The 288,358-nt window shown below is 39.3% G+C and overlaps 2 protein-coding genes, 1 long non-coding RNA gene and 1 other non-coding gene across 15 annotated transcripts; 2 read left to right on the top strand and 2 right to left on the bottom strand.

Moving 5' to 3' along the window:
- Positions 1-38,404: 38,404 nt before the first annotated feature.
- Positions 38,405-127,450, bottom strand: HSD17B4 (hydroxysteroid 17-beta dehydrogenase 4). Of its 7 annotated transcripts, XR_012414032.1 has the most exons (26): positions 127,313-127,450; positions 123,615-123,668; positions 121,178-121,298; positions 102,991-103,098; positions 102,517-102,576; positions 101,260-101,281; positions 101,119-101,165; positions 99,502-99,586; positions 97,923-98,110; positions 88,778-88,869; positions 86,100-86,124; positions 84,365-84,493; positions 81,665-81,765; positions 78,763-78,999; positions 76,020-76,071; positions 71,272-71,343; positions 69,257-69,360; positions 69,013-69,077; positions 63,514-63,579; positions 55,367-55,436; positions 54,638-54,744; positions 53,472-53,558; positions 50,684-50,770; positions 49,276-49,414; positions 44,184-44,311; positions 38,405-38,833 (listed from the first exon to the last, which is right to left on the bottom strand). XR_012414032.1 is itself a non-coding variant. In XM_065546671.1 (25 exons), exons 3-25 carry the CDS (start codon positions 121,296-121,298, stop codon positions 38,744-38,746), a joined length of 2,217 nt encoding a protein of 738 aa, XP_065402743.1. In that variant the 5' UTR covers positions 123,615-123,668; positions 127,313-127,450; the 3' UTR covers positions 38,405-38,743. The 7 variants fall into 7 exon arrangements, 5 of the variants coding, with proteins under 5 accessions (XP_065402743.1, XP_005557642.2, XP_073850194.1 ...); XR_012414033.1 differs by lacking the exon at positions 121,178-121,298; XM_065546671.1 differs by lacking the exon at positions 69,013-69,077.
- LOC123574309 (small nucleolar RNA U13) lies at positions 108,017-108,118 on the top strand. Its single transcript, XR_006699189.1, has one exon. It is a non-coding gene; the product is annotated as a small nucleolar RNA U13 (small nucleolar RNA).
- A 37,326-nt stretch (positions 127,451-164,776) lies between the features above and the next one.
- Positions 164,777-287,841, bottom strand: TNFAIP8 (TNF alpha induced protein 8). Of its 6 annotated transcripts, XM_065546669.1 has the most exons (4): positions 287,684-287,841; positions 278,033-278,108; positions 276,097-276,161; positions 164,777-166,430 (listed from the first exon to the last, which is right to left on the bottom strand). In XM_065546669.1, exons 3-4 carry the CDS (start codon positions 276,107-276,109, stop codon positions 165,865-165,867), a joined length of 579 nt encoding a protein of 192 aa, XP_065402741.1. In that variant the 5' UTR covers positions 276,110-276,161; positions 278,033-278,108; positions 287,684-287,841; the 3' UTR covers positions 164,777-165,864. The 6 variants fall into 6 exon arrangements, with proteins under 6 accessions (XP_065402741.1, XP_065402739.1, XP_005557638.1 ...); XM_065546667.1 differs by lacking the exons at positions 276,097-276,161; positions 278,033-278,108; positions 287,684-287,841 and adding exons at positions 199,374-199,480; positions 203,146-203,314; XM_005557581.4 differs by lacking the exons at positions 276,097-276,161; positions 278,033-278,108.
- LOC141407053 (uncharacterized) lies at positions 203,446-206,311 on the top strand. Its single transcript, XR_012414031.1, has 2 exons — positions 203,446-203,568; positions 204,865-206,311. It is a non-coding gene; the product is annotated as an uncharacterized lncRNA (long non-coding RNA).
- Positions 287,842-288,358: the final 517 nt, after the last annotated feature.

Below are 288,358 nucleotides of genomic sequence, written 5' to 3'. Positions count from 1 at the left end.
ACTAAGTGAGAAGCCAGCTAACACAGGAATTTGATAAACAACAGCCTTCATGGCTCAGCCCCTTTGTGAAAAAACACAGCAGGGAGAAAACAAGAAAAGTATCTGAGGACAAGCAAGACCTAGACAACCACAGTCTAGATCAGAGGCATTGACATTTTTGTAAGTAGCAGGTCATATGAAAATATAAACACAAGTAGGAGGGCTGCTCGAACTGATGATAATCATAATTAGAGAAGATCGATGATTGGCATATAAATATGGAATTTTACTCAAATATAAGGCAAATGCATACCAAAGCTTATTCATATTCACAATCTATTCATCAAATGGGTCTAGAATAATTTTAGCTGAATTAAATAGTTCAAAATTATGTAATTAACAAAACTCATTTCCATCCCATCTGTAACATGAATCCTGGCAGCAGCCAGCTATACAACAGGAGCTAGTTTACATGCACGCTCTTGTTTGGTCATTTTTTAATTGAACCAAAATTTTCAGGTGCCAGGACCCAAAGATCAGGTGGCTGTGCTGGTGTGACAGCCTCTTACTGGCCAAGACACCAAGATTCCTTCTAGTTGCAATGGTCTCCATTCCTCCAGGCTAAGTAATGGTGCCTGGAGCATACACTAAGGGAAGGCTTCCAGGAAATTCAAGGAAGGTGGTCAGACCTGGTCATGTCAACATTGTCAACCTCCACCAGGCCACAGAGCACTGATTCTTGGTTGGGAAATTCTTTAAGCCTGGTTCCTACAATCATGCAAACGACTCAAAAGGGTCACGGAAGAGTTAGAAGAACTTCCTGGAGCAGTAAGCACTTACCTATCCCTTTTGGGGGCCAGACTTCTAAAGTGAAATCTTTGGGTGTCAAGAAGAGCTAAGCCAAAACTAAAATTCCTCACCGATTCTGTTCATCGTTGTGGTTTTTTTCTCGAGAAGCCTGCTTGACACTACACATCAGTCAACATTCTGAAAGCATGCAGTTGAGGCATGGTACTTCTTTTGTTTTATATATGCATCATTTTTTATGTTCCCAAAAAAGCATATGAATTAAAAATTATCTGCATAAACATGAACTTTTGATTTTTTCTATGTGTCCAAGGAAAGCATATAATTTTATGAATAAATGAATGCCCTGTCCCCATCCTTCAGGTTCTACCCCAAAAAGGCTCCTCCTCTTCATCCAGAATTCCAGCCTTGGGATGACACAGCAACTGTGGCTCCAGGGGGGTAATAAATAAACACCCATTTGTGAGATCATAGGCAAATAAATTGTCTTTGTGCCTTAAAAAATATACCCTCATGCATCCCATTGCACTGAAACAAGAATTTAGAAACAGTATTTAGGAGTAAATACTGTTTGGCCAATTGGCAGGTTAAGGAGAGAAATCCATGAAACTATCTGGGAAAATTAATTTGAGAAAGAGTTGTTTTTGTTCTTGTTTTTTTTTAAGGAAGGCATTTATTTAAGGCAACATAAGAGTCTGTTTACATTTAACATTTTAATAGTTGGAAGGTTAAGATTCTGGATCAAGAATTATTGCTATTCAACCAGAAGGAACGGATTCTGTTTTAGTGAACTTTACCCTCTCACAGGTATTTAAGGAGCCTGTTATAATGTCAAGCACTGAACATTTTCCTGAAAGGAAGCAAAAGACATAAGAATTAACTTTAAAAAATGGCACCGTGTCACAGGAGAGCAGCCTGCCCATCTACCCTCGGGGAAGTTAAAAAGGCAGAAAGAGCAGATAGTGAGTCTGAAAGGACAAAGAGGCACCTGAGGACTCAAATTTCATGAAAAGTTCACTCTTCAGAAAAACAAGAAGCCAGCGCTGATGAGAGGACTTCAGGCTGGAGTTCTGCAGCTGATTTCTCTCTGTTCTTGCTCCCCTTTTCCTCGCAACCTCATTCTCTTCCCTGCAGGATGCAGATAATTAACAAGCGCCTATAGACAGAAGCTCTTGTAATCATCCCTTAATGGCTTTTCCAATTGTCAAAGTTAACAGGAATCTGGGGTTTTCTAAACCAGTTCAACATATGGACCAAAAAATAAAATAAAATAAAATAAAATAAAATAAAACCTTATACTTAAGACTACTGTGGATGGCCTTTTCACAGTTAAATGTGTTGTCTTCAATCTTGTGCTGCTAATTTAAATAGCTTCTTCTACAGAAAATTGTCCCTTCGAAGAAAGTGCTGCGATTTCCAGTTTGAGGGGGTAAGAGAATACTTTAAGGCCATTGATCTCAAAGGGAGTACAATATTTCAGTACCCCAAAGTAAAAGCATACACCACCTTTCGCAAAGACAACTCCGGTGTGGACATAGGGGAAAATACAGGGAGGAAAGTTCAGCATAAAAAGGCACTAAGCACCTGTCTTTGTACCAGACAGGAAGTTAAAATACATAATCTCTTAGGCAAAAGGAAAAACTTCAGGTTGTCAGACCCAACTTTCCCAACCTGGGCGTCAATGGTTTTTTTTACAATAGATGTTCTCATCTATGGAGCCATATTGTATTCACCTGGGAGCTTTAAAAAAGAAATCTGATGTCTGGTTCCATGCCAGATCAATGAAATAAAAATATCTGAGGTTAAGGGGCAAGTCCTGGGAAGTTTTTTAAAAACTAGCAATATAGGGGAGGGAGGGATAAGATCCACTGGACTCCAATGCCTGACTTGATCCAGCAGCTACATCAGGGGCACTTCTGGTGACAAGGAATTGACTACCTTTGTAAAAATTAGTTCCTGTTAAAGACCATTCTAAAATCATTCTCATTATTAAGGCTTTCCTTACGTTGTGGCTAAACCTGCTTTTCTGTAACTTTCGCCAATTTTTTCCTAGCTCTGCCCAAGAAATCTACCTGATATATTGATCAAATCTGGAAATGATACAAACCTGGAGGAAATTTTTTGATAACACAATGAACAGTCTGAGGGCAAATCTGAGGTCAAATTTAATGAAAATCTAACAGATACCTACATCCTATCTTTTACTTAGGACTAAGAAACAACCGCACCAAGAGAGGATGGGAGACAGAGGACTTTAGCAGCATGAGTTACATGATAGAGTTCAAGGGTAGGGATGGAGGCTGGGTGGGTGGTGATGTGGCTGCTGAAACTGCCCATGTTTTCCCAGCCTGCATTCACAGATGTGCCATCTCCAGAAGAGGGATGCACCAGAAACAAACCTTCAGTAGGGTACTAAGGTGACCATACTTCAAAAGAGAAGGATAAAAAACAGGAGAATGAACACAGTGGTGAAGGGTTTTGAAAGATTTCAAATAAAGAACTATTAGATGAAAGGCAGATGAAAAAGAAAATATTAAAATGAGGAAGAGGAAGCCAGTATTGAGTATATACTCAGTGACAGGTGTCTTTTATACATTAATTTAGGTAATCATAAGAACAGCCTCTGGGGTTACCTAATTATCGAAAAGGAGATGTTTAAATGGCCTAAAGAGATAAAACTAGGAAGAGGTGGGTGGGCCTGAAGCTTAAAAGAGACATCTACAACTTCATCTCTTTTCTTCTTTTTGTGTCTCCATTGGAGAAGGGTAAGGCAATTATACTCCTCAGTTAATAGGACTCAGTTCTTTGGTTCACACAGAACCCCTTTCTTATTTATTCATTACTTCCTTTGTTTTTTCACATGCATATTTGTTAAATATCTATGCCCCACTAGCATATTCTTTCCTCTTTAAAGATAACAATGTATATTATTTGTATTAGTCTGTGTTGCTATAGAGGAATACATGAGACTGGATAACTTATTTTTTAAAAAGAGGTTTATTTGGCTCACAGTTCTGCAGGCTACACACGAAGCATGGTGCCAGCTTCTGCTTTTGGTGAGGGCTTCAGGCTGCTCCCACTAGTGGTGGAAAAGGAGAGCTGGTGCATGCAGAAATCACATGGTAAACAAGAAGAGATGCCATGCTCTTTTTAACAACCAGCTCTCAGGAGAACAGTAAGAACTCACTCACCCTGCCCCCTGGAGGGCATTAATCTATTTATGAAGGATCTGCCCTCATAACCCAGACACCTCCCACTAGGCCCCACTTCCAACACTGGATAACAGATTTCAACATGAGATTTAGAGGGGTCAAACAAACCAAACCCTAGCATTCTTTTATTTGCATATGTTCTTGTAGAAATTTTGTATGCAATATGTAAATTTTCTTTCCATATACTTTGCCATTTTCCACCAGGATTTGTACCTTTTTCTTGTTATTTTAGTTATCTGTGTGTTCTAGGTATTAGTCCCTCGCTGGCATTAGAAACTTTACTTACAGACTATTGACATTCTAATCTTTGTAATAACATTGCCCAGATATAATCAAAATCAACTTTTCTTTCTTACGGATTTTACATTTGAATTTTTATTTACTAAATCTTTCCCCATCTTAAAGTCACAAAGATATTATCCTACATTTTTCTTTAATTAACTGTACAGTTTTAAGTTTTACATTTAGATCTTTAATTCGTCTAGAATCTACTTTTATAATGTGGTGTTATGATAAGATCAATCTTTTTTACTCCATTTAATGGGCCCGTTTTTCTACTAACATTTACTACAAAATCCTTCCTCTCCCTGTTCACTTTGGTGCCACCTTCCTATTATATAAATTTCCAATCCATATGAATTCATTGTTGAGCTCTCTATTCAGTTTCAGTGATCTATTTGGCTGTCCTTGCACCAATGTCACACTTTTTATTGTGTACTATGGCTGCTTTGTAGTCTGTCTTAATATGTTCAAGGGAAAGTTACCCTATTTACTCTTCTTTTTTCAAAACTGGCTTACTATGAAATAACTCTAGAGATCTGCTGTACAACATTGTACTTAGGCTAGCAATATTCTACTGGACACTTACAATTTTGATAAGAAGGTAGATCTCGTGTTCACCACAATAGAAAAAAAGATTGGTTTACTAATTTTTTACTTTCATTATTCTGTAAAATTTTTATGATAAATGCCATCAAGATCATCAAAAAAAGTCCAACTGGAATTTTTATTGGGGTTGAATTAAAGATTATAGAAGAATAACCCTGATTGCATAAATCATCTTATCCAAGAGCATGAAATGTCTATTTATTCAGATTATCTACTATGTCCTTTATTTATATTTTAAACTTTTCTTCACAGAGAGCATGTATATTCTTGGATAAATTAATTCCTAGATTAAATCTGTCTTGGAGGACTTCCCATACATGGGCTGATATAGAAATGACATCAGTATAACAGACAAGCCTCTGGTTTGTGTGGATTTTTTCCCCAGCACATTAATATCATGTGCTACCCAGCAACAGCAGCTGTATCTGAAAAAAGCTAGCCCAGCTGCCCTTTGACCCCTCCAGTCAAGACCCCTTACTGTCTTGGTTGTCCTCCATCTGTTTCAAGTACCTGTTGTGTAGCAGCCAGCACCTTCTTGGCACTTGGTGGGTAACCTACGCCCTTAAATTCTGAAGTCCTTATTTCTTCCCAACCAGTTGATGTTCCCCTTCCCATAGTAGCTCAATCTGTTCATGTTCTCAGGGAACACCCCCAGGGAAGTAGATTTACTCAGTCCAAGGAAGGACTTTCTGACCCAGCTATCTTGGGAGGGAGTAGCTCCCAAGTAGTTGTGACCTCACCCCAGGGAAGAGGACATTCACTCAGTCTGGTCAGAGAGAAGTGACACCTGCAGTGGCCCAGAAACCGACATGGTGATCTCTGCAGTCACTTCCAACTCAGACATTTGGTAAATAACCAGGCTCTATGTGTCTCTTTTCATCTCCCAGCCTCACATGCAAAGGTGCACTCCTCTTCTATGTGCCTCAGTTTCTTCTAATCAGGAGGCTCCAGTGTGATATTCAGTCCCCATCCACCACACTCAACCACACTCAGATACATGTATGACATAGATGCTATCCCAGAAACTTAAATCTCCAATTCTGAACATATAGAGCTCTCATCTGCTGGGCAATGGCGAGTGACAGGGGAGAAGGAAAGGACCTGCCACCTTGTGACCCATCTCTGGGCACAGTGAGCATCAGCATCATGAAGGCTCCAAGGTCCAGCTGGCGCTGACGGAGCCACACATCTTGGCAGAGGGGCACACCCACACACATTGAGAATCATATTTATTACTCTAGATCCCTAAAATGAACTAGGTAGTTTTTATTATCTTTCATTTTTTGGCGTATCTGAGTTAGAAATGAACTGTTCCTTGAATATTTGGTAGAACTTACTGTAGAACAATCCGATGCTGGGGTTACAAGGAGGGGAACCCCACTGGGGTTCAATTTGTTTAAATAAATTGAAATACCATTTTAATGTATTAATATTTACGGTTTTATTAGTTCTCTATATTTGTTCTAGAAAATCAGTCGTGTAATTGTGAAATGTTTAGAACTAGCCTCACAGACCATAAAACTCACTATTTCAACTGTGCAATTCAGTGGGTTTTAGTATATTCACAAGATTGTGTAACTATTACCCCTGTCCAATTCCAGAATATTTTCATCACCCCAAAAAGAGATCCTATATGCATTGGTCATCAATTCCCATTCCCTTCTTTCCACCAGCCCCTGACAACCACTAATCTACTTTCTGGCTCTATGGATTTTCCTCTTCTGGATAGTTCACATAGATGGAGTCATACAAAAAGTGGCCTTTTATGTCTGGCTTCTTTTGCTCACATAATGCTTTCAAGGTTTATCCATATTGTAGCTATTTCAGTGCTTCTTCCTTTTTCTGGTATGAAATCTTTTATTGCAGATCACTTGGACTCGGGAAGGGGAATATCACACACTGGGGCCTATTATGGGGAGGGGGGAGGGGGGAGGGATTGCATTGGGAGTTATGCCTAATGTAAATGACGAGTTGATGGGTGCTGATGAGTTGATGGGTGCAGCACACCAACATGGCACAAGTATACATATGTAACAAACCTGCACGTTGTGCACATGTACCCCAGAACTTAAAGTATAATTTTAAAAAAAGAAAAAAAAAGAAAAAAGAAATAGGAATCTCACATGGAGCAAAAACTCTCTGAGAAGTCCCTATATTAATGATTGATTATCTCAAAACCTGAAACAGAAATGTTTAAAACTACTCTTGTCTCCTCAGTAGGTTATTTCTGATAATGAACTAGACTTTCTTAAACTCTGTATTTTTCTTTGAACATAGCTTTCAAATTGCATAATTACTTAAGGTTCTAGATCATCTGGCTGATTGTTAGTGTTTAAAAGTGTTTGTAGGCCGGGCGCGATGGCTCAAGCCTGTAATCCCAGCACTTTGGGAGGCCGAGATGGGCGGATCACGAGGTCAGGAGATCGAGACCATCCTGGCTAACACTGTGAAACCCTGTCTCTACTAAAAAATACAAAAAACTAGCCGGGCGAGGTGGCGGGCGCCTGTAGTCCCAGCTACTCGGGAGGCTGAGGCAGGAGAATGGCGTGAACCTGGGAGGCGGAGCTTGCAGTGAGCTGAGAGCGGGCCACTGAACTCCAGCCTGGGCAACAGAGCGAGACTCCGTCTCAAAAAAAAAAAAAAAAAAAAGTATTTGTAGACATATTGTTTATTTGGTAATTATTGTTGACATACTTGTCTGCCTTTTGGCCAGCATTTGCATAGTAACATTCTCTAGGAGACTACAAATAATACCTTTTCTATTATATAAGATCACCTTTAAATAAATAATTAACAACACGCCAAAAAAAAAAAAAAGAAAGAAAGAAATATTTCATTGCATGGATACACCATATTTTGTTTACCTATTTATTGTCAATGAACATTTGGGTTCTTTCCCCTTTGTGGCTATTATGAATAGTATTCTTTGATCATGCATGTTCAAGATTTTACGTGGAAATATGTTCTTAATTCTCTTAAATATATACCTAGGAGTCAAATGGCTGAATCATATGGTAAATCTATGTTTTTTAACTATGAATCTTTTCCACAGTGACTGCATCATTTTACATTTCCACCAGTAAAATGAATAAGGGTTCCAATTTTTCCACATTCTAGTGGATATGAAGTGGCATCTCATTATGACTTTGATTTGCATTTCTCTAATAACTAAGGATGTTGAGCAGCTTTGTACATGCTTATTGGCATTTGTATATCTTCTCTGGAGAAATGTCTATTCCAGCTTGTGTCCATTTGTGTTTTTATTGTTGAGTTATAAGAGTTATTCGTATATTCTGAACACCAGACTTCTATCAAATATGGGATTTGCAAATATTTTCTCCCATTTTCTCAGTTTTTTTTAATTTTTTTAATAGTTTCTTTTGAAGCACAATTTTTAAAATTTTAAAAATATTATGAAGTTCAATTTATCTATTTTTTTATTTTGCTGCCTGTGCTTTAGGTATCATATCTAAAAAATCATTGCCTTATCCCAGGATATAATGATTTATGCCTATGTTTTCTTTCTTTTTCTTTTCTTTTTTTTTTTTTTTTGGAGACAAAATCTGGAGTGCAGTGCCGGGATCTCGGCTCACTGCAACCTCTGCCTCTCAGGTTCAAGCGATTCTCCTTCTCCGCCTCCGAAGTAGCTGGACTACAGACACGTGCCAGCATGCCCGGCTAATTTTTTGTATTTTTAGTAGAGACGGGGTTTCACCATGTTAGCCAGGATGGTCTCGATCTCCTGACCTCATGATCCACCTGCTTCGGCCTCCCGAAGTGCTGGGATTACAGGGGTGAGCCACCGCACCCGGCACCTATGTTTTCTTTTAAGTGATTTATAGTTTCAGCTCTTACATTTAGGTCTTTAATCCATCTTGTTTTTAATTTTTGTGTATGGTGTGAAGTAGGGGTGCAACTTCATTCTTTCACACATGGATAAACAGTTGTCCCAGCATCATCTGTGAAAGAGTATATTCTTTCCCCAATGATTGTACTTAGTACCCTTGCCAAAAATCAACTGGTTTCCACAAAACCTAAAAATAAAAACTGTTTATGTAAAATCAGTTATAGATGTATGGGTTTATTTCTAGACTCTCAATTCTATTCCATTGATCTATATATATAATCCTTATGCTAGTGCCACACAGTTTTGAATTTTGTAGTTTTGTAGTAAATTGTGAAATCAGGAAGCATGAGTCCTACAACTTTATTCTTTTTTTGTTTTGGTTATTCTGGCTCTCTTGCATTTCCATATGAATTTAAGGAGCAGTTCTCCATTTCTGCAAAAGCAGTGGCTGAGATTTTGATAGGAGTTGCATTGAATCTGTAGACCAGTTTGAGAAATATTGCTGTCTTAATAATATTATCTTTCAGTCTATGAACATAGAATGTCTTTTCATTTACTTAGGTCCACTTTAATTTACTTGAATGATGTTTACTAGTTTGCACTGTACAAGGCTAGAAATTGTTTGGTTAAATTTACTCCTAAGTATTTTATTCTTTTGTTGGCAGGTTTTTAATGAATTTTTATTGATTTTTTAACTGATATATAATAGTGGGATGTATTTTGAGGACATATATATTTTGATATCCGTACATAATATGTAATGATTGTTTTCTTAATTTCATTTTTGGTTTGCTCATTCCTACTGTATAGATACAATTAACTTCTGTATACTGATCTTGTATCCTTATTAGCACAAATAGCTGAAATGAAATCAAAGAACCTGTTGCCAGAGAGGTGTGTTAAAATCTACAGCTACAAGTCCTGATTCATTATTTCTGCTTGAAATTCTGTCCATTTTTGCTTTTATAGCTATGTTATTGAGTGTATATGTTTGTGGTCATTACAGCGTCTTTTCTCATCGTTGGTTTGCCAGAATATAACAACCCCCTATGCCTTTAGTTCTTGTTTTGTCAAATATGAACATTGTGACTCTCTTTCATTGTACATCTTTTTCCATTCTTTTATTTTCAAACTTTGTATTTTTTTAAGTGACAGAGTTTTTTTTAATCAAATTTGAGTCTATTGTCTTTTAGATGGTTGGCTTCAACCATTTACATTTACTCTGATTATTTATACATTATGATGTTTCTTTCATCTAATCTAACAGTTACTCTTTATCATACCTTCCTTTATTTCTCTTTTCCTTCTGTCTTTTAAGCATTAAGCTTTTTCTGCTGACATAAAATTAAACATCTACCTTTAGTTTTTTGTTTTTTTTGAGCCGGAGTCTCATACTGTTGCCCAGGTTGGAGTGCAGTGGTGCCATATCAGCTCACTGCAACCTCTGCCTCTCAGGTTCAAGCAATTCTCCTGGCCTCAGCCTCCCGAGTAGCTGGAATTACAGGTGCCCACCACCATGCCGGCTAATTTTTGTACTTTTAGTAGAGATGGGGTTTTGCCACGTTGGCCAGGCTGTTCTCAAACTCTTGACCTCAGGCGATCCGCCCACCTCGGCCTCCCAAAGTGCTGGGATTACAGGCATGAGCCACCACTCCTGGCCCTACCTTTATTCTTATAGTGAATGCACTTAACCTAAGATTCATCATTTACACATTATTTAAACCTACCAATTTATTAAAGTTATCAAAAGCTACACCATTCCCTTCACAAGACAAGTACTCGTCTCCTTTTGTTTTCCAATGCCCACCATTTATTATGTTGTTATTGCCTAGAATTTTAATCTGGATTGTTACAAATATACTTTTTCTCTTTCTTTTCCTCCCATATCTTTTGTAAGACATATACATTTCACCAAGCTATTTTATTACTTTCCTCTTGATCTCTTGCACCATATGCTGAATGTGTTTTTCTTCTCACTTGAATATTTCCTCCCCAAATGTTTTCAATGTACACGTTCACAATGGCAAACCATCTGAGGACTTGTATGCCTGAAAATGCCTTTATCACACTTTTGTATTTGGATAACAATGAATTTAAAGAGAGGGAATTTGATGAGGTCCAGAGAAGAATCCCAGGCCCCATAGAAGCACAGCTGAGCAACTCCTCCAGACAAGATTGTTATGGGAAAACTCTTAGAGAAGCACAGCACATCAGGAGGAGGCAATCTCCTGAGATCGTATTCATCAGCCCTGCGAGTCTGGAGGGTCAGAAATCAGAGCGATACATGACCAAAGGCACAGGTCAGCGCTGAAATATTTTTATCAACTATTCACCCCGTTAGTGCTCTGGCATTCCCTGGATTTTGTTGTCCCGATGCCAAAGACTTGCCTTTGCTACAGATTTCTTCAATAAATCCCCATTTTTAGTCTATGATCTTGAGGATATTCTTGATCCCTCTATACTTCATCTATAAAATGAAGATATTATCCCTAAAGCATTGCCTTGAGGATCATATAATATATAGAAACACTTGGTTTATTGTTGAAATATTAGACCCTCTTCCCTTCATTTTAATTTTTATCCCACTTCCTGCCTTCCAGTGTCTAAATCTTTTATATTCTCATTGCTTAAATATAATGAAGGTTTTGATCCCATACTGTAAAGCGCAAATATTTTGGCCTGCTATGGGAAAAGGTAAAGGTAACTTTACCTAGTTGGATAACTATATATGTATGCGTGTGTGTGTGTATGTATATATAACTATATATGTATGTGTGTGTATATATATATGTAGAGAGAGGAATATGGATATGGATGGATATAGATATAACTGCACATGGTAAATATATATGTGTGTGTTTATGTTCTACAAGGTTAAAAAGCAGATCTCAGTTAAGATCTAGCCTTGTTTTCTGACTACATTTCTAATTACGGTTTGTTGCTTGTCATTTATTTCCTATTGGTGTTGCTGAATGGACTTTAACCCTGAAGCTTCATTTGTTAAAAAGAACATTAACATAAAAGAATCTTTACTAGAGCTCCAAGGAAGAAACATTACTCCATTTTTTTTCTAGACATCCAGTAGCAGAAAGCATGTATTTTATTTTAAAAGATTCAAAGACTATTGTGTATAAAAATGACATGAAAATCTGATTTATGTTTAATTTCTAAAGCACATGATGAGAAGAATAAGTCATAAAGTGGACATATGAAGAATTGAGGAATCCTTTCTTAGTCCGTGTCTGATATTATATCCAGCCTTCTAAAAAGCAATTTGTGTGTTCACTATTTCAGAGCAGTCATGATAGGGAATCAATTCAGCCTAAAAGGATGCTCCAGAAGGAATAATTAGTCCAGCATTTAATATACATAGAAGGAAAAAAGTCATTTTAGAAAATTAAGTGCCCCATATCCCAAAGGCAAAGCATCTACAAAGTGGTATTTTTAGTTTTAGATATGGTTTCTCCTTCATACAAAAAAAGCTCTCATTTTCAAAAGCTTAGAGTTTGTCTTGAGGTCAGGTTTTCTTGTTTGTTTGCCTTTACTTTTGCATCCTTTTTATTCCTATATAAACCTGTAGTCAAATAGCTTACTATTGTTCACATGAATTTTTCCTTGGAGAAAGGGAGAGAACATTCTTACCCATTACCCACATCACAGCCACTTAATAAATGCTGGTTTCACCAATTAAGGAAAACATTCGTAAAAGTCCATACTCCAGTTGGAATTCCTTACATTACCAAATGAATCAGCCTGAATGTGAAGAACAACATTACGTGTATAATGGTATGCAAGAGGGGTTTCATATTTAATCCTTGTGCCATCAGATTCCCAGCCATGGACCTGTAATATAACTGATTCAAGGGTAAATGACTAAAAATCCCATTACTCTTTTCTACCATTAATGTTGTCTATGAGCTGGTATGGAGATAAAAATGTGATTTCTACTAATGGAAACTACCTCTACTGAAATTCAACAATTTGATTGTTGAATTTCCATCCATATTTAATTTTATGTGCTTCATTTTGATACAAAATTGTATTTACTCTCATCGAATAAATTCCCTTTTCATATTGTCAACTTGATAACCATTAGTCAGGTCTGTGTCTTGGTGTTTCCCAGAATCTCTCTTTCCCCTTTCCTTCTTAAGCCAGTACTTTCTTTCTTAGGTTCAGGAATATTTCATACTGAAGAGGAAAAATATCTCCCAGATTTTTACAAAAAGAAATTTTGTTGTTGGATTTGTGGCCAACTTCAGCCACCAAAACTCAACCTTCTATTCACTCATTCACTACCTAGGGCTTAGAAACCAAGCTCTAATCTTCACCACTCACCAAGAGTTCTGGAAATCCCAGGGCTAGATTCCTTTTGCTGGGATCCACTGAAGGAATGTACACTAGCATCTCCTAAACGTGGGCAAGCATCAGAATCACCTGGACACATAAAACAGACTGCTAATTCAGTAGTTCTGATCTTGGCAAAGGAACTTGCATTTATAACTAGTGCCTAGATAATGATGCTGCTGGTTCTGTGTCCACAAAGTCCTTCTAAATAGCTAAAACCTTCAAGAACCCATTTGCAGTCTGTGCCAAATCTAGAGGTCATAGATTTCATGATCACTTGTTAAAGTCACTGCTGCTGATTCCCTGGCCTTCTGGATTCCAGATCCTGCTCCCTTGCCTGGATTTGCAGAATTTTCCAGATTCCCCCTGCTTCCCTACTGGACTATTGCTGCCCTTGTCTCAGTATCACAATATTATTGTTGCATGATTTCTGACTCAGATGAAAGCCTAGTGAAGAAAAATATCATCATGCTTTCTAAAGGCAGATAAAACTGCTCACTGGGTCATGATTCCTCTGTAGCACAAGCCTTTTAAGAGTTCAACACTAATTAGCAATTCAGTAAGTCCCTGCACATCTTAAAACATCTCCAAAATCATAGGGAGGGGAAGTGTCTGATATTACCTTTCACCACTGCAAATACTTTAATAGCTTGTGAACAATTCAGAGGGGTACAACATGTCCTCAATGAATTCATGTCTGAAATGGGGACTGCAGAAGGACAGGAGTAAGCATAATGTGGCTGAGACTCATGTCCCCTTTATAGCCAACTTAATTTATCCCTTCTCATTTCAAGCCATTTACAAGTACACTTAAAATATAGCTTAGGCTCTGTTACAGTCCTTGGCACAAAGGATATTTTGTACAAGGCACTATTATTTTGGTCATGAAGGAAAATTATGTGCTGATTACCTTGTGTCTAATACCGTATGTAAGATAACTCAGTTAGTAGTCATGGGTAATCTTAATTAAAAAAAAAAAATCCTTTCTGGAACTAAAAGTAGATCTACCATTCAACCCAGCAATCCCACTACTGGGGGTATCTACCCAAAGGAAAAGAAGTCATTACATAAAAAGACACATTCACACTCATGTTTATAGCAGCACAATTTGCAATTGCAAAGATATGAAAACAACTTAAGTGTCCAGCAGCCAACGTGTGGATAAAGAAAATGTGGTATATAACACCATGGAATACTATTCAGCCATGAAAAGGATTGAATTAATGTCTTTTGCAGCAACTTGGATGGAGTTGGAGGCCATTAGTCTAAGTGAAGTAACTCAGGAATGGAAAATCAAATACCTTATGTTCTCACTTCTAAGTGGGAGCTAAGCTGTGAGGAAGCAAAGACATACAGAGTAATATAATGGACTTTGGGGACTCAGCATGGGGATGTGGGGAGGGCGCTGAGGGATAAAAGACTACATATTGGATACAGCATACATTGCTTGGGTGATGGGTGCACTAAAATCTCAGAATTCACCACTATAGAATTCATCCATGTAACCAAAAACCACTTGTATCCCCAAAGCTATCGAAATTTTAAAATTTTAAAAATTCTTTCTGAATTATCTTCTCACAACAAGCACAGCTTAAGACAATATCAAAGCACATTAACAATTACAGTTAATTTATGGCAAAGAGCAAGGATTTAAAAACACAAGCACCCGTATTAGGAATCATGGCTCAGCTGTTTTATGTATGCAACCTCAGTCTCTATACAACACAACCAGAGAGAAAAACTCAATTGTTACAATATCAAAATGAGATGACAATCCTAGCACCTAAGTACAAAGAGAACATGTGCCGGCCTTCCTAATTTACACTTGCCTTCTCCAAAGCTCTGAGACCCACTCCCCAGTCGCATTTGGAGAAAGGAAAACATCACACTCCAAAGCAATAACATTTATTTCCATAGGCCAAATATAGCAAGGATCCTCTGCTTCAAAAACACACCTCGGGCTTCCCCTCAGGTCTTCCTTGCCTTAGGCAAAAAGGGCCAGAGAAGTGAGAACCATCTTTTTGAGTCCACAGAGGAGAGCGAGTCAGAGCAGCCTCTTCTGCTTTCTAGAAGAAAATCCACAAACCATCCCCACCACCTTCTTTCCCTATCTTTAGGAGAAGCTCTGATATCACCACTAAATACTTGAGGACTGATTAGCCTTCAGGGGAAAGGAATTCCGATGCTTCGTTTCAACTAGTGTTTGCTTTTATATAGTTCATCAATGATTGCAGATTAAAATGTGTTCTCTCCTTACAGGCATTTTACCCACCAGCAAGTAGATGAAGGGAAAATGTGCAGGGAGCACTTAATGATTTTCTGGAGATGGAGGGGGAAACGGTGGGTGGAAGGCATGAGCCAGGGGAAAATGGCATGCCATACACACAGCTTGAGGGACTGGAACCCTTCCTTCCCCAGCATGAGGATCCCAGCTTTCACAGAGGCTCAGTCTGAGTGCAGAGACTGCTCCTTCTTTCCCATCCTCTCGGCCCTACCCACCCCAGAACTAGCTACCCACATGCCTGGGGCCTGGGCCAATTTGGACATCTGGGGGTCATTCTGGTTGTCACAAAAACTGGGAAGTAGCACTGGCATTTCTCAGGCTTCCCTAGGTCACTCTGTCAATGGCCTTTGCTAGGTGACACAAATGCCAAGTGATTTCACTAAATGAGGGGCTCTGGTAAACAGAATTGGAAAACATAGCTTTGGTCTAAGGCCACAGTAGGGCCTTTTACCTAACTATGCTATGTCCTGGAAGTCACGGTGTTATGGAAGATAACTGAGTGTTAAATTGTAGATATCAAGAGCCTGGGTGATGGGAACCTAAGAATTATTCTGCATAAAAGAAAAAAAAAAACAAAAAAAGAACCTGAGCAGAACAGCCCTAAGAAGGGGCTATGGGAGAGCCAGCACTGCCTGCCATCTTGAATACAGGGGCCATGAATGGACCTTCATATATGCGTGGATTCGATCCATGCTCTGCATTACAGCATGCACATATATGAGGGGCTAACTTTTTATTATGAAAGTGTTCAAATATGCACAAAAGTAGAGAGAGTAGTATAAACAACTATCATATCACTTCGATGCTATATAATTCAGTGTGCATTTATATAAGGATTTTTTTACATAATTAGAACACCAAAATAAAATAGAATTGTATTACTATACTTAATAAAATTCCTTGATACCATCAATACCTAGTCCATATGCAATCCTGAATTGGACAGAAATGTTTTCATTTTGTATGAATAAAAGAAAAATTGATAATATTGAAAAAATCAATTATAGTAATGCTGATTATAGATACTGAACAAATATCAAAGAGAAACAAAACTCAAACATTTGATTTGCTTAGCTGTATAGAAATACCACCAATTTAAACAGTTTATTCAACTCCTTGCCATTTTTCCCCAATGACCGCAATTCACAATAACAATTATGCATGTCATTAAATGTGTGCCAGATTATAGTTGGAATTAAAGAAAGTGTACAAAAGTAGTACAGAAATCTGCTTACAACTTTAAAAGAAAATTGTTTACCTGCAAATAAATTGCATTGACTTAGATAATCTACATTCAGACACAGGGAAATGTAGTTGATATCAAGAATACAAAAATATTTGAACTTCATCAAGCTTATGACAACCTTCTCTCATTGCCTTTATAATGATATAATATGCTCTTAGGTAAGTGAGAGAAATGCTGAGATGAAACCAGCACAATTACAGAAAATACAATTGTTCTGGGATCTCTGAGGAGGAACTGTTGTCATATGAAAATGTTGGATCCTGAAAAAAGTTTTGAACACTCTAGCTCTTTAATAACTCCTCATCCTCCTCCTCCTACTCCCTAAGCCCACCTCAGTTTGCAGGACTGCACATAGATGGGGGTTCAGAAAACTGAGATTCTATTTTGTGTGACCTTGAGCAAGTTACTTTTTGTGACTCAATTTGTCATTTGGGAAACACTGATCAGAGGCTTTCTGCAATGTTATTGTACTAACTTCACAAGAAACTAGCACTAACTCCTTTCTCAATCTAAAAATAAAAAGGATGTACTTGGATCAAAGGAAAAGGGATTAAACAGAAGGTGAGGGGGAGCTCCGTGCATGTAAGTCCCCGTCCACTCTGGCAGTGGTGGTTGCCGTTAAGGTAGTGCCAGACATTTGTTCTCATCCCTGCCAGACTTGTGGCCCCTTGGTTTTTTGGACAGATAATCTACTGAACTCAAGGACCCCTGCCTGCCTCATACACCTGCCCTGCTGGTCAACCAGACTGGCTTAGAATACCTCTGGGAAAACTAACCTCTGAAGTGTTGACCTCAATTCATTAGTGAGGTTGTAAGCGTTTGCTAGATTCATATTAGCCTCAGCCTTCTGCAAAAGGGAAAGGAAGGAAGGAGGGAGAAAAGAAGGAAGGGAGGGAGGAAAGGGGGAAGAAAGAAAAGGAGGGAGGAGGAAGGGAGAGGAAGAAGAAGGGAAGGGAGGGAGGGAGGGAAATCAGAGCTTTGCTTGGCAATGGATTCTGAAACCAAAGCACTGGTGAACTCATTAAAGATTTGAAGTCTGACAGCTCAGCTTTCCCAAACCATGGCAGCTATAAAGTGAATATAATTACATTTAACAGAAGCCACCTGCATTTTGAAGTTGCCTAAATTTAAAGCTTCTGAGAGACTTAATTAAATTTAATGAAAACCATAGCAGCTAAACAAAGACGTATTGTAGCTCCCACTTTGTTATTCCTGAGGAAATTAAGTAAAACTCATGAAGCCCCACCTTAGCTTTCACATTTAAACCTCTGGATATTAACGCCCAAAGTCTATAAATAAGGTAATGTTCTCTTTTTTTTCATTGGCTAATAACACTGTCAGACTACTCATCTGTTCCTGTGAGAAGAAAGAAAAACACAACAAGAAGGAAAATGAAGAGGAGAAAAGAAGAAAGTACAGGAAAGTTATCCTACGTGTGAAATGGGCTATTATCCTAACTGACTTCCCGCCCTTTGTGCCCCGTCACCCCAAGTCCAACATCTTCAGTGGCATTTCTTTCATTTTTGAAAGAACTGTATGTTATTTGTCATTGCAATAAAAGTGCCCAGTTAATTCAGATCAGGATGGACATCTGTAAATTATAGCATCAAAATATGTGGGTCAACATGCCCCTGTGGTACTCTTAACCTAGGCTATTTACTTTTCTTTTTATGATTCTTTTGTGTTGTTGTTAACCTAGACTGTTTATATATAGATACAGTGGTGGTCCTTTCGATGAATTTTAACTACAGGCTGGTAGAAATGCAGTGCAAGCTGACACCAAGCAGAAACCCTTCTCTGTGACTAGGACAGGGAGAAGGAGGAGGTGATGTGGCCTAAATTGCCTGCACAGAGGGCAATCGGACAGTTGAAGACAGAGTTCTCAAACCTTAATCAGCATTGGAATCCCCTGAAGGGCTTGTTAAAATACAGACTTCTGGACTCCATCCTCAGAGTTTCTGATTCAGTAGATCTGGACTTGGGCCCCAAAACTTGCCTTTCTAACAAGTTCCCAGGGGATGATGATACTACTGATTCAGGGACTATATATTTTGAGGACCAGTGGTCTGAGACATAGAATCTCAGAAGTTTAAAAACCGGAAGCATTGTTTAGAAAATGGTTTGGTATTAGGTGAATCCCATCCAAAAGCAGAACATAGTATTAAGAAAACTAAGCCACCAATGGCAGGAGGTAGGCAGATGTTGATTGAGTCTCCGAAAGCTGCTCTATAGGTCAGGCCCTTCACCCTCATGTGGGGATTAAAGTCTCACTGCAGAAAAGGTGGACAAAACCAGGCAGAGTCCTATAGTCACAATCCACCTGCTGGAATCAGATCAGGATGACAACACTTAAGGGAATCAGGCTAAGGACAGAGAGCCTCGCCTGGGAGCATCACCCACGAGAAGGACTGACCCATCTGCAGGTAGATTGGAGCATGTGTTCCCTCTTCTGGTGTCAGACCTTTGACAACCGGAACCCACCCTCATCCCCACACAGACAAACCTATGCCCACAATGTCCATGTCTTGACAATTCTTGTGTAATTAAAATTTCTGAATTACTGAACTCTAGACTTATCTGCTTACATTTAGAGCATTGTCTGCACTAATTTTATACACCATAAAGAACAGCTATCAGCTGCTGTTACTAAGACACTTTCATATTTATTCTCACTTGACTCAAAGCAACCCCATGAGATGGGCAAAGAGAACAGCCAAGAGAACAGATCCTCAGGTATCGTACAACTGGCCCTGAGACCCAAGTCTAACATCATTTCTATTTGACCACATTCCCTCCCTTTTGAAAAGGATTTAGGAACCAGGTACGGTGTCTCAGCCTGTAATCCCAGCAACTCAGGAAGCTGAGGCAGAAGGATCACTTGGGCCCAGGAGTTAAAGACTGCAGTGAGCTGTGATTGTGTCACTGCACTCCAGCCTGGACAACAGAGCAAGACCACATTTCAAAAAAAGAAGGATTTAAACCAACACTACAGAGCGAGATAAATTTATTCTCCCCTGTTTCATTAAGCAAAATCCAAAATCAACAGAATATATCAGGAAACACATTTGACCACTGCACTGAATTTTCTAATACTCACGACAGCCTACTTTCCTAAGACAAAACAGAGTTCTCTGTCCACAGAGGGGACCAAGCAGAGGCTGCACACACACATGCCAGGTGCTTCAAAACAAGGGACTCAAGCATTCACTGGGATGGCCCCCATGCATTTGAGTCTATTGGTTCTAAATTCTTTTCGTTTCTCTGGTGGGCTACTCTTTAAGAACAGACTCAAATTGCCTGTCACCCTTTTCTGTAATTTTTATGTGTAAAATGTTTCTGTGCGCATTCTAATTTCAAAGGACAGTAAAAACTCTGTATTTTAGTTGCAACATTTAAAATGACAACAATGTATGTTTTCATACTTGCCAGTTAATTTTCATCAAGTTAAAGCACACAGTAACATGTTTCCTACCAGAATCCATGGGTTTAAAATCCTGAAATTAGAATACTAGTACCTCACAATCCCAACCATTTGTATTTCTTGCCCAGTGGTATCTTAACTATCTAAAGGTGTTTTCTTTCATCTTCTTCGAAGCATTCCTTCTCCTTTTCTTTCTATTGTTTACACTGTAAACTTAATGTTCTTAAGCATCAAATCTGTGACATTAATTATAAAACCTTGCAAAATTTTTAATAAAATTATTATAAATTCTGCTTGTTAAACTCAAGTAAAAGTATAGGTACATTAATATTTTCAGTGGAAAGCCTATCATGCCACATAGACTTTGGAGTTGAGTGAGCTGGGTTTGACTCCTGGTGCCATTACATCCTAACTTTGTGTGTGACTTTGGAAAAAATTTCCTTTTCAGAAAAAAATGATGAATATTGCACATAGCTTACAGGAATAAAATGCAATAATGCATGTGCCACACTGGCATAATAGACAAAGCAGCATTTTACAGTGATTAAGCAAAAAGATTGCCTATATTCAGATCTCAGGTCTGCCCCTTAATAGCAATATGATCTTGAGCAAGTTAACCTCTCCAAACCTGTGTCCTCATCTTTATAATGAGGGACAATTACATAACCTACTTCATAGGTAGATTATATTATTGAGATGGTTGATTGGGATAATATTTGTAAAACCCTCAACACAGGATGCTGCCAGTGGTGGGCAACTCAAGGACAATATTTCCCTTTCTTGGCCTCCTTCTTTCCAAGCCACCTCCATGTCTCCTGCTCACTCTTTCCTACCTTGCCCTCTCACTTTGCTTATAAGGAAAAAAACCATGTAACCAAGAGAGGCAGAATTCCTCATATGGAAACATCTTTGTTTAGTTACCGACATGTTAACACCATCATCAGCTGTGAAAAGAAACACTCTGATGGCCCGATTGAGAAACAGAGCTAAACAGTTATGTACAATAAAGTGAGAGACGCTGGGAGCTTCTGGAGGTATGGGAGATGAGGAGGGCAGATGTGAGAGGGGTCTCTGGTTTGTGACTTTTCAGTAGTGGGATTGGCCAAGCACTTCCAAAGAATTAAAGTGCAAGCAGCCTGCTAAGCTTAGCTGTATGTTGAGCCCAACACTTCAGTAATGGTCTAGTACATATAATTACCTTACATTTGTGGTTTGGTGGAAAATATCAATGAAAAAGAATGCTATTCCACATTTGGATTCAATGCAATGATGAAAGAAGGGAATAGCTGAATGAGGTGAGATGAGAGACTAATAACTCAATGAAATCAGAAGTAAGGGCTTTAATTTCTCATGTAAGCAGAATAAGGACTCAAGCAAGTTCTTTTGATTTAAATATTAAATTAGAGGTGACCAGGAGGGCTAGAAAACCTGGGTTTCCACCACCTTTGCCCCACCAATACTGTTAACATGTTAATCATACCATTTTCTTCTTTTCATCGCTTGCTTTTCAATAGGTATACATATACAGTGTAATTCTTACTTGATAAAGCAAAATACTTTATTTCAAAGCAAGGCTGAAACTCTAATGCTTATGGACTCCTGAAATCTTGAAACCAGAAGACATTCTAGCCATGGCTTAGTCCAAGCTCTTAAATTAACAGCTAGGAAGCAAGCCTGGAGAGTGACTTTCCCAGTTCTCATGGCAAGTTGCCGGCAGCAAATGGACTTCAGCTTTCAGCAAATAGACTTCTTATCCTTTCAAGCGAGAAAGGGAATATATATAAGCCTAAGCAGGTAAGGTGGCTCACAAAACTAGAGAGCTATTCCTAGCTGTCTGCATGTGTTCTTGAGTTGAGACATTCATTAGTCCATTTTAGCAATGGACAATCTCTTTATATTAACTCTACCAATTAATTATGTCAATACATTATTATATCAGATACCTTTATAATGAGAAATTAATGCTCTCCTTGGAGTGAAATATCATGATGAAACCCATTCTTTGACATATAAAAGTGAAATTAAGCATGAAAACAGGCCTCACTGATGATCAGAACTTTTCATGTCTTCATTTGCTTTCCTGCATTTTGAGCTGATTTTCTGTTGAGTTGAGTTGAAGTGAACTTAGAAAATTTATGCCTTTACAAAGAATATGAAACTCTGAATAATTCATTTCTGTTGTAGTTTAATTGTTGAATAAGTTATTAGACTAATTATCATTGAATTTATAAAATGAAAAGCAACTGAACATTTTAATTAATTTAATTTGGAGATTTGAAAACTGATTTTTTTTAAATGGCTGAATGATAAAGTCATATTCTACAGCAATTCAGTGCGTTTATAGTGGTAATTATTTCACTTTTAAGATCCACAAAGAAAATATAGATAATCTGTTGTATAGAAATCAGAGTAAATAGCCCATGTCTCAGACCTGTAACTATTATTCTTTAAAATAGTTATAAACTTAATTTAATTCAAGAGACAATTTATCTTTGCCAACTGTGATGGTTAATATTGACTGTCAACTTGATTGGATTGAAGGATGCAAAGTATTGTTCCTGGGTGTGTCTGTGAGGGTGTTGCCAAAGGAGAATAACATTCGAGTCAGTGACTGGGAGAGGCAGAACCACCCTCAGTTTGGGTGGGCACCATCTAATCAGATGCCAGCTCTGCTAGGATAAAAGCAGGCAGAAGAATGTGGAAGGACTTGACTTGCTGAGTCTTCTGGCCTTCATCTTTCTCCCGTGTTGGATGCTTCCTGCCCTTGAACATCAGAGTCCAAGTTCTTCAGTTTTTGGACTCTGGGATTTACACCAAAGATTTGCCAGGGGCTCTCAGGCCTTTGACCACAGACTGAAGGCTGCACTGTGGGCTTCCCTACTTAAGAGGTTTCAGGACTTAGACTGGCTTCCTTGGTCCTCAGCTGAGAGACAGCCTATTGTGGGACTTCACCTTGTGATCGTGTAAATCAAATACTCCTTAATAATACCCCTTTATATATACATCTCTCCTGTTAGTTCTGTCCCTCTAGAGAACCCTGACAAATACACCAACTACAAGATTTTATCAGTAAAAATACAAAGTATATTAGTTTGCATATGGAGTGTAAAGGGGGGGGTCTTTTACATCTCTTCTAGGTCTAGAAGAGATGAGTCCCTGAGGTGTTGTAAAAAGACACTTAAGGAATGGAACCTTAATACATAAAGAAAGGAGCTAACAAAGTATAAGCTAGGGGCACATTTTCAATTCTGCGAGGAAAGTCAAAAGTTTAAAATGTCAAAGATAAAGGGACTTCTTTGGTCCAAGAATACCACAAATACCAAGAAATACAATACCTAGCCCTCTCCTATTTCACCTTCAGTTAGATAATGTTCTGTAATTCCAAAACTATGGAGTGAAAGTACAGCTAGCTTTTAGAGACAGCACTCTTCACAGCACATTAACCTTAAGAAGAGATTTTGGCCGGGCGCGGTGGCTCAAGCCTGTAATCCCAGCACTTTGGGAGACCGAGACGGGCGGATCACGAGGCCAGGAGATCGAGAGACGATCCCGGCTAACACGGTGAAACCCCGTCTCTACTAAAAAATACAAAAAATCTAGCCGGGCGAGGTGGCGGGCGCCTGTAGTCCCAGCTACTCGGGAGGCTGAGGCAGGAGAACGGCGTAAACCCGGGAGGCGGAGCTTGCAGTGAGCTGAGATCCGGCCACTGCACTCCAGCCTGGGTGACAGAGCAAGACTCCGTCTCAAAAAAAAAAAAAAAAAAAAAAAGAAGAGATTTTAAGATAAAGCATATTATCTTTTAAAATGAGGCTGAAAAGATACGTTTAGAAGTATCGCTTAGAATGCTTAGCAGAATCAACACAAACTAGGAGGCAGGTGACCTTGTTTCTTGGTCTAACTCTGATACTCTAACTCTGATACTCCCACTGTGACCTGGAAAAGCTCATTTAACTTCTCAGAGTTTCACTGCCATTTGCCAGATGGGAATTTTTAAAATTACCAACAGTAAGAATAGAAACTGATAATTCACATGTGGAGAAATGCATATTTCTTAAACAACTCTTGGAAAAGAATTTATTCTCTAAACAATTTAAAAATTCAACTTAAACCCGAGAAACCACCAAATGTCTGCTAATTAGTAAAAATATCTTTAAATGATCATAATCTTTAAGATACAACAATACAGTTGAATTCACTCATTCAATGTAATCAGCTGCTTAAAAGCAGATATTCTCTCTTCCTTATTTATATCTAAATCGCCAGGGCCTGTACACCTTAGTTCAGTAAATACTCATTCAATCAGTACTAGCCATTGGTGGTGTTGAAAACTGCTATTTGAGAATCAGTATAGCCACATGGAGCACATATTTCTGGTATAGCCAACTAATTAAGCTTCAAGGTAAAGCATGAGAGAAAATGGTTTGTTTCAGTCTGTCCTGGCCTGCCCCCATATGCCAGTCAAACTGTGTATTCTTAACCAGTCATAGGGAAAAGAAGAGAAGACTATTTTATAGTGTGCAGTGGGCCAGAAAGTAGCAGTACCAATCACCTCTACTATGCCAATCTGGGCTCCAAGGTGAAATACTCTCACTGTTCTGGTGTCCTCCCTTGGGACATGAGGGTGACTTGCTTTGGGCTGAGGTTTGGTTGTCAGTGAGCCCCAACTTCAGTTGATTGTTCAAAAGGGCCAAAGATTCAAGTCATTTTAACACAGAGAACTACCCATCTCCTTATAATATATTCTGTGAGCAGGACAGAATATTCTGATAGTGTCCATTCCCAATCAGAAGCCGGAGTCTCCTCCTCCTCATCCATCATCTGCACACAGAATTAATGTGCTTACTTTTTGTCTCAGTTACTCCCACAGCCACCTCATTTGAATCAGAGGTCCAAGTCTTACTGCCTTTTCCTACTTGGACACAACATTTAATAAACCTGGGAAAGAAAGAATGCCTGATCAATAGGCTTTGATTTGTATAGGGTGTTACTTTTATTTTATGACAGAACTCACCATTCATAAACATAAAAACATTTGGTCTCCAACAATTCTATTCCTAAATGTTTTAATCTAAGAAAACAATTCCGAAGTGAAATGTCTACGGCAGTATTTGCTATAATAGAATGTAGTGGTTCATAAATGTTGATCGGGATGAAAAGGGAAGATCCAAGATGATATCTGAGCCACCAGTTGGAAAACCGAGTAGATGCTGGGGCTGGGGCCACTCACTGATCTAGGGAATGCATAAGGGTGGGCAGGTAGGAGCAGGGCCACGTCAGGTGCTGTGCCATTTTAACTGCACGACTGTGGGAGTGGGATAACCTTTTATAATTTTCACAAGGCCCTATTTCAGGGGGAGCATGTATTTGTAACACAAAAGAGTACCCTGTGGCCTACAGGCAGCTCTAGGTGAGAGGGAAAAGGTGTGCTTTCAGTTGTGGATGTGTTCTAGTTTTGAAACACCTGAGGTATCTAGGGGAATTGCAGGGTAGGGAATAGTGATCAGGACCGAGGTTACCTGGAGTTATATAAACATGGAGCCATCAGTATGCAGGAGAAGCAGTAACTACCCCATTGTACAGGGCTATCTTCTATCATGGCTCATTGCACCTAAGAATCATCAATTGTAAGATACAAACTAATTTCAGAGATGTTAGAATGTGAAAAAATGAGCATCTTAGAATTTATATATATGATTACAGGCAAGAACTGCTATTGTCCCTGGATGCTTTATGGTTTTTTCAAGAGTGCCAAAATTAAAATGAAAGCAGAGACAAATCTCTAAATTTAATATTTTATTTGGGAATCACAGAATTGCAATTCAGGGTATACACAGGCCAGGCAGTCTTCGGAATGTCCAAAGAACAAGAGAAGATTGGGAGTTTTATTAGAAAGATCAATGTTATGTACTGCTTTGAAAGAAATCTCATCAGCACTGGAGAAGCTTTTGAAAGCTGGCAAGCTCTGACTGGTGAGTGACGATGTAGGTACAACTAGTCTTAGAGTCACACCCAGTCATTTCAGCAGCTACAAGGTAAAACTGGTCTTTGGGTTACAGCAAGCTGTTTCAGCAGCTGGGCTGGTGAAAAATTCAGTTCCTGGAGCAGGTGCTCTGTGCCTCAAGTGCTTTTCCCACCTGCCCTCCTGACTCATATTTAGTTGGCTATGACAAGAATGACACAATTCATATTATCAACTTTCACAAGAGCCAAATAGAAAAGATACGGAAGATACTATTTGGAGGAATAGATGAATAGCTGGAACAGAAAGGAAGAAGAAGCCTTCAACTGTCCTTGGAGTATGTAGCTTCTTCCTAATTCAACCCACCTTTTCTGTGTTCTCCCTGCTGGCCATTTCTTTTTTTTTATTAATTGTTATTTTTATTTCAATAGTTTTTGGAATATAGGTGGTTTTTGGTTACATGGATAACCAGGTAACCCTATGGGTGAGTCTTTTATCCCTCACCCACCACTCAATCTTCCCCTCCAAGTCTCCAAAGTCCATTATATCATTCTTATGCCTTTGCATCCTCATAGTTTAGCTCCCACTTATAAGTGAGAACATATGATATTTGATTTTCTATTCCTGAGTTACTTCACTGGGAATAATGGCCTCCAGCTCCACCCAAGTTGCTGCAAAAGACATTATTTCATTCCCTTTTATGACTGAATAGTATTCAACCATGTATATACACTATATTTTCTTTATCTACCCATTGTTTGTTGAGGACTTAGGTTGGTTCCATATGTTTGCAATTGCAAACTGTGCTGCTATAAACATGCATGTGCATGTCTCTTTTTAATATAACGACTTCTTTTCCTCTGAGTAGATATTCACTGGTGGGATTGCTGGATCAAATGGTATTTCTACTTTTTGTCCTTCAAGGACTCTCCATACTGTTTTCCATAGTGGTTGTACTAATATACATTCCCCCCAGCAGAGTAAAAGTGTTCCCTTTTCACCACATCCACACCAACATTTATTGTTTTTAGACTTTTTAATTACGGCCATTCTTGCAGAAGTAAGGTGGTATCTCATTGTGGTTTTAATTTGCATTTCTCTAATAATTTGTGCTGTTGAGAATTTTTTTCATGTTTGTTGTCCATGTGTATATCTGATTTTAAGAATTCTCTATTCATGTCTTTAGCCCACTTTTTGATGGGATGATTTTTTTTTTCTTGCTGATTAGTTTGAGTTCCATGTAGATTCTGGATATTAGTCCACTGTTGGATACATAGTTTGTGAAGATTTGTTCCCACTCTATGGGTTGTCTGTTAACTCTGCTAATTATTTCTTTTACTGTGCAGAAGCTTTTTAGTTTAATTATGTCCCATTTATTTATTTTTATTTTTGTTACATTTGCTTTTGGGGTCTTAGTTGTGAATTAATTGCCTAAGCCAATAACTGCAAGAGTTTTCCCAATGTTATCTTATAGAATTTTTATGGTTTCAGGTCTTGGATTAAGTCTTTGATCCATCTTGAGTTGATTTTTGTAAAAGGTGAGAGATGAGGGTCCAGTTTCATTATTCTACATGTGGCTTGCCAGTTTTCCCAGCACCATTTATTGAATAGGGTGTCCTTTCCCTAACTTACATTTTTGTATACTTTGTCAAAGATCAGTTGGCTGTAAGTATTTGGCTTTATTTCTGTGTTCTCTATTCTGTTCCATTGGTGTATGTGCCTATTTTTATACCAGTATCATGCTGTTTTGGTAACTATAGCCTTGTAGTATAATTTGAAGTCAGGTAATGTGATGCCTCCAGATTTGTTCTTTTTGCTTAGTATTGTTTTGGCTATGTGGGCTCTTTTTTGGTTCCATATGAATTTTAGGATTGTTTTTTCTAGTTCTGTAAAGAATGATGATGGTATTTTGACGGGGATTGCATTGAATCTGTAGATTTCTTTGGGCAATATGGTCATTTTCACAGTATTGATTCTTCCCATTCATGAGCATAGAGTGTGTTTCTATTTGTTTTTGTCATGTATGATTTCTTGCAGCAGTGTTTTGTCATTTTCCTTGTAGAGATCTTTCACCTCCTTGGTTAAGTGTATTCCTAAGTTTTTTTTTTTTTTTGGTAGCTGTTGTAAAAGAGATTGAGTTCTTGATTTGATTCTCAGCTTTGTCATTGTTGATGTATAGCAGTGCTACTGATTTGTTTACATTGATTTTGTATCCTGAGACTTTATTGATTCATTTATCAGATCTAGGAGCTTTTCAGATGAGTCTTTAAGGGTTTCTAGGTATATGATCATATCATCAGCAAACAGTAACAATTTGACTTCCTCTTTTCCAATTTGGATGCCCTTTATTTCTTTCTCTTGTCTGATTGCTCAGGCCAGGACTTCTAGTACCATGTTGAATAGAAGTGGTGAGAGTGGGCATCCTTGTCTTGTTCCAGTTCTCAGGGATAATGCTTTCAACTTTTCCCCATTCAGTATGATGTTGGCTATCAGTTTGTCATAGATGGTTTTTATCACTTTGAGGTAAGTCCCTTCCATGCCTATTTCGTTGAGGGTTTTTATCATAAAGGGATGCTGGATTTTATCTAATGCTTTTTCCACATCTACTGAGATGATCATATTTTTTTTGGTTTTAGTTCTGTTTATGTGATGTATCATATTTATTGACTTGCCTATGTTAAACCATCCCTGTATCCCTGGTATGAAACCCACTTCATCATGATATATTATATTTTTGATATGCAGTTTAATTTGGTTAGCTAGTATTTTGTTGAGAATTTTTGCATCTATGTTCATTGGGGATATGGGTGTGTAGTTTTCTTTCTTTGTTATGTCTTCCTGGTTTTGATATTAGTGTGATATTGGCTTCATAGAATGATTTAGGGAGGATTCTGTAATTCTCATCTTTTGAAATAGTTTCAGTAGGATAGGTACCAATTCTTCTTTAAATGTTTGATAGAATTCAGCTGTCAATCCATCTGGTCCTGGAATTTTTTTGTTGGCAATTTTTAAAATTACTGTTTCAATTTCACTACTTGTTATTGGTCTGTTTAGAGTTTCTATTTCTTCCTGGTTTAGTCTAGGAGGGTTGTATATTTCCAGAAGTTTATCCATCTCCTCTAGGTTTTCTAGTTTGTGCACATAAAGGTGTTCACAATACCCTTGAATGATCTTTTGTATTTCTGTGGTATTGGTTGTAGTATCCCAAGTTTCATTCTAATTGAGCTTATTTGGATCTTCTCTCATTTTTTTCTTAGTTAATCTTGCTAATGGTACATCAGTTTTGTTTATCTTTTCAAAGAACCAGTTTATTGTTTCATTTGTCTTCTGCATTTTGTTTGTTTCAATTTCATTTAGTTCTGCTCTGATCTTTGTTGTTTCTTTTCTTCTGCTGGGTTTTGGGTTTAGTTAGTTCTTGATTCTCCAGTTTCTTGGGGTGTGACATTATGTTGTCAATTTGTGTTCTTTCATAGTTTTTGATGTAGGAATTTAATGCTATGAACTTTCCTCTTGGCATTGCTTCTGCTATGTCCCAGAGGACATAAGTTGATAAGTTGTGTCACTATTACAATTGATTTCAAAGAATTTTTAAATTTCCATCTTGATTTCATTTTAACCCAAAAATCAATCAAGAGCAGACTATTTAATTTCCATTTATTTGTACAGTTTTGAGGGTTCTTTTTGGAGTTGATTTCCAGTTTTATTCCACGGTGGTCTGAGAGGGTGCTTGGTATAATTTCAATTTTCTTAAATTCATTGAGACTTTTGTGGCCTGTCTTATAGTCTCTCTTGCAGAATGTTCCATGTGATGATGAGAAGAATGTATATTCTGCAGTTGTTGGGTAGAATGTTCTGTAGATATCTGTTAAGTCCACTTGTTCTAGGGTATAGTTTAAGTCCACTGTTTCCTTGTTGACTTTCTGTCTTGATGATCTGTCTAGTGCTGTCAGTGGAATATTGGTCCCCACCTTATTGTCTTGCTTTCTATCTCATTTCTTAGGTCTAGTAGTAATTGTTTTATAAATCTGGGAGCTCTTGTGTTAGGATATAAATTTAGGATTGTAATATCTTCCTGTTGGACTAATCCTTTTATCATTATATAATATTTTTCTTTGTCTTTTTTTACTGTTATTGCTTTAACGTCTGTTTTGTCTGATATAACAATAGCTACTCCTGCTCACTTTTGGTTTTCGTTTGCATGAGATAGCTTTTTCCACCCATTTACCTTATGTTTATGTGAGTTCTTATGTGTTAGATAAGTCTCTTAGAGACAGCAGATATTTGGTTCTTGATTTTTTATCCATTCTGCCATTTTGTATCTTTTAAGTGGAGGATTTAGGCCATTTACATTCAATGTTAATATTGAGATGTGAGGTGCTAGTCTATTCATCCTGTTACTTATTACCTAAATACTTTGTTTTTTTAATTGTGTTATTGTTTTACAGGCCCTATAACATTTATGCTTTCAGGAGGTTCTATTTTGGTGTATCTCAAGCTTTTGTTTCAAGATTTAGAACTTCTTTCAGCATTTCTTGTAATGCAGGTTTGATAGTGGCAAATTCTCTCATCATTTGTCTGAAAAAGACTTTACCTCTGTTCATTTATGAAGCTTAGTTTTGCTGGATACAAAATTCTTGACAAAAATTATTTTGTTTAATGAGGCTAAAGATAAGACCCCAATCCCTTCTGGCTTATAAGGTTTCTGCTGAGAAATCTGTTGTCATTCTGACAGGTTTTCCAGTATAGGTTATCTGACGCTTTTGTCTCACAATTGTTAAAATTCTTTGTCTTAACTTTCGATAACCTGATGACTATGTACTTTGGTGATGATTTTTTTCCAGTTAATTTCCCAGGTGTTCTTTGAGCTTTTTGTATTTGCATAACTAGATCTCCAGCAAGGCCAAGTATGTTTTCCTTAATTATTCCCTCAAATTAGTTTTCCAAACTTTTAGACTTCTCTTCTCCCTCAGAAATACCAATATTTTCTTAGGTTTGGCCATTTTACATAATCCCATATTTCTTGGAGACTTTGTTCATATTTTAAAATTCTTTTTTCTTTGTGTGATTGGGTTAATTCAAAAGCCTTGTCTTCAAGCTCTGACGTTCCTTCTTCTACTTGTTCTAGTCTATTTTTGAAACTTTCTACTGCATTTTGTATATTCCTAAGAGTGTCTTTCATTTCCAGAAGTTCTGATTGTTTTTCTTTATGGTATCTAGTTCTCTGGAAACTTTTTCATTCATATCCTGGATTTTTTTTTTTATTTCTTTATGCTTGTTTTCAACTTTTTCTGGTACCTCCTTGAGTAGCTTAATAATCAACCTTCCGAATTCTTTATCTGGCATTTCAGAGATTTGTTCTTGATTTGGATCCATTGCTGGGAAGCTAGTGTGATATTTTGGGGGGTGTTGTAGAACCCTGTTTTGTTTTGTCATATTACCAGATTTACTTTTCTGGTTCCTTCTCATTTGGGTAGACTATTTCTTCAAATTGTTCTTGAATTTATTTTTGACTGGACTGTGTTTTTTTAAGCATATGACTTTAATGCTTATAGTTTATTTTAGCCTAATTTGATTCTTTGTGCTTTTAAGAGTGAACACTCTGTATGAATTCCTTAGTTACAGAGAGTCTTGTGCACTGGCTTTCCCAGACACTAGTTGTAGCAGTTATATACTTAGTGCATGGGCAAGTTCACTGTCTCCTATAGGGTTGGAATGGCAGAGATCTCTTGAAGCTTATCTCATTATCTCAAAGTATACAGTTTATTTATTTATTTACTTTTTCCCCAGTATTTTATTTTCGGAATTGATGATTCAGGCTTTAGGCCAATTAGGGGAGGTGTCCTTGGGTAGGCACTGGTAGTAATAACTAAGGCAGGTGTGTAGATGTAATACCCAATGGTTGGCAAAGGTCCCAGGCTTGATGAAAGTGGCTGGGGGAGCTCTCAGTTAGATGTGCTGAGGTTTTATCAGGGTGAAGGGTGGGAGTTACCTCAGCTCCCCTGCCAGGCCCCTGTTGACCATTATTAAAGTGATAGATAATGAAGTAAAAATAATCAAATTATTATGATACAGAGGGTTTCTGTCTATATGATACAGAGGAACAAAGATTCCAAATGAAACAGGAATAAAGGAAATGTAAGAAATAAAATCAAAGCAAAGAACAATTAACGAATATGGTTTAGATGAAGAAAATGAAACCTTACAGATACACTGAAATCATCTTTGATAACTTCTACAAGCTCATTCACCAGAAGCAACTACTCTCATGAAGTAGGTGTGGATCCTCTCCAGTCCATGCTTTATCCCTTTACTGCAGGTAAATATAGCCATAGAAAGTATAATGTTTTTAAAATTCTACATGAATTGCATCATGCTACACATTTCTGGAGTGATTTTTTTTAAATTTTGGCCAACAACTGTGTTTTAGTTGGTCATATATTTGGGATCACAAACATGTCTACTAAGAAACTGAAATATTTGCCTCCTAATTAAACAAGAAATAACTATATAATAACTATCAGGATCAGAGTGTCCACACAGAACAGCAGCAGATGCAGGTGACTGCTGGACCTCTTCCCAGCCTCTAGCTCCCTAAGGTAGGCACCATATCCAGGGACAGAGTCCACACAGGAAAGATCCTGAAGCATCTGAGAACACAGCCACATTCTTGTCATGCCTTTGCCCTTTTATTCTTTCCTTATAACATCATGTAAGAGGGCACAGCATGTTTCCCATGCTGGACCCTGCTCTGCTCACTCCACACACCTTCCAACACCCACCATGGACACTGTTCAGCAGCTGGAAGAAAGATGGCACCTGATGGACAGCAAAGGTTTTGATGAATAATAAATACATGAAGGAACTAGGAGTGGGACTAGCCCTCTGTGAAAAAAGCCCTATGGCCAAAAAAGATTGTATTATCTTTTTTGATGGCAAAAACCTCACAAGAAAGATAAGAAAAGGGAAATCATGTAATAGAGTGTTAGAATATTAATAAATACATGAGTTAGAACACAACCTCATGTGTCAGTATGCTAGGGTCCCTGAACACCATCCCTGACTCAGGCTTTCCAGCATGCTTGTATCACTCAGTACAGTCCCTGACTCTGATTTTAGTACGTGTCTATTTATATATCTTTTTCCTGACAGTTCTTTCAGCCGGAACCACCATCTTCCAGTAATTCGCCAAAATGATGGACACAAAGGCAAAGAGGAGAGGCACCCGATATATGTTCTCTAGGCCTTTTAGAAAACAGAGAGTTTTTCCTTTGGCCACGTATATGCAAATCGGTAAGAAAGGTGACATTGTAGACATCAAGGGAATGGGTACTGTTCAAAACGGAATGCCCCACAAGTGTTATCATGGCAAAACTGGAAGAGTCTACAGTATTACCTGGCATGCTGTTGGCCTTATTGTAAACAATCAACTTAAGGGCAAGATTCTTGCCAAGAGAATTAATATGTGTATTGAACACATTAAGCACTCTAAGAGCCAAGATAGCTTCCTGAAACGCATGAAAGAAAATAATCAGAAAAAGAAAGAAGCCAAAGAGAAAGGTACCTGTGTTCAACTGAAGCGCCAGTCTGCTCCAATCAGCGAAGCACACTGTGTGAGAACCGATGGGAAGGAGCCTGAGTTGCTGGAACCTATTCCCTATGAATTCATGGCATAGTAGGTGTTAAAAAAATAAAAGACCTCTGGACTGTAAAAATGTTTCTATTCATTGAGTAGAAGTGTGGTGTCTTCTCCCCAAAAGAAATATTTAAAGAAAATTTTAATTGTGTCCTTATCCATTATGTAATGTCTTTACTATTTAAATTTAATGTATTTCTTGCTGAAAGATGTGAGGTGGCTTATTGTGGAACAAATTACTCAACTGGTGAGAAAATGGCCAGATATTATTTATGAAATATTTGTACTGGTTTGAAGATAATCCCTCTAAATCATCATGGAATAAAATAATTTACAAAAATTAAAAAACTAATAATTTTTTTAAAAAAATCAAGATGACAGCTGAAAATTTTGTTTTCTAAGCCAGTGGCTCTCAGGACCCATATCCAGGTCCCACCCTGCAGAACAAATCCAGTTTCTAGCCTGTTTTTTGTCCAGCTAGCAAACTGTACAAAAAAAAAAACTGAAAAATGACTTTTTCAATTTTAGGTTTTTTTTTTAAGAACTATGCTAGAGACCAAATGTGGCCCATAAAGCCTAAAATCTTTACTGTGTGGCCCTTTACAGAAAATATATGCTGACCCCTGATTTAACCCATCATTGTTCTTTACTGGCACTCCTATAACTTCAAGAGATTAAGGTGTATAGAGCTGTTCAACCTCACTTCAAATGATACTTCTTAGTCTGGTTTCTGGGTTAATTTTATGACTTCTTCCACGCTTCCTACAAAAACTCCCCCCAGCCAGTGCTCCCTGCAACAACACATGGTTCTTTCTACTTGACTATTTTTCCATTCTTGTGAGCTGTGGGCTTAAAAGTTATATAACCAAGCTTCTTAAAAGATGGATTTGAATGAAGCTACAAACACATCTTATATGGTTAAATTTTTAATTTTAGTGCCTCAATACTCGGCAATCTCAGGTATCTTTTTTTTTTTTAAGCTATGTTAACCCTGATGTCTAGAAATCACTTAATTGGGCAACTTCAGCTAATATACTATGTATACATGTAATACAAATCTAGACTCATTTTTAGCTAAGGCTTGCAATTTCTGTATTTTGCCTATTTATGCATTGTAAAAATAGGTTATTTTCTCTCCTCTCCCCTCATAAAAATAGCTTAGTCCACATTGACCTAAAATGTTCTTCTCTTCAGAAAATCACTTTCCATAACTGTCAGCTTTTGAAGTTTCTGAACTTCAGAATTTCTCAGTGGAACTGGATTATCATAGTTTTTCTGCTTTATTTGTTGACCTATCAGGCAAAGTTAAAATGCTGGGGTAATACTATTCAAATCTATTTATTCCCAATGAAAAAAAAAAATCAACTTTCTTATTGTTTGCTTTAAAATATATGCAAAGTTCTGTGAGAAGTCAGAGATTATTCTACTAGGATCGACTGAGCTCAGTCTCACACAGGTGACACTTGGAAGGCTTAGGGATATATAGTTTACCTGATGTTAAGTTAAAGAAGCAAATTAAGAGAGCTAAAGAACCTGTGGGGTGGATATTTGGGATTTGGCTTTCCAGACCTCCAAGTTTCCTGCTATCACACCTGATTTGCTCTTAGGCCATGTGGCTTGGTTGGGGCTGATCCTATCAGTGTAGAAAAAGAGCTAACAAAGCAGACCTTGAGCCTGCTGCCCTTAGAAAGATATGCTTCTGAGGTTGACCCCTGGCTGGTATCTGGGAACTTAAATTTTGGGAAGCTTCCCACCATTCCGTCACTGAGTGGCTCTCTGTGCCATGTTTGTACAAACAATGTGGTTTATGCTAAACACCTGCTTTCCTCCTGAGTCTGGAATTTGGGGATGTACTCAGGGAGGGGAGCCCATGTGAATAAGATCCCAGTAAAAACCTGGGGAACTGCCTCTCAAAATGAACTTCACTGGTAGTCAAAGGAAATCACAAAAGAGACAAGTAGAAGTCAGATTAGCAGGTTCATTAAGAAGTTAATATATTTCTCACTGAAAGGTAAGAAGAATTAAGGAGGATGGGGCATTTGACAATATTAAGTATTACAGAAGGGTTAAAGAGCATGACTAATAAGTTGCCAAATCTGGATATGAGTAGTTCTCTGACCATTAATATTGACAGAGATCTGTAAGAAAATTAAAACATAACTTCCTTAAGTTTTAGGTATCTAGGGTATATAATCAACACTTTCATTAATATACAGTGGCATTAATTTTAATATGTTGTTTCTATTGGACACTAAAGCTTTCCCAAGCTCAACAGAAACAACTATTTAGTATGATAGACCAACATTAAAAATACTGCCATTGTTCTTTTTAATTCAATTGGCATAACAACAGATCACTCTGAATTAAATTTAAAAATACTATACAGTTCATGAGACAAAGGCGTAAGTGCGAAAAATATAATTTCTTTCTATGCCTTCTACTTATCCTGTTCACTCATTAAAATCAGCAACAGTCTTCTACTGTTCCATCACTGTTCTAAGTATTGCAATTCGAAATTTCTGAAACCTCCCCGATCCCTGAATTTACATTCTTGTTTCCTCAAATAAAGTGTGCTGAGTTCTACAAAGCCCCGTTCAGGATTGAAAGATATATTCCTCAGCATGATGCTGGTACAAAACAGACATACCGAGCAATGTAACTAAATACAGAACTCAGAAATAAGACTGCACACCTACAACCATCTGATCTTTATCAAACTTGACAGAAACAAGCAATGGAAAAAAGATTCTCTAATAGGCTTAATAAATGATGCTGCAAGTGCTGGTTAGCCACATGCAGAAAACTGAAACTGGACCCCTTTCTTACAACTTACACAAAAACTAACTCAAGATGGATTGAAGACTTAAATGTAAAAACCCGAAACTATAAACCCTAGAAGAAAATCTAGGCAATACCATTCAGGGCATAGGCATGGGCAAAGATTTCTTGACAAAAACGCCAAAAGCAATTGCAACAAAAGCAAAAATTGGCAAATGGGATCTAATTAAACTAAAGAGCATCTGCACAGCAAAAGAATCATCAGAGTGAACAGACAACCTACAGAATGGGAGAAAATTTTTGCAATCTATCCATCTGACAAAGGTCTAATATCCAGAGTCTACAAGGAACCTAAACAAATGTACAGGAAAAAAACAATGCATTAAAAAGTGGGCAAAGGGCATGAACAGACACTTCTCAAAAGAAGACATACATGTGGCCAAGAAACATGAAAAAAAGTTCATCACTGATCATTAGAGAAATGCAAATCAAAACCACAATGAGATACCATCTCATGCCAGTCAGAATAGCAATTACTAAAAAGTCAAGAAACAATAGATGCTGGCAAGGCTGTGAATAAATAAGAACACTTTTACACCGTTGGGGGGACTGTAAATTAATTCAACCATAGTGGAAGACAGTGTGCCAATTCCTTAAAGACTTAGAGGCAGAAATACCATTTGACTCAGCAATCCCATTACTGGGTATTTACCCAAAGGAACATAAATCATTCTATTATGAAGGTCCATGCACACAAATGTTCACTGCAGCACTATTCACAATAACAAAGACATGGAATCAACCCAAATGCCCGTCAATGATAGACTGGATAAAGAAAACGTGGTAGCTATATACAATGGAATACTTTGCAGCCTTAAAAAAGAATGAGATCATATCCTTTGCAGGGACATGGATGGAGCTGGAGGTCATCATCCTTAGCAAACTAATGCAGGAACAGAAAACCAAACACTGCATGTTTTCACTTATAAGAGGGAGCTGAATGATGAGAACACATGGACACATGGTGGGGAACAACTCACACTGGGGCCTGTTGTGGGGGTGAAGGTGGAAGGAGGGAGCACATCAGGAAGAACAGCTAATGGATGCTGGGCTTAATATGTAGGTGATGGTATGAGCTGTGCAGCAAACCACCATGTCACATGTTTACCTGTGTAACAAACCAGCACATCCTGCACATGTACCCCTGAACTTAAAAGTTTTAAGGAAAAAAAAAACAAAAAAAAGACATATTCCCCCAACTGCTGGGCAAGCCATCTCCAGGAGTTGCTCTGCCACTTTGATCAAGGTCATGGCCCCACTGCAGGGCAGGTCATAAGCAATGACTAGCTGCCTCAGGACAATTCTGAATGGCCATCCCAGCTTCAGAGCTACCCAAAAGATCAGTCCAGGCCTTATGGTAACTGTAACCACAGCCTAATGTCTCCGTCCGCCCAGCTCTGCTTCCTTTGCTTCTCCTGGCAGGTACGGCTCCTAAAAGCATCTCCCAAATCAACTTCCTGCACATGAATCTCCATCTCAAAGTCGGCTTCCTGGGAAACTCAGCCCGTACTAGCACCCACACATATTCTCCTCAGCTGTGTTACATGATTGAAATTTATTCCATCCCTGACCTTAGCATCCCACTTGCTGCTGGTCACCTCTGCAGCCAACTTATCCAAAGAGCATCTCCCGGCACACTTCATCAGAGCTAAATGCTGAGGAAAACAGTGACGTGGCAGTACTTGCTAGTGACCATCTTTTTTATTTGAGACTGCTGATTATTCAAGAAAGCTGTACTTCGTAGATTTATAAACATTATATGTAGTAAAGAATTTCCAGCAAAGGGGAGGGGAGAAGAAAGAAAACTATTTGGGAGCACAAAGACTTTTCTCTTGCTTTAAAACAGAATACTATCAGAACAAAGTGTGAAAAATGAGTGCATATATGGAAATTCACATAAAAACTGGGGTATCAATAAATAAAAAAATAGAAAATCACAAAAAAACAAAGGTATCAAAGGCTTTTATTGATTTAATTTTCCTTTCAACTTATCAATGCTATCGCAAATTCTAAGGAAATTGGACTTAGGTGAAATTTTTTTATTGTGAAGATACAGATCTAAGAACAGGAGGATAATTACGTGCTAGCTTATATATAGTTCCTTGTAAAAATAATGATACATGAAAAATTAGTAGAAAATGAAAACCTGCAGTTATCTGATATCTGAAAATGTTAAGCAATTTCCCCTGCATCTTAGCTCTAATCACTTTTGCAGAACAATCAAGCATATTTGCGTGAAGAGAGTATTTAATTATCCCATTTTTATTAATAGTGTAGTGTGCCCTTCAGAGCTTGGCATAGTCTTTAAGAATCATCTGAAGTTTCTGGCTCAGCATGATGTTCCCTCTGGCCTTCAGTCTGCCACTAAAGAATGCCTGCAAGGAGAGGAGGGAAAAAGAGTGCCAACTGTTACCATGTTATAGTTTATTTCTTTTTCTTTTTTAAGATCATTATTCAGGCCAAATACAATTGAGTTAATAATTCTGGACAACAAAGGCAACTTTTATTTAGCAATGACAATTTAATAACTATAGATAGCACATACTCTTTAGATATCTAAAAAAGAAAAAATGACTCCTGTGTATTTTAGAAAACTATACAATAATTTATGTGAACTCACGGATCTGGGAGTTCTGTTTCAACCTACGTTTCTGGCTTTACTTTAGGTTCTTACATGTGAATTTGAGACCATATTAATAAAAGGCTACACTGTATTTCTAATAAAAATATTCAATTCAGAACTTTTAAAAGGAGATTTAAAATATTTACTACAGTTTCATGAACTAGAAAGCCACGAAATGACAAATTAGAGAATATAACACAATGGTAACAGATCATGGCTGTAGTATCAGAATGCCTGAGTTAAATTCCAGGCTCTGCCCCTTAATAGCAAGGTGAACTTGAGAAAATGCTTAGATATGTGGCCTCTCTGAGCATCAATCTCCTCATCCATAAAACGCATAACAACAGTACGTAAATAACACAACTTTATTGTGTGCGTTAAAAAAAATAATGTGTACAGTGCGTAGTTTAGTTTGACGTAATAAGAGAGTATTAATTCATGATTATTACCAAGCAAAAGCTTGTGTGTTAAAAAACGAAGGGTTCCTGTAGCAGTTCTGTATCTAAACTGATAGAGAAACTGGTGCAAGTTCCTTAAGTTCTCCTTCAGTGCAAATTCCCTATCAGTAAAATAAAAATAATCAATCATAGTTTTTATAGCTTACATAAAATATGAAGTGAAAAAGCCTCTAGATTTCCAGCTAAATGGAAAAAATAGAGTGATACCTATACACACTTAGCATTACAAAGCAACTCCGCAAATATAATCTCACTTAAGAATCACAGCTGTCAACTTGAAGTGGGCACATCAGCAGTTCTTACCCCGGTTGACAGATGAGAAACTGAATTTCAGAGAGCTTATTAAATAACCTGCTCAAGTCTACAGAGCCAGCAAGAAGTAGAGCCAGGGCTTAAACTCAGGTGTTCTTTGCTCAGCAATGCTTGTTAACAACACTTGTTAACTAGCACCACTCAGTCTCAGAGGCAAACCCTCGTGAACTGGAGAAAAGGCAACAACTTTTTATTCCAGAAATAGTGAGAGAGAGCTCATTCAGTCAAAATGAAATGCATTCAAACAGGAGAACAGAATTTCAAAACTACGATTTCTTTCACTATGCAGTTACAAAAAACAAACAAACAAAACCATGGTCTGCAACTCGTGCAGGGAAGGAGTCAGTACTTAGGCCTGCCTGCTACGTACTAAACTCTGAAAGAGATTTACAACCTAAAACAAGAATACCTAATTACTTGAAGTAAAAATATCAATTTTGAACATTTTTGAGCAGAAGAATTTTGTACATAAATCTTTCCTCCTATCTATTTTCTTATTTCTTAAAGCTCTTAATGATACGTCCATATTGCCAGTTTCCAAACTCTGCACTGCCATGCACCGGACATCACAGCAAACTCTCTCAGGGGCACTTTGGAATACTGTTAATTTGGAAGGAAAATACAGTCATACTGGTTGAACACAAAAAACTAATTGTTTTGAACTACTTCATAAATGAAACTGTCAGGTATATGGTTTGGCCTAGGAGTGCAATGCAAAAAGTAGTAGACTATAAACTGCCATCAAGGAAGAAGGTCTGGAAGCACTGTGCTTTCCAGAAAGGCTATACCAACTATTGATTAATTGATTTAGACAGGGTCTTGCTCTGTCACCCAGGCTACAGCTGAATGATCATGCTCACTGCAGCCTAAACCTCCTGGGCTCAAGTGATCCTTCCACCTCAGACTCTCAAGTAGCTGGGACCACAGGTGTGTGCCACCACACCAGGCTAATTTTTTTTTTTTTTTGGTAGAGACAAGATCTCACTGTGTTGCCCAGGCTCAAACTCCTGGACTCAAGCAATCCTCCTGCCTTGGCCTCCCAAAGTGCTGGAACTACAGACACCAGACATTGTGCCTGGACTATACCAATTTTATATTCCTTCCAGCTGCATGTAAATTATCTTATCCTAACCTTAAAAATACTATTTTCTTACACTTTGAAAACATGAGGCAAAAATAACATGCTTTAATTTGTATTTTTGGATACTGGCAAAAATTTTTTTTCTTTTGTAAATCATTTCTATTTATTTCATTAATTACTGTTCCATACCTTTTGTCCACTTTTTCTTTTTATTATTATTATACTTTAAGTTCTATGGTATGTGTGCACAATATGCAGGTTTGTTACATATGTATACATGTGCCATGTTGGTGTGCTGCACCCATTAACTCGTCATTTACATTAGGTATATCTCCTAATGCTGTCCCTCCCCCCTCCCTATACCCCAAGACAGGCCCTGGTGTGTGATGTTCCCTTTCCTGTGTCCAAGTGTTCTCATTGTTCAATTCCCACCTATGAGTGAGAACATGCAGTGTTTGGTTTTCTGTCCTTGAATAGTTTGCTCAGAATGATGGTTTCTAGCTGCATCCATGTCCCTACAAAGGACATAAACTCATCCTTTTTATGGCTGCATAGTATTCCGTGGTGTATATGTGCCACATTTTCTTAATCCAGTCTATCATTGAGGGACTTTTTCTACTTTGTCCACTTTTTCTATTGAGATTGTAGTGCTTTCCGGAATTTTTGGAATTATACTATGTATCATCATTTTATTTTTTTCCCTCGATTTATGGAAATATACTATAGAGTTTGACATGCAGAAGTTTCTAATTTCTATATAGCCTAAACTACTGATATTGAGCTTTCATTCCTTACTTCTATATTTTCTTTAATCTACCTGAGTATTAACTGAATGTCTACAGTATACTAGGCAATATTCTAGGCTAGGCTGAATATCTGTCCCTGTTCTCACAGAGCTAACATTAAACTAGGGGAGTCAAAAAGTAAAATGTAAACAAATAATTAAAGCCTATTATAAATGCAGTGAAGGAGAAAACAGGTTGTTATCAGAATGTAACAGGAAGAAACTACTTTGGATGAAATGAAGCCAGCCATGCAAACAGCTAGGGGGAGAAATTCCAGAAAGGCAAATGCATAGACATTGAAGGAGTAAAAGCTGATGGGAAGGAACTGAGGAAGGACAAAGTAACAACAAAATAACTAGAATTAGCATTATAGGTGACGAGGCAAGTGGCAAGGGATGAAGCCGGAAAAAGGAGCAAGGGAAAGAAACATCATATACGACACGGTAACAGCTAGTTTGGATTTTATACACATGCAAAAGGGAATCTTGCAGATTTTTATCAAGTGGGATGATAAATATGAACCAGTAATTAATGAAAGTAGTAGAAATGACTAACATAAATAATCTAATCTGATTTACATTTTTAAAGGATTACTCTGGCTCCTGGGTGGAGAACAACAGACTGAATGAGAGAGACAAGACTGGAGGAAGTAAGACAGGTGAGAGATGACAGAGGCTGGTATCACGGTGATATCTCTAGAGAGGAAAAGATGAATTCAAGATACATTTTCGAGAAAGATCAGACAGAACTAAGGATGAAAAGGATACAGAAGGGCAGAAGGAATCTAAGATAATTTTTACATTTCTGGCTTATTAATTTGGGTAAATAGATGATGGTGCCACTGATGAAGAAGGAAGAGACTGGGGGAGAAAAATAAATCACAAGTTCTATTTTGGTCACGGAAAGTTTGACATGCCAGTAAGTTTCCCATCTGAGTGGTCAAGTAGAGGGGTGGTTCTATCACTATGGAGCTCAGAGAAGACCAAGTGGAGCCAAGTTCCTCGCCTGCAGGCCTTTGTACTAGTTGTTTCCTTAGCCTGATGACTCATTCTGATACTCTGTTCAAGTCTCTATCAGGCATTTCAGGTACCTTAGAAAACTCCCAGAAGGTATTTTAAACAATCCAATTTAAAATAGTTCCCCTGTCCTGTCACAGTCCAACTCAAGGGTTGGCAAACAACAGCTGGAGAACCAGATCTAGTCGGCTGTGTGTTTCTGTAAAGTTTTATTGTAACACAGTCACACTCCATTGTTTACATATTCTGCATGGCTACTTGAAGGCTACAATGGCAAAGCTGAAGAGCTGCAACAGAGACCATCTTGCCCACAAAGCCTGAAATATTTACTACGTAACCCTTTATAGAAAAAGTTTGCCAGTCATTGCTTTAACACTGTACTCAGCCTTATTTTTCCCTAACTTGAAATTTTATTTCTTTTGCATTAGTACACTAAAAGGAAGCTCCATACAGTAGGGTTTTGTCTTAATTCAGCCGATACCTAGAACCTGAATCAGAGTAGGTACTAAATAAATTCCTGGAAAGAAATTAACAGAGGGTTCACTGCATTGCAAAGCACTATACTAAGCTCTTCATACATATTATTGGGTTTAGTTCTTATAACAAGCCTTTGTAAACATTGTAATTATTAAACTCATTTTACAAATAAGAAAATTAAGGCTCTGGATGTCAGAACCAAGATTCAAATTTAGATTTTATCTGATGCCAAAGACTACTTTTTACCTACTATACTACTTTATAATTCCTTTTAGTCTTTCTATACAGGAAAGTCGTATTTTTCCTCATTTATTCCAATTACTCCTATGTGAAAGCTATTCTTAAATAACTGCACTCAGCCATTTGTTTGAACTGCTTCATTCTAATAATCAATAAGTTAGTTCCCTTGGGATTTCTAGCTACATAATCACAAATGAAAAATAACAAATTTTTCTCCTCCATTCTAATTGCCACATCAATTACTTTAATTTTGTATATTTGTGGATTGGCCAAAAGTTTCAGAATAATATTAACTAAATAATGGTCACAGAAGGCACTCTTGATTTAATTATGATTTTCCACTGAAATGCCTGTAAGATTCACCCTAAGTAAGACATTGGCTATTATGTTAAAATACCATTCTAGTTCCAATATTCAATGATTTCTTAATCTTATATATTGGGAATGTATAATTTTATGTAATATCTACTAATATATGGTTTTTCACCTTTGAACACATAACAGAACATATTAAAAAATATAGATGTGGATTCAGTCTTAAAAAGTGTCAGCTGAAACTCCATTAAAAAAGAAATATATGACCTGTCAACCAGAATATCAGTAGCAACTATGTCATCTTCAGAGTTGTGAGAAACCTGGCTTATTAATCAGAATTTGGGAGTCAGCTTAAAAACTGCAATTGTCAAAGAGGAAACAATAAAACAATGAATAATTGAACATTTGAGAACATTACCTTCTGAGGGTCAAGCTTGCCTAGGACCACCTCCATGAAATCTTCATCTGAAAGTATGATTGTTGTATCAGCAGCACCTTTTGCAGGGCCTTGGTACACTTTTCCAGAACCACTCTTCAGGTCAATAGCTGGGGAAAATAGGAAGAAACCAATGTGTATCTTTTTCTCTCCACAAAATGAGGGTAAAATAAACCAAGTAAAATGCAGACATTTCTGTAGTTTCCACATTAATGTGGCACTTATTCTACACTTATTCTCTTGATTATACATTATCTGTCATTTAGAAAAAAGCAAAATATAGAAATACAAGAATACAGAAATTCGAGGTAAAGAAGTGGAACTTCCAGTTCTGTAGTGGCTCAAGTCATGGTCTGCAACCACCACCATCACCTTGGGTTTATAGACACTTATAAGATCACAGCTAAACTTATTGCAGAAGTGAAGAAATAGACTGTATTCATTTTCTCTTAGTGGCAGAATTCATTATAGGCAACTTACTGTTGATTTTTTAGCTCTGTATTTATGTAATAACTAAGCTTCTGAAAGCGTCCATAACAATTTCAGTCACACTTTACAGCATTCAGGGAGGGAGGGGTGAGGTAACAGATGAGAATATGGCATCTGAAAACTCGGAGACCCCTGAGGATCCAGTTAGGATGTATACTTTACAAATCACAAAGGGCTACTACAAGAGAAAGAAGGAAGTGTTTTTGTTTATGCCACCTTCCCTTAATATTAGAAGGTCTTTGCTGGCATAAACATTGTTTTGTCTTTGTATCCCCTATACTTCCTTGAAGAGAAAATACTTAGGAGTTATTTGTTAAATGGAAAAGCACATGAAAGAAGGATGTGTAACCCCCCCCCCAAAAATATATATATATAATATATATTAATAGTAACAAACACAAAGAAAAAAAACTCAGGTTAAAAATTAAGATTTTTTAAAAATCACACCAAGAGCATACTAGTTTTGTGTTATTTCTGCCAAAAGTTCATAAACTAAAACTAATCATGAAAAAAGCATCAACTAAAAACAAACCAAGAAGCATGCTATAAAGTAATTGGCCTCCAGTCTTCAAATATCTCAAAATCAGGAAAAGCAAAGACTGAGGAACTCATCCAGATTAAAGAAGGCTAGAGACCTAAGAACCAAATGTAATGTATAATCTCAGATTCGACCCTGATCAATTCTTTTTCTTTCTTCATTTTAATAATGAATAATAATTATTATTGTTTTGCAATAAAGGACATTATTGGGACAACTGTTGAAATATTAACCAGATCTGTAGATTAGCTAATATACTGCATCAATGTTAATCTCCTGATATTGATCTTTGTTGTGTGAATAGATGAGAGAATGTCTTTGTTCTTAAAAAATGCCAGTAGAATAGTCTCTTAGGCATAAAAGGACATCATGTCTGCAAGTTACTCTTAAATGCTTCAGAAGAAAAAAACACATATGACAGAAAAAAATAGTAAAGAAGATGGGATACAAATTTTAACAATTTGAGGAAACTGGATGAAAGACAAAAGTTCTCTACTATTTTTGCAACTTTTCTATAATTCTGAAATTGTTTCAAACAAAAAAATTACAAAATGATGTTATTAAGAAGAATAACACATAGAAGATGGAAAGTCAAAATTGTTTTAAATGATTTTTTGCATTTGTGTGTACTTTTGAAGATAAATGTACATGAGCATGCAGTCAGGAGCTGCTGTTGGTAAGAGAAGCAGCAGCCACTGTTGCTTTGGGAATAGTGACCCCTGAGGCAGATACGCCTCCAACAGGCCCCGATTCCTAACTGGAAAGCATATTTCTTTTCAATGAAAATCTTTCAAGACTTTTCTATAAATGCATGAGACATTCATTTCAATCCAAATCCAATGTTTGGAACCAACACCCTTGAGATTTATTTCATATCCAAGTTGAGAATCCTAAGCGGCAATCTGGTTTGACTGCTAGAAGATGAGCACCAACCCAGGAGCTCAGAGGTTTTCATGATCACATGATATCCTCAAGAATTAATTATTCTGGTATCGAAAGAATGCCCATTCCCAAACCTCTGTAAATTCTTACATATCGTGGCAAATGTCTAAGATTCAAAATAGATAACCTCTAAGAGTCAAAGAACATCCTCATCCAGTCACATCGTCATACAGTACACATACAGTACATAATGGAGGCTTGGATTTTGTCTAGATATGCAGACTTTACACAATTAATTATAGTACATATCTTTTAAAACTCGGCTCATTTTATTATTTAACAAATAATATTCAAACAAAAATCCATAGTATTTGTACCATCTTGCTATCTAAATGTACATTCCTCTTATGTTCCTATAATGGAAATGATTACAAACATGTGAAAGGAAACCAAATTTAAATTCAGGAGGAAAACCACCAAACTGCTCAAAGCCAACCAGCTTAAATGTATCATCCTAAAGAAAACAAAACAGATTTTGCTCAGCAACATTGTATTCAGCACATGGAAATAAATCTTTGTAAAAAGTTTCAGTAATATTATTTTACAGGTATTGGATACATTCAAACAATAGATTTCTATTTGAAAGTATAGGATTGTCTGTGCCTAGAATACCAATAAATTGCATATTTAAAACCTGTGGGCCAAATTCTAGGACATTCATTTTGTTTACAGACAAATGGAGATTTTAGAACCATTATTCCATAAAATGAACAGGAACAGCAGGACCAACAAATATTTTCCTTCCATTTTCTTCCCACGTCATGAAGCAAGGTGGTGCATGAAGTTAACGTTCTTCGTTCCAACTACTAATTCCTCAAATATGCTTTCCAACTCTCTGCCTCCAGCTATGAAGTTACTCCTAAATTCCAGACCCACAGTCTGTACAATCTAGTCCAGGTACAGTGTGGGTACCACAATTTATCTTCTTCTCTCCCAAACCTTCCTCCTCTACCTGTTTCATACTTCTAGTAATGCAGCCAATATCCTCAAGCACACAGGCTCAAAACCACAGCATTAGTTTTGACTCTTTCTCATTCCTCTTGTTTTTCAGACATAATCAGTAGCTAAGTTAGCTAATTCAATCTTAGCAATAGTTCTATATAGGCCCTCTCCTCTTCATTATTACCATTTCCTTAATTGAGGTCTTCCTTCCTTTCACTCTGCAGTGCAACAACCTTTGTTTCCTCAACTCCAGTATTTCAGCTTTCCTGACACACTGCCTCTAAATAATTATTCCTATGGATTTAAAAAAAACAAAAGGCATCCTGTCTATTCATATTTGTGGTCTCCACCTAGCAGAGAACTTGGCATATAAATACTCAAATGTTCGTTGAATGAACCAATCCTCCCATTCTCTGAAAGCAGAGACCACCCTTTTCCATGTCTCTTAACACTTGTGTTCTACAAGAATTATTTATACACATGTACAGGTCCACAATTCCTTATCTGAACGAACTGCTTCAGGCTGATGTGTTTTGGAATTTGGAATCAGATTTTAGGAAGGAAATATAATACATAAAACATGTATTCCATATTACAAATGGCCCCCAACAGTGCAACAATCTATAAACAAGTATATTACTTCTATACTTGTCTAACTCACACTAGGTGAGTTAAAGACAATCAATAGCATCATGTAAGTTCAAGTCAGGCTTCACCACCAGTGAATCATGAGAAAAAAATTGTTCATTTTTAGAGCTTTCTGGTTTCTGGAGTTTCAGATAAGAGTACCTATGTTTTAATTTTCAGGAGCAGACTATTCTGTAGGCCACATAAATCCTCTGATTCTTTATCTTCCTTATGCCTTTATGTCATCTTTCATTTTCTCTGAATTTTTACTCTTGCTTAGAACAATAAAATAGGATTCAAAGGGTTTACTACAACAACTCCTGGCTGGGTTTAGAAATTAATAGCAATAAATACTATAAAATACATTAGTTACTTATGAAATATCTCACTGGAATCATATTATACTTACATATTTCACTCATACTATATAAAAAATAAACATCACTATCCATGCAATAAATGCATTATTTTAATAAAAGGTAAAGCATCAGTTTCAGAACCTTTTTTTAAAAGGCAGCCATACTATTTTCTAAAACTATGCTTTCTACATGGCTTTTAACACTCATTCAACAAATACAGAGTCAGGCTAGTTATTATGTGTTATTGACCATACTAGAAGCTAGACATAAACAAACTGCAGCCATTTCTCAGGATTAAGTCCAAAGTCAAATGAGAGAAAACATACAATTATAAATGACCATAATACAGTAAGATAACTGTGACAAGCAACAGACTCTGTTGAAAGGGAATTTAGGAACTTAGTCTTCTACCTCCTATCCTTTTTCATCTTTTCAACCTAATTGAAGAATCTCTAGAAAAATAAAGGTGAGGTCAGAATATTCTATAAATAAAAGTTTGTGCCATGATTAAGGATGTGAGTTACACGGCAGATGCAAAAGATCTGATAGAATATTTTTTCTTTATTCTTTTTATCCTCTAATTTCTCTTTCTTCACAAAATGGTACCAGGGTCCCCTTGGACCTCCACAACAGTGAAAAGAAATATGATTGCTTTCTCTCTGCAGCAAGATGTTTTATATTGGGTGCATGGCACTCTAATAGATAATTTCCCTAGACTAGATAAACAAACACCTTTGACTACAATCTGTATATATCTAGAAAATAGCGATTTTATATTGATAATTAAGATAATCCAAATTATTGTTTTGGTATGAAGAAAATAACTTTATAACTGTCAAACATCATGACTTAAAAATACTTCATTTTGACTTGATGAATTTGATAAAGATGCATATAGCCAAGATGACTGTTTAAACTACTTTCAAGGGTTATAATGAAATCTTAAAACAGATATTTTCATTTCAATTGATTCTCTACATCTCACACACACACACACACACACACACACACACACACACACCCCTTTGGACATTCCCAAACCTATTCATTCCCACGGGAAAAGAAAAAAAACTTACCTAAAAAGGTAAGATTTACCTACCTTCAAAGGTCTTTGTTAAAAAGATACTTTTTATTTACTAAGAATTAAGAATATTATAAAATCAGGGCTATAACTTACTCCACTTAGCCCCAATATTTCCGCCTTTGGTTATATGCCACTCAAATACAGCATTTACTTTCTTCACCACCTCAGGCCCAACATCCTTTAGGCGGCGTCCTATTTCCTCAAATACAAGCGTACTCTGAAGCTTCCCACCCTAACAACAACAACAAAAAAATTAACTTTAAAAGTTCTGTAAAAATAACTCAAGGAGAAAAGTGATTATAAAATATATGTGCAAAAAAAATGACTTTTTAAAACTCTGTACATAAGCCAGTTTTCTTCATACAATGTCTTTCATACTTTCTTTATATTGGATTTTACTTTCATTAGAATTCAGAAATAATATTTTAAAAGAAAAATAGGAACTGGACAACCTATGTTTAGCTAACTTCAGAAAGATCCTGATCAAATTAATCAACTTCTGTGGTCTCATTTTTTTATTTATAAAATGGGACTAAATTACATGAAGTCTGAATTTCTTTACGGCTTTAAACTTCTTAAGTTTTGGGGGGTTTTTTGGTTTGTTTTCTTTTTTCTTTTTTTTTTTTTTTTTGGGGGACAGACTCATTGCCCAGGCTAGAGTGCAGTAGCGTAATCTCAGCTCACTGCAACCTCTACCTCCAAAGTTCAAGTGATTCTCCTGCCTCAGCTTCTTGAGTAACTGGAATTACAGGAGCCAGCCACCAAGCCTGGCTAATTTTTGTATTTTCAGTAGAGACAGAGTTTCACCATGTTGGCCAGGCTGGTCTTTAACTCCTGACCGCAGGTGATCTAACCACTTCAGCCTCCCAAAGGGCTGGGATTACAGACATGAGGCACTGAGCCCGGTCTAAATGTTTTTTGTTTTTCTTAGCCTATTCTTAAGGAATTTTAATTTTCAGTCAGTTATGTGGTTTATAACAGACAATTAAAGATCATGGGGATCAAAACCTCAACATTACAAAGCTAATATTTCAGAAATAAGCATTTTTATCAAAAGTCTCAGCATGCTAATAAAGAATACAATGTTTTAATAAATTACACACACTATTGGTTTATATATTTGCATACAAAGCTTTATATAAATCTTTAAATCAAGAAAAAGGTACAGGATATTCAACTTTTTAATCTATTTTTCTCCAAAATGCTGTTTGCTTAAGATTCTGATTAAACAACTGTAGTTGTTTTATTTACTCTAAAACTAGAAAATTACATTCTCTTGAAAGATATCCCAGTATTCTGCAAAACAAGTTTTTTAAAGTTTATAAATTGCCAGAGTATTCCTTCTATTCCAAGTGGTTTTGAAATTAATGTCTTTCACTTCAAGAATTAAGAATAGTTTCATGGTTGTTAATTTTCTAAAGTAGCCTAACCACTCTTAAAGTCACCTTAACTGAAATTCCTAAATGAGGAAGTGGCTTGGATACTAATCTTTATAACCTACCTCAGAGGGTGTCTTAGCTGAAGTATCAGATGTTGGTGCAAGGTCCACATACGCATTTGAAATGACAATGTCTCCAGTTTCTTGGACCTCAGGAGGAGAAGAAAAAAAAAGATTTATTCTGATTACAATGGAAGTGTAATTTCACTGTGAAACAGTACAAATTCTAAAATTTATATTTTTTCCTCATATGAAAAAGAATAATCCAGATAAAATAAAAGGCTGATAAAGTAAATGTCAAGATGAATAAACACAAAGGCTTTCTGATTTCATACAACTGTTACTAACCCTGGCTTTATAATCAACTGGAGCCCTTAGAAAAAAAAAAAACCTTGTGAGGTCCCATCCCCCAAAATTCCAATGTAAATACACTGACAGAGACTGGGCCTTGGTATTTCAGGCATTTTTTTAGGGGGAAGTGGGGATCAGGGGATGAACTCTTATAAATAGAATTCAGTCCATGCTGAATCCTTATAAATAGTAAAAGGCATAACACAATAGTCACATGAGGCAGTGGTACTCAGAGTACATTTGTTCTGCTAATATAGAATAAAATTGGCTAGGAATAAACCATAATAGTGTTTTTTAAGTAGTAATTCCAGGTCTTATTTCAAGAGGAAGTGTACACAGCATAAGTTAAATGCCTAAATAGGCTTTTATCAAAATGGTCATTAAAGGAATTCAAATTCTGATTCCTAGTCCCTCATTTCAAATTATTCCAATGGCTATTCTTTCATAAAAATTGTGGTATTGCTACAAATGTATAGGATAAGTTTCTAAAGTTTAAGGTAGCATTTATTAAAACTTTGATTTTTAACAATCAAGAAGATCATTCTCTTGACTACATCTCATCATATTTTGGAGGAAAAAAGATCTTTCAAGTAATTTGTTCTCTTTACTTCAAATTACATACATTGAAAAGCATGGAAAGAGATAATTAATTCACAAAATGCACTTTAGTAAATTACTTTATTGTCAACAAGTCAAACAAATCATTTTAAAACACTGGTTTAAAATGTTTCTTATATCTTAAGAATAGAAAGGAAAGGAGGAATGGAAGAAGGGAGGGAGAAAGTGAGAAAAGGAGGAAGGGAGAGAAGGAGTCCTAAAACTAATAGAAAAAGAATATCTATAATCACTGAAGAAAAATATAGCAAATATGCTGAAAAGATAAAACAGCATGCTTAGGATTTAACAAAATGGCAAGAATACTTTATATTTAGACATTTAATAATTTCTCAGCCCTTCATGTTTGTATCCATAAAATTATTTACATATTATTCATCACCAGAATTGCAGGAAAATAAAATCTGTAATATAGGCATGGTCCTTAACACTTTTAGAGTTCATAATCTCAATCAAAAAGCAAAACTTACTCATACAAAACAAATTAGAAAATGTGAGGGCTCCAAAATATGTGGCACAGATATTAGCTGCAAAGGCTTACAGAGAACACTAATTTGAGTGTATGTATGGGTAGGAAAGTAGGGAATAGTAAGAGACTGTCTCTAAGAGCAAAGTGGAGCTTGAACTTAAGCCTAAAGGACAGGAAGAATTTGAAAAGTAAAATAAACAATATGTACAGATTAAGCAGGAAAATGATACTGCAACCAACAGAAAGGAATTAGGAGTAAGGCAACCATGTAAGAAGAATTTTGCAGAGTTATCTATTTGTGAAAGAAAACATGATACAAAAAAGACATTTGGGGCCTGGAATCAAAGCTTTGAAGCCATGCTGATCTGGTTTCTATCCCAGCTCAACCACTTGCTGTGTGACCATGAGCAAGTTATTTAGGACACCTAAATTAGATTTTCTTAGGAACCTAGATTTTCTTATATTTACATGCAGATTTATTATGCATATTAAAGAAAATACTATTGCCAGTTTATAGGTTCTCAATAAATGAAAGCTAATACCATTATCATTGGAGTTGTTTAATATGCTCTATATAGCATGAAATGATCAAGACAAAAAGTATTACCCTGGTCAACTGTGTTAACAAAAACTGTCTTTCAATAACTTGCAAATAAAACAATGATTGCATGTCCTTTTAGTATTTTACTGGAGCATTGCTAACAGCCTCACCCCAAAATAACCTCACTCTATAGGGAGGTACACCTTTATTTGGCTTGTCATTTACTATTTGCTAGGCCCAGACTCTGTGATGTACTTGTTAATTTGTGGATTTTTGTGTAATCAAGATGCATACGATTTCTGTCCACAGAAAAATCATAAAGGGTAAGATTTTATTGTTCTGCAGGATATTAACTAATTTTGTCTCTAACTCTGCAAAATTATTTTAGAATGACTTTCCTATTGGACCATATAAACATGTTGTTCTAACTGTCTTTTGAACATATTTTATCATATTGCAAGATCCTTCATTAATGAGTCAAAGATTTCTGTCGTGTTTTCACTGTCTATCTGTCTGAGTCATGCCTTTAAATTTTTTAAGATGATATTTTGACAATGACTTGATTGACTAGTTGAGCCAAAAAGACATGGTTGGTTGGGTTTTCAGAATATCTGGGCCACTGCTACACAGATAGGTACCAATTTAGTTGAAAATAAAAGAGAAAATAAAACACAAGGTGCAAAACACTTCTTTTTTCTTTTTTAAAAAAGTGTTGCTTGATAAAACTTTGAAAATCCCAGACAAGATGTATCTTATTTTTAATTAAAAGTTACAAAAAGAAATTTTCTATCCATAGTACTAACTAAAAAAAAAAAATGATAAGATGGAACACAAAGACAAAGCATGTGAGAAGGGTGGCAAAGCAAAATTCATACCTTGGTTTGAAAATGAATTCTGTTTCCTTCCTTCCACATCTCAGTTTGTAGAGTTTGTCCTGGATATACTGGTTTTGCAAAACGAGCCTTTAAAAAAGAGTTGTGGAGTTAAAAATGTTTTAAAAGGAAACTCTTTTACTTGTAGGAGAAAAAAATTGGAAAGCAAATTAGAGAGCACAAAAGAAAAAACAACTCGAGGTTTAAAGATATTTAAATTCATAAAAGACCTAAATACAATATGAAAAAAATAGTAAAATAAAGATGTAACTAGCATAAGTAAGCCGATTCTTTATCTTTCAAAGTATGGAATCAAAAAATAGTGTTTTTTATCTTGACAAATCAAGAAATAAAACCATAATCATATTAGGTAAAGTTATATAGGTACCTCAGAACAACTGAAATAGTTAAAAGTGGTACAAATTAAGTCTGAGGAATGAGGCCTGGGGTGAGTATATAGGGCAAAATAATTCCACTTTTTATTTCATAATTGTATTATTTTCTCTGTGTATATATTACTGGATAATAAAAAATAGTTGTAATAAAACGAAAAGCATGAGAGTAATCAGTGCTAACAAAGGCAATGCACTGCTGCATGGAGAATAAATTAAAAGCTTTCAGAGCTATTTGACAATGCCTTAAACTTTTTTAAGTATACATCTTTTGGCTTAAACTTACACAAAAATAATGTGGGCATGGATATTTTGTTACTTATAATGGATAAAAATTTGAAATCAACTAAAAAGTACAGAGTTAAAACAACAAACAGTCATTATATTGCTGTAGATGTATGTTTATTGGACTTAATCAGCCACTTAACATTTTTAATTAAATTAAGGAAAATGATAAAACAGTTTAAAAAAAAAGCAAACCTTGAGTTTTCAAGGCATATGTACTGATACATATATATATATATATGCACCTAATTAATTTATAAAGCAACCCAGTTGATGTTAAAATTGCAACTGTGCATCCTTCCTGGTGCATGTGCAACAGAGCTATTTATAGCTACAAAAAGAAAGTGTGCTGATTGCCACGTCAATGAAATAAGAAAAATGTACATTGCCGTAGTACAGTATCTATTTTAAGTTAAATCAGTAAAACCCCTTTTCTTCTCTAAAGATAGAAAAAGGAAGTAATATTCAAATTATATAATAATATACATTTACCTTAATTGCCTTGAATCTTGACACATCATTATCTGCAAACTGCTGTAAAATACGCCTGGCAGAAAATCCAAATGTACATAATCCATGTAATATGGGCTTGTCAAAACCTAGGAAAGAGAGAACACTGAGTTAGATATACGTTCCTTTAAAGTTTAAAAATCAAGTATAGTTAATTCAGGACTTTAAAAATATCTTTAGACTGCAGTAGCATGAATTATACCATCTATTTTAAGAAACACAGTAGATATTTTTAAAAGAGTATTTCCTGGGAGGAAATTATAAAATAAAGAAAGAAAAAACAAAACCAAAAACAAAAACAAAAAAACAGGAAAAGAATGTGAGAGATCTGCAAACACAATTGTTTTGTTTAGTTTTAGTTGTAACCATGAAATCATCCAGGGTACTCTCAATATCCACATAGGTAGATGATCCTTCCCTACCTTTCAGTTCTTTGCTTTCTCTCCAACGACTTCATGACACCCACCCTCATGGTCCTATCCTAGACCTCGCACTAGCAGGAACTTCCATCCACCATAATCTGAATTTCAAGTGCACTATTTTCTGAACACATTTCCTACCTTTCCATATCCTTTGCATAAATGTAATAAATAACATTTTTAAAATGTTACTCAAACTACCAGTCATAAGTAGTAGTGTCTTTACATTATTTAGTTAATTAAATATCGAATAGCTAATATTTTTCATTGATAAATATTATCAGCAGCTCACCTGCTAGACTGGCAAAGTTAGGATCAATGTGTAAGGGATTCCAGTCTCCACTGAGGCGGTACAAAGCAGCCTGTGGAGAAAGCATAAACATAACTAGAACTCAGTGTTTTGTTAAAATATATTAGATGAAAAATAGGAAACATGGCTGGTTATTGGTATAAACACTGTATCATAATGTACCTGAGGCTCTGATTTTAAAAATAATTATTTGTAACAATAAAGATTACATATAATGAAATGTTTTTGTAACATTTGCCACTAAAATCAGTGGGAGGGAAAAAAATGTAGAAAGGGAAGCCAAGAATTATATATGGGTAAAACACTGTTACTACTGCCTAAGGAGACATTCACAAAAAGAAGTCAATCAGTCTACTCCCATTTATACACAGATAAGGTAAATGTTTATAGTCTGTTCTAAGCAAGCAAAATTTATGCCAACTTTCTTACTAGGGTGTTTTAAATTGAAGCTTCTAAGACCATATCAGACATAGAAACATCAAAGACTTCTCACTAACTTTCATGCTGCTGGTACACTAAATCCTGAACATTAGCTCACCCTGCAAGAAAACTGACTGAACTGATAGCTTGCTATTATGATAAAAGTTCTGCTCAGTCCGGATATCCACATCACTGGTTTACTTAGATAAGGTAGGATTAGCAGTGTGGCCTGGATAACAATAGGGAAAAAGTCACCATACTTCCTGGCATTTAAATGGTACATTCTTCCCAAGTTATAAAGCACTTACCAGCACTGAAAGGAAGAAATTCACCAAACAGCTAATAGTAAGTGTATTTAATTTATCTGTAAACTTGACCCTTCTAGGTCAGCCTCAAGACTTCTTCCCTTTCTCATTAATTGCTGTGTTGTTTTCCAAAGACTACTGAAATGTTGTGTAAAGACTAGCCATATATTTTTTAAATTACTGATCTTTTATTACTTTTAAATTATTATTTTTAACAAGTTTTATTTATAGAAAATACTCTGTAATTCATAAGAAAACATGATTTTCTTTTTAATGCTTTGCATAAATCCAATAAGCTCTTTTCCTTCCCCATCACTCCATATAATGGTTCTATAGATTATTCACTTTCTCAATGACTCAATATTCCTTCTTTTACAAGTCGTCTTAATATAATGAAATAAAATAAGCCATTATTGAATACTGGTGACTTGCAAGATCCTATAAGAGATGCTAAGGAAGTAAACAATAATTTTTAAAAAGCACTTTATATAATAAAATGTTAGCAAATATATATCATGATGTTGTATACAAATGAAAGAAAGACACATTTCAGGGCCTGAAATTGTGACAGGAAATTGTCAAACACATGCTAGATGATGGGATTTGGTACCAGGCAGATCTCGATTCAAAGCCAGCTCTACCATTAATGGGCAAGTTTCTTCACCACTCTAAGCCTTAATTTCTCATTCAGAAACATTTAGAGGCTAACAGAACTTACTCTCACAGAGTAGTTGGAAAAAGGTGGGATAAAGCTTACAAGGTATTATATTTGATACATAATACCTCAATAAATGTTAGTTATTTTTTAAAGATTATAGCAACAATATAAACAACGAAGTTTCTAAGATTAGTACTAGTATTTTTATCCCACATATATCATTCCTATAAATGAAAACAATGTTCTAAAGAAATCATATTAATATGAAATATCTCACATTATTTCAATGATGGCATTGCTTTCTATAGATAACAGAGTTAGTTAAACAAAGACAAAAAAGGCTCATTATGAGAAACGACAAAAGCCAACTGACTGGATGTTTGACCCATTCAATCATAGCACAAAATAAGCACCGTTCAATTAATAACAACCACTGCCAAAGCTTATCTTCTACATATTTTGAAGAAAAGGCATATTTCAGAAGGAAAGCTAAAAGTTTCTTGTTTGTTTCATTTCTGCCTAGAAATGTCATTATAAATAACAACCACCAAAAGGTAAGAAAAAGACAAATAGCTATATATTATATTGCATATTAAAAGTAGGTAGGAGGATAATCTGTATACAAGTAAACTATTTCTTAATTTGATTTTTTTAAAATTGTACCATTAAGTTAAACTAAATGCTAAATAAATAGGCTCAGGAAACTAGTGCTTTCTAAGTCCTCATATCCTCCAAAAAAATATACAAATAACGAGAACAAATAAAACTACACAAATCTCAAGCCTACAGTGTAACTATAAGACAGAGAACACTGCAAACTTCAAATTCCAGTGAGTCTTAATATAAACACCACTTTTCTATCACTGCTAACTTGTGAGCACCCTCTGAAAGCTACTGCAAAGTGGCAGGGCTGGCGGGGGGTGCAAAAGCAGTGCATGGAAGAGGGAAAAGGAAAATCACTCCCAGATAAATCCATCTTAAGAGCAAAAATACTGAAATGAATCCTGGAAGATTAGAGCACTGACTACAGTGAAAAGAATTAATAGTACACCAGCCTTCCAGTGGCAGTCCCAGAAAGGTATCACTTTCTGGGAGAAGAATATAAAACCAAGATATCCCCTTTGGAAACTGGATGGTGAAGAAAAAAAGAAGCAAGAGAGGAAATTAATGATCCTGCAAGATAATTTATTTTTATTTTTTTAAATAAAACACCTCCCCACAGTGCCCCTTCTTTAAAGCCACCCACTAAAGAAATTGCATTTTGCTACACAGAGAGAAAGGGCAATTTTGAACTAAGAATCTTGGAAATCCCAAACCACAAAATGCACAGAGGTAAATATTCTTCATCTATACAATGCTACCATAAAACTAAAACTGAAAATGCAAAACAAAACCTTTTAGCAAATGAATTCCACCATCCCCCCCCCCGAAATAAACTACCAAACAGAAGAAAACTATAACATAACACTCACGCATTTGGGGACGTGAAACAAACACTCTGAATCCAAAATCCAAAACCTAAGAAAATAAATAGATGACATACATGAAGAAGTAAATAAGTAATGATTACATTCAAGAAAGAAATTGAAAGAAAAAAATCAAAATCATATAAGAAATGAAGACTAAATTATAAGGTACCCAAAGGAGAACACATTCAAATAAAAATCAAATAAGGGGATGGCAGAAAGGGCGGAAATGAACCATGAGAATGAAAATGAGATCAAGAAGGAACTAAAAAAGAACAGAAGAAAAGTAGTTGAAAGACATAAAAAGATCCAATGTACATATAAATGGAGTATCCAAAGAAAGAAAAACAAAATAATGAAAGAGAACTAATATTTAAAATTTTAATACTATAAAACTAAAAGACCTGAATATACATATTAAAAAGGCCCATCAGTATATAAAGAAGGCTGACCTGCAACATGCAAGACTGAGACATATCCCAGCAAAACCATTAGACTTAAAAGACAAAAATAATCTTGAGGGCCTCAGGGTCAAGATCAAGTAACTTACAGGGGAAGATAATTAGATTGGCATCTGACTTTTCAAAGGCAACACACAAAGTAAGACAACAATGCTGCACCATTTTTAAGAAATAAGATTTTATATCCAACAAAGCTGTCCCTTCAAGTATCTAGGGTAAATAGTTTTAAATAAACAGAAACCAAGGCAACACTATACACAAGCCCTTCTTGGGGTACCTTCCACAGAAGGAGCTTCATCCAACTAAGAGCTGACTAAGAAGCTTTGGCAAAAGGGTTGACATATTCAATTGCAAACATAAAACTGAAAGATGCAGAAAAGTGGAAATAATATATAAATGTTAAATGCTCTAAACAATAAAAACAATGCATCCCCCAAAATGGGAACAATAAGAGGGGAAAAAGGAAGTAAAATAAGCTCTTTTGACTGTTATACAAGAAACAAATGAAGCCAAGGGACAGCAATAAAAACTAAAAAACTAGACAGTCATGGATTAAATGGGAAAATGAGACACTAAGGGCTTTAAAAAAGGCTTATACGACTTTTGCTTCTGGCCATAATATAGGACCTGGAATGGACTTATTCTTCCACCATAAACAACTAGAAAAATTATAAAGAAAAAGGTGGGGGTTAACCACTGTTCCTAGACATTGGACAGCAGGCAATGCAGGACTACAATTCTTTACAGAAAAGAAACAAACAAGATGAGCTCTGCAACTGTACCGCTTCCTTCTGACAGCAGTTCCCAGAATGCAATTCAGAAATCTCGAACATAGCAAAGTGGTCTCATTGAGTTACAAATATAGATTAGAATTCTGAAAGGATGATGCAGCTGAATTTGTGTGTACTGAAGAGGAGTAAGTTACACAGAAAAATAACTCCAGAAATCTAAATGGGGGTCTCACTGGGGCCATAAAAAAAGGTCCTGGAAGATGATACACCACATGAAGAAAGAGGCCATGTGGGGAGGATTCGAATCACCCCACCCAATAGCTAGCACTAAACCCCCGGATATGCAAAAGAAGCCATCTTGGAACCTTCCAGCCCTGCCCAGCTGCCATCTAAAAGCAGATACACCATTTGCAGCAGAAGCCCTGCCCAGCTGCCATCTAAAAGCAGCTACAACATTTGTAGCAGAAAGATCACCCAGTCAGCCCAGAGTCTTAGAAAATAATATATCATTGTCAAAAAAAAAAAAAAAAAACAGGTAGTAGTTATAAATGTATGGTAATTTTTTTGGTTTCTCAATGATTTGTTTTTGATTCCCAATGATTTATCTCAAACTTTCACCCACAACAATCAGTGAAGTGAAGGTGACACATACTGGAAACTAAAGACGATGGGTACTGTGGCAGCCTAGACAAAAAGTTCAAAGGAGTCTTCTGGAGCCGCGAGTGGGACCTAGAACATGGCTGTCAGCAATAGCTCTCTCAGATTCTGAGACCAGAGGATGTCCAAGAAGTTTTTTCTTTTAAAAGTTGACAATTGGTGTATCATACTGTGATCGTTTAGTAGAAGCAGAATTATAAAAAATTATGATAATATTCTAGTTAAACTAAATTAAATGCTGGGACTCTTCTAGATGAGATGAATGCTTATGTTGCTTTGATTCTTAATGACTTTACATGAGTTCTTTATGGTCCTAAAGGTCCAAATAAAAATAAGAGAGAAAGAACACTCTAGGAGATATGACTTGGTATTTGCAGCATCTGGAATGCAATCAGTCTCTGCATCTAAAATACAGAGTTGATCAGCAGTTCACTTTAGATGATCCCATCATATAGTAAGTACTTTCTGGCAGTTATGTGCAAGTGACTCGGATGGTCCAACCAGCATCCACGATCTTTCTAACAGCTTTGTGGCCCCAAAAAGGGGTGTTCTAAATCTGCAAAGATCTCCCACTGGAAGACCTGTTTTTGAGCCTAGGTCTGTTTTCAGTTCAAGATAACAGTAATTGTAATAAAGAATTATATTTTACTGGACACTAGCACTAATATGCCAAATATTAACTTTACTTAATAGGATATGTTTAGTATAAGATATGTATCTGGGGAAACTATGGATATTTGTTCTCATTTTCCTCAAATACAAAGCCTGACATCTGATATTTACTTATTGTTTGGTCTTTCTAGATTATTGCAGTGGAACTGTCTATTAATAATTATGAAAAACTACAAAGTACACTTGTATTGTCATACTCATTTGTTTTGTTATGTTTTGTTTTGAGACAGGGTCTTGCTCTGTTACACAGGCTGGAGTGCAATGGTGCAATCATAACTCACTGCAGCCTCGATTTTCCAGGCTCAAGTGATCCTCCACCTCAGCCTCCTGAGTAGCTGGGACAATAGGCGTACGCCACCATGCTCGGCTAATTTTTTATTACTATTACTTTTAGTGGAGACAAGGTTTTGCTGTGTTACCCAGGCTGGTCTCAAACTCCTGAGCCCAAGCAATTCTCCCACATCAGCCTCCCGAAGTGCTGGGATTTAAGGTGTGAGCCACTGTGCAGGCCTGCCATACTAGTTTGAAGATGAAGAAACTCTCCTGAAGACATTATAAACAGACATTCCAGAAGTGATACCGGTAGAATTAAAAATATATAGTTGCCAGTTTTCTTAATGATTGAAAAGTTACTAAGTTAATATAAATACCTAACATAAAGTTTATGTATAATGGCATAATTTTTCCTCATTTCCATTTCTCTTAAAGATCTGCCCATGCACAATCATCCTACACTAGTCTCCAATGTGAATGCTCTAATTCTTACCCTTATACACACGTCATGCTCTTCTCCTTACACTCCATCATTACTTCTCAACACACTGCAAGCCCTACATATCCAGAGAGAGAACAACCCATATACCATCTCAGCGAAGTCCCATTTTTACTATTGAACCCTTCTATATGTCATTCCCTAATGAGTATCCCTTCTCTGAATGTCTGTTACACTTATACTACAAATCAAAGCCTTGTATTTAAACATTCATTGCTTGGAATAGGTACCCTAGTTATTTCAGACATCTACATCTTGAGTATCCAAGTGTTCCTTCCATTCCTTGACAATAGATGACATTTCTTCTAAGTGACTTGTATTTCTTATAGCATGGATCCAATTTCAGATGTCCCACAAATTTCCCTGAAATTTACAACAAAGTTTTATGCAAAATGTTTTTTAGGGAACTGGTATATAGCTTTCATCGTATTTTCTAATTATCATTCAATACAAAATGGCCAAGAACTTCTGCCAAATGATGAGTGCCCATTATTCACACAAAAAATATTGTTGATTTAAAAACTGTATTTTGTCATGCAGCAAAATATTAAAACCTACCTTAAAACTAACAAAAAGTTTTAGTCATCTGAAAAAAAAAAGAAATAAAACCCCTCTACTTACTGTGTGTAGAAATTCAAACCTTGGAAACTATTCAGCTTTTATTTACAGCAGATACATTTTTTACTTCAGTATAATAAAGAGGTATTTCTTGGGTTTTCTAAACCATAAAACCATGAGCCTTTTCTGTTTTTTAGTACTCTAACAGAATTAGTTTCTTAATTGAGCCTTATGTAAACATAAATATGAGTGCATTCTTAAGAAATTGATAAGAAAGCATAATGGATGGAAAAAATATTTAAAGGCAAGAATAAAGCAATGTTCCCTCCATCACCTGATTATATGATACAGAAAAAAATTACATATGCACCAACTTTAATTCTCTCTGGCTCATGAGATTACATTTCTATTTGCTAGGAAACATAAGTCCTGCGAAGTTTTCATAGCAAACATACCAAAAATATTTTTTTAACTTTCAAGTTCAGGAGTACATGTGCAGGATTCTTACACAGGTAACTGTGTGTCATGGGGGTTTGTTGTGCATATTATTTAATTACCCAGGTATTAAACCTACTACCCATTAGTTATGTTTCCTGATCCTCTCCCTCCTCCTATCCTCTACCCTCCGGTAGGCCCCACTGTGTGTTGTTCTCCTCTAAAATACAACCGAAAAAAATTTTAAGTGAACTTTATGAACAATTTGTTGTTATTACATGCTCACACACTGCATCACTCCAGAGGTTTAAGGATTTTATGCTATATCTGCATGGTTACTCTGCTGGCCATCTTAGAGAAGAATCTTGAAGTCTCTCAAAAATAAACTTACTTTTCTCACTTTTATGGTTGCTTTTTGCTTCTTAAACAAATTTTTCTATGCTCACAGAATTTGTGAACTGACAGGATATTTTATCTCCTTCACCAGAAAACAAATTTTTTATGTCAAACGAAAAAGATTAAATCACCTACTGCTTCTAAGATGCTTTACTTGCCTGTCCTTTAAACTTGGTATAAAATAATCTGTTTCCAAGCAGTGTGGCATTGCTTTCTTTCCCAAAGAGGAAAGGATGACTAATACTTGCCTTTTAACTATTTTTTATCCTGCACTTACTCTGAGGCTTTCATGAAATTCTTCACTCTTAAAGTGGGCAGCCTCTCCAAAGAAAGCACTCCATTACCAACAACATGCAATGCTTTTTAAATGGACTAATAAAAAACCATTTTATATTTTATTTTGGTATCTAGTGGGAAAACATTAATAACTAAAAATTTACAAAAAAATAACTTGCAATCACAGGAAACATGTCTTTATGTTTATTATGTTGAACAGGCCCTACTTTTTAGATGCATAATGTTATACAGTATCAGAGTTACAAATTAACAAGTGTCATCAACCAGATGGATTTATCATTTTTCAAAAATACAATCTTACCTGATTAAGAGAAGTGGTATCTGTAAGTACAGCATCAGGAGGTCTATTAGGTATGGCTACAGCTACCTAAAATTAAGACATTACATGTTAAATCTTAAATGCAAATTATCATTATTCTCTTTAACCAAACTAACATTTGATACACAACCATGTTTCAATACAATAAATTCTGCAAATTGGATAAAAGGACTTTACAAAAAAATTCATGTTCAGGAAATAATGATATTTAAAATTTCATAACTCCTAGCTTCATCTACACTATGATTTGCCTGAAATGACCTTTTTAAATGTAAAGAATTATGTAATCAGATTCGTCCTCCAGGCCACAATGGAGAAAAAGTTAAGGACAGTTTTTCCCTATGTAAAAGAAAAAAACAACTACAAGAATTAGACATACAATTCACATCTAAATTGATTCAGTCTTTAAAACTGGTCTTTTAAATCCTTGCATATTTTAATTTGCCATCTTAACAACAGTTACCAAAAATATTTGAATTATTATGATCCCTTAATGCCAACACTTAAAACTCCTTTTTGATGAAAAGTTTGCAACATCTACAACGTAAGTATCTGAGTGCCAGTTTATGGTTGATTTAAACCAAAGTAAACATAAAAAATTCAAGTAGCTAATATCTACTTTTCAATAATTTGGAGGCAAAATTTTGTTATTCATTTATTCTCAATTAGGTAAATTTTCCACAATAAAGTTTTTGTCCTTTTAAAGAGTTAAGAAATTAGTGATTTTTCATTACTAAAATGCCACGCTTAGATATATTCCCAAACTTATCCTCACAAACCCCCTACACCCAAAACATAAAAAAAGATCATGGGGGAAGTTGCTGCTTCTAAAAACAAACAAAAGGCAGCCTGCTGTTTTTCAAAAATCCTTGCATGAATTACACTCCTTTGCTTCAGTTGTATCCAGTGTATTTCGCAGGTTTTATCTACATATTTATTTTCAATGCATTCTACTAGGTTTTGGAGGACCTGACTTCAATCTATAGGTTCTGAGCAGTCTTTTAAAATTTCTGAGTACCAAGAGTTCTCTGAACCTGTCTTGATTCTGAGGGCTGCCTGATTAAAAATAAATAAATGAAAATTAAAAATTAAAAAATGTTGAGTACCTTTTATTCCACAAAATCCATCGTATGCCATGTATACAAAGGGCATTGAAGATGGACAGTGCTGCCATGGTAGTTTTACTGTTAACAGACTAGAAACTCGTTTATGGCACAGGGCTTCACCATGACTTGACATCATCTCTGATTTTTTTCTCAAAGCAACAAGTGATACTTGTGAAAAGTGCTCAGAGAATGGTATCTAGTTTAGATTATTTTCTGGTCTACAATAATTCATTATTGCCCAATATTAAAAAGAACATAGAGGGAGCCCAAGGTGGATAGGACACCTGAGGTGAGGAGTTCGAGACCAGCCTGGCCAACATGGTGAAACCCCATCTCTACTAAAAACACAAAAATTAGCCAGGCATGGTGGTGGGTGCCTGTAATCCCAGCTACTTGGGAGACTGAGGCAGGAGGATCACTTGAGCCCGGGAGGCAGAGGTTGCAGTGAGCTGAGATCGCACCACTGCACTCCAGGCTGGGCGATACAGCAAGACTCCATCTCAAAAAAAAAAAAAAAACAAAAAAAAAACAAAAAAAAAAAACAAGAACATATAGTTAAAAAGGAAAAACAAATAGCATGTTATATTTACTTCATCTAATACAGCCTCAGACTTGTATTATTTTACCCTTTCTAAAATAACATCTTCACTAAAAGCTTACAAGTTTTAGGAGTGAATATAACATTTCCAAGCTTTTCATTCAGACAATGCCACTGCATATGTTTGTGTAGTGCATAACTTGCCTTAGGGTTCTTAACAACTCATAATTTGCTACCGGTGAAAAGATACAACCTCACATAAATAATACTCAGTTAATACCTGTCCAGGTAATTTTTTCACATCCAAGCAATAAGAGAGTACAATTTTTTTTTTTTAATGTGGGCCCAGGACATTGTTTTCATATAGTATTGATCAATATTAATTTTTCAAACAGCTTTACTGACTCAATACACATATAATTTGCCCATTTAAAATGTAAAATCCAGTGATTTTTAGTATATTCGCAGAGCTGTCCAACCATCACCAGAATCAACTTAGGCAAATTCTCATGTCCCCAAAAGAAAACCTATACCCATCAGCAGTCACTCTCCATTGTCTCCTTTCTCCTCCAGCCCCTGGCAACCTCTAATCTACTTTGTGACTCTACAGATTTGCCTATCCTGGGTATTTCATATAAATATAGTATGTGGTCACTTGCTATCAATCTGAAGAACTTTCTTTAGTATTTCTTGTAAGGCAAGACTGCTAACAACAAATCATCTCAGTTTTTGTTGTCCAGAAATGTCTTTATTTTGCATTCATTTTAGAAAGATCATTTTGCTGCTTATAAAATTATTGGGTTTTTTTTTTTTTCCTTTCAGCACTCTGAATACATTAGCCCACTATCTTTTGACTTCCATTGTTTCTGATGAGAAGTCAGAGGTCAGCTCTTAATCTTATTGGGGTTCCTTTGTAAGTAATGAGTCATTTTTTCTCTCATTATTTTCAACATTTTCTTTTTGTTTCTGGCTTTCAACACTTTTACTACAATGAAGAGAATATGGATCTCTTTAGATATATAATCTATTTGGAGTTGACTGAGCTTCTTGGATGTATAATGTTTTTCATAAAAAGCCATCATTTCCTCAAAATTTTTTTCTGTTCCTTTCTCTCTATCTGATACACCCATTATATGAATGTTAGTGTGCCTAATGATACTCCACCTTTCTCTAAGGCTCTTCATTCTTCTTCCTTCTTTTCACTGTGGTTCTCTCTGTTCTTTAGTTTGTATAATCACTATCAATCTTTAAGCTTTTTTGATTCTTTCTTCTGTCAGCTCAAATCTACATTTGGCCCTTCAACAGTAAAGTTGTCATTTCAGTTATTATACTTTCAGCTCCAAAACTTCTATTTGGGTCTTTGTAATAATTTATATATATTTAGTAACATGTAAGCATGGTTTCCTTTAATTCTTTGAACATAATTATAGCAGATGGTTTGAAGTCTCTCTACTAAGTCCTCTCAAAGGCAGTTTCTGTTGCCTGTTTGTTTTTTCCGTCTATGCATCACACTCTCCTGTTTCTTCCATGTCTAATAATTTTTTGTTGCTAACTGGGAATTTCAGATAATAGATTATAACAACTCTAGACACTAATCCCCCACCCGTTCCAGGGCTTGTTGCTATTGTTTATTTATTTAGTAACTTAGCTAGACTCTTATATGTGAGTCTATTCTCCCAACAATGTACAGCCTCTGATATTGCTCCTCAGAGGGTGCGCCTTGAGTTTGTGCAGTCACCCTAGGATGACACTGGTTTTAGCAGGACTCTCTTTGACTGTCTCTCCTTGGTCTCTCTGTTAAACTGTCTGCCTCTTTTGGTATCATACCCAGTTGTTAGGTTCCATTAATTGCCAGATGACTGTTCTATTTTTTTCAACAGGGTCCTGGGGTATAAATTGTTCAACAATCTGATCCAATTAAATTCAAGCCTCTTTGCAAGGATAGTCGTTGAGGCCAGTCTTTGAGGTTTGTTACAATCCCAGGAGGGCTTTTCTTAGCTATCTCTTTCCCTGGTTCTTTCTAGTAAACGTCTAGCTAGGCTACACTTTAGCTTCTGCTGTTATGGAACTACCAGCCTTCTCTTAATTGCTTATCACTACAGTCACACCTTGTTTTTGAGGGCATCCTTGAGCTTGAAATTCCAAATACTCAGTTACAAAAAGAGTCTGTTTCCTTGAGAAGAGGGTCAGAGCTTTGTGTTACTACAGGCTTCCTCTCCCTCTAGGCAGAACTTCTGCAGGAATGCTGACATACTTCTCTCCAAGTGATACACTTGCTTTACAAGAATGAAGCAGGGCAGGTGTAGTAGCTTCTGTTCTTCTCAGCCGGCTCTCCAACCATGGAGCCTCCATGCTACGGGAAAGCTAGGGGCAAGTGCAATCAGGGCCCCAGTATTCTTAGCCTGCCACAGGTAGTGTAAAGTTTCCACTCTGTAGGTAGTGGCTGGATGGAGAAATAGAGTCTCACAAGTCAGTCACTTTTACCTGGAATAGAGCATCTGCAATTCAGAGCTAGTGAGAAGGATAAGAAAAGTTAATAGCCTGCCCCTCCTGGGAAGACAGCACGGCAGAGGGCTCCTACATTCTTGGCTGCAAACGCCTGGGGTACAGTTTCTGTCATGCTCAGCCAGGAGAGGAAGAACAAAGGGAGGGGTTGTGGCTCAAATGCCACACAGTCTCACTGTTCTTACCAAAATATAATATATTTTCTTGAATAAATGTTTCTTTGCTTGCTCTATACCCTTAGGACAATTTCCAGAGACATTAAATAGCTGTGTTTTAAAATAACTTTTTACAAGTCATGGTTGTTTCACTGACAAGAAAGTTCAAGGAGCTTCTTATGCCACCATTCCAGAAGTCTTTTCCCAATACTGCTTTCAATAATACTTTATTTACTACAGAAGAATATTCACTACAGTATAATCTTATTGCCACAAATAATTTAAAGGTAAAGCCAGATTAATGTGAAATCCAAATTATTAAATATTGTTAGGAAAAAAGTTTTCAGAATCTGAGAACAAAAGAATAACCAGAATTATCTTGCATAAGAGAAATACTTAGGTCCGTTAATAAATGAAGGTTTTGATCCATATAAGGATCACTTGTGTTCAATTTTTCTAAAAACTTTTGGGATCTGCAAAGATTGTACAAGAAAATAACAAATATTCCCACAATTATTTCAGATACATTATACTTAACTCAGCAAGGCTTTTCTACGTATAAAATATGTTGTATATAGAATACATAAACACGAACAGCACTTCGAATTCAAGGAATGCACTCTAATTCAAAGTACGGATTACCAAGTCTCTACACTGTAAGATTACATATATGGTAATATAAGATCAATATACAGTTGACCCTTAAACAATGTAGGGCTTGGGAGCACTGACTATGCAGTCAAAAATTCACATATAACTTTTGACTCCAACAACACAAACCATCAATTGACACATATTTTGTGTTATATTATTATATTCTGTATTATTACAATAAAATAAGCTAGGAAAATGGCTGCTGCCTCATCTGAAATCAGCACATCCATGGAGGAAGGAGTCCTGCTTTGTTGCATCGTCTATCCCAGGGTTTAATGTTGGTAAATGAGTAACTCTAGCATTTGTACAAGGCTCCCTAGGACTCCTGCAGCCGTCGACCAAGCCCAGGGACATAATTGAATCTGGAGTTTCCTGGGGCCTTGTTTTGAAAAAGACTTGACATACACATAGAAAGAAAGGCATAGAAATAAATGTTCACTTGTCTCTGCGGAAAAAAATAACAACAATAAGCTAGGAAAAAGAAAATGTCATGAAAATCATAAAAAAATGAAAGAATATTTACTATTCAGTAAGTGGAAGCAGATCATCATAAAGGTCTTCATCCTCATCATCTTCACATTGGGTAGGCTGAGGAGGAGGAGGAGGAAGAAGAGGGGTTGGTCTTGCTGTGCCAGGGGTGGCAGATGTATAAGAAAATTTGCCTATAAGGGGGCCCATGCAGTTCAAACTCATGCTGTTGAAGTCTCAATTGTATAGATAAGAATCCTTAACTACACATATATTTTGCTTCTAAAGCCATAGCTTACCTTGACTTTGTCTGATGTCCGTTTTCCACCAAAGCCTCCAGAGCCAACAAGAAAGAGAGAAAACTGATTGTGGCATATAAGTTCCTTCTCAGAATAAGAATAGACTGAAAAGTAAATAAAAGAAAAAATAAAAGAAGTTACTACCAAAAGACATAACTAGTTAACCAAGATAGGTTCAACAATTCCTGTTAAGGTTTCAAAAACAAAATCCAATTACTGAAAGAGTTCTAACATGTACAGGTGTCCAAGTTTGGATTACAAAGCATTCATTTTAATCCATTCATACCAGACTCTGAAAGGCAGAGAGAAGAGGAGCTTCAAAAAATCCTTTCTTAACTATGAAATAGCAGTTCTTTCACTTTTCTTAAGGCTCTCCAACTGCTATTCAGATTCCAGTTATTTCCACCTTAAACATTTCAAATAATCCCACTACCTGTACTTAACCACACTCGAACTTACAAACATTCTGCCAAAGCAGTCAAGAAGAGCATGGAGAGGAAATAAGTGGGAATGAAGGTATAAGCCACATGAGGGCAGGATCATGGCTGTTCTGCTCACTCTTTATTTTCCCATCAACTACAATAGTTCCTGTGCAGAAAAAAGGGCACCTAATAAGTGTTTATTAATTAATAAATCAGTGAATAAATGATATGAGTGAGCAAGTGAGCAAGTAATGAATAAGACAGCTGTCCCTCTATTTACTAACTTACTAGGGACAGATTATTATCTGTTTCATATCTAGCTCAGCAAACGTAGAAATATGATTTTAAATTGCATACTAAAGAAAAATCTAATTGTAACCAAAAATAAGGAAAGGCATGTCAATGTATTTCAAATAAGATTTTTATTTTTATCACACAGGCAATTGAATAACTAATTTCACCTATACTTTGTCTACAAATTCCAATATACTAAGGACCATTACCAAGTTGTATTTCAATAAATGGAACAGATCAAGAGAGAACAGTAAAAATTAAAGCAAGGTTTCTGCAGGACTTTTTTTTTTTTTTGGTATATTACATTTGGTACAATGGTGAGAAGACTAAAAGAGAACTGGGAGTATAGTAGCCAAGTGTTGGCCAACGTCTGGAATGACAAGTATGAAAACCTAAAAAGAGAAGAGAAAGGAAGAGAAAAAGGAGGAGAAAAAAGATAAAAAACATACATAATATTTAAGAGCATCAAAAATGTTCTCAATTGATTATTAAGCAAAAATAAAGTAAGTTCCAAAACAGCATATACAGTATAACCTCCTACGTATTTACAACAAAAATGATAAACTTATATTCCAAATATTAAATAATGTCAAACTTTATACTGTTCTTAGTTGCCAAAATTACTGACAAATATCTACTTTTTTGTTCTTAAACTTTAAAACTTGTAAATTTTAAATTTATAAATCTAAATTTAATTTTTAAAATTTACAAATTTTAAGCATCGTATCTTTACCTTATGTTTAATTACTAGTATTTCAACATTTATTAAACTACTATAATCTTTTTTCCCCACTGCAAATAAAATGTGGCTGTGGTGTTTAAACCACATCATAAGTTCAAGTCTAGAAACTTATAAAAGCGTAAGTCTAGGAGCCTAACTACCATTTATAAGAATAATTCAGTGGTCAAATATGTTCCAAGGTCCAAATAACTAACACATTAAAGAATACCTAAAATACAGCCTAACTGTCAAGTGAGGACTATCTAATATTCCTTCCTGCCAAAAACATACTCCAGCAAGCTTAACTCTCCTCTACATTATCAACACAAGCCACATTTCTCACCCTTGTGCTTTGGTTATGTTGTTTTAAATCCAATGAAATGCCTCACCCTTCCCAGCCTGAGCCCAGAAATTCCCCTCCTTCTTCATTTTTCTTAAAGAGTTTAAAAATGCTTATCTTGTTTTCTTACAAATTGGAAAACAAATACTAACTTATTAATCAACTTCTATGGTGAAGTATTATGTCATACACAAAGCCTATCAATCTAATAATATTATAAGAATTGTAAATAAATTACCATCCATAATAATCACTACACCGGATCCTTTATCTAGGACATCAGCAACAACTGCTTCACATTTTAATTTTCCTAGAAAGAAAAGTAAAAGAAATACAGTGTCTTAAAAACCAAAGATTACTATAATAAGCTGTGAAAGAATTTAATAGCATTTCCACTGTAAGCTCAGCAAAACTAAAAAACTATGGTTTGAAATAATGTTCCTGAACAACAGATGCTGGAGAGGATGTAGAGAAATAGGAACACTTTTACACTGTTAGTAGGAGTGTAAATTAGTTCAGCCACTGTGGAAGACAGTGTGGCGATTCCTCAAGGATCTAGAACTAGAAATACCATTTGACCCAGCAAACCCATTACTGGGTATATACCCAAAGGATTATAAATCATGCTGCTATAAAGACATTTGCACACGTATATTTATCGCAGCACTATTCACAATAGCAAAGACTTGGAATCAATCCAAATGTCCATCAATAATAGACTGGATAAAGAAAATGTGGCACATATACACCATGGAATACTATGCAGCCATAAAAAAGAATGAGTTCATGTCCTTTGCAGGGACATGGATGAAGCTGGAAACCATCATTCTCAGCTAACTATCACAAGATCAGAAAACCAAACACCACATGTTCTCACTCGTAAGTGGGAGTTGAACAATGAGATCACATGACACAGGGAGGGGAGCATCACACACTGGGGTCTGTCAAGGGGTGGGAGGAAAGGGAGGGATAACATTAGGAGAAATACCTAATACAGGTGACGCGTTGATGGGTGCAGCAAACCCCACTATGGCACGTGTATACCTGGTTAACAAAACTGCACGTTGCGCACATGCACCCCAGAACTTAAAGTATAATAAAAATAATAATAATGTTCCTGAACTCACTAGAAAAAATAATTCAACATTAAAAGCAGTCAGAATACCTGAATCACTAAATTTCAAACATCAATATTTCATACATTATATTTTTTTAAATAACCATTGGCAATGTCAAGGATCCCTCTTGGTCTCTTTTGACCCTGTTATTCAACAAACATTTGTTGAGCATACAACCAATACCATTTACCCCATTTCTTCTTAAATTTCTATTCAACACAGTACTGTAAGTCCTACCCAGAGCAATGAGGCAAGAAAAAAAAATTTTTTTTAAGACATCCAAATAGGAAAAGAAGTCAAATTATCTCTCTTCACCAATGATATGATTCTATACCTAGAAAACACTAAAGACTCCATCTACCAAAAGGCTCCTAGAACTCATAATGAGTCAAGTAAAAGTTTCAGGATACAAAATCAATGAACAAAAAAAAGAGTAGCATTTCCGTACACCAATAATATTCAAGCTGAGAGCCAAATCAAGAATGCAATCTCATTTACAATAGCCACAAAAAAAAATAAAATATCTAGGAATACATCTAACCAAGGCGGTGAAAGATCTCTATAGGAGAACTATAAAACACTGCTGAAAGAAATCACAGATAACACAAACAAATGGAAAAACATTCCATACTCATGGGTTGGAAGAATCAATATTGTTAAAATGGTGGTACTATTCAAAGCAATCTGCGGATTCGATGCTGTTCCTATGAAACTACCAATGTCATTTTTTACAGAATTAGAAAATATTATTCTAAAATTCATATGGTACCAGAAAGAGCTAGAATAGTCAAAGCAATCCTAAGTAAAAAAAACAAAGCTGGAGGTATCACATTACCTGACTTGAAACTATACTATAAAACTACAGTAAACCAAAACAGCATGGCACTGGTACAAGAAAAGTCCAGTGGAAAAGAACAGAGAACCCAGAAGTAAATACACACACCTACAATCATCTGATCTTTGACAAAGTTGACAAATACAGGGAATGGGGAAAGGACTCCCTATTCAATAAACGGTGCTGGGATAACTGGCTAGCCATATGCAGAAAAATGAAATTAGACTCCCACCTTTCATCATATACAAATATTAACTCAAGATGGATTAAATATTTAGATGTAAGACCTCAAAGTATTAAAATTCTAGAATAAAACCTAGGAAATACCATTCTGGACATCAGCCTTAGGAAATAATTTATGGCTAAGTCCTCAAAAGCAATTACAACCAAAACAAACATTAACAAGTAGGACCTAATTAAACCATGAACAGAGTAAACAGACAACCTAAAGAATGAGAGAAAATATTCTCAAACTATGTATCCAACAGAGGTCTAATATCTAGAATCTATGAGGAACGTAGTTCAACAAGCAAAAAACAAATAATCTCATTAAGAAATGGGCAAAGGACATGAACAGACACTTCTCAAAAGAAGACACACAAGTGGTCAACAAACAAAAAAAAATGCTTCACAACACTAATCATCAGAGAAATGCAAATCAAAACCACAATGAGACACCATCTCACATCAGTCAGAATGGCTATTACTAAAAAGTCAAAAAAATAACAGATGCTGGTGAGGCTGCAGATAAAAGAGAACATTTACATACTGTTGGAGAGAATGTAAATTAGTTCAGCTACCACGAAAAGCAGTCTGGAGATTTCTCAAAGAACTTAAAACAGAACTATCATTTGACCCAGCAATCTCATTACTAGCTATATACCCAAAGGAAAAGAAATCATTCCACCAAAAAGACACATGCACTCATATGCTCACTGCAGCACTATTCACAATAGCAAAGACAGGGAATCAATCCAGGTGCCCATCAATGGTGAAATGGATAAAGAAAATGTGGTACATAGATACCATGGAATACTACACAGCCATGAAAAAGAACAAAATCATGTGCTCTGCAGCAACATGGATGCAGCCGGACATCATTATCCTAAGCGAATTAATGCAGGAACAAAAAACCAAATACCACATGTTTTCACTTACAAATGGGAGCTGAACTCTGGGTACACGTGGACATAAAGATGGGAACAACAGACAATGGGGACTACTAGAATAGGGAAAGCAAGACCTGAAAAACTACCTGTTAGGTACTATGCTCACTACTTGAGTGATGGGATCTTTCATATCCCAAACCTCAGCATCACACAATACACCCATGTAACAAATCTGCACAGGTACCTCTTAAATCTAAAATAAAACTTAAAATTACTTTTTAAAATAATAAAGTTTTATAAAAACCAAAAAAAAAAAAAAAAAAAACCAGACAGAAAAGAAAGTACTGCTGTGAGGTTTCCTTCACTCCTTCTAGTGGTTATTTTTAACATGATGAGGGTAAGTCAGCCTATGACACTACCACTATAGCCAACAAATGAGCCATTAAGAGATGTTGCTATCAGTCTCCTGATGCTTGACACTCTATGCCTCATCAATTTGTGTGTTTTGTAAACAGTAGTAGATTCTAAACAGTAGTCGTGACCTTGGTTTTCTGCAGTTTAAAAGGTTCCAAACCACAAGCATATCATATTTTAAACATTCACATTTACTAGTAAATTTTAAAACTACTTAAAGAAAATGCACAGGCTCTACTGAGAAAAAATAATTCATGAGAAATATAACTTGAGGCTAAGGAGGTAAAAAAATTAAAAAGTTATTCTCTACACCTTCCTATTCACATCACTGTTCAGTTATAAACACTCTGGAGTACACATCTAATTTCTCTTTTCGTGTTTTAAAATCCCTAATAGCAGAAACCTATCTTACACATTTCTACTTCCCTTATAACAATGGTTTCCAAGTGGATCCACAGGGCTGGTTACATATGAAACCCTAGTCACTGTCACCAACACCACCACCCCACCACACACATACATGCACACATACACACACACACACACACACACAAATTCCAAGGTTGGGATTGAGAATCTACATTTTAAATTAACAGGTAATATAATGTAATAACTCGGGTGATTTTTATATGCTGCCAGGTTAGAAAATTACCTACTACCTGATACTGTGCCTTGCAAATACTGGATATCCAGCAGATACTTGATCAATGCACAATCACCACAAAGTGTACTGTTTCACATAAAAAGAGCTGTTTTGAAAACTTACGCTATAATGCTTACACTGAAATAAAGCTATGCAGCTTCAAGCAATAAAAAATCTCATAATTTTCTTAGAAAAATAAAAAGGTTTAAGAAAAATATTCAAGTAGGATTCTAGCTACTTGCTGACTTCTACATTGTATAATGTGAAATGACAAATATTAACAAAACATTCCTTTTTGTATTCTACCACCTTATATGACCAGAATATAATTAGACAACATTCACACATCAAAATAGAGAAATAAATATATCAAATTTATAAAGAGATTTACTAAACAAGATATTATTGAGAAAAGTAAAAATGATTATTAAAGACTTGTTTTTATTTTCTCCAAAATAGAAAAAAAATGAATTACAAGAAATTCTGTATCTTTTAACATTGTTTGCTTTATGAAAATCAGTATAAATACCTGAGAAAAGAACAATAATCCTAAGAACCATAACAGATTATACACAATCACTAAGTTTAGAGCACACACACGAATGTTCCTTTCAGTTGTTAATAACATATACATCAACAGAGATAAATTATGAAATAAATTTTTAAGACTATTAAAGGACAAAGCTTAAGGTGACACAAAACAGGTACTAGTTAACATCAATCTACTCTAATGGCTCACATGAGCATAATAATTTGTGATATGTTTTATTAGGTCACTCTATACCAGTTTAACACACTGATGTTATTTAGAAGGTTAATCAGGAAATAAAAGTATGGTATTATGGAATTGGTATATCAATAACTCACCTGCTCTGGGAAGTGGTTTATATAACTCTAAGTATTGCTCTCCATGAAGAACCTAAATTAGGGTAAACAAAATTTCATTAGCAAACTTTCTTGCTCCACAGGTTCTGCCTGTGGATACTGCTACTCGCCAGTGACACTTTACTGTCCACAGGTTCACATTTCTTCCCAAGTTATCTATCTCCGTTTGTCTTCTTCTTCTTAATCATGTGATTCAAAAATAATCAATCCCCCAATCTCAAGACAGTCAGCTCTTCTGGAGCAGAGAAGATATATTTGTGTTCTTTCTTGGCATTCATAAAGTCTTGCTGACTGTTAATTACATATTATTTGCCAAGAGACAATAAACTAGGCTGTATTCCCAGAACTTATAACAGTGCCTGGAACACAGCGGCCATCCAATAAATATTCATTGAATAAGAGTGAACAAATGGGCCAGTGCTAGTAATTTCAGGTCACATATACCAAATACAAATGACACAACTAAACACAAAGAAAAACCTTACAACCATGTTCAAAATGAAAGCACTGTCAATGTGAATATCCCTTTCTTGTAATACTTTGTAAATTATCTACAAAGAGTAGATACTAAGGATACTGTGTAACTTAATAGCCACTTAACCTCAATGTATCAAACAAAGAATGCACCAAGGTATGTAGGAAAACAACAGGACAGGAAAACCAAAACCTGAAGCATACACTCAAATGACCCCACTTTCACTGCAGAGGGCCAGTTTTCCAGTCTTCCTCAGAATGAAGAAGAAGAAGAAAGAAGAAGAAAGAAGAAGGAGGAGGAGGAGGAGGAGGAGGAGGAGGAGGAGGAAGAGGAGGGGAGGGGGAGGGGGAGGGGGAGGAGGAAGGAGAGAACAAAGAAGAAGAAAGAAGAAGAAAGAGGAAGAAGGAAGAAGGAAGAAGAAGAAGAAGGAAGAAGGAAGAAGGAAGAAGAAGAAGAAGAAGAAGAAGAGGAGGAGGAGGAGGAGGAGGAGGAGGAGGAGGAGGAGGACGACGACGACGACGAAGAAGAAGAAGAAGAAGTGGTTGATGAGAAGACAAATGAAGGTCGGCCTTACTGTGTCACACAGCCTGAAAAACTCAAGGTAAGAAGACTAGGATTCAACTTCCAAGATGTATGAACACCATTTACAATTTCCAATTGTTAGGGGGAATTTTGAAACATTTGTTTTAACTTTTTGCATTTACACTGTTCAAAGTATACAGCAACTAACCATGGGAGTGTGAATGAAACAGCAAACTGCCCAGCACATATTTCTTGTCTTCCTCCCAACTTCATGAAACACTCTAATAAAATAAGTGGCCATCAACTTAGAGCAGCAATGAACTAACTGATCCACCAGTAAATAGGTTCTCCAATCAGTCAAAGTTACAGATACCAGCTCACAGCCCCATGATTCAAAAATTATTACCAGGCTCATGACCTGAATCTTACTCCAAGAAATAAAATATCCCCTATCTCAAAGAACTTCTCACCATTGTTCACTCCTCTTTCTTGACACACTTTATTCATTTGGCTTCTCAAATACCCCATTCTCCTGATACTCCCCACACCTCATCAACCATTCCTGTTCAGTCTCTTTTTGCTAGTTCCTCTGCATCTCTTCACCCTCTCAACATTGCAGGGCCTCTCAACTCAGGCCTTTTCTCCACTTACTCTCACACATTAGGTGACTTCATCTAATCTCCAGTCTTTAAACATCACCTAAATGCTAAGGACCCAGTTAGACCCCTCCCTGAACTCTAGACTCATATATATTCAACTGTCCATTCTTACATTTCTACTTAAATGTGTAACAGGCACCTCAAACATATTTAAAACCAACTCCTGATCAACTCCACCTTAAAATAAATGTGTATGTATAAATTACACATAATGCCATATGTAACTACTATACATATTAAATACACTATACATAATTATACATTACATACAGATATGTGTAATGTATAATTATATACAAGGTATATATATGCACCCATATATGTGTGTGTATATATATATCATTCCAGTTATCCAGAACAAACATCTTCATCCTTGACTCCTCTTTTCTAACCCTCATATGCAGCACTTTTACTTGGATTACTATAATAGACTCTTAAGTGGTTTCTCTGCTTTCATGCTTGGCTCCCCTATAACCTATTCTCCAACAATAGCAAGCTTGAGCCAGTGTGTGAACATACCCAGATCATGTCACTACTCAGCTCAGACTGACAAATGGTTTCCCATGTTCATCAAAGTACATGCTGAAATCTTTACAATTACTCCATGGCCTTCTCCTACCATTGGCCCCTTGCTCACTCTATAGCTATGCTGGCCCTATTACTGTTCCAAAAACAAACCAAGTGTGTGCTATTTGCCTTACATACTCCTCCCTGGCTTGCTTCTTCACCAATGTCATGAGGTGAGAACTATCATATCCATTTTATAGATAAGGAAACTGAAGCCTAGAGATGCTATTTGTCAAGTAAATGGCAGAGAGAGGATAAATAACATTATGCCAGGGTTATAGGACTACACGTACTTACTATTTTCTTCTTTTTGCTGGCATTTTAAACAAACTCTCCCCTTTTTCTTAAAAAGAAAAATCAAAAGATATGCTAAACTAACCACTATAAATAATTATATAAATATATATATGCACACTACACACATATACATATAAGGTATGACATTTATGAATAATATTTACAGAAATAGAAAAGCAAAATAAAGGTTTCTTATTAGGCATACCTTTGCAAAGTTGATTGAAAGCCCAGGAATTTCTGCTAATCCTCCACCCATTAGAGACTTCTGACCTATGATAACTCCAAAGGTGGGCAAACAGGAGAAATCAGAACTTCCTTCATAAACAAATTTCAAATCTTTTGGATCCTTGATTGATGCTCCCACTCCAAGGGCATACATAATAGCTTCTAGTTCCGTATAAGCATAAGAAAACGGAGGGAGTTTCTGGCCAATAGCTCCAGCCTACAGGACAGTTTTAAAAAGTAATTTATTTCATTGATAACTTTTCAAAACTATTAACTTCTTACATACCTAGTTTTGTTTTTGAATAGATGCGAATACAATGTCAGTGAATTTGATGGAGCATAATTATTGCAATTATATTTGATTTTTTTAATAGAAACTAATTAGGTAATCTGTAGAAAAGGACTTCTTTACAATTAAGAACTTTTTTATTGCTTGCTTCTTGCTAACAGATAGTATGCCTCATACTCAACTTTCCTGGCTCTTATTCAGCAATTATTAGCCACCGAAAAAACTAAAAAAAAATGAATTTTTAGCTCGTAACATCTAATGTATAAAATTCGCTGTAAACAGATGAGTAAAACGCTGCTTAATGAATGTAAATTTGATTGCCTCATAATGGTTTTGGTTTGTTTGTCTGTTTTGAGACAGAGTCTCGCTCTGTCACCCAGGCTGGAGTGCAGTGGCGAGATCTTGGCTCACTGCAACCTCTGCCTCTCGGGTTCAAGCGAGTATCCTGCCTCAGCCTCCCAAGTAGCTGGGACTACAGGCCCATGCCACCACATCCGGTTAAATTTTTTTTATATTTCTAGTTGAGACGGGGTTTCACCATGTTGGCCAGGCTGGTCTGGAACTCCTGACCTCTTGATCCACCCACCTTGGCCTCCCAAAGTGCTGGGATTACAGACGTGAGCCACTGCGCCCGGCCCCTCATTATGTTTTAAAGTAAAATAAAATTTAACTTGAATTTCCTTCCCAGGAATATCCTTTGTCTAACTGGATATTGTCTTTTTCTACTTAGTGATAATACACGTAGCTAATAAGTGAAGTACATATTGGGGTTATAAAAGAATAATGTCCAATTTTTCAATCATTTTTATTCAAAAGTAGAAGTCAGCAAACAAGCACCAGGAGCTAAAATGGTTTATATAGGTTGACTAAAAATAAGAAAAACAGAAAGAATATGTAATAGAACACAAGCACTGTGCAGCCCACAAAGCCTAAAATATTTACTATATGGCCCTTCATCAAAAAGGTCTGCCAACCCTTATTTTAAGGAAAAATCACATTTATATACTGACTATATTCTCAGGCTTAAAATTAGAATTTTAATTTTCTTTATCACAATGCCTACTATAGGTTACAAAACACCAGAATCTAATATGGCAAACGACTTACTTCCTCCTATTTATCCAGTACAGTTTTTTTTAAAGAAAGGATACAAACAGGAACAGTAAATAGGCAAATTTCACATGAGCTATAATCACAATCGTTCTCGAATTTCTGACACAATGGGAAGCATTTTACTTGCAGCCATGTTGAAATAGCTCTAAAATACTATATTGATGCTTCCCTTAAAAGAAATGGACCCAAAAGAGCACTAAACTAGATAGATATCCTTTTCTAAAGAGTTAGAAAATGTTACTAAAGTAGGATTATTGATGGTCAAGAAAAAATAATACTTGTCATACAGTTAGATACAGAAATCTAATTGTACTGAAAAAGTAAAAGTTTAATATTTGAGCTTATGTTCAAATTCTATCAATATTTAGTACATATTTTATATACAGTTTTATCATCACTCATTTAGCAATAAATAGCTTAGAAAACAATTTTTGTATGTGAAAAAAGTTGCAAAATTATTTACATTTCAAACAAAATGTTGCTGATTATAGGCACTTCACTTTCAACATAGAGGTTTAAAGCCTTGTGTGCGTTAGGCAAAGGGGTAAAAAACACAACAAAGAACCTGGGAGCATAAAACCTCCAGGAGTCATGGTGTCATAGTCTCCCCTCCCAAATACAAATTCCCATACAACTCAAATCTACCTAAAGCCAATTTAAAGTTATCCTTAAAGAGATAAAGAGCTATAAATGGGTAGAATGAGAAATGTATATGGAAGACAATCCAGGCAGGCATAGATATCAGGACTAGATATCAGTTTAGCCACCAGTCATTTTATCGACAGTTGAGATAATCCCTTTTTTCCTCTTCTATCCAGTACCTCCCTGAGTCAATTTCCAAACAGCATTGCAGAGGGTGAAAATGAGGTTGGCTAATGCACCACTCAGGCAGCTAACTTGATTCGTCACACCCCCTGATGGAGCCTACCAAAAATTATATGTAACTAAGGAGTATCCCTCTGAAAAGTTCATGATAAGCTTTCAGCAGCTGTTTCTAACCAGGAGAAGAAGCTGAGTGGGTTACCTCCATTCTCCAAGCCCCACTCAGCTACTAGGTAAAACCTTGGAGACTGATACCCAATCGCTCTGATCTCCTTTCCCACTAGGGAAAAGAAATGTATGGTATACAGTCCAGAGAAATCCAAGAGAGGGAAAAGGAGAAATTAAAAAGACGAATAAAGTACTCCGGACAGCGTTAGAATTCATCCCGAGCCACCTCTTCATGTGGCTCAACCGTCCTGAATTCTCTGTATGTTGAAATCAGGCTGTATGCTATAAAGTCAATCATAAATGATTTCTGAATAAATCCTCTATTTTAAATTATCTGTGCCACTGCTTCTCTCCATTATTAGTGACTGAAAGAAAGTAACTGCGTCCAAAAGAAAAAAGAAAGAAGTGGGAGAGGAAGAAAGCAGGGAGGGAGGAAGGGAGGGGAAAGTCTCCAGATAAGGCAAAGGCTTTAGGCTTTTTTCCCACTTACAAATCCTGATGTTGCTGTAGACGTTGCATGACTAGTATGATTTGCTGAAACTCCTTCTGAATCTATTTTACTTAGAACTTCAATTATACTGCCAGTTGATTCTAAAATTAAAAATGAAAAACAAAAAAAATAAAGCTTTGTTAAAGATGTGACTAAGAAAAGCTACAATATGCTACATAATTATTCCTATAACATTCAGCAAACCTGCTACAGAGCCTCCATTGCCACTCATGAACTGAATGTATTATGATAGACTATTGAAGGAAAAAAACTGCGAAAGATTGAAATTGACCAAACATAAATGGACATCTTCAATGAAATACAAGGCATTGTCTAGCATATCCTTCCCTGGTTATCTGATTCTAAGGGGGCTCTAGGGCTTTCCAAAGTCTTTAAGCTATTTTACAACCTTTAAAGGGAAATACTTGTCTATAGACATGCAATTTGTCTGGAGAGATCACTGATTCCTCTTCTCAACTGATTTCCATTCTTTCCAAGATGAAAGAATACTGAGTACCTCTTCACCCCCACCCCCAGTTCTCTGTACAAGTAATAGCTCTGAAGATAGTACCAAAAATTCTTTCAGAGAAAATCATCATCAAAACCAATGACTCCAGACAGGGATCAAAAGCGGCTGTTCTGTGGGTCTAAAAGGTTAACAAAGGAGGCTCATGGGGCATCCACATACCATAAGATATTCTGAATGCCCTGGGACCTTTCTAACAAACCTAAGTGACATGGGCTTCCTTCTGAACTCAGACAAAACCATAACCAAGGCCGGGCGCAGTGGCTCACCCCTGTAATCTCAGGACTTTGAGAGGCCAAGGCTGGCAGATCACTTGAGGTCAGGAGTTCAAGACCAGCCTGGCCAACATGGTGAAATTTTACAAAAATTAGCCAGGCATGGTGGCACACGCCTATAATCCCAGCTACTTGCGAGGCTGAGGTGGGAGAATCGCTTGAACCCGAGAGGCAGAGGTTGTAGTGAGCCGAGATCACACCACTGCTCTCCAGCCTGGGAGACAGAATGAGACTCCATCCTAAAAAAAATAAATAACCAAACTACAGAGTCTGAGAAGACCAGAGATATCTGCCATTCCTGATGACAGCAGTAGAGCAGTTTCTTGCCTATTAATCTTCCCCCTACCATTCCATTCATATTGCTACCTAGAGGGAAGGCTATTTATTTGAAAGGCGCCTCCTTTCAGAAATAAGACAACTTGAATTACTTCTTGGCTCAAACAGTGGCTAGTTTAGTTTTTCTGGGATTTAATTCCATCATCTGTAAAATAAAAATACAAGAAGAGATGCTCTGGAACTTCAATTCTTATCAAAAAGATCATTTTTTTAAGTTGTGCTTCAGATAGAGGTATCTTTTTACTTATAATTAGTTATAATAATTCAATTAGTTGGCTTTTTAATAAGTTTAACACTTTTGAGGCAGAAATACTTTTTGAGATAGATATCAGAGGAAAGCTTTTACTATACTTTTCTTTCATTTGTTTTCATGGATAAGTGACTGTTATTCATAGAATAAATTTCTCAAATGTCTAAATATAAAATACAAAAATGTTACCATTTATGACATAACAATCATGTTATCATCTGATTGAGAATAAGTATAATGAAAATTTCAATAAGTATTCCAGTAGGTAGGAAAGTATCAATAAGGAGAAAAAAAAACAGAGTAGTCATTTTTCAAATATATTCTTCTATCAAACTTTAAATATTACATCACTATGAGAAAAAAAGGTTTTTTTAATAAAATGACCCTGACTCGTGATCTTTTCAGAAAAATATTTCAAATTTCATATATTACATGCATATGTGAGTTACACTAGAAAAAAATAATCTGACTTTTATTTGGTTATCTATTTCTGTGGCATATTATAGGAGATTAAATAATTCAAGTTAATAAGCAATTATTAAGTCCCTTCGATGAGTTCAGCACTATGCTAACACCAAATATATACAAGAAGTACATACAAGATACAGTCTCTGCCTCAAAGGAACTTACCAGGCAATTAAGAAACCATACATGCATGAAACAAAAGAAGTGGAGAACAGTTATAATTAGATGCTCAAGTGCTAAGAGTTCAGCTAACAGAAAGATCAATATACCCTAGACTAACTGGGCAGGTTTTGTTGAACATCTGGGGCTTGAGTTTTTCTAAAGAAGCATTAAGATTAGCAGAGGAGATAAAAGGTAGAAGTAGTATGTTAGAAAAGCAGAGAAACAGTAGCAAAGACAAAGCACTGAAACAAAGCCACATTTATGCCCCAAACAGAAAAGAGCTGAGTCTAAAAAATAAAAAGGCTTAATCTTTTTGAGAAAGAAAGAAAGAAAAATATGGTAAGATTGGTAGCATATGGGTAGATAATGGAAGACTCTGAAACCAACCACCAGCGCGGATGTCAGTGCATTCAGTACAAATGAGTAAACATTTTATGCCATCCATCCCCCAATCACACATAAACCCAAAAAACAGGATAATAATAAAGCTGAAAAATTGACAGTGAGAAATAACATAAATATCTTAAATGTGAAGAGCTCTAATACCTACTAGAGCAGAAAATATGCTATAGATGATTCAAGTGTCTTAGCACTACAGTTAACATAGAAGACAATTCCATAAGAGAAGAAAATGCTTGCTGCCCCTGATTCGCCAACCAGAGCTAACTGATGGGGACGCTCTTTACCTTGGATACTCTGAGGCTTGCTGGCATTCTCAAAGTCACAGATCTTCTTCCAGTTAGCCTTCACTGCCTCAGGAGTCATTGGGTGATTCTTTTGTCTTACAATAGCTCCAAGAGTCCTCTCCCAGCGTACTGGTTATAGAAACAAAACTAACATACTGAGCACGTAGTTGAGACACAGAAAGTAAGATGCATAAGAACCCTTTCATTTTTTAAGAGAACGGAAATTCAGAAAAAAAGGGATTCTAACTCCTAAAGAGTTTGACTATAACCCTTAAAATGAAATTTTCCTAACAAACGCATTAGGATAATTTCAAGATAAATTTGAAGCCGAAGGGAAAAATTTCTCCTCTAACTATGCTAGACAGTACTAAAGGTAAAATGTTATGCTGTATGTGAAAAGGTTTAATTATATAATAATCACATCAAAAGACTGACTTTACGACCACAGATCTCCCAAGTAATATACTTCATTCTTCTTGTTTACAAAATGAAGATAACTGAATAGAGCTTTGCTGAGTTAGCAAACTGAAGACTAATAGTAAATAATAGGTCAAAGACTTCAGTTAACAAAAAATTAGTGTAACAGGTGGCCCCAAATAATTCTCCCTTACCTTCTCTTTGCTCTACCTCTATTTCCACAAGAAGTCAGTTAGAATGCACAGATTCATAAAAACCATTACTGCTGCATAAGGAGAATTTTTAACATTGTTTTCTTTTTAAAAACCAGAGAAAGAAATAACTAATAACCTTATTTAAACATAATAGTCAGACATTGATGATTGTTAAACTGAAGATTTGTCTTTGGGAATGACAGAAATGCCTGTGTCTAGAGCTTTCCTATTGATAAAGTGCCAGATATAGCTTTTACTGTAAAACCTTATGTTCCTTTTTTAAATGAATGTAATAAGACACTCAAAAATGCTTCAAGAATATAAGCCACTTTAACAGAGAAAATGATCATTAATTCTAAAAATATTATACTACTACAGCAATGCCCTCCAGAGATGGCAACTTTTTAAATGATTCAGTTAATTGGATTAATTTTGATACCCATAGCCAACTAACTAAATATAAGTTGAGACACAGACATTTTCACAATTTTTTTAATGCCATAAAGCAGTTCTCAAATTTGGAGTTCACAAGGTTTGAGAGATGGGGTAGGAGAGGGTTGAAGCCAAGTAAATTTACTATTGGGCTAAAGCGGAATAATTCCCATAGATCAGCTGCAATTTCTGTCCCAGAAAGTTGTCCAATGTGATTCCTCACTCCCCTTGACATCTCCTACTTCATGGAAGAAAATAATTACATGGGAAAATTGGAGAACTTGCCTGCTGCTCTAGAATAGGCTCAACCCATCTTTTTCCAAAACAGCTTTCCCTCCCACTCATTTCTCTGCTGAAACAGCAAGAACAAGCATGTGGGAAGTCAAAGACATGGGAGGATGATTATCAATATATGCTGTCTGAAGGAATAGCCAGTTCTGAATAAGACAGGACAAGTCCTGAATAAGGACTGCCTACAGGAAGAATAGATAGGGTCTTCAAAGGGCCACAGACCTAAAGCACAATCACAATGTTTAAAAATATCTGTTGCTATAGCAATGTTTAAGTTTGAATATGCAAGCACTATATCCAATGGTTAGGCATTTGACAAAAATCTTACCTACCTCAACTAGATATGTAGGTTTAAAGATAAGGAAATAATCTATACAAACCAAAAACTGAGAGAGACTTACATTTTCCAATCCATCCTGCTCCAACCTACCAAAAAGAGGGGGGAAACATTATACCATCTAATGTGAAATCACTAATACAATTTTTTTTTAATTAAAAAAAAGTCAGCTCCTTTACTATTACAATTCAAGGTGACGGGAGATGAAAATAATACAGCTCTATAAAAGTCCACCGGTCTCCATGACTTTGCACTGTTCATGTTATCAGAGCACAAACATAAAACAGCACAATGAAGTAGAAATGCATGTAATAGAAAAGAATGAATCTGATGTCAGAGACCAAGACTTGACACAAATTTGTCTACTGACTACCCTGGTCAAATTATGTGACCTAACTAAATCCAAGTTTCCTCAAATGTAAAATAAAAATGACAGTACATATTTCATGTGGTTACCATGAAGCAAACAATACAAATAGTACACTGCCTAGCATATCATGAGATCAAAATAAATGTCCCTCTTGAAGGACCTACTGAATTACAAAGAAAACCAAAGCCAAATAAAAAGAGTATTTGACTTAGTGAACTACATATACTCATTTTAATGAAACATCTGTATGCACAGATAAGACAAATGACCAAATAATAACTGCTACCCAGGAAGATCAATTTTTCACTTCTATAATTTTTTCTAGAGATCATTCAAGAAAAATCCTAAAAAAAAAAAAAAAAAAAAAAAAAAAGTCTGATGTAAAGAAAATCTGTTTGTCATGACTTCAAACACCACAACTAGAGCATGCCCAAACTTACCACAAAAATGTCACATGCATAAGATAGAAGAAACGTATCAGCAGACATCTTAGTGGCTCTAAGTTCAAGGGTGTGGCTTCTCATCACCCTTTGCCTCTATATTAATATGCCTACATCTTTTATGATACAACCAGTCAGCCTTGATATAGTTACAGTAGACAAATCAGCAGTGGTTTTGATATCAGGCAAAATAACCACCACTTTTTACTGTATTTTGGAAGTGAAGTAATAAGTTATAAGCTCCTCTCAGGTGCTAAAAATGATTGCTCCAGGTGAGCCAAAAATATTTGTATCTGCCACTCTAGATATCTATCAGAACTTCAAAAAGTGGCAATTTACTCTCAAGGTTTAAGTCAGGATGTTATGCACATCTCGTAGTATATTTTATCAATCATGCATGCCAAATGTTCCTCACTAAAAATGTTCACAATATAGTAAACGAAAACAGCAACATAACAAAACTTCATCTGCAGCATGATCCTAATTGTCTGTGTGTTTGGGTGTATAAAACGCCTGTCTAGGCCGAGCACGATAGCTCACGCCTGTAATCCCAGGACTTTGGGAGGCCAAGGTGGGCAGATCATTTGAGATCAGGAGTTCGAGACCAGACTGACCAATATGGTAACCCCGTCTCTACTAAAAATTTAAAAATTAGCTGAGCTTGGTGGTGGGTGCCTGTAATCCCAAATACTTAGGAGGCTGAGGCAGGAGAATCACTTGAATCCAGGAGGCAGAGGCTGCAGTGAACCAAGATCATGCCACTGCACTTCAGCCTGGGCAACGGAGCAAGGCCCCATCTCAAAAAAAATAAAAATTAAAACACATATCTAATAAAAGACTGGAAGGAAATACATAAAAATATTAATACTAGTTCTCTCTGGACAGTGATAATGTAGGAAATTTTTATTTTTTTATATGTTCTTATATATTTGAAATTTTCACAAACAGCACATACTATTTTTCTTCACAAAGTTAGTAATAAACATACTTGTAAAAGATAAATAGTTTTTAAAAATTCCTTAATGAGGTAAAAGAACAGCAGGCAAAATTTTGGATTACAGATGCCTTGATATTATTAAATTTTCCTCTTCTATAAAATAGAGTTGTAAAGTTCTTTCTACTTCTAATATGCCACAATTCACATTCAATGAGTCTGATTAGGAAAGTGGAGGTGCATATCTCTGCTTGGAGATATGTAGACTGGTTTTTTTTTCCTTAACTTACCCATCAGCTTTTCATTCAAATGAAATAAGCTAATATATCCCTCACTTTAAATTGAGCCAAATTTCATCAAACAGTGAACAATGGATCTCACTGCATGATGGGATTATGTGCGGATAATTATTTTTATAATAAACATTTAAAGCTTTGAAATAAAGAAAAATAGAAAAGTTTACTTTTTATGTAAAAATAAATAATGTTATATTTATTGACCTATCACACAAGATTAAATTCCTGCTATACTGATAATTAAAATTGGTGGGTGGTGTTATGTATTAGGCCCTATGCCAAGGGTTTAAAATATGACTTGTAGTTATCACAAGGAACCCCAGAAAACTAAAGCTCAGGAAGGTCAAATCAGCAATTCCCAGAATAAGAATTCAAAATCTGGCCTGGTTAACTCTAAACTCCAAGCTTCATCTTTCCACTTTATCACTCAGCTTCTTAAATAATGAAATTTCCCACATTTTGACTGAACACATCAAACCAGCCACATTTCCATTTGGTAGGAATGTTACAAATGTAGAACTAAGTAAAAACAGAATTTATAAAGTTGCTATTATTTTCCAAAAAATGGGTATTAGTCACCACTTTTAATTATAACATAGACACAATATTTAAAAATATACAAGTGATGTCCACTGGTGCAGATTTTTACAAATGTAAGCAACTGGAGAAAACTAATAAGAGAAAACAGGAAGGTGCAAATACCTCAAACAAGCCACCATTCTCCTCACAACTCTCGTGACAAAGCCAAAGGACAAGCGGTGCCACATACTCTGGCTTCAGAGCTTCCACGAGATCTGAAATAAAGAATATACACATAATCTTATCAATCATTTTACTTTCTAATAATTTCTTACTTATAAAAATTATAGGTAATTCAGAGACCTTTAAAATAAGAACAAAATTAGTATGTACATAACTAGTTTAACATTTAAGGCTTTGGGAAGAACTTATTTTAATCTCAACTGAGCCATTTCTAAAGGGCTCTCAAGCTTCTAAAATTGTAAGTATCAGACACACCTTTCCAAGATGAGTAACATATCAACACTGTTCACAAGAAGAAAAGTTAGAACTGCCTAGACAAAGATTGGTGAGCAAAACTGTATTTAACATGAGAAACTTGGGTACCATTCATTCCCAAAATTATTCTATTCTCCCAGCTATTAACAAGAATCTAGAAAACCACAAAACAGCCTAGACCACTATAGTGGCAGAAAATGATTGAGAGTGCTGAATTCTAACCACTAGACCACCAGGGAAGGCAGATAATGATTGAAATAGACCTTGCAGATATCACTGATGAGGGCACAAAGTATAAAAACTACTTTCCCATTGCATATGTTACTTTTTTGACTTTTTAAAAACTAAAATATACTAGTTATACATATTCTGAAGGTACATGTGATATTATGATGCCTTATACAATGTATAATGACCAAATCAGGGTAACTGGTATATCCATCAACTCAAACATTTATCTTGCCTTTGGGTTAAGAACATTACAAATCTTCTCTTCTAGCTATTTTGAAATACACAATAAATTATAGTTAACTATAATTTCTCTATTGTACTATCAAATACTAGAATTTATTCCTCCTATCTAACTCTACTTTCGTAGTCCTTAACCAACTTCTCTTTCCCATTGCACTCTTTCTGTGAGTAGCTTGGTGAAGCAGAAAGGTGCTACATGAAGAACATGAAGAGTTGGATTCTAGTACTGAACCTGCTATGCAAGCAACTTAAGAACGTGAGTCCATCATTCAACTTCCCTAGGCCTCTATCTTCATTAATAAGCTAGTAATTTAAATACTTCCACTTGCTATTCCACCAAGCTGTTCCAAGGCTCCAATGAGATACAATTTGTATCTTACAATACCTTAAATACCATAGAATTTTATCTAAAAGATCAAATAAATGCAAAAATTGTGAAATGACAAAATACAATTTTGTATTAATGTGTTAAGTAAAAAAGATGGTGTATATAGTCCCTGTAAATTAAAAAGTAGTTGCAAAAATTCTTCACTTTATAGCCTCTAAAAGCTCTCAAAGTACACAAGCATTCCAATGGCACCCTGTTTTCCATTTTTCATCATATGCATGAGGAAAAAACGAAAGGAAGACACCAGCCATCTCAGATTGTACAATGAAATAAATTATTAACTTAAATACCCATTCATCTCAATACATAACATTGCTCACATTTCCCATATATCTATTGGCAAAACTGAATGCTAAAGGATATTTATGTACAGGAATTTGGATATTTGAGTTGACTAACTTCAAACTGAATGCAAAATAAGCACATCTATAAAATGCAACAGAGTATCTATTACCTTAGGTGAGAAAAGAGAAAAGAACATAAGGCACATAAAAAAAATATGTCTGTCTTGCAGTTTATTTTATGTATTATCGCTAATAATATAAGCAAATATTCTTGCTTTCCAGTTCATTCTCAAACTCCTAGGTTAGCCAGCATCTATTAAACTCAGTTTTATAAATAAAAAACCAACCTCAAGAGAGTAAATAAAAGATCAGAGAAGTTCCATAGCTATTAAGATACAAAGTTATATGAAATCAAAAATAGAAAGGTTTACTTACTTAACCCAGTGTTTCTTCCACAATACTAGATGTCAGGATATCTAGCATTACAGTGAGCCAACTACTCTTGAGGAATGCTTCTGCTTCCAGAAATGAGATCCTTTTAAAGCATTACTGAGATAAAAAAGGTATCCTCCAACCAGAAAGAAAAAAAAAAAAAAAAAAGAAAAGAGTCCCTAGTGCCTGAGAATGATACAAATAACAGTACTGATACCTAGGCACTCAGAGGTAGGCCAGCATCAAGATGGGGTCCTAAACCTAAACTGTTCTACACTGAACTTCAACTTTTAAGGAAGACTGAAGCAGACCAAAATTGGCTATGCCTCCTGGTAACCAGCAGTAGCAAAGACAGATCCTCTCTGAAGAAAACATTGCCAATTTAGAACACAGAACAAACACAGAATAAGATCAGGTAAAGAGCTAGTAATTAGAAATCATGAAGGAAAGCCACTATGAGAAAAAGTTAAAGAAACAGCAGATTTAAACTACAATGGAATAGAAATGTTGGAATTTAAAATATATTATAAAGAAAAGTTAACTATTAATTAGCATTTATACCCTTCCTGACTCAACAATTTTACTTCAAAGTACATATCCAAGAAAAGTTATAGTTCTTGTTATCCAGAACACACGTACAAGAATAAAAGCAAATTAATTTAAAAGCAACACATATGTTCATTAATAAGAATTAAATAAATTCACATAATAGTCTTGCAGCAATAAAATTGAATGAGCTACAGCTATATATAAATCTTAGAGCCCTAAAATTGCATGGAAAGACAAAGTACAATTCCCAAAAATTTTTTTAAATGACAAATGTCATAAAGATCAAAAACAAGAAAACCAAACAATAAAGTGTTTGTCCATGTAATTTTTATTTAAAAAAAATTAAAGGTAAGAGAATGAATATTCTCTTTAAGTGATTACCTCTTGGGGGAGGAAATGGGGTGAGGTAAAAAGGTAACAAAAATAGACACAAGTTATGGAAATGCTCCAGCTGGGGGGCCGCATGACAGCATTGAAGATCAAGATGATCTTCAATGACTCCCATGTCCTTTAATTTATCCCTTGTTGTAGTCCTTTTTCACAGTGTACCAAGGCTAGTCTGTGTGATCAATAGGATAGGACAAACGTGATGGTACATCTCTTCTGAAATAGGTTATAAAAGACACTGCAGCTTCTGTCTTGGTGGCCCTCTCTTTCAAATCGTTAGCTCTGGGGAAAGCCAGCTGCCATGTCAAAAGCAGTCCTATGGAGAAGGCCACATGGTGAGAAACTGAGGCCTCCTAACAACAGGTAGGAAGGAACAGAGGCCTCTTGGCAACTACCATGTGCACAAATGATCTTGGAAGTAAATCCTCCAAGCCAAGTTTTCAAATGACTACAATGCCAGCAAACATCTTCATTAAAACCTCATTAAAGACCTAGACGCAGAACCTCCTAGTTAGGCTAAAATTCCTAGTGACCCCAGAAATTGAGTGAGATAATAAGTGTTTGCTGTTTTAATCTACTAAGTTTTAGAGTAGTTTACTACACAGCAGGAAATAACTAAAACAGCTTGGAAAGTTAGTTCCTGGATACTCATTATAGGGTTTTATTTTATTTCATGTAAGAAACATGTAAGTTATACACATTATTTTTCATGTATCAAGTATATTTCAAAGGGGAAATGAAATAGCAAAAATGTCTCCACACATTACTCATAATATCTGGTTCTTTAACAAATAATTCCTTTAATTGCCCATAAGGAAATATTTTAGAGGAGGAGAAGAAAAGCTTCGGGTCAAAATAAATTTTCAGATATTCTAAACTATAAAAGAGTAAGAAAAAAGCAGAATAAAAATAATGGAATTATAGGACTAGAAACAATAGTCCCAAAATTAAAGGAAATTTTAAAATGATCTATAACTCTCTTACTTTGTGGAAGAGAAAACAGATCCAGAAAGATTAAGTCATTTGTCTAAAGTAGACTTTATTTTCTAAACTTCTTTTACTACAGCATGGTAGGCATAAAGGATTAAACATTTACTTAACGGTTTAGTGGTCCAGATCTGTTCAAATAAATGGCAGCATATTCCCAAAGAAAAACAAATTTAAAACCTAAAGTTTTAAGTACTTTCTTGAAAATGTACTGCTTCCCAAAGAGTCTAGAACCCACAGCAAAAAGTGACTAAAGGTAGAAATCTAACAAAGGGATGATCAGCACAAATTCTAACTAGTGGTTTGTCTCTTGATATGAAGCAGGGGGGTAGAAAGAAGGTACAAAGTTAGATGCAAGTTATTGGCAATGTTCCAATTCTTGGGTTGAGAAGTGAGTTTATGAATATTCGATACATTTTTATGCTTTACTTCTTGTATCTATAACCTATACTGTTTTGTGCCTATATAGTATCATACTTAAAAGGAAACAAATAAAGTGTATATCTTTCACATAACATGATTCTTTAACAAGAATTCCTTTGACATGACCATGAGAACATAAAAGAGTTTTTAAAGAATACGAGGCTTTAAAAATGGCTCTGCTGTCAAGGAAACGGGAAAGAAATTAGATCTCAGGTCCAAATAGGTATTCTGCACTAAAGAAAATTGGTTAGACACAGCTCTTGGCAAAGGCTGCAAAGTACTGCTGTAGTATTACAAATCCCAAGTTCTAAAATGAATGTTAGTTCAAATATGGAAAATAAATGGTACTGTAAGTATTTGCGTTCCATCGAGTAGCTAATTTTAAAATAATTCCATCAATTATTTTGTACCATTTCACAGAAGCTACTTTTAAAGTATTATGTAAATCTTCTTTTCAGAAATATATAAAAACCAAGAGTACCAAAAACTACAGTTCTCCATAGTCAACTAATATATACATATATATATATGTAAAGAAAGGTAGGCTCTCAATTATCCATTTAAATTTTTAAAGAAAGTTGAAAGACACTATCTCATTCCAAGACTTAATATAAAACTAGAATAATCAAAACATCCTGATATTGCTGAAAGGACAGGCGCACAGATCAATGGAATAGAACAGAGAAGCCAGAAATAGACCCAGGGGTAAGTATTTGATTGATTTTCCACAAAGGTGCAAAGACAACCCAAATCAAGAATGAAGAATAGTCTATAGAACAAAAGAACTAGATTCTTGAACAAACAAACAGTTTTTCTTTTTAAGACAGGGTCTCAGTCCTTTACCCAGGCGGGAGCGCAGTGGTGCAACCATAGCTCACTGCAGCCTCAAATTCCTGGGCTCAAGAATCCTTTCACCTCAGCCTTCCAAGTCGCTGTGACTACAGGCACAAACCACCCTGTCCAGCTTGACTTTTTTTAAAAAAGGGAAGATGAACTATTATGTGTTAAAGGAAACTTAAGAGCTATAACAACAAAAATGCCTGTGGACCTTGTTTGGATCCTTAGCGGAATAAACCAACTCTAAAAATCTCTCTTTCAAGACAACTAGAAAATTTTAATATGAATTTGGTATTAGGGGATATTAGCAAGTTATTTTGTTTGGTTATGATAATGGCATTGTGGTTACGTGTCCATATCTGTTAGATATTCATTTCCAAGTGTTCATTAGGTGAAATACAATGTCTAGGATTTACTTTGAAATACTGCAGAAGAAAAAGGAGAAGGTGATCAAAAAATGAAACAAAATTGGCTGTTGACCATTTGCTGAAGCTGAATAATGGGTACAAATGGTTCTTAACTTTCTTTACTCTTATGTATATTAGAAAGCTACACAAAAAAGTCTTTTTTTACACAAAGAAACTATGACCATAAAAAGCATTTTTTTAAATTATGGAACATGAATAAGGTAAAATATAATGCAACCATTAAAAGATACCCTGCACTATTTTATTAAATGGGAAAATGTTCATGATATGGGAAAAGAAAAGATAATAATAATTAGACTTCCAGTCTGCACTCCAACATAAAAAGAGCTTGGAAGTTGTTACTTCCATCCTCAAACCAAGATAAAAGCTTAACAAGCTAAAAATCAACAACTCTGCTTATCAGCACCAGAGAATTCAGGTCACAGGGCAAATCACCATCGGGAAAACTGGAGACACAGGCAAACGCAGAAAACCCAGCTTACTGGGAACAGAAGCCTCCAGAGCCCAAGCAGTTAGAACACTTAAACAGTAACCGATAAATTGCTAGAGGCGGAATGTGGACTTGTTTCATCTTAGGAGGACCCAAACTTAGGAGGGGACTCTAATACTTCTATAAGTTTTACCTCCAAAATTTCCCACTACATAGTGAAGATCAGAGAAAAATCCCCTCATGCTTTGGAGAAGAAAAGGGGAAAGAAACCATTCTGAAATATGCCCAGAGTATTCTGTTCTACTTAAGCCCTGCTCAAGAGACACTACTTCACTAGAGCCTTGTCTGACCTAGGGGAAGAGTGATTAGACAATTGGAACTTCTCTAGCTTTCCCATCTCAAATAAGGGAAGGAGAAGAAAAAAAAGCTAAAAAACTCTTCTGAAGGTACCAACCTAGGACTCTGACCCACTAAAAAAAATGGAGATTTAATAATAAGAGTACACAACACTTCCCCTCCCCAATACCTTTCCATTCCATCAACAGGGCTCCAGTATAATAACAATTACAAGTGAGAGCTTCAAGATACAAACTCTATTTAACAAAGAGTTTCTAAGGAAACTCAAAGACAACAGAGTATAAAAAAACAACAGAGAGGAAGCAGAAGCCTCTGATACCCATAGCTATAGTAAATAATAAACATGGCCTAATTCCTAACGAGATAAACATAAAACCTCACACTAAGGGCCTATTAATCTCACTTGCTATTACTCAATAGCATTATTTTTTACTTTCAACAAAAAAATTGCAACCCATGTTAAAAGGCAAGAAAAAGCATAGGCTAAAGAGACAAACATTAGAACCTGATTCATATATGGCAGAGATTTGGAGATTACTAGACAAGAAATTTAAAATAACTATGATTACTATGCTTAGGGCTCTAATGGAAAAAGTGAATAATACACAAGAACAGATGGTTACTTTAAGCTGAGAGATAAAACTCTAAAAAAGAATCAAAAGAAAATACTAGAAATCAAAACCACCGTACAAGAAATGAAGAAAGAATCAGTGAGCTTGACGATATGTCAATACAAACTTCCTGAACTGAAACGCAAAAAAGGAATGAGAAAAATGGAACAGAATAAAGATCTAAGAACTGCGGGACAATTACAAAAGATATAACCTGCATACAATGAGAACCCGAGAAGAAGAAAAAGAGAATAAGCAGAAAAAATATTTGAAGGAATGATGGCTGAGAATTTTCCAAAATTAATGACACGAATCTCAGAGGATACCAGGCAGCATAAATATCAAAAATCTCCACCTAAACACATCATATGCAAACTGCAGAAAACCAAAGATAAGGAGAAAATCTTGCAAGAAGCCAGAGGGGAAAAAAACGCCTTACCTATAGAGGAATAAGGATAAGAATTATGTCACACTTCCTTTCTGAAACCATGTAACCAAGAGGAAAGTGATGTGAAATACAGGCCCATCTCATTGTATTATATTCCACTTTATTGTGCTATGCAAATATTGCATTTTTCACAAACTGAAAGTTTGTGGCAACTCTACATGAAGCAAGTCTATCAGCGTCATTTTTCCAACAGCATGTGCTCACTTCATTTATCCATATTGGCATTTAACAATAAAGTGGTTTTTAATTAAGGCATGTATATAGTTTAGATCTACACATAATGCTCTTGCACATTTAATAAACTACAGTATACTGTAAACATAACTTTTACATGCACTGAGAAACCAAAACATTTATATGACTTGTTTTACTGCAATCTTAGCTTTATTGTGGTGATCTACAACCAAACCTGCAACATCTCCAAGATATGCCTGTATTTAAAATGTTGAAAGAAAAAAGCCACCAACCTAGAATTCTGTATCCAATGAACTTATCCTTCAAAAGTAAAGGAGATTAAGAGAATAGAAAGACAAGCCACAGACTGAAAAAAAAATTTCTAAAACATGTATCTGATAAAGGACTTGTTTCTAAAATATACAAAGAACCCTTAACATTCAAGAAAACAAACAATCCAATTTAAAAATGAGTGAAAGATGTGAATAGACGTCTCAACAAAAAAGACAAATAAATGCCAAATAAGCACAGGAAAAAAATGCTCAATACCATACGTCACTAGGTAAGCGCAAATTAAAACAATAAGATATCACTACATATCTATTAGAAAACCTAAAATCCAAAGTACTGACAATAAAAAATGCTGGCGAGGATGTGGAGCAACAAGAACTCTCATTAATTGGTGGTGGGAATGCAAAATGATACAATCATTTTGGAAGACAGTTTAGCAATTTCTTACAAAGCTAAACCTAGTCTTATCATCATAGCATCCAGCAATCACACTCCATGATATGTGCCCAAATGACTTAAAAACTTATGTCTACACAAAAACCTGCACATGAATGTTTATGGCAGCTTTATTAATAAGTGCCAAAAACTGGAAGCAATAGAGATCTCCCTCAATAGGTGTATGAATAAAAAAAATTGTAGTACATTTATACCATGGAATATTACTGAACGATAAAAAGAAGTGAGCTTCAATCCCTGAGAATTCAGGAAGAAAAGGGGAGACAGAAACAGGTGAAACACAGGGGATTTTTAGGGAAGTAAAACTGTTCTGTATGACACTATAACAGTGGATACATAACTTTATGCATTTGTGAAAACCCATACAATTGTACAACACAAAGGGTGAATCCCAGTGTAAACGATTAACTTTAGCTTATCATAATGGTTTCATACTGGTTCATCAATTGTAATAAATATACCACTCTGACCAAAGATGTTAATAGCAGGGAAAACTGTGGGAGGTAAAGTATATAAGAATTCTCTGTACAATTTTTCTGTAAATTTAGAACTGCTCTAAAAAATAATCTATTTTTACAACAATTATTATGAAACAGGAAGAATATTACCCCATTCCGTAAAAAAAAAAAAAAAAGACTATCTATACAGAGAAAAAGAATGAAAGTTTTTATCAATGTGGTAGAATTATGGGTCATTTTTTATTTTTTCCTTTGTGCTTTTCTAAATTTTCCACAATGAACACAATTTACACATAATGCTTTTGAAATTGAAAAAAATAATAATTTTTAAGTATTCAGAAAATTAAATACTTTTGCAAAGCTCACTCCACATAGATTTGTAAGTAACAGCACTGAAAAATATAAGCTTGCTTACTAACCTTCAGGCATAACTGTCTGAGTCATCCGTGATCCAGCATTAGGAGCAATGGTGTTACAATGAATGTTGCTTTTTCTGCCTTCAATTGCAAGAGAATTTGCAAGGCCCAGAAGACCCAACTTTGCAGCACTATAATTTGCCTGGCCAAAGTTGCCATATATTCCTGAAGCTGATGAAGTCATAATAATTCTAAAAAGAAAATCAATCTCTCAATATCATCTTTTCCATAATTTGATAACATTGCAACTCCAATTCTGTTTTGGTACTATTGTACCTATCAAAAGCAACTATGTATACCGTCATTAGCTTCTTACGATCATGATTCATGTATCTAAAATAATATTAATATATAAGTAATCTCTCAAAATTCAACTACAAGATTTAACTGTTTTAAAAAGATTTTCTGGCCAGAACCAAATGATCTTACACTTACACTTACACTTAAATGTAAGAATGTATATTCATTATCTATCAAAAACAACAATAAATATTTATAACCATAAAATAACCTGGTAACATACAAGTTAAAATTTTAGCAAGAAATATTAAATCGAACAGTTCTAATTTTTCAGTCCTCATCACTTTGCCTCTCTCCCTTTCTGAATAATATTAAATGCCTCGTTAAAACAATCATCTCAAAATCTGACCCAACCTCACTAACTCTACTTAGGCTAAGTAAAACAAATCATGTCATCTTTTCTCAGAAACTGTCAGGACCAGGATAAACTAGAAATCTCCAACAAAAACAGGCATCACAAGCAATTTGCTTCTATTAGGTATGTATGAGCCCTAAATTAAGAGGAATGACCTCAACACTAGAGTGCAAAAGAGAACGTGGATTAAGCGTACTAGCACTGCCACAATGAGTTACTTATCTAGGAGCAATCATGAGAGGTCCTACAGTTCTTAAACAGTTGATAAAGACTAACTAATGTCTGACTAGTACCAGTCAGCAGGAAATAGCCATTCATCTCTCCCCAGTTGGGAAGACATGAAATAATATTCAGGTTACAGAATAAGGTATAGCCGAATCCTCAATGTGTGTACTACCTTCTAAAATGCCAGAAACTAAGGCAGGAAGATCACTTGGGCCCAAGAGTTTGAGACCAGCCTGGGCAACAAAATGAGACACCATCTCTACCAAAAAATTAAAAAATTAGCCAGGTGTGGTGGCACATACCTGCAGTCCCAGCTACTTGGGAGGCTAAAGTGGGAGGACTGCTTGAGTCCAGGAGGTAAGGCTGCAGTGAGCCATGTTCATGCCACTGTACTCCAGCCTGGGCAAGAATGAAACCATGTCTCAAAATAAAATAAAAGTTGCCAGAGAACAGCAAGAAAATCTTTAATAACAAAAAGAGGTAAAAAATAAATATAAAGCTGTCCAGCTCAGCCAATCTGTGACTAAGTGATACCAATTTAATGAGGGTATGTGTCAAAACCATATGCTAAAAGCCATATCTAAAGATGTTTTCCTCAATATCATAAATCATTTCACAACACTTCACATAATCTTTCCCTGTACACAAGAACCCTCAGACACAACATCTTCAATCCCCCTTGACAACCACATGCAACTCTACCTTCCGTATTTCTGTTTCTTCATGTGATCCCATGCTGCCCGTGTCACTTGGAATGAGCCCCGCAAATGAACTCTGTGGATTATATCTAAAACAATAAATTATTTTTATTGAATATTTTGTAAAAACTTAGATAAGCATGTCTGAGAATCAACATAAGCAATGTTGTATTTATACAAAGATGTTCATTTTATACCTAATGTATAAAATCACCTACTGTCGCACCCCAATGAGTATTTTGCCTTTGTTTCAGTTATGCTACTAATCGACAGTTCACACCTAGAACTACAACAGCTTTCCTTATAATTTGTAAAATTAATGGAACACCTACATCCAAATATAATGCTATGCCCTTAATTTATGCCTACTTTATATAAAAATTTGCTAAAATCCAAGATTTTTACAAATATAACTGGCACTCAACACTAACATCAGTTAAAGCATAATCATAAACCACATAGCTCATTAAGAAATATTTACAAAATATTCACTAGATCCCTACTGTTACCGTCTGCAAATGAGTTTGTGAAAGAGGCCTGTTTTCACAGATTTTGATCTAATGAAGCACTTACAAAACATTCAGACAGACAACTCTAGATTTTAACTGTCAAACTTTTTAAGCATTCTTAATTTTGTTAAAACAAATGTTTTCCTGTGTATATTAGAAGAAGAATGTAAGAGTGAAAAAAGGAACTAAAAAAAAAGAGAGAGAGAAGGGTAGTCAGGAGTAGTGGGCTTAGTAGGATGGCATCAGAGAAGGAAATACCTCAGTCCCATCGCAGCACCAAGAAAAGCACCAACATAGGCCCCCTTTACCAGCAAATCCTATCTGTCTTAGCTTCTTTTTTATCTCAGTTGTTACAAAGGAAGCAGAAACTAAAAGCTCTTCTTAGCTTAATTGTAAATCAAAGATATTAATTCTTCCTTCAAAAGACAGTCAGGCAATATTCCCCCAAAACACATTCTATAAACAATGATACAACTGTTTCACCTCAGTTGCCATGCCTCCCACTGTCTCAGCCACCACTCTTCATTTTAGTTCTGATGGCCAATGGAAGTAAGGACAAAGAAGAGCAAAAGAAAAAAAAAAACTCTTAACTGTGATTTGTTCATTATCTAAACTCAATCTTTCCAATTCAGACAGAATGGAAAACTTTCCTATTTACTAGAAGCTTCAAAATTATATCCAAGTTTTGTCCTAACCTGTTCTAAGATCGCCATCATTTTTAGTACACTAGACTCCCTTACATATCCTGCTCCTGCTCTTGAGAAAGATTCACACATCTGGATAAGCACATTAAAGGCTGTTAGAGTTAATACAGCTAGAAAATGCTGACAACCTCTTAAGGAGAAAAAAACGGGAGAGGGAAACCTGAAGAAATAAAATCCTTTTAGACAACTTCTAAACAAATGATTTAACATTTTTTAAACATATTAAATGTTTTCTAAAAGAGGCTACTTCTAACTATTTATTGTTTTCAGTACACAGCTTACTCATCATATATACTAGCAGCAAAAGTAGGTAGAAGCAAGTTTTTCCTTAAATGTATAAATTTATCAAATATTAAAAAGGCTAAATGGATAAGTAAGTTCCACAGAGACATATTAAAATCAACTTACCCCAGTCTTCATCACTTATCCTAGCAAAGGAACGATCCCTCAGAATTCTAAAAAATCAATGTTGTATAGGGTAAGAAGAGGAAAGTTATATTTTTTAAAAAATTACATGCACATCACTAAAAATGAAAAAGAAATACTCACCCAGCATTGTTGACCACAACATCTACAATATAAAAAGATCCAAGTCACATATAAAAGCAAGCATAGTAGTTTGCATTTGCTTACAACTCACATTTCTCTCAAAACTGGCTTTTTTAACCATGAAAAAGTAAATATAATAGGTAAAGAGTGCTATTAAAACAAACTCTATACCTACATCAAAAAAATTGACTCACAAAAGCCTAAGTATCACATTATATCAAGCACCTTCCTCTCAAACTAACATCTATAAATTTTCCCACCTCTCTATCAAAATTCTATCCACTTATTTATAGAATTAGCTACTGTACAACTCTTAGGTTCTAAGGAATCAGAATCATAAGCCGTTCTACACTTAACCTCAGAATTCACTTAGCAAGTTAAAGTTAGATTTTTTCCTTGCCACTCAAAAGTAAAAGGCCCAAAAAGAAAACCATTAGAGTTACAAACTGATGCCTTATCTTGATACATAATTATTTTCTCACTATGAAAGAAAATAATTACTTTTTAAGGTTCAGTCCTCTTGTGGCTATTTTCACCCTATGATTTCATATTTTTGTGGTTTCTACCCCTGTCAGATGATATGTGAACATGGTTCTTATGAGTTCCATCAAACATAATAAGAAAAATAAATGTGACAGACCAAACAAAAAAGGGGAAAGCACATTCAACTAAGAATAAGTAATGTTTTTCAGACTGTAAACATGTTGGGCTTATCTTCTGTGATGTCTCCATCTAGCAGTTAAATAATCTATTAAGAGTACGTGGGACTAAACTGCGAAGATTAGCTAGAGAAATAACAGACTAAACGATTTATTTCAAATATTTCTTAAAAATTAAGATTTTTATTACAGAGAAATCATCAAAATTTGCAAGATATTGGATCATTTTAATCCAAATTATTATAATTATCCAAAAGAATCCACTGGGTCCTCTATTGCCAAAATATTGGTTTATTTTTTGTCTTATAAACATCTTTGAGGTTTAACTGAATTATTTAAAAAAGGACACTGAGTAAATGTTTACAAGTTTTTTAAAGCACTTAAGGTGCAAAAAAACGAACTCAACACTATAGCCATAAACTTGCCACCTCAATGAAGCCCTTTTTGAAATAAGTAAAATAATTAACTTATAAATCAAATTTTAAAATGTGATTATGAGGAAAGAGGTATCTGTTTAGTAAATAAAAGTCAACTTAAAAATATTTTATTAGGAAGGTAGAAGTTGCTCCATAAGAGCCATAACACAAAGAAACATCACCTATTCTTCCAAAAGCATCCAGTGCTGTCTTCACAACCTTCTCTCCTTCTTCCACTGAATCTGAGGGAAATGAAAATTTGTATGAAATTTCAGCAACCTCCCTTCCAAAGGACTTCTAAATTCTGTGGGTCAGAGTACACGACAGATGCTATTCACCCAACAGAACTTAGAAGAACATATCCATATCTACAATAATTTACTAATTATTGTATGTGCTCACTAAGAATTGTAATTATTGTGTGTGCTCACTAAGAAAAATAGTAAACAACAGAACAAAGGTTAGAATCATGAAATAGTCTACATCAAAAGTGTTAAAAATTCTCCCATATATAAAATACGTAGTCAGAGAATTTTGGCAGACTTAGAAAATCATAATTACACTGGAATACTGAGGTATTTGCTCAAAGATTATTAATGTGGCAAACAGCATTAGTTGAAGGAAAATAAGTAGTATAGTTCTCTCAAATACCATACCATAGCTGGCCACTGCTTTTCCACCTCTCCTTCTTATTTCTTCAACAACCTTATCTGCAGCCAAGGAGCCTTTACCAACTCCTTTGAAGTCCCCTCCCAAATCATTCACTGTAACGCAAAAACAAACAAACAACAATTAATTATTCTAGACTTTCAATGTGTGTGTGTGTGTGTGTGTGTGTGTGTGCGCGCGTGTTGAAAATGAAATTCTAATTACTAGCACTTCTCTTCAGTCATCTGCCCAATTCCTTCCTACCCTATCCCATCTTACTAAACACACCACAGGCATTTTCAAAACATTCCTCTTCATTTTTGAATACAGACATAAAGAAACAGCAAAAATATTTAAACACGGGTTCTTCTCACAACATTTTTAACTATGCAGTGTTTTTCCTCTTTCAAAAAGTAAAAAAGCCTGGGCATGGTGGCTTATACCTGTAATTCCAGCACTTTGGAAGGCTAAGGTGGGAGGACTGCTTGAGCTTAGGCATCCAAGACCACCAGCCTGGGCAACATAGCAAGATTTCATCTCTACTAAAAACCAAAATAATTAGCTGGGCATTATGGCATGTAGCTGTAGTCCCAGCTACTTGGGAGGCTGAGGTGGGAGGATTGCTTGAACCTGGGAAATCAATGCTGCAGTGAGCTATGATCATGCCACTGCACTCCAGCCTGGGCAACAGAGCAAGATCCGATCCAGAAAAAAAAAAAGGAGCAGGGAAGAAAAGTTTAAAAAAAAAAAAAAGATTCAACCCACTTTTCAGCAAAAGAAAAGAAAAAATGTGAAAATCACTTTAAGATTAAATACACAGGAAAACAAAACTACTATAAAATCGATCAATCCTACTTCCACATCTTTATCCAAAACAACTGAAATCAGAAGAAAAATTGACTTGAAATTCTCTTCAAATATCAAAGGATATTAGCACTCCAATGTTCACTGCAACACAATTCACAATAGCTAAGATGTGGAAACAACCTAAATGTCCATGGATAGATGAATGAATAAAGAAAATGGGGTATATACATGCAATGGAATAGTATTCTGCATTTAAAAAGAATAAAATACTGCAATATGTGATAATATGAATAAATTCTGAAGACACTAAGTTAAAAGAAATAAGTGAGTCACAAAAGGACAAATACTGGCATGATTCCACTTATGTGGGGTATCTAAAATATCAAAACTCATAGAATCAGAAAATAGAATGATGGTTGCCAGGAACTAGGGAGATGCTGGAAATGGAGAGTTGCTAACCAATGGGTATAAAGTTTCAATTACATTGGGCTGGGTGTGGTGGCTCATGCGTGTAATCCCAACACTTTGGGAGGGTGAGGTGGGGGGATCACCTGAGGTCAGGAGTTCAAGACCAACCTGGCCAACATGGTGAAACCCCGTCTCTACTAAAATACAAAAATTAGCTGGGCGTGATGACGCACACCTGCAATCCCAGCTACTCAGGAGGCTGAGGCAGAAGAATCGCTTGAACCCAGAAGGCAAAGGTTGCAGTGAGCTGAGATCACGCCACGGAACCCCAGCCTGGACAGCAGAGTGGAAACTCTGTCTTAAGAGAAAAAAAAAAAAAAAGTTTCAATCATGCAAGATAAATAAGTTCTAGAGATCGGCTATACAACATACCTATAACAATACTATATTGCACACTTAAAACCTTGTGAAGAGGATAGATCTCGTAAGTATTCTTAGCACAATAAAAAAGTTTTTAAAGATTAAGCATACAATGTTGAAATATCTTCTCCATAAGAAAGTCTTCATGTATAAGAATGGTGATTTTAAAAGCAACAGGCATGAGCTTAAAATATTAAAAAATAGTATTTTACGTTTTTACAACATACACAGTGTCTAAAATGAAAGAAATAAAAACTATTTATCAAAAGAGGTCAAAAATTACATACAGAACCAGTACATGTTTAGTCACTAATTTATACCATAACTCCATGTTCGTATGTTTAACACCTGATCACACTTACCATATAACATCTCCCTATATCCAAGTATATATTTATAAACATTGAGAATTTACTACTTGCAAGAAAATTTACAGAGGAACACACAAATGTGTAAGAATGGTGTTTGCCCTCAAAGAGTTTATTATTTATTGAAAGTTAAATATGTGACGGCAACAGTGATACACAGATTTTAGCATAAAGCATATATCCAAGCCAACATAATCAAACAAGAACAAATAACAAAGTTAATTTACACAATAATTTATGAAAAAATTTACAAAATAACATGCAAAAACTAATAAAAAGATACATAGACAAATGCCAAATAACTTGGAAAAACAGAACTTAAGAGAATTATTTGAAAATAACTTGGAAAAACAGAACTTAAGAGAATTATTTGAAACAAAGAATCTGCATTGTGAAATGATCTTCTCCATAGGGTTACTGCAGAGATTTTGAAAACTATATCAATTAAAAAGTTACTAATTAATAAACAGCAGAATGGTATACATGAAAATGTAATAGTTATGATTAACACAATTTTTTGAAACAAGATTTTTTTTTCTTCTGAAAAATTGCTCTTTTTAAAACTGGAGTGCGGGTTGACAGTGGAACTGGATAAATAGGTAATGGGATAATACGTAGAAAAAGCCAATGCCTAAAATCAGCTAAGGCATATATATTTTCACTTAACTTTTTGAAAACAGGAAATGAGTTTTTCAAAATGCGGACTGAGATTTTTTTCTGACAGTATAATATGATGTCTTATTGCAAATAAAAATGTTACAAAGACACAAAAATAATAGAAAGAGGCTTATATTACCCCTTAACAGATGGAAAAAAGTGTTAGGATTCTCAAAAGACTGAATTCTTATTAACTGTTCATTTCAATGCAATTATTCAAATGACAGGAAACAACCAGTTAAAAAATATCAAGATTTTAAGATGGCTAACAGTCTTTTATGACCCTTTTTAAGCACAAGAAAGTTCAAAAGCAAGTTAGAATATGTGATACTTAAGTGAAGAAAGCATTGTTTGATTGTGCAATGAAACACTACCCCCAAGTGGAAATTTTACAAAGCGCAACCAGGCAGGCAAGCATTGAAAGTTGGATAAATAATTTATTGAGATCAATCATGGGCAGTTAAATAATATTGGGGTAAATTTATCTCAAACAAATCTCCACATTAGAGGCCACTAAATTGACACTGACCCATTCAGCAATCCCACTATCACCAGAGCAAAATCACAGAAATTAAAATCTTAACTAGAAAAACACTGGTTAGACGTCATCAAGATGGCCAACTAGAGGTGCCCAATCCTTGTCTCCTCTGCAAAGAAGGACCAAAACAACAAATAACAGCGCTTCAGGTAGAATGTCTAAGGGAGAACATGACAATTCAGCAAGGAAGTGACAAAAACCTTCTGAGGCAAAGAAACCCGGCATGGCAGCTTAGAGGGGGAAATGAAGCCTCCAGATGTAATCAGCTTAGAGCTGAGAGGGACTTCCTATTGTGGGTAAAAGGTTAAGTGGGAGATACCTAAGAGTCACCATTACCATCACAAATACCTGCAATCCTAGCTACCAAAGAGTTCCACAGTTCTCACAGACCCTGAGCTCAGTAGAGGGACCTTCCTGGAGTATAGACAGCTGAATTGCTCCTTAAAAGGAACACAGGCTGAGTCCTCCCCATCCCATGAGACCCAAGCTGTTACAGTACAACCCCATTTTAGGAATGGAACCACTGCTGGTGTGCATTCTGACCTGGAGGCCAATAACCCAAACATCTCCATATCCTAGGGGTGCCATCTGTCATCATCCCACCATGCCCACACAGAAGGCTGCAGGATCATGAACCCAGCTAGTTTCAGTGGTACCACTATGACCTCAGTCCATGTAGCACCCTACACTCCAAAAACAAAAACAAATATTCAAGTACAATGGGGACACTGCCACCAGGAAGAGAAGGCTGACATATGCATTCCCCAGAGACTAAGAATTAGCCTGGCCAGCATCTATCGCCTCAAGCAACCATGATCTATCTAGCAGTAGAGAGCAACCATGTGCCACATGTGCCCCATATGGACCAAGACAACTGACACCACCAGCAACCCTTCCCCCTCCCATGGAGGATCTACCATGCACCATGCTCACTCACCAGGGACTGAGAACTAACCCATCTGGCAATCCCTCTTCCCAGCAAAACCGTGCCACTGTCTCCACAAACACCAAAGTCAAGGCCACTGAGGCACATACAGACATTGCTGATGTTGATTACAGCCAAAAAAATCACAAGGCAATTATACTTCTGTGCCCAACCAGAAGCTAAACCAAACACCCAACCCAACTGATATATAGAGAAAAAAGTCTTTCCCTACAAAAGTTACTTCATAAAAGTGGAAGATACGACTGTTCTACTAGACACACAAATATCAATGTAGGAACAAAAGAAATATGGAAAAACAGGCCGGGTGAGGTGGCTCACGCCTGCAATCCTAGCGCTTTGGGAGGCTGAGGTAGGTGGATCACTTCAGGTCAAGAGTTCAGGACCAGTATGGCCAACATGATGAAACCGCATTTTTACCAAAAATAACAAAAATTAGCCAGGCGTGGTGGTGGGTACCTGTAGTCCCAACTACTAAGGAGGCTGAGGCAGAAGAATCGCTTGAACCAGGAGGCAGAGGTTGCAGTGAGCTGAGATAGCACCACTGTACTCCAGCCTGGGCAACAGAGTGAGACCCTGTCTCCAGGTGAATAAATTTAAAAAAATAAATAAAGAGATACCTTTAATTAAACAATTTTTTTAAGTTAAAAAAAAAAGAAACATGGAAAAACAAGGAAACATGACACCTCCAAAGAAACACAACTCTCCAGTAACAAACTTAAATAGAAGAAAATCTACAAAATGCCTGAAAGGTAATTCAAAATGATGATCTTAAGGAAATCCAGTGAGATACAAGAAAATATAAATAGGTAATACAAGAAGATCAGAAAAACAATTAACGATCTAAATGAGAAATTCAACAAAAAGATATATATATCATTTAAAAAAAACAGAGCTTCAGAATTCAATGAATAGATGATTGAATGTTCACGCTTATGTGTAAGACGTGCCTCCCTCAAACTTTGTCCTGAAACAAGCACATTGCCCATCTGATAGGAAAAAGAAAAAAGAAAAAACAAGAATTCAATGAATGAAATTTTAAAACACAATTGAAAGCTTAACAACAGACTACATCAAGCAAAAGAAAGAGTATTTAAACTCAAAGTCAGGTCTTTTGAAATAACCTAGTCAGACAAAAAACAAAAAGGAAAGAGGAAAACATAAAAAAGAATGAAGAAACCTATGGTACTAATGGGACACCATTAAGTAAACAAATTTTTACATATTGAGAGTTACAGAAGGAGTGAAGTTGGGCATAGAAAACATTTTAGCTGAAAACTCCCCAAGTCCTGAAAGAAAGATGGACATCCACATCCAGGAAACTCAAAGATCTTCAAATGTATTCAACCCAAAAATGTCCTCTCCAAAGCACATTCTCGTAAAACTGTCAAAAGTCAAAGACAAAAAGAGAATATTAAAAACAGCAAGAAAAAAGCATCAAGTCATGTATAAGGGAATCCCTATTAGACTAAAAGCAGATTTATCCGCAGAAACATTATAAGCCAGGAGAGAATGGAATGACGACATTCAAAAATGCTGAAAGAAAAAAAAAAAAAACCTGCCAGCCAAGAATACAACTCCAGCAAGCTATCCTTCTGAAATAAAGGAGAAACAAAGTCTTTCCCAGACAAGAAAAAACTGAGAGAATTTATCACCACTAGACTAGTCTTACAAGAAATGCTTATGGGAGTCCTACATCTGAAGTGAAAGGATAAGTCTTACAAGAAATGCTTACGGGAGTCCTACATCTGGAAGTGAAAGGATGAACTACCATCATGAAAACATATGAAAGCTTAAAATTCATTGGCAGAGCAGATACACAAATGAGAAAGAGAAAAGAATCCAATTTTATCACTACAAAAAAAAAAACACAAAACTGAAGAGATAGACAATAAAAGATAAAGAAAGGAACAAAGAACATAAAAAAAAGAAAACAATTAACAAAATGACAGAAGTTCTTACCTATTTATCTTGAATATAAATGAATTAAATTTCCCAGTTAAAAGATAGAGATTGGCTGGATAGATTTTTTTAAATACTCGACTATATGCTACCTACAAGAAACTCACTTTACCCATAAAGACACACATAGACTGAAAACGAAAGGATAGAAAAAGATATTCTACATAAATAGAAACCAAAAATAAGCAGGATAACTACATTCACAACTCAGCATATACAAGGCATTTGTTCCAGGACACTCCATGTGCACCAAAATCTGTGCATACTCAAGTCCTGAAGTTGGCCCTGTGAAATCTATGTATACAAAAAGTAGGCCCTCCATATATGCAAATTTCACATCCTATGAATATTGTATTTTCTATTGATATGTGGTTTTTAAAATATAAATGTATAAGTGAACCTGTACAATTCAAACCTATGTTGTTCGAGAGTCAACTATATACATCAGATATAATAGACTTTAAGTCAAAAACAATGCAAAGAGAAAAAACAAGGTCATTATATAAAGATAAAGGTATCATTTCAACAAGAGGACATAACAGTTGTAAATATATATGCACCCAACACTGGAACACCCAGATATATAAAGCAATTGCTACCAGATCTAATGAGAAAGATAGACTTCAATACAATAATAGTTGGGGACTTCAATACCTCACTCATGGCACTGGGAAGATCATCAAGAAAGAAAACCAACAAAGAAACTTTGGACTTAAACTGCTCTATAAACAAAATGGACCAAAAAGACCACTGCTCTAGAAATGAAATTGTCCTAACAGAAGTTAATAAACTGCTCTATAAACAAAATGGACCAAAAAGACCACTGCTCCAGAAATGAAATGGTCCTAACAGAAGTTAATAGAACATCTGATCCAACAGCTGCAGACACACATCAGCACATGGAACATTCTCCATGTCAGACCATAAGTTAGGCCACAAAACAATTCTTAATAAATTTTTTATTTGATATGTTTTGGTTTTCTAACCACAATGAAATAAAACTACAAATCAATAACAAGAATTTTGGACACAGTACAAATACATGCAAACTAAACAACATATTCCTGAATAACCAATGGATAGCAAAGAAATTAAGAAGAAAATTTAAACATTTCTTGAAACAACTGAAAATAAAACCACAACCTACCAAAGCCTATGAAATATAGCAAAAGCAGTACTAAGAGGAAAGCCTATAGCAATAAACGCCTACACTGGAAAAGTAGAAAGAATTCAAATAAACAATCTAAAAATGCATCTCAAAGAAGTAGAAAAGCAAGAACAAATCAAATCCAAAATCAGTAGATTAGAAGGAATGAAGATCAGAGAAGAAATAAACAAAATTCGGCCTAAAAAAAAAATACAGAAGGTCACTGAAACAAAAAGTTGGTTTTTGAAAAGATAAACAAAACTGACAATTCATTAGCTAGACTAAGAAAAAAGAGAAGACACAAATAAATAAAATAAGAAATGAAAAAAATACATTTACAACTGATACCACAGAAATAAAAAAGATCGTTAAAGACTACTGTGAACAACTCTATGCCAACAAACTAGAGGAAAACTGGACATAGACATATGACCTACAACCAAGATTCAACTCAGAAGAATTAGAAAATCTGAACAGGTCAATGACAAGGAACAAGATTGAAGCAGGTATTAAAAACTCTTCCAGGAAAGAAAAGAGCAGTATCAGACAGCTTCACTGCTGAATTTTACCAAACACTTAAAGAATACCTAATACAAATTCCTCTCAAACTATTTCAAAAAATTGAAGCGGTGGAATGGATTTCTTCCAAATTCATTCTATAAGGCGGGCATTACCCCGATACCCAAACCAGACAACAACAAAACAACAAAAAAAAGAAAACTGAAGTCCAATATCCCTGATGAACACAGTCACAAAAATCCTAAACAAAATACTAGCAAACTGAATCCAATTAGATTATATATCATAATCAAGTGAAATTTAGCCAGAGATGTAATGATGGTTACATGTATGCATATCAATAAATGTGATATATCACATCAACAAAATAAAGGAGAAAAAACCATCTGATCATCTCGAGAGACACAGAAAAAGCATTTGATAACATTCAATATTCCTTCACGATAAAAACTCTCAACAAATTAGGTACAGAAGGAATGTACCTCAATACAATAAAGGTCATATATGACAAACCTGCAGCTAACATCATACTCAATAGGGAACAGCTGAAAGCTTCTCCTCTAAAAACTGAAACAAAATAAAAATGCCCACTTTCACCACTCTTATTCAACATAGTGCTGAAAGTACTAGCCAGGGCAACTAGGCAAGAGAAAGAAAGAAAGGGCATCCAAATTAAAAAGAAGGATATCAAACTGTTCCTATTTACAGATGACACAATCCTATATACAGAAAAACCTAAAGACTCTACCAAAAAACTCTTAGAACTGATAAATGACTTCAGTAAAGTTGCAGAATACAAAATCAACATACAAAAATCAGTAGCATTTCTATACACCAATGTGTCGGGCCACTTCTGCATTGTTATATATAAGAAATACCGGAGACTGGGTAATTTATAAAGAAAAGAGGTTAATTGGAGCATAATTCTGCAGGCTGCACAGGCAGGGCTCCAGCATCTGCTCCTCGTAAGGCCCTCAAGAAGCCTCCAGTCATGGCAAAAGGCAAAGGAGGAGCAAGTGTATCACATGGCAAGAGTGGGAGCAAGAGGGAGAAGGAGGTCCCAGACTGTTTTAAACAACCAGATCTCACATGAACTGAGTAAGAACTCACTTATCATCAATGGGTTGGTGTTAAGCCAATCACATTTCAACATGATTTAGAGGAGAAAAACATCCATACCATATCAACCAATAACAAACTAGTTGAAAAAGAAACCAGAAAGCAATCCCATTTACAATCACCAGAAAAAAAATAATAAAATACCTGGAAATAAATCAACCATTGAGGCAAAAGATCTCTACAATAAAACTATAAAACACTGATGAAAGAAATGGGAAGAGGACACAAAAAATGTAAAGACATCCCACGTTCATGGATTGGAAGAATTAGTACTGTTAAGATGGCCATACCACCCAAAGTGATCTACAGGTTCAATGCAATCTCTATCAAAATGGCAGTGGCATTCTTTTTTTTTGCTGTTGTTCCTAGCCACTAGACAACCAGGGAACCAGTGACATTCTTCAAAGAAATAAAAAAAAAAAAAAAAAAAAAAATCCTAAAATTCACATGAAACCACAAAAGATCCCAAATAACCAAAGCAATACTGAGCAAAAAGAAAAAAACCTGAAAGTCTCACACTACTTGATTTCAATATATACTATAAAGCTATAGCTACCAAAACAGCAATGATAGTGACATAAAAATAGATACATAGAACAATGGAACAGAATAGATAACACAGAAACAAATCCACACATTTAAACCCAATTGATTTTCTACAAAGGTGCAAAGAACATACAGGGGAGAAAGGACAGTCTTCAATAAATGGTGCTGGGAAAACTGGATATCCATATGCAGAAGAATGAAACTAGACCCCTATCTCTCATCATATACAAAAATCAACACAACAGTTATTAAAAAGCTAAACATAAGACCTGAAACTATGAAACTACTAGAAGAAAACATGGGGGAAACACTTCAGGACATTGATTTCAGCAAAGATTTTGTAAATGAGACCTCAGAAGCACAGGCAACGAAAGCAAAAATAAACAAATGGGACTAGATCAAACTAAAAAGCTTCTGCACAACAAAAAAAACCAACTTGTAGAATGGGAGAAAATATTTGCAAACTACTCATCCAACAAGAGATTAATATCCAAAATACATAAAAACTCAACACCAAAAATAAAAAATAAATAATCCTAATAAATAAATAATAAATAAATAAACAGTATATTTTTAAAATGGCAAATGAACTGAATAGGCACTTCTCAATGGCCAGGCATGGTGGCTCATGCCTGTAATCCCAGCACTTTGGGAGGCCGAGGCAGGTGGATCATTTGAGGTGAGAAGTTTGAGACCAGCCTGGCCAACATGGTGAAACCCCCTCTCTACTAAAAATACAAAAAAAAAATAGCTGGGTGTGGTGGCAGGTGCCTGTAGTCCCAGCTACTCAGGAGGCTGAAGCAGGAGAATCGCTTGAACCCGGGAGGCAGAGGTTGCAGTGAGCCAAGATCACATCACTGCACTCCAGCCTGGGCAACAGAGTGCGACTCCGTCTTTAAAAAAAAAAAAGACATATAAATGGCCAAGAAGTATATGAAAAAATGCTCAACATGACTAATCATCAGGAAAATGCAAATCAAAACCACAATGAGATCATTTCAAGTTAGAATGGCTACTACCAAAGAGGCAAAAAAATAATAATAATAACAAAGGATGACAAGAATGTGGAGAAAATGAAACTCTCATATATTATTGGTGGAAATGTAAATTAGTATAGCCATTATGGAAAACAGTATGGAGGTTATTCAAAAAAACTAAAAACAGAACTACTATATGAATTAATCCCATTGCTGGATATATATAAACCAAAGGAAAGGAAATCAGTATGTCAAAGAGATATCTGCATTCCCATGTTTACTGCAGCACTATTCACAATAGTCAAGATGTGGAACCTGCCTAAGCATTCATTAACAGATGAATGGATAAAGAAAATGCGGCACACAATACATAATGGAATACTATTTGGCCATTTAAAAAAAAAAAGAAATCCTGTCATTTTCAGCAACATAGATGAGCCTGGAGGACATTATGTTAAGTAAAATAAGCCAGGCACAGGAAGATAAATACAGCATGTTTTCACCCATATGTGGAAGCTAAATAAGTTGATCTCACAGAAGTACAGAGTATAATACTGGTTACTGAAGGCTGGGAAGGGTAGCAGGGAAGAGATGAATAGGAAGAGATTGATTAACCAATACAAAATTACAACTAAATAGAAGGAATAAGTTCTACTAGTGTATAGTACTCTAGGGTGATTATGGCCAACAATAATTTATACTATATTTTCAAATATCTAGAAGAGAGGATTCTGAATGTTCCCAATGCAAACAAAGGACAAATGTTTGAGGTGATGGATATGCTAATTACTGATTTGATCATTACACACTGTATAAAGGTATCAAAATATCACACTGTACCCTATAAATATGTATAATTATTATGTGTCAATTAAAGACAGTAAGAAAAGAAAATCATTGGTTACATGTTGAAAAGCTTAGATATAGAAAGAACATTAAAAATACGTTTTGCAATTATATACAAAGAGAATTGTATCCATAACATGTGACACTGTTACCAGTTAAATGTATGGCTAAAATTCTAGTAGTAATAATAATAACTTATACCGATATGTGTGTACTTCACATTTCAATAAAACCACTATGTATATTGATGCATTTAATCTCCAGGTAGCTTTTTAAGAGGCTGGCAGTAACAACTGTTCCTCCTTTCACAGATAAGAAAACAGTTTGGAAAAGATTCTCTTACCACAGGTCCCTCTAAGTCTGTAAGAAACGGCAAAATTTACACTAGAAACTGGATCTACTACAATACCACTCTGCTCCTCTAATGCTTTAAGCAAGTTTCTTTTACCCTAAAAAGATCATTATTTCCACTAAGTTAAAAAAAAAAATCACATTTTTTGTGGATATGAAGGAAAAGATAAACAAACCACCCGACTCAAACAAATAGCTTTCATACAGGTAGCAAAAAATGGTAAGACTATGATAGTCAAGGGTCAAGTCTTTTCAGCTGAAATGATCAAAATGTTCCAAAGTGTGATACATTTGCACGTTTTCCATATAAAATCCAGTTCATAACCCTGAAGAGCTTTTTTTAACATAAAGCTTTTCCTCATTTCTGTCATTTTAAATAAATCAGTGACTTAGACAGTCTATTAAGTACAGAAGATTTTTCCTAAAAAGCATTCCCAAAATTTTATCAAATACATGCTATATTGGGAATGTAAGTATATTGGGAAATCCTTTCCGTTTTTCTTGAGTCAGGGTGTCACTGTCACCCACGCTGAGTGCAGTGGCACAATGATAGCTCACTAAAGTCTCAAACTCCCAGGCTCAAACCATCCTCCTGCCTCAGCCTCCTGAGTAGCTAGGACTACAGGTATGCACCACCACACCTGATTTTTTTATTTTTATTTTTATTTTTTTGGCAAAGACAGTGGGTCTTGCTATGTTGCCCAGGCTGGTCTTGAACTCCTGGCCTCAAGCAATCCTCCTGCCTCAGCCTCCCAAAGTGTTGGGATTACTGCACCCAGACAGGATCCAAGGAATTCTAAAACACACTTAGATCCGATAAAAAGTATTCTATAAGTACGTAAATAGATAACTAAGTACAAGGTACCAAATTATCAGGCATCAATAGCCTGAAAATAGAACCACGTGTTTGTCAGAATGCCTGTTATCTCACATTCTCACAACACTGGTTATTATCATTGCCTTCAGTCTGACAATTAAATGATTATCCTTTGTAGCTCATTATTTTAGTTTACATTTTTTTGAGCACTAGTAAAGTAATATTTTATTTTCATGGGCTTATATTTATAGTTATTATTGTTTTGCCTGTTTAGTTCACATTTTATTTGGGATACTTGTCTTTCTTATAGATTTGTAAATGTCCTTTATTTATAAAAGATGTTCATTCTTTGTTACATATGATAAGAATCATAAATTCCTTTACTGAAATGCTGAAAGAAAAATAAAGTTCATATCTGAGCATCAATATTACTTGATGAGTATTATGCACATTGCTTTTCAGTGTTTTGTAGAAACTAAGAAGTCTAGATTTGTCCTTAATAATTGTATTTGCTACACAGGTCTTTATTCTTAGAAGCAGGTTTTCTTGTTCTTTCTCTCTGTCCTTGACCCTAGCTTTCTGACTATTGGCTCCAAAGACTATAGCAAGAAATAAGCTTTGAGTCTCCTGATACCAGGGCTGCTAAACTAGCTGAGGGAATATATCTTGTACTTTGTGCGTGCACACACACACACACACACACACACACACACACACACACACAAAAGCAAACCAAACCAAACATCATCTTCCTCGTACTGCCCCCCCACCCACTTCTGTCACTTCTCTGCTGGGTGAGACTTGTCCCAGGCACTCTTTCTCTTCTCCCATTTCTGAAAAGCACATGCCACTGAGTCATCAGGTCTTGTCATCAATTTCATTAGGAATCTTCAAATATTTACTGTGTTCCCATTCTGTATCCAGCACTGTGCTGGGTGCTTTGGACTCTTAGATAGTTTATGCAGTGAGAATTTGCCAGTTCTTTTGAGAAATTAGCTATCTCCATTTCTTCCCTATTCCATAATCTCATTCCTAGATTACTGCAGTTGCTGCCCATTTATACTATGGGAGGCCTTTATATTATGTCAGCCCCTTGCTCGTAATCCACAGTGGATTTTCCTATTATCCACAGCATAACTTTAAAGAGATCTCGTAGCCTTGCCTCACTTTAATGCTTTAATTTACCACAGAGTTCCTTCTTTTTGCTGTAGATCAACGTGGGAAATGGTTTATACACCAATTTCTAACTTACCACTTACCATTATTACCAAGAGTAACAATGTTACAAAGCTTTATATTTGAAGAGTGCTTTATAATAACATTTATGCATATTCATGTTCATATAGAGAGACACTCAATCCAAGGATCTGTCACCAACAAAGCTGTATCTATCAACAATGACATATATATAAACTATTTTATTTCCAAAGTAAAATGTTGCTTCCAATTCTACAAAACTGGGATAGTTTTTATATGTACTAACTGTGACATCCTTTGTGCTGATTAATCCAAGAAGTATATTTAAGGATGAGAGGGTAATATTACATTAGAAACGTATTTCCTTTTTGGAGGGTTTACCTTATACATATACTTTTAAAGAAATTCAAGCCATGTATATTCAAGAGGTCCTTTTTCACCCCTTGCCCTTACTCTACTCTCTCCCAGAGATACCTAGCTACCTGCTATTAACCATTTCTTGGATGCCCTTCCACACATTCCCATTTTCTGTCTCTCTTTTTTTTTTTTTTTTTTTTGGAGAGATGGGGACTCACGATGTTGCCCAGACTATTCTCAAACTCTTGGCCTGAAGCATTCCTCCTGCCTCAGCCTCACAAAGCACTGGGAATACAGGCATGAGCTACCACACCCAGCCTCCTATTTTCTATGCTTGATGTATTTCCTCCCATTTTGATAAGGTTTCCTATGGCAGACAATAGCATCAAGAATTATTTCATCAAGGCAGTACGTGGTAGCTCACGCCTGTAATCCCAGCACTTTGGGAGGCCAAGGTGGGTGGATCACCTGAGGTTAGGAGTTTGAGACCAGCCTGGCCAACATGGTGAAACCCCGTCTCTACTAAAAATAGAAAAAATTAGCCAGGTGTGGTGGCTGGTGCCTGTAATCCCAGCTACTTGGGAGGCTGAGGCAGGAGAATCACTTGAACCCAGGAGGCGGAGGTTGCAGTGAGCCGAGATTACGCCATTGCACTCCAGCCTGGGTGACGAGACCAAGACTCTATCTCAGAAAAAAAAAAAAAAAGAATTATTTCATGGATTTTAGAACTGTGGGTCCAATGGAGGTTTTCATTCCTGTATTATGTTTATGTCCTGACTGCTATCAAAACTATTTGAACTGATTTAAATTATAAATGAATGTGCAATAGGACTATTAAAGATGGGAAAAATTAAACAACATGTTATGTCCAGAAAAGACAAGCATACTAAAAGCGTAAGCTAAAGGTAGTTACTCTAGTTGAGGACAATGTCAGGTTTACCTTTAAGTTTCTTGACAGCCAAGAAAATGGGAAAACACAGGACTGTCACACTGTTTTCACTTTTGGTAGAAAGATACAATCACCTTAGTTCATCAGGAATCTTTTCCAGAATGGCCATAACTGTATCTAAATATTTGAAAAACTCCAAAATATGATGGTAGTTTAGAGAGCAGTATCTTAAATTCGGTCCCTTTAACTGACTTTGCCTCAACAATAAGGCATCAAATGTATCCTTAATGGGAGAAGAAAACTGAAAATGAAAGACTGGGTCATTCAGAGTTCGGTCCTTCAACCTCTTTTCCTGTTCATTTGTACTCACTACCCAGATAATCTGATCCAGTCTCCTAGCTTTAAATAACATCTATAAACAGAGAATATTCAGATTTCTCTGTCTAGCCTCAACCTGTGCCCTCAACTACAGTATCCTATATCCCACTGCCTACTTAATATTGCCATCTGAAGGTCTAATAGGATTGTCTCCACTGTGCCAATCTCTTCCTCCTTCAGTCTTTTCTGTCTCAGTAAACGGACACTCTATCCTTCCAGATGTTTGACTCAAAAATCTTGGAACCATCTTGACTTCTCTTTCCCTTATAATCCACATACAAACCATCAAAAAATTTTGCCATAGCTTTCTTCAAAATATATCCAGAATTTAACTTATTTGCACCACCTCCATCCCCATCACATTGTCTAAACCACCACTGTCTCTTATGTGGATTACGCAAAAGCCTCCAACTGGTCTGCTTCTTCTCTTTTTATGGAAAATAACAAAGAATATACAAATGAATTAATAGTTAATAAATCTCAATGTGCCCATCTTTTTTCTCCACTTCCACTCGTGTTCCCCTACAATCTAGTCTCCAAACAGCAATGAGAATGATCTATTTCACCCTTAAATCAGGTCACGTTCCTCTTCTATTCATAACCTCTAATGGCTCCCCATCTCAGGGTAAAAGTCAGTCCTTACTCTGAACTAAAGGTCCTATGTGATCTGGCCTTCTAGGACCCCTCTGCCCTCATCTCTCACTTTTGTCTCCCTTATGACCTTGCTCACTACAACCACACTGGCCCCTTCCTAACCCTAAAATATACCATGCCTACTCTGGCCTCAGTAACTTGGCTTCAGCTGCTTCCACTGCCAGGGATGCTTAGGCAGCAGATGTCTTCAAAGCGTACTCCTTCACTTCCTGCAGTCTCTCCTTAAAACACTTCTTTCAGCATTTTCTGATCCTTTAACTCATTTTTTTTCCTCCATAGCACCTACCTTTATCTATTATACTTTTACATATGTATTTGCTGATTCTCTGTCCCTCCACTGCCCCCCACTAGAATATATGCACCATGAAAGCAGGGACCCTGTTTTATTCCCACTATATTCCTCCAGCATCTAGAACAGTGTTTGCTACATAATAGACACTTAATAAATACTGGTTAGATGAATAAATCAATCTATTTGATGTTAAGCCTATTAACTTTATTACTTTTTTTAAAACTGGCAAATGACAAAATAACAAATTGCTAAGAACTACTCTAGTTCTTAAAATGACAAATAGCTAAGAGCTACTCTAAATTTATTCAAAGGTTTTCCCCCATAACCCAAGTTGGTGATAGTCATGGAGGTATCTAAGGGAAATGTGGGTATTTTATGTATGGCTCATTTATTATAAGCTGGAATTCACATGTGCCTTCTTACGATCTTTCTCCCGGTATTATAACAGTTTAACTTACTCAATAAGTATATATTCTTGATCACTAAATACTATACTTACCCTTGCAGAGAGTCATCAGTGCCTAAAGCAGCCTGCTATGGTTTAAATATTTATCCCCTCGAAAACTCATGTTGAAATTTAATCCCTGACGTGGCAGTATTGAGATGTGGGGCCTTTAAAAGATGATTGAACTGTGAAGGCTCTGCCCTTAAAAATGCATTAATCCATTCATGGACTAATGGATTAATCAGGTAATGAATTAAAAGGTTATCATGGGAGTAACAAGTGGCTTTATAAGAAGAGGAAAAGAGACCAGAGCCAGCACACTCAGCCCCTTGCCGTGTAATGCCCTGTGCCATCTCGGGACTCTGTACAGAGTCCCCACCAGAAGGAGGCCCTCCTCAGCAGATGTAGCACCTCAACACTAGACTACTCAGCCTACATCACTGTAAGAAATAAATTCCTTTTTTAAAATACATTACCCAGTTTTAAGTGTTCTGTGATAAGCAACAGAAAACAGACTAAGACACAGAGCTTTTTCTTTAAGCATCTAGGAGAAACATGTATGAGGGGGCTGGGACGTGCCTTGAGTCAACAAGACCTCAGGTTCACTTTGATATATCCAGTTCTTGAGCAGAGTGACTCATATATGGTAAGCAGGGACTGATATTGGTTCCTTTCTCTTCCCTTTCCGAAAGCCTTTAATTTTTTGTCATTTACCCTCACCACAATCCTGGAAGTTAGGTAAGACAGCTACAAACAGAGAGGTCATATAATTAGGCAGCAGAGCCAGGATTTAAAGCTTGGCCTGACTTCAAAGGCAATGCACCTTGCCCACTACAGTTCAACTTCCAGCTGTCAAGATCCCATAGTGGTTAAAAACACTGGCTCTAGCATCTGCCCACAGGAAGTTAAGACTCAGCTTTACCACTATTACATAACTGCAGCACGGAAAAGTCATGTCAATCTTACTTAAAAAGACTGTAATTTAATTTACCCAAAGATGTTACTTCAGTTCAAGAGTAGAACTCCCTTTCTTTTCCTAAGGAGTTCTTTTTGCTCCTTTTTGTCAGTCTTTCTCGTGTTTATGTCCTCAAAATAAAACTTACTATTCAGAGAACAAGATACAGTTCACCTACTGAGGAAACCTCAAAACTACTGAATTCCCAATATCCTGCTTAAGATATGCACAAGCATTTCCTGAAAGATGTAATTTACACAAAAGCAAATGTTCCTTTTTACAGTATCAGCCTAAGGCTTAGCAGTTCTTATACCAAATTTAAATAATCCATAAGCTTTATATAATAGAATATAAAACATAGCAATCATATTAACCCAAAATTGGAGACTATCTTAAATGATGCCCCTAACTTCCGGCTTAGAAAAGTGATTTCCTTTGGCCGATGAAATGTGAGTAGAAAAGACACGTCACTTCTAAAAAGAGGTCAGGAGTTCAAGACCAGCCTGGTCAAGATGGTGAAACCACATCTCTACTTAAAAATAAATAAATAAATAAATAAATAAATAAATAAATAAATAATTAGCCAGGCATGGTGGCAGCTACCTGTAATCCCAGCTACTTGGGAGGCTGAGGCAGAGAACTGCTTGAACCTGGGAGGCAGAGGTTGCAGTGAGCCGAGATCAAGCCACTGCACTCCAGCCTGGGCACCAGAGTGAGACTCCATCTCAAAAAACAAAAAAGAAAAAAAATGAGTGTATGTGATGCAACTTGGAAACAGGGTGTCTATGGTATACACATAAAAAGGCTAACAGGTAAGACACAGACTTTAAAAAGGAATAGAAAACATCAGTCAAAATTTCTGCACTTCTACGTAGATTGAATTCTCCTCTTTAATACTAAACTAAATCTGGCTCTTCATTCAAGTTTAGGAAATATTTTTCTTCTATATTCTTGGACTTTTATCAGGACTTGACACAATTATCATCTCTACTATAACAATGCAATGACAGAATAGATAGACACAGCATCTCTGTTTAATTTTTTCTTAGAATTCAAACACTCCTAATCTGAATTTAAGAAATTCAGAGGGAACAGGGAAATAAAGGAAAACTGATGCACAGGAACATACTGCAGTAAAATTTTTTATAAAACAGGTTTATAAACTAAGTTTCTTAGTCAAGAACAAAAAAAAGCAAGAAATGTATTCAACCAATCTCAAACACACCAGCCCTTCCCCCAAAAAGTATATCAACAATAAAAGAACCAATGAATAAAGTACCTTCCTTGCACAAAGCAATATTCTAGGTCCTTTAGTAGATACAAAAGATAAAGCAAGATCCTTGCTGTTATGGAATTGAGCAGAAAAGATGTAAATAAATAAAAACGCACAAAGTAAAAATATTAAGAACTAAATAGCAACATAAAAAGAGAAGGAAAATTAAAAACAGTAACAGCATGTGTCTTTAGGCCTCAACATGAGCTATTCTTGGGAAAATATGACAAAGTGGGCCTGAAATATACACCCGCTGTCCAAACAATACAATGTCAAAATCCATCCCTGCCATAAGCAGCAGATTGGATTAGCAGATAGTGGCTATGATCTTAAACAAGGCACATCCAAAGCGTCAGTGTTCCTTCCATAAATATAAGCTACACATCCACAAGGAAGGAGAAAAGCATCTTAAGTGCTCTGCTTAGGTCTTGTTTAGAAAATCTGGTTGCTTGCTTACTCTTTTGTTATATGTGTCTCCCGAACAAACTGATGAAAATTCGTCTCTCTGCATTGCCTCGTAAGATGTCAGAAAGCTGAAATTAGAAGGTCATTGTGGGCCTACAATTTTATCCCAGGAAATATGCTAATAAGTACTGGGTCCTACATATACCCTTGCACTTAGCACTCATTTAGTTATTCCCCACAAAGGCTCAGTTGTGGACAAATTTGTTTCTGTGTCCACACCCACTGTCAAGCACATTAGGTCAGTCCAAACCACGTAGATTACTAAAACCTCCCACCTTTGGGATTCTTCAATACAGTATCTTCCATCTGACCCCTCCACCACTTAACAAAAACTCATGTAACCGCCCCCTCAATTAAATCTTTTTAAAAAGCTTCCAGTTGAAAAGTTTTTTTTGTTGTTTGTTTGTTTTTTTGGAGACGGAGTCTCGCTCTGCCGCCCAGGCTGGAGTGCAGTGGCCGGATCTCAGCTCACTGCAAGCTCCGCCTCCCGGGTTTACGCCATTCTCCTGCCTCAGCCTCCCCAGTAGCTGGGACTAGAGGCGCCCGCCACCTCGCCCGGCTAGTTTTTTGTATTTTTTAGTAGAGACGGGGTTTCACCATGTTAGCCAGGATGGTCTCGATCTCCCGACCTCGTGATCCGCCCGTCTCGGCCTCCCAAAGTGCTGGGATTACAGGCTTGAGCCACCGCGCCCGGCCTAAAAAGTTTTGATGAAAGAAACAAGAAACCCATATTTCAGATTCCTTGACTCCAAACTTTCAGTTCTCAAAACTCAGTTATTTCTTACTTTTATCAATACACTTACAGGGGCTCTCTTTTGATCTCATACCAGTAGATGAACCTCCTGTCTCAAAAAATTACAGCCTACAATTTACTAAAGTCAAGAATTTCCTTTTATACAATAAATGCTTGTCCCCATCCTTTTCTGTGAGAAGCAGGGCTTTGCGTCATCACCCAGATTGGAGTGCAATGGTATAATCATAGTTCTCTGCAGCCTCGAACTCCTGGTCTCAAGCGATACTCCCGCCTCAGTCTCCCAAGTCGCTGGAGTTATAGCCACGAGCCACCATGCCCAGCCCCAGCCCTTCGTTATCAATTCTGTTAAGTTGGGAATTCTGTGAAACTGGTTCACTTTTAAAAGTAAGTTAAAAAGACAGCCTTAGTTGGGGTAAAAACCTTCTGGCAAAAGTAAAAATAATAAAATTCAACCTTGAAAAATTATTTGATAGAAAGACAAAGATAGCTTGTGAAGATTGTATTTCAGTTATCAGCTATGGATTAAAAAGAAAGACACACCAACTTACCAACAACTAACGCTCCTCTTTCTGCAAAAGCCAGGGCATAGGCTCGGCCCAATCCTAATCAAAAACAAAATAATCAGAAGTTGAAGAAATGTCAGCATAATTTTTTTGATCCACTCAACCCAATCCCCATTTAAAGAAATTGGCGAACAATTAATTAAGTTTTAATGATATTCTCAAGCTACCCTATCACTGACATTCTCAACCTATCCACTCTCTTCTGCTTGCAGAGGTTGGAAAGCTTAAAACTGTATTTTTCCACCTATTCTACTACCATTTCCTACCATTCTACTTAGCTGCTAGGATGCTGTGAGTTGGGTTCCACCATTTGATGCAACTGCATAAAATTTAGAAGGTGGAAGTGAGACAGAGGCCACCTTACTGGGAGTTCCGGCTGTTCTTGTTAAGCTAATTTTCTTGAAAGTTCCTAGGTATTCAGAAACTGACTATAGTGGCAACTTCTTCATTCAGCTCCCTAATCCCTGGATGGCAGCTTCCATACTTCAGGTCCCTAGTACCAGTGCTACTTGGGCTGTGGCACAGCTCCAATGACAGCCTCAGAGGTATTGCCTCCTCTAATGGATCAAATTCCTATTGTTTCGGAAGTCATTCTAAGAAGACCTGCCTAAAACCTAATTACCTGTATTGAATCCTTCACTGCTGAAAATATCTAGTGGTTTCTGCATCCTACACTGAACCTTGACTACACAGTCATCAAACACAAAAAATATTTAATTCTGACTCAAAGCTGTAAGGTATAAATTTATATATCCAAAAAGAAATAATATCTATATATACAGCGAGAGAGAGAAAGTTTTGTTTTTGCTCTTTTTTTGAGATGCAGTCTCATTCTGTCGCCCAGGCTGGAGTGCAGTGGCATGATCTCGGCTCACTGCAACCTCCGCCTCCCAGGTTCAAGAGATTCTCCTGCCTCAACCTCGCGAGTAGCTGGTACTACAGGCATATGCCATCATGTCCAGCTAATGTTTGTATTTTTAGTAGAGATAGGGTTTCACCATGTTGGCCAGGATGGTCTCGATCTCTTGACCTCGTGATCTGCCCACCTTGGCCTCCCAAAGTGCTGGGATTACAGGTGTGAGCCACTGCCCCTGGCCAAGAGAAAAGTTTTATAGGCATAGAGCATCTCGGGAAAATTACATTAGAAACTGGCAATTAGTGGTACCTCTGGAGAACAGAACTATGTGGCTAGCAACAAAGAGTGGAAGGCTTACTTCTGGACTGTTTTTCTGTATTGTTTACATTTTTTAATATGTGTATATTTTTTACATTTTAAGATAATTGATAAATTTCATTGACAAATGAACAAATGTAATTAACAATTTATATTTAGTATAAATTAATCAATAAGTATACAAATAAACTGAGATGCATAAATTATTAGCCCCTTCCAAAAACAACCCAAGGCCAGGAGCGGCAATTCACACCCGTAATCCCAACACTTTGTGAGACAGAGGTGGGCGGATCATTTGAGGTCTGGAGTTCAAGACCAGTCTGGCCAACATGGTGAAACTCCGTCTCTACTAAAATCACAAAACTCAGCCAGGCGTGGTGGCATGGACCTGTACCCCCAGCTACTTGGGAGGCTGAGGTAGGAGAATTGCTTGAACCCAGAAGGCAGAGGCTGCAGTCAGCCAAGATCATGTCACTGTACTCCAGCCTCAGCAACAGAGCAAGACTCCCTCTCAAACAAAAACAAAAAGAAAACACACAGTTTTCCAAATCTAGAAAATTTCACCAAATAACTTATTTTAGAATTTAATACAAGCAGAAGGATCGCTTGAGGCCAGGAGTTTGAGACCAGCCTGGGCAACAAAGAGAGACTCCATCTCTTGAAAACATTTAAAAATTAGCTGGGCATGGTGGCACACACGTATAGTCCTAGCTATTCTGGAAGCTGACGTAAAAAGATCACTTGAGTCCAGGAGTTCAAGGTTACAGTGAGCCATGATCAGGTCACTGCATTCCAGCCTGGGTACAGAGTAAGACTTTTTCCTCTGGGAAAAAAAAAAAAAAAATTAATCCACTATGAATGAATAAGAGAGAATTTAACCAGTTTACGAACAGCAGGTAAGGTGCTAAGTTCATAACTGTCTAGTCACAACTCATTGTTTCACAAAATCAATTTTGTGGGTTGCAACTAAAATTTATAAATAAAACAGAATAGAAAATAAATTTCAGGATGCACTGCCTGTACTACACACTGTATCATGAACTGGTTTTAAATACAGATGTGTGTGATTGTGTAAGTGTACTGAGTCCTCGTGTAAAATGTACTGCATACCATGTGTAAGTATGCTAACAGTGTCAAAGGAAGCGGTCCCTATCCTTGAATAATTTTCAGATATAGCCCCTGAAAATGAAAGTCTCCTTGCGATAGTAAAAACTTCTTAGAATGTAATCTCTGGACCTCCTGTATGAAAATTATCCAAGAACTGTCAAAAAAGATTTAAAACACCAAGTGTTGTAAAACACATTATTTACATCAAAACCAAAGTGTAAACAAAATGTTTTCCTAAAAACATTTAGAAGGTACGGGTACACGCAAATACATGCCCATGCAGATATAACCAGACAGCTATGGGTATAAAATACTTGGCTACTAATCAATACTAAAAGCATTTTCTGAAAGGCAGCATAAGAATCCACTTTATCAATCAGACATGGAAGTACATAGGAATTAATTGACAGAATTCCACAGTTTGCAACGTTTAATATATAACTCAAATAATTCATGCATTAGGGCCTTTCCAGGTATAAGGTATTACCAGTGGAGAATCAAAGGTGTATAATGTCAAGATCCCTGCACTTGGAGGTTACAGAGGTCACCCACTGGTGAGAAACTTGGGTAAAATCTCACTGCACAGCATCTATGTTGGTATGAATGTTTTAATTTTTTGTACTTTAAAAAATGGGGTTATTTCACATAACAATTTTCCATTTTGCCGCTCCTGAAATACAGGCAACTTTCCCACTGGCTGGGCCACTTCGGAAGTCTCTGCTCTCCAGTTCCTCAATGTGCCCATCCAACTCCCATTTTCTTTCTCCATCATACACCTGACCCCTGTGCGCATTTGAGATTACAACCTCTGCCAAGACTCCAGTGGATTTCGAGTACAGTTTGTGACTTGCTAAGCATACAAAGTCCAACGGGGAGGGCTCTTATCAGACGCCCTCTTTAAAGAAGGCCCTCTCACGAACTTAAAAGCGGACGACAGAGGGAAACAAACAGTGAACGACTGAATGACTTTTCAGCTGACAGCTCTGCGCTTCAGGGGGCGATTTCCAGCCCCCGCCCCTCGCGGCTTTTCAGTCCTTTAAAACACTAGGCAAAGAGCTAAGAGAGTTATTTGCAGGAAGACTAACAATCGATGCCCACAGATAAGCGTCAGGGAGAACTTTCACCCAGTTTTGCAACCAGCAGCCCAGCCTGGCCTCTCCCCTCAGTTAGGACCTTGGTAAGCCCACACCGGGGTGCTGGGGAGAAACGGGCTGTAACTGCCTGACAGACCAGGTGTTTCTGGCTCTTTCCTCAACAGATTCGGTGCCTCAAGAAGAGCCATTCCCCACCCCACCACCTCAGCTGCGTGACCTCAGCTGCGGCTGCGCGCATATACCGGCCCGAAAAGGGCGGCCAGCAGCGCGAAAGCAAGGCGTGCCACCTCCAACCTTCGCAAGCTCACCTGCCCCAGCGCCGGTGACAAGTACTACCCGCCCGTCGAATCTCAGCGGTGAGCCCATGAATAAGGCCTGCAGCGACACACACACAAGCACAAGCAGAGCGGCCGGGCCGGACTGCGGGACAGGAGGAGGCGGGGAATGGTGGGGGCGGGACGAGGGTCAGTGACTTGCCAATTTCTGGGAGGAAGACGGGCGCAGTGCGCGCGGCTCCCTTGGAATCCTGGGAAATGTAGTTCAGAGTGACTCCAATAGCTGGAAGGACCTGCCAAAGAGTCTGGGCTTGAAAGGACCATTTCTGCGGTTCGAAGCAATGGGAGCTGCTAGGACCTGTGTAAAAGAATAGTTGACTCCGACACCCTGCATTCACCTATTCACGTATCGTTTCATCATTCACTCAGTAAACGTTTTCTGAGTTTAGCTGCTGACCTAGAGAAACAGCCTGCGGCCCCTCTCCTTGAGGGGCTTCCAGAGATAGTGAGAGGTGACAACATGCTAGCAGCCCTCGCTCTCGGCGCCCCCTCGGCCTCGGCGTCCACTCTAGCGGCGCATGGGGAGCACTTCAGCCCGCCACGGCACTGTGGCAGTCCCTCTCTGGGCTGGCCGAGGCCGGAGCCGGCTTCCTCTGCTTGGTGGGAGGTGTGGAGGGAGAGGCGCGGGCGGAACCGGAGCTGCCCGCTGAGCTCGCGGGCCAGCGCGAGTTTCGGGTGGGCGTGGGCTCAGCGGGGTCCCGCACTCAGAGCGGCCAGCCGGCGCCGCGGGCCCCGCCGGCAGTGAGGGGCTTAGCACCTGGGTCAGCAGATGCAGACGGTGAGCCGGGTCCCCCAGCAGTGCCCGCCCTCTAATTCTTGCCCGGCCTCAACTGCCTCCCCGCGGGGCAGGGCTGGGGGCGGCAGCCCGCCATGCCCCAACCGTGGGCTCCTGCGCAGCCCGAGCCTCCCCGATGAGCGCCGCCCCCTGATCCGGCGCCAGGTCCCATCAACCGCCCAAGGGCTGAGGAGTGCTGGCTCATGCCTTGGGACTGGCCTGCAGCTCCTGCTGCGGCTGTGGTGCAGGATCCACTAGGTGAAGCCAGCTGGGCTCCTGGGTCTAGTGGGGACTTGGAGAACCTTTATGCCTAGCCAAGGGATTGTAAATACACCAATCAGCACTCTGTGTCTAGCTCAAGGTTTCTAAACAAACCAATCAGTACTCTGTATCTAGCTCAAGGTTTTGTAAATACACCAATCCATACTCTGTATCTAGCTAACCTAGTGGGGACTTGGAGAACTTTTCTGTCTAGTAGGATGTGTCTAGCTAAAAGATTGTAAACGTACCAATCAGCACTCTGTGTCTAGCTCAGCGATTGTAAACACACCAATCAGCACTCTGTCAAAATGGACCAATCAGCTCTCCGTAAAATAGACCAATCAGCTCTCTGTAAAATGGACCAATCGGCAGGATGTGGGTGAGGTCAGATAAGGGAATAAAAGCAGGCTGGCAGCCCTACCAGTGGCAACCTGCTAGGGTCCCCTTCCAGCTATGGAAGCTTTGTTCTTTCACTCTTTGCAATAATTCTTGCTGCTGCTCACCCTGGGTCTGCAGTGCTTTTATGAGCTGTAAAGCGCACTGGGAAGGTCTGCAGCTTCACTCCTGAGGCCAGCGAGACCACGAACCCCCTGGGAGGAATGAGCAACTCCACACTCGCTGCCTTAAGAGCTGTAACATTCACGGCAAAGGTCTGCTGCTTCACTCCTGAAGCCAGCTAGACCACAAAGCCGCCAGAAGGAAGAAACTCCAAACACGTCTGAACATCAGAAGGAACAAACTCCAGACACACCATCTTCAAGAACTGTAACACCGTGAGGGTCCGTGACTTCATTCTTGAAGTCATGAGACCAAGAAGCCACCAATTCCAGACACAATATCCCCGGGAAGGAAAGTCCCCCTGAGCGATGGTAAAGATTTATCAGTGTAATAATCTCTGCACTTCTTACATGCAAACATCAGGGAACTGTCAAAATGCAGAGTCCTGGACCCCTACTGCTTACCTCCCAAAATAGAATCTCAAGGGACAAAAACATTTTGACAAGTGTTCCTAAATGATCTTGCATTTGTATGTTGAGAACAGTCATAGTTCATGCAACATTTATTGAGCATCTACTAAGTTTTGATAGGGTCCTCGAGCTACTCAGAGTCAGATGGTAAACTTTCAATAACAGTGCAGCCTAAGACTTGTGACAGGCCGGGCGCGGTGGCTCAAGCCTGTAATCCCAGCACTTTGGGAGGCCGAGACGGGTGGATCATGAGGTCAGGAGATCGAGACCATCCTGGCGAACACAGTGAAACCCCGTCTCTACTAAAAAAATACAAAAAACTAGCCGGGCGGGTAGTCCCAGCTACTCGGGAGGCTGAGGCAGGAGAATGGCGTGAACCTGGGAGGCGGAGCTTGCAGGGAGCTGAGATCCAGCCACAGCACTCCAGCCTGGGTGACAGAGCGAGACTCCATCTCAACAACAACAACAAAAAAAGACTTGTGACAAATGTGTGTAAGTGTGCTAATGGTGTCAAACAGGCCCTATCCCCACTGGGGAGAAAGAGGAAAAACTTTCTGAAGGAGATGAAGCAAGACCTAAAGTGGTGACCCCTACAAAGAAAGAAGGACATTACAAGCAGCACAAACACTAGCTAGGTTTGGGGAGAAAGAGGGTGAAGCCGCAAAAGTAAGCAAAGCCAGCAAGATCATGTTTAGATATTTGAATTTTGTGCTGAAAATGGTTTTAAGTAGGATTACTCCAGAGAGTGGTCAGAACACATTTACGTTATGGAAAGATCACTTTGCCCATTATGGAGGATTGATTGGATGTTGTGGGAAGTCAGGAACCCTGAACTGAGGGACCAGCTTTGAGCCGCAGCAGAGGAACATAAATTGTGAAGACTTCATGGACATTTATCAGTTCCCAAATAACGCTTTTATAATTTCTTATGCCTGTCTTTAATCTCTTAATCCTGTTATCTTCATAAGCTGAAGATGTACGTCACCTCAGGACCACTGTGATAATTGTGTTAACTGTACAAACTTATTGTAAAATGTGTGTTTGAACAATATGAAATCAGTGCACGTTGAAAAAGAACAGAATAACAGTGATTCTTAGGGAACAAAGGAAGACAACCATAAGGTCTGACTGCCTGCAGGGTCAGGCAAAAAGAGCCATGTTTTTCTTCTTGCAGAGAGCCTATAAATGGATGTGCAAGTAGGGAAGATATCGCTAAATTATTTTCCCAACAAGGAATATTAATATTAATACCCTGGGAAAGGAATGCATTCCTGGGGGGAGGTCTATAAACAGCCGCTCTGGGAATGTCTGTCTTATGCAGTTGAGATAAGGACTTAGATATGCCCTGTTCTCCTGAAGTACCCTCAGGCTTACTATGGTGGGGAAAAGCTCTGCCCTGGTAAATTTGTGGTCAGACCAGTTCTCTGCTCTTGAACCCTGTTTTCTGTTGTTTAAGATGTTTATCAAGACAATACGTGCACTGCTGAACATAGACCCTTATCAGGAGTTCTGCTTTTGCCCTTTGCCTTGTGATCTTTGTTGGACCCTTATCAGTAGTTCTGCTTTTGCCCTTTGTCCTGTTCCCTCAGAAGCATATGATCTTTGTTCTGCTTTTTGCCTTTTGAAGCATGTGATCTTTATACCTAGCCTCTGTTCTTCACCCCCTCCCCTTTTGAAACACTTAAAAAAAACTTGCTGGTTTGAGGCTCATGTGGGCATCATGGTCCTACTGATATGTGATGTCACCCCTGGCGGCCCAGCTGTAAAATTTCTCTCTTTGTACTCTTTCTCTTTATTTCTCAGCCAGCCGACACTTATGGAAAATAGAAAGAACTACGTTGAAATATTGTGGGCAAGTTCCCCTGATAATTGGAGGTGGGCAAGGAGAACATAGAAAAGATTTGGGGGAAATTATGGAGGCCAGGAGTAAGGCAGAGGAAATATTGAAGAAGAAATGTTGAGATATACTATATTTGAAAATGGAACTGACATGGACAGAAGGCAGGGAAATTCTGGGCAGAAGAGGGCAGGTCCCCAGCAAGGGCTCCACCCTCAAGCCTAGAACGACAGCCCAAAGTGAGAACATGCATCCCTGTTTTCCCTCTTGAATGTTGCCTTTTCCAAAAACACCTATCGTCCCCCTGCCCCCTATCCTGTGCCCATAAAATCCCCAGGCTCCACTGGCAGAGAGGAGAGAAGAAACAGCTTGACTTCAGAGGTATGGCTTGATGGCATTGCTCCTGGGGAAGATCACCTTCTCACTCCATCCCCTTTTCAGCTCCCCTTCCCACTGAGAGCCACTCTCATCAGCAATAAAATCCTCTGCATTCACCATTCTTCAATTTGTTCCTGTGACCTGATTTTTCCTGGATGCCAAACAAGAGCTCAGGTGCCACAGGTATGACACTAAAGGCTGTCACACTGACCCTCTGCCCTCACTGGCAGAGAGCAACTGCCTCACACCAAAAAACAAAGGGCCCACTGAGTTGTTTAACATTTAAGCTGTCAGTGGATGGCAAAGCTAAAAGAGCACTGTAACACACAGCCTCTGGGGCTTCAGGGGCCTCAGGTACCCCTCTAGACACTGCCAGGGGCCACACAGAATTTTGGTCCTGCATGCACTGGCCCCGGCTCCTGCACCCACTCAGCTGTGCTCCCCGTCCTGTGAGGGGTGGAACGCAGCGGAACCCAATGAGTGGAGTCCACCCCTGCCATAACCAAAGCAGCCAGCTAGTTCTAGATCCTGTGCACTCCAGTTCCTGCCCCCACCCATGAAGGGGTCAGGAAAATTTCCTGCTTCAGAACTAGTCTTTTTGATTAATTAGGTATAGATATGAGGAAAGAGCAACTGAAATAGTCCCATATTTTTGATTTCAGAATCTAGATTATGATGGGCCATTCATCAAAATAAAAAGTGGAGAAAGAGCAGCTTTGGAGGGGTTATGGTCCCAATTTTAGACAAACTGCATCTGGGAAGGGGAAGTGAAACTATGGTTAGAGATGTCTAGCAGACAGCTATGGTTCTAGAGCTCTGACAGCTTGGTTTCTGTTATAAATAAATTTCGGTGCCACAAAAGAAATAGCACTTGAATATAAATTTTTCTTTTTTCTTCTCAACAAGGCAGTTTACTTCTATAGAAAGTTGCACTCTCACAGATGGAGCAATGGTGAGCTCACACCTGGACAGGGGAGGGGAAGGGGTTCTTATCCCTGACACACGTGGTCCCTGCTGCTGTGTTGTTCCCCTATTGACTAGGGTTAGTCTACACAGGCTAAACTAATTCCTATTGGCTAATTTAAAAAGAGTGATGGGGTGAGTGGTTTGGCAGGAAAAATGGTTATGGCAGGGAGGAAATCAGAATGAGTCAGGGTGGAGAATGAGCAGGTAATCAGAATGAGACAGGGTGGAGCAGGTAATCGGAAAAGGCTGCTTTACGAGGAAGTTAAGTTTAAAAGTAGAAGGCAAAGAATTGAACACATTGACATATCAATTCTTTTAAAAGAAATTTAGAACTCATATCTAGCAACCCCTCCTCTTGCATTTCCTTACAGCTCTTTCTCTTCAGACTTCTTTAACATGTCTTTGCTTAGTTGTTCTGTTGACTTTCCAAAAGAAGAAGCTTCTCTGGATAAGCTGGAGGATAGTTAAGGGAGGATTTAGTAAGTGCCATTTCTATGAACCTCTGCACCAACTCACAGATGCATGGTATGACACAGCACCTAACAAGAATAAGTACACCCATTATGGCTGCAAGGAAAGTAAGAATTGAGGCTATTATTCCTTTCCATTTACCAAACCACTTTTCTAGCCATCCTGTAAAGGAGTCATTTACCCCTAGTTGCTGGCTAACTCATTGGACAGAGCAGTCAGACCTTGCAATGCCTTTGTTATACTTCCATTAGGGGTGGTGTTGTTTGGGATGAAGGTACAACATTGAGTTTTAATCATGACACAAACTCCTCCTCTTTCTGCTAATATCATCTTTCAGGCTATGCTATTTTCCCAAGTCATCCCAATTAGTAGCCCCTAATTGCTGAGCTATTCCTTTAACAGCATCTCTAGGGTAGTTATTAAGTCACTGTTGATTGTAATAAATGTAGTTTATCCAACCTACATTTTTATTAATTGTCACCCACCAAAATATTGACTCAAATCCTGCAGCTTTTCGATTTGGGGCTTTAAACTGATCTGGTATTCCCCATGGGACTCCATTTGCGTCTAAATAAGCGTGAGAGTTGAAAGACCTATAAGGGACCTCTCTCACTTTACGATGTCTTATTTTTCCTTCCTCCGGTTGATGAAATACCAGAGTAAAAGGGATGGCCAATTGAACTAGACCATAAGTACTGCTCTAATTATTTGGCAGAGTATCCAGTAAAGGTCCTCCATAATACCACCATGCAACCACTCAGGGATGAATAAGGGCAGACTGATGGGTCAGCTCTTGGAAGTGCCTGACTTAACTGCATCCTGTGAAGTCTCCAGGGAATGCCAAATTTTTCCCCTTGTCATTGGACACATGAGGTAAAATTGGTTTTGGAAGATGGAGGCTGAATGCCCCTCAGGGGCTGACCCACAGGGTGTTGAACTTCAGGAAATAGCAGAGAAAGAGCTTGGCACAATTTGTTATTCCAGGTGGCAGAATCTTGTAAAAGAGCTACCGTGTACTCCGTGTCCACTTGATTTGAGGACCATCCCAGTGGAAAGGGAACAACCTGGGCCTCTGGCCTGTTGTGCGCACAAGCATAACAGTCGCTTTTGTTTAAAGTGCGACGGAATATTTAATCCATTTTAACCAGTCATTGACATCTTTATACCCTCTTTCAATGGCTATGGTTTGCCTTGGGTCTCCTATTTCTACTACTGAGACCTTGCTTTTGTCATTTGGCATGAGGCGAGGCATAGTTTGATTTCATAGGTTTGGGAAAGGGGCAGTTGTAGGAGGTGAAGGAGCGAGAAGAAAGCACATCTTAAAGAAACCGATAGGCTCCTTTCCAGTGACCTCTGCTCCTAAACCATAGAAATGCTTTAAAGTGGGGTTAGAGTTGCTAGTGGTAGAAGTAGTAATGGATATAGGCTCTGGGTTCGGAAAAGAAAGGAAAAGATAGATAGATTAAGCTTTTCTTCGCTTTAATTTGGTAGGGCTTGATACAGGAACAATGGCCCATTATTCTGATGATAATGGCGCTTATTTGACTCGGTTGTGATGTGTCCATCCCCCTTCTGCAGTATGAACAGCAGTCTGGGTGGTTAGCAGCACAAGATAGGGTCCTTCCCAGGCTGACTCGAGTTTTCCTTCTTTCCACCCTTTGATGAGAACATGATCCCCAGGCTGATGCTGGTTTACTGGAAATTCTAGGGGTGGTACCTATGCTAAGAGACATTTAGTTTTGAGGGAAAGGAAAGTGGAAGATAAACCAAGTATATAATTTCTGAGAAACTGATCTTTTGTTTTAAATTTGGGAATGCCAGCAGTGGACTTTATACTCTTTAGTGGCTCCTTGCTGAGAAATTTCCTTTAGCACTTATTTTTATTAGTTTTTAGACCAAAGAAAGCCAAACACCATTTTACATTTGACAATACTTCCTGTATGATTTTATACCAGATAAGCTAAAATTTATCTTTATATTAGTGTGTTATTAATGTTAAACTTGATTTTAATAAAACCCTGTAGACATTTATCGAATTTTAATGTCTGACCGTAAAGTAAGATTTCCATAGACTCTTTTTAACCTTTTATAATTTTGTTAAAGATCAGTTAGTGTTTTAAGAAAAACCTATTGTGCTTTTATTTTAATGTCCAGTTCACAGAAAAACTGCATGATACCCCTTTAACTTTAGCTAATATATTTATATACAGAATTTCCTTTACAATTAATGTTTTAAAACTTGCTTAAACCTTTAAAATGAAATATTTTTTAACCTTTTAATGTAGGTAAAAATCCACATTCTTATGCCACTTTATAATCCTTTTACGAAAAGTATATTTTACTTTTGTTATACACCTTGCACATAAAGTGTTTCTTTAATAGTTTTACACTCAGGAGGCCTAATTACCTTTAAATTATACAACATTTCTTGCATAAATTCTCTTTTATAACATTTTTTTCACGACTTTCACAGACAAGTCCTCGACATGCCTCAACTTTCTGATGTGTTGCAAACATCCCTTTCTTTAAACAACCAGTTAATTTATTTTAGGACAAGAATCTACCATATAACATTCTTTTTTAAAAATTTTTGAACATTTTTTATTGTTTCCTTACCTTTATAGTGTTGCTATAGAAATATCTGATAATAATCTGAGAGTTATTCATCTTTACTGAGCAATTTTATCTCTGGAACATTTTATAATTTTATCTTTGAAATGGTTATTATAATGTATTTAATGTGGGATATTTAATTATCCATTCTTTCTTTTTTTCTTTTTCTTTTTTTTTTTTCCTTCACCAGGAGGCGGAGCGTGCAGTGAGCCGAGATCACGCCACTGCATTACAGCCTGGGTGACAGAGCAAGACTCTGTCAAAAAAAAAAAAAAGAAAAAGAAAAAAGGAGTACATAGAAGCACAACTAGTCTCATTACACAAGATATTTCCCAATTGAGTTTAGGCTCACAGACCCTGGTCAACTGGCACCGTATCACCAGTAACCTGGCAAGCAACCTGACAAGCTCAAACAAGTTTTTCTCTTTTCTCCATTCTGCAAATTATCCTAAGTCACTTGGCTGGCAACTGCAATAGAGATCTAAATTGTGCTGGGATCTGGGAAATATCATTTTTGCTTGTGATGACTGCTGCTCATGTTTTCTAAGTATTGTGGGTGTGTGGCTGCTGCTGCACTGGTCTTATGCATCCTGCGCTCTTTGGAAAAGTAAGACATGTGAGAGAATTGCAGTTGAGTTCATCCTACTTTGGAGGTGCAAGAGGAGCTAGCATTCACCCTAGTGTAACAGCACAAGATACAGTGATAGCATCCAGTGGTGACCAGTGTATAAAAGGGATGCTTTCCCTGCATATTCTCACTTATAAGTGGGAGCTGAACAATGAGAACACATGGACACAGAGAGGGGAACATCACACACTGGAGCCTGTCAGGGCATGGGGGGCAAGGGGAGGGAAAGCATTAGGACAAATACCTAATGCATGTGGGGCCTAAAACCTAGATAACAGGTTGATAGGTGCAGCAAGCCACCATGGCACACGTATACCTATGTAACAAACCTGCATGTCCTGCACATGTATCCCAGAACTTAAAGTAAAATAAAAATAAATGAATAAATATTTCTACATTTTAAAAAAGTGGTGCTTTTAATAAAAGCAGTACCATGTTTTCCATTTTAAACTTGCTTCTTGGGCACACAGATCCCTATGCGGGAGGTAAGATTTGAACATGCATACATTCAGCCTTTATTTATTAAGGGCTTGTATTAGTCTGTTCTCATGTTGCTAATAAAGACATACCCAAGACTGGGTAATTGTAAAGGAAAGAGGTTTAATTGATTCTTGGTTCCACATGACTGGGAAGGCCTTACAATCATGGTGGAAGGCAAATGAGGAACAAAGTCACATTTTATATGTCGTCAGGCAAGAGAGAACTTGTGCAAGGGAATTCCCATTTATAAAACCATCGGATTTTGTGAGACTTATTCACTACCATGAGAACAGTATGGGGGAAACCGCCCCCATGATTCAATTATCTCCCACCAGGTCCCTCCCATGACACATGGGAATCATGGAAGCTACAGTTCAACATGAGATTTGGATGGGGACACAGCCAAACCATATCATTTCACCCCTGGTCCCTCCCAAATTTCATGTCCTTACATTTCAAAACCAATCATGCTGGCCAGGTGTGGTGGTTCACACCTGTAATCCCTGCTCTTTGGGAGGCCAAGGGAGGTGGATCACCTGAGGACAGGAGTTTTAGACCAGCCTGGCCAAGATGGTGAAACCCTGCCTCTATTAAAAATACAAAAATTAGCCAGGCATGGTGGCACATGCCAGTAGGCCCCGCTACTCAGCAGACTGAGGCAGGAGAATTGCTTGAACCTGGGAGGAGGAGATTGCAGTGAGCCGAGATTGTGTCACTGCACTCCAGCCTGGGTGACAGTCTGAGACTCCATCTCAGAAAAACAAAAAACAATCCTGCCTTCCCAACAGTCCCCCAAAGTCTTAACTCATTTCAGCATTAACTAAAAAGTCCACAGTCCAAAATCTCATCTGAGACAAGGCAAGTCCCTTTTGCCTGTGAGCCTGTAAAATCAAAAGCAAGTTAGTTACTTCCCAGATACAATTGGGGTACAGGGATTGGGAAAATAAACCTGTTCCAAATTGGAGAAATCAGCTGAAACAAAGGAGCCACAGAACCCTTGCAAGTCCAAAATCCAGAGGGGCAGTCAAATCTGAAAGCTCCAAAATGATCTCCTTTGACTCCATGTCTCACATTCAGGTCATGCTGATGCAAGAGGTGGGTTCCTATGGTCTTGGGCAGCTCTGTCCCAGCTTTGCAGGAAAAAGCCCCACTCCTGGCTGCTTTCACAGGCTGGCATTGAGTGTCTGTGGCTTTTCCAGGCACACAGTACAAGGTGTCACTGGACTTACCATTCCGAGGTCCGGAAGACGGTGGCCCTCTTCTCACAGCTCCACTAGGCAGTGCCCTGGTCAGGGCTTTGTGTGGGGGCCTCAACCCCACATTTCTCTTCTGCACTGCTCTAGCAGAGGTTATCCATGAAGGCCCTGCCCCTGCAGCAAACTTTGTCTGGACATTCAGGAGTTTCCATACATCTTCTGAAATCTAGGCAGAGGTTCCCAAACCTCAATTCTTGACTTCTGTGCACTCCCAGGCTCAACACCATGTGTAAGCTGCCAAGGCCTAGTGCTTACACCTTCTGAAGCCATGGCCTAAGCTATTCTTTGGCCCCTTTTAGCCATGTTTAGAGTGACTGGGGTGCAGGGTATGAAGTCCGTAGACTGCATACAGCAGAGGGAGCCTGGGCCTGGCCCACAAAACCAGTATTTCCTCCTAGGCCTCCAGGCCTCTGGTGAGAGAGGTTGCTGTGAAGACCTCTGACACGCTCTGGAGACATTTTCCTCATTCTCTTGGTGATGAACAGTTGGTTCCTCATTTCTTATGCAAATTCTGCAGCCGGCTTGAATTTCTTCTCAGAAAATGGGTTTTTCTTTTCTATCACACTGTCAGGCTGCAAATTTTCCAAACTTATATGTTCTGCTTCCCTTTTAAACGTAAGTTCCAATTTCAGATCATCTCTCTCAAGTTCAAAGTTCCACAGATTTCTAGGGCTGAGAAATGCCACCAGTCTCTTTGCTAAAGCATAACAAGAGTGACCTTTGCTCTAGCTCCCAACAAGTTCCTCATCTTCATCTAAGACCACCTCAGCCTGGATTTCATTGTTTACATCATTATCATCATTTTGGTCAAAGTCATTCAACAAGTCACCAGGAAGTTCCAAACTTTCCTACATTTTTCTGTCTTCCTCTGAGCCCTCCAAACTGTTTCTATCTATGCCTGTTACCCAGTTCCAAAGCCACTTCCACATCTTCGGGTATCTTTACAGCAGTGCCCTACTCTAGTGGTACCCATTACCGTATTAGTCTGCTCTCATGCTGCTAAATAAAGAGATACCTAAGACGGGGTAATTATAAAGGAAAGAGGTTTAATTGACTCACAGTTCCACATGGCTGGGGAGGCCTCACAGTCATGGCAGAAGGTGAATGAAAAGCAAAATCATGTCTTACAAATCGGCAGGCAAGAGAGAATTTATTCATGGAAAATTCCATTTATAAAACCATCAGATCTCATAAGACTTATTCACTACCAGGAGAACAGTATGGGGGAAACTGCTCCTGTGATTCAGTTATCTCCCACCAGGTCCCTTCCACGACATGTGGAAATTATGGGAGCTGCAATTCAAGATGAGATTTGGGTGGGCACACAGTCAAACCATATCAGAGCTGCTATGGGTCAGGCACTGTTGTTAGTGCTACAAACAAAATAGACAAGGTCCCTGCATTTATAGATCTTACATTCTAGACAGAAAAGAGAGTTGATAAATAAATAATTCTAGATAACTGCAAGTGCTAAGGGAAAATGTTTATTAATGTAACAGATGTCATTATTTTCTAGGCATTTTCTTAGTATTTTACACATATTAACTTATCTGATTTCATAACAACCTAAAAAGTAGATGCTATAATTATCCTCACTTTCAGAGGAGAAACCCTTGCACAAAAAGGTTAAATAACCGCTAGCATATAGTGAAGTGAGAATTCAAACCCCGGTGATTTTTGCCTAAAACAGGATAATTCGATTCAAAAGAGACTGGAAGCAGAGGCAGGCAGAGGAGGTACAAATCTATAGAAGGTATCTTGGAAAGGCTTACAAGGAAGTGAATTTTGAGCTGAGACCTGAATGCCAACAAGGAACCAGTCAAGCAAGGATTAGGACAGAGCCTTCTGGGCAGAATGAACAGCACACACAAAAGCTCTGTGGGGAAAACACCTTGACTTCCTGGTCTATGAGGAGGTCAAAGAAGTAGACAAGGACCAGATTGGTGGAGCCTTGTAGGCAACAGTTATGAGTATGGATTTTCTTCTAATTATAATGGAAAGCCCTTGAAAAGCCAGGGAGTAAAATAATCTGATATGTAAAACTACAAATTTCATTACATATACTTGTAAGAATGTATGTGCATAGAGAAAAGCCCAGGGAGAGGCATACCAACTGATAACAGTGGTTAGTTCTGGAGATGTGTTCAAAGAGACTTTGACTTTATCTTTTTTTTTTTTTTTCACATGAAAATGTACTTGTGTCATTATACAAATGAATAATTTTTAAAACAACAAGTTATGCTCCTTAAAATACCATGTATTGCATAGCATAAAATCTACTCAATTACAAGCAGATGCAGCATGCTAAAGAAAACGCAATATTGTGCAGCTTGCGTAGCCTGAGTTGTATGATGTGTATCTCCCTTAGAGAAACCACAAGCAGCCATGTGTATTGCATAATGAGCCAATCAGCTTAGGAAGCAGAGAAGTTGGGAGTCCTGAGGAGAAGCATGCTAAGTAAAGCTGCATGCTGAGGCTGAGAAATTGCAATTCAGGAATAAGAACTTAGCTGGTTTCTCTAACTGGAAAGCCATGGATGATCTGTGCGTTGTATAAACTATGAAAACCACTTTCAGTGTAAAGTTGAGCTACTGCCAGCATTTTGGTGAAATGTACCTGATGAAGTGTGCATTAGGAGTAAAACTGGCTGACCTCATTCACCTATTCCTTTGACACTGAAGCCACTTGGGATTTACCACCCACTTCACAATTTCCTTATGTTCAGTCTTCCAACTTCCTGTTCATAACCCCTCTTTTATCACTTAGTTTATTTCCTGCTGTCTTGTTCTCCACCTCAACTCCTTTTATTCTGCTTGGAGACTTCAGAATCCATATGCATTGGACCCACTGAATTGGACCCATGCAATACTTGTATCTGAGTTAATGCTCTCATTTCCAGTGACTTTTTAAATTTAAACAATGCCTAGAACCTTCGCCCATACTCACACCCTGAATGTGTTCATTACCAAGAACCTTACCACTTCTGAAATCTCCTGTCCGAATATCCTGCCTTTCTAGCACAAGTGCTCCCACTGCAGAATTCTCCAGCACCATGACCTCCAGTGCATCCTTGGCGCTCCTAATACCCAGGCCCTTTTCTGTCTTACTTTCTTGTCTTGCTTAGACTCTATGATCCACCATTACAATCTACAACCTTGCTTCTCTTTTCCTTCTATCACGCTTTCCTAGAAAACTTTGCAGTTTTCCAGTTTAAAATGTTTACTAACTTCTAACCTTTCTTTCTTGATGCATGAGTTATTTACAAATTATCTTCTTAATATCAAACAAGGAAATTTCCTAGTAATCTTTTTGTCAATGATTTTGAACTTAATGCATTATTATCAAAAAACATTCCCTGATTTCAAGCCTTTTAAATATAGGGAAGCTGGCTTTATGATCCACCATACTGTCAATTTTAACTAGGATTCCATGTATACTTGAAAAGAATGTGTATTTGCAGTTTGGGGCTCAGGGTTCCATATGTGGTCATTAGGTCAAGTTTGCAGATCATATTGTTCAAGTTTTCTATATCCTTACGGATATTTTATCTGCTTGTACTATCAGTTACTAACAGAAATATGTTTAAAATACCACACTATGATTCAGGGGTTTTCTAAATCTCCTGTCATCCTTTCCATTTTTTGCTTTATATACATTTGAAGGTTTGCTATTGTCCTGTCATCCACTTCATACTACTGAAGACCAGACCCCAGGAAACTATCTACACCCTCCCGAGGAACATGAGGACCTTAGCAGGTTTACTTTTTTAAATTCTGGAGAAATTGTCTGTTTGGTGTTTCACTGGAATGCAATCACCATGGCCAAGGAGTGTCTTGACAAGCCAATGCTGAGTCATAAGCTAATTCTTTAGGGCAAGACCTAAGACTGTCAGCTTGCACAAAAAACGTGGAGAAATTCCTCAAAAAAAAAAAAAAGTGGACTACTGTTTTGCACAGACAATACATTTTCACTGCAACTGGCTTTTTACAATTGTAAATAGACTGCATGACAACTCTTTGAAGTTAGCTTTAGCAACTCGGATTCAAAGCAGTAGCCAGTCCAATGTAGACCGTGGGAGGGGCCTAAGTATTTAACATAGATTAGCAGAGAATATAGAATCAGAAAATGCAAGAAAAGTTCTGGAATGAATGATACAAGTTACTTTTACTTAAAAGTCACACCTCAGTTTGAATTTCAACACCTTCCCTATCTATATAAACATGTATAAATTATTTACCTACTCTAATCCCCTTCTGAAAGATATAATTTAAGTGCCTAGTAAATACTAACTGCTCAATAAAGGTTACTTTCCTTCATAAGGAGGGAGAGTTTCCTCTAGGACATCACAGTGATTATAACTTTATATTCATAGATGATTGGATATATTTATGCCTAATTATGCATAGAGCTCATAGTATAAACTATGGGTTTAGTCCTTCTCATCTAATTCTCAGTTTAAAAAAATCTCTTCAACATTTGGATATAAGAGGTGGCTTAATAGGTATGTTAGTTATTATTGCTCTTTAACAAATTACTCCAAAACCTAGACACTTAAATCACAAACATTTCTTTATTATCTCAGTTTATGTGGGTGGGAAATCTGTGCATAGCTTAGCCAGATACCTAAGGCTTGCAGTCTCTCAAAATGTGTCTCACAAGGCAATCAAGGTGTCCACTTCAACTGCAATCATTTCAAGCCTCATCTGGGGGAGGACCCACTCTGAGTTCACTTCTGTGGCAATAGGTAGACCGCAGGTCTTTTCTGGCTGTTGGCTGGGGACATCAGTTCCTTGCCACCTGGATACTCCATAAAGCCACTCACAGCATGCAACTGGCAATTCAGAGTGAGCAAATGAGAGAGCAAGAGAAGACTCCCCCCAAAAGAAGCCACCATCTTAAAAAAAATAGATTTTATGTTTTAGAGCAGTTTTAGGTTCATAGCAAAATTGAGCAGAAAGTGCAGAGTTCCCATATACACTCTGTTCCCCTCACCACACACACAAACTCTCCCACTATCAACATCCCTACCAGAAGGGTACATTTGTTACAATCAGTGAACCTACAGTGACACATCATTATCACTCAAAGTCCATGGTATACATTAGGGACAAACGTGTAATGACATATATCCATCATTATACTATCACACAAAGTTTTTCATTGTCCTAAAATTCTTCTTTGCCTATTCATTCCTCCCTCTCCCTAGGGGTGACGTATTCTCCCCTAGTACCTGACAACCATTGATCTTTTTATTTTATCCATAGATTTTCCTTTCCAGAATGTCATATAATTAAAATCTTACACTATGTTGCCTTTTTCAGATAGGCTTTCTTCATTTAGTAATATGAATTTCAGTTTCTTCCATGCCTTTTCATGGAAGTGCATTGACTCCATTGGCTCTCCTAATACCCAGACGCTTTTCTGTCTTACTTTCTCCTCTTGCTTAGACTCTGTGATCCACCATTACAATCCACAACCTTGCTTCTCCTTTCCTTCTATCATGCCTTCCTGGTTTTCAAAGAAAACTTTGAAGTTTTCCAGTTTAAAATGTTTTCTAACTTCTTTTTTCCCCCCTTCAGTAGTTTTTCTTTAATTATTATTATACTTTAAGTTCTAGGGTACGTATGTACAACATGCAGGTTTGATGCATAAGTATACATGTGCCATGGGCCGGGCGCGGTGGCTCACGCCTGTAATCCCTGCACTTTGGGAGGCTGAGGCGGGCTGATCACAAGGTCAGGAGATCGAGACCATCCTGGCTAACACAGTGAAACCCCGTCTCTACTAAAATACAAAACATTAGCCAGGTGCGGTGGCGAGCGCCTGTAGTCCCAGCTACTCGGGAGGCTGAGGCAGGAGAATGGCGCGAACCTGGGAGGCGGAGCTTGCAGTGAGCCGAGATGGTGCCACTGCACTCCAGCCTGGGCGACAGAGTGAAGACTCCACCTCAAAAAAAAAAAAAAAAAAAAGTATACATGTGCCATGTTGGTTTGCTGCACCCATCAACTCATCATTTACATTAGGTATTTCTCCTAATGCTATCGCTCCCCCAGTTCCCCACCCCTGAACAGGCACCAGTGTGTGATGTTCCCCATCCTGTGTCCAAATGATCTCATTGTTCAATTCCCACCTATGAGTAAGAACATGCGGTGTTTGGTTTTCTGTCCTTGTGATAGTTTGCTGAGTATTGGGGGAACCCGCCCCCAATATTTCAGTGTAGGTTCTATGTTCCATAAGTGTTGGCTGGCTGAGAAATAAAGAGAAAGAGTACAAAGAGAGGAATTTTACAGCTGGGCCACCGGGGGTGACATCACATATGTGACATCATATCACAATCCACATATCACAGGATTGTGATGCCCACCTGAGCCTCAAACCAGCAAGTTTTTTATTAAGGGTTTCAAAAGGGAAGGGGGTGTAACAACAGGGAGTAGATCACATGCTTCAAAAGGCAAAAGGCAGAACAAAGATCACAAGGCAAAGGGCAAAAGCAGAACTACTGATAAGGGTCTATATTCAGTGATGCATGTATTGTCTTGATAAACATCTTAATAGAAAACAGGGTTCGAGAGCAGAAAACTGGTCTGACCATAAATTTACCGGTGAAGGGTTTTTCCCCACCCTAGTAAGTCTGAGGGTACTGCAAGAGACGGGGGCGTATCTCAGTCCTTATCTCAACCACATAAGACAGACATTCCCAGAGCGGCCATTTATAGATCTCCCCCCAAGGAAAGCATTCCTTTCCCAGGGTATTAATATTAACATTCCTTGCTAGGAAAAGAATTTAGCGATATCTTCCCTACTTGCAAGTCCATTTATAGGCTCTCTGCAAGAAGAAAAACATGGCTCTTTTGCCCGACCCTGCAGGCAGTCAGACCTTATGGTTGTCTTCCCTTGTTCCCTAAAAATTTCTGTTATTCTGTTCTTTTTCAAGGTGCACTGATTTCATATTGTTCAAACACACATTTTACAATAAGTTTGTACAGTTAACACAATTACCACAGTAGCCCTGAGGTGACGTACATCCTCAGCTTACAAAGATAACAGGATTAAGAGATTAAAGTAAGATAGGCATAAGAAATTATAAAAGTATTATTTGGGAACTGATAAATGTCCATGAAATCTTCACAATTTATGTTCCTCTGCCGCAGCTCCAGCCAGTCCCTCTGTTTGGGGTCCCTGACTTCCCGCGACAGCTGAGAATGATGGTTTCCAGCTTCTAACATTTCTTTCTTGATGCGTGAATCATTTACCAGTTTGCTTCTTAGTATCAAACAAGGAAATTTCCTAGTAATCTTTTTGTTAATGATTTTGAGCATAATGCATTATCATCAAAGAATATTTTCTGATTTCAAGCCTTTTAAATATAGGGAAACTGGCTTTATGATCCACCATACTGTCAATTTTAAGAGTGAAGATGAAGCTCTTTTTTTTTTCATTGTTGATTAATAATCCATTGTGTGGATGTGCCACATCAGTAGAAGGACATCTTGGTTGCTTCCATTTTTGGTAAGCCATAGTCATTTTGTAACCTAAGGAAGTGATATCCCATGACTTTTGCAATATTGTCTTCATTTGAAGCAAGTCAATAAGTCCACCCCATAGTCAAAGAGGAGAGATTGTACAAGGGCATGGATACCAAGAGGGAAAAATCGTGCGGACAATTGTAGAGGCTGCCCACCACACCAGGAGAGACAAATGTTTACACACCTTGACCATGCCCAAGCAGTCAGGCCAGTTAAACAATGCCCTGTACAGAGTCCGTACCTGTGAAAAGAGTATAGTATTCTTGTTTTAACGTCGCATAATTTACCAAAGTACTGAAAACTTTAAGCCACATTGCAGATGTACTTGGCCCTATTGAGAATAATACTAAAGTAATGCATAGCACTTTAAAAATTGCTGCCAGCTCATTTTTCTTGGAAAACAGAATCTATTTCTGGTACATTTTCTTGGGGAGTTGCCCATCCTATTCAAGTTTTCAAAAAAGGGACCTTTCAACTAAATTGTCATTTGTCCCACTCCTGTCTGTGCTGCAGAGGAGAGCACGTTACAGAGAATACAGTAGGCAATAAGTAAAACAATTCCAAAAATATTACAAACATACATTACATTGCTGAAATGTATGTATGAATGTATGAATTCAGATCCTACATTTTAATTTTTGTAGGGAAATTTTATATTATTTACCCTCAGCTAAAATAAAAGAGTAAAATTCTTTTGCTTTCTTTCCTTCCCAAGTCGTATAATCCCTATACTAGCCCAATATTTGGTGAAAAAGGTGTTTGTGAACCTATATATTGGTGGGAACAATGGATCTACGTGCTAATTTATGACTTTTTACAACCGAATTCTTTAATTCTCTGAGAAGTGTGTCCAGATGCACATAGACCCTCTTTTCTTTGTGTCCTTAGATTATTACATCCAAACTGATTATATTCTCTTGTTAAACAACGGATTTATGCAAACACGGGCTGTGATTTAAAAACAAAAACAAAAACAAAAACAAAAACACTGGCACCATAGGGCCGCAAGAGGGAGTAAAGAGCCACAGAAACATTAGCGTATTTAAGGCTAGGCTCTACCATTCCCGAGGAAATAGAGAACTTTTGTTGTTTCTATTTCCCCCCCTCTCTCGTTTTCCTTCTCAGAATTCAGAGACTTTCTTCTGACCAAAGGCAGAGCTAGTATCTAAAGATCTCGCTGTTACGATGAGGCAAAGTTAGTCGGGAGCAGCAGCTTCTCCCGCTGTTGTCCTGACTGACTTCCCAAGGAACACTTTCCCATACCAAACTACCAGCAGTGGGCTCCTGTCTCCGTGCTGAGGGCACCCTCCGGTGCCTGTCTCTGCTCTCCGATTTGCCACCAGAGCCCAAATATCTGGTGTATGGGAAGACTTGTTATGTTGAACGCTTCAATCGCTTCTTAAATTGATTTATCATGGCACTGAAGCAATTAGATGATATATAGACCAATGAATCACTTGCAAAGGCTGCAGTAAGCACTCAGCAAGAGGAGAAAAGCCAGACTGAGAGTGTGGGGAAACGCACCTACCTCGGAATGACATAAATGGAAATCCTTCAATTACACTCCCCATCATTCCTGAGTCCTTCGCAACGGGGGACGTTCTAAAACTCAGCCCCATAAATGGTGGCATGTTATACCTAATAACCATCCGGGTGTTTTGGGATTTGTTTGTTGTTGTTGCTGTTAGTTCAGCTTGAACAAAGGAGTGATGAATAGAGCTGAGTAAGATATTTAATCCCTCAGCAGAGTTACTAAGAAGCTGCAGGCAGTATGTAAGGCAAAAAATACAGCGAGGAGTCAACACAATGGGAGATAAGTTATGACTGAGACAACAGAAATACAATTCCTTGAGTCCTGGCTGTCGCTTATTCACACACATGGATTCATCAGAACAGGTTGCCAAACTACAAGGGAAAAAAACCAAAATAAATTGCCAACTGTCTGCCACGGAGTTAATTTCCCTACTACATTTCTTTGATAACTCTCCTCCAAAGGATTCAAAGAGTTGTGCTGAATGGAAATTTCTTTTAAACACTGCCAGAGATGAAGTGAAGTCTCACCTTGATGGTGGGAGAAAAGATGGGAGAAGGAAAAAACAATAACCAAGATGCCTTAAAGCAGAGAGGACTGGAGAAAGAGCAATGGCTAAATTCTTCAGTGTGCAACATGCAGCTGGCTAAAGGAAGGAGGATGCAGCCAAAGCTCTTCACTACAGAGATATTGAAAGCTTAGAGGAGTGTATTGCAACTTTGGAGACTCGTCACATCCCGCATCTTGTAATCTTCCAGCAGAGTTCAGATCCAGACTCCTCAAACCCCCCAGCTGCCCCTCCCTAACACCCTTCTGCTCTTAACACTGGTCCCTCCTACACAATGCTTATTTATTATGGAGAAATCTGTGCCTCCAGCTCACCGTAAACTTGTATTCCTGCCATGGTATATGTTCCTTCCCAGCTTGAGACCTGATTGAATCAGTATCATTTTACACCTGCATCCCAAAGCTCAGGGACTTCTGAGAAGCAGGCCAGCCTTTTACTCTGGCTGAGAAGTCGCTGTGTCAAGTAGACTCATCTCAGAAGTCTCAGCAAAAGACGATGAAGTCCCAGTGGCTTGTCATTATCTGTCTCTGACCCAATCACTGCAGTCAAGGGAATGTGAAGCTTTGATTGGTCAAACGTGGGTCACATGCCACCCTTGGAGCTGGAAATCAGCTCCACTGGAACCTCCTGCCTTGGGAGTAGAAGCATGGATTCCCTGAGAAGGTTGGAGGCTATTTTAAATAGAGTAAGTGGATACTGGGCAGTCAAGAAGCAAGACAAATTCACCTCAATCACTTTTCAGCCCTTCCCTCTCCATAGTCTAGCACAGCCCAGGTGACTATGGAACCTTGTGTATTTGAATACAGAGCAAATGGAGCTCTTGGTGTTGTGCGGTGTGGTGGCCCTGATTCTCAGCAATCATGTGCTGGTTGATCTGTGATGAGGATCATTAGTATTCATTTGCTCAGTACTGTTTCAGTCTCTGCCCATATCTTTCATTAATTTCTATAGTCACCAAGTCACACACACACACACAAAAATCTCAAGGAGACAAGCCAAGACAGTGACAACATTTGACAACAACAACACAGATCTCAGATAATAACTGTCAAGGTGATAAGGAAAGTTTCAGGAATCCCTGGGGTGATAGAAGATATTTATTACCACTGTCTGTATTTTTTTTTTTTTTTTTTTTTGAGATGGAGTCTCGCTGTGTCGCCCGGGCTGGAGTGCAGTGGCCAGATCTCAGCTCACTGCAAGCTCCGCCTCCTGGGTTTACGCCATTCTCCTGCCTCAGCCTCCCGAGTAGCTGGGACTACAGGCGCCCGCCACCTCGCCCAGCTAGTTTTTTGTATTTTTAGTAGAGACAGGGTTTCACCGTGTTAGCCAGGATGGTCTCGATCTCCTGACCTCGTGATCCGCCCGTCTCGGCCTCCCAAAGTGCTGGGATTACAGGCTTGAGCCACCGCGCCCGGCCACTGTCTGTAATTCACTGTCGTACAAGGCATGTTATCAATACAAAATTTACATAAAATAAGTCATTTGTTTCAGGTAAACATATTGAGTTTCCTCTTTGAGCATTACCATAAAATAGAGTAATTACCTTTTGCTCCCGTGTGGTTCTCATTAACTACATGTAATCAAATCAATTATTAAGTGGTTCATCAGAAAGAAGCAACTGTCCTTCCTAATGAGAAATCTTCTCCAAATTTGCAGAGCAACAAGCAGAAATAATGAAAATATAACAATTCTTCCCACGAACAACATCCCTTTTCCTCAGAGTGATCCAGTTCTGTCCCGTCCTCTGTAGCTTGCCCCTGGAAAATCCCACTGTCAGCCTTGTGAGTGATTCTGGGAGTGCTGACTCCTGGAAACTAGGTCTCCTGATGAGCTCAGACTTTCAGTGGACTACTGTGAGCACAGGGGCCTCGAGCAGGGGCTTAGGACTTGAATCCTGCTAGATTTGAGTGTGCACAGGGAGGGGGACGGCAGTGTGCACAGTGGCTACAAGAACAGGCGCTGGATTCAAACCAGCTGCCACCATTTACCAGCGGGTGTCCTTCACCACGTTCTTTCTTTCTGACCCAAGTTTTCTCTTATGTAAAATGATGGTAAGAGTTCTCACCTTCTGGAGTTGTGATAGAGACAAGACAGTCCGCAAGAGTGTTTAGCATACTGCCAGGCACGTGGTACTAAATGAGGGTTAGTCTGGATTAGGCTTTTTGATTTGCGTTGTGTTAGGTTTTTTTTTCATTTGTGACCAAGAGGCAAAACTTGGTCTGACCCCTTCCTTCCATCAGGAGATGGTCTGTCACTGACAACTTAACTGAGCAAGGGAAACACCATTGGATAACCTGGCCCTTCACTGAGGCTAAGAAACAACCAGTATTGAGGTTTCCCTTTGCCTATCAACTTAGAAGAGCTAGAAAACAAATCTGTGAATCTAAGGAATGTTTCAAAAATCCAGAATCCTCTTTCTAGAGAGTTGGAGCTTCTAGTTTACATTTGACTCTAATTCTGACTCAAAGATACGATATGATCCATTATCACTCAACCCGAAAAGGAAAAATTTAAAGCATAATTAATAGCAATAGCTTCTATTTATTGAGGATGTACTTGACATCCTATTCTGAATGTTTATATAAATCATCTCCTTTAATGATCCTTTGAGATATATCATTTTACAGATGAAAAAACTGAGGGTCAAATAAATGAGTAACCTCTCAAGCTCCAGCTATTAATACACGGCTTGTTTTCTTAACCTGAGGACACTTCGCAGACTTACAAAATACTTTAAATTAATGATCACAAATGCTTAAAAGTGGCAAATCTTGATTTGAATCCATACATTCTCATGATACATCTGGACAGACTTTAATTCTGAGTTCTGGCTGGTCTGTCTCCACTGCCCATGCCAGGTGCTCTCTAGTCTGTTTCTAGGCAAAGTGTTCACAGACTAGAGGTTTCTTAGGTTCCCTCTCTCTTCTCTAAAAAAGCAAGAACTGACCAGGCTCAGTGGCTCATGCCTGTAATCCCAGCACTTTGGGAGGCCGAGGCGGGCAGACCACGAGGTCAGGAGATCGAGACCATCCTGGCTAAAACGGGGAAACCCTGTCTCTACTAAAAATACAAAAAATTAACTGGTCATGGTGGCACGTGCCTGTAGTCCCAGCTACTTGGTAGGCTGAGGCAGGAGAATCACTTGAACCCGGAAGATGGAGGTTGCAGTGAGCCGAGATGGCACCATTGCACTCCCCCTGGGGACAGAGCTACACTCCATCTCAAAAAAAAAAAAAAAAAGAAAAAAAAAAAGCAAGAACTTTCCACAGGGAATGCAAAATCAACCTAGCAATCATCCTGTATCAGTAAAGAGACTACTCAAATAGGCTTAAGTGAAACAAAAGAAGCAAAGTGTATTGTCTCTTGAACCTGAAGACTCCCAGGGGAAGGCAGACTACAGACGTGGCTGAAAGCGCAGCTCAGAGGACTCCCTTTCTGCCCCTCTCTTGGCTCTGCCTTCCAGATTCACTTTTTTCTCAGGCTGGCTCTTTTTTCATGGGAGCACATTGACTGCAAGAATCTCCAGGTTCCTAACCTCATAGTTTCAAGTCCAGTGGGAAGAGAGAGGGTTTTCTTATCTGTATCTCAAGCAGAAGTCCTAGGTGCTCTACAGTCTATCCTGATGCATTATGTATTCACCCCTGAGTCAATCCCTGTGGTGAAAGGGATGAAATGCTGTGATTGGCCAGATCCAGCTCATGTGCCCAACTGTTACCAGAGGTGACATCAGCATATGGATAGAGAGCTGGGGAAGGATGATAGCGCTAAAGAAAAACCAGAATGGGTTTGTTTTGTTTTGTTTTCTGAGACAGAGTCTCACTCTGTCACCCAAGCTGGAGTGCAGTGGCAAGATCTTGGCTCACTGCAACCTCCACCTCCGGGGTTCAAGTGATTCTCGTGTCTCAGCCTCCCAAGTAGCTGGGACTACAAGCATGAGCTACCATGCACAGCTAATTGTTTGTATTTTTAGTAGAGGCAGGGTTTCACCATGTTGGCCAGGCTGGTCTCGAACTCCTGACCTCAGGTGATCTGCTCCCTTGGCCTCCTAGAGTGCTGGGATTACAGGCATGAGCCACCATGCTCAGTCCAGGATGTTTTTAACAATAGAACAAGGAACAGATACTGAATAGTAAATGTCAACAACCACAAACATACATGACTATAGACCCAAATGCCCTACAAGTCTAGGGATTCAACCATATATATTTTTAACTAAACTCCAGGCATACAGAAGAACAACAAAATAACATTAGAAATCAGGACAGTCCCTAAAATGCAGGCCAGATGACCAACGCCAATATATGCGCAGAGGTCCTATGTTCTGGCAAAGTACTGATTTAATCCATTAATATAAAGCACCTTCCACTCAGGAATTATTATGTCAGAATTAATATGTGAATCCAGAGTAATGTAACAAGTGCCAATCATCCCTCTCCCCTCCCACTCCGCTACCCCCACACACTTGGTCATTACCTTGGAAATTCCAAGATTTAAACAGAGGAGCCATAATAGAGACTAAAGGGGGCAGAGGTAAGCAGATAAGTTTCAGCTTGTCCTAAAGAGTTAACAGGGGAGAAAGACTCATGTCAGATGGTGCCCATATGGCTGGTTTACATATTGTGTACATGGAATTTATGTCAAAGCTACACCCAGAGACAAGGGTGATGCAGAAGGAACCGACCAATCACCTTTCTTGGAGCTGGAATCCACCAAGAACATGATCTCAGCCAGACATCAGCGAATGAGAAGGGTCATTGTTGAAGGCAGCCAGTAGAATGTTAAGACGGAATTTGGTTTTGGTCAGATGAAACTGTTAGCACAGCCCTGGTCCCCTTGGTTATTCTGTTGTGTGTTATTATATAATGTGTTATTCTATTCCAAAGTAAAGAGAAAGACATGAAAAATGATAATTGGTGAATATTTTCAAAATGAAGATTAACATTTCACTCCAAATCTGAATCTTCTTCACATAAAAACTGCTCATTTAAAATGGTGCAAGGATTAAGCAAGTCTCCTAAATAAATTCCCTCTGCATCAGAGTTCTTCTTTAAAACAGTCTGGATGATTGCTAAAGTGCATTTCAAATCTAAAATTCAACCACTAGCATATCCTTAGGAAAGGCAGCTGCCAACTACAGAGGTATCTCAGCCCAGAGACCTGGCTTCAGCCCACACTCAGCACCACTCCGTTACCTCCACATCCCCATCCACATCCTCCGGGCAATGACAATGATGGTGGTGGTGGTAACAGTAATTGAGCACTTGCTGTATGCAAGGCACTCTCCTTTACACAAGTGCTTCATGTGGATTATATGCAAATACGAAATACTACAATGATCTCTACTTAACAGATGAAAATAATGAGGGGCAGAGAAAATAAGAAACCTGAACAATATCACAGCCAGTAAGTGGCTCCCCCTTCCTATGTTTAACAATCATCTGATCTGTGGATATGATAGTAAGGATCTCAATTTTCTGACTTTCAGCAACAAGCTAGTTGTTACATCTAATAAATATCAGCATTCTAACTTGGATATTTGCATAAGCAAGTCACACACAGGTAAAGACAAGACTGAGGTGAGTTAGATAATTTCTTGATGACAGCTTTCTCTGACCCACCATAGAACATTCTGCAGCTGAACATCTGGAACCAGAAGAGAACACTGAAGATTCACCTCAGCCACCCACCCTTCTGGGAGTGCTAGGGTGCTGTGCGCAGAGCAGGGGTCTCAGTGTCAGTCCTGGGTTCAAGCCCTTGCTCTGCCCACTGACCAGCTGTGTTGTTGAGAAAATGTGTAATCTTCTCAGTGTGTCAGCTTCTCTTCTGTAAAATGGAATGATACCAGAGATCTCATGGTAAGAGGGTGCTGTCTACAACATCTAGCAGCCTTATATTAGCACACAGCACACTGTTTGTGATAATGGCATCGTACTCAGGGTGGGGACATCTGAATCCCAATATCACTATGACAAGATAACTGCAGAAGGAACGGAATCGACTGCAGACAGGAATGGATTAAAGTTAGAGATACTAATTTTATTTCTGCGAGAACTAATCTTGACTACCTCAGATGTGCCACTTTGTCTTTTCTGGAACAAAGAATAATTTTATCATCTGTGAGAACTCACGTCAAAGTGTCCCTTGATACACTCTCACTTGTAAACAAAAGTTTTCAGACTGCAACTTGCAGCAGCCCTGCTACTAGTGAGAAAAAGCAGAGGATGGAACAGGCAGGACAACTGGCCTCTATCGTCACGCAAATGATTTCAGAAATGTCACTTCTTGAGATACTGAAAAGCTGATGGTGGTGGTTCATTCACCTTGGGGAAACAGCATGTAACCATCCCTGTTCAAGCTCATTAGTCTTCTTGATCATGTCTGCTTCCCCATCACCAAAGTGATCCCTAAAAACAGCTCTTCCTCCCTTCAAAAGATGAACCAAGGGTGGGTGTGGTGGTTCACGCCTGTAATCCCAGCACTTTGGGAGGCCAAGGCAAGCTGATCACCTGAGGTCAGCAGTTGAGACCAGCCTGGCCAACATGGCAAAATGCCATGTCTACTAAAAACAAAAATTAGCTGGGCATGGTGGCATCTGCCTGTAATCCCAGCTACTCAGGAGGCCAAGGCAGGAGAATTGCTTGGACCCAGAAGGTAGAGATTGCAGTGAGCCAAGATTGCGTCACTACACTCCAGCCTGGATGACAAAGCAAAACTCCTTCTCAAAAAAAAAAAAACAACAAAAAAAGATGGACCAAGGAGACACTATACAGAGTAGGGGATTGGTTCAGTTGTTGCATTTCAGCATATACTTATAAGCACCATGATCATCATCATCCCACACAGTACTTGGTGTTTGGTGTTTATCAAGCCTCAGAACCATTGTTGGCTTGATTGTTGACATTAGGCTCAAGTGAGCAAGGAGCTGAGAGTGGTATTACACTCTTATCTTTGACTTTACAACACACCTGGGAGAGCATCCTCATGGTGTTTGCTGCCTAAAATTGGCAGTCAGTCAGTCTTAGAGATTATTTAAAAATATTTGATGAATCTTATGAGTAAAAGAAACCAGACACTAAAGAGTGTACATATACTGAATGATTCCATTTACATGAAGTTCAAAAATAGGCAAAACAAATCTCTAGAAGTCAAAATAGTGGTTACCTTGGGTGGGGGACTTCTGGGTGACAGAAATGTTCTGCTTTTTAATGTGGTTGCTAGTTAATAGGTATGTTAACTCTGTGAGAAATTTCTCGAACTGTACACTTATGATTTTCTATATATTGTACTTCAGTAAGTTTACTGAGAAGAAGAGGAAGAAGAAGATGAGGAAGAGAAAGAAGAAAAGGGAAGAAGAGAAAGAGGAGGCAAGGAGGAAGAGGAGGGAAATAAATGAAAGAAAGAACTAAAGGAAATGCATGGAATTTAAAACAAAAAAGCACGCAAAAAAAATAAGCACCTGAAAAGACATTCAATATCATAATTAAAAATCACAATGTGATATCACCACCCACTTATTAGAACAGCTAAGTAAACAATAATGGTAATGTCAAACAATGGCAAGCACATGGAGCAACAGTCTCTCATACCTCGCTGGTGTGAATATAAAACAGCACAGCCGCCCTGGAAAATAATTTTTGCAGTCTTTACCATACGATTCAGCAATCACACTCTTGGGTATTTATTCCAGAGAAATGAAAAATTATGTTCACACGAAAGCCTATAGATGAATATTCATAGCAGTTTTATTCAGGCTAGAAAAATACTGGAAACAACCCAAATATCCTTCAATGGGTGAGTGGTTGAATAAACTGTAGTGCATCCATGCAATAGAATACTGCTCCGCAATAAAAAGAAATCAATTACTGATACATGCAACAACCTGGCTGCGTCTCAAGGGTATTATGCTTAGTTAAAAAAAAAAAAAAAAAAGCCAGTCTGAAAAGATTACAACCGTATGGTTCCATTTATAGAACAGTGAAAACTAAATAAGTCTGTAGTCTAGCACCAATATACCAGTGCCAATTCCTGGTTTTGATATTGTATTATATTACAGGTCACCATTTGACAAAGCTGGATGAAGGGGCACAGGTCTCTTTGTACTATTTTTACAACTTCTTATGAGTCTATAACAATTTTTTTAAGTTTAAAGGAAAAAGAAGAATCTTTGACCCTGTCCAATTTGAATTAGACCCACACCTGTTTATGAATGCCGCTCCCCTCAGGCAGGGCTGGAACTCCCCAACTCCTGTAGTTTAATGTGAAGCACGGTCAGCGGAAAACCCAAGTACATTTACAGAAAATACTCTCAAACGATAAGGGAAAGGAGCAACCAAACCATGCTTCTTAGACACTCTGGTTGATCTCTTGCTCCTTGGGCTTGCGATGATTTATGTGACGAGAACCACATCAACTTAGAACTTAAGGCTCTTTTCCTAAAATAGGAATCTTTATATATGAATGGGAAGATTTTCTTGGATGTTATGAGAACTAAACAGAGGAATTAAAGATGAGCTATTTAGGGAAAACAGATGTATTGAAATTACCATTGGAAAAAGACTGAAAAGTTTAGTTTGTCTTGAATTCCAAACTCAATTCTTGCTGACAGTAACCAGGAAGTCAGAGCCTCTTACCAGGACAGTAGCTTTCCCTTTCCTTAAACTGAAAGGAGTGGGGAGCCAACGTCCTGTTGGTGGGGTCGCTTCTTTTAGAGTCTGGGGGAGGGGAGTGGCAAGACGGAGTCTCGCTCTGTCGCCCAGGCTGGAGTGCAGTGGCGCGATTTCTGCTCACTACAAGCTCCACCTCCCAGGTTTACGCCATGCTCCCGCCTCAGCCTCCGGAGTAGCTGGGACTACAGGCGCCGGCCACCACGCCCGGCTCATTTTTTGTATTTTTTAGTAGAGACAGGGTTTCACCGTGTTAGCCAGGATGGTCTCGATCTCCTGACCTTGTGATCCGCCCGCCTCGGCCTCCCAAAGTGCTGGGATTACAGGCGTGAGCCACCGCGCCTGACCACATAGGGTAGGTTTTTAAGCAATCAGCCATGTTTATATTATTGTTCTTGGTTGAAATTACAGTTTAGTCAAGAGATGACAGTTTTTAAAACTAAAACTGAAGTTTTCAGTTTTTAGCCCATATTTTCGTAAAATTCTTTCATGAATTAGCAAGTGTCAGGAAGTCTTGTAATTCACTCAAAAAAGAGCCTTACACTCCAGCTCTCTGAATGTAAGGGAGAATGCAAAGAAAAAGATCCTTGTCTTGTCTGGAGCCCCAGGGAAAGCCACTAGGGATAAGATACAGCCTCAGCCCCACACTGCGCTTCCTCCTCAGGGCTGTGTTCCTGGGCTTGATCGCCAATCATCTGCCAGCAAGAGGACGGATTGTTTTGTTAATGTTTCTTCTGCAAGACTCAGGGAGCTCAGGGTAGTCACAGGGACAAGCCAACAGACAGAACCAAATGGTGAGCAGTACCCACTGAGATCTGGGTTGATGGCATGGCCAGTCACAGACTGAACCTCTTCAACCATGTACTTCCATGTCCTGGCCTGAGGGGTCAGGGGACACCCATATGCTTCACTGGGCACAAGGATATGAAGTCAGAGTTTATGCAGCTTCACAAATCAGGCTGCAATCTAATTTCTAGATAAATTGTTTTAAAATGTTAAAAGCATCTCTCATGTTGCTATTACTCAGATAGTCCCAAGAATCAGAATGTTAAATAAGATGTTACTTAAATGTTGATTAAAAATTAGTTGGGTGTGGTGGCAAGCGCCTAATGTCCTAGGAGGCTGAGGCAGGAGGATCGTTTGAGCCCAGGAGGCCAAGGCTGCAGTGAGCTACAATCACACCACTGTACTCTAGCCTGGGCGACAGAGCAAAACCCTGTTTTTTAACAAATCAAACCAAAAAAAGTGATTAAAATGTTATTTTACATTCTTCCATTCAGTAGAATTTATAATCTACATTTTGCCAGGGGCTTTTTATAACCATTATTATTTTGAATGAAAAAAAAAAACAACTTGTAAACTTTTTTTTTTTTTTTTGAGATAATTGTTTCACTCTGTGGCCCAGCCTGGAGTACAGTGGCAAGATCCTGGCTAACAGCAACCTCTGCCTCCCAGGCTCAAGTCATCCAAGCTATCCTCCCACTTCCACCTCCAGAGTAGCTGGGACTACAGGTGCACGTCACCACGCCCAGCTAATTTTTGTATTTTTAGTAGAGACAGGTTTTGCCATGTTGCCCAGGCTGGTCTTGAACTCCTGGGCTCAGGTGACTCGCCCACCTCCCAAAGTGCTGGGATTACAGGTGTGAGCCACTGGGCCCAGGCCCATTTTTTCTTTAACTTACACTATGTCTCATATACCACCTCCCCCACCTGCCCCCAACACACATACTTGCCATTGATTTTGAAAAAGAAATTGGTCACTACTTTGAACTTACTGCTTTTAAAATATCAGTTTAAAGCTCAAAACACTGTTTGAAAATTCTTACATCAGAAAGCCTATGCTGGGCTAAGAAAGCCTTTCTTAGGTTCATCTACATCACGGGAAGCCCCATTTGGTATTAAGTTACTTGTGCATTGTCAGCGTCCCCACCAGTCCATAAAGAACTAGGTGTCACTGCGTAGTTCCAGGGTACAGCCTGGCATTAGGCACATAGTAGCTGTTCAATCTTCATTTCTTAAATTATATACATTAACTTGTCAGGACTCTCACATGTTCACATGGACAAGAATGTATTTATTAACTACATTCAGGTGAGTCCACGCTTACTTTATATATTTGTTTCCAATTAAAAACAAACAATTGTCCTGAAGAACTCCAGACTCCCTGAGTATTCTGTCTTTGCTGGAGCCAAGAGGGTGGGAAACAATCATACGGCATCTAGTCTCCGAAGACGGCCTCAAAGAGCCATGCATCCCAGAATTCACACCCGTGTGTAGTTCCTCCCGTACTAAACCCAGGTTGAGCCTGTGTGCAGTAAAGGATTAACTCAACAGGACTGGGAAGTTCCAACCCTGCAAATTCCAAAGAAAGGACTGGCCCCTGACTAGATCTTGGGAGATAATCTCTAAGCCCTTGGAATACAGTGCTTGATAAGAATGCCTTTGTATACCTGGGGCTTGAGCCGTGACACATTGTTTATGCTAACAATGTGATTTATGATATTCACCTGGAGCTCTGGGCCATCCTGTTTCAGTTTGACTTCTGGAGGGGCTGTAGCCTGAGTAACTAAGGTTAGTCATGTGAGTGCTCCATGCCTCGTTAACAACCCTGGACACCAAGGCTCGGCTGAGCTTCCCTGGTTGGCAATATTTTGTACGTTGTCGCACATCATTGCTAGGAAAATTTTGTGTTATCTATAAAATTCTATGGTCGAGGACAGCTGGCAGCTTGCACCTTGGTCTCTCCTGGCCTCTGCCCTATGCGTCTTCTTCCTTTGCTGATTTTAATCTGCATCCTTTTGCTATAATAAACCGTAACTATGAGTATAATAGCTTTTCTGAGATCTCTGAGTCCTTCTAGAGAATCATCAAACCTGAGGGTGTTTGGGGACTCCAGTACAGCCTATGATTTGATTTAACCAGTAGAAAGAGGCAGAAATGATACTGTGCCTGTTCTGGGCATAAGCTTAAGAATGCCTGGAAACTTCTGCTCTTGCACTTTGGGGTGCTCTTAGTAAGTAGTCAGTAGAGACCATGGGGAGAGGAGAGGCCCAGTCATCCAGGTGTCCCAGCCAAATCTCCGTAAAACTCCAGTCCCAGCCATGATCTGACCACAACCACATGAGAGACCCCAAATCAGAGAACTGCCCAGGTGAGCCCCTTCAATCCACAGAATCATGAGGGGGAAGAAAATGGTTGTTGTTTTAAACCACTAAATTTTGGGGTGGCTTGTAATACAGCAGTGGATAACTAAAACCAGCATGAATAATCAAATGATTTAAGAGATTCAGAATTTAATTGGTTAAGAGATGATACATAAGTAGCTGCTAGAAATCATTACTTTCAACAACTCAACCGAAAACAATTTTCCTAAATTGAAAGTAAAAGACAATATTTTTCTTAAGGAGACTGGAATTGAACAAAATTCTCTCGGGCTGCTGAAGTCTGCTGCTTCATTGATTGTAGACTCAGGCTTCTTTTTGTTGCTGATTTGGAAACAGTGAAAGGCCACCAGTAAACAATACCTCACATAGGAATAGCCTTCAGGAGGCCTCAGAGCCTTCCATGCTTTTAAAAATTTTTATCTTTAAAATGAGAATACGAGGTAATTGCTTTTATGCAAGTTTCAGAGACAACGTGAGCGAGCTCCCTGGCAGGCAGAAGCTGGATGTCCTGGTTTCCTGACTGCTCCCACAAATGCCCTCTGTACCCTGCTGGGTTCCACCTGGCCACACTCCAGTGCCTCTCCCGGAGGAAGGCATGCCAAATTCCTGACACATGGCGTTTGAAAATACCATGGAACGTTTCCACTCGTGGATTTCACTATGTTCTCCAGTGAGTATTTTAGCAAGCTAAAAATGTGACTCCTCAGTCATGAGAACACCAAATCCATACGATTCGAAAACAGCAACAATGCTGGAACTTTGATCTAATTATCAGCAAGTCCTCTTCCAGGAGATTAAATGTCTTAGAATATTTTATAATTTGCTTAGCGGGTATTTATCCTTTAGTGAAAACCAGTGGTCTTCAAAGAGAGCAGCAAAAGATGCTGACAAGTCATTTAAATGGCTGAGTGGTTACTCTTGCTGGCCTAATAAAAGTCCATTTCTAGGAAGATGAAACCTGAGCTTCTTGTAAATCATCAATTATCCCAGATAATGGTAACAATATAGATATTTATACTCTGGGTTTTGATTTCCATGCCTTGTGTTTCAACTTCACATCAGGAAGGTTTTTAAAAATTTATTTATTTATTTATTTTGAGACGGAGTTTCTTTTTTTTTTTTTTTGAGATGAAGTCTCACTCTTGTTGCCCAGGCTGGAGTGCAATGGTGCCATCTTGGCTCCCTGCAACCTCTGTCTCCCAGGTTCAAGCGATTCTCCTGCCTCAGCCTCCCAAGTAGCTGGGATTACAGGCATGTGCCACTACACCTGGCTAATTTTGTACTTTTAGTAGAGATGCGGTTTCACCATGTTGGTCAGGCTGGTCTTGAACTCCTGACCTCAGATGCTCCACCCGCCTCAGCCTCCCAAAGTGCTGGGATTACAGGCGTGAGCCACCACACTCGGCCTGGCAGTTTTAAATGAATGAATTCATCTGTAAGCTTTTGAATGGAAAAATCAAAGTAGAAAGAAGCATATTGTCCTACATCATTTTACAAATCAAAACATACTTCAATTGTCTTTCTTGTGTTAAGAACAAACCCCAAGTGCCTGATCAGCTACTTTGTTTCCATGAGGGAGAAATACAGTTATGCAGCTGATGTCAGGGAAGGTGGAGAATTTCCTCAGCCACCCATGAAGAAAGATAAGGGGGCCCTTATCCACTGGCTGTCTAATCTTAGAAAGATCTCATGGAGATATGGTGGACGTAGAGCACAATCCTCTATCCCTGAAGAACATTTTCCAAAGCACAGATGTTTTCTCTTAATTGTGAATGCTGGCTGACTTGTCCATATCCTTTCTCAGGGCTCAGCAGATGGTACGATTTGGGACTGACTTGTTCCCTATAACGTGAGGCTGATGTTCTTTGCTATGTGGAAAACACATCTTTGGTGAGACAGAAATGAATCAATATTACACAAAAATGTTTCCATTTCTGGAATTTCCCTGAGATAAAAATATCTTTCTGGCTTTGGGTATACACAAGTGACCGTGAGGACGCTTAGTAAAAGAGAAAACAGATTTTCAAGACTTTGTGGTGATGGTGATTATATGGGATTATAAGTAAAGATTTTCCTGTTGTATCATTTTGGAAACAAAAAGTTGACTCATTTTCTGGTTAATGCTTCAATATTTTCATTAGGGAGTTTCTATAAAGTCTTTATCTGAATCACAGAAAGTACAGTTATTTCAGAGGTAGGATAAAATTTTATCTGTCATAAACAGCACTGCATACTAAAACCTGCTGAGTTTAACAAATCACCTAGAAGTCCAATGCTCAAGAATGCAATATATCAAGTAAAACACTGAAAAGTTCAACTATAATGCAAGTGTGGAAGTGCAAGATTGACTAAAACTTTTAAATATTATCATTTCTATTAATGCTAATTAAATTCATTTTATTGGAGTATTTTAAGTTCCTAGCAATTGAATAGCACTTTTTACTACAAATATTTCATCATTTGGATAAACATATTCTTTTATTTACCATTTGTCAGGTTTTGTATGCTAAACTGCAACTGCTTATATATGCTGATCAAGTATCTCAAGGATAAATTAAAACTCTTAGTAAAAATCCAACTGACTGGTACAGACCACAAAAAGTACTATTTTAAGCCTTTGGGGGCTTAAAAATTGTGTGTGTCTGTGTTTATTTACATGGTGGGAGAAAAAGAACCCTCCAGGTAATTGTGAATGGGACACTGTTATATAAGAGTTAAAAAAGCACTATTTCTGTACAATTGAAGTTCCTAACTCATGCTTTACTTTTTTTTTTTTTTTAGGCTTTTGCAATTTTTATTGTGGAGATGTATTTATATTGTTAGTTTCAGGATATCTCAGGCAGAGTTTTGCTTGTTGACCAGGCTGGAGTGCAGTGGTGCAATCTCGGCTCACTGCAACCTCTGCCTCCCAGGTTCCAGCGATTCTCCTGTCCAAGTAGCTGGGATTACAGGTGCCCGCTACCACATCTGGCTAATTTTGTGTATTTTTAGTAGCAATGGGGTTTCACCACATTGGCCAGGCTGGTCTCGAACTCCTCACCTCAAGTGATCCTCCCACCTCGGCCTCTCAAAGTTCTGGGCTTACAGGTGTGAGCCACTGCACCCACCCCATGCTTTAGTCTTAAACTAATTTTGAGTTGTACATGAAAGGCCTAATAATCAGAAAAAGACTATTTTTTAACTTACCTGCTCAAATATTTTGAACCTCCGAATCTGGAAAATAATATTGAAGTTTGAAACTGATGCCATGCCAACTCTGGGGAGCACAGTACTGAACTGCTGCTTCCTTGTCTTGGTGAATGCACATCGAGTGCCTTGTCATCCTCTGAACCCACCACCGCTAGGGACTGCTATGGGGGAGGAGCTCACTGCACCTCAGAAGTCAATGTTCAAAGTCACTGTGATGACCTGGAAGTGAAGTTCCACAAGAGACACAAAGCTGAGGCACAAGATGCCCCCAAGGTGGGAGTCATGTTGAAAACTTGGAAAAATGTCTTTGTACAAAATCTACGCAGCTTTAGAGAACAGGCCAGACCTGTGCTGACTTAGGTACTGCCTAAAATGTCACTATATGAGGAACCATTTCAGTAGCATACTACCCACGCTTCTCTGAGCCAAGGATGTTCCTAGCATTGCCTTTAGTCTTATCTTTAAGTGAAAATAAGGTTTTATACATATTCCGGCTGGGACACCTCGGGCACATGTGACCTCAGGAAATTCCTTAACTTCTCTTCCCTTAATTTCCTTATCTATAAAATGGTGAAGATTATGGCAGGAATTAAATGAGTTAATGTGCCTGGCACATAATACAAACTCTGTTAGCTGTCCATTAGTATTTTCATCCACTTATCATATCCACTCATAATTTTTGCAGAGAAACCATCAGCACAAAATAAAACCAATTACAACCCAATTTTTTTCAAAATGTGAAGAGAAACCATTTTATAAAAAGGTTCATAGGACTCCCCAAATTAATATAAACTTGGCGCAGATTTATATACCCTAAGCACATGGAGATTCTTCCCAGCTCCCACACTCCTTGCCACCCTAAATGCTCAAGGGGAGTCCTATTGTATTAGAAATGAACTTGCTAATCACAACTTTGGACCTGATCCTTCCAAGGCATGCTTTTCAGGCACAGGACTGGTAAGGAGATGGGTCCCCTCCAGAAAATGCTGAGAAATGGTAGCAAACAGAATTCCCTTCTTCGGTCTACTCCTCACTGCCTTCCCTCTGTGGGAGATGAAGCATTGCTCCCCGCATGCCATGCACATTTGATTGCTAGCTTGCTGGCACAACCCTATGATCCAGTGTGTCCAGATAGATCCAGATTTCTCCCTCCGTACGTTTTCTCTCTCTGGTTGGTCCTGTCTATAGCTAGAGATGAGCAAGAAGCATCCATCGGCTGCTCGGCCCTTCATTTCCCATACCTCTGCTGAGTGAGATCTGGAGAAAAGATCTCCAGTCAGTAGCTGACACCCCCCATCACATTCTCAGCCTTCACATGTGAGAAAAACAGCTAATCAAGGAACACTACTGAATTCCATTTATAAGCCACTTAGCAAGTTATGAAGCTAGAAGGGTCATTTCTGTGGTCACTGTGTTAATGTTACAATATACACTGATCACCTACTGGCTCTAGGAAGTGAGAATGATACTTTCAGTTCAAATCTTAGTGTCAGGATTTAATATCAAACAGGAAGAAACTCTACACCTTTGCTGCTTGTCTTAGCCAAACAAATGAGGGTGTCAGAGAAACTGACCACCCCCTGTAGGCTGAAATGGGTTAGAGCAGATCTCAACTTCTGGAATTTTTAGTTGTGGAACCTTTCCTGGTAAACTATTATTTTAACATCAATACTCTGGAAGGCAGGCAAATTTAAGACAAGAGAGTACACTAAATCACAGACAGAGTGGCTCGCACCTGTAATCCCAACACTTTGGGAGGCCGAGGCAGGCAGATCACTTGAGGTCAGGAGTCCAAGACCAGCCTGGGCAACATGGTGAAACCCCATCTCGACTAATAATACAAAAATTAGCCGGGTGTGGTGGTGCATGCCTGTAATCCCAGCTACTTAGGAGGCAGAGGCAGGAGAATCGCTTGTAGCTGGGAGGCAGAGGTTGCGGTGAGCCAAAATTGTGCCACTACACTCTAGCCCAGACGACAGAGCGAGACTCAAAAAAAATCATAGACACAGTGACAATGGAAATATTTATTGCTGCTGGTTGGGTCTGTCATTTCCTAGAGGACATAGCTGGCCAGCAGATTTTCATTTCTTTTTTACAAAATAAGCAAATGCCTACTTTATTATTTACACACAGAAAATTATATAGAAACACCACACAAACTGCTTGAAATGCAAATATTTTTTGGTTTACTCATCAAAGTAAAAAATAACAAAAACCTTATCAGTTAAATAAAAAAGTGACATTCTTTTTCAAACCTTCTTAAACACTGAAATGCATTCATTTTTGTGCTCATGTTCTTTAGCAACATCATTTCTCCCCTTTTGCCCCTCCTTCCCCTAAATTGTTTCAATGAGTTCATCTGTAAAATGAAGATTGTCATCTTTCTTAATGCTACTTACTTTTTATTATCTCAGTATCAAGACCAATCTAGATTTTGTCTCTTACATATGAAATGGATGTAAAAAATGAAAAATTCACCAGCACATTTTAAGATAACATAAAAGAAGCCCTAAGCAAGCACTTCAAGGCAATGACACACCATTACATTTCTGAAAAATTTAAATATCATTGGTACTTAAAAGTAGAACTCAATTCCAGAAGCATATTCTTATATTGGACATTATTCATAATAGATCATATACTTCATTTCCACAGTACTGATTTCAGATAAGCCATTTTTTTGTTTGTTTGTTTGTTTTTTGTCGAGGATTGACTACCTCAGACTTAAATCTTGAATGTCAATGACTCAATCTTTAACAAAACAGTCAGCTGTAAGCTGTAGACATGAAAATTGAATTGTTTCAAAAGGAGCAATGATAGCAAGAGAAAGTTCTTGGCATTTTAAGAAAAGTACGTATACATAGCAAGAAATGAAAGTAAATCAAAATACATAGCTTTGTACATGTTAGAAATATCCAATGTGCCACCAACACAACAATTGCCCTATAAAAAAGTCCTCAGGTCTGGAGCTATCTGTATTTTTCTTTGTGTAACTACATTTGCATTACCCAACCACATATCTCTCCCATGGTCTGTTACCCGTTTGGAAGCTTTTAACCAGAATTTTTGGCAATATGCTTTTCTTCAAATAAAACAAGCCTTCAAATAAATCATTATGTCTGACAACTGAATTGGGCAAAGTCTTTCTGAAATATGTGTAATCTTTAGAAAATTCTTCTTTTTTCCTTCATAAATCAGCAGTGCTCCATCTTCAAATCAATCACGATCAGTCACAATCTTAACTCATGCGCTCATATGTTCTCTTCATCCAACATTTTGTTGATACCATCACATAGTTTTTGTAAGTGAGGTTTAAAATTCCCAAAAGGATTATACAAGGCAGCCAAAAAGTCACAATCTGAAAAATGATCAAAGACATTATTAACCCGTCCATGTGACTTGGCAGTGAGGTGACGCTGAATGATTTGGTGCAGCATCTCTCTGCATTCATTTAACAGCCTGGATAACACATTCCGGTCAAAGGTATAATCCACCTGGTGGAAACTGACCACGGTCATAGCAAGTTGATGAACTTTCTTCTTAAATTTCTCCATCAGTGCTAGCTCATCTTGATTAAACTGATTATTCCTGTAAAGAATGGCCAGCTTGATGACCGTCTTGATAAGGTTCTTGATGATCTTCTCTGCCTCCTTCTTGTTTTGGGTGTACTCCCTGGTCACTCTGTAGAGCTCATCCAGCACCTCACTACTCGTGTCATCTATTAAGGTGGTGGCAATGGATTTGGACACCATTTTACCCAAGATCTTCTTTTGTGCCTGAACGGCCAGGTTTTTGGAATTAAAGACATCTGTGGCCACTAAAAAAATAAGAGAGAGGAAAAGAATTAACAATTTGTAGATATCAGCAAGCGAAGCGAACTAAAAACAGGTATTAGGGAGCACTTTTTTCCCTCATTTTCCCACCATTTGTGGTTTGTCTTCCATCTACTGACATTAGTCTCTGTTCAGAAAAGAATTTTTGGCTGGGTGGAGTAGCTCACGCCTGTAATCCCAACACTTTGGGAGGCCGGGGTGGGCGGACCACTTGAGATCAGGAGTTTGAGACCAGCCTGGCCAACATGGGCATGGTGGCAGGAGCCTATAATCCCAGCTACTCAGGAGGCTGAGGCAGAAGAATTGCTTGAACCCAGGAGGTGGAGGTTGCAGTGAGCTGAGATTGCTCTACTGCACTCCAGCCTGGGTGACACAGCAAGACTCTGTCTCAAAACAAACAAAAAATACAAAATCAGCTCTACACCTGTCATCTGGGCAACAGCAACCAGAAGCGATTTAAAAGAAATTCATTTAAATGGAAGAAGAACAAATGGCAAAGCCATAATACTGAGTAAAATGGCAGATTAAGCAAATCAAAAGGAGAGCCTTGTTTTATAATCCAGTTGCAAAAAGTCAAATTTCCCAAGACATTGGCCAGTGCCTACCAATGTGGCTGTCCTAAGTACCTTGAATTTCAACCTCCAAAAGTCGAGTGTTGGAAAGAAGTGCTCCTTGGAGAGCTCATTGTCACTTGCTATTTCTGATGAATGGCCATTGTTTGCTTTACATTTTTATACATTTTGGAGAAATGACCTTTTTCATGAGCTAATGAAATGTGCTACATGAAAAATATACTTTGAAAAAGCTGTTGCTTAGAGTTTACTTTTGGAATTATAACTTCTGACAGATGTTTACAATATACATAATAATGGCTGTACATATTAAATATTAAAGAGATACTATATGTAATCTTCCTAGCTTAGAGCTGGTCAAGGGAAAATGCTCAATAAATGTTTATTCTCCAAACCAAGTTTACTTCTTTCTACCACAATTTTCCCCACTCCATGCAGGTAGCAATCTTTTTTTTTTTTTGAGATGGAGTTTCGCTCTTTTTGCCCAGGCTGGAGTGCAATGGCATGATCTTGGTTCACTGCAACCTCCACCTCCCCGGTTCAAGTGATTCTCACACCTTGGTCTCCAGAGTAGCTGGAATTACAGGCGCCCTCCACCATGCCTGACTAATTTTGTATTTTCAGTAGAGACGGGATTTCACCAGGTTGGCCAGGCTGGTCTCTAACTCCTGACCTCAGGTGATCTGCCCACCTGGGCCTCCCAAAGTGCTGGGATTACAGGCATGAGCCACTGCACCTGGCCCATGTGGCAATCTTTAAACTACTCCTCTACAACAGTGCTTTCTCCTGCTTCTCCTAAGGCTTAAGAACTGCAGTTCTTTGGGTGTCTACTCCAACTCTGAGTCGAGTGGCAACTGTTCTCTCCATATATGCCGGTGTTTAAGCCTAGGCCTGGGTGTCGGAAAGCAATCATTTGGTAATGAAAGATTACAAAGTTTAAAAATACAGATACATACAAATGACTCAAGGCATCAATGATTATATAAGATTATTTCTAGTTTGGATGGGCTGGCATCATTAGGAAGCAAAAAGGCAGCTGCTTCAAAATCCAGACTGGGAGGACATATAAGAAGAGTGACCCCCTTAATCCAGAACTGCCATGTTGGATTTAAAATTGGGGAAAGGTGGGGTGTGGTGGTTCACACCTGCAATCCCAGGACTTTGGTAGACCAAGGTAGTGAGAGGATCGCTTGAGCCCAGGAGTTTGACACCAGCCTCAGCAACATAGTGAAACCCCATCGCAACAAAAAGCTACAAATAAAAAAAAAAAATTAGCCAGGTGTGGTGGCGTGCACCTGTAGTCCAGTTACTAGGGAGGTGGAGGTGGGAGAATCATCTGAGCCTGGGAAGTTGAGGCTGCAGTGAGCCTTGATTGTACCACTGCACTCCAGGCTGGGCAACAGAGTGAGACCCTGTCTCAGAAAAAAATTAAATTAAAATTCAGTAAAATTGAGGAGAAGAAGAACCAAATCAGATTTGAAATTTGGACCAAAGTAGTTCGTCTTATATAGTAGAGGTAGCTGCAAAATGGTTCCTTATGACCCGAACATCAATTAGAAATACACAGCGCCATCCACAGTGCCATCCACTGAAAGAATGTCTTCACTGATTGAGAAAGGGTCCCCTCACAAATGTCGAAATTTACACTTCTGAAACATGAACTGAAACTGCAGAAGAACTAAAATATATTTTGAAAAAGAGAAGGAAAGTGAAAATGTGTGAGAAACAGCCAACTTTATGTAGAAGTTTCCATCATTTAATGTTTTATGTTTTTATCATTTAAGCAGAAGTCTGTTTCTATTTCTATTCTTCAATTATTTGCAAAAGAATATAAAGATTAACTCACACTAAAGAATTTATGTCAAAAGAAATGGCACCCACGTCGCTAACAGTACCACATTAAAACCAGGGACCATATTTCATCTCAGAACTCCTGATATAGACCTTGAAAAAAATCAATAAACTTGATTTATATAGGGATACCCAACCATTTTCAGCTACACAGCAAATAAGTAGGATTTCAGTAATATATTTCATATAAAGGTGAAATGTTATTGTGTTTTTAATGTTTTAGAACATGGCACAGTCTACAAATATCTTACCTGGGATTTACTACAAGTCTATCAGTTGGACATACTTTATGTTGTGAAATATTGAAACCAGAGGGAGAGATATTCATAAGATTTCTCCTTTATCCAAGGCTGGACTTTCACGTTTGCACCTCTTCTCAGCTACTTTTCTGATTAAATCTCAATATTCCATTTAACTTCAAACATGGAAAACAAAAACTCTATGACACAGCACTTCAACTTCCTGCAAGACAGTGTGTAAAAGGCAAATCTACTGCCAACTAAGCAAGATCATTCCCTGTTTACTGGTAATCAAGTATGAATCAAGATAGAGAAGTTGATCTCTGAGGCTTTCATATTTGTCCTAGAGGAACTTCAAACCCCCTTCCAGAAACAGCAGCTGTGTCACACTTTCCTTTTATTCTTTGGGTTATTCCAGTAAAGTTGTCTTTTTAAATGAGGTTGAAGCTCTTTGTCCCCCTCCACCATCTGAAGCTCTTTCTCCCCCTCCACCAAGAAGACATGCATAAGTAGATTTATTTTCCAGCATTAGAGAAAGCTTTTTTGAGCCAATTGGGGCTTGTGGCTGAGAGTCTCTGGCCAGGGATGTGTGGTCTGTGCTCATGAAGTATGTTTCTTTTTCTTGCAAATTAACTGCTGTTAGTCATTCCTGTTCAGGCTCATTTGTCAGTTCCACATGCTCTACCAGATCCCTTAAAAGTCTGGTGTATCTCAGAGCTAGTCCTAGACCAAGTTTTTCTCCTTCAGTCTATCCTCACCCCTGTGTGATCTCATCCACTCCCACAGCTTCAGATACCACCCAGGTGCCAGTGACTCCTACAGCTATAACTCAGCCCTGACCTCTTTTCTGGACTCATTTTGTAAATACATTCAAGATTTTTCTTTTCCTTGGCTATTTTGCAGGCATCTCAAAAGTACCATATGCAAAACTGATCTTTGATTCTCTCCCGCCTCCCTACTAAGTGCTCCTTTTTCGCTCTTTATGATCTCAATTAACAGCATCCCCTCCAACCTTTTGCTCAATCAAATCAGAGACTTAGGGATCATCCACCATACCATTCTCTCCCTTACCCAGTCCATTATTAAGTTCTTTCTGTTCCACCTTCCTCCCGCATTTCTCTGAATTCTATCCATTTCCCTCCATCTCCATGGACAGCAGCCTAGTCCAAACCCCTTTTAATCTATTTTCACATATCAGCCAGTTTCAAGAAATGAAATTTGCAAATGGGGCCAGGCGCAGTGGCTCATGCCTGTAATCCCAGCACTTTAGGACGATAAGGTGGGAGGATCACTTGAGCCCAGGAGTTCGAGACCAGCCTGGGCAACATAGCAAGACCCTGTGTCTACAAAAAAACTTTTAAAAAATTAGCTGGGCATGTAGTCCTATGTACTCAGGAGACTGAGGTGGGAGGACTGCTTAAGCCCAGGAGCTCAAGGCTACACAGCGGCAGTGAACTATAATCACACCACTGTACTCCAACCTGGGCGACACAGCAAGACCCTGTCTCAAAAAAGAAAAGGAAAAAAAAAGATGCTTCACTTAAGTTCTTTGCTAACTATCGCACCTCCTTGTTCCTTAAATCCTCATCATTTGCCTACATTTTTATTGCCTGCTTCTCCCTACTGGGATTTAAACTCTGAGAGCAAAAATTCTGTGTATCATGTTCACTGTGTCATCTTGCAGGCCTAGAAAGTGGCTGGTCCAGAAGCAGAAATCAATTTCCCCTATCTCGTCCACAATATAGTTAAATACTTCTCTATGAAAACATGTTGGCCTGTAAAACGAGAGTTGTAAATACATTAGTGGATGTTATTATTTGTTGTATTAAAAGGTAGAGAAATAGGTATTTGTTTTACCTCATTAAACATGTGGTTTTTCTTCCCTCTAAGTGCACTCCAGAGTATGATTTCTCTTACTGATCAACCAATTCTTTTAAAGAGGAGAGATCTGTTGTACACAATGGGAAAACATCCAAGGACAATAATGCAAATATTTAGAGTAAAAGCAAGGTGTAGTTCTGACTTGAACTGCAGTAGGAGATTAAATACAGGCCCACCTCTGCTTCTGGCTGAATCTATGTTTAAACATGTGCCAGAGGGATAGACCTAATGCATGTCCTGGGAAGCAACTAAGATGTAAACAGGAGATGTTTCCGAAGGAGAAAGTGCTGAAAATATTCATTCGGTTTTTTGCCTCTTAAGATGAATTCACTTGTGTTTGGAAACAGACATGTAAAGTGTTCATTAATGAAGAATAATGCTGTATTAAAAAAAAAACAACATACAAAGCGTTACCACCACATTAGAACTGTTTAAGACTGTTTTCTAGAAATAAGGTGTACATGCTATTTTACATTACTTATCTTACCTCCCTCCCTCTCTGTCTCTGTATCTCCTCCCTTGGCCGTTTCAGCAACATTTGCTATAAGGCAAAGTGATATCTAGGGAATTCTGGCTTTAGCATCAAAATTATAAAGTTAGACATAAATATGATAAAAATATACTGACCCAAATATGCAAGAAAAAATGTGCTCAGAAGGAGAAAAGAGAAAAGTCCTTTGATATTAATACCTATAGTTTTATGAAAATTAACAAAAATGCCTCATAACGTAACTACTCCCACTAAGAATTTTCTAATAAAGTACTTAAATCATTTTCTTTACATTCTTACCAGTAAATACATAATTATTTCCCCTCAAATCTATTATACTTGGGACTCTTTAACAGTGATGACAACAGATGTACATATATTACAAATTCTTGCCTAGTTAAAATTGGATCCAGGGGTCTAATATTAGGAAGGATAGAAAAGATAGTAATTTGGAAAGCATGTTCTTTAAATAAATATGTAAAACCTTAGCTCTCTTGCATCTAAATAATTCTAAATCTAATGGGACTTAGTAAAAAGTCAGCTTTGGTGATAAGAAAGCGGCCAGAACAAACCATGAACCATGAACCCTGTCATAAGAAGTCAGCAGGCTAAGAGTCGACCTCCCTACATGGAGATTTGGCAGTGCTCCAGAGAAGAGCAAGGAATGCTGGGATTGGCTAGTGATGTGTCAGTGTCACCAGCTTTCACACTCAAAATCCCAAAGTCAGAAATTCAACAGCACAGAGAAGAAACAACAGATGGAAAAAGAGAGGGAGAAGAAAGGAAGGGAGGGAGGGAGAGAGGGAGGGAGCCCCAGTAGAAGCAGCACAGATATGAACTCTAAAGGGGGCTGCCCTGGAAGGGTCAGAAGCAACGACCACGGCAGCAAGCTGTTGGCAATCTTATCATCTAGAGAGAGAAGACAAGTGCCAGGCACCTTAATCCCAAAACTGGCCTTATGCCACACAGATGGAGGCTGTCACACAGAACACAGTCTTGGGAGAATCAATACATCTGAAGTCTTTAACCTGATATGGAATGCACATTTTGAGGGTATATGCACATCCTCCCAAGTGGTTAAGAACCAGTGACAGGCGCCGTCACAGGGCAAGTTAAGTCATTCACTCTGCATCTTATACTGCAGAAAAATACATGCTCACCTTAAAAGGCAACATAGTAAAGAAGACATGTCAGAGAAAATGGTGACTGAAATGCTCCTCCCCCCACCACACAAAACAAAAAACACTGGCTTCTTTTGAAGGAGTATTAGGAATTATCTAACACACTCTTCCAGATTCCCTTTATTGTGCTTCGCTTAGCTATTTGTAAATTGTAGAAAACTGATAATATTGCAAATGGCTCTTTTACATACAGACGCAAATAAAATGTGTCCAGTGGAGCTGCAATTGATTCCTGATTTTCTTGTTTGCCTGCTCTTAAGATTCTCCTTTGAACCAAATGTAAGAGCTTACTGGTTCCCTCATTAATAAATAGAGTTAAGTAAAATCTTCGACATGTGCAATATGTATTTATATGAGAGTCATGAGTTTATCCTCTTAAAAAACATACCCTGTAACCACATACTAGAATGTTTTCCACCAAAAACATTTTTTTTAAAAAAGATTGCAGTATGAACCTTTAATGCACTAGTGTTCTTTTTCTGTGGCAACTTATTTCCCCAGGGTCCTGGAAAACTAGAGTATACTTATAAAAGTCCAAATACTCTGTAGCTAATGGTTCCACGAACTGCCATACTGCTCAGGCATATTACTGGGACTCGGCTTCCTCATCTGTAAGATGAGTACAACGATCCCCACTTTTTGGAGGTGTTCCAGAGATAAATGGACATGGACCACACAGATGTGCTTCACACAATCCCTGCCACAGAACAGCCTTCTTCATAGGTTAAAGAACACAACCGATTAAACTTCAAATACATTCTGATGCTCTTTAGTACAGAATCACATTTGGTCAAAATTAATTCCTTCTGGTAGAGTATCACATGAACTGAGAAATTCAAAATGTCAGATGGCTGGGTGAAAACAGAGACCTCACATAGTTCAGTTAATAAGGAGTTACATTTTCTCTTTCATAATGACACTTAAAATATATAACATATTAAAAACTTTCTTTAGAAGGGAATTTCTCTTTTTTTAAGGTGCTTACCTTCTTGTTAGCAATAGATTTAGTACTGCGAGGACTCTGATAGTTAATATAGGGGTATTCTGCCTAGAGAAAACTGGTCTATCACGAAAAGAATTGAGAGCCTACTACAAGACAAGAGGAGAAGCCTAGTCAACATCCATGAAAAGCTATGCAACAGCAGCAAGATGCAAAGGTAATGGGCCAAAAATAAAGCCAAAGTGAAAACCCACAGTTAAAGGCACAGCGGCTGACAGGTCACTTTAGAAGTCACAGCATTCTCACGTAGAGTTTCCGAAGCCTCTCAGCGAACCAGAGACCCAACAGCAGCGGTGAAGCCAAGTAAGAAAGAACAGCATGGGTGGAAACAAAAGGCTCAAAGTCAAGAGTCCCAGGTTGTAAACTTGGGTGCAATTTCATTTATTTGAAACACAGTTTTCTCATCTTCTACATTGGAGGTCATTTCAAGTTGGTGTGGCTTAAATGAGATTTAATGACTTATAAATCTAAAAAGATCCAGCAGCGCACTAGGCCATTTCTCCTTACGTCCCCTATTTGCCAAATTCGTGGACAAGAAAAATTATGCCTTGAAGAAAACACGATGAAGCCTTTCCCTGTGTGATCTCAGGCTTTAATTCTGGAATCTCTTCATCATGATTTTGAGTTCAACTGTGTATCTTTTATTCCTGTGGCTTAATTTTGTGATGATTTTGAAAATGTCATTTCCTGAGTTTCAACTCCTCTAACTTCATATCAGACCCCATCTCTGCTCTTTTTCTATCAATTTGCCCCAGGAATCATATGATACCTTCTTTATGGCATAAATTCTGACAAAATGTCCCTGCTGCTTCTAGGTTTCCGATACCAGGAATGGAAGAAAGTTTGGTGATGTTTCTATAAAGCAGTATGGTTGGACCTCAAAGACTGTCAGTCTCAAAAATAATTAGAATAGAGGTTATGGGAAATGAATTTTGTGGTTACCCAAAGTCAGAGCCAGAGGTTTATATCCATAAGACTCATTGGTTGCCCTAGGCAATAATGACTACAGTGATGATAATAAGTGATAATAATAATAACAGCAGCCCCCATTTTTTGAATTTGTACTACATTATCCCTGGAACTGCCTAGAACTTGCGTTATCTTATTTATTTTATTTTATTTTTTTAAGATGAAGTTTTGCTCTTTCGCCTAGGCTGGAGTGAAGTGGCACAATCTCGGCTCAGTACAACCTCTGCCCGCCAGCTTCAAGCGATTCTCCTGCCTCAGTCTCCCAAATAGCTTGGATTATAGGCACATGCCACCATGTCCGGCTAATTTTTGTATTTGTAGTAGAGATGGGGTTTTGCCATGTTGGCCAGGCTGGTCTCGAACTCCTGACCTCAGGTGATCCACCCACCTAGGTCTCCCAAAGTGCTGGGATTACAGGTGTGAGCCACCGTGCCGGGCCGCGTTATCTTATTGAAGCTTTACAGCAACCCTAGCAAGGAGGTTATTATTCTCATTTTACAAATGAGGTGACTGAGGCCCAGAGAAATTAAGTTACTATCTCAGGGTCATACAGTAAGTGGCAGAGATTAACTTGAACTCAGATATGTCCAACTCCAAGCTGTTACACTGTAATACATGAACTTAAGAAAAGAAGCTTCTTCTTGAAAGTGTGAGAAGATATATTAATGTCTGGCTAGGTGAAGTAAGATGAAAGAAAAGAAAGGGAACAGGTCTCCCTGCAGGGAAGAAACAGACCATAAGGAAGATCAACCCAGCTGGACTTGAAATAGCTTCCAGGGAAGTACCTGAGCAGTTTCTAAACATTTTAAAATATAATCTAAAATGACAATATACTTACATTGTTCAAAAGTCAGAATATATGGAGTGGAAAAGCTCTTTCTCATCTTTGCCACCCACTGCAGTTTTGACCCTCGACCCTTGCCCTTGCTTCCAAGAGATAACTTAGATTTTTTTCCTCCCTGCATAACTAAGCAAATACATGAACAGATACTGAGCAGTGCAAAGAAGCCTTAGAGGCTTGCAATTCTTAAGAAATGCAACTTTTGAGTGATGAAAGAATATAAACTGTATATATGTCCATAATTCCATATAAAACTATGACATAAAATGGTGAAATGCTGGAGAAATATGGGCTATGACCTTTGTTCCTACACACACATTACAAGTAAGAGTCCTTCAATGACTGATGAGAAGGTAGCAAGTATGTAAAGTAGGTCTTTATTTAACGGTTGGGGGGCAAGTATTATGATTAGAGTGATCATATAATTTATCATCCAAATGGAATACCTTTGGAAACAGTGCTGTTAGTAATTACACCATGACAACAGATCTGTGACTGACCCAGAATCTAAGTGGTCACCCTATTTAAGACTAAATAAGAAACAGTCAAAAGTAAGGATTTACCTAAATATAAAAGACCCGAGAAATTTCTTGGGAACCGCACAAGGGCATTAGCTAGCTTCTCTTACAAACTACGTTAAAAAAACAAAAACCCTAATTCTTTAATAAGCTAAAGGAGTCTTATGGGGGAAAAATTATCTCTAGTTAAATAAGTTTGGGAAACAGTGTACACAAAGGTTCCCTTTGGAGATGCACAAAATGCTTTTATAACACTAAAGGCTTTGAGGATTAGCGCGATAAAGAAACACTTTAACTTTGCTTACTAAGTTTTGCAAATTAATTTCACAGAGGATACAATAACAAATTTGTAGGATAAAGTCAGTGAAAATAATTGGCTAACAAATTAAGTAGGGTTCTTGGTATTCCTCTGGAATGAATTCACAATTATCAGATGTAAATAGGGGAATACAAGACAGGCAGTCGGGTAAACCCAGGCATTACAGTAATTGCAAGCACCGGCTCTAGAGTCAGACTGGGTCAGGGGCCTTGCCCTGCTACTGAGTGCCCATGTCCCTGGAGCAAATTATCTAACCTCTCTATGCCTCACTTTCCTCATCTGCAAATGGGACTACCATGAGGATTAAATGAAAGTAATCCACATAAAGTGCTTAGAACAGCATCAAATATAAAATAATTGGGTCAAATGATGTAAGCAATTATTATTATCATTATTATGGTAGATACTGTGGACGTTCTGCTGGTGTAGGATGCCACAGGTCTTATGATCAGGTCTTATGAACGGAGCGTGGGGAAAGAGAGAACATAAACCCAAAGACGTGAGTCAGTCAACAAAAACTTTTGTTGAGTGTTTATAATGTATAAGATACTGTGGTTTCAAAGACAAATAACACTATCCCTCCTCTCCACTCAGACTCCCAGGGACTGGTCTGGGGATAGATAAGTACACAGCTAGGCAGAATGCACCATAAATTGTGTAACAAGAACATGTAAAAATGCAATGGTAGCAAAAAGTGGAAACATCAGTTTTTGCTGATGGGGTGATAGAGGGAGGTTAGGTTTGAGGAAAGTTTCACAAAAGGAGATTGACCTCAAGGAAAAAGAATATTCTGCCTTATAGAAATAAATATGATTGTATTCCAGAGCAGATCTGTGGAATTCCTACAGGCTAATTAGGAATTAAAAATTTTGTTCATCAGTGTACCTGTATGTCAGAAACCCATGTATGTGTGTCCTGTGGATTTTAGAAAAAATTGAAACATTATATATAGCTTGCTAAGACCCAGGAAATACTACAAAGGTACTGTTTTTTGTTCGTTTTTTGTTTTTGCAGGCTGGAGTACAATGGCGTGATCTCGGGTCACTGCAACCTCCACCTCCCAGGTTCAAGCGATTCTCCTGCCTCAGCCTCCCAAGTAGCTGGGACTACAGGCACCCACCACCACGCCCGGCTAATTTTTGTATTTTTAGTAGAGATGGGGTTTCACCATATTGGCCACCCTGTCCCTAGAGAAACTCCCCTGGCCAAAGTGCCACCCTTATTGGAAGTATAACCAAGAAATCTTGGCTGGGACCCTGGGACTGTCACAGGAGTGGACCTTCTTACTACATCCTAGGAAAAGGAGACAGGGGAATGGCCTCTGTACTGTGGTATATAGTTTCTGCACTCTGTTTTTTTCTTTCTTCTTTTCTTTTCTTTCTTTTTTTTTTTTTTTTTTTGAGACAGGGTCTTGCTCTGTAGCCCAGCTGGAGTGCAGTGGCGCAATCATGGCTCACTGCAGCCTCAACCTCCTGGGCTCAGGTAATCCTCCCACCTCAGCCTCCTAAGCAGCTGGAACTACAGGCACACCACCATGCTTGGCTAATTTTTTGTATTTTTTGGGTAGAGACAGGGTTTCAACATGTTGCCTAGGCTGGTCTCAAACCCCTGAGCTCAAGCAATCTGCCATCCTTGGCCTCCCAAAGTGCTGGGATTACAGGCGTGAACCACGGCACCCAGCCAATACTTGGTTTTCAAGAAGGCTTTGTTTGGCAGGGAGAGGATAGATATAGCAGGTATCTGAGGCAGAATTCTTAGTGTCATGGGCCATCTACCACAGAAGTGCCGAAGGCCTCTTAGAAATGGCTAAACCAACTGAATCAGAATCTCCAGGATTGCAGTCTGAGAGCTAGCATTTGTAAGAAGCACCCTACCTGATTCTAATATATAGTAAAGTTAGACCATGCCTGTTCTGACCTATACTCCTAGAATGCTGTACTTAAAATTTTCAGATATACTCTGGCTATAAAGGCATGCTGTGAGTAGACTATGGACAGATTTAATTCCCTCTCAAGATTTTTTTTTCCCCCACAAAAATACAGATGTCAGCTTGTACAAGGAATCCAGATAAAATGTTTTCTAAACAGAGCTTATTATATTAAACATTTAAAAATTCTGATAGGGTATCCAAGAGAATAGAAAAGTTAGACTGTTCTAGATAATACTGTAAACCAAAGTTGGAACAGGGCCTAACTATACCACGAGGCTAAAAAGTGGGTTTGAAATTAAATTAAAATATCCTACAATTGTTTATACAAAACTGAACTTAGTGAACTATCCTTTGTCTTTTTAAATTAAATGAACCCTTCCCTTATTTATTATGTTGAATTAGGATACATCAGTCTTTCTAAAGAGTTTTCAAGTAAGCTGTATTTATTTACATATTTTCTTGAAGACATGAAACCTTTCCAATGTTGATATAATCCAATCATCTACCAGAATATAGAGGAAAATCCTCTAAACAGCTCCGTGATTTTCTACACATTTCCATCCCTAAATTCTCCCGGCCGGCCAGAGGCCCTGACTCTTGATGAATATTTATATTCATGCAGGGCTTAGAAAACCAGTAACATTTTAAAATCCAGCACACTAGAGTGAAGTTACTGAACCAGACCCACAGCTGGCATCAATGGTCAACACACCCTTTCTGGTTTCATCAGGTTGCTCCTGGCCACATAACAAAGACAACAAAACTTACAGATGATTTTTGTGTAGCACTCTACAGTTGGCAAGATATATTCACTAACACTTTCAAATGCATTTCTGGTTTGGTCCTGTTATTACCTAACTCTGGGGGACCCAGATAAGAGAAGTGAGGCTCAGAAGTCAAGTGACTTATCTAAGGGTGCATAAATAGTGGCAAAGCTGAGGCCCATTACTTCTTACTATAGCACACAGCTGCTCTATAAGAAAAATGAGATTAGGATAATGTTCATTGTTTATAAATTGCCTACCAAATGCCATGATGCTGCTAGCCAGCTGCAGAATCCCACTTCTTAGAGCCTGCCTGCTCCCCCAGATAAAGCAACTCCTCGAACTAAAAAGAAGGAGGACAGGCCAGCCACAGTGGCTCATGCCTATAATCCCAGCACTTTGGGAGGCTGAGGCGGGCAGATCACTTGAAGTCAGGAGTTTGAGACCAGCCTGGCCAGCATGGAGAGACCCCATCTCTACTAAAAATACAAAAAAAAAAACCCCAAATTACCCAGGTGTTGTGTACGCCTGTGGTCTCAGCTACTCAAGAGGCTGGGCTGGGAGGATTGCCCAAGCCTGGGAGGTTGAGGTTGCAGTGAGCTCAGATCACACCACTCCACTCCAGCCTGAGTGACAGATGAGACCCTGTCTCAAATCAAATCAAATTAAAATAAAATAAATAAAATATGAAGGAGCACAGGTCAAACACATCAGGGAACAGAAATTAAAGAAAAGCTATATATCTGCCTTCCCCCTCCATCCCTGCCTGAAAGAGTGCTATTGATCCTGTAAAGCTCAGTGTAAATGCCGCCTCTTCCAAAAGGCTTTTCTAAATCCAATGGCCAGAATAAATCTCTCCTAACCTGCTTTTCTGTCTTGTGAGCGAGTTAAATTCCTCTCTTAATCTATTTAGGATCTTTGACAAGTAAGGTACAGGTACACACCTTTTTATCTCTATGTTCTTCCAAGTGCTTAACACGTGCCCTCCAGCTACCGTGGGGTGCACTAAACCCTATGCTCTAATCTGCCTCCATGGAACCCTTCACTCTCTTTTACAGCAATTCATGAAGGTGTATCAGGAAATCAATTCGATTTCTTCTATTTAGAGCTTAATAAATGAATTTATTTGTACTCCATGAATAAACACATAACACTAAATATGGATACAAACTTTTGTTTTATTTATTTTTAAAAGACAGTGTCTCACTCTGTCACCCAGGTTGGAGTGCTGTAGTGAAATCATAACTCACTGCAACCTCGAACTCCTGGGCTCAAGAGATCCTCCACCTTAGCCTCCTGAGTAGCCAGGATTACAGGCGCACACCACCATGCCAGGCTCTCCTTGTAGAGATGAGTTATCACTATGTCAGTCAGGCTGGTCTCAAACTCCTGGGCTCAAGTGATCCTCCTGTCTCAACCTCCCAAAGCACTGGGATTACAGGCGTGAACCCCTGTGCCCAGCCACTTTTTGCTTTAAAGGGGAGGAACCTATGTAAAAGAAATGCATTTTCATTTTTTTAATCTATTGCTTTTCTTTCCTGCCCTTTGCCAAAACATACAGAATAACCAGATACTTTTGTTTGGAGAAGTGACCATATTTAGTTAATTCAATTCTTACAGCAAATGTTCTGGAATCTTCCATACAAATATCCCAAACCCATCTGTTTGAATATTTTAGGAGCAGTAACCTCTTGGCCTCAGCTTGGGCATCTCTCAAATATGCATCTTGGCACAACCTCTCAACATTCTTGTCACAATTTTTCCTCAATAACTGTATCCAAATGTTGTTAGTCAAGCATTTTATAGCCATGTTAATGTCGGGAGGATAGATCCAGTTAAAGGTAAGCAAAGAGTAAGATGGAATTTACTAGGCTTTAATGTAAACTATCTTATTTTAAATATCAAGACACTCTGAAGCTCTGAAATTCTAGGAAAAAACCCCAGAGTTCTATAGAAGCAGAGGTGCCCACCACCAGCACAGCATTTATGTTCTCTGTGAAGTAGTTGTTACCTCTCTTTCTAACCTTTCCTCTCCGCATGCTCAGGCATCCCATTTTATTTAGATCAGGATGCCTTGCAGAAGTTGTCACCTGGATACCATATTATTTGGCCCATCCAGGATTGTATTTTAGGATTAGTGGTCCATGTTAGAAAATTGGGAAATTTAGCCTCAAAATGTGTGTGTCTGATTTGCTTTGATCAAATCTGACCAAATGGGCCCACGTTCGCACAGGACAACAATGGATTTGAGCTAAATTATGGCTGCCTCCTTTAGAAGACAACCGTTTCCAGCTTACCACATCCCTCCTGGCCATCTACACATTTCTGTTCACTTCCTGGGTTCTGCAGGCACTTGCATAGGTGATCACTGCCTTACAGAAACAAATGTGATTATATTTCAACTCCTACTGGGTAGTCAGGAATTTAAAATCTGGGCCAGCAGTGTACCTGTACGTTGGAAACTGAGGGGCACGTGTTGGTTCTATGGATTTGTGAAAAAATTTCAACACAACTTATGTATAGACAGTGAGGTTCTAAGGAAGGGCTTGCAAGGTGAAGTGGTGGTAAGGTTAAGAGTGATCATGATTTGTTTTTGTAACACTTGTCGTAGACTTCAGGAAGCTACATTTGAGTACCAAAATCTCCTTATTTCTATAGAATGTGTCAACGAAGTCACAGAGTGGTGGTAAATTTGCCAAATTTATAATGATCCTAGGAGAAAATGGAACTTGGATTCTCCATACCAGTTTGGAGCTCCACACAGTCAAGAAACTTATGACAGAAAAACTTTCCCCCATTCATTCCCTCATTCTTTCTCCAACGAATTTTTATTTTTTATTTTTTTTAACTTCTTATTTAATTATTTATTTAAGACAGGGTCTCACTCTGTTGCCCAGGCTGGAGTGCAATGTCACTCTGACCTCCTAAGCTTAAGTGATCCTTTCATCTCAGCCTCCTGAGTAGCTGGGACCACACGTGCATGCCACCATACTTGGCTAATCTTTGTATTTTCTGGCAGAGACGGGGTCTCGCTATGTTGCCCAGGCTGGTCTCAAACTCCTGGCCTCAAGCAATCCTCCTGTCTTGGCCTCCCAAAGTGCTGGATTACTGGATGAGCCACCACACCTGGCCTCATTCAACACATTTTTATTAAGCAACTGTTGTGTGCCAGGCAAAGTGCCTACTCCCAGGAAGCACAGGTTCTAGCAGAAGGATACTTAATATATAAACAAACAAACAAACATATATAAATATGTCAAGCAGCAATATAGGCTAAAAGAAAAATGAGATGTGTGTATGGGAGGGGGAACTATGCTATTTTATCTAGGGTACTTGATATACTTGGGGAAGGCCTTTCTGAAAAGGTGATATTTGAGCAGAGGCATGAAGGAATCAAGGGGGAGCTGTCTTGAGCTGGTGAAGTCTCCCACAGTCCCTCCCAGATATCACCTTCCAAATATCAGCAAGTCCTCATTGACCATCCCATTCAGAAATGCTCTATCCTGTCTCTAACTGTTGTTGGAAACTGCTTATCATACTTTTGTGTCCATACTCCCTGAAAGTAAATCCTAGTGGTTGGTTACAATTTATTATTTATTCCTTGCAATAATAAATGCTCAATTAATCTTTAATATGTATCTGCTGGATTAAAAGCATTCTCAGGTTGTTTTTGGGGGAGCAGAAAGATGTGGCGGGTAGGAAGGGAATGAATACTGTTTTTTATAAAACACAAACAAAATAAGAGGATACAAATAAATAACATTAGATTTAATTATATTTCAAATACTCTTACATAAGAAATAAATATTCCAATATAGTCCTTTTGAAAAAGTTTATTTTTGCCGGGTGCAGTGGCTCACGCCTGTAATTTCAGCACTTTGGGAGGCTGAGGCGGGCGGATCACCTGAGGTGATCGAGACCAGTTCAAGACCAGCCTGGCCAAAATGGCAAAATCCCATCTCTACTAAAAATACAAAAATTAGCCGGGCATGGTGGTGCATGCCTGTAATCCTAGCTACTCGGGAAGCTGAGGCAGGAGAATCTCTTGAACCCAGGAGGGGGAGGTTGCAGTGAGCCGAGATTGCACCATTGCACTCCAGCCTGGTAACAGAGCAAGATTCCATTTCAAAAAAAAAAAAAAGGTTGTATATTTTTTTCATTTTAATTTTAGTGTTCTCTGGGTGGAAGGTGTTTATTCTAAATGGGTCATTTCATTACTAAAGATAGGCATCCAAAAAATCATCTGATAACATTTGGAACTGGTAAAAACTACTGAATAACCCATACTCTGAAAATAGTAATTGTTTTTAGTACAAATGTTGGTTCAATATTTTTAAAAAGGCATGTTCTTTAGGTTTAAGTCATAAGAAAAAGGTAGAAACTCTACCTTTGCTAGTTTGCTATGAAAGAAAAAAAGTTGAAGATTAAGGAAGGATATAATCCTTACTTTAAGATCCTAAATTGTACATTTTGCCTTTATTGAAATTGGCAAACTTAAAATTATATTTAAAATTTAATAGAGCCTCCCAAAAGTTATAAAGACAAATTGCTTTGTTAAAATAATTATAATCCTCTGATGTTGATGATATATACTTGCTATATTAAACTCATTTTTCACTTGAAGAAAATAACTAAAAAGATCATTATAGTCGTTCTCTGGTAAGAACTGAAAAACGTTTTCCAAAATATACGAACTTGCTGTCTTGAAGATGAATTACTCCCCTAATGGTTAATATCTTGGTAAAATAAATTTTGGCAAGTAACATAACACAACCAATCAATTTTATAATAGCTGCAAAATAAAATAAATCTCTTCTCTAAAACACTTGAGCAGCCCCCACCTTTTGTAGCTGTGTCTTTTCACCCACTCACTCATTACTCTAGAAGAAAGGCCACCACTCCATATCTCACCATTTCTATCATCGGTCCTATTTTAAGAGATAGAAGCAGCCATGGAGACCACAGGAAGAAAAACAGAGGCTTAGAGGTTAATGTAGGGATCACAACATGACTCCCATTAATTCCCAATCACTTGCTCCCCTGTGGAAAAGTGCTTTCTGTTGGGATTATCAAAGGCAGCAAATAACAATTCCTCTGTTTGAAACAAAGCTTACAAACTTTTGGCAGGCAACATGCTTTGCCTAGGCCCTCATAGTGTTTTTTTCTTTTTCTAATTAAGATAAAATTCACCACTGTGAGCATTTAAAAAGTCTACAGTTCAGTGGTTTTTATTACATTCACAATGTTGTGCAACCATTATCTCTATCTAACTCCAGGATGTGTCCATCACCCCCAAAATGGGCCACCAAAATGTTCTAAGTTTTATTTCTGTAATTAGTAAAAAAAAAAAACAACTTGTAGAAGTTGGGAACTTTCAATAAAAACTCACATTTCTGGCTTCTCAGAAAAAAATCTGACCTTCTGGCAATACTGATGGAGGAGAGTGGGAAACACAGGGTCCTCTCCAATTAGCCCCCTGGCCATTCCAGCACTTGGGTAATTTCCTGGCTCCTGTAGGGATATGCCTTAGCTACCCCACATTGAAATGATCAGGGACTCAAATCATTCTGAATCACTTTGCAGAGAGCCTAGAGTATAACATAAAAAGAGCTACAGCCCTCTGTTCCCTGCGCTGGCAACCAAGCTGAACTAGAAGGCGTCCAGCTCTGACTCTTCAACAGGATCCCCTGGGCTTCTGCCAACTTCTTACTCACCTTTCTCTCAAGATGTTACCTTCTCCATCCCAGGGTCTTTGCTGGAATCTCTCTTCTCCTGAAAAGTCATGCTGTATCTACGTGAGGAACATCCTAATCCACTTGCCTTGTTTTCTATTTACTATCGGTACAGGTTGAGCATCCCAAATTTAAAAATCCGAAATCCAAAATACTCCAAAATTGGAAAATTTTTGAGAGCTGACATAACACTCACTAAAACAAAATGCTCATTGGAGCATTTCAGATTTCAGATTTTTGGATACAGGATGCTCAACCAGTAAGTATAATGCAAATATTCAAAAATCTGAAAAAAAAATCCAAAATCTAAAACACTTCAGTCCCAAGCATTTTGGATAAGGGATACTCTATCTGTATTTTACTTTAACTTATGGTTACTTAATGTATTTGTATTAAATAATTGATTCACATAAAAGGAAACCCTACATACTATGTGAATGGAAACTGATACTCCCCTAAATATATCATTAAAAATCATTAAAAATTGTTTATAACCATAAGAAATAATTCAGTGCGAAAAAAACACCAATGCTATTAGTTTCTAGCTAGATATTGTTGCCTGCCAAAGGCTATGAGCCCCCATCTACCTACATGGCACAAAAGGAGGTAAGCTGGTGTGAGGTGGCAGAGATCACATAGCCCAAAACACAGGCATTCTCCATGAATGTCAAGAATCCCAAGGACACTGAAAAGGAACTAATTTTCTTGTGATATGATTAAAAATGATTTGACACTATGCCTGGGACCTCCTAAAATCAGTCACTGTACTACCAGTGGCATACGTACCATATTTGGGAAACAACCACACATCCAATCTTCCAAAGCTTCATGCCAATCCCTTCCATCTCAACAGTTCTGCCTCAAAGATCTCAGCCACAGACAGCCCTTCTGAAACCTCTTTAACCCCCAGGTAATATGTACTTTCTTATGTGCATGTTAACTTCTCTAGACTGAAAACTACTCAACAACAGCAACAGGTCTTCCACATTGCCTACTCCTCCTCTGGTGAAGGTACCGGTATTAACTTATCCCTAGTCACTTTCCCGTTGTATGCCCGTCTTGACGTCCTGGTGAGGAAAGTTTTGAAGTGACTTTTTTAAATTCCAAACAAACTTCTAAATGAATTGAATGAAACATGTCTTAGTAGATGAAGTGCCTAACATAGGGAAAATACCTGCATCTCTTCACTTTCTCTTACATTTTGGGGTAAGAGTAATTGTACTATGGGGAAGTCATTCTTGGTGTACTAACAAGAGCTATCCCACGTAGGGCAGTTTTTATCTTATAGGAAAGTCAGTGTGGCCAGCAGGCTGTTGGAGAGGGATTGGGTATGGTTTTTAGGCTTTGTGTCTGGGGTGGATGAAGGGGCTGAGGGCCTTCTGTAATGACTTCAGGTGTCATACATGCCCAAGAAGAATCCATTCACACTATCAAGGTCAGCATGGTAGAGATATAGGACAAAGATCATTAAAAAAAAAAAAAAATGCAGTGTTAACTAACATAACTTTATTATTTATTTTGTTTTATTTTTGAGATAGAGTCTCAATCTTTCACCTAGGCTGGAGTGCAGTGGCGCCATCTCGGCTCACTGCAACCTCCACCTCCCAGGTTCGAGCAATTTTCCTGCCTCAGTTTCCTGAGTAGCTGGGATTATAGGTGTGTGCCACCACACCTGGCTAATTTTTGTGTATTTTAGGAGAGATGGGGTTTCACCATGTTGACCAGAATGGTCTCAAACTCCTGACGTCAGGTAATCCTCCTGCCTCAGCTTCCCAAAGTGCTGGGATTACAGGCATGAGCCATAGCGCTTGGCCACTAACATAACTTTAAAAAAATATGTTAAGATACCATTTATGATGGTCAACTTGTATTTTTATGGTATGTAGGCTACTTTTTTCTAAAAGACTGGAGGCTTTATAAAATCTGCATACATAGTGGTGTCCATTTTACAAAGCTAGGAATTTATTTTACTTAGTCAAATGATTAGCAAGGTTTATGGTCATATCTTTGTTCTTGGAAAATATTATATTATTGATCATATCTAGCAGTTATTTTACATAAGTTCTCATAAATAATAAACTCTAAAACATCATTTCTGTGAAGAAAGACAACCTACTTTATTGAAATTTTCTTCTTGATATTATTTCTAGTATTCTTTTTTTTTTTTTTTTTGAGACAGGGTCTCACTCTGTTGCTAAACCAGAGTGAAGTGGCACGATCTCAGCTCACCACAACCTCTGTCTTCCAGGCTTAGGTGATTCACCTTAGCCTTCTGAGTAGCTAGTACTACAGGTCTGCCACCACAGTTGGCTAATTAAAAAAAAAAAATTTTTGGTGAAGATGGGGTTTTGCCATGTTGCCCAGGCTGGTCTCGAACTCCTGGACTCACGTAATCTGTCCACCTTGGCCTCCCAAAGTGCTAGGATTACAGGCGTGAGCCACCATGCCCAGCCGATTTCTAGTATTCTCACCGCTACAAAAGGCAGAAAGTATCTTAGGAAAATAATATTGAATTTATCTCTCAGATGTTAGACAATGTATATTATAAAAAGTACATGCTTGGGGGAAAAAATGAATCAAATCTTTTGAATGGGTAATTGGATTCATTTTCTAAATCTGAAAATTAAATCTACCCTAACTGGAGAGTTTCCCCTTGAACTAGTATCCTGTTAATTGTTTAATTTATGCCATCCAGTCTAGCAGTTATACTTTGAAAAGAACAGTGAGGGCAGTTAATGGACTTGCCAAAAAGGAAGGTCTTTTTCTATCACATTTTCAGCATTCATCTTTAATGCTTTTTGTTGGCTTGGGAATGAAGGAAACAGATGCTACTGTTGGACAAGAAATGCAGTGTCATACAGTATTTTTAAGCTGTCAGCTGTACAGTTAGTCTTTATATAGGCAACGAACAAGTGCTTCTCTGTACCTTTATTTCCTTGAAACATACAAATACACAAATGCCAGAACTCTACCCACATTCCAATGCAGGGTATATTCTATAGCAAATACTCAAAATGAATGCTCTCATATCTTCCTTGCTAATGAATCAAAATAAAATATTTTTTCACTACATCTACAGAATAAAATAAAACCATTTATGCTACCCCACCCAAATTTAGAAACCATGTTTAAACAAATGTTTTGACACTAGCTAACACGAAAAGGGTATGTAATTCTTGAATGTCTAGCATCTATGAATTAATTTTCTTCCATTAAGTTTACATTATCACAAAACAGAGCAATCTTAGATACAGGCAAAAAAAGGAAGCTACAGAATCCTTGAGTTGAGATTCCAGGTTCCCAAAAGAAAAGATTCCAGGTTCCAAATGTAGGCCTTAATAATCTCCCAGCTCTCTAAAGTTTTAATGGCATCTAACAAAGTATCAACGGGTTAGGCACTGGGTCATGTTTTCTTGAGCTGACTTACTGCTCACTGCATTCTGATGGAGGGTAAAGAATGTGAAACATTTTTATATATTTTTAAATCATCAGAGATAGCAGAGAAGATGCTTGGAACTCTGGCTGCAGACTGATGTTGGATCAGTAAAGGTCATAGTAATCGCTATTGCTTTGTATCTGGGCCCAAGCCTAGGAGGGGCCAGTGTTTTGGGTCCTTCTGTTCTTAGAGGCAAGATTTTCTTTCCAAGCATAATTCAGACCATTTTGACCAATAGGTTGCCTTTATTACCCATTATTTTATAGAACTTCCAGGCAGGAAGATAAAGGGTCTTTAATTTACTGTCAAAGTCTGATAAAATCTATTTATTTTTTAATTTCTCTGTGTAAACCCAACACATGAAAAGCTTGGATTTTAGTTGTTAAATGCATTAATTAGGGTTTAAAAGCCTCCTTTACTGAACTCAAAGAGTTTTATGTCTGGATTCCTGCATTGTTTCTGTGTTCCTCAATCAAGTAATACCATTCCCTTCTCCAATCTTTCTCCTGAAATTTTATTTTTATTTTAAATTAGAGTTAACTAGTAATAAGCTTCTGGACTGATTTGTGTTCCAGTGGCTAGAACCCAGGAAGAACTCCAAAGATGTTAAAACAGAGAGCTTCTTTTGTGGCTAAACAAAAAGTCATTTAAAAAATAATAAAAGAAAAGCAGGCATTTCAAACACAAGGGTTACCTAAAACATTCCCTTTTCCATTGCTGCCGCAAGATATGCCAGAAGTTTTCAGACAATAAAGTGTGATTGGACCAAATTTGAACGACAATTCATTTCAGTTTCCACCTCTTTTCAAAAGAGTAAGAAGTGACCCCATTAGAGCCCTCCATCAGCCTAGAGAAACCTGGGTAAGCCCCTCCCATGGTCTGTCTGTTCTGAGTTTAGGCCTGAGCACAGTGATCCAAAACACAGACTAGGTGACGGAATATCACTCACACTGGCTCAAAGGGAGCCAGCAAGAAAAAGGTCCTACAAGCCTTCCTAAATGTCACCCCATATGCACAGAACATTATCAACGTCTGGTGTGGTTTTGACAGACTGTGATACCATGGATGATACAACTACCTACTGAGTAAAACACATTCCTACACCTAAAAACCAGATGATGAGGCCAGAGGCACAATAAATATCAATGTATGGATGATTTATGAATCTCATGAAAAACTGCGTAAGTTTTAATTCCACAAAATATTTTACACTCTGAACCATATGGCTGTCCTCACACTTCACTGGTTATCAGGCATTTTCTGTTTGCCTACAATGTGCCCATCATCATAAAAACTAGAACACAGTTACCAGCCACTTTCAGGTCCAAGAGTCTTGAGCACTACAAAGCTAAAGGAAATTACTGTTTCAGACCAGGGAATCATTTTACTCAATGCAAGTTTGGGCCAGGTGCAGTTGCTCACGCCTGTAATCTCAGCACTTTGGGAGGTCCAGGCGGGCGGATCTCTTGAGGTCATGAGTTCAAGACCAGCCTGGCCAACATAGTGAAACTCTGTCTCTAATAAAAATACAAAAATTAGCTGGGCATGGTGGTGGGTGCCCGTAGCCCCACCTACTTGGGAGGCTGAGAGAGGAGAATTGCTTGAACCTGGGAGTCGGAGGTTGCAGTGAACTAAGATCGCACCACTGCACTCCAGCTTGGGTAACACAGCAAGACTCCGTCTCAAAAAAAAAAAAAAAAAAAGGAAGTTTGGCTTATGTTAACAGTTCCCTTTTTCCCTAAAAGCAACCTATTAGAACAGGTATAGGATATTTAGGTAGAGGATTCCAGTATTTTCAAAAGGCCAGAGTTTTATCAAGCTCAATCTACAGCATAGCAGGGGATACTCAGGCCTGCCCCCATCATGAAAAAGAGTCCAGGAGTTCCAGAGCACAAGCACCTCAGGGTCACAGCTATGTCCTGCCCGAGAGCGAGAACTTACCCTTTATAAACATGTTCATTCTTTATAAACATGGTTTATTGCTAAGTTTGGCAAATGAAACTTAGTTGGGTCCCTAAAAATGTCCCAAAGAATCATTATTGACTTTACCTTAAACTAAAAATACTTGCATGCATTTTGTATTTCAAATCATCTTTCCCTGGCACAGTTTCTTATTTGAAAAACAAACAGACACTCAAGAGATTGATACCTGCGTGGAGTTAAGGCTTCAGAAAAAGAAACAAGTTTTTTGTTGTTGTAGACACTCTCATCTAATAAATGCTGTGTCTAATTTAGTGTTTCCAGGAAATGTGGTGTCAAGGCTTCTTAAACCACACACACACATGCACACACACACACGCTGCTTAGAATAGGTAAGTGAAAGAAAGAAGGGAAAGTGTGGGGCTTTTTTTTTTTTTTTTTAACAGACAGGAGGGAAAATTATATTATTTAGGGAGATAGCAAAAAAAAATGAACTTACTTTTAAAGTCATAAAGCAATAGCTGTAGGCAACAAGATGCCAAAAAACCTGTTAGTATCTGTCAAAATAGTATGATTTTTCCCAAGTTGCTAAGCGGCTACCTGACAAATGAGATTAAGAATGACAAGACTGATGGGAAGTAACTTTTGGGGAAAAACACGCTATTTCAAGCGGACCACAGATTCAAGAAGACAAGTCATGTAGTATACCTGGCACATACTTGCTACTTTTAATTTAAGCTGCTTTATGGGTGGGGAAACATTATTTCACCATTACCTATCTCAGTGGGGTGATGACTTAAAAGGAACTAAACATAAAAGCGATAACAAGGAGAGAATACAGACTCTAGCTGATTCTCATGACTATTCAAATATCCTTTTATTTCATTTTGAAAAACCGAACAAAACACCAGCATCATGAAATAAGTTTCAATCTATATAATAGAATATGTCAGGTAAAGTGATGGCCTGGGAAAAAATGAGAAGGCAAAGTGGTTGGCTTTGAACTTTAACACTCATCCGACATGTTGAAATGAGTGACAAAGACCTATTCTGTCCAGAAATCCCCACTTTATTTTTAAGCCTGGAAACTGGTTGGTCATATCTATACTGAATACTTCCTGTCCAAGGGCATGCTAATGGCAACAAACTGCCAAGTTTAGTAGCTGCCTACATGTAGTCAATTGAGTCATTCATGGAATAAAAAACATCAAACTTTTTTTTTTTTTTTTAAATCTGGCTAACTGAAGCTTTAAAAGATATACAATTAAAACATGTTTAACTAGTTCACAAGACAGGGATAGATGGTGCCATTTTAAAAAATAGAAAGGAAACAACAGACAATACTACCCTGAGATACTTTTGCTGGTAGGTTCTGTACTATTCTAGTACCACTACCAAATATAACAGTTCTGTTCCTCCCATCCTCTACGACTGAACAGTCCAGTTGACATTCTACGTTTCATTTGGAAAATTGCCTAAGACTGTAGAATTACTCAAATAACAACAACAACAAAAATTCAAATTATTCCTTTTTTCTTTTAATTTGGTCAAATTACCTTTTTAAGGAAGGGTTATCTAAGAATTTAAAGAAATAGACATGCAGAGGACTAAAACAAATCAGGAATGTAAACTTTATTAACGGGTCTATGGACCATAATGTTACATTAAGAACTGTCTTTGGGAAAGAGAGGAAAACAATTAAGGATTGCAAGAATGATCCTTTCCCCAGCAACCCTGAGGGCTGGGTGGGCTCAGCTAGGCTGCCTCTCCCAGCAGCAATTATAATTTACCTGATTAACTCTTACACATGTTGAAACAAGCCAGCTAAAGTTCCACTGCTGAGACCTACAATCGACATCTCCTCTCCCTCATGTCCCTCCCCATTTGCACGGAGGGCCAACCCCAAAGCATGCTGGAATAGGTAGGTGGCAAGGACAGGAATGTCAAGTAATCACCCCTATACTTGTAGGGTCATCAGTCTGATCACCAAGTCAGAGCTATCTATAGCCAAGTAAGCCAAGTAATTTAAACCAGTTCTACCCCTAAAAATCCTCTGCCTGAAATCCTTCAGGAAGCCTGCTTACCATTAGACTTGTTAATGAGGGGAAACCCCCAGAAGTTAGGTGCACCTTCACTGGTTGGAAGTGATGGCTTTAACCCTCCAACAACCACTCCCCACTGGCCGGGGCCAGAAATGGCCAGCACAATGTCACAGGCAGCTTTGAAATGATGCCTGCAGGCGGACACCACTGCTTTTCTACTTCATCATCTGCCATTTTCAAGCTTTTTTGAGGAAATCATTTTTATAACCCAGTAAGAAAGGTGCTAGAAATCCAAGCCAACATAACACAGCCCTGGCTTCCGACTGGCCCCAATTGAGCAGTTGGAAGAGCAGCAGCATTCCTCAATGTCACATCCTTATTTACAGGCCCCTGCGTTAATCCTGCCTGAGAAGCACTGGAGAGCTTCTGTGTCATCCAAATGCCACACTTCATTGGCTCCAAGTCTGCATAGTGCTTTGGAGACCAGCACCCCACTTTCTCTCCTGTTAACTACAAAATCAAACAAAATAAGCAAGCTGCCAAAACTTAACCCAGTTACAACGGTCTCTTGCCTATTATACTGCTGCTTACCTCTAAAGTTTTGCACATATTACTTTTTTTTTTTTTCCATTTTAGAGTTATTTACTTACTCCTCCCTTCCTCTCTCTCTCCACTCCTACTTCTTCCCTCGGAGGCTCTCCTCAGGCCTGGATCCCACTCTGTGGCTCTCACACCCTCCTACTCCCCATCGCTCCCAACTGCTATGTCTCCCTCATTGTTCCCGCAGAACTGTGCAATCTGCCAAACTGCCACTCCCTTAACTTTCTTTGCTATTTTGATTTCCCAATAATTATTTCCTTTCCCTTTCAGTGGGTGCTACTTGCCCCTGAATTCTGTCTACCTCCTGGAAAACTCTCGTGAGAGATTTCCTCTTTCTCTTTTCTCTGAAGATGTTGAGTCGAATGTTTAGACTTATGATATTCAGGAGGCATGCATTTTCATTCTAGATATTTCATAACTGATGTAATTCTCATATTAATCCTTGAAAGGTGAAAATAGTTTTGTAAGTGCTTAACAATAAGAACACTCCGTGCACTAATATTTCTCTATCAAACAACTTTACAGGAGGAAAAAGTTTGTTGGAGCAAGCCAACTCTTCCCTGCTTTTTAGAGAATATGAAATGAGGACTTCTTAACTGAATGAATAGGCAGGCCTGGGCAGGGCTGTCTTTGGGTGTGATTATAAGCCTCCTTATTTATACAGTACCTTCTGAGTGAAGCTGTCTGAGCACTGAGCTTTACACTAACATTATCTCATTGGTTCTCACAAGGAACAAGCCATCTAGCATATTTCCACCGGTGTAACAACTGCTTACCATCTCAGAGGAAATCTAAAATTTCTCAAAACGGCTCAGCTTACTAGTGCGGCCGAAATCTTAGTTAATGTGTATAAGACTAAAGTCCTAAGAGTTCCAAATTGCATGCCAAATCTAGGGTACCCCGGCAGAAACATCAGTGGTTTTCTAAGACATGCACTCCTGTCACAGGAAGAAAAAAACACAAGGAGAGAGGAAGTGAAAGCCAAAGGGAGGAGATAAAAATTCTCTAATTTTGGCTGGGTATGGTGGCTCACACCTGTAATCCCAGCACTTTGGGAGGCCAAGGCGGGAGGATCACCTGAGGTCAGGAGTTTGCAACCAGCCTGGCCAACATGGTGAAACTTCATCTTTACTAAAAATACAAAAATCAGCTAGGTGTGGTGGTGCACACCTGTAATCCCAGCTACTCGGGAGGCTGAGGCAGGGGAATCACTTGAACCCGGGAGGCGGAAGTTGCGATGAGCTGAGATGACACTGCTGCACTCCAGCATGGGTGACAGAGCAAGACTCCATCCAAAAAGAAAAAAAAGGGGAAAAAAACCCTTCGTTACTTTAAAAAAAATTATCTAATTTTGAGTGGCCAAAGCTTTCCCCCAGTATGAAGAGCTGTGTGATACTGTTATAAAATAAGAAATACACATTTGGTCTTCATCCCTAGCTCCTGGCTACAGCTCTCAAAACTCTTGGAATTTCCTAAATGGTAAGATTGATAACTGGGCGTGGTGGCTCATCCCTGTGATTCCAGCACTTTGGTAGGCCAAGGTGGGAGGACTGCTTGAGCTCAGGAGTTCAAGACCAGCTTAGGCAACAAAATGACACCTTGACTCTACAAAACAATTTAAAAATTAGCTAGGCAGGTGGTACGCACCTGTAGTCCCAGCTACTTGGCAGGGTAAGGTAAGAAGATTGCTTGAGCCCAGGAGTTCAAGGCTACAGTGAGCTATGACCCTGCCACTGCACTCCAGCCTGGGTGTCAGAGTGAGACTATCTCTAAAACAACAGAGTGATAGGCACATCTTTTGTTGTAATATTTGGTCTTGGTCCCTAGTTCCTGGCACAGAATCTCTAAAATTTTGGAATTTCCTGAGTGATAGTTGTGAGAGGGGTGCCTTTTGTTACTCATAATAAGTACCTTTCTTTTTTTAAGTCCCTTTCTTTTTTTTTTTTTGAGACGGAGTCTTACTCTGTCACCCAGGCTAGAGTACAGTGGCGTGATCTCCGCTCACTGCAAGCTCTGCCTCCCAGGTTCACGCCATTCAGCCTCCCAAGTAGCTGGGACTACAGGTGCCCGCCACCATGCCCAGCTAATTTTTTGTATTTTCTGTGTTAGTAGGGACGGGGTTTCACTGTGTTAGCCAGGATGGTCTCGATCTCCTGACCTCGTGATCTGCCCGCCTCGGCCTCCCAAAGTGCTGGCACTACAGGCGTGAGCCACCGCACCTGGCCAATAAGCCGCTTTCAAATTTACCTGAGTTTATGTTAATGAGACGACTCATAAACCAGAATGGGGAATGGTTAGCAGAGGAACCAATCAGGTGATTAGAGGTTTAAAACTTTTGGTTCTCCCACTCTGGGCAGAGGAGAGGGGCTGGAGACTGAGTTTAATCACCAATGGCCAGTGATTTATTTCATGTCACCTGGAGGTGCCGGGAGGGTGGCCTGCCTGGACAGGGCATGGAAGCTTGCATCCCTCCACTGTATTTTGTCCTATACATCTCTTCCAGTTGGCTCTTCCTGAGTTGCATCCTTTAGAATAAATCAGTAATGTTTCCCTGAGTTTCATGAGTTGTTCTAGGAAATTACTGAACCTGAGGGGGTGTCATACAAACCCCCAATTTATAGCCAGTTGGTCAAAAGTATGGGACGCCTGTCCTTGCAATTGCTGTCTCAAGTTGGAGGACAGTCTTGTGGGACTGAGCCCTTAACCTGCGGGGTCTGCCCTAACTCTGGACAGTTAGTGTCAGAAATGAGTTAAATTATAGGACGTCTAGTCAATGTTCGCTGAGATTTGGAACATTGGTTGGTGTGAGAAAGACCCTCCCACATTCGGTGTCAGCAATGTTGTGAATGTATAGGAAACCAGTTACTTTTCTTTTTAAGGTGAATTAAATTTCCTGTCCATATTCGCTTGTTACCCTCATGTACCACTGCATATTTTGTGTGATGCCACAGGAAGAGGCCTGTAGGCAAATGCTCTTCCAAACACTGGTCGGAGGTGATGGTGTGACAATCTGTAAAGGAATCTACTGGCAACTGGGACTTGGAAAGCATGTAGAAATGGAGACGGCCAGCTTCTCAGGAGGCTGGGGCACTTGCTCTCAGCAGGGCAGTCACCTCCTGGGCCCCACATGCCTTCTTTCATGCCGTTGGTCACCTGCTAAATACTGACTGAATACCGATGATGTATTACCACCCCTCAGAAGATGAGCTCCTCAAACCCAGGCTCCTGGCTTTAGCTGAGGCCCAAAAGGAAGATGAAGCCGTCTTCCGCAGCTCTTCTCTACAAACAGGCTGACCACTGCCTCCACGGGGCTCTCGCCTTTCTGGTTTCCAAGGCCCCATGCTCTCCCCGTTTCTTCCTACCTCTCGAGCTACTCCATTTCTATTTCCTTTATTGGTTCCATCTACCTCTCTCCTTTGTAAAAGTGGATGTTCTCAGAAGCTAAATCCATGGCCCAGCCCCCTCCTTTCTCTACAGTCTTGCCCTCAGAAACTACATACGGGGAATCAACTCTCCCCTTGTGACTGGCTACTCTCACACTTTCTTGGAGAGCCTCCTGATACCCAGGTTCGATCTTGCCCTCGAGACCAATTCATGGTTCTTGCCAGCTTGGCATTACTAAAACACTACTTTGCATCTGCCCTCCTCCATCCAGCTGAAAACCATCCAATTTCTTTTTTTCTTTTTTTTTTTTCTTTTGAGACAGAGTCTTGCTCTGACACCCAGGCTGGAATGCAATGGCACGACCATAGCTCACTGCAGCCTTAACTCCTGGGCTTGAGTGATCTTCCTGATTTTCCCAAGTAGCTGGGACTACAGGTACATTCCACTGTGCCTAATTTTTAATTTTTTTTTGTAGAGATAGGGGTCACACTTTGTTGCCCAGGCTGGTCTTGAACTCCTGGGGTCAAGTGACCCACCTCCTTTCACCTCTCAAAGTGCTGTAATTACAGGTGTAAGCCATTGTGCCTAGCCTTAACTTTTCCAATGGGGAAACTGAACTTTAGAAAGATTAAGTAACTATTGAAGGTTGCACAGACAACCAGGAACAAAGTCATGAGTAGGATCAGTCTCCTGACTCACAGGGTCTTATTTATTACCTACATACAATATCCCCCTGGGAATGCCCAGCTTCTAGTCTGACCCCATGTACCACTACAACACACCACAAATGCCCTCCATGAATGCTGCTCTCCACACTTCTGTAGACTTTCTTCCTGATCGCAGCACACAGCACAAGCAGGTTCCCTGTCAATTACACTTTCTTTTCTCTTCTCCATTTGCTTAAAGGATCTAGCTGGAATACGAGTTACCCCTCTTTGAAGTCACTCCTATCCGTCATGACTTTTGGTGAATACCCGCTCTTCTAGACTTTCATAGGGTCCACTGTCTGATCCTCTGAGCTGTACTCATCCCTCCCCATCACGTATTTTTGTCCTATGGATGCACGTCTGCTGTGTGTGATGCCCTGAACCAAAAATTCTCTGAAGATGGGGTTATCTACACACACATTTTTGCTTCCCCAGGCCCTGCAGAGGAGGTGCTAGCTCAGTTAACATTTGTTGCTAGGAGTACCTGAGGCCCAAAGAAGGCAGCAGCAGGCAAGGGAGAGGGGCTGCACCCTGGAAGCAGGAGTCTACTGGACAGTCCATGACAGGCAGAACAGCCTGTGCCACTGGGGACACCCCTGGTCCCCAGCTTCTCAGTCTGGCTGAGTAGGCCACATGAAAACACATACTGGAGCCAGGTGAGCGGGCACCAAGCATAAATGGTAGGTAAAACTCGAAGGAAAATTCATGAACTGCTTTTCACTTCTTGACAGTCAACCCTGACTTCAACAAATGTGGTCTGGAGACTTCAGGCACCTAAAGCTATCAGAGTCACGTAGGGAATTCTGTTTAGTAGTCTCTTTGCTTCATCACCTTCTTAGAAGAAACTCTGTTCCTAGTTACTTATAAAATTAACTATTATTCACTACAAAGCTGGAGAATGTATTAAGTCCACAGATGATACTGTATACAGAAACACAACCCCTCCCCTCCCCCATCTTCAAAACCATATCAACACCAACCTAACTAACAGGCTTTATACAGTCTTAGAGATTCCCAGGGCAGCACTCCCTTAGGCAATTTACTCCCAACTCAGCAGTTAGTCACTCAGGACATACTACATCCCTGTAACTCTTCTTCAAGGTTTATAAACTTTTAGAATAAAATTTAAGCAATTGCTCTTTCAGATATCTTGGTCAACGGCTGGGGGAGCAGTGGGCTACAGCCCCATAAGTGCTTCTTGAGAAAGGTGTCCTGACTCTCAGAACGCACCAGGCCTGCTGCAATGTGCTCCAGAGAAAGTGAGGCTGTGGGATGTCCAACTGCTTTTGCAACAGCGCATTCTGTATCAGAATGCTGACTCCCTTCCCACCCACACACATAACACACCTTCTCCCCAAGGAAGTGTCTCTACCCAACCAGCACCCTCAATAGCTAATTTTTCCTGAATGATATTCTCAAACGAATGAAAACAAGTGAGCTCACTGTTTACCTGCCTCTCACTTGGTCTACAACTTTCAAAACCCGGGATCTAATAGGATCTACTTGCAGAGCTAAATTTTATTTCACAGTGTTTCATGTTTTATTCTCTTGAGTTACACGTAGGAGGAGGTGAAACAGGAAATCTCCATTTGTTCAAACATTCATCTGGGTTTTATAAATCCCCCTAAAAAGTAGTGAATGACAACTATATAAACAGACTAGGTCTGTCCTACTTCAAGGAGACTGTACACAAATACCCAGGATGCTAAAACCTGTGTTTACAAAAATCCTTGCTTGCAGAACATGTATTAAAGACAGTAGAAAGGGCTTGGCAATTACCTTGCTGGGCTTCGGTGCCTCAACCTCTAAAATGAAGACGTCAGAAAGAAGGATCAGCAAAGTTGCTTTTAGCTTTAAATCATGGTGATTCTATGTGTATTTGGCTGGGGGACAGGGACTTTAAATTACAAAAGACTTCTCACTACAGACCTTCCTTAAACATTAAAGATATACACATGATTTGGTTTTGTTTTAATTCAGCTTATACTATGTTTCAAAGAACAATCTTCTCTAAATGAAGACAGGTCTATAACCACACTAATCTCACTGACTTCCAAGCTGCTAGCATAAAGAGAGAAATGCTGACCAAAAAATAGTTTATAGGTAGATCCAGCAATTCTGCAGTATTCTGAAATGAAATCACTGGGTCCTGAGTTTTTCTGGCTCTACTGCATTATCTTTCACCCACTCACTTTTTGGCTACTTCCTGGATCACCAACAGCCAGGAGCAGGAAATTTAATCATCCATATAATCCTGACTGTTCAACGGCATAATCTGGGGGCAAGAAAGGTAGGATGCATATTCAATATGATAAAAATTTCAGAAGTGAGGGGAAAAAGCTCCAAACGCATTTAAGTTTACAGAGCTGGAGGTGTCTGGCAATGCCAAGTTATCAAGTGATGTCCACTGTAGAGAAGAGAGTATGACAGATCTCTAAATGGATTTTCCACTTTTAGTCCTTGTCAGCACACAACACTCCAAGCCTAATCACTACATAAAAGGAAACAGATAAGCACGTCAAAGTCTGGTGTTTAAGAGCATATGTTGTACCTTTTACATTATGTATGACATCAAGGTCAGCTGCACCCCTTGGTTGCATCAGAGCTGAACCACTGCTTTAAACTCCTTTTCTCTTCATTCCCTCTGCAAAGCAAAGGCTGGGGAAGGGCAGGAATAGGGGATAAAACTTACAAAATAGTCCTTAGCGATGAATGATATTATATAAGCTGCCACACCATATGAGGTTAAAACATAACACCACACAGCATGGTAGCTTATACCATGGGGGTTCTTTATTGGGATTCTTTATTATAGAGGAGGATATTAATCATCACTATGGAACAACTAAACTTTTTTTGGCCAAGGATTAACTTTAAAGAATGGAGACCATTCACTCATTCAATCTACAACATTTAATGAGCACCTTTTACTCTGTAGGTCCTGTACATACAGCGGGGAATGAAACAGACATTGTTTTTCCCTGGAGAGCTGTGGTCTAGAAGAGATGTTAAGCAGTGTGGGGAGAGCCAGCAAGGAAAGGAACAGGTGCTCTGAGAGAGGGCAACAGGCGATCTGAGTTTAGGTTCAGAAAAAGCCTCTCTAAAGAGCTGACCAAGAAAAGGAGGTCAGGTGGAGAGAAGGATATTTTGGGCAGGAAGACCAGCAAGTGCCAACGTCCTAGAATGGGGAGCTTGAGTTCTTCTATATGTAGAAAAGAAGGAGCCAGGAAGGACATGGACTGACTGGTATAGGAGGAGCCCAAGGTGGAAGGCGGGGCATTCTGCAGAAGAAATGACACCTGTTCCACAGACACAGAGAGGGTGGGTGTGGACGGAGATGAGTCTGTCAGTCTGGGAACAGGAAGTTGAGGGAGTTCTCTAATGGCTACTGTTTTCTTTGTGAAATAGCAGGCCTGGTGAGGCATGAGAGTAAGAACTGGGTGAGGTGGTGGTGGGAAATGGCTATTACGGGCAATGGAGGAGCAAGCCGGACTCACCTCTCAACCCTCACTCTTTCCCAAGTCCCCACAAAGTGACACCTCGCCCACCCCTTAACAGTGGCTTTCTCAATTTCTGGTACCAAAGCTTCGAGAACCAGAGCAAAGGAGCCCTGGATGCCGTGATGCTTAGCACTAGAAAGATTCTCAGAGATCTTAACTGCCACTCACTTTAACTACTTCATAATTAAGCAATTTACTAAGGAAGCAACTAAATGTCAAATAGTTGCTATCAGCCTATAGCCAAACAGGCTATCAGCCTATCTCCTCAGGAAGCCCCATCCACTGGAAACTGTTGATATCCTCTTTTTAATGGTAGTCACCTTTTTAATAGAGTGAGTTTCTTCCTTCATTTCCCCTTCTTTCCTATTCATTCTATGTCTGAATAATTTAAACTCATTCAGTTTTCAATAAAGCAAGACCTGGATTATTTTTCTCTGTTTAATACTCAAGCACAATCACTTATTCATTGGTAAGCAGGAAAAATTAAATCAATTATTTAGGAGGTGGCTATAGGCTGGGGACAAAGATCCAGCACTCTGGGCACAGAGTCAAGTACGTTTTAAGCTCTGATGGCTTAACAATATCCCCAGTCATTTGCTTCTACATTCACGCATATGCAAAAATATGCTGGCCTCCAAGGACTTAAGATTCAACCCCAAAGTATACTAGTCTCTCATTGCAGCTCAGAAAAATGACTTAAAATTATCTCCCCTTACAGCGAATCAGGCATGAAGCATCCAAAGGCAGTTTTCTTGCAATACAGACATTCTTAAGAACTCATGGTGATCTCACACTAAATGGGATACATAAGTTCACCAGGAATGGGGGGGGGGGGGGGAAGCTATGTATAAGAGGGAAAGGATTAGTAACGATAGAGAAGATAGCTTGAGTTATTTACACAACATAGCTCACTTCATAGACATCTGAGTGGTGGTAGCTAACCGGAAGGTTCTAGATTACAGCCAATAAACCGGCCTTGGAGAAAACACACACAAAACACACAGACACCTATCCTTTATTTCCTGGCAGAAGCTATGATGATTCTATCTGATTAATAAAGTGTTCAATCTCCCTCAAGAGTTATTAAGCATCCCACCCTAATTGCTATCAATTTAAAATTCTAGTACCTCAGATTACGTTAAAAGAAACATTCTGGGCTTTCTTTAAAAAGGAGAGAGCCAGATCATTTGTGGTCGATCTGCAGAATGTAACTGATGACAAGTACAGCGAAGGTGAGGAACAAGTAGAAGGGGCCCCATTAACCTCTTCAAAGGCCAGTCTGCAGGCTGCTTCCAAACTTACAACCAGAGAGCTGGGCCCTCGAAGAGGGAAGACTGTGGATGTTGCTAGGGGAATGTATAATACACATTTTGGGATACTGTTTTTCCACTTTCTCTCCCACTCCCTGTTTCCCAAAAGACAGGGAAAACACACCTGGGAGAAAACGCCAACTTAAGTGCTACTTGTAATTCACACAGAAGTTCACCCTTGAGTTCTCTCAGCCTGGTTCCTATTTGCCTTCAACTACCTTTGACTTTGAATAAACTGCTGTTATAAAGACATAGAAAAGAAAAGCATCTATCAGCACACAGCTCCATCAGAACAGAGGCCACGGCAAGAAAACATTACTCCCCCCATACTCCACATCAAGCTCAAAAACAATGCTCCTGGCTGTCATTTTTCATTTATGCCAGCCTCGTATTTCTATTAAACAAACCTCCTTTTTATTGACTATTTCCCTCACACAGCACAATAAGGTAAACGTGAGCCCACAAAGACTATATGGTGAAACACAAGCTTTACTCTGGGAGGGGAATCAGTAAAAGGCAGAAGGGGACAAGTTTCAAGGGCTCTTCCTAACTGGTGTCTACCAAATGGAGAAATGATGGGGCTGCTCCTCTGTCTGCCAGAGCTGCTGTGATTGACTTGAAATTAACCAGCTTTCCAAGAGACATGAAAAGAAAGAGGATTTCACAATCTCGAACAGTCTCCCCTCTTACTCTCTAATTTTCCCCAACCACCCTCACTCCCACCCCCCACTTACAAGAAGACTTTTGTATACATAAAGTTTCAAGGAACAAAGCATTCAAACACTCACACACAAATAAACTCCCCAAACTAACAGCAGCGTATAATTGTGTTTTGGTTGGAGCTTTTCCAGCCCTGTCACCCGTTCTCTGTTAGGAGTAAATGAAACCCTTTGCTTTTGCGAAGTTAGAAACAGACAAACTCTCCTCAGTTTCACGCTGCACAAGGACCCCCTCATATCTTTCAGCCCCCTTAAATCCCCAACGAAATGAACTCACTGCTGAAAGGCAGCAATGAAAAAAAAAACTAATCTATATCTCAAATACAGATTTTCGCTTCCCCTCACTCAGCTTCCCCTTTTAGCCGGAAACATACAGCGTTTCTAGTTTCTGAAACCCCTTTTCAAGGGACCCTCCACTCAGGGATCTTCCAGGGGATCCCGCTTTCAGTCGTTCTGATGCAGGCAGGCAGCCCTTTTCCAAGCACATTTTGCATTCCTGGAATCCAAGGGGGGCTCTTTCGTTTCCAGAGAAAGCTAAAAAGCAGACTTTAGTGGGCTGGCTGAACTAGGTCCGACTCTTCCTCCCCTCCCCTCTGAAACGCTGCGGGGGGAGAAGGGAGCCCGAGATGAGACCTGGGCTCCGCTTATCCAGCTCCTACTGGGCTTCGAAGGCGCAGGGGAAGCGTACAAAGTGCCCACCGCTCACTTTAAAACTCCCATCTGCTCCTACCACTGCCTTCCTCCAAATTCCTCCGCAGAACTTGGCCGGCCCCCAGGAGAAACCAGAATCCTACCTTCCTTGAATTCTTCTGCTTCGGAGTGCATAGTGTCAGGGTAACCAGCTGCAGGGGCGATTACCGCTCACATGTACTCGGACTAGCCTCAAGTTCGCTCTGCAGCGAAATCCGCACACAACGGAAAATAAAAGGAAGAAAGCCACTAAAATCAAAACCTCCCCGGGGCGGGAGAGCGGGTTCTGGTGCAGGGATTTTCAGGGGGAAAGTTCTGCAAGAGTGACGAATCGCGTCTCAGCTGGGCGGCGGGAGTCCGCCCCCGGGGCCGCGCTCGGGCCGGCAGCGGGGCGGAGGCAACCTGGCGGGGCTGGCTCGGCCCGGGCGCACGCAGGTGGGGCGCAGGCCCAGACCGCAGCCGATTCTCCCGAGACACAGGGCCGAGAGGGGCCGTCGGCAAACGCACCAGACGGGCGGAAAAAAAAGGTATAACAAAGAAAAAGTCTCATCTCAGAGCACACTGTAGTTTTACATAAATAATAAATGTATATAGGGGAGAAGCAATGCTTGTGTATTTTGGATTACATTTTTTGATGCCCATTTGACTTTGTCTTGTAGTCTTGCACGCCAAAAATTACGGATTTTAAAGCAGCTTGGGTATGTTATTTTTGTAGGAAAGTCGCGTGGATATCGCTCATCAGGTTGGAAGGACCAGCTTAACAGAGCACAATTTCACAAGTCCCAGAGCGGGGCCTTTTGAAGAAAGTGGAGCGGCCTCCACCCTTACCTTTTGCACAGCAAAAGCAGACGAGACTGCTTTCTCATTCAGTATAGCCCCGGGCGAGCACTGTTACTCAAACCCCAGCCCGGGCGCTCACTGCTGCAGTTACTCCCACGGGCCATCCTCAGCGGGAGACGGTTCCCTCCCTACCGGCTACTAGCAACAACTGGGGATGAATTCCTTCAAAACGCCAAGGGGGAGGTTTTCAGGATTTGAAATGCTGATAGAATAAAGAAGCAGGAGAGCCTTCACAACAGATCTCAATTCTGCCCCCGGCTCTGGCCCACAGGCCCCTACAAATTGGCTGAGAGGAAGTCCCCTTAGCTCTGTGGAGCCTTGGTTTTCCCTTCTGCAAAGCGGGGACAAGAGCTGCCACTGATAGGCCTGTCTTATGGAGGTATCTTGTAGAACACTTGTTCTATCGCCAGTCTCACGCATAAAGTCCCAAATAACATACTGAAAGATCCGCTTGGAAATTATGAGAAAAAATATATTATTTTGACAAATTTATTTTCCAGCTCCTTTTTCTTTATTTCCCATTTTGTATAGGCAGAAACCAATAGAAACACTAAAAAGACATGGATTTAAGGAGTTTGAATTTAAATCCAGTTCTGCCATTTATTATTTGTATGATCTTATCCAAATTAACCTCTCTGAGCCTCCAGTTCCTCATTTGTAAAATGAAGATAAAAATAGTATTATTTACTTCACAGATTTATGTCTGCATTAAATAAGGTAATATAAGCACAAAGCGATTTGAAAACCATAAGGACTACATAGATTATTACTATTGCACCATTAAAAGTAAATTTTTATAAAAGATACTCTTGGGTTTTATTTCAGTATTGAATTTGAACAGAAAAGAGTGCTTATGCTATTCACAAGCAGTGAAGGCTATTATAAATATTAATGTAAGAGGTCTAGATATTAAATCACATCCTACTGCTGAGAGATTCTAATATGGCTAAGATGCTAACATGTTATCTCAATTTCACTGAAAGAGCAGGATGAAGGGAGGAAGACACAGCCAGCCAGAGAAGGGAGAAGAGGAGAAACATCTGGAAAATATCAGTGTTGCAGAGCCTCCCGGAAACTGACCTCGCCACCGAAAGGGTAACAGACTGCACCCTTCCGAAAGTCACAGTTAACTTCATGGTCCCCTCTGCCACACATCCTGAGTCAGGAGCTGCTGATATGTATACCTTGCACTCGGTCATCTCAGACTCATGGGGAGACAGCCTGAGATGAGGATGATTCTGAACCCAAAGAAATGCTCCCTCACTAGTCACAAGTGGCTTTTCCTGTCCTGCCCAAGTCATCATTCTGCCCCCTCTCTCCCTATACCATCTATCCTTGCCCTTCCTCACTGCAACCCAGATGTCCACAGAGAGTCCACAAGGGGTCTTAAGGGATCTCACCAGGGCTGTGTGCTACACAAGAGCTTCCACTGATCTATAATTGGGGTAAAGCAACAACTTTTCAAGGTGATGATTATGCAAATCCAGAAAACCCAAATTTCAGGCCCAGTCTGCCCACAGCAGAATTACTTTCACTCTCTTCTTTTAGAAAGTACCTTCATAAGGAATATTTATTAAATGTCATTTTGCAAGTCCAACTGGGGACAAATCACATAAGATATGTTAAAATACATGTCCTTTAATGTGCTACTTGTTTTACAACTGCTGAATGAATAGTTCAAGCGCCCCCACGTCAGCCTTATAATTCATTTTAGATAGGAGCTTCATTGATCTTTGAACATTCACCACCGGCCTCAGGAAGCCGGGAGAGAAACTTCTTTTGTATTTAAATGCAAGCAAGCAGTCACCTTGGGGAAGAATGTTCTGTTTCAGCTCAAGAGCAATGAATGCTCAGCTTATTTTAAAAGGCTTTATGTGAATAAGGACATTCCTCAGTCTCCTGTATAACCTCAAAGCCATCTGCTCTGGGCAAGCTACATTGCCCCATACCCCTACCTTGCAACATGGTGACAAAGGGCAGCTGATTCTCTAGGGATCCCCTTGGCCTTCTGCTGCTCTTCTGCTGCTCTCAGATATATACCAGGTCATCTTGATTTTGTTGTGCTTTTATTCAAAAGGGGATCATTTACTTCTTAGCCCCAGTGAATAATGGTCCAGTACATCATAATGATTTGTTATCTCCTGTAGGTGGGACTTGTTGATTCTTGTATGTTTAAGAAACACCCCAACATCCTTCGCATGGCAACAATCTATTAGGGCCTGCCTGATACAAAATTGCAACTAAGTTAGCAACACTTCTCATTTAGTAACAAACTGTACTTAAATACTATGTTGAACTCCTACAAGTGTATAATAATGGAACTCCCACCTTTTGTGTCAAGATGGAAGAATGAAAATGCTGGCTAAGATTCTGAAGGTTTATTCATTCATTGAGGTATAATCAAATAAATTTGTATGTGTCATATCTAAACGGACCCTACTCACGTGGGGCTTGTTGATATAATTTTGTTCATTTGACCACAGACCTAAAGAACTCAACTTTCCAAGTCACTTTGGTTCTGAGGAAGGTTTATTAACACCAACTCTCGACTGAACTTTATCACAGAGCAGCAGAAAAATCTCTTTCCAAATTATGCCTTAAATAAAGCTGTCAAAAGAATTTTTTTAAAGGCCTGACTTTCAGGCCTTTTGCTCACAACCCCCTAGATGTCTGTTAAGAAAAGGGGAGATCAGTGAGTTTTCAGACTCACACAAATTAGAAGGCTGGCTGGCAGAACTGGGAAGACAAGGTACCTTTTAATCAGAAGGTATCAAATATTCCACTCACATTCAAGAATGTTACGTTCTCTGCAGTGAAAAATATGAAGCATCTCTGTAAACTAGCCTCTAGTTCTATAGAGGTTAGTTCTAGAACTATAGCCTCTAGTTCGCAAAAACGGTCATTTTCTTTTTCTATCCTACTGATATGAGGCTGAATTTGCTTCCTTCAATTTGACTTTGAGACCTTCTTCAACTTTTCTTGTATCATTTTTGTCTACACCCTTGAAAGCCTTCAAAGGCTTCCATGATCTATACAAAAAGTTGGCTTTCACTCCTGTTTCCCCATATGTGGGAGAGATCTGTGTCTTGGTCTCACCTGGTTAGGCCTGTAGGCTTTGAGTTCTTCCTATTATCCTCAGACACGTTTACATTTACCCTTTCGTAACACAAGTAGGCCTAAGTGGGTATCTCTCCATGGCCTCTCCCTGGCCCAGGTTGTTTGACTGTCTTAGCCTTAAGAAAATTGTATTTATGGCTGGGCGTGGTGGCTCATGCCTGTAATTCCAGCACTTTGGGAGGCTGAGGCAGGTAGATCATGAGGTCAGGAGTTCGAGACCAGCCTGGACAAGATGGTGAAACCCTGTCTCTACTAAAAATACAAAAATTAACTGGGCACGATGGCAGGTGCCTGTAATCCCAGCTACTTGCGAGGCTGAGGTAGAAGAATCGCTTGAACCTGGGAGGTGGAGGTTGCAGCAAGCTGAGATTGTGCCACTGCACTCTAGCCTGGTCAACAGAGTGAGACACCGTCTCAAAAAGAAAAAAAAGAAAGAAAAAGAAAAAAGAAAATTGTATTTAGTAGATTTGAAGAAGAAGATGCTAAAATGACAGTGGAGTCATTTATGCACCTTTGCAGAAGGTCAAGCTCTGTGCCTCAAGTGGCCTTAAGTGCTGAGTACAAATGCTCCTCAACTTAGCAGTGAGGCTACATCAGGATAGAACCATCATAAGTTGAAAATATATTTAATACATACTGAACACCATAGCTTAGCCTAGCCCACCTTAAATGTGTTCAGAACACTTACATTAGCCTACAGTTAGGCAAAATTATCTAGTACAAAGCCTGTTCTATAATAAAATGTTGACTATCTCATGTAACTTTTTAACACTGCACTGAAAGTGAAAAAAGCAGAGGGGTTGTATGGGTGTTCAAAGTATAGTTTCTACTGAATGTGTATCACTTTTAGTAGAATACAAATAGAGTAAGGCTGGGCACACTGGCTCATGAATTTAATCCCAGAACTTTGGGAGGCTGAGGTGCGAGTATTGTTTGTGGCCAGAAGTTTAAGACCAGCTTGGACAACATAGAGCGATCCTAACTCTACAAAAAAAGTTTTAAAAGATTAACCGAGTATGGTGGTACATGCCTGTAGTCCTAGCCACTTGGGAGACTGAGGCAGAAGGATCACTTGTGCCCAGGAGTTCAAAGCTACAGTGAGCTATGATCATACACTGAATTCCAGCCTGGGCAACAGAGTGAGACCCCTCTGTCTATACACACACACACACAACTACGCACAGAGTTAAAAAAATTGTGAGCCAGGGACCATCTGCACTGGGATAAGACTGGGGAGGCTGAGGTGGGCTGAGGCAGAACCACGTGAGAGGAAGACGCTGAGGATGACTGTGGAGATGAGGGAGGGAGAAGGCCACTGGGAGCCAGGTCCTGGGAGTTTGAAGTTATGGGTAATCCCTCTCCTCAGTCTGCCCAGTGACTTCTCCCATACATTCTACACATTCACTAATGCTCTAGATGTGAGTGCCTAATTCTGAGAGAATGGGAAGAATTGCTGACATTGGAGATGAGCACACATAGGGAGACAACAATACATCTGGGATGTGCTTGTTTCCTAGGCTTTCTAGGTGTATTTCTCTCCTAAGAAATCTTCCTTGTTAAAAGCTTTTAGCAGATGATAAAACACAAGCATACTCTCAAAATCAGTTCAGAAAATATTAGCTGAACAATTTATGACTCACAGTCCTTCTTTTATAACACAGTCATTCCTCGGCATCTGTGGGAGATTGGTTCCAGGACCCTTGAGGATACCAAAATCCAAAGATGCTCAAGTCTTGTATAAAATGATGCAATATTTGCATATAACTTACATATATAATCCCATATGCTTTAAATTATCTCTAGATTGCTTATAATTCCTAATACAATGCCTACATATCACTTCATTCACATAAATTCAACATAATACTGGAAAGTGGCAAATTCAAGTTTTGCCTTTTGGAACTTTGTGGGATTTTTTTTCCCACAGAATATTATTGATCTGCCATTGACTGAATCCACAGATGCTGAATCCATGAATATGGAATGCACAGATATGGAGGGCTGGATGTATTCAGCAATAACGTCTTGTGTTAGGTTTTATTTAGACTCCCAAATTAGCCCCCTCGGGTCATCATACTCATTTTACAGATATGTAATTAAAGAAATGGAGGTTACGTGATTTGCTCAAGGTCACAAAACTAATAATGTTCTTTAGACCACAATGAATGCAGTCTAAGCCTCCTGTCTCCTACATCCAGACTTTCTCACTCTATTAAACTGTTCCTATAAAATCCAAGTCCCTTATTTTGCAGAGGAGTAACTCGAAGATTGCTAATATTGGGAGGTCCCCATAGAGCTTATGGCTGGCCATGGTTCTAGCATTGGACCATCGTCAAATCTCTCTGTTCAAATGATTTGATCACAGCCTTAAACTGAAGCCATTCAATTCCTGATATTCAGTGCTTTAAATATGCTATAAATTCAATAACTTCTATTTATTCAGTTGCCTGAAATTATGAATCTTTTTTTGAAATTAAAAGTTCAGTAAGGACCTTAATTAAAAGTTCAGTAAGCCTCATCGGATATGGGCTGCCAGGAGCAAGGAAAAGACCACCAGACTCAATTTGGGAGACCTGGGCCTGATTACTGACACCACCATCAGCAGAGCAAGCACTGGCTGTGCCTCATTTGCATTAAGATGAGTTTTCTTCCTATTCATTATTTCTTCATTTTTCCTCTAAAAATAGGCAAAGTCATTTAACCTCTCTGTGCTTTTGTTTGCACATCTGTACCATAAGAATGACGTCCCTTATTTAACAAGGTTGTTATAATGATGAAATGAGTAAAGAACATGATGGAACACAGAAAATCATGAGGTTCCCCTCATCACTTTTCCAGATATAATCATGATGAAGGCCAGATTGTCCCAGATTGTTTAAGAGTGTCTATTTGGAGGCCCTAAATGCTGGCTCTATAAATATTCCAGATAGGTGTGGCAATTTAATGTGTATGGTCTAGCAATGGAAAAGGAAAACAAAAGGGCTGGATTTCTTTCCTGTGCTCAGGTGAATGGGGTCAACATGGAAACAGCATGAGAGGGGCCACAGAAGGGATTCACCAGGAAGAAGAGGAAAGGCAAACTGAAGTGGCCAGGATGGCACGACATCACGTCTGACCAAGGCATCCTCAGCCTTCCTTCAGAAAAGCAGCAGAAGGAAAAAGGGATCAAAAATCACAGTGTGGAACTCAGGCTTGAAAGAAACCTTAGATATTGTCTATTTTTATTTTTATTTTTGAGATGGAGTTTTGCTTTTGTCGCTTAGAGTGCAGTGGTGCAATCTCGGCTCACTGCAACCTCTGCCTCCTGGGTTCAAGCAATTCTCCTGCCTCAATCTCCCGAGTAGCTGGGATTACAAGCATGTGCCACCATGCGTGGCTAATTTTGTATTTTTAGTAGAGATGAGGTTTCACCATGTTGGCCAGGCTGGTCTCGAACTCCTGACCTCAGGTGATCCACCCACCTCAGCCTCCCAAAGTGCTGGGATTACAGGCGTGAGCCTCCGCACCCAGCCAGAGGTTGTTTAATCCTCTACCTGGCTGATGAAGCAATCTCTTATCACATCACCGGCAACAGACATTCATCCAGAATTGCCTTGACAAACTTCATTACCAGAGACAGCCTCCTTGAAAAACCAACCCCATATCCATCCTAACCGTTAGAAAGTTCCTCTGTATACCAAACTAAAATTCAAGTCTAAGGGCAGTAATTGTCAAATTATTTCCACTCTAACCACTGCCTTTACTCCTTACAGCAAGGAAATAATTTTGTGACGAGATAAACATAGGTTTTTAACTAAATTTTATTTTCAACAACCTAGTGGAGACCCCTCACATTGGCTGGCTGATGTAGCTGAATTCAGTGTGAGACAGTTATGCAACTTTCCAGTGCTTGCCACACATCTGCTATTGATTATCGTGAGCATTCAGAAGCAAGAAGCTCTGCTCGAGATGCCCTGTGATAATCTTTCTCCTCAGTGTGCTCACTCCAAGAGGGCAGAAAACAATGCCAAGACAGATTGAGTAACGGGCCCTACTTGACTGCACTTGAGCAGTTAAAAGCTTTAAGTTTCTGAACAAAATTTGAAATGTGAAATGCACAAAGAAGACCAACGTAGTGCTCCATTTGTGGAATCTGGACCACAGACTCCTGGTCTGAGATCTATTTGAAAGTCTAACCCACTTCTAGTTGCCATAATTTGATGTTGGCATTGAGTTTCTGACATGGGTAGAATCCATTAACAATTGTGCCAACTGGTGACTGCTCAGGAGACAGAAAAGGCTGACATAGGCTTGCAGTTGAGAGTAGCCAAGGCTGACACTCAACAGAAAAACTCAGCAGGTGGTGAAAATGTGAACTGAAGCAGAACTTATCCAAACAGGACTTCAGGGAAAACGGGAGGTTATTTTTGCAGGTAGCAGTGAAAGGCATGCATCAGAAGTTTTTCCTCTTGAATAGGTCAGGTGACAAAATTTAAGTTACTCAGCCTCTCCTTAAAGAAGAGCTGCAGAAATATGTACTAGTTTGGATTCACAAAGTTGTAGGCATCATGAAGATGAATGCATTTTTTTGAGAAATTGCTCACCTGAACAATGTGCTAGCCTACCTAAAAAAGATAATATTAAGTCCATAAATTTCCTAGTAGAAACAGGAGATCTAAAATTCACCAACCTTTTCAATCGGAGGTCTGTTTCAACAGATATTTTACTACTGAACTCAGCAAAGCCCCATCATATGCCATTTAATTTTCTCAATTTCAATGATATACAGTCAGCCCACATCAGACAAAGAAATGATCTAAATGGGTACATTGGCTACCATTCCCCCTAATGATTTTATGCTGCAGAGTAAGCATGAGAAGGAGCTGGAAATTTGCTGTTCCCTCTCTCCCTCTAGTCTCTGTATGGACTTTTACACTGTGAGCATCTCACACACTGATGATGAATGTTGTGTTTAAGGCCATGTATTGTTTCACAGCAAAATGCCTCAAAGACAAGCTAACTCTAGTATCTGGTCTTAAAGAAATAGCAACCTGTTTCAATGCTAAGGAAACAGTGGGAGTAAATCTTATACTTAATAGGAGATGGTATATCAGTCTCCAACCTGGTAACTTCCTAAGAGGTTTTCTAAAATAATACTGACCTCATACAATTTTCACTTTACACATTACTCGTACTCTTAACCAAACTGGCATCTTACAGTCTCATGTTAGAGTGATGTGGTCAAGAGTTGCTGAAAAAGATACGATTTTAGCTCTGAGGTCCCCAAATTATGTGCCAGTGTACCTCAGGGCACTATAGCAAAGTCACAGAGGTGTGCAGGATATTTTGTCTTTGAGGGAAACAAAGTAATACACAACATTTCTCAGATGCTTGCATGAACGACTATTTCAAGCGAATTCACAGTTTAACATTATATTGGGTTATTTTCCTTTTGATGATGTCATTTCTTTGCAAAGCTAGGTTGTTGGTAGTTGCTGTGTTAAAGGCAAGTATTAGTTGAAAAGTGATGCGGAACAGGAAATTAGGGTATTGGGATTCAACCCAATTTCTAGGTTTGAGGAACTATAATAAGTTTACTGCCTCACAGCTCGAAATTCACCCTTCATTACCCACTATGTGAAGACGTAAAAGGGACCTTTACATATTTTTTATTTTGTTAGCTGGTACCATTCTGAGCTTCATCAGTGGAGAGTACTGTAGAGACATTACAGAAAGAAGCAGTTTTACTTCCTGGTTCTGGTACACTCTTTCTGCACGCTGCTGCAAACACGCATGGCTCCTAGAGCATTCACACCTTCTTCAGCAACTGGCTCCTGCTGAACATGATGGTCAGCACCTTGCAGCCTCCAGCAGCTTCCACTGGCATCCCTCTTGGTTAATTTTTGCAGCAGAGTGCAACCAGTGAAAGACTTCCACATGAATAGCTTTCCTCAGCATCTTACAGGGTAGATTTCTAGCAAGTTCTGTCAGCACAGCACCCCAGTGACTTCTCTGCCAGCCAGGGAGCCACAGCAGGCCATGACATCTCCAGCAGGGTCTGGAGCGGAGAGAAGCCTGTGTTTGGGTGCTCTATCAGAGCACGGGTAGGGGCTGCTCCTTATGTCTGCTATTTCTCTGTTATTTAAAGTTCTCTTTACTTCCTATTACCTAGTTCCCATTATAGTTAACTATTTTTCTTTTTCTTAACAGTTTGTTTTCTTTTGTATTTTTAAAAAATTGTGGTAAAATACATACAGTATAAAATTTACCATCTTAATAATTTTAAATGTACAGTTCAGGAGCATTAAGTACATTCACATTGTTGTACAATCATCACCACTATCCATCTCTAGAACTTTTTTCATCTTGCAAAACTGAAACTCTGTACCCACTGAAGACTAAATCGCCATTGTCTGCGCCTGTCAGCCCCTGGCAACCACCATTCTACTTTTTGTCTCTATAAATTTGACTACTCCAGGTAACTTACATAAGTGGAATTAAAGAGTATTTGTCTTTTTGTGATGGCTTATCTCACTTAACATAATATCCTCAAGTTCATCCATATGGTAGCGGGTCAGACTTTCCTTCCTTTTTAAGGCTTGGTGATATTCCATTGTATGTGTATATCACATTTTGTTTATACATTCTTCTGTAGATGGATATCTGGATTGCTACTGCCTTTTGGGTATTGGTTTACAAATATCTCTTTGAGATGCCTTTTCAATTCTTTTGAGTATATACCCAGAAGTAAAATTGCTAAATCATATGGTAATTCAATTTTTAATTTTTTGAGGAACTGTCATATTATTTTCCTAGCTAATACTTCTTTAAACTTTCCTTTAAATTATTGTGTACTTTATATTCTCATTAGACCCTGACCAATATATGCAATGCCCAACAGTTATATACATTCCATTAAGAAATGAAGAGTAACATAAAAACATTATTTTTAAATATTTCAATATATATGTATTATGTTTCACAACCACAAAGTTATTAATACAGAAATACTAAGTTGTTTGGAACTAAGCACTTAACAAATGAAACTGCTAAGTATTTCTTTTGTCCTAGAAATGGCACAAAAAAAATTACTAAGACCACTAAATTACTGAGACCACTAAGGGTGCATGAGCCAAGAACATTTGGAAGGCTCTGCTCTAGCCTACATGTTTCCAGCTGCCATTAGGAACTGTCTGCTTGAATGGTTCCTTAGGCTCACCCTATCTAGGGGTATCCCTGAAGGCACAGATGGGACCTTAATATTAACCGTACTTAATACTGTATCTCTTTATAATATTAAGTTTTTCTCACTTAGGGACTGGGGGCTACAAACTTTACAATTATCTTTGACATATCCTGCTCTGTCTCCCCTTATTTCTAATCCTCACATCAAAATGATTGGCCTTTTTTTCTCTCCATTCCTGCGGCAGTCAGTAAAGCCATCATCTCTAGTTAGCATTACCTAACAGATTTTAAGCTAGTTTCCCTTAAACAAGACCATGGGTTGAAAATTCAAATGCTCACCGAGGCTAAAAATATGTTAATTCATACCTGCCACACAACAATTGGCTGCCCCAGTCCTTGTACCCATGAAGGCAACACCAATAGGACAGGCTGTGGGTGAGGCCCCATTCCCAGGATGCCAGCTGTTACAGTGTGGATGTTTGTCCCTTCCAAGCCTCATGTTGAAATGTGATGGAGGTGGGGCCTGATAGGAGGTGTTTGAGTTATGGGGGTGGATCCTTAATGAGTGGCTTGGTGCCCTCCCCATGGTAATGAGTGAGCTCTTGCTCTATTCGTTCATGTGAGAGCTGGTTCATTAAAATATTGCATTGGGAGTTATACCTGATGTAAATGACGAGTTGATGGGTGCAGCACAGCAACATGGCACAAGTATACATATGTAACAAGCCTGCACGTTATGCACATGTACCCTAGAACTTAAAGTATAATAAAAAAAAAAAAAAAAAAAAGAGCCTGATACCTCCTCCCCTCTCTCTTGCTCCCTCTCTGTGTGACACATCTGCTCCTTTTTCACCTCTGCCATGAGGAAAAACTTCCTGAGGCCTCGACAGAAGCTAAGCAGATACTGGTGGCATGCTTGTACAGCCTGCAGAATCAGGAGCCAAATAAACCTCTTTTCTTTATAAATTACCCAGACTCAGGTTTTTCTTTTTGGCAATACAAAACAGACTAATACAACAGCTGAAATACCAACTTCTCTCTCCTAAAGAAAGCAACGGCAATGCAAGTGAGTGTGAATGATGCGACTAGAGGCAAAATCATGAACGTGCGCCCACACACACACGTAGATATGAGTGGTTTGAAAAGGAATCATTCAGAAATTTTTGACACTTGTTTTCATTAACTGGAAATTACTTGAGACAAACCTTATGATGAATCATGACACCCTGTGTGGCCACACAGTGGGGGCAGCTGCTGCTGGTCTATTTTTTCAGCTGTTATATCCTCTTTTTACCCCTCCCAAAGCCATACTCAGGTCCCAACTCCTCTTAAAAGCCTATTGAAGCCCACAGTAGACCTATACTTCTACAGTGAACTTGTGCTATACTTAAAGTTGATAATCTTGATGTTAGTTGTCTTCTGAGGCAGCTCCATAAGCTATTTAAAACACAAGACTATACCCTTCATTTGTTTGTTCTTTCCAGAGCATACAATGCATGTTGGACACTTTCAAAGCACTATATAACTAATAAAATAATCATTTAATCATTTCATAATATTATGATAGCATATAAGAATAATCTTAATTTCCTCTTCCCCAAAAAGTACCTTACAAGAAACTGTGTACATAAATATCTGCTATCTTCAAAGAAAGAAAAAAAGACAAGAAAATTTGCATGGCATCTGCAGAACCAAGGTTAGTAATTTTCGACAATCTATAAAACTATCAAGTTTACAAAAGTTCTGTCAGAAAAGGAGCCAAGAAAAAAATAAATCTGACAGCTGCAAACCTTCTGTTTTACAACATGCACAGAATAGACGCACTTCCTTCGACATCTTCATAAACAGAGTGCCGAGCAAATGCAAACATCCCCGGTAGAAGTTCAGTGGACTCCAGGACTTAACTAATGGATTGTGCTTATCTTTACAGAGGCAACCTTACTAGCCACCTATCAACCCCATCACAATTGCTTTAGGAACCATTAATAAGATGGATTGAACAAAATTCCATTTCAGTTGATGGCATTTCCAGGGCAAGCAAGACACCAGCAGCGGCTGCCCACTGTAAAAGAGTAGCAGTCTCACCGTCCTGAGATTGGAAACTTTGTTTCCTTTAAGTTAAGAACTAACATCCGGCACCGGACCACCTGAATATTTAGACTAATAAATCCCAGATGGGAATTCCAGACACCTCTTTACTAAAGACATGCTGCCGATAAACATTCTATTAAGCAAGTCTCCGAGGAGTGAGCTTCCCTTCAGAGACTGTTTTCATTTACAACATACTGTGTTTTCTAAAGCCAATTTGGGATCCCTGATTGCACAATGTGTAATTAATTTTGTCATCTGTTTTTTAATGGATGAAATTAATCTGTGAATGTAAAAAGGCAGCACCTTGGTTGTTCCTAATATGTTGTTATTGGATCAGAGAAAGACAAAAGTATACTATTTGGCCATAGCCCCAAATTCTGAATCAGCATTCCAGTATAGAACCAAACAATGTATGTGTTTATATTAAGATATATCTTAATATCCTTAGAAATAATAAGCATAATTTATCAAGCACCTATTATGTGCTAAGTACAATCCTAGGTACATAATATAATATTACTCTTACTATGCATCAGCATAGCGGTGTTTTCTAGCTCATGAAGTACTGCTGCATACGTTGCCACTAACCCTCATAACAATCCTATAAGGAAGGTATCTTGGGAATTACTGACTCTGTTTGCTCCTGATAAGGATACAGATTCTCAGAGAAATTAAGTGGCTGGCCCATGGTCACCTTGCTAGGATTGAGTGTGAGCTGAGAGTAACTGTGGGTCTTCTGACCTCACTCCACACTATATTTTCTCTACACTATGGTGTCTCTGAACACAGCACAAAATTATACTTCAAGGCAACTCTGCCATATGCCCCAAGAGAATAGGAAATAAGAGCCAGGTGGCTGGGCACGGTGGCTCATGCCTGTAATCTCAACACTTTGGGAGGCCAAGGTGGGTGGATCACTGAGATCAGGAGTTCAAGACCAGCCTGGTCAACATGGTGAAACACCCTCTCTACTAAAAGTACAAAATTAGCTGGGTGTGGTATCGCATGTCTGTAATCCCAGCTACTCAGGAGGCTGAGGCAGAGAAGTGCTTGAACCAGGGAGGCAGAGGTTGCCGTGAGCTGAGATCATGCCACTGCACTCCAGCCTGGGCAACAAGAGTGAAACTCCGTCTCAAAAATAAATAAATAAACAAAGCTGGGTGTGGTGGCTCATGCCTATAATCCCAGCTATTTGGGAGACTGAGGTGGGAGGAACACTTGAGTCCTGGAGTTTGAGACCAGCGTAGGCAACATAGCAAGACCCCATGCAAAAAAAGAGAAGGGGTCAGGCGATAACAGAAGTAAGGGAAGTCAGAGGGTAGTCCTGATTGGGAAGCTCTGAGCTTGGCTGACTTGGGGAAAGAGGGAGGCAGAAATTACTAGAAAAGGGGAAGTCCAGAGGAGGAACAGGTGTGGCCAAGGGGGAGGGCAAGGAGCTCCACTTCACACATCTGAGCCTGAGATCTCAGCGGGGTAACTGATGTGGGACGAGCTTGAGCATCTTCTATCAGATCTGTTTCTCATATAACCAGAGCTCTTCCAGGGAGCATTGGGTCTGCTATAAAGTCCACAGTCTTCAATGAAAATATTTCTAAAACAGATTACATAGAGTATCTACTCTTAACTACACGAAAGCTATAGAACATACTTTTTAAAAAAGACTGTTGTTAATCACACTGTTTTATAACATACATATTAATCTACATTTGCTCACTAAATCTGCCTAATAAAGTTGTGCTCTGTCATTGCCCTTACACCCAGTTAACAATTTCTGCCCAATTTCAAGAGATAAGATGCATGTGATCAGGATTCCACATTATTTTTAAATGCTCTAGAAAGCCTGTCCCAATACGTGGTAGATCGACAGAATAGATGTAACTCCCTGAATATAACAGAGTCTGGTTTTCAGAGGTAAGGGAAGGGACCTTGCATTCTAAAATCTGAAAAGTAAAATCGCATGTAGTTAAAACTACTTTTAAAATTATTTAAATGACCCAGAAAATTTAGTACTGTCTACATGGTTTTGAATATACACAATACTATATCAGTTCCTCTAACTGTTAGTCTATGTTTCTCTGTAGTGGTCAGTCAGATATTCAAGTTCTCCCTTCATAATGATGATCAATTCATTATAGCCCACTTGCCTGGTCTTCTGAACAATGTGCTTCCCATTCTGCTGATGGTCAGAATCCTTAAAACTCATCCACTTCACACATTTTATGAACAGGTAGCGGTTACTTGTTCAACACAAGCAATGCAGAGTTCCTGCCTGGTAATGAAGTGGCTGAATATGAATGGGCAGGATTTCCTGACAACTGTCTTCTTCCTCAGGGCCGGATGTCACTTTTTATTGACAGCATCTAACATCCCCTCTACAGTTTCTAATTGGAGGTCTATGGGAAACAGGGAGAATCAAAGGTTGTAAAGGAAACCAGGGATTCATCGTCTACTCTAGAGGAACCTGTAGATGTCACTGTTCAGATGTCATCTTTCTTTATGTATTTGTTAATTTCACAAACATTTATTGAGCACCTACCATGTACAGGTACAAGGTAAATGATGTAGATACAACAGCCATGATATCTGCCCTCGCAGAGCCAGTCATGGGTGAGGGTGGGGAAGGGGTTGGAAGAGGAAACATATAACATACTAATTAAAATATAGTACAGTAAGTTTAATAGTGGAAAAGCAGGAGGTGTTATGAAAGCTCACAGGAGAAGTACCTCAATCAGGCCTGAGGGAAGGAGTCATGAAGGAAGGGTTCCTGAAAGAAGTGACACCAGCCAAAGAAGGGGAAGAGAAGGAGAAAAGAAAGAAAAATGCCCCCAGGTAGAGAATAACTGGTCAGGAGTGAAGGCTGAAGACCAATGGCTATGATGGTTGGCTGACCACTGGAGATTCTTCGAGAAAGAGAACTTAGTAAAATGACTAGAGATAGCAGCCAAATTGCAAGAGGTTGCAGAATGATCTGGTGTTGAGAAAGCAGAGACAGCACTGGTGGACTATTCATTCAAGAAGTTTTCCTGAAGGTAGTAAGTTGAAAGAGTACCCTGAGGAGAAAGCATTATCAAAAAGCTCCCACAAATCTAGCACAGCTTTAAGTGGCTTTGAGGAAGGAATATGATATTCCCATAACTCTCCCATTGGCCGATACCAAACACAGGGAAGCAGGGTGACATCTAGCTCTTACAAAAACACATTTGCAAGAATTTGTGTGGACTCTGACATGAGTTTGAATAATGCAAATTTAAAAAGATAAAGTCAAAACCTTCTTCATGTTCAGTGGCTGGTGCTGGTTCCGCAGCTCTAACCTAAAGGGGACAACACAAGGTGTTATCTCTGAGGGGCTACCAAAGCCCAGATTATGCTCTTAGCAGTACAGGAAATACTCTCATTAGAAGGGTGATACCTTCGGTTAAACTCTGATTTTCTGTTCTATCATCAGGCTCTTTTAAAAACACAAACATCTCTTGGAGGAAAAGCCGGTGGATGACTAACAGCTAAGAGTAAAAAATTCACTCATTTCTTTGTTCCTTCCCTTCAGAGATGAGGACTAGAGGGCACCCCAGATAGGAAACAGAGATACAGAAATTAAGGCTGTTAGAAGGATTGGGAGGAGAATGAACACAAACTGGTCCCATTCCCGGTCCTGCCCTGGCCACTAACCCCATGCCTGCCTAAGACCAAGAAGACAAAGAGGACTGAATATACCCAGTAGACAACTTGCAAAGCAGAAGTGAGAGTTTCAAATGCTTAGGGTTCCTTATCTTCAGTGATGCAAATTTTTTAAAATGATTTAAAATCCTCAGAACTGTTTTGATTGAGATTTCCATCTCTACTTCTCTAAACAGATTCTGCCTCTAAAGGCCAGGAACCAAAAAAAAAAAAAAAAAAAAAAAAAAAAAAAAAAAAAATGACTTCCATGAAGATATGATTTCTTTTGATGTGCTTCCAATCTGTGGGTGAAAATTTTGGTGGCACTCTTATCCCAGAGATAGCCAGTCTTCTCATCTAAGGTAAAAGCTGAAATCAATTCTATAAATGAAATTATAAAAGGCTCACATCCATAAATACAGTATCTCTGAGACTGAGCAAACATAGCAGTGATAGATGAAGTCAGTTGGCTTATAGCCCAAGGATCGTAAGCTGGTAGCCTTGGGGCTGAATCCAGCTCATGTAATTTGTTTGTCTGTTTGTTTAAGTTTTTCAACTGAACTTCAGTGCCTTTAGATGAGACCTGTTGTTTCTAAATTTACCACAGGTCTCACGACCTGAGATTGTTCACATAGAGCACTATTTACACATTCATATTACTTGCCTGGTTCCTGTAGACATTTGAGTTTGGGACCATTGACTTATATAGACTAACATTAAAAACAAATAATCGACCTCTTGCTTATGTGGAGTTCTGGTGCTAACTGTTTCAGAGCAGAGCGCTGGAGGGTTATTGAGCAACAGGATCACTAAAAAACAATAAACCACAACAGTGTGCAACACCACTGTAATCAGCTTAAAAAAAAAAAAAAAGCAGGAGACCAAAAACACCAGTGAAGCTCACTAGCCCTGAATAAAATGTGTCTACAGCTTTGAAACCACCTTACAACAGAAGTACCTGCCAGGAGTCACTGAGCTTCCTTCATGTGCACCACTTCCACAGTACCCCGACATCTGGATGTCCCAGAACACAAGCTTGGCGGCCAGTATCCAATTCTGGCTTGGCAAAGGAAACGATCCCTCTATTCGGTGAATTGAGGCCATAAATGCACTATCTGTGGTATTCAAATAAAAATACTCAACTTGGAGCAATTCAAACCGCCACTCAGCCAGTCCAGCCACTTGGTGGCTATTTAAGACATCTGCAGCACATACCACAGAACGTGTGCCATCACTTGTCTGTTCATATGTCCGGATACGGAGGACCAAAGTCCACACTCCTACCCCCGCCTCAGGTCTCCATGACATTTCCTGCCACACCCTACCCAGAACCCAAGAATCAGAAAGCTAATGCTCAAAGGAAGGTTTTGAGGTTATCTTATTCAATCTCCCCGTTCCTCAAACTTGTTCACAAATGAGAAAATAGCCCCAGCAAGTTCATATGATGAGTACCCTAAGAGGAACTATTAATAGAATTAAATCTCCAGGACCTCCATGGTGGCCTCAGGAGCTCAGGGCTCCTTTCTGCAACCAGCCTCCTGGGAGCAGGGCATGCCTTCGGGCACAGTGGTCCTCTGCAGCCTAGCCCAATGTTCCTGAATCGAATTTCTGTGACCCACATGGGCAGTCTAGCTCACTCAAGTTCCTGTTAGGGTTTCGGTGAAAGCCCCCTGGTAATAAAGGGTGCCTCTGCTCTGGCTGGCCCCCCGTGCATATATTTCCATATATTTCATGTGGTGGGGAAGACTGGCTGGCTAGGGACAATGCTCTGGAGTTTGGAATCCTATACTCCAGCCACAGATTTCATCTAAACGATAAACGGCTACCTCTTCTGCTCCAACTGACTTACCACAAGGTGGTATTTTCTTGTGTCACTGTGACTTTCGTTTTCACCAGCCTTCTGAATGTTGCCCCAGCCCCTTCCCCTGCTCCAGACAGCCATCCTCCTGGAGGACTCATCTAGAGACAACTAAATGAAACTCTCTATGACTGACTGCCCCATTTCATTTACTTGTGTGCAGCTTCCAAAGCTTTACATTATCCACAGCCCATTTATTTCCATTAAAATAGATAAAATAATTAATCAAATATGGTGATTAAGGTCATAGCTATGAAATGTTAAGGCCATTCTTTGCAGAAACATATGGCCTTATTAAACCGTTTTTAAACAAAAATTATATTGGACTTCAGTGTTTTATCAGAGCATATAATTACCATAGATTGAAGAGCTGTCTATAATTAATTTTCTCTACTTCTTACTCTCATTGTTCAACTTACCAGACCTACTAGTACCCTGGTGATGCTTTATTGACCTCTGAGAATCCCTTTGTGATCTGTAGTGCTACTATGGTTCACAAAATCTGTGTTCTTCTCTCCCTGATAGCATCTGACATTTGTCATCAGGGGTTGGCAATCCCATACGCTGGGCCCCATTTACTACGTACCATAGCCAGTCACCAAATTAGAGAAACTCAGTAAAAAACAAAACAAAACAAACAAACAAAAAAACGCCGTAAGAGGAGACCTGTGTAGTAGACATCGTGGCTGACCCAACATCATGTCCATTTCTCTCTCCCTGGGTAGCAATCCTGATCATTTTAAATAAATCACAGAAATCCCATACCCCCTTGCCACAGAGTGACGGGTTTAGGCAACCCAAGCCTAAGCCAATCATCACAGCAGATGCCATAGCCAATAAACCAGTCATTGAGACATCAGAAATTTGTTGGGGGCTTTTGGAAAAAGTCGCTTGCTTCTCTGACACAACCACAAGAAGCCAGTTCTCTCTCTCCTTCTGGGCAGTGTGTGGTGGATATGAAGTCTAGAACTGCTGTAGACTTTTATCAACATCAGAGAAGGTAATTCAGGATGAAGCTCAATCACGGAAGGCAGAAACATGGGGCCTTTTTTTTTGTTTTAAGGGACAGGGTCTTGCTCTATTGTCCAGGCTGAAGTGCAGTGACACAATCATAGCTCAGTGCAGCCTCAAATTCCTGGGCTCGAGACATCCTCCTGCCTAAGCTTCCTGAGTAGCTGAGACTACAGGTACACACCACCATGCCAGGCTAATTCTTTTTTATTTTTTGTAGATAGAGAGTCTCAGTCTCACGATGTTGCCCAAGCCAGAAAATAGGTTCTTGACTTCACTGAACTGCTAAATGCAAACTTTGTTCCAGTTATGTGAGCCAACAAAAAAATACCTTTTGTATGAACAAGTCTAACCTGGGGTTTCTCTTTCTTGTACAGTAGAAGCCACAATAGATGTAATATCCTGGGCAGCTAAGCAGGAATAGTGCATGAAAATTTCTAATCTTGCTGCTGGCTTTACAACATTCCCAACACCTGAAGGACAGTGGGTGAAGGAGCCCAAGGATGCACAGCTGATCAATGCTTTTGCCCATTTCCTCAAGCCTGCTGTCCAACAAAGGCCAGAGGGTAGCCCGAAAGCCTCCTCTCCAGCAGGGCCATGTCTGGCCTGTCCGGTGACAGTGATAGCAGAGAGCAGAGTCCCAAGGCTGCGGAAAAGTGGGTGGATGCTAAGACACCACAGAGGCACAGATGGGGTAGAGGGTCTGTAAGGCAGGAACTGGGTCCCTGATCTTCCTCCCTGACTCATAGCTTGGTGCTGCCCCACCCTCCCCGATGGCGCTTCCTGATAAACCCCATGTGAGAATATCTTTGTCATACTGGGGGTGGCTGCCTGCCTGACAGGAGCAAAAAGGACAAGACTTGTAGGGTGGGACAAGGTGCTGAGAAGGTGTGTGTGTGTCAAAGCTCCAGATTCCAATCTGGAATAAGGAGCCAGGAATGAGGAGGTCAGGTCTGCCCTGGGGTCTCCCCCAGGAGCTGAAGGTGTGGTGAGGTGCTCAGGGGCACATGTGGTGAAGGGGAAGAACATTATTCAGCAGTTAGCAGGAGAGGGGCAAATCAGTGGAAAGCCCTGGCCTATTAAGGTCTGGCCAGATTTTTGTCTTAGAATATGCTCAAAGTCCACTTGCGGCTCCGCAGACAGCAAATCGCATTTCTGTACTTCCACTCGGCAGTCTTACAGCTGAGATGCTGAATTCCAACAGAAAGACTTTCTGGAAGCTGGGGAAATCAGTTAGGGTGTTAACGAGGCTTTCTTTGGTGGCAACTTTGAGCACTCTCCCACATGCAGCAAATGCTGTAATGCTCCAGTTTAGATGGTAAACAGGAACTGCAGAAATGTTTCTTGTCAAGCTTTGTTATGGCTTACTGCTCATGGCAGTCCCCCATTCATATCTGCATTTCTGCATGTGCTTTGCTGTCCTATTAGCTTTGACATTTTTTATTTTTATTTTTTTTCTGGCTGCTAACTCCCAAGCACATGACCCTGAGTTTTGATAACGAAATTACCTCCAGCAAGCACTCATTCTTAGCTTCTCATCAAATCCAGCTCAGATAGCTCCCCGAGGAGCACCACTCTCCTAAAAATAGAAACCAAAAGACCTCTGTGGTCTTTTATGCCCTCAGGTTCTAGTGACAGGCAATTTTACTGAAAGGAGAAATGATACCAAAGGATGCAAATCAATGCTAACCCTAATGGCTCAAGCTGGTGGGATGTCAAGCTCATTTATAGACAACATATACAAATAAACATGAAATCACCTTGGTTGGGAAAAAGAAATAGTGTTATAAAAACAAATGTGAGTGCAAGATATGATGATAAGGTAAATCTCATATAGTCTAGACTGGGAGCTCTGCTATAAGAGGAAGGGTAAGAATGAGGCAAGAGAATTCAGGATGAGTTCTCTCCACAAGCAAATTATTTCATGTCACTTTGTCCGCTGGATACAGGCTAGGAGACGATTAAACAAGAGGAGACAATGCACATGACAACACAAAGTCATTTTCTTCTATACTTAGCACTGGTCTGACCTTCATCATAAAGTGATATTAGAGGATTTGGCCTGTGTCCAGAGGACAGTGGTCATAAGATCTAAAGGAGATAGAAGGGGAAAAAAGGGCTTGAGCTTGTTCAAAGTAAAACGAGAAGACAATGAGTATTGGGCCAAAATGGTCCAGGTTAAGCTGTATTTGGTGGCGAGTTCACATTCTCTCCTCAGCTACTAATCCTGTTTTCAAATTAATTTTAAATACCACTTAATATTCAGTCTTACTAACTTTCAGGGTGAGGGGGTAATACTGAGAATGGTGACCAAACTTCTTAGGACTGTAGAAATTTTATTTTATGTTTATTATATCCAAATAGCTTAAAAATGAATGCAAATAAGAAATAGGGGAGGCCTTATGAGACTGCACAGCTAATGGACATTAGGAAAATCTGAAGGATTTATCTCCATAGCAAAACAAAGGAAGGCAATATTCGGCAGAGTATTCCTCTGAAATAAGAGGTCTGAGCCTTTCTGTGTTTGCTATGAGGCCTCTATAGGTAGATAGGGACACAGCAGGGGAACAACTAAGATGAACCATGTTGAAATACAGCTGCTGGAGGAGCCCACAGCACTTTTCTTCCTCTCAGACCACTGCACTTGAAGTCTGCACCTGTACGTGGCTATGTATCCCCAGGGCAGGCAGGGTGGCCGGAAGAGTGCCAGAGGCAGGAGGCAGGTTTTCATCCCAGCTCTCGCGCCATGAGGCTGGATGATCACAGATACCTGCCTTGATTTCTTTGGCCTACGTTGCATTTGTAAATGAGAAGACTGGACTAAATCAAATGGTTTCTCATCTCATGCCCAGTGCAAGTCAAATTCATTATAACTGTCCACAAAGCCCCAATATCTAGCCCCTCACCACCTCTCTGACTCATCTCTCTCCTTCCCTTAAGCTTCTGTACTGTTTCTGGAACACATCAGGCCCATTCTCACCTCAGGGCCTTTGCGGTCGCTTGTCCTCTGTCTGGAAAGTTCTTCCCCCAGGATATTCACATCTGGCTTCCTCACACTTCTCAGGTGAATCTAATATCAATCACATTCTCAGTGAGGATTCATTCACAATTGCAACCACAATTACCCTCTTCAGCTTGAACATACTTTTTTCTACTTAGCACTTGGTTCTCCACTTACTATATATTTTACTTATTTATTTTGTTGATGTTTATTGTCCCCACCTAGTATATCAGCTCTCCAAGAGCAGGGATTTCTATCCGCTTTGTTCACTGCCTTAGTACCTGGAAGGTGCCTGGGACATAATTCAAGAAGTATTTGCTGAATAGATACGTCCATGGATGGCTAGAAGGGAGGGCAGAAGGATTACAGACCTTTATAGTGTCTTCACTCTGGGGTCTGTGGGCTGTGGTGCTTATGGTCAGAGGGCTCTCTCTGCCACTGGGATGGACTCTGTAACCACATGACAAAAACAAGCCGGCCCAGGTGAAACATAAAGGGCCCAGAGCCAGATGCGGTATGCTTTCACTCCACTGCAGAACCTCCCAAGCACGGCTTCCTGCTCGCTCCATGCCTTAAGCTGATGAACATGTACAGCCAGCACTCTCAGCAGTCACACCCTGGACTTCAGACATTGTCTATGAGAAATTCCTTATATTAGCATTCAGCTCCACATTTCCAGAATCTAAATTACTGTCATCCGGGGAGAGCATAGTTACACCCACCTCCTCTCTCTCACTCTTCATTTAAAATCCCTAGGTAAAAGAGAAGTAAGTTTCCCTATTGCCAAAATATCACACTAGAGTTTATCCTGAAGTGGAAAAAGGTGGTGATGCTCCCACAGGCAATTCAGCCAGTTCCACTAGATGGCAACATGGTCAGGATGTGCTGATATCCAAGAGTGAAATTTACCAGGAACAGAATAGACAAGCTCCTACGCGCCACTCTGCCACTACGGTTCTCAGCTCGGCATGCACAACCTTGCCTCCCCTTCACTTCTAGCCTGGCTATTTTCAACCACTAATTTACAGTTGGTTCTCAAATGGTTCATGCTTACCCTTGAATGCTTATGACTTAATCACTGCAGCCTTGGAAGTTTTATGTACACGTCTTTCTGCCAAAGTACGCTACCTACCCTCCCTTTGGAACTCTACCCAAAACTCATTTCTTCCACAAAACCCTCCCAAGCAAAGCTGGCTCTGATCTCAACTGTATATATGCAATGACATACAGTCACAGACACATAACCATTTTTTTTTTTTTTGAGACGGAGTCTCACTCTGTCACCAGGCTGGAGTGCAGTGGCACGATTCTCGGCTCACTGAAATCTCCGCCTCCTGGGTTCAAGCAATTCTCCTGCCTCAGACTCTCGAGTATACACACACAAACACACACACACACACACACACACACGACAGGATCACATGCACAGCTCTAGGCATCTAGTAGATGAACATACATTTACTATAAATGATATGCAGGTAACCACATTCCCTACAAGAGAAGTCAGGACTCTATGAAATAATATTTATTGGCTGCCAAGGGTTCAATAATGGACCAAAAGACTAGATATACCAACACCCTCCTATGTCTTCCAAGTTCTAGTTTTTTCCTAGTATTAAATTTAAGCTCCAGAAAATCTGTTGAGCAGACCAATTTTAAGTAAACCGAAGCAAATATTATACATCAACTTGAACAAAAGTGTATATATGCCAATATAACTTTAAGGGCTATTTAAAACACTCTATTCCAATCCTTGATAACTTTTTCAATTTACTTTAAAAATAAAATTAAGTCTACTTGTGAAACATTAAGTATGGCTAAAAACAAACCTAGGGTGTTATTTTAAAAGTACAAAATGCTTTATATGTAAGGTAAGTTTTTTTTTTTTTTTGGTTGTTAGGAGAAAATGGTAACAGCAATATTCGAACAATTATCCAATGAGATAATAGAAATAAACACCCTTGTGTTTACGGGTTGCCCCACGGTGTTACCACTGCTGCCAGACCACTGGGAACCAGAGGTGTCCCACAGTTAATAAATGCATGGAAAATGTAAAAGAGAAACTCTGGGTGAAAAAGCCATCCAATCTTTTCAGAGTCCCATCTCTGAAACATTTCAAACCTTTATCTTTTACAAATGAAACTGCTACATGCAAACTTCAAATGCCATTTTTCCACCCACAGTACTCATACCTCCCTCAGCTTAACACTGGTTCCTCAAACCCAGAGCCACAGCAAAACAAAACAGTGATTTGTTGAACACAGTAGCTCTAAAGCCACGACCAAACATTATTTCCTTGAAGAAAGCAATACCATGTTAGTCATCTGAACATTTTATCAGATTTCAACAAAGACATCACATCTAAACATATTCTGAGAGCCGTTTTAACTCACCTAGTTTCAGCATTTTCTCCCCGTATACAATCAGAAGGACAACTTCACAGTATCTTGGTAGTCAGACAGACTTGAGGAATGCACGCAACCACCCTGTTGACGTGTACACTACAGCACCTGCATCACCTTCGGGGAGACTCAGTCCTTCTCAAGAATAATTCAAAATAATATATACTATCCTTTTGAAAAATGTACCATAAGTTTACTACATAAACGCACAGAAGGCGCTGGTCAACAACAGTCACTTTGAAAGTTGTCTTGCTTGTTATTCTGGGAGCCAGGTTTCGTCACTTGTAGTGGAATGCACTATGTAGCCTTTAATTGTGAGTCCAGAGAGGTCTCCACATTCACAACAGGGATGGACTGGTTGCTGCCTGCACTTGCTCCCTGTAAACTACAACTACCTAGAAATGCAAGAATACCTGTGACAAGCAAACAGGAGTATATTCAAAATCAAGCAGAAACAGGAAGTCTAACGTTTCAACATGCTAGAAAAAAGAAACAGATACTTAGAAAAAAAAAAAAAAAAACTAAAAAAAACAGGGAGAGGCCCCATTCGCAGATGCCTGAAAAAAAGAAAATTAAAAAAACACCTCATTCCTACCTGTATAAACATGAACATCTATTAATAATACATATTGCTCAGAGGTGTTTCTGTTCTCAGGAGAACTAGAGAACACAGTTTGGACAACGCTGCTACTTGAAATCATTAGTCTTTTGCTTTGGAAGAGTATATAAGGTTTTCATAATGAATGTAAGCGTGAGTGTATCCAGGCATACACAATACACACATACACATACACATACACATACATATACACATACACACACACATACATGCATATACACAATCTAATAGTTTCTTTAGGAGCCTGTTTATTTACCTGGGCATTTGGCAGTCACTGCCACCCACAAATCTTTCCTTATCCACTCCCCCAAATAAGATTCTGCCAGTTCTATGAGATCCACCTCAAGTGCACCACTTCTAAGAAGGCTTTTCCTGGGTGACCCCAATTAGGTATGTATGATCTCAACCTCTTCCTTTAGCCCCTACTGCACCTTGGTTGACCTTTCTTGGTAACACTTTTGGTATCTATCACAGCTGTCCTTATATTATCTTTGGTTGTTTATCTATCTTACTCTCTCTATATGGTAAGCTTCTTGATTTTATTTTTATACTCTGTAACAATAACACTCTGCCTTGAATGTACCAGGCACCTGGCAAAAAAAGTGGAAAATAGACAAACTCTCCAAGGCCTGGTTCACAGTCTCTTTATGCCACTTTCTGGTTATGTAGATGTGCAAGTTATTTAACACCCCTGAGCAATCAATTTTGCACTTCTTAAGATGAGAATAACATCATCAAATTCACAGAATTGCTATTAAGATTGAAAGAGAACCACGTGAAGCAAATAACATATTGCCTGATGCACATAGAGTTCTCAAGCAGTAATGAGCATTATTACTGACCAAAATTAAAATCAAATGCCCAATACTAATTTGGGAAGGAGGCCAAAAGAGATACCAAATCAACATCAGTTTACAAACATATCTCTACATTTCTTATTGTCTTTGGCCTACATTATCATGTGACTAACTCAGAGCGATATGACACTTATACCTTAGAAACCATATTTTTGTGTTCTTTTGGGTTACCTCCCCAAATTCTGACTGGTCTTTCATGCCATGTAAACTTCATCGGGGACTAAGGGTCAAAGAAGATGTCAAGCGAAAGTTCTTCCTGGAAGTGCCGGACTCTAAATCACAAGGACTTCCCAGGCTGTGACTCACTGGCAATTCCAAGGGTAAGTTACAAAGAAATACTGCATCTAAACAGAGGAACAGGCCTCTCACATTTCCCTAAAATGTGACCTCAGTCGTGGCCGCATGGCTAGGTGGTCACCAGAAACCACTCTTTCCAGTTCTGCTGGGGGAGGATGGGGCAGTGCAGTGAGGCTGCAGGAAGAGAAGGCTGGAGGAAGAATCCTGCAGTCCTACGTGAAAACAACTGCCATCCTTACACATGCTCTAGGCCCAGTCGGGGAGGCACCAGCAAGGTGCCAACACGAGGCAAGGGCAGAGGAGGCTGCACATGGGAGCCTCATGTATCCAGTGGGCACCTCTACACCCAGCAGGAAACTCCTGGTTTTGGAGAGAGCTCTCAAAAAAACAGGAGAACAAAAAGCAAAGCATCTGCACAGGCATTTCCCTAAAACATCCTTTTCTCTCACTTGAGACTAGAATGCCCAGGATGTCACCCGGTCTATTCAAAGTGTGCTGTTTAAACCAGTCCCAGCAGTTAGCATCCTGCTTATCCTACTATATTTGGGAAGAAAGAAGAGTCACAGACATAGGCTACAGAGCAGGGAGATTCTCAAGTAAGTACTTGTGAAGCAGTCAAACCTTACAGAAAAAAAAAAAAAGCTAATATCTCTTTGTAGATATGACTGCGCACAGCACTTCCATGCTTCCATAGGACTTGTGAATTAAGACACTCTAGGTAGGTTCAGGGATCAACATTGTGATGGTCGCCCAATGTGAATGCATCACCCATGCTTCAAAGCAAGGAGGAGAGAGCAGGCAGCCAGAACTTCCAGCCCTAGGAGCCCTGCCTGGTGGCCTAGTGGCTGAAGAATCTGTCCAGACCAATTTTGTGAAAGCAACTTGTGGTCAGGAATATAGGTGGCTCTTGGCCTCTTTCTTGGTGAGCACAGCTCTGCAGCAGAAGCGCAGGGGTAATCTGTACCCCAACCCCTAACCCCCAGCCCCTGAGAGTGCAACTGGCACTGCCAGTCATGGAGGCACTCTGGAGTGTCACAATAACAGCAAATAAGCTGTCATTAGGGAAGTCTGCGGCCATCTTATCTGGTACTTCTCTATCTCTCTGCAAACACATGATGGCGGCCATGAGAAAATCAGATCCTTCTCTTCCGTGTGTGTGCGCTCCACATTATCTCAGCATCTCAGAGCAAGAGACTATCACTTACATCATTTCACTCTCCCCACACCCAGCGAAAGTGGGTGGCAATCCCAGTTTCCAAAGTGAGTGTCAGAGCAGAGAGGTTAAGCAGCATATTCAACAGGACCCTGCACAATAGGGCAGGGCTGAGAGGAGAGGCCATGAGGCCTAACCCCTACCCTCCCAGAACAATCTCTAGACACACATGCTCTCGCTGGCCTAGTTTCATCCACTGCTTGTCACATACCCCAAGAAAAATGTTTCCTTTATAGCTACCCACATCCTTATCAGCAGCACATTCAACAAATCATCAAAACAGTGATGACATTTGTGTCTGAAAAAAAAAAAGACACTTTCATTTGTTTATTTTATCTAATTCTACAGCTTCAGACAGAACTGGAAATGTCTACAAAACACCTTGGCCTTTATGCTTTGGCATTCCCAGGACATTCCCTAATCCCGAGTGCTTAATGCCATGGCTGCCAAGATTAATTTCATTTTCTTTCTGTTCAACCTTTCTCTCTTCCCATCAGTCCTCTCTGTACCCTCCTCCATATGCTGAATCCCACCCATGCTAACTCTTTCAATGGCCTCCCTAGACCATGGTGCTAATCAGAGCTTCCCCCTCCTCTATTTAACTTACTCTTCTTTGTCTCTCTCCTCTTCTTCAAAGAGGAAAGAGTCATTGGTGAAGCAGGGAGGAAGGCAGGCTGAGAAGGAATTATTCCAGGAGACTCGGTGACTGAGATAAACAATATGCTCAGAAGCATTTTCCAGATGTTCTAACAGAGACAGCGGATGGTCAGACTCACTTCTCACATAATGGAGGCCTTGCATGGCCCAGGATTTCCCCAACCTTGTCTAGACATGGCCTTGCATGGTCCATGTCTAGACAAGGCTGGGGAAATCCTGCTGCTAAGCACCTGGAGATGTCCACAGTGTGCATGGTGCTCTCACTGTGGTCCACTCAGTCCTCGCCAAAACCCTGGGAGGTGGGCATCATTATCCTTGGATTACAGATGCGGAAACCCAGCTCCATAAAGTTAACATATCTGTTCAGCAGAATGCTGGGATATGAGCCTATGTCTGCTGGCTTTTTTCTCTTCATATCATGTCGCAAAAGCATCCATGATTCACCAGACAGAAAGCACAAAAAGTAAACTGTATGGAAAACAGAAAGAACACGTTTCTATTTAATAGAAAGGCAAAAGACCTCCTGAGGCCAGGTAGAGTGATGAGTTAAGCAGTGTGAACAGCTGCTGCTGAGGGCCAGCACTGGGGCAGAGACTGCTCAGTTCTGTCATCATCACAGCTGCCATTCAGGTTACCCACCCAAATGGGCTGCACAAAAGGTAAGTGTGGGAAGGTAGGCCTTTCTATCATGCAGTACTTGTTTCTATGTTTTAAGTATAAATTGTTAAAAATGTTATTGTTAGAAGCAAAAAAAGAAGATTGTCCTCTAATTTCTCTTAGCATCAGATAACTTGGGTGTTGGTAAGACCGCCAATACCATCTAACCTCATTTCACAAGTGAGGAAAACAAGGCCATCCAAGGAGGCTGAAAGACATGCCCAGAATCCCACCACTAGCCGTGAGCAGCACAGCTGCGGCACTCACTGGGTCCTAGGCCTGCAGAATGAGCATCTACGTCTCTCTTCCTATGATTCATGCTCAAGTCTCTCTTCACACTTGCACCACCAATGAAAACACTAAATCAGCATTTAGAAAGCAAAGAAACACTGAGTGCTGGCTGCAATAAACATGCTGGCACTTGAATGTGGTTTATTCTCTACTGAACTGAATATAAACAGAGTCCTGACATTTTATAGCATTCTTCCATCGCAAAACCTCATGTAAAACTGAACATGATCCCTAGTAATAAAATACTAAACTAATTAAACTCTCAATTTGCCAAGAAAAACTATCCAATTGTAAGGTAAATTTCTCTGTAAATTTCTAGAAATTCTGGTTAATAAGGCAACATATGATATTTCCCAAGTTAAATTTCTCCTCCTCCCTCCATCATCAACCAGTTATTTTTTTCTCTCTGTTTTAACCTCTCTGGCTCCCTTCACAACCTTGTCACTCAGTCATCACTGATTCCTCCCTTGGTTTGGGTGGTCACTTACTCACCAGGTTCTGCTGGCTTCTCATCTGTGCCTCTCCCATTTTCACTTCCATTTGCATTCTGTTAAACCTCCTTTTGTTTTTAAGGTAGCAGAAGGTGGTTTCTTGAAAAGACAACTTTCCAGAGAATGCTAGCCAAGCACTTCTACTCTCCACTCCCTCTCTAGAGGACAGAGAGCTTTCTCATTATGTAGTTTTACCCATGTGGGTATTTTCAAACCACATTTTTGTTTTGAAAACTAAGTTTCAAAAACTTTTCCAGGCTGGACGCAGTGGCTCATGCCTATAATCCCAGCACTTTGGGAGGCCAAGTTGTCTCTTGGAAGCAAGGGCAAGGGTCGAGGGTCAGAACTGCAGTGGGTGGCAAAGGTGAGAAAGAGCTTTTCCACTCTATATATTTACATTCTGACTTTTGAACAATGTAAGTATATTGTCGTTTTAGATTATATTTTAAAATGTTTAGAAACTGCTCAGGTTCTTCCCTGGAAGCTATTTCAAGTCCAGCTGGGTTGATCTTCCTTATGGTCTGTTTCTTCCCTGCAGGGAGACCTGTTCCCTTTCTTTTCTTTCATCTTACTTCACCTAGCCAGACATTAATATATCTTCTCACACTTTCAAGAAGTTTCTTTTCTTAAGCTCATGTATTATAATGTAACAGCTTAGAGTTGGACATATCTGAGTTCAAGTTAATCTCTGCCACTTACTGTATGACCTTGAGATAGTAACTTAATTTCTCTGGGCCTCAGTCACTTCATTTGTAAAATGAGAATAATAATAACCTCCTTCCTAGGGTTGCTGTAAAGCTTAAGTAAGATAACACGGCTGGGCACGGTGGCTCACGCCTGTAATCCCAGCACTTTGGGAGGGTGAGGTGGGTGGATCACCTGAGGCAAGGAGTTCGAGACCAGCCTGGCCAGCATGGTGAAACCCCGTCTCTACTAAAAATACAAAAATTAGCCAGTTGTGGTAGTGGGGACCTGTGGTCCCAGCTACTTGGGAGGCTAAGGCAGGAGAATCGCTTGAGCCCAGGAGGCAGAGGTTGCAGTGAGCAGAGATCGTGCCACTGCACTCTAGCCTGGGCAACAGAGCGAGACTCTGTCCCAAAAAACAAACAAACAAAAACAAAACAAAAAACCTTTTTCAATTTAGACAGCAATCAGAATTATAATATGTCTTGAGTACTTTCCCTTTGATTTTTTTCCCTAAGAAAAGCACACATCATTTTTGAATGTTTGTGGGGGAAATATGATGTGTCACCCAGTTCTGGGCCTCTTCCCATTTGTACCGTGAGCCCACATGTTCATGTACTCCACAGTAAACACCCATCCGCCCCCATCTGCCTCAGGCTAACAACATGAACAAATTTACTCAACGACAAGGCTGGCGGCAAATCATTCCCAATGGGGGCCTGGGAACAGCCATTTCCAGGAGACAACATCTCATCTCCTGGAAAGGAGTTGGAGCCTCATTTCCCCTTTCCACAAATGCAGTCCTCTTCTTACAGAGGAGGAAGAGGCCATGGGAGCCCGAGCCCCCATCCTGTGGTATATACTTCTGTCTCCTCTTTTCTATCTTCTTGTTACCCAAGCCCCTTCAGGACAAAGGAAGGCACATGGGCTGGTTTAATCTGGAAGAGGCTCACTAATTCAGTAAAGGGATGGGTCAAAACTAAATTTGTAAGTGTTCTTACTTCCAAACAGCTCTTCTAGGGCTCCATGTCTCATCTTCCCATCAGTCATGCAAACTAAAACTCTCCGGTTCAGTGTCATCGTGGGTCCCACTCTCCCTCTTCCTCACCTCCAAAACACTCCTCTGCCTTCTCCTCATCTCCAGCCCCATCACCCCAACCTCCTTCAGGCTCATCCTCTGGCCTGAACTTCCTGTGCCTCTTACTTAGTTGTCCTCAGGCTTCCCAAAGCACAGCCTGATCACCCTTAACATTGCCATGTGTACCTAGAATTAAGTTTAAAAAGCACTTCCATATCCTCACTCACCATGTCACCCTCTGATGAGGAACATGCAATGCTTCCCTGCTGCTCAGGGGTCCAAGTCCATGAGTCAACATAGGATTTAAAGCAATCCCCAGGCCTGCCCCCACCGTTTTGCCTCTGGGCCTCTGCTCACCCGCTTTCCTCAGCCCCTTGGATTCTTTCCATCATCACCAGCTGCAAAACACTGCCAGTCTCCCAAGGCTCAGCTCAGACGAAGCCTTTCGTGACACTGTAGCCAGTCACTGGTTCCCACTTCTGCATCTCCATGATATTTGAACACTTACAGCATTTCCCACATTTTGCTCCAAGAGACAGCCATGTTTGGCTCCAAGAGGTAACCATCACTATACACACCTCATCAGCCCTACCCTATTACACCACACATTTCTAGACGACAGGGAGATGTCTTCATTCATTCAGCATGAATGAATCCACCTGCATTTACCCAGTACCTACTGAATGGCAGGCACTGACTTAGATGCTGGGGACATGGGAAATGAAATATAAGGGGTTGCCTGTCTTACAAAACTGACATTCAGTGGGAAAAAGTGGCAGCAGACCAGTAGGCACATATATAAATAAAGGACAGATTATGAAAGGTGCTAGGGCAAAAATAAACAGGGGGTTCTGACGGAGACCACTCTAGCAGAAGTGGCATCGGAGGTATATGCTGAAAGCAGGAATAATGGTCTGGGCAGTAGAAAGAGCAAGTGCTACAGCCCAAGACAGGACAAGCCAGGCATGCTTCAGGGGAAGGAGGTTATAGGGCCTGGTGTGGCTACAGTGCTGGAAGCAAGGGGAGGAAAGGTGCGGGAAGCAGCTGAGAGTTAGGCAAAGGCCAGAATATGTAGACCATACAAGACATGGTAAGGAGTTTATATTATATGGCGGGAATGTAAAACAGGACAAACGTCTGGAAGGCAAAGTGATAATAAAGGTCAAAAACCTGAAAACTTCACAGGCCCTTTGAACCACTTACAGGAATATATCCCATGAAAGAGACAGAAGTGTGGACAAGTGCAAGGAAGCTGCATGGGGTTATGACAATGACCCTGTATGAAAACTTTTAGAGCCTAAGTATCCACATGGGGACTGGGTAAGTAAATTATGGCACATCCATATAATGGCATGTAATGCAGTCTTTATTTTTTTATTTTTTATTTTTTAAGAGACAGGGTCTTGCTGTGTTGGCCAGGTTGGTCTTGAACCGTTGGCCTCAGGCAATCCTCCTGCTTCAGGCCCCCAAAGGGTTAGGACTACAGGTGTGAGCCACTGTGCCTGGCCAGTAATGCAATCTTTCAAACTGATCTTGCAGAGTATTAATAACATGAGAACTCTTCACAAAGGCTACAAAATAATACATAAAAGCAAAGAAATTATATTAAACCATAAAACCATATATAATTGTTATTTTTATTTATTATTATTATTATTATTTTTTTGAGACAGAGTCTCATTCTGTTGCCCAGGCTGGAGTGCAGTGGCACGATCTTGGCTCACTACAACCTCCGCCTCCCAGATTCACGAGATTCTCCTGCCTCAGCCTCCTGAGTAGCTGGGATTACAGGCACCCGCCACCACACCCAGCTAATTTTTTGTGTATTTTTAGTAGAGACAGGGTTTCACTATGTTGGCCAGACTGGTCTCGAACTCCTCACCTTGTGATCTGCCTGCCTCGGCCTCCCAAAGTGCTGGGATTACAGGCGTGAGCCACCGCACCCAGCCAGCCATATGCAATTTTTAAAGAGAAAACTATAAGCACCCAGAAAAGAGACAGGAATAACGATATTCACAATACATTTTTTTTATGGGTAGTGACAATAAAGAGTGCCTCTTTTTTTTAAAAAAAAAAAATTGGTCAAATTGTAGTTGATAAATACACTACACAAACATGTAATACTGCTGTGATAAGGGGAAAAGGTTTCAAAAACCCTGTGAGTTACAAGGTATAGCAGAGAGGATATCCTATGAAATCATATAAATAAATAGAGGCTGCCAATCAGGAGGCAGCTGGGGCAATCTTCTGTCTTTTCAGGGAATCTTCAAAGCGAAACAGAAAAACAAACCATAAAAACTCCCTAGAACTTGGGGCAGGAAGTGTGTCATTCCCTTTCTGCTTATCCCTGTGACTCAGCAGTGACTCGGAGGCCCCTCTGATCTATGCAAGAAGAAATTAAAGATAGGAGTTCTGAGAGGATGGAGACTTAGAAACCTCACCCAGGAGCTCCCAGCCCCGAGGGGGAAGTTGGGAATATTGAACTTGGAACTTTTTTTTTTTTTTTTTTGAGATGGCGTCTTGCTCTATGGCTCAGACTGGAGTGCAGTGGCACGATCTTGGCTCTCTGCAGCCTCCACCTCCCAGGTTCAAGTGATTCTCCTGCCTCAGCCTCTCGAGTAGCTGGGATTACAGACGCCAGCCAACACACCTGGCTAATTTTTGTATTTTTGGGGTTTCATCGTTGAACCTGGAACTTCTAAGGAAAAAAAACATTCTCTATTCTTTTTTAGATTCATTACAACAGCAACCAACAGTTTTACCTATATTGTTACAAAGTAAACATGATTAAGCTTTTGTTTATTTCCTTTAAATAAGATTTACTTCACAAGCCCAAACCTACTGTTGTTCCAAGCCTTCTTCCCAAACAGGTTTGAAAGTTTAATAAACAGTCTAGACAAGTCTCAACAAGTCTGAGGTATTTTGATCCTGGCTTACACAAGCTCAAGTTGAAGGAGTTTTACTGCAGAAGTCCATTCAGCCAATTTACGCCCCCGTTCCTCACCGGGAAGCAAAGGTGATTTGGTTCCTGTGTCCCCATCTGGTAGCCTCCTAAGCTCAGCACTCAACGGCCAAAGAGTACAGATTAAAACTGATTTGCTAACAGAAGCCCACATACTTCTTTTAGTTCCATTTTTAATAACCCTCTGGAAACTACAGAGTGGAGGGAAACATACACAGCACTATAAAACAAAACAGCAACTTTTGACTCTGGAAGCCTTTACATTTTTAAGGTAAATTAAATTAAAATTTGAGGACACACAATACAATCCAGGACCACTGCCTTCCTACATTTATGCAACAAATATGTATTGAGGCCTTACTGTGCCCTATGTTAGACTCTAGGGTAAATGACTGACAAGTAGCCAGAAGAGTGATGTGTATGTATGCAGGGTGGGGTGGGGGTGTGGTTGAGGGAGGCAGATATTTCCGATAAACTCCAAGAAAAGCAGTCAGTTTGGAAACACATTATTCAGGATCTTATAAGCCCTGTTAAAAAGTTTAGATTTTATCGAAACTCTAATGAGGCATCTTTTTTGTTTGTTTTTGTTTGTTTTTTTTGAGACAGAGTCTCACACTGTTGCCCAGGATGGAGTACAGTGGCGCGATCTCGGCTCACCTCAAGCTCTGCCTCCCAGGTTCACGCCATTCTCCTGCCTCAACCTCCCGAGTAGCTAGGACTACAGGCACCCAACACCGCACCTGGCTAATTTTTTGTATTTTTTAGTAGAGACGGGGTTTCACCGTGTTAGCCAAGATGGTCTCAATCTCCTGACCTCGTGATCTGCCCACCTCAGCCTTCCAAAGTGCTGGGATTACAGGCATGAGCCGCCGCACCTGGCCTAATGAGGCATCTTAAGCAAAGGATGATGCAATGAGATGGACATTTTATGAAAGCCAATAGCAGCACAGGACGTTAGACTAGGTGCAGCTGCCCTTAAAGTAACCTAGGAAAGAGATGGCGGCAGTGGCTTGGTCTCAGTTAGTGGCAGTGCACAGTGACTGGCGGTATATGGAGTGTACAGCTATTCACCGGGAGAACTGACAATACTGGCAATTGATTGGGCATAGGGGTAAGGCCAGAAGAATAAGCCTTCCAGGTTTCGAGATAGTTACCTGGGTCATTGACTAAGGGGAAAAGTGAAAGAGAAGGCAAGTTCAGCTTTCTTCACATCAAATTTGAGTTGCCTGCGAGATACCAAAGAACATTTTCTAGCTAGACACCCAGGTCTAGAACTTAGACAAGAGCTTGGGCCTGGAATATAAGTTTGGGAGTCACCGGCATGTAGAGAATCTGAAACCCTAGGAATGGGCAGGGTCACCAGGGAGAGACTGGAATAAGAAGGGCAGAGAATCCAGGTAGAGACCAAGAAATATCAACATTTTGATATTGGACAAAGGGGAAGGAGCCTGCAAAGAAGATCAATGAGGGGCAAAGAGAAAAGGGGGAGGAAAATCAGGAAAGTGGATTATCGAGGACCAGTCTGTCTACAGAAAACGGGAGCAGCGTGGACTCGTTTGGAATGGTCAGGAAGAGAAGAGAAAGGTCCCCACCTAGCACTAAAATGCCAGAGGTTGCTCAACTTCTCCATGCCTGTGTATTTCTGGTAAACAGCACGGGGCCAAATGGGAGGCAGCAAGAAGAGGGTAGGTTCTGAGATAAACTTAGCAGGAGATCCTGGCCATAGCCAGCATGGTCTGCTCAGAGGCTGGAAAAGGGGTCAAGGGCCAGAGAAGTGATGAAACGCCTAGGTCCTGGGACTACTGCTTAAGGAGTAGTACTTCATCATTCAGCCACAAGTATGTATACGTCATCTACTGCGTGTGAGCACTGCTGATGGTCCTGGGGATAGAGCAGTGACAAAAGTTCTAACAAAATAGCCAGAAAAACAGGATTTTTGAGTGAGATAAATGCTGTGGAGGGAAAAAAATAAACCAGAGGCAGGGGCTACAGAGTGGGTGGGAGAGAGGAGCATTTTGGATGGGCTTTCTCCTGGGGTAATATCTGAGCAGAAACTGAAGAAAAATTAGGGTGAGAGCCAAGGAACAACCTATGGGGAAGGGGCTTCCAGGCAGAGGGAGGGGTGTGTGCAAAGGCTCTGAAGTAGGAGGAACGAGCTTGGGAAGTTTGAGGAACAGCATGGTGGTCAGTGGGCAGGGAAGGAGGGAGTGGGAGGAAACAAGTTCGCAGAATTGGACAGAGGCCACATGAAGGGGAGCCTGTAGTTCCTGGTAAGGAGTGGGGAGTTTGTCCATTGGACTGGAAAGCCATGGCAGGGCAAGGGAATGACTGTCATCAGTGATAAGACCATTCTGACTGCATACGGACTGTCTGAGAGGGACAGTGCAAGAGCATGCGGGAGTTAGGAGGCTCCTGAGTATACCCAGAAGAGAAGTGGTGGTGGGAGAAGCAGTGAGATTTAGGATGTGCATATTTGCTAGGGCAAGTGGAAAGAGCTTGCTGCCTGGTGAGCTGTGTAATGAGGTAACAGAGGAATCAGGATGTCTCCTGGGCTTGTGGCCTGAGAGCTGTGTGCATGAAGGGCAAACCCAAGAAGGAGCCAGTGTGGGGGAAGGGGCACGCAATTAAGATGCTTATTTCTAGTGGAAATGTAAAACAGACAACAGAATTATCACGTCTGGAGTCTGGGAAAAATGTGTTAAATACATTAATTTGGAAGTTATTAGTATTTGGTATTTATCCCCCAGGACTAGAAATCACTGATATTCTCAATCTTGGCTGTACGCTGGTATGCCCAGTAACAAAAAAATGAACAAAAAAACCAATTCAAACCAAACCAAAACAAAAACTGATGCTCACAAGTCTTCCCCAAAGGTTCTGAATTAACTAGACTTGGATAAAGTCTAGTCTTTTTTAGTTTAGTTTTTTTGTTTTGTTTTGTTTGTTTGTTTTTAGCAGGTTAAGAACCCTAGAAACAGTGTAGTATAGAGAAGAAAGTCAATGACTGAGCCCTGGGGTAATTCCATCTGCAGAGGCCCTTGGAGAGAACAGTTATTGAGGTAGGAGAAAAAAAGGGGATGTGATGCCCTGGAAGTCAAGTCAGGACAGTGCTTCAAGGGGCAGTGAGGGGGCGGGATGGTTACAAGGGCATACTGCAAAAAGAAAAAGAAGGGGGCCAGGGTGGATGATGCCAACTACTACCGAGAGGCTGAAAAAGACAAGGACTACAATAGGCCACGGAATTTCTTACAATGGAGGCCTTTGGTGACCTTAATAGAAAGGGTTTTTGAAGCGTGGTGCAGTGGGGAGGGGTGGCAGGAAGGGGAGATTGCACACACTCCAGGAGACAAGTCTTCAAGAAGTTCTGCCAGAATGGGCAGGAGAGAAGTGCCATAGCGCTGGAAGGCTACATCGAATATAGAAATTTCTTTCACTTGGTTTTTAAGAAGGGTGATAAAAAGGCATGTTCTGATGGTGATAGGGATGTTTCCATACATGGAAAGAAACTGATGTACAAGAGAAAGAGTATAATTGCAGGAGGACTTGAAGAAGTTGGAGAGAAAAAGCCATTAGGGACCCTGAGCCAATGAATCTGAAATTCCCCTTCAAATGCCAGATTTATCTTCACTTTTCATTTTCCAGCGGATATAATGTGTCCTAAAAATCACAGAGTGGCTAGATTGAAATCAACCTTAAAAATCATCTAGTCCAACGTCTATTCCCAGTCTACTACTTGAATGCCCTGTGTCCCCTCCCAGTAGTCATCATGACAACCTCCACTGAAAGGCAATTTCTGCACTCCATCCACCCCACCACAAACCCATGGTTCATGATCTCTTCGCACACTCCTTGAACTGAACAGAAATCTGTTTTCCCGTACTTCAATCCACTGGTTCTGGTGCTGTGCCTTCGGGATACACAGAATATGTCTAATTCCTCTTTCACATCTTTCAAACAATTGAAAACTAGTAACTCCTGTCCCACCTTGTTAATTATGTACTCCCTAAACCAAACCAGTTCTTTCCACATGCATAGACAAATAGATCCTATTCTAGAAAATATCTAGACAGGGGCTACAAATCCACCTCGGCATGCTTTAACATAAAGAACGTACTGTCAAGCACAATAGAATAAAAGGTACACCAATATACATAGAAATAACCCATACTAAGCCTGGTTACCAAGAAACCAGAGAAGTTCCAGGATAGTTGGGCTTAATCCACTCAATCCTTAAGCACTCATTTAATTATGTTTCTCTCCATCTTGTTCCCCAATTCTAGCAGAGAACTCTCCCACAACATGTATGTACATACACACACACACCACACACTCAACATATGCACACTCACTCAGACTCTCAGATAGGAGAAAATTTGACCATCAACAGCTGCCTTGTTATTAAGCACACCTTGTAATGGTTCTCATTAAATCAAGTTTTTAGGAAAGGGTCTCTACAGCATTAACTGATTATTTTCTCAAAACCTCATGTTGGACTACAAACTCCAAAGCCAGAAGAAAAACCCAAATGTTTACACATCCAAAAGTATTATTTTATTTCATCGTATCTTATTTCAGAGACAGGATCTAACTTCATTGCCCAGGCTGAAGTGTAGTAGTGCCATCACAGCTCACTGCAGCCTTGAACTCTTGGGCTCAAGTGACTCTCCCACCTTCACCTCCCAAGGTGCTGGGATTATAGGTGTCAGCCACCACACCTGGCCAGGAATACTTTTAATGCAATTATAAATTAAGTTAAAAGCACAGCTACAAAAGCCAGGATTAGACTATAATTAAAGTATCCCTTGAATTATGTAGTCACTGCTAACATTCAATGAAGAAACAGGTATGTTGTTCCAAAACTGAAGGAATATTCAAGCCAAATATTATATGAGCTGTTATTCTTCTAGTCTTATTTTAAAACATTCCAACCACTGGAAGTCAAAGGGACCTGAACACATAAGAGTATTGGCTTAGTCTCAAATAACCCTATAATAGGCTAAAACAATTTTTAAAACCAGTATAGTAATTAATGCAAAATGCACATGGTAGGTTCTGAAATGTTTACTGAATTAATAAACTGCATTACACTGGAGTCAAGGGTTCATGAGATGGTGAGGAGGAAGGGGAGGAGCAGGAAGAGGGACAGGAGAGGGGAGGGGGCAGGAGGATGGGGGGAAGAGGAAAAAAACTGAAAAACTGCAACAGGTATCACCGCAGATTCATATGTACATCAATTTAGTTGTAGGCTAGGCACAGTGGCTCATGTCTGTAATCTCGGCATTTTGGGAGGCCGAAGCACGAGGATCACTTGAGCCTAGGAGTTCAAGACCAGCCTGGGCAACATAGGGGGACCCCATCTCTACAAAAAAATAAAAATAAAAATAAATTAGCCAAGCATGATGGCACATGCATATAGTCCCAGCTACACAGGAAGCTGAGGTGGGAGGATTGCTGGAGCCTAGGAGGTCAAGGCTACAGTGAGCTATGATCACATCACTGCACTCCAGACTCTAGCCTGGCTAACAGAGGGAGACCTATCTTAAAAAAAAAAAAAAAATCAGTTCTAGAACAAAATGTTGATACAGAGCATTAAAGGTATCACCTGAAATCCCCATTTAAAGGGATAAACTGAAAAAAAAAGGAAGTGTCAATCAATCATCTGCGAAAGATCAATGAATTCAGAGTATTTCAAGAGCTGTGACCATCTATTTTCATCAGTTTTTGGGAAGAAAACGGTTTGATTATAATTAATGTTTGACTATAATTTATATAATTAATCAAGGTGATAAATCAATTAAATTCACCACCTTGATTAAACACTAAATTTGACAACTGCATACAAGAAAAAAACACAACTTATTTATGACAAAGATCTTTTATGTGTCCCACACTCTGGAAAAGTGGATGTGTCCAGAGGACATAAAGATCATGATATTAATTATATAAGGCAGGCTGGGTACCTTTAATGCCCTATATCAGCTTTTTGTTCTAGAACTAGGGCTGTAATCCCAGCACTTTGGGAGGCCAAGGCAGGCAGATTACTTGAGGTCAGGAGTTCAAGACCAGCCCAGCCAACATGGCGAAACCCCCGTCTCTACAAAAATACAAAAATTAGCCAGCATGGTGGCCTGTGTCTGTAATCCCAGCTACTTGGGAGGCTGAGGCAGGAGAATCATTTGAACTTGGGAGGCGGAGGTTGCAGTGAGCCAAAATCACGTCACTGCACTCCAGCCTGGGTGACAGAGCAAGACTCTATCTCAAATGATGATATTAATAATAATAATAATTATTATTATATAAGGTAAATATTTGATGATATAGGTCAATATAACCAGCTATGAAAGCATTCCTGAATATCTCAAAATTAAACAAAACTGATTTTGATACAATTAAAAAATGCCTTTCTTAGCCTCCTCTTATCTAATCAAAAGGAAGAAAGAAGAAAAAGAAGTGTCTACAGCACACAAAATCAGATTTCTTATATAAGTTCTTATGTAATCCCTTTCAAATGGTTAATTCTGTAATTTTAGAAAACTTTATATCAGGCCCAAACAATTTAAAAGCTTATTTAAAAATTATTTATCTTGGCTAATTTCTATGGGTTACATACAAAGTTAACATTCTTAACTTTGGTCTTCTTCCAAGCCATTCAAGTACAATAAACTTATGGAACTGCAGGAAGAAGTCCTACCCAAGAAATCGGAACCAGGAGGTGCACCGGCCACAAGGAAAGGCCTCCGTGATGGCAGACGCAGAAGAGACTCAAAGGGCAGAGACGAAACCACTTCCTTTTTATTATCTTGCCAGGTGGCTAAAAATGTAAACTTCTACATGCTATTATTTCCTTACAGCAGGCATATACATTGCTCTGGCATTTCTTTAGCCTGATTTTTCTAGAGCATTGTTTCTTAGCCTTGGTTCTACTGATATTTTGGCCCACATAATTGTTATGGGGAGCTGCTGGGTGCATTGTAGGATGCTTTGAAGCATCTCTGTCTTCTACCCACTGAATAACCCCTCCCACTAAATTTAATAAAACCCCTCCCGGTTTGCTAAAATTGTCTTTGGATATTGCCAAATGTCTCCTGCGGGCAGGGCAAAACTGCCCCCAGCTGAGAACCATGTTCTCGAGTACAGGTTCTTAAACTGGCTATATGTTGGAAGCATCTGAGGAGGTTTTAAAAATACTTATACCTGAGTCTCACCCTCAGAGATTTTGACTTAATTAGTCTGGAGTAGGCCTGGGGCACCTGAGGCACCTGGGTTTTTGAAAGAGATTCTCATGTGCAGCCAAGTGTAAGAATCTCTGCCCTAGAGTTTATCAATGACATCAAGTAAGTCATTTAATCAATTTAACCCAACTCAAAAATGCATTGTATCTCTCTAAACTAGGGTCTTCTTTATCTTGGTACCAGAATCAACATGATTAGAGGACACAGAAAGAAGTGGAAAAGGCCAGGGGTGGTGGCTCACGCCTGTAATCCCAGCACTTTGGGAGGTCGGGAGGCAAGGATCACTTGAACCCAGGGGTTCGGAAAAGAGCCTAGGCAACATGGCAAAACCATTTCTTATGAAAAATACAAAACTTAGCTGGGTGTGGTGACACAAACCTGTGGTTCCAGCTACTCGGGAGACTGAGGTGGGAGGATCGCTTAAGCCCAGGACTTAAAGGCTGCAGTGAACTATGATCTCACCACTGCACTTCAGCCTGGGTGACACAGGAAGATCCTGCCTTTAAAAAAAAAAAAAAAGAAAAAAAAAAGTGGAAGAACTAGGAAAAGGTCAACTGTAGCTCTAATCTGCAAAGTTCTTTACCCTTTAAGGTGAACAGAAACTAGTGCATAAAGATTTATTTCAACTTTAACATTGCAACTAAAAACACTCCAGTTTGGGAGATCTAGAAAATAAGCCTCACAGGTAGGAAGACAGAATTACCTCCTCACGTGGTGAAATGCCAGCTCTACAATGAAGAAACTCTGGAGCTGCCATCTCTTTAATGGGCACCATTAAATCAGCCTCAGAGAAATGCCAAGTTCATTAAAAATAATAAACAAATCTGTGAGTGTGAAGACACCCAGAGGACCCACACGGGAACTGCAATCCAGACTTCTCTGTGTGTGGGTGGTGGAGGTGGGGTTTATCTTCAGATAGATGACACTACCAGGAACCTGCCAGGAGCTGACAGAAAAGCTTGATTCCTCTAAAAAAGCTCCATGGTCATGAACAGCCAACATGCTTCCCTCCTGCCCATTACACCTTGGTGTCTTCTGCCAGCTTCCTCAGTGTGTTCAACAACACAAGGCCTGATTCCAGTTTTTGCAGACAGTGGCACAGCACTGCCCCTGAAGGCACTGTTCCCCTAAGAGCTCGTCTGTGGCTATAGTATTCTCATCAACTGTGTGCCAGCCTACTGGTTATGCCAACACACATTGTTGTTTTTTTGAGTAAGAAAAAAGTAAGGAGACACACACATGCATACACACGTGATAAGGATTCTTCTCCCGTTTCAGGAACAAGAATTATCAGTAACTTATGGCCAGGCAAGATGGCTAATGCCTGTAATCCCAGCACTTTGGGAGGCCAAAGTGGGCAGATCACTTGAGGTCAGGAGTTCAAGACCAGCCTGGCCAACATGGTGAGACCCCATCTCTACTAAAAATACAAAAAATTAGCTGGGCGGGGTGGCGGGCACCTGTAGTCCCAGCTACTCGGGAGGCTGAGGCAGGAGAATGGTGAGAATGCAGAAGGCGGAGCTTGTAGTCAGCCGAGATCACACCACTGCACTCCAGCCTCCAGCCTGGGCAACAAACAGAGACTCCATCTCAAAAAAAAAAAAATTAAAAACAAATATATATATATATAAATTAGCTGGGCGTAGTGGTGGGTCTCTGTGATCCCAGCTACTGGGGAGGCTGAAGCAGCAGAACTGCTTGAACCTGGGAGGTGGAGGCTGCAGTAAGCCGAAATCATGCCACTGCACTCCAGCCTAGGCAACAGAAAAAAATAAAAAATAAATAAATAATCGGTAACTTGTATGAAGTGCTTAGGATGAGTACAGTACTTTACTATGCGCCATACATGCTTTAATCTCACTAACTCCTGACAGCACTGAAAAGCAGGTGCTATTAATGTCCTCATTTTATAGACAAAGTAATTAAGGCTTACACAGTCTTAAGAAACTTATCCAAGGCAAAGCCAGGACCTGCACCTATTTCTCTCTGGCCCCAAAGCTGATGCTTTTAACCGCCATGCAATACCGTCTCTGGTTCTCAAAAACAAAAAAACAAACCCAATCAGTGATATGAACTGAACTCTACCACCTGTGAGTGTTTCAAGTTTTCATTGATTTGGGTTGGACTAGATTAGAAGAAAAGTTAGTGGATATGGACAGGATGCATGATACACAAATTTTCTTCCAGACTCCATCAACAAGACCACAGGGCACTGTGTATGTCTTTGAATCTGTCTGTTTTTTGTGTGCATCTGTATATGACAGAGAGAGGAAACATCTCACAGAACATATGAACATATTGGGAAAACCTGGTCTTACCACTAGTTTGTAAGTTCCAAGAGGACCTGAACTATTTCTATCAACATTTATTCAGTCAGCAACTAATACTGGATGGTTACCACTGGTTAGACCCTGTCCCATGTGCTGGAGATTCACAAATGAACGAAACAGACGACAGACAAGGGCCTTTTTTTTTTTTTTTTTTTTTTTTTAAGAGACAGTGTGTCGTTATGTTGCCTAGGCTAGATGAGAATTCCTGGGCTCAAGTAATCCTCCTGCCTCAGCCTCCTGAGTAGCTGGGATTGTGATCCCAGGCATGTGTCATAACACAGGTCATTCTTAACGACCACATTATGCTGCCTCTACTAGCTTTTATGCTAGATGCATTTATTCTGTCTACAGCATGGAAAACTAACTTAATTTTGTTTGTCCCTTTAACCTCAAAACCTAACACATGAATGCCTAGTGAATAATAAGCACTTCAATATTTGCTGAATAAATGAATTGGTCAGCAGCATACACTTTAGCACTTAATTCAAAAACTAAGCTAGATGCAAAATGTTTCATATGCTGAGTCTTGCTGCTCCAGCTAGTGTATAAACTTTGTAAGCACAAGGATCACAGTATGTCTATGGGTACCAAATAAAAGCATTCCATCTTAAGGCTGCTTCACAATATACCAGTCCCAGAATTTAAAATAAGCACACATAATTTGTACTTCCATCAAATTATTAAAGGTACTGATAATTCTAATAATAAACATCATTTGTTAAAAAGGAGGCTAGCACATTCTGCAGAGTACTAAACTTTAGCAAATGTATATCTTCCCTGTTGTAGGGCATCATTAAAATAAAATGAAATGTCAAAGCCTGTGCCTATTATGAGACCCTTAGGAACAGTATCACATCTCTGGATTTGGGGGTTTGGTAGCTCTGGCAATGGTGGTCTCAAGAAAGTGAAAGCAAAACCTACCCCCCTTCCTTCTCTCCCTCCACCCTGGCCCCCAAAGCCTCATGTTTCATTACAAGCTGAGTGCCCTCAGACTTCCAATTGCCTTTAAGGTTTCTGTAAAACTCCTTTGAGTTTGTGGCAGATTTTAAAGAGTGGGCTTTTAAAATACTAAGCAGAAGAAGAATTTTCTTTGGAGCTGTTAAGTAGTCTTGAACTCACATATAAATTATTGGCTTTGAACTAATTATCTGTAACAAAAATGACAAATATGAAGCTGACCACTTTTATCCAATTGTTCTGGAAATTTTTGAAGCATTGTCAATCATTTTCACTGTACATAATATCTTCTCAATGTAATTTTTCCCCATCTTCATTGAGGTTCTTTTAATATAATTTAAACCTTCTTAATATTAAGCCAAAGTGAAGATTATAATAAACAATCAAAACAAGTATTTGTCCTGGTTTTTATTAGATAGCCTATTTTCCCAAGTACAGATTGTCCTAGTGAACTTCATTTTCTCTTTTAAAAATGTACATTCTATTCAGAATCTACAGAACTTTTAATTACCACATTTGCCTACTCTGCATAATCTGACAGCTAACCTCTCTGCCCTTTGGTATTCTTTCACTATAATTACCCAACATTTTCCTTCTGAATGTAGATCTTCATATTCTTTTTTCTTTTTTTGTATTTTTTGCAGAGATGGGGTTTCAAACTCCTGAGCTCAAGGGATCCACCCTGCCTTGGCCTCCCAATGTGCTGGGATTTCAGGCGTGAACCACTGCAACCAGCCACATTCTTATTTCATAAACTTTACAAGTTCACACTCTTCACTTTAAACAAATCTGCCCCCTTTGGCGTGTCATTTGAGTCCCACTGTATGTCATTAAGCTTCTTAACCTCAACCACTACTTCCCACTGAAATAACTCTATTTTCTTTTTTTCTAATGAAAAAGTAAGACATGTTCTATGTGAAAATTAAAATATGGTGAGCACTTACCACTTACTATGTGCCAGGCATTGAACTAAGTATTTTTTAAATCTTATTTTCATCCTCACGAGGTCAGTGCTCTGATGAGTTCCATTTTACATAAGAAAGTAGTTAAGTAAATTGCCAAGTTACAATAGCAGAAAGGGCAGGGTCAGAATTTGAATCCAGCTCTCTTTCCAAACCCTAGCTCAAACCGCTGTGTCAAACCAGACTCTTCCCCAATCCATTCCCAGCTAGAATCCCAAATAATAATTTGGTTATTTTTTCCAAAGTTTTAAATACCAAATAAGCATGCCTACCCTTTACCCTACCACCTTCCCTCTTACTTAAACAAGACCATATTATATACATTAGTTTAAAAGTTAATAATATAGTGTATCTTTCAAAGTCAATATGTATAGCTTTTTCTTTCTGTCATGGTTCCATACTAGTCCATCCTGTGGTAGTACCGCAACAATGTTAACCTTAGTTAAACCAGGTTTGGTTAAATTTGATGAACATTTGGGCTGTTAAGCACCACAGGTCTAAGGATACTTTTATTCCTCTGCTTAACACTCAAACTCTATAAACCAGAGCTTTGTTCCTCCTTCACGGGTGAACACCCACAATGTCGCTTCATCAGCACTTCTTAATAATTTTACTCTGCTCTTGCTAATCACCTTATTTGCCTGTTCCATTGATAGGAGTTCATTCATTGGAATTTTTTTTTTTTTTTTTTTGAGACTGAGTCTCTGTCGCCCAGGCTGGAGTGCAGTGACGCAATCTCGTCTCACTACAACCTCCGCCTTCAAGGTTCGAGCGATTCTCCTGCCTCAGCCTCCCGAGTAGCTGGGACCACAGGCGCGTGCCACCATGCCCGGTTAATTTTTTGTATTTTTAGTAGAGATGGGATTTCACCGTGTTAGCCAGCATGGTCTTGATCTCCTGACCTCGTGATCTGCCCACCCCGGCCTCCCAAAGTACTGGGATTACAGGCATGAGCCACCATGCCCGGCCCATTCATTGGGTTTTTAATATTTATTTGACCGTTCAAAATTCACACTGCCATTTCAACTTTTTGTTTCCTTTAAAATGAACACCAAGGCTGGGTGCAGTAACTCATGCCTGTAATCTCAGCACTTTGGGAGGCCAAGGCAGGAGGATCACTTGAGCCCAAGGGTTCAAGACCAGCTTGGGCATCATAGCAAGACCCCACTGCTATGAAAAATTTTAAATATTAGCCAGGCGTGGTGGTGCACACCTATAGTCCCAGCTACTCTGGGGGCTGAAGTGGGAGGACTGCTTGAGGCCAGGAGGTTGAGGCTGCAGTGAGCTATAATCATGCCATTGCACTCCAGCCTGGGCAACAGAGCAAGACCCTGTCTAAAAAAATAAAATAAAATAAAATAAAAACAGAAAAAATGAACACCAAAACAAAGCTAGGAATATTTAAGGCTTTGGAGTATAATGCTTTTGTTTGAAAACTCTTAAGTAGGTTTTAAGAGTATGGGGAAGGAGAAGGGGACCAGACAGGGGAGAGAAGGGCCAACCCCTGCTTTCAGAGCATTTATTTATTTATTTACTTACTTTTTTTTTTTTTTTTTTTTTTTAAGACAGAGTCTGGCTCTGTCTCCCAGACTGGAGTGCAGTGGCACGATCTCAGCTCACTGCAAGCTCCACCTCCCAGGTTCACGCCATTCTCCTGCCTCAGCCTCCCAAGTGGCTGGGACTTCAGGTGCCCGCCACCACACCCGGCTAATTTTTTGTATTTTCAGTAGAGACGGGGTTTCACCGTGTTAGCCAGGATGGTCTCAATCTCCTGACCTCGTGATCCGCCCTCCTCGGCCTCCTGGGATTACAGGCATGAGCCACCGTGCCCAGCCTATTTATTTATTTATAGATGGAGTCTCGCTCTGTCGCCCAAGCAGGAGTGCAGTGGCGCGATCTCCACTCACTATAACCTCCACCTTCCCAGTTCAAGCGATTCTCCTGTCTCAGCCTCTCGAGTAACTGGGATTACAGATGCGTGCCACCACACCCGGCTAATTTTTATTAGAGACAGTATTTCACCATTATTAGCCAGGATGGTGTCAAACTCCTGACCTCAAGTGATCCTCCCAGCTCGGCTTCCCAAAGTGCTGGGATTACAGGTGTGAGCCACCGCACCTGGCCTCAGAGCATTTTAATAAGCCTTCAGGACTAGGCTTTGGCCCAGACCAGGTTTTGCTCTCTCTCCTCTCCAAGTTTTCTGAGACCTTTTTCCTTGTCCTTATTGTGAGAGGTGCCCTGTAGTCCTCCAGTGGGCGCTGTCTTGGCCTACAGCCTCTGACCTTCTCCAGCGAAGTCTCCCTGTTGGGGTAACTGTCCTAGGAGAAGTTCAATTTCTGGGCATTAGCACAGAGTTCCCTCCACTCGGGGCTCTCCCAGAACGACCTTACCATGTTTCTAGCCTCAGCCCAATGTTCACCAGCCTTAGTACCTCATCTTGTGGAGGGAGTGGGGGGAGTGGAAGAGTGGCATCTGTTTCCTAACCTCTACATCTACAAATGCATCTGAGTTCTGACAGATACAATTAGCCTCAATGCAGCTGATTTCCACAGCTCTAAAATCCATCTCCTTGGGGAAGAAAACCTCTCCCCACAAAAGAAATCAAAGATGGACAGAAGAAGGGAAAAGCACAGCCACTTTTTGAGAACCTGCTATGTGACAGTGTGCCAGACATTTTATTCAGGTCTTCCCAGTTGGCCCTCTGCAGTCCTATGCGTCTGGTTTTATTTCTTCCCATTTTCAGTGGGCAAACAGTGGCCTAAAGAAGCAAATGATTTGACTAGCCAAGGCTTCACACTTGGGAAGCATTAGAGCTGAAATTCAGGTAATGATCCGCCCCAGACTTCTTGAGCCCACACGTTAACTGCCAATAAGACGAGAGCAGAATTTTCCAACCTGAGGCCCACAGACACCCTAGCAGCCCCTAGATGGGCTTTGGGGTTATCAGAATGTCCTGAGACTGGGGTGATGTGCCTTTTGTGAGTGGGGAGTCACTCTGAATGCTCCCAGGTTGCCTCCCCTGCTCCTCCCATATAGTCTGAACACCGATGCTTCGATCATGTGCAGAACTACCCACCCTGCTCTTCTGCCATTTCCTCTACTGTTATCTTTTCATTAAAGTCTTGAGAGCCATCTTCTTGCCATCTTATTTAAACAACTGTTGAAAGGGAATCACTTTTGGAGAATGTGCTGGAGTGAGCCACAGCCGCCCCTGTGGCAGCTGCCCCTGTGACAAGCAACACCACCCTCAAGCTTTCATCAGATTTTCAAAAGGGTCTAAAAACCAAAAAAGGATGGAAATCTAGTCAGGAACACTTCTACAGTCTTTTTTTCCTTTAACAGATAAAAACAAAAAATGCTGCTGAAAGCATGGTAAGTGTCTTCCAAAGGTGTCCATTCAGAGACGCAGAGGCACCCACAGAAAAGCCCTCAAGTGACCACATTTCAACTTGGTACAATAAAATTATTATTTGTCACTGAAGGTGAGAAAGTAGAATACTAATGCACGTTGCAGAGGCTTTTAATATAGAGGAAGGAAGTTGTGGTTTGAGTCGAAGAGGAAACTGCAGAAAAGGTCTTTGATCTTTGTATTTCACAAAAAGCAACTGAAAATGTAAATAACTGTCTCCTTCAATGCCAGTTGACAGTTAACAAGAAACAGTTTAGTAATTTTATCACACACATGCACAACTGCTTTTGCCTTTTTACCAGGCTATGATAGATAACTGGAGAGAGCATGAGTCAAATGGAGCAACAAGGAACACGCTGGCTCAGATGTTCTTCCAGTGCAGTATCAGAACGGTCTTTTTTTTTTTTTTTTTAGATGGAGTCTCACTCTGTAACCCAGGCTGGTGTGCAGTGGCACAATCTTGGCTCACTGCAACCTCTGCCGCCTGGGTTCAAAAGATTCTCCTGCCTCAGCCTCCCAAGTAGCTGGGATTACAGGCACCTGCCACTGCACCTGGCTAATTTTTGTAGTTTTAGTAGAGATGGGGTTTTACTATCTTCAAAGGCTGATCTTGAACTCCTCACCTCATGATCTACCCTCCTCGGTTTCCCAAAGTGCTGGGATTACAGGCGTGAGCCACCGTGCCCAGCCCAGAACGGTCTTAAGAAAGACCAAAAAAGCTTATACAGTCAAGACCATTTATTAAGTGCCAACTGTTTAAGACCTCCTCCCAAGGCCATTCCTGATGCAATGGAAACCTTTCAGTGCCAAGAGGCTGGAAGGCAGAGCCTGCATGACATACTGCACACACAGCTGGGAAACAAACAAACAAACAAAAAACAAGGTGGGCAACGTCGAGGAGAGAACAATACAGATTTCAAATCTAATTAAACAGAAAGAGAGAAACAGATGTGAGGGACAAAACTTGCCAACACTAAGCCCTTGGGAAATGATACAGATTGCCCTAGGAGAGTTCACAGGCGGCACATTGCTGGAAAACCTGCAGGAAAGAGGGAACGCTGTCATTTGCAAGAAAGCTATCAATTCACAACTAGTGTGCCTTCCTGTAATATGTATCTAATATTATTTTAATATCAATTATCTGTTGGGCAAGAGCTACAAAATGCCACATGTTGCACCATAGAAGTTTGCTCACCTGCAAATTACAGGGGTTAGAATAAACTTCTAACTTCTCTAATTCTAAGTAACATGACATTAGTATTTTTCAAGGTGCTGTTTGTGATTTGATTTTTCCTTGATATGAGGCTCTTTAGTAAATGAAGGCTGGCATTTAAATCACATGTGCAGACTCCAAAGGACAGTACTAGCTACCGATAAACATGGTGTGTCTGCAAAACTCTGGCTTGTTTCCAAGATTGCTCCAATGGGAAAGCAATTAAAACTATATTTTCCCCATTAAATTAGAATAATTTCCAAATAAATCTTGAAGGATATATATATATATACACACACACACACAGTCTTACTAAAATACACTTGCATTTCCACGATTCTAAAATACAGTTGATTGTAAGATGCACAATTTAACAGCAGATTTTTTTGGGGAAAAGACTGTAGCATTATCTGTGCATGTCCATTATACAACATATCTCCAATTGAGAATTGTTAAAAAATGAAAAATGTGCACCTTAGAATTGAAACACGATGGTATGAATGGATACATAAAGATGCTTAACTATATGTATCTATCTCTTTCCAGAAATTTTTCTCTACAAGGAACCCTGGCAGAAGCTGCTCATTTGTGTGTTTGGTTTCTTTCTAACGCTGAAAAACACAGACGCTAGCAAAAGATTTTTTTAAGTTGTACAAAAAAAGTACTGTGTGTACACCTTCTGACTCAGCAATTACACTTCCAGAAACGTATAAATATAATTGCTTGTATGTAATAACATATAAACGTGGTTGTTTATTGCAGTATTATTTATAACATAAAAACCAGTAAAGAACAAGAATGTTCAACAATAAGGGAATTCTTAAATAAACCACAGTATATTTGTGGACTTGGAATACAGAATACATATTAGAATATGGAATACTATGAAGGAAAAAGAATGAAGTAGATTTCTCTCCTTCCTAATATGAACTGATGTTCAAAGTATTTAATGTGGAAAAAAGGTGAGTCCCAAAGAGTAATTTTCTGTATGTCATCAACTATAAAATGTACATTACTTCATATTTTAATATATTTGAAATGGAGTATACCAATCAATGGCATCTTAAGAGTCCACAAAAAACGGCAGTTTGATTCTATTTGTATATGTATGTATAAAATGTGCATGCCTTAATATGCATAGGAAATTTCTGGGAAGCTACTTTTAACTGTAAAGCAGAAAAAGAGAAAGATGTCTTGTTTGTTTTATTTTACTTTACCCTATAGCCTTTATTTAAGTATGAGGTGTTTCCTTGAATACATATTACTTCTGAAACCAACCAACCAATCAACCAGCAAACCAAGTATACACCATTCTAGGCTCCTAAAAGGCAGTGGCTTGGATAATCACTGAGACAGGGTATACCTTTTGGGAAAATCACTCCTAGGAAAAATTTTTATTCATTAAAAAATATATTTCATAAAAAATGAAAAGCAAGGCCAGGCACAGTGGCATGTGCCCATAGTCCCAGCTACTTGGGAGGCCAAGACAGGAGGATCGCTTGAGCCCAGGAGTTCTGGGCTGTAATGCACTATGCCCATCAGGTGTCCACACTAAGTTCAGCATCAATATGGTGACCTCCCAGGAGCAGGGGACCACCAGGTTGCCTAAGGAGGGTAGAACTGGCCCAGGTCAGAAACAGAGCAGATCAAAACTCTCGTGCTGATCAGTAGTGGGATTGCGCCTATGAACAGCCACTGCACTCCAGCCTGGGAAACACAGAGACATTCCATCTTGAAAAAAAAGAAAGAAAGAAAGAAAAAAGAAAAGAAAAGCAAGGATCAAAGAAGGAAATGTAAGGATCAAAGAAAGGAGACATTCACTAGGAGATCCTAAGCACCTAGCTCTTTTGCTTCTTTTCTGTTTTCTGATCATTCAGGCAAGTTTTGCCAAAAGGTATAGCTTGTTCTCCACACTAGAGGTAGAGGGGGTTGGTAATTCAGAGGTATTCATAGGAAGTCCTGTTTTCTGGGAGGTGTGAAACAGTAATATAGTCTCCTTATCTGGCAGGTGGTGGGCAGCGGGGTTGGGGGGACGGGGTGTGGTGCACGCAGTCCCTGCCAAGGCCAACCACACCCAACACTGGAGGGTGGCCAGAAGGATCCGGAGCCAGGTCCACAGCACAGGTAAGTGGGAACCCTCAGGAGCCCTCAGAGGATGAAGACTTTAGGGCAGGTTTCTCAGCCTGTGGCCCTCCATCAAAGAATGAACAAGGAACCCTTATTAAAATGCAGGTTCCTCTGGCCTACCCATACCTCAGCAAAGTAATTTCCACAAACATTCCAACAGTATACCCGAGCTATCATGATTTGGGTATGTGTAATGTGTCGTTTATAAAGCGAGGTCCAGAAATTCAGATAACCTTTATAATGTGTGAAAAGTAGATTTGAGGCAATGGAGTTTGATAAATTTTGTTTCAAATGACTTCAAAAAAAGACTCTTTACAGATAGGATCTCACTGTGTTGCCCAGGCTGCAGTGCAATGGCTATTCAAAGGTGTGATCAAATGCACTACAGCCTTGAACTCCTGGGCTCATGTGGTCCTCCTGCCTCAGCCTTCCTAGCAGCTGGGACTACAGGTGTACACCACCGTACCCAGGCCCAAATGACCTTTAAAATTAGAATTGATACGACCATTCAAATAAAATGCATCTACATATTCTGAGATTAAACCCTATATATTTTAATAGTTGTTAGAAACTGAAACAGATATTTGGAAATTTCATCTCCTCCTTGAGAATTAGAAAACATGTATCTTCCCCAACATATTCAATTAAGAAAATAGTCATCTGAAAAATCGGTTCATTTTTGAGGGGAGGAAGCCCTAAAACGACTATCCAAGAGGTTTTATAAGATACCCCATATTTTCTGAAACCTTTTATTTTCCTTTGTAAATCAGCTTATTTTGATTCTGCTTATAGAGTGATCTTATAACTGGGAGTTCACAGCACTGTAATCTACACTTCCAATAGCTCTTCCTCTGTTGTTCCAGTTTGGAGTTTACAGATTGATGTTCACCTCCCTCCTCCCTCCCAGGGATGTGGTATTTTCTCTTTATGTCAAGCAGAACGCAGATTACACTGACTCATTCATAAATGATTTTAATTATATATCACTTTTCAAAGATAATTTTCACCTCACCATTCCTTTGGGACTTTTCTGTTCTGGTACAATGCAGCTTCAAACACAGAGTTAGAATTTATCACTTCAATTAATTTGTATTAAACAGAGATATGCTGATTTGCTTCCTGATGCATCCAAAAGGGAAACCTGTGCTACACAGTTGATACAGAAGATAACTAAAAATAATTTCTAAAAGGATAGTATCAGTTTCATTGACAGGAAATTATCCCCTGAAAAGAAAACAGGAATAGTTACTTTCATCTCATAGAAGTGAGCTCATGCAATCATGGTCTTTGCACAACATTCCCAACAAGAGAGTAACTGTGAGGACTACACATCATATTCAGATAATAATTCTAAGGTGCAAGTTTTAAGGACTTTGCCTATGGTGTGTGCATGGTAGCAGAGAAGGGGATCAGGTTTCCCTGTGGGTCATTGAGGGACCATTGTAGAGAATTATGTGTTTAGTTTAGAGGTAAGAAACAGTTCAGAGCGGCAAAAGCACAGAATGAGTGCCTTTGGAAAAGCAGGAGGAAATGAGGCTGCAAAGTTGGACAGGAACCAGATAAAGAGGTCTTTAATATGTTCGGTGAAACAGTTTGAACTTGATCCTGAAAGCAGGAGGAGCACTTTTAAGAATGTCAAGCTGGGTTAGCCAAACCACCTATAATCCCAGCTACACAGGAGGTTGGCGCAGGAGGATTGCTTGAGGCCAGGTATTTGGGGCTGCAGTGAGCTATGATCATGCTACTACACTCCAGCCTGGGCAACAGAGCAAGACCCTATCTCTACCAAAAAAAAAAAAAAAAATTAAATTTAAATTTGAAAATAAGGAAAAAGTTAAGAAAATCAAAAAGAATTTCAAGCTGGGGAATGAGAGGATCCGATCTGTATCATAGAAAGATCGCTCAAGCCATAAGAAAGGAAACTCAGGAGGGCAGTCACTCCATTTATACTCAGAAGACAGAGGGAGAAAAGGCTGAGAAAACCTCCATTCAAATACTAACATTTAGAACTCACTTACCTGGTACGTTTACTTAGGTGAAATATTTTACCCTTTACAATAGTGGGGAATTATTGCCCGAGGTTCCAGAAACTAAGTGTGGCTGTCTTATATTTACTTCTTACTATTGGGTTCACTTAATGTGACTAAAAAACTGGGAAGGGGAACTGTCTCATGAATCTGTGTGGCACTGCTTGGAAGAGGCTCTCTCTTTTTCCCTATCGTTTGTGTTGCTGCTCGTGGTCACTGCATGGAGCTTCTACTTGAATTCAACTTGTTTTCATGTTATGTTCTACTTGCCTGAAGCAAGCATTCAACCTTTCTGGTTAATATGCCATTAAACATCTTTTTGGATCTACTACACCCACTTCCACCCACATGATGAGGGAGGCGAAAGCCCTGTCCCCAACCTTTGAGAGCTCTGAGGTGCAAGTCAAGGTGTGTAGCTTTACTGACCCACAAGAGGCCCAGGTCCTTCTAACTGAGCCCATTACAGAGCATACAGCACTGCTCATACTATACTAGGAATGAGCAGAGGGAGGAGGAAGGAGGTGAAGCACCTTCTGCATAACATGTTGTCAGTGGCAAAACATTAACTGGGACCCAAGCCTCTGGCTTCCAAACTCTGAGCATTTTCTACCAGATGACATACACTTTAAACAAAACACAATACTCATTAAAGTAAGCATATTCTTCATGATCTCACTGGCATGGGTAATGGAAAACCAAGAAGTTATCTCTAACTGAATTGGAATGTTTACACTGGCTGCATAGCTGCTCCCCTAAAGGAATCTGTGGGGAAACCAGGCTCTGGTTTCCTCATTTCCTAGTGTGTGGTTTTTTCAGGGCACTAGGGCACATGAAGGGAGTCTTTCTAAGAGGGAGGAGGAGCTGAAGAGTGTGGCAGACATGAAAGGTCCTTCCAAGGAAAGTTCTAACACATGATAAAATCAAATGAATGAAGGCAGAAATTGTACTTCTAATGGCTGACTGCATAACAATTCACAATAACGTCTCCACTCAGGAGTGGGAAATCCCAATTAGGAAGCATCTCTCCTTCAACACTGATGCAAAATTAGGGCAGGGAGAAAGTCCAGGAATATAATAAAAAGCATTCTCCTTTTCGTCTCAGCATATGATAAGAGAGTTTGCTGTCTGGGGGTTTTGCTTGTTTTGGCAGGTGAACGATCTTAGATCATAAGCTTTAAGTGTTAATTATGAATGGAAATTAACACACTGATCCAGCTAACCTAATGAAAAGATGATGGTCAAGTGAGCAACACCCTCCAGATGAGCTCATAAAATGTCCACTTAAAGACTGTGGGGTAAAGGAGTGGCAGAAGATGATGTTGTTCAACATGATAAAGGTGAATAATTTGACAATTCAGCAGAGCCATTCTCAAGAGAAAAATAAATCATTTTCAAAACATCCTTCCCAAAGACAGCTGAATTTTTACTTTTACATTTACCCAGTGACTAGCTGGAAACATACTAAAAGCAGAGGAGAAAATGGGATTCTAGCAGGAAATATACTAAAAATAGAGGAGAAAAAACTATTTAGTGTTCTCTAGAAATCATTTTCTCTAATAAAAGGATGTCCATATTTCTGGATTATCTCTCTTGGAATGTAAGTTTTTTGAGGTTGTCACCCTTGAGAGCACAGATCTTCCATCTCATAAAGTACCAGTGAGCAATTACAGGGAAGCTATGCCTTAAAACCAAATGATGTGAATTCAACAGGTGGTTTGAAGGTCAAGCTCAATGCACTGGACTGTTACCCTGACCCCAACTAGGACAACTAAATAATGGTCCTATGATTCAAAATATCTGGTGAGTGAATAACCAACCCCTCCCTTATTTGCTAAAAGATGGAGACTGAAACAACTAAAACTATTTCAGAGCATGACAGGACCTTGGAAATTATGTAATCAAAGTAGTACCTTCATTCCTGAAGATAAACTAGAAAATTTATAGGAACATCTGTTTCATACCTCTTCAGTTCCTAGACTTTCATTTCTCCTATATCTTCCCCAATACAAAAATGCTAAATGAGATCTTGGAGTAGGGAAGGTACAGTGGGAATATCCTTAGTACCTGGGTTGGCACTTGGAATACATTTCATCCTAAGAAATAGGACTACGCTTCTGGTCCATTACAAATATGTGCCTTAATACTTCCAGGTTGATTCCTGGTTGTTTTTTTCACATAAAGATGACTTATTAAATATATTTTTATTTTCTCTCTTTAAGATTGTTCATTTCAAAAATCATAAATCATGCTGCTATAAAGACACATGCACACGTATGTTTATTGCGGCACTATTCACAATAGCAAAGACTTGGAATCAACCCAAATGTCCATCAGTGACAGACTAGATTAAGAAAATGTGGCACATATACACCATGGAATACTATGCAGCCATAAAAAAGGATGAGTTTGTGTCCTTTGTAGGGACATGGATGCAGCTGGAAACCATCATTCTTAGCAAACTATCACAAGAACACAAAACCAAACACCGCATGTTCTCACTCATAGGTGGGAACTGAACAATGAGATCACTTGGACTCGGGAAGGGGAACATCACACACCGAGGCCTATCATGGGGAGTGGGGAGGGGGGAGGGATTGCATTGGGAGTTATACCTGATGTAAATGACGAGTTGATGGGTGCTGACGAGTTGATGGGTGCAGCACACCAACATGGCACAAGTATACATATGTAACAAACCTGCACGTTATGCACATGTACCCTAGAACTCAAAGTATAATAATAATAATAATAAAAAAGAAAAGAAGGATAAACATAATAACTTTAGACTTTATTAAAAATGTACAATTAAATATGATTGTTAAAATTTTTGGAATATCAAAAGAGTAGAAAAATAATCTATAGTTCCAAGCCAGCAAATGAAGAAAAGTAGGACTATAGACAAATATATTAGTTTGATGAAAGTCAAGGAAAGGGATAAAATTAAGCAGAAAAGTATGGAAAACAAAAGACACAAAATAAAATGAAATAGATTCAAATATGTCAGTAAACACAACACATGAAAAGAGATTAAGCTCATCTATTATTGATCTCAAAAACATGATGTTGGGCAAAAAAACCAAGATGTATATTAACATATATATAGATATAGGATAATAACACCATTTGTGTAAAGATTAAAACATTATTATGTAAAAAAAAAAATCATAAACCACAGTTCTACAAAAAAGTTAATTCCACCCATATTCCCTGAGGGCCTACCATGTGCTAGACTCAGACCTGAGTGATGAGATATAGGTGGGACTCCAAGGTCTCCAGCCTGAAGAAGCTATGACATATAAATAACGGCAAAACCACATATAATCAAGGTGTGCAGAAAGTGTCATGAAAACCCAGGGAAAGAAGCAGCTGGTGCTGCTGAGAGAGGACTAGAGAAGGCTTCCCATAGGAGATGATTTTTTTTTTAAACTGGGACTTTGAAGACTGAATAGGATCTGGCCAGTAAAGAAGCGGGACAAGGGAATTATAGTCACTGGGAACAAGCCAATTGACAGAGGGGTAAGAATTGTGGAATATTCTAGATGGCATAAGCAGAGAGTGCCCAATGGGGAACAGTAGAAGGGAGGATAGAAAAACACCCTGAAGGAAGACATGAAGAGCTCTGAACATCAAACTACAAAGTTCAGATTTTAATCTGTAGGAATGTAAGGCCATTCATTGAGGGCTTTTACACAAGTAATGCAACTGGGTGGCAAGTCCAGGAATGGACCGGAAGCTAGGAGACTGCTAAGGAGACTTATGATAATCTTGACAATGAATAAAGATCTGAATTCTGAATTACAAACAACTGCTTCCACTACCTTCAAATTAAAAGCTTGGGGCCCAATTGTAATGTTTTTAGCATGAGACACCCTAAAACTGTGACTCGGAGATGGTCACTGCCTTTAACTCCCATCTGCACCTGCAATTCCTCCCCCTAGGAAAACATCACCTCCTCTTTCTCACCTACCTCACATAGATTCCATTAAACTGAAGTTTGTGGGAAAAAGGCTTTTAATGAAAAGTATGTTCCAATGCAACCGTAAAGGGGTAACAGCATAGCCTGTAGAGTCAAGCAGTGCCAGCACTAACACTGACTAGCTGCTGGATCTCAGGCAAGTTATTCAGTTTCTCTGTGCCTCAACTTTCCTTACTGTAAAATGGGAACAAAAAACTACCTTTTTAAGAATGTTAATTATGAGATTGGAAAACAGATCCTTAGACAAGTACATAGTAAGCCAGAAAAAAATGGTAACTATCACTCTTACATACACTTTGACAACAGACTGAGTCAGGAATGCAACATTCCTTCTAAGTTTCAAGGACATGTAAAAAAAATTCCTTTACTCAGTGCCATTACAAATAACATTTGATTTAGATGGTCTATTTTTTAAGACTGACGATTCTCCTGTAAAGCAGTAAAGCTCATTGTAATTTTATCCTTTCTAAAATGTACCACACTTAAAGAGAATAGGCTGAAGAAAATTTAACTTTCTTTCTGAGGATGTGATTACCATGATTTTCTCAAGTTCCTGCTAAGGTATTGGGAAGAGCTAACACATTAAAAATGAATTGATATACTACGGATTTGGTTCCAATGGAAGTAAAATTATGTCCCAAGACTGCCTACAACATCCACCATTGTAAAGCATTGCAAGTGTTATCTGACATCCACACAATAACAGGCATGTGACTGCCCTTTTAAAAATTTTTTATTATTCAAATTTTCAAGCACTCATGAAAGTAGAAAGAGTACAATAAACTCTCATCTATAACCCACCTTCAAGAATAACCAGTATTTTGCCAATCTTGTTTCATTTGTACCTCTCTACCACTCGACTCTTGTTTTGTTACCGTTTTTCCCCATAGCCTTATTGAGAAATAATGTATCATTGTAAATGTACAATTCAATGATTTTTTAGTGTATAAAGTTGCGTAACCATTACCAGAATCCAATTTTCAGAACATTTCCTCATCCAGAATGAATCGGGACAATATAGGATACATACACAATGGAATACCGTTCAGCCTTAAAAAAGAAGAAATCCTGTTATTTGTGACAACATGGATGAACCTGGAGAACATTATATTAAGTGAAATAAGCCAGGTGCAGAAAGACAAACACCACATGATCTCACTCATATGTGTAGTAAAAAAGTTGAACTCAGAAATGAGTAAAATGGTGGTTACCGGAGGCTGAAGGTGGGGAGATGGGGAGATGTTGGTCAAAAGACATAAAATTTCAATTAGACAGGAGGAACAAGTTCAAAAGGATCTACTGTACATCATGGTAGCAACAGTTAATAACAATCTATTGTATATTTGAAAACTGCTGAAAGAGTAGATTTTTAAGTGTTTGTACCACATATGAAAAAAAAGGGATGTGAGGCAATGCATGTGTTAAATGGCTTGATTTAGCCATTCCACAACATACACATATATCAAAAATCATCTTGTACACACAAATATATACAGTTTTTAGTTGTCAATTACAGTAAAATTTAAAAACAAAATTAAAAAGGACTCCTGCCATTGGTCATAACACAGATGAACCTGGAATGATGCTAAGTGAAATAAGTCACACAGATAAAGATAAATACTATTTACAAAAAAAAAAAAAAAAAAAAACAAGAACATTTCACCATCCCACAGCACCAATTTTTAGTTAATTCCCATTCTGACTTCAGCCTCAGGCAGCACTAATCTACTTGCTGTTTATAGATTCCCCTTTTCTAGGCATTTCACATGAACAGAACCACACAATATGTAGCCTTTTGCATCTGGTTTATTTTACCTGGCACAATGTTTTTGAGATTCATCCATGCTGTAGTAGGTACAGTACTTTGTTTTTATTTTTATTGCTAAATAGTATTTCATTGTATACATATGCCACATCGATTATTCATTCACTAACTGGTGGATATTTGAGCTGTTGCCAGTTTTTGGTTCTTATGTATAATCTTGTATTAACATCTGCTTATAAGTATTTGTATAGACATGTTTTCATTTTTCTGTGTAGACACCTAGAAGTAGACTTGCTGGGTTTTGTACTGTCTTTTACCCAACAGAATAACAAAATACCATATGATCCAACATTTTATTTAATGAATGAGGAAATGAAAAGTCCAAAGACATTAACTAATTTCCTCATATTCACAGTTCATTGGTGACAGAGACAGAATTCAAACCCAGGACTTAACACTCTTCCTTTTTTCTTCTTTTGTAATCAGTTTCATTCCCACACCCCCAGAAACACTCCGCCTGGAGCCCTCCTCCTTCAGCTCTATTCTAGATGGGCTTTTCTCCTTGGGCCAGAGCTGCAATAAGGAACTTCCTTTCTCAAGTCCTTCTGGGGCTCCCCTTTACCTCCTGCAGACTTTCCCATCGCTACTCCCATCCTAAAGCCTCTGCTTCACCTATGCCTCTGCGGAACCTGGGAACTCTCATTTCTGAGCCTTCCTGGCATTCTGTGAGCAAATCAATCACTTCCAGTCCTCTCCCTGTGAGCCCTACAGGCATTTTATTCTTGATTCCACTTCTCTCTGCAAATGCATTTGCCATCACTTCATCTGCTTTCTATCTTTAGGTCCCGTACGGGTCAGGGTTACAGATGTCTCCAAGGTTTATAAGGATACAGTCTGCATTCCTGGTTTTCACTCTTTTAGTTTGAGGGAGATTTTCAAGAGACAAAAGCAAAAATGTCTTTGCTAGTTTGACACAAGAAATCTCCAACTTTGTTGAAATTATCTCTTGAGTGAAATACTTACACGGTCAATGAAAACACAAGGACAATGAATGACAATTCCATTCAAACTAAGGGGCATAAGAGGGAAAAAACTCTGCCCCAAATCCTAAAAAGGAATTTTATCCCATAAATGTATGCATGAAAGAGGCTGCCTTTCACTATTCAAAGATGAGAGCTGCCCTTCCTGCACACTGTGGCTGGTACTACCCCATTAGTTTAACTTAAGCAAAACAAGAATGCTCTTTGAAGCTAAAAATAATCCATGAGTTTTTAAAAATAAAATTATTACTCCAAATTTCCTAAAAATACTATGGCAAATGCCAAGCACACAGAAATGATTCTGAACACTTTTTTCCACTTACATAAATCAAATCCACTGCAACTGCTCCTCTTTTGAAAAATGCTTAACTGTAAATTATGCACGACAGGCCGGAAACAGTGGCTGTACACACATGTAGTAATTGGCTGTTATTATCCAAGTAGCTAGCAAGTAGTTATTGGGCACCCAGTGTGCTAGACACAGCAGGGGAAATAGAAACAGATAAAGACATGGCCCTATAGCCCTTGCAATCTACTTGTGATAACAAGATAAATACACAAAAAGTTAAACAGTACAAGGTAGTATGTGATCAAGGGACATGGGCAAAAGTGTTACACAATTTTAGAAATTAGAGAGCTGACTACTTGGATAATACCAGGAACAAACGACAAGGGCACCAAAACCCTAAAGGTCACACACAAACTAAAGCTAAAATATGCCAATGATTATGTCACTTGCCTGCTCAAAAACCTTCAAATACCCATCACTAATAAACAAAGAAAGTCCAAACTCCTTAGCTCGGCATGCAAGACCCCACAGGCCCTGACCCCTTCCTACCTGACTGGGTTTTACTCCAGCCACACTGCTCCATTAATGTCCCTTGAACACACTGACACCTGCTGCTGTCCACCCGGCTTTGCTCCTGATGCCCTATCCCAACCAACACCCTTTCCCTCAACCTCAGCTACTAAAAATCCATCAATTTTACATTCTGCCTCCTTCCTTTGAGGCATCCCAACACTTCTTTCCATTATTATGCAGATCTCCGCCTCTTCATGCAGCCAGTCTCCAAGATGCCCCCAATGATTCCATATTCATTCCTTTGTGTAATCCCCTCCCATATGATCTGTGTAACCAGTAAGTCACACACCAGAAGTGTGTCTTCCAAGGCTTGATCACAGGAGACATCTGAGGCTTCCACCTTATGTTCCCTTGGATCACTCACTCTAAGGAGAGTCATCCACCATGTCATGAGGACACTCCAATAAACCTATGAAGAGGTTTATGTATCGAGGGACTGAGATTTCCTGCCTAGAGCGACTACCAACTTGCCAACTGTATAAGTGAACCAGCTTGGAACTGGATTCTCCAGCCGCAGAAAACGTTCAGGTATCTGTTGACCTGGCCAGCTCACTGACTACAGTCCTATGGGAGACCTCAAGCTAGAACCACCCAGCTAAGTAGCTCTCAAATTCCTGACCCACAGAAAATATATATAACGATAAATGTTTATTGTTGTTTTTAGCTACTAAGTTTTAGTAATCTGTTATGCAGCAACAGACAACTAATACACTTCACTTATGTATTCTGTATTGCATTCCAATTATTTCTGTCCTAACATTTTTCTTAAAACTAGATTAATAGGTCCCAGAGGGCAGAGACTTTAATATTTTCAACTCTGCATGTTTAGTAAGACATTTAGTAATCATTAGTTGATTGAATAAGAGCATTTTAAAACGTAATGAAATCGTTGGTGAAGCTGTGTCTTGGACTGACTTCATATTGGTTTTGAATGATTTTGTAATTTATTTTTAACTTTAAGGACATTTAACTTTATGGGCATTGGAGCAAGGCAAAAATTAGTGATGGGAATGGGAGGAAGAGGCTGGCAATAATAAACAGCAGCCACATACAGGGTTTGGTGTCAGCCATGTCTAAGCAGCTTGAACCTGGTAGAATTCCCTTGTGCCAGGCACCCTGTCCCAGTCCCAGAAACTGATAGCATTTCATAAGTTTTTATTTGAGAAGATTTATTCTGAATTCTCTAATATTTAAAAGAGGTTTCCAGCCCAATACAGGTCTTCTCTTGAAGTCATGGCTAAGCTACAGCCTAGCAGAGTCCTTCTCTTACAAACCTAACAGTCCTCTTAGGTCTTCTTGGAATCCAGTGAAACTGGTCTGGGTGACTAGTAAGACTGAAAGCCTCTCTAAGTCATAAATAAAAACAGAAACAAACCTGGACCAATCTTTTGGCAGTTCTTTCATAAACAAAACCATAGATACCACAGAAAGATACACACTACTGGGAACACAAGTCTGATAAGCATCCCTTTGTGAAATTATAGGAGATTTGATTGTATACAATAAGTATAGTAAGGTGTGATCATGATATAAAATACACTAATTCCTAACAGGTAAGCTGGCCCAGAAGGTAAGTTTGCTTTGAATCAACATTTGTATTAATGACTCTGCATGATGAAAGAAATAGCAAAACAATTAAGAACCTCCATAAAAGAAGGCTACAAAACCGTGCTAGGAAGCAGTTGGTTCTCATTGTAAAAAGGAGTGAATGTGGCTTTAAGCCAACAAAAGGAACACAAATCCAGTCAACTTAGCCTAGGGCCAAAGCAAGATTCATTCCAAGAATGAGTAGTTAGTGCTTGTTATAATTCTGTGCAGTTTAATTTTAAATGCCCTTCTCTCTCTTTGGAGACTATATCCACAAACCTCAAAGAGATTCTGGTATTTAGTCTAATTCTTTCCATATGTTAAACACACCTCATTGCCTATAGGCACCAGTCAGATTAGTTTCTTCTGAAAAAGGAGGTTAGAGATTGATCCTTCTATGTAAAATTATTTCATCCTATTAGTGTTAGGGACCTGAAATTTATTAGCAAACAACTTGGGGCTACTTATACAAGCCTGTCGATAAGGAAAGACTGCCTTGCAGCTGTTCCCAACTGCTTTTCTAAATAAAGAGCCATTGCTTGAGTGAAACTCTGTCTAATCTCTTAAAGATGTGTATTTAATTAAAGAAAACTTTTTTCAGTGGCCGAAGGCCTTAATCCCATTGATTGTGCTGCAAACATCAATCAAATCATTTGTTAATGTTTTTGCTCCCATAAAATTTAGCAACATCAGAATAAGACCATGCCTTTTAGGAATATACGATGCTTACATTCCCTCAAGTACATCTTTGTTTCATACTCTCCATTTATTTCTCAGGAAAGGCAACAACCAACTAAACTCCAATTGTTTCATTTAGAAACACATCAAGTGTCCATAAAAACATGCAAAACGGTGTACAAAATAATGTTAAGAGGAAACAGAACATTAAATTGTGTATATTCTATGGTCACAGCTATATATAACCATAGATGAGGATGGAAAGGAATACGAGAAATGAAACATATGTTTTCACACACACCTCTATAACCTTACTGCTTTTTCTTTATAAATTTCCTTTACTTTTGCTGGGAGTTGTCTTAGTAATGGGTGTAGTATGTTTGCTTTTTAAATTATCAGGTTAACATCTCACCTCATCAGACAAAAGCTTATGGGCCAATTACTCACGTACAAGGTGGTGACTGTCTAGACCAACCGAGATAAGACGCCTGCCTGGTCTCCTCCTAAAAATTCCTCAGGCTTAGTAAAGCCACAATTTTCAAGTTTAATCCCTGCAGGGGGAAAGAAACTGTGTCTAGCTTGGATTTCAAGGAAATGTTCTCATTTTTAGTTGAAACTAAAATAACCCCTTAAGTAAAAATGATATTTAGGCAAATCCTAAAAATGAAGTCATTGGTTAACACATATTTACTGAGAACATGGGCACAAAGATGAGTTCCAGAGATAACAAAACTGAGTTACTTCCTAGAAGCAGACAGCAGAATAGCAGCTGTCAGGGGCTGGGTTTGGAGGGTGGGGAATGGGGAGATGTTGATACAAACCTTCAGTTATAAGACGAGTAAGTTCTGGGGACCTAATATACAGCACGGCGACTATAGTTAATAAGTCTGTATTGTTTACTTGAAATTTACTAATAGAGCAGATTTTAAGTGTTCCCACCACACATACACACACACACGGTAACTACGTGTGGTGAAGGATTTATTAATTAACTTGACTCTGGTAATCATTACACATCAAATCATCACATTCTACCCCTTGAATTTATACAATTTTTATTTGTCAATTATATCTCAGTAAAGCTGGAAAAAAAAAAAAAAAGCAAAACAAAGACTTGGTTACTGCCCCCGGGAAGCTATCCTAGTAAGGCACAGAAGGCTGCAAACTAAGGTGGAATGCTGTAAGTGATAGAATCAATATAAAGAAAGGAAACTAGAAAGAACTACACAAAACCTTAAGAGGAAGAGATGACTTCTGAACCAGAAAAGGCTTCCTGGAGGAGGCAGCATCTGAACTGGCTCCTAGAGGGTAGGCTAATGTTGTCCAGGAAAGAGAAGCAATGGGCAACGCAGGAAAGGGGCGATACAATCAGGCAAAGGAAGGGATGTGTGCGATGTGTTCTGGAACAATGCAGGGTTTAGAAATGGGAACCAAAGGAAACATTCAGAGGAGGAGTAGGCATCACATCTGGCCTTGGGCATGGACAGAAGGATGGGGCAAGTGAGCAAATACTGTCCTCCGGGCTCCGTGCATTTGTTGTTCTATTTAATACTGACAACTTGTCTTGTAAGTGGGAAGACTGAGGCTAGAGGAAGTTGCGTAGTTTCACAGCACGCAGTTCACCTCTGTATTCTTGCACTAACACTGTGACTGGGGCATGGCAGAGCCACCACAAACATTGCCCAAATGCAAGATGACAAACTCACAGGCCAGGCCCATCGCCTGCCTGCTCTGCCATGATGCTCTTTGGGACTTTTTTTTTTTTTTTTTTTTTTTGAGACTGAGTCTCGCTCTGTAGCCCAGGCTGGAGTGCAGTGGCGCGATCTCGGCTCACTGCAAGCTCCGCCTCCCGGGTTCACGCCATTCTCCTGCCTCAGCCTCCTGAGTAGCTGGGACTACAGGCGCCCGCCACCAGGCCCGGCGAATTTTTTTGTATTTTTAGTAGAGACGGGGTTTCACCGTGTTAGCCAGGACGGTCTCGATCTCCTGACCTTGTGATCCGCCCGCCTCGGCCTCCAAAAGTGCTGGGATTACAGGCGAGAGCCACCGCGCCCGACCGGGACTTTTAAAAATGTACACTGGGAATCATTGACTATTCTGGGTTAGAGGAATCAATAACCAGAGATTTGTGTTTTGAGAAGAGGATAGTAAAGGCTGGGGAAGTGCAGTGTGGGAGTTACCCAACACTGGGAGCCTGAAGAGTTTCCAGACAATGCCTACCTTTTCTCAGCATGCACTTTTTATACAGATTTTTCTAAGAAAGTACTAGAATGCCTCAAAACCTCAACTGAAATCTAAATTCCCTCCTTTGCCAAATATATTTTTATTATACAATTTAAACACATAGACAGTATAAAATGAAAAGTTAAACTCTTTTCCTCTCTTTCAACTCATAGTTCCACTACTAACAGTATATTGTTCATTCTTCTAAAAAAAAAAAAAAAGAAAAAGGCTTATGTACTCATAAACTTACAATATGCCTTTTTACACATGATGAGATCAGTATTTTGTTTTTTGAGTTAATCTGTGTTGGAGATCTTTCCGTATCAGTGCACAGAGACCAACCTCGTTCTAAAGCTGCAGTGTTTCATCTCAAGGAAGCGCCCTCATGTATGTAAAAGCAGCTGACCCATATTTAGGTTGTTCAAGTTTTTGTTTTGTTCATTCTTAAAAACAATGCTGTACTGAACCCTTTTTGTATCAAAATGAATTCACTTGTGGTCACTTGTATCAGCTTCTTGGATACTTTTACAGATAGGCTCTCTTGTGTAAAACATAATTTAGCAAAGTTTCCTTGTATGTTGGTAGAGTTAACAGTCACTTATCTTAGCAATGAGAGGGAACACAAATATAGCCTAAAAATAAACCTACTCACAAGATTATCTCAAGGCAAACATTTTGTAGTTCTGGAGCCTCCTGGGAAGACTCTGGGGCCAGAGTTCTTCCTGGCTTCCCACCCAAAGCCACTTATGCAGAATTTCTCATTCCACACTGGGGCAGTCAGCACTTCTTCCCACAGGGACCCAGGATACTACTCTTCTGGCTCCACCAGTAGCTTCGGACTCCCTGGTTCCCATGCTTCAAATGACAATGAAAAGTACATGTGATAATTACCGGAATACAGAATTTTCACACTGAGGGATTAGAGATGATTTATAGTTGACAACTCACATTTCTTAGATATACCAATTACAGCCCAGAGGGGTTGAGCATCTCAACAATATTACATACCCAGTCTCTGCACAGACCTACCTGCTCACCTGTCCAGAGTTTTTCCTATTACCTAGTACCAAATAATTGCTGCATCCTTTGCTTAACTATTTCAAAAAGACCACGTAAGCAAAATTTCTCTATGATATTCCGCTGGGTATAAACGATGCTTTAAATTAGAAAAAAAAAAAAAAGATTCTGACAACATATGGAGAGATAGCACAGATAGTAAGAAATTCAAAAACCTTATTTCTAGATAATTTTAACTTCTTTCTCTACCAAACTCACTACTAGAATGCCTAGCAAGTTTCAAAATTGGCACATTTAAGTTTCACCTCCCTTCTTCTTGTCCCTTATTGAGGTATTGTTAACAAGCAAATGCTAGTAACACTGCTGACTTGTTATCAGCAAGACAGGTTGCTCTCAAGTTGTCTGCAGCCCTGACAATGGATGTATAAACCTGGGGCTACTCAGGCTGTGAGACTTGGAGTCATGTTTTTATGCTACAGAATTTTTTTTTTTTTTTTTTTGTAGATGGAGTCTAGCTCTGTCACCCAGGTTGGAGTGCAGCGGTGCAATCTTGGTTCACTGCAACCTCCTCATCCTGGGTTCAAGCAATTCTCCTGCCTCAGCCTCTCAAGTAGCTGGGACTAGAGGCATGCACCACCATGCCAGGCTAATTTTTGTATTTTTAGTAGAAGGGGGTTTTGCCATGTTGGTCAAGCTGGTCTTGAACTCCTGGCCTCAAGTGATCCACCCATCTCAGCCTCCTAAAGTGCTGGGATTACAGGCGCCTGGTCTAAATCAGGGATTTTTAAAAAGCTCTGAGAAAAATCTGTTCAAAAGTTTTTTTTGGTTTTTTTTTTTTGGTTGAAGAACTGTTCTACAATATTCAAGATCGCTATCCTTTAACCCCTGGATCCCAGCTCTGTTACTACCCTCCAGCAAGCCCTTGCAAGCTGGCTGGGTGGCTTAGTTCCTGCAAGAGGAACTACGGCAATATGGTTAGAAACCACCGGATTTGAATATCTGATTTCCTCTGACCTTGGGTAACAACTTAAGCTCTTGCAGTCTGTTTTCCCATCTTTAAAATGGGGATAATAATGATAGAACTTATTTCAAACTGTCATTGAAGAATGTGGCAATGTATAGAGAGATCTTAGTACAGTGCCTGGCACATAGTAAGTGGTCAAAAACTACTGAGCCTTTACTGTCACACTTGGCACATACATGGGCCAACCAGAGGCAAAAGGCAAAAAGACAGGCAGCTGAGAACAGAAGAAGAACAAGTCTTCAGTATGATTTCTGCTGAACTAATAAAACAGAATAGAAAGTTTTGTTTTTGTGTTTTTTTTTTAACCCAAGTACTTATTTGTCTCAAAGATTCTTTGGAGCAAAGAGTCATTTCCAGGACTGTTTCAACTGTGACCTGAAAAACTAGATCTGGGAAGAAATTCACTAGAGCAGTCAGGATCATGAGTGGCCTCCCACAGGCCCGGCCACAGAGAGAAGGGCCCAACTCTACAGCTCCTCACTTCAGGGCACTGACCAGGAACAGAAAAGGAGGGAGTAAGAGCAATTTCTCAAGTCACAGGCAGCTTTTCCATATCTGACTCTCTTACAGCAAGATCTCCTTGGTGTGACCAAGGCTAAGAGTTTCCCTTTTTCTTTATACCTGCAATAAGAGATCACCTAAGCATTTACATCCATCAGGGAAGAACCACTATTCCATTACCTTTTTTTAATTAATAGAAACAGGGTCTTGCTATGTTGCCAGGCTGGTCTCAAACTCCTGGGCTCAGGGGATCCTCCCACCTCAGCCTCCGGAGTAGCTGGGACTTCAGGTGTGGGCCACTATGCCTAGCCTATCACTCCTTGATCATTTTCATCGTTTTTGTAGAGTGAAAGCTTTTAAAAGCTAAGTGTCATACGATTGGTTTTTTCCTATTATTACATGTGACTGGGATACTCAAGAGGATGAAAGAAAAAGTTGGAATGGCCCACAGGCCAGGACCTAACAGGGTGAGAGAATCAGGGCAAGAATGTCTTACTAAACTAGTGCAGGCCACGAATAAAACAGGGCAGCCCAAGGTCATCACCATATGGTCAATGCTTTGAGAAGCAAGAGATATCAAAGTTCAGAGGTCACCAACTCACCTGTCTCTAGGAGTCAGGCAGATAAATGAAATGCATGACCTACCAGGAGGAACACAATAGGGAGCAGCAGAGTCTTTGGCCAAACTGGCACAAATGCCCCGCTAAGTGAGATGGCAATTTTAAAAGCTGAACACAGTGTGTAAGTTGAGCAAAATGCATCTGAGTTATATCTTGGCCAAGGGTCTCATTTTGCAGTGCCCTGCAAAAGGTTCTGATGGGCAAGAAATGAAGACCAAAAAGATCAGTCAAGAAAGGAAAGGGCAGGAAGGAAGAAAGGGCCTGTCTGGGCAGGTGCAATCCCCAGCACCCACTGATGCAGTGGTCAGAAAAGGTAGGTCACAGAGAGGCTGGGATCTATGTCCCACACGCCAGGGGCCTGGGCTATAAAACCCAGAAAAGAATAGATCAAGGTGTAGACAAAGAAAAGGGCAAGCAGGCATGGGGACCACAGTGGCCTTACTGTGGAGTCAGATACTCTGTGAGCCAGGAGTTCCCAACATGCTAGTACTGAAAATGCAATACAACAAGAACACAGTCTGAAAACCAGACACAGGACAACCCAGAACCGACGGGTGCTGCACCCTCATACCTTCTGCTCAGGGGAAGGGCCTGTCTCAAGGAACACAAAGGCAAAGCCTCACCGGATCAGAGGAAAAGAGGCAAAGGGATGGGACAGATCCCAACAGGCTAATAACAACAAGAAAAAAGCCCACATCCTTCCACAGCATTTATTTCATAAGCAAGTATATGTTTAGTGTTAATTCTGTACTATTTACAAGGTCCAGCGGAGGTTACAAAGATAAAAAACCTACAGTTACTGAGAGTAAGTGGCTTATTCTGGGTCAAGAGCAGAAAGAGATTATTTGGCACCACAGTTGACCAAGTCATACGCTCAGATTTGGTAACATAACAGCTCGCTAGTTACAGTACTGAAATGCTCATACTCTGTCAACTGAATGAAATTATATATAGTTGATACTCTGAAAAGTGCTAAAAGAGTAGCTCGTATAGTGGGAAAACATTGAGATCATCATCATTAGACTTTCAGACAACAATAGTTTACATCAGAAGAAAATGGAGTGACATATTTAAAATTCTCAAGGAAAGAAAATGTGAGCCAAGGATTTTATATCAGACAACAGTGACCCTTAATTATAAAGGTCACAGACCAAGTTTTATCAAGAAATTAGGGAATATTGTTCCCATGATCCTTTCCTATTAAATCTACTAAAGAAAGAGCTTCAATCAAAATGTCTAGAGACACTGATATGAGGACAAGTGATAAGCATGATGTATATACAACAACCTGTACAAATAAGACCAAATGAGTATTAAAAGGGAGATATTTTAATATATAACAATAATAAGATCTGATGATGCAGAAGTACTAAACCTTTTTTTTTAACGTGGGGCAGAATTAGTATGGCATATGCCAAAGAAATTATTTTTGTTGTTTTCATTAATCATAGCTGGTAATGGTAGTATTACTGTCATTATTTGGAGACTACTGTGTGTGTAATATGGGGTAATCAAATAGGTAATTATATAATAGTCTATTTCCCTTGTGACCAAAAAACCAGGATTTAAAGTGCAGAAGGAAAGGAATAAAAATGTAATATATAAGAGGTTAAACAGAAACCCTATAGTCTTGAATTTGAATTGGAAATAGCATTATTAACTCACAAAGTATTTTATCTTTATATGAGTATTTATGTGTGCGTGCGTGTGTGTGTGTGTGTGTGTGTGTGTGTGTGTGTGTGTTTCCCAGCTCTGACCAATGAAAGGCCTATACTAACCATTCCAGTGAATGAGGATTCCCAGTGTCTGGATTATAGTCTTGAAATACCATTTCTTACTAAAAAAAAAAAAAAACCAGGGTTTCCTGGGAAAATGGTTGACTCCAGGTATAGGCAAGAAATATACAAGACAAGCATGGACCACCTTAACAAATCAAACAGCAGGAAACTAACAAGAATACTAAGGTCAGATCAGGAGGACTTAGGGGCCAACTGAAGAGGCTCCCATTCGTCAAAGATCAGACAATTTGAGTCTCAGTAAAAACTAAAATTTCAATGGAATAAAACCTATAAAATAGATTTAATTCCATGAGCTCATAACAATTAAAAAAAAAAAACACCCTAATCAGTGATCTGAGAATGACATGAAATCAATTCTTGAAAACTGAGTAAATCAAAGGAAAGAATCAAGCATATATAAAATATATCAAGCATAGGAAAGAATTCACATCCCTTTCCTATGTGAATTGTACCACTGGGCAATCAAATAACAGATTGAAAAGGCATCTATCCTTATAAAATTATTCCAGCTAATAAATAAAATCAAAATTATAGAATTAGAGTATCACCATTCTGCAATTGCCCCACTGACTTAACAGATTTAGACACTGAGGATCAACAGCTGCTAACATCAAAAGAGTGGAAAAACCAGACCCCATGTGTCTCCCAGTGAAAGAATACACCATCATCTTTAATCTTGCCAAAGCGACCAGACCTGAATCTGATCAAGTCTCTGGATCCAGATACAGGAAACAGAGGGCAAAGTAGTAAGTTAAACTGTACCATGAGTGTGCATCTTTCTTGTTATCAACACTGTGGGAAACTCTACAGATTAAACAGCCCAGGTCCTGCAACAAATAAAAAAAAAAAAAGTTAAAGGAAGGAGACTCCGGTAGAGGGATCTGTAGATTAAAAGAGACTTAAAATACATTTTTTTTTTCTTTATCGGTAAGACTAAACTCAGTGGGTCAGGCTGCTCATTTGGGTAATAAAACCATAAAGACATGCAAGGAAGTAATTACTATAAAAGTCAGAATGGCATTTACCTTTGGAGGAACAGAGGGAAATGTGATCAGGATGGGATGTAAGATTTTGGTCCATTTGGCAAAGTTCTATTTCTTGACCTAAATGCTAGTGATATATATGAGTGTTTGCTTTGTAATAATTCACTAAGTTATGTACATTTGTTTTGTGTGGCTTTTTGATATTTATGTTTTATTTTACAATAAAAGTACGAAAAAAGCATTAAGAAAATCTATCAGGCATAACAGCACAGTCGCCAACTGACGGAAAAAGCTGCAAGGTGTCTCTCAGTGCTAGGTGGAAAGTGCAGGGACCCAGCAATAAATCAGACAGGAACCAGCATCTTAAGGACTCTGTTTCAATGAACTTTTCACTTTGAAGGTAAATAACTGAATCTACATTGTTTAATTAAAATTTGCCTTATAACCCTTAAATTATTTAAAAAAGTGTATAACGAATGACATGCTCCAAAATACCTCAAGAGCAATCTCAATTCAAAATGACTTCTTAGAGTTGGGTGTGGTGGCATGGACCTTTGTAGTCCCACAGCTACACAAAAGGTTGAGGCGAGAGAATTGCTTGAGGCCAAGAGTTTGAGGTTGTAGTGGGCTAGGATTGCACCTGTGAATAGCCACTGCACTCTAGCCTGGGCAACAGAGCAAGACCCCATCTCTAAAAAAAACACATATGACAAATAAATAAAATAAAATAAAATAAAAAAATAACCTCTTAGATATCTACCAGAATTGCAATGAACAGCTGGGCATTGGGTTCTCACAAATATAAGATGACACATCTCACACTCCATGAGATGTGGTGTGACCAGCTCTGCACACCCCATGGTTCATCCTTCTACTATTTGTTGTTGAATGAAACACGGAGACAAGCTTTGTAGCAGAACCAGGCTGGTTGGAGAGGTAACAGCCTTTGAGAGTTCACAGAAAAGGAGGGTGTTTGTGGCACTATTATTGAAGGGTAACACCCTATAGCACAAGTATGGGAGGGGAGAGCTATGCCACCAGAGTGTAAATCCCAGCATGGCCAGGCACTCACAGCATGTTACTTAACCTCCTTAAGCCTCAATTCCTTATCTGTAAACAAGGATTAACAATAGTATCTTTCTCACAGATCCCTTCTGAAGATGAAATTAAATAATGTGTATAAAGCACTCGGCACAGTATCTGCTGGCCCACCCTAAGTACTCAATAAGTGGTTGCCATGATTACTGGGATGGCAAACATTTCTGGAAAATTAAGGAACTCTCTATATGATGGATACCTTTCTGGTTGGAATGCAGGATGCCTTCTCCAAAGTAAGTAGTGCTATTTTATAAACCTATGATCTTTAACATTAAAAAATCACTGCTTCAAGATACGTCCAGTCAGTTTTAAAATGAAAAAGAGTAAGAAAAAGTCACAGCTACTAGTAATTAAGTATATGTGATTTTCAACAACTTCCATATCATTATTTGGTTTTCTCCTCCCAATTACCATTATGGGTGGTTAGTTTTAACTCCAACGAAACCTGGGATTATTAGTATCAGGAATACTGATGGCTGTAACTGGCCTCTAGGGAACGGGAGCCCAGGGTTAGTATAGGTGCTTCTTGTCCACCCTGTAACCATGCCCCTTCCCTTCTTCTATGGGCACAGCCAACCTCCCACAATAGAGGTTCTCCTTCAATGCCCAATACTCACTTTTACAGCTTCCCTTAAGGCTGTGACTCAGTTCTGGCCAATGAGGCCTCAGGAGGCTTCAGGAAAGATTTTACTCCTGGATGAAAAGGGATAAACACTACAGGAGAACCAAGTTATTGCTGCCCTCTGTGTCCACCCTTCACACACACACATCTTCCTGTCTTAAAAAGAGGTTGGCAGGAACCTGTGATACCTGTTGCTGAGAAAGCTATTTTCTGCCCACAAAGTGGCAAGTCTGCAGATAAAAATGTAACATGCTAAGGATGAGAATAGATAGAACTGATCCCTGATGACACTGTTTAGCCAAGGATCCAATCCTGAATCTACCCAATCCCAGATTGCCCTTCATATAAGATAATTTAATGTCTTTATTATCAAATCACTGTTCATTGGCATTCGCTTAACTGCAGCCTAAAGCATCCTGATTGTAATGATTTGAATTGCGTCCCTCCTGCTATGGTTTTGAAGGTGTATCTCCCCTCAAAATTCATATGTTGAAACCTAAACCCCAAGGTGGTGGTATTAAGAGGTGGTTAGAAGTCATTAAGTCATAAAGGCTTCACCATTATGAGTGGATTAGTGCTCTTACAAAAGAGGTTGAAAGGATTACCCCAGTGCCTTTTGCCCCTCCACCTCCCGTCTCATCTACCATGTGAGGACACAGCAAAAAAGCACCATCTTGGAAGCCCAGAGCTGCCCTCACCAGACACTGAATCTGTAGGTGCCTTGATCTTGAATCTCCAGCCTCCAGAACTATGGAAAATAAATTTCTGTTATTTACAAATTACCCAGTCTCAGGTCTTTTGTTACAGCAGTACAAACAGACTAAGAAACACCAAAAAGTTCATATGCTGAAGCCTTAACTCCTAATATCTCAGAAAGCAAATGCATTTGGAAACAGAATTTTTAAAGAGGTGACTCAGTTAAAATTAGTCTTACGGTGGGCCCCAATCCAATTTGATTGGTGTCCTTGTAAGAGGAGAGCTGGACACACAGACGCCAGGTGTGCGCACACACAACAAGCTGAGAGAATCTGTGGCCAGCGGATGTGAGCTAAAATATTAAAAATTTTTACTCTTCAGCCTGAAGGACAAAAAAAAATCCCTGATGGAAACTTGGGTGTACACTAAAAAATCAAAAGCCCCACACACAGTAAGTGGGTATTTTTCTTCTGTTTTAATTTCTTCAAAAGATCATTGTTTAAAGAAAAAACTATAATTTGTGGGGATTATACATATATATAGAAATAAACCATATGACAATCACAACACAAACAGTGTGGTCTCCTCAGTAGGCCCCCATATCTATGGTCTCGGTTTCCACAGTTGCAGTGTGATCATAGAGCATGCAGTCTGAAAATAGGTGAGTGCAGTATACAAGATATTTTGAGAGCAAGTGAAGAGAGAAAGACCACATTTACATAACTCTTATTACAATATATTGTTATAATTGTTCTATTTTATTATTTGGTATTATGGTTAATCTGTTACTATGCCTAATTTAAAAATTAAATTTTATCATAGGTACACATGTATAGGAAAAAGTATAGCTTATATAGGGTTCAGAACTACGTGCAGTTTCAGGCATAGACTGGAGGTCTTGAAATGATCCTCCCTGTGTAAAGGGGAACAACTAATATCCTTTATAAAGGCAATTGTTACAGACTGAAATATAGCCCCCAAATTCATATACTGAGACTCTAATCTCCATTATGGCTGTATTTGGAGACAGCCTCTAATAAAGAATTAAGGTTAAATGAGATCATAAGGGTGGGACCCTAATCTAATACGACTGATATCCTATGAAAAGGGAGAGACACCAGGGATGTGCACAGAGAAATGTTCTTGTGAGAATACGGCAGAAACATGGCCATCCGAAAGGCAAGAAGGGAGGCCTCAGGTAAACCAAACCTGTTGACGTCTTGATCTTGAACTTCCAGTCTCCAGAACTGTGAGAATATAAATTTTTGTTGTGTAAGCCACCAGTCTGTGGTATTTTGTTATGGCAGCCCCTGCAAACTAATACACTTATGTGGTACACTATCATCACTAAAGGCAACCATAAAAAACCAGAACTTTCAGGCCAGGTGCAGTGGCTCACGCCTGTAATCCCAACACTTTGGGAGGCCAAGGCAGGTGGATCACTTGAGGTCAGGAGTTCGAGACCAGCCTGGCCAACATGGTGAAACCCTGCCTCTACTAAAAATACCAAAATTAGCCAGGCGTGGTGGTGTGTGCCTATAATCCCAGCTACTCGGGAGGCTGAGGTAGGAGCATCGCTTGAACTCGGGAGGTAGAGGTTGCAGTGAGCTGAGTTTGCACCACTGCACTTCAGCCTGGGAGACAGAGCAAGACTCCATATCAAAAAAAAAAAAAAAAAAAAAAGAGAGAGAGAGAAAAAAAGAAAGCAGAACTTACGAAAGACTGATTAAAGGGTAAAATTCAGTGTGGATATGCTTACAGGACTTGGGTGGTTAATCCTCTGCCCCTGCCACCTGTCTCCACAAGTCACTGCCCAACCTCCTCTATCTGCCTCATTTCCCTAATGGTGAGGCTGGAAGGTCCTGGTGTGCTCAACTCCAGGGCAGCAAACTGGGGGATGGCTGACTACAGAGGAAGGCAGAGGCCAGACCTGAATTAGTCAGTTTCATACCTGTCATTCTCTGTTCAAATATTTAAATCTGGAGGGAAAAAAAAAAAAAAAAAAGCTGTCATTCTTCTAAAATTAGTACTATGTATCATCAGTAGCAGACCTTTATTATTCATAATTTCCATGGCCCCTGTAAGAATAAATTAAAAACTGACTAAAATTCAGAAATAGAGAAGTCTCAAGTACTGGCAAAACCCAAAATGCAAAAGCAGAGGGAGGAAGTTACAGAATATGGCTTCAAAGAAAAAAAATGGTCTGTTTTTCATTTTCTCGTTTTCTACCATTATAAAATGAGGGGGACACTCTGAGAACAGAATAGATTCCTGGAGGTACCAGGACCTCAGGACAGGGAACAGGCCTGGGGTAGGGGAAACGGTCCGCTTGGCAACTCTGAGTCCTGAGTTGGGTGTGGGCTCTTCCAAACATGTGCCCCTGTTGAAATAAGGGCGCCCATCCCAGTTCAGTATCTACAAACCACCTGAGTTATCCTTAAGTCAGCCGCCATACTGGATTTATGATGTCAGCATTGTCAGTGACTCAAAGTCTAGATTTTCAACTAATGAACATTGGGCAGACTCTCCAATGTCTCTGTTTCATGGCCTTCAATTCCTGGATCTATTTGTGGGACACCACTAATTGTTTCGGTTGTTATTTTTTGTTCTTGACTTGGTTGCTTGTCAATATTTTTCCACCCAGTGAAGACCTATAAAAACAAATTTGTTATTTCTCAAGATGGGTACACAGGTGTCCATTTTATATGCTGTGTTCATTTTATATGTTGTGTTCATTTTAATCTTTAAACTTTAAAGTCATTCTGTACTTTCAAGAGCTCTTTCCACTGCCAAAAAAATAATAATAATAATTAAAAAAAAAAATCCCTACAGCTAGCTGCTGCCTAAATAAGCTTCTTTCTAGAACAAGACAGGAAAATGAGTCCCATAAGTATCCCAGGCGAGGGGTTCTCAATTTGCATCAAGCTTCACTGGTGATTCTGACTTACAGTCAGGTTCAGAGCTATAAGTCCCAGATGAGCCCTCAAATACAGCACATTGGATAAGTTCAAAGTTTCATTTGGTGTATCACTTTTGTGGCTGCCCAGAAAATGATGTCCTCAAACTACCCCACCTGGGCAGAGCTTCCCTGACAGGGAGGCGATAAGCACCACAGGTACACAGGGCAGGGAATCCTTGCTTCTTTAGGAGGCTCCCTATTTACACAGGGTCTCTTACCCTGGCAAGTAATAGCAGCTGTTCCTTCAGGCACTGTCAGTCATTCCAGGTCATAAAAGCGAAGGAGCAAAGTGGCTACGTGTGTGCAAACAGAGGTCATCACCGGATGTTGGGAAGGCCTGAGCTCATTCACCTCTTCCAGGTATACTTCATGAGTCACTAGCAGCCTAATTCTGCCTCAAGACAAAAGGAATTCCATCACTAAGTGAGGACTGCTCTGCCTTTCAAGTGTAGTGAAACAGGATTTAACCAAACACCTGCCATTTTCCAGAAAACAATCTCAACCCTTTAAAGAGTGAAGAAGGAAAAATAAGAGAGTAGTTTCCTGACCACTGAGTGATGGAATGAGGTACTGCACTTACTTCCCAAAGATTTACGTGACCAAAGTTTGTTCTGTAACTTTCACTCTGTCACCAACACTGTCCATGCATTTTTTTCTCAGAAGACCGTGGCATTTCTTTTCGTGTCTGCATGGGTGTGAGGGTCTGAACGCAGTCAGATGAGAGCTCAGGACAGGAAAGGATGAGTGTAGTTGGGCCTACATGACGCACACCACAATCTCCGTCTCCCCTATTTTTGTTGACAGTCATGTTGTAAAAACAAACAAACAAACAAAAAAACAAACCTCATTTTGTTAAACAAATGATAAAGAAGAGTAATAAATAAGAGTTGGGAATGAGGAAGTCTTGAGCTAAATGAATTTGGTTTGAAGCCAGGCTTAAAGAGGGTATTGACTGAGTGGGCTGTTGCTTACTTTTTGGCTCCTTTAAAATATCCAAGAGTCACTGCGTACCTTGCTGAGTACTGTGTTCCCAAAAGACCTTGCCCTGGTGCCTAATCCTGCAGATGCGGTCCCTGTCCTGGGCCTCCCGGAACTCACGCAACTTCCCCTGAAGACACGCCAGCCCGATTCCCTTTGCAACACCAAGGGCAGCTGTCTGTCTTAGATAATCTAGTTTCATTCACTACCTGTTTTAAACATGGGAGTTGTGAAAGGCCAACCCACTGCTCACAATTTAACTGTAATAGGTCTTTTGAAAGCTTCCCTCATGCAGTGAAGCTTAATGGGTACTATGGCTCTTCTTCGTTCTCAGGCACATAAAACTCGAATGCCCTGCTCTGGTTCACTTATCTTTGGCAGCAGTGGCAACATTTCCCTTATATAATCATGTGACCCTGCAGCTGGCAATCATTGAAGCTGTGCTACATTCACCCCATTCTCTGGGCTCCTCTGGCATCGTTAAAGGAAAAAAGAATTCATGCTAAAACCACATATGACACAAGTTACTACTTTCCCTCTCTACTCCACTGTGGCTCAGTACTAAGGCTTACTGGAATGAGACCTATTTGGCCAATCTAACCAAGTCCTCCACTTAATAGGTGCCTTCTGCACACTGACACAGCAGAGGAACATCTACTGTAATCTGCACAACAATCCTACAACGTAAATACTATCCCCAGTTTTTACTCTGGTGAAGAAACCGGCTCAGAGAGCAAAGCAGACTGTCCAAAGCCACACAGCCAGCAGGGGCTGAGACAGGAGGTGCTGGTTCCAGCAAAGTCATTGGAACCAACTACTTCTTGACTAAAGTCATCTTTATTCCCGATGTTTAAGGAAACTACAAGTGGAATTTTGAACTTAATTTAATTATCTGTTATTAAAGAAACTAACCCAGAGGTGTTCACAAGTTAACCTGGAGTCTCATTCCTGTGACCACCTCCCCGCAACCCTTGTTTTTGTTTTTAGTGGAAAAGATCTGTACACCTAGCCCCCAGTCGTCTTGACAGAAACATCACCGTGTTGGTTTTTAATCCCCCTTGTCCTATACGGAAAAGGGCAAGCCTAGGAAAACAAGCTTTTTGGCACACACCCAGCTTTGCAGCCGGTTCTGAACCTCAGCTACCTTGGTTCTGAACCATAAACACTTGCTTCCAGAGATAAAGCAACTGCTCTCTAAAAGGATGGGCTGGGTATGATTTGATTATTGCTGAGCCTGTGACATTTTCAAACAATTCTCAGGTACCTTCTGTCTGATGTAAAACAAAATCCTATGGAATCAGGTTTGTTTCAGTAATACCACTGGTTATTTGAAACAGATGTTGGAAGAAATGTGCTTCTTTGAGTTTCTTATTGTTGAGAAAGACAAATATTTTGAATATCATTCTACTGTCCTGACTAAGGAAGTACCTTTACTTTCCTTGGTGAAACACAAGAGACTTCCAAACCCATTTTTGCCATTAGCAACTTACCTTCGGGGACTCCTTCTTATCAACAGGCATCTTTCCGCAAGTTACCTGCTTTCTCAAATCCCAAGGCTTTCATGTAAACATGAGAAGGGTGTGCTGTACTAGGCACAGAGCAGGAGCTCAGTAAATGCCTGCTGTGTAAATGAATGGTGCTCTCCTCCTGCAAGCTGGACTAAGGAGGTGGACACCTCCAAAGTTGAGGAACAGCAGCCATAGGGTATAAGGCCACAGACCAGGTGGTTTCCAAGATGCCCCTTGGCTCTGCCATTCTAGAATTATCTACACTCCACTTGTAGCTCATTTCCTCCTCTTCAGGCCAAAATGTAGGCTAAAAATGAACTGACCTCCTTTACATTTTGCAACATGGTTCTCTGTCTCTGTTTTTGTTTTTTACCCTCTACAAATCACTCATTTTCAGCTACTGGGCAGCACAGCTGAAGTATAAAAACTTAGAAACTGCAGTTGGCTCAGACTCCAGGGCCATAGTCATCGAAACCAGACACAAGAGTATGGGAAGAAAATTCTTAGCCACAGGGAAACACAAAGATTGGGTGTTACGAGGGCCTTTTCAGTGTTTGTTGAGTTCTTGTTGTGTGCATTTGGTATTAAATGCAGGATGCGGGCAGTATGAGGAGGGGTGAGGTGATAAAAGTTAATCTGGCAGCACACAATTCCTTCCCTTAACTTCTGTATCAGAGCCAGAGATCCCGGAGAATGCCAAAGCAGGGGAAATTGTTCATTTTGTTATCCAGGTTGGCCCCTGTGCGTGTCGCCATTGCCAAAGTCAATGCCCCAGCACGGGGATTGTACTAATAGGTCCTATGCCATTCCCCTCTGTGAAAAAGCAGGTGGCCCTTATTTATCATCACTGTTTCTCCCCTGTCTCCTGGAGGTTATCTCATGTTCAGCCCCTTCAACTGCTATCAGGCATAAATGGAGGGCGTGGGGAATGGACCATTCTACATGATGTGGAACAAAGCTCAATTCTGAGAACGAATGAAATCTCCAGGGTGTTACTACCACATTGGGCTATCTCCTGCAGAAGAGGATTAACTGTATCAATTAAATATGAGACCTCTGCAGTGCCTGGCACTGCAGCAGACTCAACTTTAAAGATTACCTCTGTGAAGTTCTCCAAGCCATAAGTCACATAGAAATTCACTCCTCCTCCAACTCAGCATTTCCTAATTAGTACTGTTTGGATGCAATCATTCCTCTCCACACACCCTTTCCTCCATTTCAACAGAATGAGAATTGCAAAGAACTGGCCTCATAAAATACTCTGTTCCCGGCCTCTGCCGTGTGTTCACCCCCAGGTTTCTGCTATTCTGTTTAGGATCCCAGGACAGCCTGTGCTCACAACAGCTCAACACATACACAGCGACTCTGTCTAGCAATGTAGTCTGAAATAGAAAATCAAGAGACAACAAACATGAGATTTCTCAACTCACACCAACTTTTCTTGGTGAGTTTAAACACACTGGAACAAAAGGCACACAGAGTAAAAGTTGCCCTTAAAGAAAATGTTTAAAAGGCCCATTTGTGCAGGATCACTGTGATTTTGGTAGAACCTTGTTTTATTCATTGATTTATTAATGATTCTTAAATCATCACATAATATGGATTAATATAATGGTTTATAAAGTCTACATATGTCAATCCAAAGAGCTTAACACAACACATTCAGTATCTAAGGGATTCCTATTTTACAGAGGAGTAGGTGCTAGTCTACTTCCCTAAACTTTATTTACTCAGATTACAAGTAAAAACTCAAAAGATGGGCAGTGAATGGGGGAGGCAATTAAATGTGTATGGAAGAGAAAAGGCATCCAAAAATCCACAAAAAAGCAAATTGTGTTATTAGCTAGAATATTAACAATTACTTGAGGGCCCCTGTAGTCCCAGTTACTCAGGAGGCTGAGGCAGGAGGATTGCTTGAGCCCAGGAGTTCAAGACCAGCTCGGGCAACATAGCGAGACCCTATCTCTAAAAACAACAACAACAATAGCTTGCTGACTTAACTCCTCATGACAGATCTAATTAGACGGTGGCAATAAATGTGTCTAAGTGTTTAATTAAATGTGATAATTATTTCTTTCCTTAAAGAGAGATGCAGTCATATGTTTACACTGCAAAGCATAATGTTTCCTTAGTGAAAACAGTGTGGAAACACTTCTGTGTAACACAGGATTCAAACCAGGATAAAAATATCGGCTGCGATAAGCAGCACTTAACAGTGATTTATTAACTCTTACCTTTCATGTGCCAATGCACAATGGCTTCTTAAAGCCTACCCTTTTTGGTTATTTCCTTTGGCCACACAGCTTTGTTATCCTTACCCTCAACGAATAGTTTCTACTTAGAATGTGATTTGAGCATCTCTTAAATGGATTATTATCAAGGAAGTAGGAGAATATTCTACTTTCATAGCAAGAAAGTAGCAAGAATAAACTGAAATGTAGAAGAACTCAGAGCAACTATTAAAATTAGATAGGACCCCAGCAACCAGGCAATCACTTTATAGATGAAGAAACCATTTGTATAATACTGCTGTTATGATAGCAAAGCTTCCAGTTACTTTTTTAAATGCAGAAATATGTCCTGCACTGAGGGAGTACTGATCCCCACCTCCCCCTACAAAAATAATTATGTAGGGATAGAATTATCAGTCTTAAGCAATCCAAGGATTTTCTTGTTTCAACACTGGGCACTGAACTACTGTTTGATTCTTTCCATGATTCCTCTAGGGATACTGCTCTTTCTACATAGAGCTTCTGTGTTTTAGAAAATCTGTTGGTTTAGGAATACAGTGTCACTGAAGCAATAAACATATTCGAGGTGCCTAAGCCTGTTTGGGTCAGCCTGGTCTTGAACGTGCCTATCAGTCGCCCGGAGTCCGAGGAGCCTGGGCGCTCATCAGGTGTCTTTGAAGCAGGTGCTGAGGGCTCCAGTGCCACATGTGCAGTCATGTACACACACACACACACACACACACACACACTTTCTTCCTCAAAGGAAGTCTCCATCGAATGATCTCAAAGCAGGGCTCTGGTCTCTGCCTGTTTTACAATGCAAGGTTGGATTACAATCTCAGGCCAGCATCTCAGTCTGCAATCTGGGGCACCGTGATAACCCGGGCAGTGCTTTCGCCAGCATGTGCGGTTACAGGAGGACGTGACAAATAGGGAGCCGAGTTATAAAGGGAGGGAAGGAATGAGGCTCAGAGCAGGAGATGGTGAAGAGGTCGCCCTGAATAGGTAAGGGTTCCTGGCAAGGGGTCTTGGATCCTCAGTGCGGCACTGGAACTGAGTAAAATTACGGGGAGTTTCCGAGGCTGTGCGCTCCCGCACACACTCGTACGCACACCCACCTACACAAGTTGTTCAAACGCACCCACTCACACTCACTCACACTCGCTTCCGAAACTCTCTGAGCCGGGGGCGCGCCCCAAGAGCAGCCCGCAGCCCAGCGGCGGGAGAGGCGCGCGGGGGTGTGCGCGGGACTGGAGCGCCCAGGAGGCACTTACTCGGAGGACTGGCGCGGCGGCGCCGGGACGCTGAGGCACGAGCTGGGCTGTTTGGCGGCGCCGAGTTCTCTACTCGTTCGGTGGCTCGCGGGCTCCCGCGGACCTTAGCCAAGCGCGGGTTAGAGCTGGCGGGAGAAAAGGAGCCGGGGACCAGGGGCGGAACTTGCAGGAGGGTCCAGGGGTGTGGCGGGCAGGCCGGGGAGGAGCCGGGAGGTCGGGGGCGGAGCGTGCAGGGAAGGAGGAGCCCAGCGGCTGGGGCTGGGCGGAGTGGGAGAGGAGGAGCTAGGGGTCGGGACAGCAGGGGTCGGGAGTGGCCCAGGCGCAGGAGAGCGCGGAGAAGGGCTGGGCGGCGGCCTGGGAGCCGGACTGGGACCGCGAGGCCCAGACCGCTGGGGCGCTGGAGAACAGGACCCACTTGGGAGATATGCAGAGGATACGCTATTCCTGAGCCCCTCCGTTTCTTCCGTTGTAAAAATGAGACGCCAACCCTCGTAGTGTGTTGAGATGGTAAAATGGGGCCATACACATGTGCATTGTGCCTTGCACTTAAGAACGCGTGAATGTTAGTGTCTGCTGCCATCATTATTGACTATTACGATGATGATGATCCGTGAAAGCCCCTAAATTCCGCCTGCTCTTTTGCTGTTCATTTTCTGCTGGCGTGAAGTCTACCCC

This window comes from Macaca fascicularis, chromosome 6 (assembly GCF_037993035.2).
Source record: "Macaca fascicularis isolate 582-1 chromosome 6, T2T-MFA8v1.1".
Taxonomy (NCBI): Eukaryota; Metazoa; Chordata; class Mammalia; order Primates; family Cercopithecidae; genus Macaca; species Macaca fascicularis.
The sequence above is the reverse complement of the archived record's forward strand: the minus strand, read 5'-3'. Positions and strand labels throughout refer to the sequence as shown.

Excerpts from the sequence above, each read along its gene's own strand:
- TNFAIP8 (XM_065546667.1), bottom strand. The coding sequence starts at position 199,422 with ATGCAACCAAGGGGTGCAGCTGACCTTGATGTCATACATAATGTAAAA. Across the intron at positions 166,431-199,373 it reads TGTCATACATAATGTAAAAG|TGGCCACAGATGTCTTTAAT; the intron begins GTACAACATATG and ends TTATTTTTTTAG.
- HSD17B4 (XM_065546671.1), bottom strand. The coding sequence starts at position 121,298 with ATGGAGTCTCACTCTGGTGCCCAGGCTGGAGTGCAGTGGCTTGATCTC. Across the intron at positions 101,282-102,516 it reads GGATGCTTTTGGAAGAATAG|ATGTTGTGGTCAACAATGCT; the intron begins GTGATGTTTCTT and ends TTTATATTGTAG. Across the intron at positions 81,766-84,364 it reads CAAGCCTCAGAGTATCCAAG|AATCAACTGGCAGTATAATT; the intron begins GTAAAGAGCGTC and ends TTTTAATTTTAG.